The sequence below is a fragment of the Pan troglodytes genome, chromosome 1 (assembly GCF_028858775.2).
Source record: "Pan troglodytes isolate AG18354 chromosome 1, NHGRI_mPanTro3-v2.0_pri, whole genome shotgun sequence".
In the NCBI taxonomy this organism is placed as follows: Eukaryota; Metazoa; Chordata; class Mammalia; order Primates; family Hominidae; genus Pan; species Pan troglodytes.
Genome location: NC_072398.2, coordinates 88429308 through 88668090, shown reverse-complemented (window position 1 = coordinate 88668090; position 238783 = coordinate 88429308). Strand labels below are relative to the sequence as shown.

General features: G+C 41.5%; 5 protein-coding genes and 1 pseudogene across 16 annotated transcripts; 3 read left to right on the top strand and 3 right to left on the bottom strand.

Moving 5' to 3' along the window:
- Positions 1-8029: 8029 nt before the first annotated feature.
- On the bottom strand, positions 8030-46572 carry CD84 (CD84 molecule). 5 transcript variants are annotated; one of them, XR_010157476.1, is made up of 9 exons: positions 46258-46572; positions 32276-32617; positions 20818-21069; positions 20301-20420; positions 19628-19660; positions 17862-17959; positions 17535-17770; positions 16839-16901; positions 12294-15243 (listed from the first exon to the last, which is right to left on the bottom strand). XR_010157476.1 is itself a non-coding variant. In XM_063811978.1 (8 exons), the coding sequence occupies exons 1-8, from the start codon at positions 46301-46303 to the stop codon at positions 15178-15180; spliced, it is 1020 nt and encodes a 339-aa protein (XP_063668048.1). In that variant the 5' UTR covers positions 46304-46572; the 3' UTR covers positions 8030-15177. The 5 variants fall into 5 exon arrangements, 3 of the variants coding, with proteins under 3 accessions (XP_063668048.1, XP_001172059.1, XP_063668053.1); XM_063811978.1 differs by lacking the exon at positions 17535-17770 and having other exon boundaries at positions 8030-15243; XR_010157477.1 differs by lacking the exon at positions 19628-19660.
- A 28811-nt stretch (positions 46573-75383) lies between these two features.
- Positions 75384-114627, bottom strand: SLAMF1 (signaling lymphocytic activation molecule family member 1). 4 transcript variants are annotated; one of them, XM_063811957.1, is made up of 8 exons: positions 114177-114616; positions 104506-104844; positions 101922-102206; positions 91384-91473; positions 90791-90892; positions 87077-87150; positions 79760-79852; positions 75384-78073 (listed from the first exon to the last, which is right to left on the bottom strand). In XM_063811957.1, the coding sequence occupies exons 1-8, from the start codon at positions 114250-114252 to the stop codon at positions 78023-78025; spliced, it is 1110 nt and encodes a 369-aa protein (XP_063668027.1). In that variant the 5' UTR covers positions 114253-114616; the 3' UTR covers positions 75384-78022. The 4 variants fall into 4 exon arrangements, with proteins under 4 accessions (XP_063668027.1, XP_009433975.1, XP_513924.2 ...); XM_009435700.5 differs by having other exon boundaries at positions 90791-90873; XM_513924.7 differs by lacking the exon at positions 90791-90892 and having other exon boundaries at positions 114177-114627.
- Positions 114628-121282: 6655 nt separating this feature from the next.
- LOC100609422 (protein SET-like) lies at positions 121283-138120 on the top strand (annotated as a pseudogene).
- A 7891-nt stretch (positions 138121-146011) lies between these two features.
- Positions 146012-179983, bottom strand: CD48 (CD48 molecule). Of its 2 annotated transcripts, XM_001172145.4 has the most exons (4): positions 179258-179983; positions 152138-152440; positions 148471-148737; positions 146012-146397 (listed from the first exon to the last, which is right to left on the bottom strand). In XM_001172145.4, the coding sequence occupies exons 1-4, from the start codon at positions 179337-179339 to the stop codon at positions 146318-146320; spliced, it is 732 nt and encodes a 243-aa protein (XP_001172145.2). In that variant the 5' UTR covers positions 179340-179983; the 3' UTR covers positions 146012-146317. The 2 variants fall into 2 exon arrangements, with proteins under 2 accessions (XP_001172145.2, XP_009433992.1); XM_009435717.3 differs by lacking the exon at positions 146012-146397 and having other exon boundaries at positions 148238-148737; positions 179258-179570.
- Positions 164820-166761, top strand: LOC129137966 (endogenous retrovirus group K member 18 Env polyprotein). Its single transcript, XM_054672715.2, is given in 2 exon segments — positions 164820-166539; positions 166542-166761. Coding segments are annotated over 2 exon segments (1764 nt in total). The 5' UTR covers positions 164820-164879; the 3' UTR covers positions 166646-166761.
- Positions 179984-206434: 26451 nt separating the features above from the next.
- On the top strand, positions 206435-222401 carry SLAMF7 (SLAM family member 7). Of its 4 annotated transcripts, XM_001172275.7 has the most exons (7): positions 206435-206767; positions 215586-215906; positions 217416-217688; positions 217899-218018; positions 218940-219043; positions 219760-219822; positions 220680-222401. In XM_001172275.7, exons 1-7 carry the CDS (start codon positions 206713-206715, stop codon positions 220749-220751), a joined length of 1008 nt encoding a protein of 335 aa, XP_001172275.1. In that variant the 5' UTR covers positions 206435-206712; the 3' UTR covers positions 220752-222401. The 4 variants fall into 4 exon arrangements, with proteins under 4 accessions (XP_001172275.1, XP_063668007.1, XP_009434007.1 ...); XM_063811937.1 differs by lacking the exon at positions 218940-219043 and having other exon boundaries at positions 206485-206767; XM_009435732.4 differs by lacking the exon at positions 217899-218018 and having other exon boundaries at positions 206488-206767.
- The last annotated feature ends 16382 nt before the right edge of the window (positions 222402-238783 follow it).

The following is a 238783-nucleotide window of genomic DNA, read 5'->3' as shown; positions in this document are numbered from 1 at the left end:
AGTCATCACCACTCCCTAATCTCAAGTACCCAGGGACACAAACACTGTGGAAGGCCGCAGGGACCTCTGCCTAGGAAAACCAGAGATCTTTGTTCACGTGTTTATCTGCTGACCTTCTCTCCACTATTATCCTATGACCTTGCCACATCACCTTCTCCAAGAAACACCCAAGAATGATCAATAAATACTAAAAAAAAAAAAAAAAGATATTTTATTTGTTAATATTTTCTCCAATTCTGTGTGTTGTCTTTTCACTCTCTTCACAGTGTCTTTTGATACTGTATAATTTTTTATTTTTGTGAAGTCTCATTTTTTTTTTTTTTTTGAGATGGAGTTTTGCTCTTGTTGCCCAGGCTGGAGTGCAATGGTGTGATCTTGGCTTATGGCAACCTCTGCCTCCCGGGTTCAAGCGATTCTCCTGCCTCAGCCTCCCAAGTAGCTGAGATTATAGGCCTGCACCACTATGCCTGGCTAATTTTGTATTTTTAGTAGAGACGAGGTTTCTCCATGTTGGTCAGGTTGGTACTGAACTCTTGACCTCAGGTGATCCACCTGTCTTGGCCTCCCAAAGTGCTGGCATTACAGGTGTGAGCTATATATATTGCAGATATAGAAAGAAATATCTAGATTTCTTTTGGTGCCTGTGTCTTTATTGTCATATTTAAGAAATCATTGCCAAATGCAATGTCATTAAGATTTTCTATATGTTTTCTTCTAAGATTTTTATACTTTTGGCTCTTACAGATAAGTCTTTGTTATGTTTTCAGTTAATTTTTATATATAGTATGTGATAGGGGTCCAACTTCATTCTTTTGCACGTAGATGTCCAGTTGTCCCAGAATGAATTGTTGAAATGACTGGCCTTTCCCTCATTGAGGGCTTTTAGAGCCCTTGCCAAAGATCATTTGACTACATATTAAAGGGTTTACTTCTGGGCTCTCGACTCTATTTCATTGGTCTGTATTTGATTATTGTACCTTTGTAGTAAGTTTTGAAATCAGGAAGTATGAGGCCTCTAACTTTCTTCTTTTTTGAGACTATTTTGGCTATTTGGTGTCCCTTCAGATTCAATATGAATTTTAGTATGAGTTTTCCTATTTGTGCAAAAAAATCTTTGGGATGTGATAGGGATTGCATTGAATCTGTAGATTGTATTGCCATCTTAATAATATTAAATCCATGAACACAGGATGTCTTTCCATTTATGTATGTCTTCTATAATTTCTTTCAGCAATGCCTTAGAGCTTTCAGTGTACAAGTATTCCCCTACTTGGTTAAGTTTATTCCTAAGTATTTTATTCTTTTTGAAGTTATTGTAAATTAAATTGTTTTTCTTATTTTTTGGATTGCTTATTGTGAGTTTATAGAAATGGAACTGATTTTTACAGTTGATTTTGTATCCTGCAACTTTGCTGAATTTTTAATTAGCCCTAAGAGTTTGTGTGTGTGTGCTTGTGTGGATTTTATACACATGAGATTATATTATCTTTAGGATTTTATATATATGAGATTATATTATCCATGAACAGAAATCATTTTGCTTCTTCCTTTCTAATTAAGATGTCTTTTATTTCTTGTTCTTGTCTAATTTTTCTAGCTAGAGCTTCTAATGCTACACTGAACACAACTGGTAAAAGTGAGCATCTTGTCTTGTTCCTAATTTTAGGAGAAAAACTTACAGTCTTTCACCATTGTATGTGATGTTAACTGTGGATTTTTAATATATGGGCTTTATTGTGTTAAAAAGTTCCCTTGTATTTCTAGCTTGTTGGATAGTTTTTATTATGAAAGAATATTGAACTTTGTCAAATGTCTTTTCTGTGTCAATTAAAATGACCAGTTTTTTTCTTTCATTCTGTTAATGCAGTATATTACATTGAATGATTTTTGTATGTTGAACTATCCTTGCATTCCAGGAATACATTTCACTGTCATGTTGTATAATCCTTTACATATGCTGCTGAATTTTGTTTGCTACTTATTTTGTAAGAATTTTTATATAAATATTTATATAAATATTGGTTTGTAGTTTTGTTTTCTTTTAGTGTCTTTGTTTGGCTTTCATATCAGGGTAGTGCTGGTGTCACAGAGTGAATTAGGAAGTGGTCTCTTCTTGTTAAGGACTGAGTGTTTATGCCTCTACAAAATGTATATATTGAAGCTCTAACCCCCAATGTGATGATATTTGGAGATCGGGACTTTGAGAGATAATTAGGTTTGGATGAGGTCATGTGAGTGGGACCCTCATGATGAGATAAGCATACTGATAAGATAGGAGAGACTAAAGTTCTTGCTGTCTCTCTACCACATGAGGGCATATTGAGAAGTTGGCCACCTACAAGCCAGGGAGAGTTTCACCAGCAATTGAATCAGCTGGCACCTTGATCTTGGACATCGCAGCCTTCAGAACTGTGAGAAATAAATTTCAATTGTTTAAGCTACCAAGTCTGTGGTATTTTGTCATGGAAGTCAGAATGAATTAATATGTTTATCTTCAATGTTTGGAAGAGTTTAAGAAGGATTAGTGTAAAATCTTTTAAAACTCTTTGGTGACCAGTGAAGCCTTCTGATCCAGGACTTCTCCTTGTTGGGAAGTTGTTTTAAAATTATTTACTTAATATTCTTAGTAGTTATAGGTCTAATCAGATTTTCTATTTCTTCATGATTCAGTCTTTGTAAAAATTGTGTCTACTTCATCTATGTTATCCAATTTGTGTACAATTGTTTGTAGTAGTCCCTTCTATTCATTTCTGTAAAATTGGTTGTAGTGTCCTCATTTTCATTTCCAATTTTAGTAATTTGAGCACTCCGTCTTTTTTTCCATAACCACTCTAGCTAAATTTGCCAATTTCATTGATCCTTTTAAGTAACCAACTTTTGGGTTCATCAATTTTCTCTATTTTATCTCTGGTCTAATCTTTATTATTTTCTTTATTTTGATAGCTTTGGGTTCATAGTAGTGGCACTTTCCCACTTGAGATCTGAATTAGGTGAAATAGAGACCAGTTCTTCATGGACTCCCAAGACAGATTAGAATATTGCAAATAAGATCTGTTATGTTCCCTCCCATTCAAGAGAGGGAACTGAGAAGTGAACTCCTGCCTCCTCTAAACAAGCTTTCTGTTGGGATGAGGAGGGGGTGGGGCAAGGGCAAGAAAAATGCCATGGAACTTTTCCTACCATTTCAAAAGTGGCTTTTTCTTCATTGGGCATTTGATTGGTTGTTATAAAACTCTGACTGTTTTCCAGAGTCCCTATAAGGTTAATTCAACCATTTGGGTTTTTTTTGTTTGTTTGTTTGGCTGTTTTTTTATTACTCTAAGTTGAGGGAAAGAGAGAGTTTGGAATTTCCTAGTCCACCACCTTGCTGACATCACTCTCTCTATCTCTATACTTTTACATTGATTTTTAAAAAAATGATAGAAATGTGTTCACATATCTCTTAAGTAACTAAAAATTAGTGACATTATCCAAGATCTTAGTGGATAAATAATATTCTCTCCAAAGAACCAATGCCCCTTAGAAAAATGACTGATTCTAGATGTGAGATAGCCTCTTACATGTTTTTCTTGACTCACTTTACTAACAAGGATCTTCAATACAATACAGTTGAAGAGTAGCAGTGATCTTGTATTCACTGAATACAAGAATGGTTACTTTTATCCATTTCTTTATTAAGAATGCCTCTAATGTTTCCAATAAATGTTTGCTACATATGCTGTATCAAGTTGTAAAAGTTTAACCTGAGCCAGTCATTTGCTTATTTGCTCTCAGCTCTATTCCCACCCTTCTGTGCTCTTTGTTTTTCAGAAGGTTAGAAGTCTGCAAACTACATTTATCATTTCCATTGTCAGATGGCTTCTGATTAGATTTTATCACTGGGGGGTATTGGTTAAAGTTGGATGGAAGGAATAAATTATATTTTTTCCATAATCTTGGTTTCTGGTAATGTCTTCAGTAGTGGCAGTGATAGCAGAAGATGAGTACCACTTCAGGGTTCCTGGTGTAGCAGTGCAGTTCCAGCAAGCATGTCAGAAATCTTGCTAGTGTGGTACTGGTGGGATCAGGCTTTGATGGTGGCATCTGCAGTGGTGAGTTATTTTTGTCTCCCAGAGTCTCACAGTTTTGACAAGACTGTGAACTCTTAGAATCTTGAAAGCTGGCAGCACTGATTCCCAAGACAAATTTCAATAGGGACAAAGTTCCATAGCAACTTCCTGGAATTATTAATTGCTTGGTAACCTCAGCTTCCCTGTTTTACTCCTCCATCACTTTTGGAATCAATTCCCTATATTCAACTTGCTGAGTTTTCAGTATTTAACATGGTCTCAGTTTTTTAAAATTGGATATTGACTAAAACACATGCTATTTTTAGCCTTCTTGAAAACTTTTTAAATCAGTCATGGGTATTCAGTTTTATCAAATATATATTGTAGACTATGTCAAGATGATTATTTTTTTCCTCTCCTTTAATCTGTTTGAACAGCAAATTACAATAGATGGTTTCTTAAAGATAAATCATCCTGGCACTCTAAGGATAAAATCCTACTTGGTTGCATTTTGTTTTCTTTTAATGCATTGCTTTAAAATTGACTGAAGTTTAAGATTTTTAACATTTATATTTATAAGTGAGATTGGACTATATCAGGATGTGGCGGACTTTTTCTGTAAAGGTCCCAGTAGTGAATATTGGACTTTGTGGACCATACAGTCTCCTTTGCAACTACTCAACTCTGCTGCTGTAGTATGGAAGCAGCCATAATAAACACATAAAAGAATGCGTGTTGGCTGGTTTCAATAAAACTTTATTTATGGATGCTGAAATTTGAATTTCACATAATTTTAACATATCCGAAAATATTATTATTCTTTGAATTCTTTTCAACCATTTAAAAAATGTAAACTATTCTTAGTTCGTGGGTCAAATAAAAACAGATGGCAGACTGGATGTGGCCACATGCCATAGTTTGCTAACTCCTGGCCTATGTATTTCTTTGTGGGGGATCATCCTTATCTGGCTTTGGAATCAGTGTTATATTATAGTATTTAATGAATTTGGAAGCTTCCCACTGTTTTCTATGCCTTGGGACAGTTAAGATGACTGGGAATTATCCTTTCATTGTAGGTGATAGGACTAGTCCTTAAGACCGTCTAGGCTGGTACACTTTTGGCAATTAGACCACTGAATATCTTTCCATTTCTTTTCAGGTTAAAGAATTTCTTCTAATTATAAACTAACTTTCTCTCTCTCTTTCTTTCTCTCTTTCTTTCTTTCTTACTTTCTTTCTTTCCTTTCCTTTTCTTTTTTTTCCTTTCTTTTCTTTCTTTTGAGAAAGAGTCTTGCTCTGTTGCCCAGGCTGGAGTGCAGTGGCACCATCTCAGCTCACTGCAACCTCCACCTCCTGGGTTCAAGCAATTCTCGTGCCTCAGCCTTCCAAGTAGCTGGGACTACAGGTGTGTGCCACCACACCCGGCTTTTTTTTTTTTTTTTTTTTTTTGTATTTTTAGTAGAGACGGGGTTTCACCATGTTGACCAGGCTGGTCTTGAACTCCTGGCCTCAAGTAATCCACCCACCTCAGCCTCCCAATACAGGCGTGAGCCACTGTGCCAGTGCTTAATTATAAATTTTCAACTTAAAAGTTATTACATATACAAAGCCTTACACCACAGCAATCCATCGGTCCTTTCTGCCACCAGATGACATTAGCATGGACAATATAACCATTATTTGTGTTTTGGAAAGATCACTCTGGTTGTGGTGTAGAGAATGGATTGGACTGGGAGCAGGCACGACTGCAAGAGGTCAAGTGCTGTTGTCTGGGTAAGAGATGATGGTAACCTGGACTACTGTAGTTAGTGGTGAAAGAGAGGTAGATAGATTGTAGTGACATTCAGGAGTTGTGTTGGGGTTTTCAAGACCACCCCCAGATTCAGTCATTCAGTAGGAGGACTCACAAGACTCAGCATATAGCCATAGTCATGGCCGATTTATTACAGTGAATAAACACAAAGAAAATCAGCAAAGGCAAAAGGGCAAAGTCCAGAGGAAACCAGGTGCAAGCTTCTAGAGTCCTCTCATCGTGGAGTCAAACAGGATGTACGTAATTCCTTCAACAACATGTTGTGTCATGTTTGAAATGTAATCTACCAAAGAAGCTCGATGGGGCCTAGGCATTCAGGGTTTTTCTCTGCAGGCAGTAACGTAGGCACCTTCTACCTAGCATGCACCAAAATTCCAGAATCCAAGAAAGAAAGCAGATATTCAGCAAAAAACAAATTGTTGTGCCAACAGTTTAGGTACAGTGTAAGTACCTTATCAGGGAATTCTTATCAGGGAATGGTAGGAACCGTCCCAAAGTCCAAGTTCTCAGACACCAGCCACGGGCCAACCTTATAAGCATGCCCTTCAAAGGACAGCAGTTTTAGCCCTGCTGTGTTAACTCTTCTGTGTCTCATGCATAGCAGGTAAAATCAATATTTTCTAGTGCATTTCCAACCAAGGGTTTTATAGAATCTATGAAGGTAATATACTTCAGAAATAAACAGTATACCTGGCTTTGTCGTTGATACATATGCCAAAGGATTGTAACATGCCAGCTAACGCAGTTAAAGGCTGATAAACTATTGCATCTTCAATAATTAAAGTATTACAAATTGAGGACTACTTGCACTGGGTCAGGCACTGTGGATACAAATGGTGACAAAACCACGCATGATCTGTGTCCTGATGGAACTCACAGTCCAGTGACGGAAGAGAGGAATTAATAAAATAATCACAGAGAGAAATATTTAAAGACAAAATTGAAAACTGCTGTAAAGGCAAGAGGTGTTGTACTATGAGCGCAAAACACGGCCATCAGATATGGCCTGGAGGAACAGGGAAAACTTCCCCCAGGAAGGGACGCTTGAGCTTATCCCAGAAGAATGAATGGGCATTGTGTGAATGAGTGAAGCTGTGTATTGGAGGTAGTGAGGGTAAGGAGGTGGAGGTAATTTCAAGCTGAAAGTCCTATGGCTAATGTGTAGATGAAATGAAATGAAATGTGCCAAACCTCAGAAAGCACTGGAGAAACACTAGCGAAATTTATCTTCTCAAACGGTTGCTGTATCTGCCTACAGAGTTTCTACACAGGGACTCCGAAATTCTACATGGGTAGCAGTCAATTTCAACCCCACAAGAAAATGTAGGTGGGGAGCTGGAAGACCAGGCTTATCTGCAAACGCTGGCCCAGAACAGAGCAGCTGTGGCCTCTGATAAGCAGGGAATAGAGGAAGTGGTTTTGTCTCAGGCCTAAAAACCATTTGCTATCTCACAGCGCCTGTTAGTAAGTCACCTCCCCTTCAGTGTTTACCAAACATTCTGAGGCCCTGCACCTACAGTTCTGTGGAAACCACAACCTCATTCTCCTCAGTTAAAAGCCCAGTCTTTTTATCCCTTTCCTCCAAGTGGCACTATGGGTGACACAGAGAATTTCTACTCTCCAATTTGGGACTCGGACTCTGAATGTGGTTTCCAGGACTCTCTTCCCTCTTCTGATATGTGGGTGCCAATCCAAATTCAGTTCAACAAATACTTACTAAGCTCTGCTAGGCATTGGCTCCTGTGATAGGGCACTGTGAGTGAAAAATGAATAAGACAAAGCTTCTTCCCTGGAGGGAGATGACCCCCAAAACGTGATTTAAGTCCTCAATTTCCTCTCTCTAGGTTGACCAAGGCAGAACTCTCTTCTCCACCTTAACCAAGCACCTCTGCTGCCCTCCGGGTTTTTTCTGTTTCTGGCATTTGTCCTTCCTGTCTCTAGCTTCTCAGTCTCCTCTCAAGGTCCCAATCATCTCTCTACATCAGCTTTTATTTTTTTCTTTGTCTGTCTTATATCCTCAATCCCTTGGTCTCTTGTGTCCACTCAGGGCCTGGGTTTTCAGACGGCACAGGGCTTTTATCATGTGGACTGTCTCCTTTGCTGTTTCATCTGTTTACTTCATTTTTGTTGCTCTCAAAAACCAAAACAAAGTAAAACACAAAATAGATGCATTATAAAATAATATTTATTGTGTCCTGCTGAAATGGAGCTTGTAGTCTCATTTCTTAGGCACTTACAAGGTAAAATTTATGAACCATACTTTATTAATGGACATTTACAAATGCCTGAAATAAAAGGTGACTTGTAGAGGGGATAATATATCTTATTGCAAACATGACACCTAGCTTCTGGAATACGGTTAGTGGCATTTGCCACTAGTGAGCATAATTTCCATGTTCAAATGAATAATGAACTAATCAAAAAACTTTTTTTTGAGGAACTGAGGCACTCAGACACAAAACACAAAATTAGGCACTCAGACAAAAAGCAACTTATTAGCCAGTTGGAGAGAGAGCTAAGAAATACCATATCTATATAATTATCAGAGAATGTGATAAAAAGCTACTACTCTGTACTTGTGTGCCAAATGCTGTAAAAGTATAAATAGAGGGCTATATATTTCGCTTTGGACGGGAGGTTTTAGAAGGCCGCACAAGAGGGATATTCAGTCTGATGCTTGATGTAGACAGAAGGGAGAGAAGGGCATCCCAGACAACATGGGCAAAGGCATGGGAGGATTTGGTGGGTGTGTGGGCCCATGATAATTCTGTGTGGCTGGAGCCTAGGGAGCAGGCAGGAGACAGCCTGGAAGGTCTGATGGGTCAGATTGCTAAGGAGTGTGGTTCCCCAGGAAAAACATTTTAGTGTGGAAGTGAAGTGATAAGATCCTCATTTTAGAAAGATTGCTCTTTATGTAATAGCAACCCAGGTAACACGTGATAAAGCAATGATCTGAGGGAGTGATCATGTAGAGGGAAGGTGTGTTAGAGAATTAGGCCGATTAAGGGCACATGCCTGAGAGGAGCCATATAGAGAAGTTGGAATTGACAGGACCTATTCTCTGACTAGATGTAGAGGGGATCTGGGGTGACAGGGAGAATGAAGGAGCCAAGGATGAAAAAGTTTTCTGCCTTGGGTAGCTGCTGATTGGTGAAGCAGTGAAGAATAGCAGTTCTGCACCCAGCCCCTGGAGTTGAATCCTGGCTTTTCTATTTACTAGGATGAGCTACTGTGATTCAGCCTTAAAGACTTCACCTTTCTGTGACCCAGTTTCCTACTTTGTAAAAGAGAGCATGGTTGTATCTTCTTCAGAAGGCAGATGAGATTTAATGTTTCGTATGGACTTTAAATGAGTAAATGTAAAACAGGACAGGGAATAGTACATAGTAGGCACTGGATAAATGTTAATTATTTTGATTATGGTGGATCATTAGCATAGGAAAAACACAAGGAAAGCAAGTTGGGAGGTCAGAAACAGACCTGTGAGTTCGATTTTGGACACACTAAGCTTGAGGTGACTTCTGACATCTATGCAGAGATGACCCATAAACTATTGGAAATACAAGTTGTAAATGAAAGAGTTGAGATTATGAGCATTTAAAAATTCTCTGATGAATAATCTATGTAATTATTTGCCTACAATAAGAACTTATAAGAAAAATATTTCTCATTTGCAAAGATTTGGCCATTTTCCAGTCTCAGAATTGATCCATCCCAAACCCAGAGACTTGTACAGGGCTGTTGAGAACTCTCTGGGCAATCAGCCAGCAACAGTTAATAATTATCATCCATTCCTTTATGAATTCCCAAAGTCTGCAAGTCTCTAGAGAATGTATTAGTCATTACTTTCCTCCCTCAAGTCAGAATTCAGGACTTTTTTAATGGTCCTTTGTTGAAATGTATTAACACTTTCATATGTTTTGAAAAATTACTGGACCCCTCACACTTGGATGGGGGCTTATTTAAGTCTAAACATGCACAGTTGTTTTTTTTTAACCACTAAATTGTTCAGCACAATTCCCCAAATTCTTATCTCTTCTTTTGTTTCTGTTATTTTTGTGATTTTTAGTAGTGGAAATTTACAGTTTCTCTCATTTTATATTAACTCATCAGAATGTTTATGACCTGAAACCCCTGCCTGTCCAAAATGCATATAGAGAGCTCTATCCAACCTTCTTTAATTAAATGGGCATTTTCAGCAGGAAAGTTGAGTGGTTATCCAGATAGCAATGAAATTAATATATTAATATATTTACTTTGAGCTGCTTTTATACCTTAAAATATTAGTATATGCAAATATTCATTCAGTAGATATTTGTGGTCCACCTATTATGTGTCAAGCAAAGTGCCAGGTGTGTGTACACCTAAGGCCAAGTACCAGGTAGGGGGAATCCACAGGAGGTAAAAAGGGGCCACATGGCAGAGTACAAGTGCATGGCCCTTGGTGACAAGAAGTCTTGAGTTCAAATACTGTCTTCCCAGCTTTCCAGATTTGCCAAGGTATTCATATGTCAGCCTTAGTGTTAACTGGAAGAATTAATTTCTACTTTACAAGGCTGTCATGAGTATTGACAACAATGTATGAAGCATCTAGTTTAGCAGTTGGTATACAAAATAAGCCCTCAATGATTCTTACAGGCTCCCTATCTTCAAGGAGCTCTCCATTATTATTTATTATTATTATTATTATTTAGGTATATCCCCTGTTCTCTCAGTCTAACTGGGGAGGCAGATATAGCATCAGGTAAGTAGACTGTGGTATAATAACGGGGGGAACAAACATTGCTTATAACAAAATATATCTGAATAAGGAGGGATGAGAGTTAAAAGTTTGATATATAACATTAATTTTGCATAATACTAGCAGCATTTCTGTTGTAAGAAGCTTATTTCATGAATTTAGATTAGCATCTTCTGAAGATTTCAGGCCTAGAACAGCTTATAAAAAATTTCCCGAACTTTGCCATGCACAGGCACATTCCTGTATGAGCAACACCTCATTTAATCCCCATATCAACCTTAAAAGATAGGCACTATTATTATCCCCATTTTACAGATGGACAACCTGAGGTACAGCGAGGTTAAAGTAACTTGCCTAAGGTCACATGACTAAGAAACCAGGATGCAGACCCAGGCACTCTACTGTCAGAGCCCACATTTATGACCACTCATTATATTTCCTCTTATTGTCTTTGTTCTTCAAACTTTTTTTTTTTTTTTTTTTTTTGAGACGGAGTCTCACTCTCTCGCCCAGGCTGGAGTGCAGTGGCGTGATCTCGGCTCACTGCAACCTCCACCTCCCAGGTTCAAGTGATTCTGTTGCCTCAGCTTCCTGAGTAGCTGGGACTACAGGCACGTGCCACCATGCCCGGCTAATTTTTTTGTATTTTTAGTAGAGATGCGGTTTCACAACGTTGGCCAGGCTGGTCTCGAACTCCTTGTGATCCACCCACCTTGGCCTCCCAAAATTCTAGGATTACAGGCATGAGCCACTGCGCCTGGCCTTCAAGCTTCATTTTACAATCAGTAGAGGCTGTCACTAATTATTGAGAAAATTTATACAAATCAAGGGAAATTCAGAGAAAAGTCAAACAGAAGAAAAATAATGAGTCTGGAAGAAAATATAGCCCAGCCATTCCTTCTCTCCAGGCAGGACCTAAGAAGTGCTCTCTGTGGACACGGCCCAAACCAGACAGGCCCCTTCCTGCCTGTGCCCGATTTCCAAGCTGGCCCAACCAGGCTATTCCCTCATAGCCTGTGTAGTTTACAGTGTTCTACAGATTTTTTAAATCATATTTTAAACAAGCTTCACTTTCTTCTTCTAAGAATCATGAGCTGCAACATTCCTCATTTTCTCAGTTGAGTCCCTCAGTAAAGCCCAAGGTGTCCGCAGGCAGAAGGACTGTCCTGACCTACTAGAACTTTCCACCAGAGGGCTCTGTCTCTGAGACTTCCATTTTGATGCACATTTTTAAAAACTGGCACACTTTGGTCTGATACAAGATCCTGTTCCATGATGCTTTGATTTTATAGACCTCTTGGTCACAGTCTAGTTCATCTGGAAAGTTGTGGAGGGGAAAATAAGATCACATGCATTTTACAGAAGGAAAATCTAAGAACTAAGACCTAGAGAGAAGGGTGAACAGATAACGTGTTCATGAATCAGGAGATTCATAGCAGAGAAACTGAGAGGAGAGACAAGAGTAGGGTGTCCTGAGTCCAAAGGCCACCTTCAGAATTCCTGGGCTCTGGCTTCATCCCAGGTTTGCTCTTCTGGAAGACCTAACAGATCTAACCTGCTTCTGATTTTTATTTTTGACAATATGCATAGGGGCATTAGGACACTAGTAATTTTACTTGAGTGAGCATATTAGGAAGAGGAAGAGGGCAAGTTAGAGAATAAAGATGTTTGGGAATGAGTCTTCAACGCATCCACAGAGTGAGGAGTGGTTTTATTTTAGGATAAACGCAGCCTGTTCAGTGTCACTTTGGAATTCCTCCATCCTTTATGACCAAGCCTCTTTCCTCCTTCCTGCACGTCTCTTCTTGGGGTGCTGTCTTTCACCTCCTTACAACTGGTTAGGTGCTTCAGCTGACCTCTTAGTTGGTCTGCCTAACTCTGAAAGTCTTCTCCCTCCAAAGTGCCTTTACACTAGGAACAGCCTCTGATGTATGCATCCTGATATTATTTTATTTTTATTTTTTGAGACATGGTCTCACTCTGTTGCCCAGCCTGGAGTTCAGTGGCAGGATCTCAGCTCACTGCAACCTCCACCTCCCAGGTTCAAGCAATTCTCCCACCTCAGCCTCCCAAGTAGCTGGGATTACAGGTGTGCACCACCACGCCCAGCTAATTTTTTTGTATTTTAAGTACAGATGGGGTTTCGCCATGCTGGCCAGGCTCCTCTCAAATTCCTGACCTCAAGTGATCCGCCCACCTTGGCCTCCCAAAGTGCTGGGATTACGGGCGTGAGCCACCGTGCCCAGCTGCATCCTGATATTTAATGCTTGCCAGAATTTGATTGCACCATGCTTATTGGCTTCTATCTTTTTTTTTTTTTCCCGAGATGGAGTCTCACTCTGTCTCTCCCAGGCTGGAGTGCAGTGGTGTGATCTCAGCTCACTGCAACCTCCACTTCCTGGGTTCAAGCGATTCTCCTGTCTCAGCCTCCAGAGTAGCTGGGACTACAGATGTGTGCCACCACACCTGGCTAATTTTGTATTTTTAGTAGAGATGGGGTTTCACCATGTTGGCCAGACTAATCTCGAACTCCTGACCTCAGGTGATCAGCCTGCCTTGGCCTCCCAAAGTGTTGGGATTACAGGCGTGAGCCACCACCCCAGCCGGCTTCTGTTTATCTGTAATTCCCACATGTACAATGTAGTGAGGAAAACAAATAATTAGTTATGCTGTAAGGCTGAATGAAATGAGTTTTAGTGATAGAAGGACCAAAGAGGAAAAAACAGCAGTGTGAAAAGATCCCTGATTAATTTTGATTCCTGATACCAGGGAAAGCTTTACAGAAGAGGTACCTTTTGAGGTGGGCATTGAAGGACATGTAAATGGACATGGGGTGAGGGCACACATCTGGCTGGGACACTCTGCCACACATAGGCAAGGGACTGTGAGCATGCATGGTGCATCTGGAGAGGTGCTCTGAATACACCCCACTGATCCAGGCCCCTGCTCATTTTTCATGCTTCTCTCACTTGGAGGCCCTCTGTCTTCCTCATTCTCTATCCAAATTTCATCCATCCTTCAAGGCCCAGCTTCAGCCCTTCCCCCTCATAAGGTATTTTTCTGACTGTTCATGCTATTACTTGCAGCTGCAGTTCAGCGTTAACTGTAGTGTCTGTGCTGGAATTGTCTCCTGAGCTACACAAGAGCAGACATTATGCACATCTTCTACTTTGGGGCCTTGCAGCTCCTAACATAGTGCTAATGGTAGTTGGTGCTAGATGAGTCTATGGATTCATTTACTGGGACTGATGTCTTTATCTGCCTAATTGCAGCCCATTGCTGTCCAGCCTAGGACTATTCACTGGGATTTAGGAGTTAGCCGATTATATTTGCTAACACATAAGGGAAACACTTCCTTAAATGATCATATGAATGTCTTGCTCAGTTGTGAATGATTCTTCCTCATTGCGGAGAGTTAATGCCTGTGTAAGCTGGCTGGTGGTCTGTTTGTGGGGCATGCCAGGGTGGCAGCACTCTGCCTCAGCTTAAACTCTAGTTCTCTGAGTCTTTGGAACTGGGATGAACCCAGTTTCATCATCTGCACCATCATCTCCCAAGTTCCTCCTGGAGAATGACTCTGCTTCTTGCAAGGTCTTCTATTTTGATGGTTGGATTATACCCAGTTCCCCAGAAGTGTGAGAAATATAAGCTGGTCAGTTCCTTTTGGAGAGTGGGAATACTGGGCATGGCTGCTTCTTCTGCTGAGGCTGCTTGGAGTGATACAGAAGGAAATCTTGGCCAGAAAGAAAATCCTATAAGGCTTCTGAAGTAGCACTCCAAGAAAAGTGTCCCAGCAGTCTCTAGACCCTGCAGAAAGAACATTTTCCAACACTCCATTTGGAGAGTGTGTCTACATGGCTGAGAGCCACAACTCTGACAGAGACCCACACAGCACTGTCATCTGTGTTTGGACTTACTAAGCCTGTTGTGCCCTGCACAAAGATTCCCAGACAAAGCGATGAGTGTGCTTATATGCAGCCCACATTCTGCTCTCCAAGCCATGCACTCGGGGGAAGGGCTGCATCTGCCTCAAGTGAAGGGTACGTTTTCCTAATTTGCTCAAGATGCGTGGTGAAGGCCACGCACCAGGGATCTTCACACATACTGACTGTGAGCAGAGCATCTTGGCTGGTGTGCCATGGCCTATTACAGGTGTGCAAAATATTGATCCCCTTCTCCCACAGTTACTGGGCAGGGTTGTTACCTCCAGTCACAAGAGGCCTCTAGTCATATGCAGCTTCCAGAAGTGAGCAATCTTGATTGTTTATCCCAGTGTGCCATAAAAATATTATTTTCTACATGTGCTATGATGGGAAGAAGTTTGGGAAAACTATACTAGGTAATCTGCTTTGTCATTCATTCAGAAGGGAGTCATTTCAGGAAGGGTATGCATCCATTTGTCCATTTAGGCACAAGCTATGCCCAGCAGAAGGTTTCCTGCTTTGCTTACAGGCTGAGATGTGGCAGTTTGCAATCTCCCAGTAAGAGCTGGGCAGACAAGATCTGGATCCAGGGAACCTGCCAGTATTGGTGGTTGTAACTCAGTTTCCAGAGGGAGAATTCAGCCCAGCAGCCTAGATCACAATTTCATAGCTTGAAGTCCCAGGAGGTTTACTGTCCTGTGTGCTGGCTTTCCCCATCTGTGCAGGAGAGAAGCGTGAGAAAATGTTAACTGAGAGGTGCTGCTGGGGAACTCCAGTCCTGCAAGTTCCCAGAGGAGTTAAGCAAATGGCACGGGGGGATGCCTTAGATTTGCCTCATGCTGGGGAAATCTGGGGTAGCAGGGCCTTGTTCTTTGCTGAGTCCCTCATGTCTGCTCCAGCTACCCCCCATTTGGGAGGCCCTGAGCAATTAACTTCTTAGCCCAGAAAAGAGCAATGGGAGGGAATGGGGGCGGGGGCATATTTGGAATGGATTTTGATTATAGGCTTGAGGCAACATTCAGGTTCAAGCTACCTGCATTCCTTGTTCCTAGTTGACCCCTAGTTTTTTTGTATCCCAATAACTCCACTTTCACCTATACATAGTGGGGACTCACTGCCAGCATCTCCTGTGCTCTAGGCATTTAGAGGGCTGCAAACAATCTTCCCATTGGTTTGAAGAGTCTTAGGTTTTCAATTAAATACTGACCCAATAATTGTTATCTAACTTGTCTTTAAGGATTTATCCTGAGATGTCACAATCCAGGATTCCACGATTAATCCCTCGAATTTTATCTCCTTCTAAGTTAAGTTACTCTTGTTCCTCCAACTCTCCTTGAGATCCCGGCACAAATATGCTGGGCACCCTGACCCTCACTTCTTGCCTGTCCTCCTTTTCTTCTGCTCTTCTTTCCTCATTCCTCCCCTTCTTTTTCTTTCCCTCCTTCCCTCTCCTGATCACTAAGAAAGTAAATGTCCCTCTATCTGGTTGTCCAGTCCATTTGGCTTATCTTTTCAAGCAAACTGCCCTGTGCTTCAAGTCCTCCTTAAAAGGAAGTAGCACTGCCCTGCTCGTCGAGCTCACAGATGTCCTCCCTATTGCCTTATAGGATCACTCTCAATTCGTATTCAGTTTAGCTTCCTGCTTGGTAACTCAGCTATTAAACAGGAATACTTAGAAAACATGATTCTTTAAGCAACCCTAAAGCTGTCCTGATTGTAGCAGCAGTGAGGACCTTCAGATAGTGACAATCCCTCCTTAGATCCCCAAAATTTAAAGTCCTGTCAGAGGGCTTTGCATATGACAGAGAAGGACATAAGGCACAGGCATAAGGCACAAGGCACTTGACACTACAAATGGTTGTGCCGGCTGCGTGTGGTAAAAGAGCAGCTGAGGGAGCAAATGAACTGAAATTCAGCTTCTGCTCCATTGCACCCATCTGGGCATCTGGCATGGGCCTGTGTTTGCTCAGAGGGAAGCACCTGTTTTCTCATTTTCACACTGTGAGCTAGCAGTGACCCCAGGTATTATACGGGATGGAGTTCCCATACCGTAGTTCAGAGGCATAGGGACTTCTGCATTTGAAGGGTGGGATCAGCATCCCAAGTAAGATAACTCGTGGATGGCCATTGACCTAGGGAGTGGGGCTTTGTGCATGGGTGGAAGTACATATAGACCAAAAACCTAGGCAGTGGGTCCTGAGAACTACAAGGAGTCCCAGGGGAACTAGCTAGCCCCTGGTTGGATGGACCGGGTGCACCAGAATGGCTGGAAGAGATAGGAAAGCAAGGATAAAAAGCCAGAAAGGGGTTACCTTATCAGCAAACTGCACTTCGGAATAAACTGTGTTCACTGGCTCTTCCTTGGAGGGAAGCACCTGTAAAACACACATCTTCCCCTCAGTGAGGGAGCCCAGGCCCAATCTTACAAGTCCCCTTTCCTAATTCTGCCTCTACCCACCATCCTTCCCTGGTCCCACATTTACTAGGTGGCCTCCCCTTTGGCCTCAGTTCTGCCTCCATCCAACTCTGGAGAGGCTTAGGATCAGGAAGGGATAAGGTGGGGGTGAATGGGTAGCAGTTGGGCAGGGTCTCGGGGGTGAAAAACCTCAGGGGCCAAGAGGAGGGATCCCATGGTTCAGGATGAGTCCTGCTCAGTCAGGATTTTAGCTTTCCATGGGCTCTATGGATCCAGCTGCCCTATCAGTCCAAGCACAGCGCTAGACTGACCAGGCAGACCTCAGTCTCCCCCTTGATTCCTTGCAGACTTTAAGGAGGCAGGCTGGTGGGGACACAGGAGAGGGTGATCCAGGGTGGAGGGGAGGGAGGGGCAGGCAGGTAAAGGGCGGATGGGAGGAGGGGTGTGGAACAGTGACTCTGAGTCTGAGGAAAGCAAGCTGCTGCTGCTAGACCAGGAGGGGCATTCAAGGGAACTTGTCTGTCAGTTCTGTTGCCTCGTAGCCCCCTTAGCAACCTGTTCACCACGTTGGTAGTCACATAGCAGCCCTCACCTCACTCCAGTAGCTCCTCTGTTGTGTGGCCCCTCTAGGGGGCGCCTTGCTCCTAGTCATGGCTCATCTAACCTGGAGCCGGGCCCACTGTGGGACACTCAGTGCCTCAGCCCATGGAGGCTGCCATGGGGTGACAATGGGTCACGTTTCTGTCCTCATAGAAAGATCCGTGGCATCACTTCCCTGACATGGTATTTCCTGGTTGGAACCTCTGGACTCTTGGCCGTGGCTGCTTTCTAGACAACAACAAGCAGAGGCAATGGCTGCCCATGACTCCCTGTCATGGAGATGGTGGCACAGGGGTGTCCATGAATTGCATCAGCTCACCTTGGACTGCAGGATTTCATCATAGATTCTGGACTCTGCTGGCTGGGTGTTCCTTGAAGCCATGATATATGCGTATATGGTTTTCTTTGAGGCAGCATCTGTCTCACAAATAAATATAGACCCACAGTCTGTGAAAGGTGGTTTTTTTAGCAATGATCTATTCCAATGTTCTCTTTTTAAGATGAAGAAAGGAAGCCGCCAGGGATTAAATGGCTGCCATCCTTTGAAATGGATGCTTGGATCCTCAGAATGTCTCAGGAGTCACTTGGCTGAGGCCTCACCCACAGGTCAGTGGGAATTCTCTTCTACTCTAGAGTCCAGATTAGGCCAAAGACAATTTCCCCAACCCCTCCCTGTGTGGCCAGTCAAATGTAGCTGTTCTACCCAAGAGCTCCCTTCATGTTTCTGACACTTACCACTGACTGTCTTGCATGGCTAGTTGACTTTCCATGTCACGGGCTTAGTTTTTTAACTTGATTGATTCTTTCTAGTTATATACTGTTTTACATTCTTTTGGTGCAGACCTTGCTGTAACCATCTCAATGTTAAGCCCATAGTAGATGTTTCATGAACATTTATTGCTTGTTTGATTGATTCACAGTCTGTTTTTGTTTGTTTTTGAGACAAGTTCTCACTCTGTCACCCACGTTGGAGTGCAGTGGTGCACCACCTCATGGCTCACTGCAACCTCTATCTTCTGGACTCAAGTGATCCTCCCACCTCAGCCTTCTGAGTAGCTGGGACCACAGGTGTGTGCCACCACACCCAGCAAATTTTTTGTATTTTTGGTAGAGACAGGGTTTCACCATGTTGCCCAGGTTGGTCTTGAACTCCTGAGCTCAGCTGATCCACATGCCTTGATCTCCCAAAGCGCTGGGATTACAGGCATGAGCCACAGAACCCTGCCAGTTCACACAGTTAATAAACATTTATTAAGCACCTTCTATGTGCCAGGCTCTGTGTGAGGCCCCAGAGAAGAAAAGACAGTAGACAAGTCTTTCCTTTTAAGAATGTATAGGCTAGAAGAGACATTCACGCCAGTGTACTCCTTTGCTTTGGTACTAACACAGAACATTTTGGGGTCAAGGTGAAAAAAGAAGGCCAGAATTTTGGGCCTTCATAATCCAGGGCACCAACATACCTACAAATAACAGGTCTGAGCTGAGCAGTATTACAGGGCTCCAACATTCAGAGTTTAGTCCTATCACTTATTTGGTGAGTATGAGACAAACTGAGTGCTCTCTCTTGTCTCATTTATAGATGCAAAGAATAGCCCTTTCTCTTCCCAAGAGTCAGTGAGGGATTGAAGACAATATCTCTTTGAGGGACCTTGCAGATCACCTGTGGTTCAAGCAGGCTGTGCCTTCTCCCCATTGTGAGGCCATTTGAGCATGGCACACGTCACAAATCCCCTTCCCCCTAGAATGCCTCCTTCGTACCATGCCCCAGGCCAATCAGTTATCAGTATACTAGCTAACATTTATCAAGTACTTACTATGTACTTGGAATTGGGCCAAGTATTTTGTATTTCTAATTCCACTTAATCTACTTAATAAGTATATACAGCACACCTTATTACTGTGAATATTTTACAACTGAGAAAATGGAAGCTTACAATGATTAAAAAACTGGTAGCTGATAAATGGTCAAGCTGGGACTTTCACGCCTAGACTGACTGCAAATCACGTGCTTAGTTTAACCACTCTGTTGGGAACTCCCCATCCCTCCCAATTATTATTCAAGGAACTTTGTGGCTGAGAACTTACAAGGGTTCTTAGTGAAGGTGTTCAAGCAGGAACCTGAGGAATCAGACCCAAAGGAGAGTCAGGAACATGGAAGCAGAAGTTCCATGTTTTTTATTGTGATTGGTGGGAAAAGGAAGTTGTTGGGTGGACATGGGATGTGGGTGAATCGGAGGGTATAATGATTCCTTGAGGGTCTAAGATCAGATTTTCTGAATAGAGAATGGCACAACTACAGAATGATCCAGAGGGATTCAGAGGGACCTAGTGACAACCATGGAGTACAGGATTAGTATATGTTTCTCAATGACTCTCCAATAGTCATAATCAAAATACAATGAAATTGGAAGTGACCCTAGAGATCCTCTAGTCCAAACATTTCACATGTGAGGGTCCTGAGCTGGAGAGGTGAACACACTCGTACAGTGAAGCACAGCTTGTTCATGTATGTACTAAGCTCGAACCCATGTTCTGGGCCCACCAGCTACTGGTGATCTCAGGAATGGATTCTGAAGACCATTCAGGGTAATGTCATACCATCCTCAGAGCCATCATTCTGGGAGGTGGTGGGGTGGAGATTGGAAAAAGGCAGATTCCCTGGAACAATGGACCTTTCAGCTAAACCTTGGATAAATGGCTTCAGTCCCAGGAGGAGAGAAGGTGAGTTTCCACATTTTACCTTCTGGGAAAATCCTACCTTGTCTTCTCTTGAACAAACGGAACAAAAACACTGAAGACAGAATGAGAACAAGCAGAAAGAACATAGCCAGCACGCTCAGCAACCCGGTGTGGTGAGTACGGAAGCCCATTGCCATGTCTGGAAATAGAAGATGCAGTGAGTCTTGATTCTCAGGAAATAGGCCCAAGAGGCTGGGCAGGTTTGCCCACAGTCAGGGGCATTATGAAAATTGGGTGTCCTCCGAAGGAGTGCCAAAGCTCCTAGGGAAACTAAACTTTCTGCTATTAAAAGCCAGGATGAGAAATTGAATCAGAGAGTTGATCAGGGGCTGCCACAGAACACCCAGAAATGTCTAGCATCTCTCAGAAGGCTTTGGCCTCTTTCCCAGTAGGCTTCTTGGGAGGTGATGCCCTCAGTGACCAGGCCAAAGATAAAGGAAGCACATCTCCCTAGAGAATGTGGCCCACGTTCAGACCTTGCAGCTCCTCAGAGTGATCTCTGAGACTCACCAGGAGAGATGGGCAGAGCTGGTTACCTGCACAGAGCTGCCGGGCAGAGATGGAGTCAGAATTGTTGCTGACAGGGTTCTGGGCTGTACACGTGTAAGTCAGCTCTTGGTCCTCAGGAGTCTGGAAGATTTGAAGGACATTACCCTCTTCTCCCAGGGGACTCCAATTGTATGTCACATTCTTTTCTTCTTTCTCTACAGAGCATGTCAGTGTGACATTACAGGTGCTGTTCACAGATGCCATTAAACTCTGTGTAATTTTTGGTTTCCCAAGCCGACCTGTGGGGGCAAACACATGAGCCAGTAGTGAGCTGGAGCTGGCTTGTACTAGTTTGTGGGAGCCAATTGTTAAATTCTCAGAAATTTGCAAGCCATCATTAAAAATTAAATTATAAAAACATAAATAAATTATGTTAAAAATAAAGATAATAAATCCTCAAAACTCATCACTTTCTAATCCTTTTTTTGACATTTTCCTGCTGTCTATGCTCTCGAGGTTATCTACATCTGTTGTATCTGTCCTTTGTTAACAGAGTATCTGTCTTTCTAATTCTGCATGTCTTAAAATCAGCCATGGTAGGAGTATTTACCCCATAGAAATTTGCAATTGCTATAAGCTAGGACTCGATTTACTGTTTTGATGATTGTTGCTCTAGACTTAAGATAGCAATGGAGGAATGCAGATGAAACTTAAAATTGTATAATATCTGTAGCCATTACATTGTGAATAGCACAAAAAATAGGAAGTATTCTTCTGGTATTTGGAAACCATTATCCAATTCAGCAAAGAAGTCGCTCGTGTCATTGATAAACAAATGAAGCTCCAATATATATGTCTTTGTTGAATCACTTTTTTCTTATTATTTAACTGAAATGAAAATATCAACCGATGTTTGTGTTGGAACTATACTCATACATCAATTACAACTATAAGCTGATTAGGGATATAAATGCTTAGCAAAAATCAATGAAAGCATTCTGTAAGAATAATTGGAATTTATCCTCTAGTGCCCTCTCAGCAAAATAAATTCTATATAGAATTTACAATAAAGACTATTATATATTTATTATCATTAATGAAACTGTGTGCTACACATCCTTCAAGTCAATAAAATTTGTACTAAACATAAATTTTATATATATATGAATACACACACCCAATTAAGAGCTAATTAAATATTTATCAGCACACAACTACATGAAATAATCTTTTTTTTTTTTTTTGAGACGGAGTCTCGCTCTGTCACCCAGGCTGGAGTGCAGTGGCATGATCTCGGCTCACTGCAAGCTCCGCCTCCTGGGTTCAAGCCATTCTCCTGCCTCAGCCTCCCGAGGAGTAGCTGGGACTACAGGTGCCCACCACCACGCCTAATTTTGTTTTTGTATTTTTAGTAAAGATGGGGTTTCACCGTGTTAGCTAGGATGGTCTCAATCTCCTGACCTCGTGATCCACCCGCCTCGGCCTCCCAAAGTGCTGGGATGACAGGTGTGAGCCACCGCACCCAGCCGAAATAATCTTTAAAATTTTTTTTCATTCTGTTTTCTGGTGTATGTATATTTTCTTTATTTTTTAAAAACTATCCATGGTGGAAAGCTATAATTTCTTTAAAAGTTCATTAAAATGTTTTTACTTAAACAATCAAAAAGTAAACTATAAAAGTTGAAGGCTAGTAAAGGGTTAACTAAAGAACAATAATAATTCAAGTGATAGCTAGGACTGGAGCTGGCATGGGGAAGCGTTAAGGTCTTTTCTTTTACCAGGAATAAGAAAATGACCACATTTGGAGTTAATAAGTTCAGCGCCCTCTCAGCAAAGTTGCTGTGGTGGGGTTTGTTTCTTCCACTTGTAGCTATGTGAGGAAGGGAATAGAGGAGTCAGAAGGAACTGGTGCACAACTTTCTAATTAATGTGGAGTCTAGAAAGGCAATAAATTCAGAAGTGTAGACACAAGATATAAGAACCATTATCTTGCGTTTGTGAAGGAACTCAACATGAACAGTAAGAAGCTGTAAAAATGTTTGATTCCAAGCTAGCCAGAAATTCTGGTCCTAACAATCTTTCAGAGGGATCTATTCCATATTAGAATTAGTGAAGACTTGGAATAAACCCAAAACAAGTTTGGGGTACAGACCTGGATTAACTATAATAGTGACTGATACGATATCAATTAGTAGAAAGTGAACAAAATTTTGTGTGTGTGCGTGTGTGTTTCTTTAGAAATTTGATTTACAAAAATGCCTAGGGAGTGCTTGGTGTTTACCAATTTTTTGGGGTAGGTGTTGAGGTAGGGGACAGTGGTAAAGAAGAGGATCCCATCTCACTTTTCTCAGCAGGAACAGAGGTGTTACCTGCACAAAGATGCTGGGAAGAGAAAGTCAGAGTCATGGCTGACAGATCTTCATCCTCCCAAGCCAAGATTGTGGAAGCCACTGGAGACCTGGTTCAGAATCCAGGCTCTACTGCTCTCTAGCTATGGAATAATGGAGAAGATATACAGATTCATGGAGCTTCAGCTCCCTTATTTATAACATGAGGGTAAAAATTTTTCCCTAAATACAATTGTTGTGAGGTTTAAATGAGATTTTGAAGATAAAGATTATTCTAATTACCTATTTACTTATCTATCATCTATCTGTCTGTCTATGCTGGTATGCACATTAATTATCTATGGAAGACACAGAATAAGCTGGCTACAGCCACTGCCTCTGAGAAGAGAGAGTTACATCTCATTGTATTATCTTTTGCTCTTTTTGTGCATACAGTGCTTAAATATGTATAGTCTATATATTTTTAAAATAGATATTAGAATGCCAAACACATAAATGGTGTTCAATAAATGTTAGTTTCCTTCTCTTTATTTTCCCAGCTAACTACCCATAAGGTACAGATTTTATTGTATATACGGTACAGCTTTCTCTAAGATATTACTGTACTGTGTCCTAATTGCATGTGGTAGAAGACTTTCTGAAGATTGGGTAGGCAAAATTAAACATATAAAGGGTTAAAAATGAATATCTTAAAATTGAATACCATCTTTATTTTCTCAGCTAAAGTTCTCGAATGAGTTAAATATTTTCTAAAGGGTTGACATTTGGGTATGGCTCTTTGACTACATTATTCAAGCCTAGTTCAGAGCCTTCTTCATCTAGGAAGTCCTTCATAATGAGATTTTTTTTAAGGGATAAGGATTAAAAAATTAATGATTACTAGTTATTGAGCATTTACTTTAAGGCAGGCACTATACTAGGAGCTCAACTACCATTATCTCATTTAATACCATCAATTACGATCTACATTCTATAAGTCAGGAAACTTTGGAACAGAGAGGTTAAACCACTTGCCCAAGATCATACAGCTGGCAAAGTATGCCTAATCCCAACATTAGTGTTCTTTCCACTATGCTGTCCATCGGTATAGAAACTGATTCAATCATCTTATATTAATCGAACATTCACAATTGCTAAGCACTGTGAAACCTGGGAATAATACTATTCATTCATTCTTTTTCAACAAATACTTCTGGAGCATCCACTATGTACCTGATGATGTTGGTGCTGGGAATACAGTGATAAACAATATACAAAGTCCCTGCCTTTATGGAACTTGCATTTTAGTGGGTGACCTATATACCTGAATTGCATCTGTCACAACATGGATTACCCACATTTCTGTGTTTTTCTGCAATGAGGCAGATGAACAGTGAAATCTTTGAGAAATGGCCAAGGTGTTCTCTATGCTAGAAACTAGTGTTGCCCAAAAGAAATGTAATGTGAGTCACTTATGTAATTTTAAATTTTCTAATAATCACATTTCAAAAGTCAAAACAAGCACGTAATATTAATTTAAATTATGCATTATATTTAACCCAATATAACAAAAATTTCTTTTCCCTAATATGAAAATTACTGGGGAGGGGGCGTCTGCCATCTCTGTGGTTCAGTAGCTTCAGCCATTCCAGCCTACCAGCTTTGGAGAGTTCAAATGATCTGGAGGAGGAAGGGTCCCCTACAACGCGGCACAGCTGCTTTGCCAGATCAGACTGCTGCTTTACTCTCACTGGGTGGGACCTCCCTGCAGGGGCTTCAGCCACTCTAGCCAGGGTTACACAGACAGAGTTTTGAATTCTCCCTGGGACAGAGCTCCTATGGGGAGGGGCGGCCACCATCTCTGCCATTCAGTCAACTCAGCTGTTCCAGCCTGCTGGCTTTGGAGAGTCCAGAGAGTCTGGACAAGGAAGGGAGCCTCCAATGCAGCACACCTGCTCTATCAAAAAGCAACCAGACTGATTCTTTTTGTGGGTCCCTGATCCTGTTCCTCCTGACAGGTTGAGACCTCCCAACAGAGCTCCCTAGCCACCTCCTACAAGTGTATTCAGGCTGGCAACAGGTCAGTACACCCCTGGGATGGAGCTTCCAGAAAAAGGAGCAGGCTGCCATCTTTGCTGTTTTGCAGACTTCACTGGTGATACCTCCAGGTATAGGAAAAACTGAGGCAATTAGGGTCTGGAGTGGACCCTCAGCAAACTGCAGCAGCCCCACAGAAGAGTAGCCTGACTATTGAAAGAAAAACCAACAAATAGAAAACAACAGCATCAACAAAAAAGACCTCAGAAAAACCCCATTGGAAGGTCAGTGACCTCAAAGATAAAAAGTAGATAAGCCCACAAAGATAATAAAGAATTAATGCAAAAATGCTGAAAACTCAAGAAGCCAGGATACCTCTTTCTTCTCCAAATGACCACAATACATCTCCAGCAAAAGCAAAGAACTGGGCTGAGGCTGAGATGGCTGCACTGACAGAAGTAGGCTTCAGAAGGTGGGTAACAACAAACTTTGCTGAGCTAAAGGAGTATGTTCTAACTCAATGCAAAGAAGCTAAGAATTATGATAAGACAATACAGGAGCTGATAGCCAGAATAGCCAGTTTAGAGAGGAACATAACCGACCTGATGGAGCTGAAAACCACAACACGAGATATTGATCACAACTATCAACAGCAGAATAGACCAAGTGGAGGAAAGAATCATAGAAGTTGAAGACTATCTTTCTGAAATAAGACAGGCAGACAAGAAAAAAGAAAAAAGAATGAAAAGGAATGAACAAAACCTCCAAGACATATGGAGTTATGTAAAGAGACCAAACCTATGACCAATTGGGGTAGCTGAAAGAGATGGGGAGAATGGAACTAAGTTGGAAAACATACTTCAAGATATCATCCAGGAGAACTTCCCCAGCCTAGCAAGACAGGCCAACCTTCAGATTCAGGAAATGCAGAGAACACAAGTGAGATACTCCATGAGAAAATCAACCCCAGGACACGTAATCATCAGATTCTCCAAGGTCGAAATGAAAGAAAAAATGTTAAGGCAACCAGAGAGAAAGGCCAGGTCACCTACAAAGGGAAGCACATCAGACTAAAGGTGTACCTCTCAGTAGAAACTCTACAAGCCAGAAGAGATTGAGGGCCAATAGTCAACATTATTAAAGAAAACCATTTTCAACCCAGAATTTCATATCTGGCCAAACTAAGCTTCATAAGTGAAGAAGAAATAAAATCCTTTCCAAACAAGCAAATGCTGAAGGAATTTGCAACCAGCAGGCCTGCCTTGCAAGAGCTCCTGAAGGAAGCACTAAATAAGGAAAGGGAAAATAGGTACCAGCCACTACAAAAATACACTGAAGTATGCAGACCAGTGACACTATGAAGCAACTACATAAACAAGTCTGCAAAATAACCAGCTAGCATCATGATGACAGGATCAAATTCACACATAACAATACTAACCTTAAGTGTAAACGCGCTAAATGCCCCCAATTTAAAAAAATCACAGAATGGCAAACTGGTATGCTGAGACCCATCTGTATGCTGTCTTCAAGAGACCCATCTCACATGCAAAGACACACATAGGCTCAAAATAAAGGGATAGGGAAAAATTTACCAAGCAAATGGAAAACAGAAAAAAGCAGGAGTTACAATCCTAGTTTCTGAAAAAATAGACTTTAAAGCAACAAAGATAAAAAAAGACAAAGAAGGACATTACATGATGGTAAAGGGTTCAATTAAACAAGAAGAGCTAACTATCCTAAATATATATGCGCACAATACAGGAGCACTCAAATCCATAAAGCAAGTTCTTAGAGATCTACAAAAAGACTTAGACTCTCACACAATAATAATGGGAGAGTTAAACACCCTACTTACCATATTAGACAGACCATTACGGCAGAAAGTTTACAAAGATATTCAGAACCTAAACTCAGTTCTGGATCAAGTATACCTGTAGACCTCTACAGAACTCTCCACCCGAATTCCACAGAATATATATTCTTCTCAACACCGTATGCACTTACTTTAAAATTTATCACATAATAGGAAGTAAAACACTCCTCAGCAAATGCGAAAGACCTGAAATCATTCAGGGAAACAGTCTGTCAGATCATAGCACAATCAAATTAGAGCTCAAAATTAAGAAATTCACTCATAACCACACAATTACATGGAAATTGAACAATCTGTTCCTGAATGACTCTTGGGTAAACAATGAAATTAAGGCAGAAATCAAGTTCTTTGAAACTAATGAGAACAAAGAGACAATGTACCAGAATCTCTGCAAGGCAGGCTAAAGGATTGTTAAGAGGGAAACTTACAGCACTAAATGCCCACATCAAAAAGCTAGAAAGATCTCAAGTTAACAACCTAACATCACAACTAAAAGAACTATAGAACCAAAAGCAAACAAACCCCAAAGCTAGCAGAAGATGAGAAATAACAAAGATCAGGGCTGAACTGAAGGAGACAGAGACACAAAAAACTCTTCAGAAAATCAACAAATCCAGAAGTTGGCTTTTTGAAAAAATAAAAAAAATAGATAGACTGCTAGTTAGACCAGTAAAGAAGAAAAGAGAGAAGAATCAAATAAACACAATAAAAAATGATAAAGGGGATATCACCACTGACCCCAAAGCAATACAAACAACCATCAGAGAATACTATAAATATCTCTATGTACATAAACTAGAAAATATAGAAGAAATGGATAAATTCCTGGACACTTACACACTCCCAAGACTGAGCCAGGAAGAAGCTGAATTTTTGAACAGACCAATAACAAGTTCTGAAATTGAGGCAGTAATAAATAGCCTACCAACCAAAAACAAAACAAAACAAAACAAAACAAAACAAAAGCCAGGACCAGACAGATTCACAGCTGAGTTCCACAAGAAGTACAAAGAAGAGCTGGCATCATTTCTACTAAAATTATTCCAAAAAATTGAAAAGGAGGAACTCCTCCTTAACTCATTCTGAGGCCATCATCATCCTGATACCAAAACCTGGTAGAGATAAAACCAAAAAAGGAAACTTCAGGCCAATATCCTTAATGAACATTGATGCAAAAATCCTCAGTAAAATGCTGGCAAACCAAAACCAGCAGCACATCATAAAGCTTATCCACCACGACCAAGCTGGCTTCATCCCTAGGATGCAAGTTTGGTTCAACATATCCAAATCAGTAAGTGTGATTCATCACAAAAATAGTACTGAAGACAAAACCCACAGATCATCTCAACTGAGGCAGAAGGGCCTTCAATAAAATTCAACATCGCTTCATGTTAAACACTCTCCATAACTTAGGTATTGAAGGAACATACCTCAAAATAATAAGAGCCACATATGACAAACTCACGCCAATATCATACCGAATGGGCAAAAGCAGGAAGCATTCCCTGTGAAAACCAGCACAGGACAAGAATGCCCTTTTTCATCACTCCTATTCAACATAGTATTGGAAGTTCTGGCAAGAGCAATCAGGCAAGAGAAAGAAATAAAGGGTATTCGAATAGGGAGAGAGGAAGTCAAATTGTCTCCTTTTGCAGATGACATGATCCTATATCTAGAAAACCCCATCATCTCAGGTCAATAGCTTCTTAAGCTGTTAAACAACTTCAGCAATCCTCAAGGATACAAAATCAATGGGCAAAAATCACTAATGTTCCTATACACAAACAGCAGGCAAGCAGAGAGCCAAATAATTAATGAACTCCCATTCACAATTGCTACAAAAAGATTACTGTGCCTAGGAATACAGCTAACAAGGAAAGTGAAGGACCTCTTCAAGGGGAACTACAAACCACTGCTCAAAGAAATCAGAGAGGACACAAATAAGTGGAAAAACATTCCATGCTCATGGATAGGGAGAATCAATATCATGAAAATGGCCATACTGCCCAAAGTAATTTATAGATTCTAAGCTATTCACATTAGACTACTATTGACATTCTTCATAGAATTAGAAAAAACTACTTTAAAATTCATATGGATGAAAAAGAGCCTGAATAGCCAAGACAGTCCTAAGCAAAAAGAACAAAACTGGAGGCATCACACTACCCAACTTCAAACTATACTACAAGGCCAAGGTAACCAAAACAGCACAGTACTGGTACAAAAACAGACACATAGACCAATGGAACAGAATAAAGAACTCAAAAATAAGACCACACACCTGCAATTATCAGATTTTCGACAAACCTGACAAAAACAATGGGAAAAGGATTCCCTATTTAAAAATGGTGCAGGGAGAACTGGCTAGCCACATGCAGAAAATTGAAACTGGACCACTCCCTTATACCTTAAACAAAAATTAATTCCAGGTGAATTAAAGACTTAAATGTAAAGCCCCAAAGTATAAAAACCCTATAAGAAAATCTGGGCAATACCATTCAGGACATAGGCACGGGCAAAGATTTCATGATGAAAATGTCAAAAGCAATTGCAACAAAAGCAAAAATTGACAAATGGGATCTGATTAAACTAAAGAGCTTCTGCACAGCAAAAGAAACTATCATCAGAGTGAACAAACAACCTACAGAATGGGAGAAAATTTTTCCAGTCTATCCATCTGACAAAGGTCTAATATCCAGAGTCCACAAGGAACTTAAACAAACGTTTAAGGAAAAAACAAACAGGAAAAAAAAACACACACAGCCCCATTAAAAAGTGGGCAAAAACCATGAACAGACACTTCTCAAAAGAAGACATTCATGCAGCCAACAAGCATGTGAAAAAAAGCTAAACATCACTGATCATTAGAAAAATGCAAATCAAAACCACAATGAGATACCATCTCCTGCCTGTCAGAATGGCAATTATTAATAAAGTCAAGAAACAACAGATGCTGGCAAGATTGCAGGGAAAAAGAAATGTTTTTACAATGTTGGTGGGAGTGTAAATTAGTTAATTCCAACCATTGTGGAAGACAGTGTGGCCATTCCTCAGAAACCTAGAGGCAGAAATACCATTTGTTCCAGCAAACTCATTATTGGGTATATACCCCAAAGAATATAAATCATTCTATTATAAAGATACTTGCACATGTATGTTCATTGCAGCACTATTCACAATAGCTAAGATATGGAATCAACCCAAATGCCCATCAATGATAGATTGGATAAAGAAAATGTGGTACATATATGCCATGGAATACTATGCAGCCATAAAAAGGAACAAGATCATGTCCTTTTCAGGGACATGGATGGAGTTGGAAGCCATTACCCTCAGCAAACTAATGCAGGAACAGAAAACCAAACACCACATGTTCTCACTTATAAGTGGGAGATGAATGATGAGAACACATGGACACATGGAGGGGAACAACACACACTGGGACCTGTTGGAGAGGGGTTGGGGGAGAGAGAGGATCAGGAAGGTTAGCTAATGGATGTTGGCCTTAATACCTAGATGATGGAATGATCTGTGCAGCAAACCACCATGGCACACATTTACCTATGTAACAAACTTTGACATCCTGCACATGTACCCCTGAACTTAAAATAAACATTGAAGAAAAAAAAGAAAATTATTGAGATATTTTATGTAATTTTTTGGTGCTAAGATTTCAAGATCTGGTATGAATTTTACACTTACAGCACATCTCAATTTGGACTCACCACATTTCAGATGCTCAAGAGCTGCATGTGTCTAGAGGCTACCATACTGAACAGGGCAGCACTAAGTCCGTACTTTCTCAAACTTTGGCACAGGTGGGAATAATCCAGAGACAACATTAAACACAGATTCCTGGACTTCATTCATTCACAAAGGTCAGGGGGAGGACCTGAACATTCGCATTTCCAAAAAGCTCCCAGTTGATGCTGATACTGCCAGTCTACAGACCACACTTGGGGTAGCTTGCAAAACAAAGCACGCACATCTCCCAGTGAATTGTGGCAATTATAATGATGATAACAAATAGTTATAATATTTTACCTTTCAAAAGCACTTTGCATTAACTACTAGAAATTCAAATTAAAACTAAATTGAGTTATAACTGCACACCCATCAGAATGGCCAAAATGAAAAATAATAACACCAAATGCTAGTGAGGATGTAGAGAAACTGGATCACTCATACATTCCTGGTGAGAATGGAAAGTTGAAAACAGTTTATCTGTTTCTTTTAAAGTTGTAAATGGCCTTATCATAAAATTACATTCTTGAGCATTTATCCCAGAGAAATAAAAACTTATTTCATGCAGAAATGTGTACACATATATTCACAGCAGCTTTATTTGTAATAGCCCCAAACTGGAAAGAACTAAAATGTTCCTCAAGAGGTGAATGGTTAAACAACCTAGTGCATCCATACCATGGAATACTATCTAGCAATAAAAAGGTATAAACTATTAGTACACACAAGAGTTTGGATGAATCTCAGTGACATTACGCTAAGTGAAAAATACCCAACCTCAGAAAGATACACCTTCATTATTCCATCTACATAACATGTGTGAAATGACATAGTTGTAGATGTGAACAAACTGGTTGTTTTTCAGGGACTGGGGAAGGGAAAGATGGAGATGTGGCTATAAAGGGAGAGTATGAGGGAATCTTGTGATGGTTAATCTTGATTATGGTAGTGGTTACACAAAACTACCCATGTGATTAAATTGTACAGAGCTACACACATACTCACACATAAATGAATGCATGCATACGTGGTGAAACCTAAATAAGCTCTATAGATTGTGCTAATGTCAATTTCCTGTTTTTGATATTGTGCTATAGTTATGCAAGGTGTTAACACAGGGTGAAGGGTACATAGAACCTCCCTGTATATTTATTTGTACCTTCTTTGCATCTATCATGATCTCAAAATGAAAAGTTTTTTTAAAGCACTTTGCATACACTATCTCATTTGATCCTCATGATAACCCTGGGAAGTGAGTAGTATGATCATTGACATTATGTAAAAAAGAAAACCAAGGCCCAGGGGACCAACTACTGATGGAAGATTACATAGCTAAAAACAGGCAAAGTCAGGACTGAAATAAGACTACATCCTCTTATAAATATTGATGTATCAATATGTAAGTATTTATAGATATAAAAAGATTTAGGGGACCCAATTATCAGAAATGTAGATGTGTTTCAGATAGCAAACTTGCAAAGTAAAAATAAAACACAAGCTCTCCGTCTTCCCATGACTTACGATAGATTTGCAGGTTGTAGCGCTTGGTGGTGGTGTAGGGATCAGCCTGTGTATTTATGTCTGCTTTGTAGTCTCCTGCGTCTTCCATTCTCAGATCGCTAATGACCAGATTGTAGTTCGGACCTAAGGCATGTATCCGTTCATAATAATTTCTGTGGGTCACAGTAACTACGGGTGCTGTTTCTGAGTCTCCTGGTGTTACATAAGCAACAGATGTTTTAGAAGTCCAAGCAATGATTTTAACTTGCCGTGGTTCTCGGATATTTACAGGGAAAGTGACTGACTCTCCCAGAATCCCATTCACTGTGAAGATTTCTGAGTCTTTTCCAGCTGCTTCCGGCCCTGAGAACATAAAAAGAAAACTGTAGCCATCTGACTGTTGCAGCTTTTTCACTTCCTAATCTTTTTGGCCTTGGAGCTCCCTGAGGAGCTGCCACAAATGCAGTTCACCCAGTTTCTTGAGGATGCCTTTTTTTTTTTTTGGCATTCTACTCTAGGTGTATTTAATATGTTATGACAACTAAATTTTCTAACGCATTCTCATTCAAAAACTAAGTTTCTCACTAGAGATCCATTTTGTTAAAAATATTTTTACCTAGACTTACAGACTCTGAAAGCTAGAAGGCATTTGAGAGGTGAAGGCCATAAGCCTCCACGTAGTCTAAGATATTAGGTGCACTTCTTTCCCGAGATCATATTGCCAAGTGGTGGAAGAGCTAGAACAAGAACCTGGAATATCTTGGCTGATGGACTCTTGGGTCATTGCTTTTTATTTTCCTGTGATCTCTGCAAAAAGCAAGTAACACTTTTGTCTCTTTTCTTGGAAGATACAAGCAGAGAGTGCTTTGGAGTCTCTGGAGAAAATATTCCCTAAGTTGGTGATTTTTAGGGATATTTTTCTGTTTACTTCCATATTCCTAGTCTCTAGAAGAGTGCCTAACACAGAGAAGGGGCTTAATAAATATTTGTGGAATTAACTGATAGAATTTACTCATGAGTTTCCTAGACTCTCTTGGAACAACTTCTGAAGTAAGCAAGTTTCGTTTATTCATTCATACATTTGTGAATGGTTGCATGTATTTATTCAGGATCAGTTTTGTTCCAGATACTATGGTGGGTATTTGTTAATTTAATTTATAATATAAGTGTTTGTTGGACATCTACTCTTTTAAACAAGATACGAGGAGCTGGGGATACAACGGCGAGAAGAAACAGATATAATTCTTGCTCTTTGAGACTTACAATCAGAGGAAGATACCAATGTTGATCAGATAACCATAGAAACAAATGGATAGGCACAAAATATGTAAGCATTATGGTGATTTGAGAGAGACCAGCAAGGGGACTTGATCTATTCTGGGAATCCAGGGAACATTTCCTAGTGAAAACTTAAGGATGAATATTTTAAAATGTAACATGGGAAGATGAAAAGCTTATTTTCTCCTCCCTTTTCTCTCCTCTATCACTTTTGAAGATAAACTGATTTAATATATAGTTTGTAAAATGAGAGACAATGTAATTTCAAGACATTATTTTTCTGCTGTTTCTCCTCCTCTTCTTCATTATCCTATAATTCTCAATGAGGGCTCTTTAGTGAGAAACACTGTTTGGGGCAAGCATGGATGATATCCAAAGTATTTAATAACCAATATGACGTGGGCCTTGACCAATCAGAAAGGGTGTTAGTCATAAACAAACTAGTTGAGCGGTTCTGGTGTGTACTGGTTGCATGTAGGCTCTGATGACCAGACATCAGTTTTCCACGTAAGTGGGTTCAGGTTGACCCTAAAGTTTATCCAAGGCTTGGTATATGGAAGAATAAGGATCATAAAGTATACACGTCACTTGAAAGTGGCACAAAAAAAGCGATTTCTTAACCTGATGGTGTTGTCTCACTATGGCTACCCTTGCTCTTCAGCTCAGCAACCACTGAAAGAGCCCCAGGAACAGCTGATGTAAAGCTCTTTCCTTTCTGACCAACAGAGATTTTCCCTTAGGAGCAGTATCCAGGACAAGGCCTGAGGATTTAGTTGGGGGTTGGCTAAGTACAGAAGATACAACAGGGTGGGGAGTATGTGGAGTGGGAGTAGGAAGGGGGAAATTGGGAACCCTTATCTGCAAACATTTATTAACTGCTAATTATGTGTCAGATGCTGTGTTAGGGACACAGGGATAAACAGGACATCGTTGCAGCCTTGAGGAGCTCACAGCCTAGAAAATAAGACAGATGTGGTCACAAGTGAAAGACAATACAACACGATGAGTGCTAAATGGTAAAAGCAATAGAAATAAGCCATTGGGGTAGCGGGTCAGAAAGAGGCTAATGCTGCCTTTGGTGGTAAGAGTCATAGTTTGCCAAAATTCAAGAACATTAATTCCTCCCAGATAAACTGTTTTTCTGGGCTGACGGGTTCTAGGAGAGGGGTATTTGGAGTGTCCCAGCCTGAATCCCTGGATGGTCCAGGCATGGGCATGTGATCTGTGCAGTTGCACAGAACCCTGAGCTCAAAAGGACCCTGAACTGGACTTAAGGCTGCGTTGCCACCTTTAAATTCTGCATATTATTTAAACAAGGGGCCCTCCATTTTCATTTTGCACTGGGCCTCGCAAATTATCTAGCCAGTCCTGGTCTCAGATCTCCCACGTCTCAAGTCTTTTTTGAAGTCAGGCCCTAGTGCTTAATTGCCACACCACTCTGTGGATTGAGATTAGGTGTGAGGAGAGAGACAGAACATAGATTCCACAGACTCGTAATTTTGCTGGGTTCTCTCACTAAACCCCAGGAAGTATGTAGGTAGATTGTTAAGGCTGAGACCTTCTTAATATTAGGGCCGTTGAGCAGCCACAGTGGTTGGTGTGTGGTGCAGTTTTAAAAGTATGTCTCATCTCCTGTAGCAAGTCATTCAGGAAGTGTTGGTGGGGTATCAAAGAGCAATCAGGCAGTGGGGGTGGTGGGTAGGCAAAGCTGGGGGAAGCTGTTATTTGTGCTGCTGGTGTTGTTGGCAAGAATACTTTGCTTGCTGGAAAAGGCAAAGGGGTTGCACATGTTTAAGATGAAGATTCTGCCACCTTCAAACACTCCAACTGTGCTCTGAGAGAAGCAGCTGCAAAACCATTGCATGCAGTGGAAAGATAGGGAGGCAGAAGGTGTAGGTGCAAGTACTTCTACTTATGAACTGGACAACCTTAACGAGGTCACAAAACCTTTCTTATTTATTTATTTATTTTTAGACAAAGTCTCACTCTCTCACTGTCACCCAGGCTGGAGTGCAGTGGAGTGATCTTGGCTCACTGCAACCTCCACCTCCCGGGTTCAGGCAGTTCTCCTGCCTCAGCCACCCGAGTAGCTGGGATTACAGGTGCATCCCATCACGGCTATCTAGTTTTTGTATTTTCAGTAGAGAGGGGTTTCACCATGTTGGCCAGGCTGATCTTGAACTCCTGACCTCAAATGCTCTGCCTGCCTCAGCCTCCCAAAATGCTGGGATTACAGGTCACAAAACCTTTCTGAACCTCAGTTTCTTCATCCATAGAATGAAAATAATAATTATGCTATTTGTCCTGTTTGGTGAGCAGCAAATGATGTAATATGAGTAGAAATGCTTTGCTGATCATCAAGGTAAAATAAATGTTAGTTATTTCTGGAGTTGATACTGATATATTAACATTCATTGTATGTTCTTTATCATCACTTTAACAATTGGTACATGCCCTTTGGGCCTGCCCTAGGCCACCCTTATGATGGTGTTGGTGATGCCGGGGCCATACTGGAGCATATATCAAAAGCCATTTTTAAGGGCTAATTCAAGTAAAGCCTGGAGGGACAGTTTCAGGTACCCTGGATAGACTTTATTCTGCTCTTAAAAGATTTTAAGATTTAAAAGAAAGAGTGTCCATATCAATCAATCCCAATATTTATTTTTCTAGGTGCTAAAGGGACTCTAACATTATGTTATCACTGGAAGTGACCTTAGTAAAATCTAATTTCAGAGATAACTGGTAGCACAAAAACATCTTGAGGACTTACCATGAAATGCACTATGCTAGTCTATGGCAAAGACAGATTCTCTGCCTTTTGGGGGGAATTTGATACCCGGTTAGGGAAATAAGATACACACACACACACACACACACACACACACACACACACGCACACACACAATTCTCCTTTGCAATATGAGATAGTGAATAATAAATTCAAGTGAATGGTAGAAACAGTGATTACAGTAGGAATTCTAAGAAGGGAGGGATTGCTGAGCTGTAGTGGTTAGAAAAAACATCTCAAAGAAAGTAGAATTTGAGGAGGATTTTGAAGGCCGAATAGAATTCTACTTGATGGAAAGGGAAAGGAAGGGTGTCTCAAGTCCTCGGATCCTGAATAAAAGTTTAGAGGCAGAACCTGTGATGTTAATTGGATGAATATAGATTTGCATATCAGAGTGGGGAGAGGTACAGCTGGAGATACAAATTAGGTTTAGATTTGAAACAGCCTTGAGTTTGAGGTCTCCATCAGAGGCAGAGGGGAACTATTAAGGTTTTTGCGAGTGAAGATTAAAATAATGTTTTAGTCATTGTAATGTAGTAATGATGTGTGGGGAGGAAAACAGGAAGGAGAGGCTGCATCAGAGAGGCCATTTAGGGATACTGTAGTCTTCTGGGCATGAACCAGGGGACGATAATGGGAATGGAAAGGAAGGGCTGGATTTGATGATAACACAAAGAAAGGCAAGAAATAAAGAGGCATCTGCTAGAATTCAATTGTTCATCAATGTATTTTGAGTTTCTACTTTATGTCATTGAAAAACTCATAAAGTTTATGATGGAAAGAAGTCAAAGGGGGAAGAAAGTTTAGTCTTAGAAATATTAAACTTCAGATGATGGTGGACCATGTAAGTAAGCTGTTGGAAGGATGGAAGATAAGGAGAGAGAATGGACTTGAAGTATTATTTGGGGCACTGTGGCAGAATCTGCTAGCTGTTTTCCAATATTTGTTCCCTCCTTCATTCTTATTAATAGAATCACTAATTTTTAGCAGGGCATAGAGCCACTCAGAGTAAAGACTATATTGTCCTGCTTTCTTCTAGCTAACGTTGGTCATATGACTAAGTTCAGCCCAACAGAATAAAAATGGAAGTGTTGTATATGACTTCTATGTCTTTAAGAAGAGTGGGGAACCTGGCACGGTGGCTCACATCTGTAATCCCAACACTTTGGGAGGCCAAGGCAGGTGGATCGCTTGAGTCCAGGAGTGCGAGACCAGCCTGGGTAACATGGCAAAACCCTGTCTCTACAAAAAAGTACAAAATATACCTGGGCATGATGGTGCACACCTGTAGTCCCAGCTGCCCAGGAGGCTGAGGTGAGAGGATCACCTGAGCCCGAGGGGGTCAAGGTTGCAGTAAGCCAAGACCACACCACTGCACTCCAGCCTGGGTGACAGAGTGAGACCCTGTCTCAGAAAAAAACCAATAAATAAATACATAAAAAGAGGGAAATTTGCTGTTTTCATCTCTTCCTTGCTTTTGCAGGCCAGAAGGTCATGACAGCTGGATCTTAGACAGACATTCTGAGTCATGAGTAGGAAGCCAAGTTCTGAGGATGGTGGAGCAGGAAGATAGAAGTCGGAACCCCAATGACCTTGTGAACTATTCTACTGACTGTGAACTGCCAACTCCGCACTTTTTTACATGAGCAAGAAATAAACCTCTTTCTTGTTTAAGCCATTCTTATTTTAGTGTCTCTGGTACTTACTGTAACACTGAAATCCAGTGGGTTTAGAGATCATCCACAGAAATGGCATGGGTGAAGTAGAGGAGGGTCATTCAGGAAGAGTAAGCCTGAAGTCCACGACTGAGCCCTGTGAAAGTGCTCACATTTATAGAAGAGACACCATCAAAAGAAACAGAAGAGACCAAACAGTAAGAGTGCAAGAGAGGCACCAATAGTGGGCCATATCACAGAGAGGAGAAAGAGTCTCAAGGAGGAGATTGCCACTGATGTCTAATGATTCAGTGTTCAATGGGATAAAGACTGAAAATGGCCCTGGGTTTGCCCGTTATGAGGTTATTGATGGCCTTTGAGAATGTAGTACAAGTAAGACAACTCGATGGAAGGCCAGAGTCTAGGGGACTGACAGAGTAGGTGGTAAAGTGTGGAGGAAAAACTTGACAGTGAAAGAAGTGTGATGAGATAGAAGGTCAGGTAAAACTAATTTATTTTTGTTTTAAAATAGAAGAGACTGGGGGTTGAGGGGGAGGTGCTAGGGAGGGTAAGCAGAGAGAGATGTCCCCAGTGGGCCTGCTCTAGGTTAGATGCTCCTGCTCATGGCCTCTGTGGAACTCCAGGTTTCCCTCTCATAGCACTTGCCACATTGTGTGGTGGTCATCAATCTGCGTGTCTGTGTTCTGGACACTGTGAATGACTGAGTCCAGGGGCCTTGCCTTAAACCTCTGGTATGCAGAACAGCACAAGATACACAGGCTACTAATGCTTGTCATGGAACAAAAGATGGAAAGGAAAGGGCAGGCAGTGGAAGCTGTAGGTTTAAGGAGGGTCACACCCTCACCTGAAGTGGAAAGGGGAAAGGAAAGGATGAGTGAAAGAGCAAAGGTATTTTGAGATGTTATTAAAGATGGTGATAGGAAGAGGCTGCTTGGTGAAGTAGAGTGAGCATAGATTTGAGCCAGGTGGGCTTGTGCTCATGTTCAATCCCTGACATTTGCTGAGGCTCTGATCTTACTTGACTACAAGATGGGCTATAATAACACCTGCCTTATAGAATTGTTTTGAGGACACATAGAAGGTGCTTAATACACAGTGGACATTTTGGAATAGATAGGATAAAATGGAAGATAATCATTCTTGGTGGCCTTCATCTCTTCAGTAATGTAGGAGGGGAGACTAACTGGCAACAGTGAGGAGGCAAGAGTGGGACCAGCTAGGAGGTATACAGACTAAAGGTGCAGATTTTGAATCTAGGAATATTTGAACCTAGCTGTGTTATCTTGAGAAAATTACTGAAATTCACTGTTCCTCAGGTGCCTCATCTGTAAAGTGTGGATAATTATTAAATGCAATTGCGAAGATAAAGCACTTAGCACAATGCCTGGCACATATAAATGGTAGTTGCTATTATTTTGGTGAATGTAAAAATTGGGGGGGGGGGAATGTTACTATACGGAACACCATAGGGAGTCAACAAGAGATTGATGAAGGGGATCAAGTGTTTGCTAAGTACCCTTGAGAGCCCAGTGAAGAAGTGGTAACCCACATTTACAACCTTTTCCAAAGAGTGTGATTTCGTGACCTTCTTATGCCAGAACACAAATGGGAAAGGTAGGAGAAAGGTCATACCTCCAGAGGAGAAGCAAAGGCAAGAAAAGGCTGAAACCCTGGGGTGCAGGCTTAGATGGAAAAACCTGTTCACTGTGACTCTTAGGTAGCTATGGCAAAGAGGGAGCCCAGGACTCAGGGGGCAGGATGACCAGTGTTGAAAGAGATCACTGAGGACTGGTTGCTCACTGGAGGTTGCCTTCCCCTCCTGGATTGGGCTGGGGCACCCTTCCCAATGCAATACACCTTTCTGTGTCTAAGATGATAACCCTGTTTCCCTGGATGATCCTAGGGATATGGATGGATTTTACAAATGTACATTTCATGGTTAGGCAGCTCAAAGCCACTGACTAGAAGAAGACAATAGGGATCGTGAGAAAAAGAAGAATATTTGAAAAAACAAAAAACAAATACAAAAGAATCAGAAACCCATATATATAGATTGTATAAAGATTGTTGAGGTATGAGGCTTTTAACTCATGAGAGGAAAATTCTTCAAGGCTGGGCAAGCAAAACTTACTGATGTTTTGGGTGGAATCCAAAGTCAAATATGGATGACAATGGAGAGATTATATAGACCTAAAACCCCATAATTCTCCTTAGATTCTATTAAAAATGAACACAGTGTACCCTTGGAGTCTGGGGAGCTCTCTATTCTCCTTTCATAATCTTAACCATCACTACTAGGCTCTGTCTGATCTTCCCCTACTTCCCTACTCCAACCACATCAGCTCCCTCTGTTCTGTAAACAGGCCAAGGGCACTTTGCCTTAGAGCTTTTGCACCTGTTGTTCTCCTCTTTTCCTACCACACTCTTTTCAGCAGTCCCCCACTTTGTTCGGGGTTTTCTCCCAACATCATCTCATTAGAAAGAGCTTTCCTGGTCACTGTGCCTAAAATAGCAATCCCCACCCCATCCTTCTCTCTTGCCTTGCCTTACTATCCTTCTCTTCACTGCAGTTATCACCACTAAAGCATTGCCTGTGCTTATTTATTGATTGTCTCCCAACCCATCCCCTCAATACACTGCTACTATAATGCAATTATCAAGAATGTGAGTCTTTTTCTGTTTCAATCACTACTGTTCCTCCAATAACTAGTGGATGATTATTAAATGTTTGTTGAAAAAATGAACACCAGCCTGGGAAACACAATGAGATCCCATCTCTATGAAAAAGAAAATAAAAAAAAAATTAGTCAGGCATGGTAATGCATGCCTGTAGTCTCAGCTACTTGGGAGGCTGAGACAGGAGGATCACTTGAGCCTGGGAAGTCAAGGCTGCCATGAACCACGATTGTGCTACTGCCCTCCAGCCTGGGTGACAGGGCAAGACTCTGTCTCAAAACAAAAAACAAAAACAAACAAAACAAAAAACAAAGCTTTTTTTTTTTTGCAACTGACTCAATTAATCTTTTCCAACAATAGAAAAACAAGGCAGAAAATCTCAGCAAGAGAAAGAGTGAAGGCAAGAGAGGACTCTTTACTGATCTCTGGGTCTTGATGTGAAAGGTCAAGTATTTAAACTGATTATTAACAAGAATCAGATGGCTAACTGCAATTTCTTTCTATATTCTATACTGTTTGTGAAGAAAATTTTTTAGATCCACAAAATGGTGACCCACAGCATAGTTAGTAAAAGTGTCCTGAATCAGGGATTAGGAAACATGTTTGAGTCTAGGGTCTGTTGTTGACTAGCTAAATGACCATGAATGTCACTTACTTGCTAAGTCAGAGGGTTCTAGTTGGTAAAAGAAATAAAACAGAGCTGTCCTGCCACTTTGAGGAATTATTAGGATTAAATGACATGAGGGTGCTCTCAAGTGTGTGTACTAATGGAGAAGAGTCTAGTGGTCCCAAGGAGAGCGTTGCCTTGTGGAATCACCTGTGTGTCACCATGGGCTAGTCACTGAGAACTAGCCTGCCTGGGCTAGAATCCTGGCTCTGTCAGGGACTGGCCATGAACCCCAGGGAAAGTCAGTAACCTCTCTGTGCCTAGGTTTCCTCAGTTTTAAAATGAAGGTAATATTAGCACATTAGTGAAGGTAATAGTAGCACAATATTTGACCTCATAAAAATATTATGAGGGTTAAATGAATTGATATTTGTAGACCTCTTAGAATAGTGCCTGGCATATACTAGGCACTATATATGTTTGCTATGTAAAACAAATAAACATCTTCAAAGAGACTAAAATAACACCTCAGACAACTATGAAGGGAAACATTAGAGTTGGGGTATTGGGGAGATGTTAAAGTCAGCAAGTAGCTATTAATAAGAGTGGAAATGGGGAAGACTGCACAGTTGCTTAACAGACACCTCCACCCCCTTACTTTCTTAGGATCCTCCAGACAAACATTTCTTGTTCTTTTTTTGTGGCACTAGCTAAACTTCCCCTCCTCTTCTCCACCCACTGCCTCCTAGAGTCAAAAAGTGGGGGTGGAACATCGCTGAGTATTGTAGGTCTGGGAGAGTGACCAGAGGTAGCTTTAGCATGTGGTACCCAAAAGAGAGTCCATTATAACTGCTCCCACTGAGTGAAGGGACATAGAGGGGAAGAGGAAGCACAGGGCTGGGCAGGCAGAAATTTTGTGTCATTCTCCAAAGCGACGGAAAGTCCTTGATCATGAGGTTTTAAGAAAAAGGAACTTACTACCCTCATGCAATAGTACATTGTTTTCCCCTGGGAGTTTTATATTATATCACCTTTATTGGGATTTAGGTTTACTTGAATCAGTTCCTTCAAAACACACACACACACACACACACACACACACACACACACACAAAATCTCAAAACAGATATGAGATCATGGCCATCCGTTTTAACACTGCTGCCCTCTATTAGCGTGTACTTGAACACTGAGTATAACAAAGGAAACAAGAGTACCTAGTCAGTTCCACCTATATCAGCCCCCAGCTGATTGCTCATACCTCTTTCCAAGTTTCACATAGATGAGCCCAGTGATCTCCCAACTTACAGGTCCATCCCTCTCCTAAGGTCCAAGACAAGAAAGGTTTGATTTAGGAATACTCCAGTAGCCTGAATGGCTTGGCACTGACCATCAGGCTCCTGTTGTGAAGGTGCTCTGGCTGCCTTGTTGGCCTCCATATTGATCTCCAGGACTGCTTCAGCAGTTGGAGCTGACAAAGTAGGCCTCCACTGCCTTCCACTGAAGGCCTGAGTTATCACAGGGGGAACAGCTTCCCAAGCTCTGTTTGGAAGCTTGGCTTTTGATAAACAGTTTTACCCATAAATAATATATTTCCATTTTTATAACTGGATTTCTGCTTTTGAGCCCTTTTCTGAATGTCTATGGTAGTCATCTGTTTAAATCTCATTCTAATACAGAGAACTTGTCCTTATCTTGAAGACCCCTCGATGCAAGGACTTCAGATCAGTGGCACGTTGTTTTGTCAGCATACTTCCACAGGTATGCTTCCTGTCTCCGAGCCCCAGGATGATGGTTGGGGTCCAGTTACCCATAGTGGGCCCACTCATTTCTTAGAATTTTAAGTCTCAACTGCTGAAATGCCCATGACCATGTTTAACATCCAACAAGACATCAACATCATGCTGATATTGGACTTTTATTTGTTTAAAGAAACTAATTCAAATCACATTTGAATAATATTAAAGTGAATGGTATTTGAAAGATGTCTGGAGATGGTTATTTGCTTGGGTATTCTGCCTCACTGCCCTGCCTAAACTTCCGTTATTGGCAAGGACCTGCCAACAGCTCCTTCCTCCTCTGTGGGTGGGTATAGAGAAAGGCACAGCTTCTATCCGAATAATCCTGTCTTGACAGAAATAAATAAATCATCACTCTTTACTGACATATTCCCAAACATTAATAGTGGGGAAAGTAATTTACTCCACTTCAGCATCAATGTGGGTGGAGGCAGCATGACTCAGAGGTGAAGTCTAAGGACTCTGAAGCTTAAATTCTACTTCTTTCACTTTTTGGTTAAGTGACCTTTGACTCTCTGTGTATCAATGCTTTCATCTGTATATGTGCACATAAACCGTATCTATCTCATAGTGTGTTGTAAGGATTAAACAAAATAATAACTGTAGACTACTTAGAGTAATGCTGAATATGCAGTGATTGCTCCATAAATGGTTATTTATTACTATTATTGATGGGAGACAAGACAGGGAGTTGAAGAAATAGAAATAAGAATGGGGCAGAGAAAAGGAAGAATTAAGAGTATGAGACAGAATATGTAGAGGGGATGGGCAAGGATTAAAACTGGTGGACTCCTTCATCTCCTACCCTCAGAGTGGGAGTGTCTCCCAGGGTATGTGGAGAGACAGTCAGAGTCATGGTGTTTCCAAAGTCATGATCAGAAAGTTGGCATCAGAGCATAAGACTGTGAATTTTGACTCAGAGAAAACTTTTCCAACATGGAACAGTCATAAGTTTGCACACTCAGACTTTCCTTATGTCGGTGATTTCTGAGGGGAAATGGGGATTTCTCCCTGCATCTCTCCACTGCTTCTCAGCCTCTTCAACTGCTCTGAATTCCAGGGAAATGTGTAAAGTGTAGACTCCTAAGCCCAATACTGAATGTAAGGGACTATCTCTACCAGGAACAGCAGCAGGAGGAATTCACGGTATATTTTTGTGCTCAGAAAAGGTTTGCAGAATAATCCTTAAGAGGCAAACAGATAATTCAGTAAAGGTGGACAGTATGTAAAAAGTACTCCTGGCTTCACTTTTATATGAACAAGCTCCCATTCCCCTTTCATGGATCCTTGATGAAATGAATATCTCACTCCTAGTTTCCTTTTCCAGAACCTTGACAACCAACACCTAAGCTCAAACTCCCACCACCTTTTCTCCTGTTTATGTTCCTTGGACAATTTCCTCACAGAGGAGTCCTGCCCAGGATCTCTGTGTGGTAAAGCCATGGCTCTTCCTAATAATGCATGAAAAGCGAGTGTGAAAAATAGTAGCATTAGCTGATATCTGTTAAACACTTACTATATTCAGGTACTATGGCAAGTGTTGTACATGCATTATCATCATTTTGATTCTCAAAACAATTCTACTGTATTAATAGCCTCCCCATTTTGAAGCTGAAACAAGAGTCAGAGGAGGAATGTAACTTCGTCTAGGTCACAAAACTCGTAAACAATTCACTACTAGCTGATTTGACAACTTTATTTCAGTTTCAGTAGATGAAAGAAGTGTATCCTAGAGCTACCTTTTATCTTAGCAGGTATTAACCTTTTGAAGAGCATCAAAAATTTGAAAGCAATGAGTGAAGAGGTCAGGTGGAGCAGAAAGAAGAACCAATGGGATTGAGATTAACCTTGGAATTAGAAAAACCAATGTCTATTTCCAGCTCTACCAATTTAGGTAGTGAAATTTCAGGTGAATTTTTAAACCCCTAAATCTTAATTTATTATTTTTCTTGCATAATGGGATTAATAACGTCTATCTTGCTCATCTCAATGGTTTTCATATGGATGACATAAGAATGTAGGCATAAACATTGTAGAATGTTTTGAAAATTAAGTGGTATCAAATGCTACCTTGTCTGGTCTCTCTCTGGAAGATTAGGGACATCCCTAGTACCATTCCTCATCTACTTGCGTTTTCTGTCTGCCATTCTAGAGCGACCAGCAGAGGCTCCAAAAATTTGGTCTGACTAGTGGTTACAATCTCCATGAAGTTCAAATTAAAGGAGCCATAGCTTGAAATGGCCAAGGGAACCAGAGAGATCATGGTGCATTGATCCTACCTTTACAGAAAATCCAAACGTACTAGGTTCCCAGGGTTCTAACTCATGCCAGAATTTTGCTAGTGCATTTTCAGAACTGGCAAGAGATACTAGAAGTAGATTTAGAAGTTCCAAACATAGTAAATTCCTGTTAGAGCAATTGTTTTTATTTAAGGAGATAATATGTACAATGACACAGCACTCCCAGATCTGTGTTAATGTTACAATTTTCTTTGTACCAATAACAATCAATATTCTTGTTGTTCTTTTAGTTTACTATTATGCCATAAGTAAGAAAAATAGGGTTTTTAATTCAAGTTCTCCAACTCTTTTTTGAGACTATTTGTAAAAAATGGGATAGTAATCTCTTCCTCATTTATTTCAGAGTTTCTTGAGGATAAAAGCAGAGTAATAGCTCTGTGTTTTGAAAATAAAGGGAGTTTATAGAGATGAGGCTCAACAATGATAACGATGAGTCATCCATCACTTTAACCAGATAGAACAATCAACTATAATTAGGAAAGACATTTTTCTCTCTCAAACGCCATCACAGTTGAATGCCAAGAAGAAATTGCTTGTAAGTCATTCAAGCTTTTAGAAGATCTTTCTTTTGCCAGGCTTTGTGGGTGGGTTTACCAAGTGCTGATTCCTCTGAGAAGGATTTGCCTCGGACCTTTGGAAACTGAGATCTCCAGATCTCAGAAATATAACTCAGAAATATAAACTTTAAAGCTGAACCTAAACACTTAGGTTTGAATTTTAAGTCTCTCCCCAGCCAGTTGGATCCTGTTGAGTACAGTAGATACTGAGACCAGGGTGTTCTGCTAAACACAGATCAAAAAGACAGTTCAATGTCTTCCTTAAGGGCAATTTTTAAAACTTTATGGAAAACTAGGGGGCGATCAGCAAGGGTCAGAACTCACAGGTTTGCAGGCAAAGGAGCAAGATCCATAGGTGGTGCTGAGCCATCTCTCTCAGGGTCTAACCTTCTGTGGAAAAGCACGGCACTGTTCTAGCAGAGTCAGTTTCACTTGAGTTTTCTTCCTCCTTTTTATAACCACATTTAAGAAAGGAAGTGCATGTTAACTGATTTAGTTAACACTGGTCTTTGTATTACTGTGCTAGTTTTTTCCAATTTAAAGTGCCTAGCATTAATTATTTATTCAACAAATATTTATTGTGTGCCTACTATGTGCCAGGCCCTCTTCTGGGTGCTGGCAATATACAGAGCAACAAAACAATTGATCACCCTCCTTTCATGGCATTTATACTCTTTTTTGGAGTAATCAACAACTCTATAAGCAGTTCCAATATAATGTAATAAGCATTGCTATAGGAAAAATACAGGGAACTATGAGAGGAATAGGAGCATCTAACTCAGGCTAAGAAAAGTTGGAGTAGGCTTCCTAAAGAAACTGACAACCAACCTGAGACAGGCTCAAAGAATGAATTACCATTATTAGGCGAATGGCGGTGGGGGATATGAAACAGGAAAAATGTTTTGACATATGGTAGGAGCTTAAAAAAACATAGCAATTAAAATTACATAATTATAGTTATATAAAATGATCACAAGTACATGATTATGTATTATAATGTATAATCAACATGTGATATTATTTAACATAATCAATATTAAGGATTATATTAATAATATATAATTATATTTATATATGATACAATAATATATAATTATATAATATATTAATATATAATATAGTATAACTACATACATATAATTATGTATAATTCCATGATATCATCATGAAACATTATGATTATGATCACACCTTATTAGGGACACAAAAAGTGTTTGATAAAAATGAAGTCAAAAGGGATTTTTAGACTATTGAATCTATTTTGCAGATGGAGAAACTGGCTCAGAAGGAGAGGAAGTGACTTTTCCCTATATCACACAGTGAATTAGGGAACTGAGTTAAAAGCCAGCAGTGTCACTTGGCAAAGACTGTGACTCCTGGGCATGAGAGACAGCAGGTGCAGAGGCATGCTTAGGTGGAGTTGAGCTAGATGTAACAGGACTATTTCTTGTAGAGGGTCTTCATCTTGGTTAACAAGAATAAGAGTGATTGTGTAATGTGTGTATGGGCGATGTTGTCTGGGAATGGGGATATAAATGAATATTTAAGTTTGACTCAGCTGTTTTGGGGAGTAATGAGAAGGCTGGGGACACTACCCCTAAGACCTGGAGGATGCGTACAGCTTTTTTTTTTTAACTGAGACGAGTCCTCATGCTAGCTAGCTCATTTCTAGGTAACCTGGCCTCTAGAGTCACACATTAAACAATCCTGCTGATCATTTCCCATATATACTTACATAATACTGAATATAGTTGACCCTTGAACAATGCAGGGGTTTGGAGTGCTGTCCCCTCAAACAGTCGAAAATCCATGCATAACTTTTGACACCACTAAACTCAACTACTAATAGCCTACTGTTGACAGGAAGCCTTACCAACAACACAGTTGATTAACACATATTCTATGTGTCGTATACATTATTTACCATATTCTTGCAGGAAAGTAAGCTAGAGAAAATAAAATGGTATTCAGAAAATCAAAATGAAGACAAAATATATTTACTGTTCATTAAGTGGAATTAGATCATCATAAAGGTCTTTATCCTCATCATCTTCATGTTAAGTAGGCTAAGGAGGAGGAGGATAAGGAGGAGTTGGTCTTGCTGTCTCAGGGGTCCCTGGGGAAGAAGAGATAGAGGAGGTTGAAAGGAAGGTGGAAGAGACAGGAACAGTCAGTGTAACTTTTCAGAAATATATTTAATTTTTGTCTGACTTTTTTGCTTGTTCATTTCTCTAAAAATGTTTCTATATGGTACCCCTTCTTACTTCTACCATTTGTTTTAGTTTTAGTGCCTGTATCATACCATAGATGGGCCCATATCATAAAAGAAGTCAAAAGCAGTCCCGAATAGTCAGAAGCCTTCTGTCAGACTGTCTAATGTCAGCTTGTTTTCTGGCACTGCTGCTTCTATGTTTTCTTCCACATTGTTTGATCCTGGCTTAGATGCATTCTTCTCCATCAAGTCATCTTCCATTAATTCCTCTGGTGTGGTGTCTATTAGCTCTTGAATTTTGCCAAGATCTATTTCTTGAAACATTTTACCCCACCTTTTTTTTTTGCCATATCCACAATATCTTTCATAATTTCCTTGAGTAGCTCTGTCATAAATCCTGTGAAGTCACGCACAACATTTGGACACAGTTTCCTCAAGCAGAGTTTATTGTCTCAGGCTTAATGGCTTTCACCACTTTTTCTGCAACAATGATAGCATCTTTAATGGTGTAATCTTTCTAGACTTTCATGATGGCCCTCTCCTGGGGTTCTCTTCCTAGGCATTGACAATTCTTTCCATAGAGTATGTGTATAATGAGACTTAAAGGTCCTTATGACCCCCTGTTCTAGAGGCTGAATTAGAAACATGTCTGGGGACAAGTATACCATTTCAGTGCCTTTGCTGTTGAACTCCTGGGGCTCTGGGTGGCCAGGGGCACTGTCCAATATCAAAGTAACTTTAAAACGCAGTCCCTTACTGGCAAGGTATTTCCTGACTTCAGTGACAGGGTATCGATGAAACTAATGCAGGAAAAATGTTCTTGTTGTTCAGGCCTTCTTGTGGTACAATTAAAACACTGGCTGCTGGTGTTTATCTTTTCCCTTCAAGGCTCAAGGGTTAGCAGATTTATAGATAAGGGCAGTTGTGATCACAAACTCAACTGCATTTGCACAAAACAGTAGAGTTATTGATTTCTCTCAGTTCCTGTATATTTTTGTTTATGGTGATATATAATTTACTGGAGAGACGAATTTCTTATGTGGAAATGGTATATTACAAGATTTTTTTAATACTGTGTATTTTATTTTACGTTTATGTAACTTAATTTTTTTATTATTCTACTTTAAGTTCTGGATTACATGTGCAGAACGTGCAGTTTTGTTACATAGGTATACACGTGCCATGGTGGTTTGCTGCACCCATCAACCCATCACCTACATTAGATATTTCTCCTAATGCTATCCTTCCTCTAGCCCCCCCATCCCCCACAGGCCCCAGTGTGATGTTCTCCTCCCTGTGTCCATGTGTTCTCATTGTTCAACTCCCACTTATCAGTGAGAACATGAGTTGTTTGGTTTTCTGATCTCGTGATAGTTGGCTGAGAATGATGGTTTCCAGCTTCATCCACATCCCTGCAAAGGACATGAACTCATCCTTTTTTATGTCTGCATAGTATTCCATGGTGTATATGTGCCACATTTTCTTAATCCAGTCTATCATTGATGGACATTTGTCCAAGTCTTTGCTATTGTGAATAGTGCTGCAAATAAATAAATAAATAAATATGTGTGCATGTGTCTTTATCGTAGATTGATTTATAATCCTTTGGATATATGCCCAGTAATGGGATTGCTGGGTCGAATGGTATTTCTAGTTCTAGATGCTTGAGGAATTGCCACACTGTCTTCCACAATGGTTGAACTAATTTACACTCCCACCAACAGTGTAAAAGTGTTCCTATTTTTCCACAACCTCTCCAGCATCTGTTGTTTCCTGACATTTTAATGATTGCCATTCTAACTGGCATGAGATGGTCTCATTGTGGTTTTCATTTGCATTTCTCTAATGACCAGTGATGATAAGCATTTTTTCATACATCTGTTGGCTGCGTAAATGTCTTCTTTTGAAAAGTGTCTGTTCATATCCTTTGCCCATTTTTGGATGGGATTGTTGCCTTTTTTCTTGTAAATTTCTTTCAGTTCTTTGTAGCTTCTGGATATTAGCCCTTTGTCAGATGGACAGATTGCAAAAATCTTCTCCCATTCTGTAGGTTGCCTGTTCACTCTGATGATGATGATAGTTTCTTTTGCTGTGCAGAGGCTCTTTAGTTTAATTAGATCCCATTTGTCAATTTTAGCTTTTTTTGCCATTGTTTTTGGTGTTTTAGACATGAAGTCTTTTCCCATGCCTATATCCTGAATGGTATTGTATAGGTTTTCTTCTAGGATTTTTATGGTCCTAGGTCTTATGTTTAAGTCTTTGATCAATCTTGAGTTGATTTTTGTATAATGTGTAAGGAAGGGGTCCAGTTTCAGTTTTCTGCATATGGCTAGCCAGCTTTCCCAAAATCATTTATTAAATAGGGAATCCTTTCCCCATTGCTTGTGTGTGTCAGGTTTGTCAAAGATCAGATGGCAGTAAATGTGTGGTGTTATTTCTGAGGCCTCTGTTCTGTTCCATTGGTCTATATATCTGTTTTGATACCAGTGCCATGTTGTTTTGGTTACTGTAGACTTGCAGGGTAGTTTGAAGTCAGGTAGCATGATGCCTCCAGCTTTGTTCTTCTTGCCCAGGATTTTCTTGTGTATGTGGGCTGTTTTTTGGTTCCATATGAAGTTTAAAATAGTTTTTTCCAATTCTGTGAAGAAAGTCAGTGGTAGCTGGATGGGGAGAGCATTGAATCTATAAATTACTTTGGGCAGTAAGGCCATTTTCATGATACTGATTCTTCCTATCCATGAGCATGCAATGTTTTTCCATTTGTTTGTGTCCTCTCTTATTTCCTTGAGCAGTGGTTTTTGAAGAGGTCCTTCATATCCCTTGTAAGTTGTATTCCTAGGTATTTTATTCTCTTTGTAGCAATTGTGAATGAGAGTTCACTCATGATTTGGCTCTCTGTTGTCTGTTATTGGTGTATAGGAATGCTTGTCATTTTCGCACATTGATTTTGTATCCTGAGACTTTGCTGAAGTTGCTTATCAGCTTAAGGAGGTTTTGGGCTGATACAATGAGGTTTACTAAATATACAATCATGTCATCTGCAAACAGAGACAATTTGACTTCCTCTCTTCCTATTTGAATACGCTGTATTTCTTTCTCTTGCCTGATTGCCCTGGCCAGAACTTCCAATACTATGTTGAATAGGAGTGGTGAGAGAGGGCATCCTTGCCTTGTGCTGGTTTTCAAAGGGAATGCTTCCAGTTTTTTTCCCCATTCAGTATGATACTGGCTGTGGGTTTGTCATAAAGAGCTCTTATTATTTTGAGATATGTTCCATCAATACCTAGTTTATTGAGAGTTTTTAGCATGAAAAGCTGTTGAATTTTTTCAAAGGCGTTTTCTGCATCTATTGAGATAATCATGTGGTTTTTGTCATTGGTTCTGTTTATGTGATGGATTACGTTTATTGATTTCCATGTATTGAACCAATTACACAATTCTGACTGAGAAATTAAAATTGGGCGAACTTATCACTCAATGAGTGCCAAAGTTGTTGCTCTCAGATCAGCTGAAGGCAAGAGCAAAGCTTTCAATGGAAATTTTAAAGAAGCAGGATGATCCCACTTTGAAAATGCTTTGTAGAAGCATTTCTTCAAAGAATTATAACAGGAGATGTAACATGGCTTTATCAGTATAATCCTGAAGACAATGCACAATCAAAGGAATGGCCACCAAGAGGTGGAAGCTGTCCAGTCAAAGCGAAAGTGAACAAGTCAAGAGCAAAGGTCATTGGAACAGTTTTTTGTGATGCTCAAGGCATTTTGTTTGTTGACTTTCTAAAGGACCAAAGAACAATAACATTTGCTTATTATGAAAGTATTTTGAGAAAGTTAGACAAAGCTTTAGCAGAAAAATGCCCAGAAAAGCTTTGCTAGAGTCTTTCTCTACAACAAAGCTCCTGCTCATTTTTCAATAGGAAATCTTTAGGATCAACTTTACTGTCCTGATTTGGCTTCTTCTGACTTCTTTTTGTTTCCTAATCTTTAAAAAATCTTTAAAGGACACCCATTTTTGTTCAGTTAATAATGTAAAAATACTACATTAACATAGTTAAGTATCCAGGACACTCAGTCCTTCAGGGATGTTCTAAATGGTTGGTATCATCACTTTCAAAAGTGTTTTGAACTTGATGGAGCTTCTATTGAGAAATAAAGTTTACATTTTTAGTTTTTAAATTTCATTTTTCATAAATGTTTGAAGTCTGAGATTGAAGAGATTGGTATTTCTGGACAGAAATAAAAACCCAGAAAGGAACCAAATGAAAGTTCTAAATTGGTTCCAGCATTTAGGTTTGCAACAAGAAAACATATACTAGTTTTATTCTTGTTCTTTAACTTTTCCATCTGGAAACACTTAAGATTTTCCCTTTATCACAGAAATTCAAGATTTTACAAGGATGTGTCCTGGTGTGTTTGCATGGCATATTTCTGGCTGGAATCAGTTGTATTTTCAGTCTGATGGTTCAAATCTTTCTTTATCAAAGAAAATTTTTCTTCTGTTTCTTTGATTATGGCTTCCTTTTTGGCCTTTCTACTTGCTCTTCCTAAAAGTCCTCCTAAATATTTAAAGCTATCCTCTATATTGCTGAATTAATATCTCCTGATTTTCTCTTTGTCTTCTTGCTTTACATACTGATAGAGTTCCTTATAGACACCCTATAGAATGTCTTCCAAACATGGGTTCTCAGCTATGTTTACAGTTTTCAGCTATTTGCTTGAGTTTTAAACTTTGGTAATATGCTTTCATTTCCAAGTCTTTTCATAGTCTTCAGTTGTACCTGATTCATAATTATCTTTAATTCCATGTTGAAAAATTCTCTATACTAGAGAAAGGGTAAATTAAAAAACAAAACATAAGAATAAAACTCTGGAAAACAACTATAACTGAAAGAAAAGAGAAGAAAGAAAGAATTGTTAAAGCAATAGGAGGAAAACAGGAGAGGTGATGTCATGAAAGCAAAACAACGAAGGGTTTGAATAAGAGAAATATGAAAATGTTTTTAATTCTGCAAATAATTAAAAGGGAAATGAAAGAGTACATACAATTTTTGTAGTGTCAAGCAAAGTTTAGGCTCTGAGCAAGCAATACAAAAAACCAAATAGCAGTAGACATGGGAGACTTTTCATTTTGTTCTGTACTAAGAAAAATTCTTCTGCCTTGGGATCCTGTTGATCTGTGACCTTACCCCCAACCCTGTGCTCTCTGAAACATGTGCTGTATCCACTCAGGGTTGAATGGATTAAGGGCAGTGCAAGATGTGCTTTGTTAAACAGATGCTTGAAGGCAGCATGCTCCTTAAGAGTCATCACCACTCCCTAATCTCAAGTACCCAGGGACACAAACACTGCGGAAGGCCGCAGGGTCCTCTGCCTAGGAAAACCAGAGACCTTTGTTCACTTGTTTATCTGCTGACCTTCCCTCCACTATTGTCCTGTGACCCTGCCAAATCCCCTTCTGCGAGAAACACCCAAGAATGATCAATAAAAAATAAAAAATAAAAAAAAAACCAAATAGCATAAAAAGACTCCAAAAACATTTGCCTCTGTGACCAAAGCTTTGAGCTTTACAATAAAACCATCAGGATGAATAAGCTAACTACTCTGATTTGATCACTATAAATTATATATATCAAGACATCACTATGTAACTCATGAATATGTACAATTATTATTTGTCTATTTAAAAATTAATTAAATCTTTAAAAAAGATTACACACTCTCAAGTGTTGGAGTCACAAAACTTGAGTTTCAAATTCAGTTTTCCTACTTATTGAGTGGAATACTTGTATTAATATCAGGTGGTCAAGTTGAATACTTGTCTCAATATCAGGTGGTCAAGTTGAATAACCTGTGAATTCTTTTTTTTTTTTTTTTGACAGAGTTTTCGTTCTTGTTGCCCAGTGCAATGGCACAGTCTCGGCTCGCTGCAACCTCTGCCTCCCAGGTTCAACTGATTCTCCTGCCTCAGCCACTCGAGTAGCTGGGATTACAGGTGCACACCACCATGCCCAGCTAATTTGTGTATTTTTAGTAGAGACAGGGTTTCACCATGTTGGCCAGGATGGTCTTGAACTCCTGACCTCAGGTGATCCACCTGCCTCGGCCTCCCAAAGTGCTGGGATCACAGGCATGAGCCACCGCGCCCGGCCTGACTTCTTATCTAAAGTTTATTTAGGATAATTGAATGGGAAAACAAATTTAAACTAACTAATACAGGAATCATCAAAATACAGCCTTTCTGCTGCCTGTTTCTGAATGTAAAGTTTTGTTTGTTTGTTTGTTTGTTTGTTTGTTTTTGAGACTGAGTCTCACTCTGTAGCTCAGGATGGAGTGCAGTGGTGTGATCTCGACTCACTGCAACCTCCGCCTCCTGAGTTCAAGCGATTCTCCTGTTTCAGCCACCCGAGTAGCTGGAATTACAGGCAGGCACCACCACACCCAGCTAATTTTCGTATTTTTAGTAGAGACAGAGTTTCACCATGTTGGCCAGGCTGGTCTGGAACTCCTGACCTCAGGTGATCCACCCACCTCGGCATCCCAAAGTGCTGGGATCACAGGCGTGAGCCACCGCGCCCAACGTATAAATGTAAAGTTTTATTGGAACATTAAAAAAAAAACAAAAAACAAAACCGAAATAACAAACAAACAAAAAACTGTCATGAGGAAAGTGAAGGGAGGAAACCACAGTTTAGATGAGAACCAATATAAAGTTATAAGATGGCACTGTGATGCAAGTAAATGAAGGCTTGGGAGAAAAGGGGAAGGATCACTGCCCCCACCCCTCAACTGTGCCACCCTGATCAGGTTTCTTAACTGTTCTAAGTCTTGTTTTCCTCATCCGTAAAATAAGAATTGCCATATTAGCGTGTTAAGTTTGTTTTGAGTATTAAATGAGAATGTCTGAAAACACTTAGCAAAGTGCTTGGCACATTATAAGCTTTTAATAAATGTTCGTTCTTAATAGTATTATCACTAATAGGTTAATTATAATACACCATTTGGACATTAATGATCTGGAAAACTATCCACCAGAGGGCAACAGATTGTAAAAGACTGGGCACGGAACAATAAGACAGACAAAATTATGATTTATTGAGTACTAGGTTTGTTTCCAGGGCTATGTTCAACACTTCCATATGACAAACAGTGAAAGAATTGGGATTCATTGGCCCGGAAAAGAGAAAACCTAGTGAGGAGGCTGTGATTAAGGCATCATGTGGATCAGTGTGATAATTACAGCCAGGTATTTGAAATGCTGGTGTTTGGTGTCAAGGGATCTCCATGGACAGAACTAGTAAACCATAAATGTTGCTCCAGGAAAGTAGAGCATTTCAACATACAGATTTCCCCCTAACAATTGTAGTCATCCCAGAATCAATAGTTAAAGCCAAGACTGGATGGACCTTTGACATATATGTTATTGTGGGAATTTCTCATTGTGTGGTTGAATCTTGAATGTCCAAAAACAAACATGGTCTCGCTCTGTTGTCCAGGCTGGAGTGCACTGGCATGATCTCGGCTCACTGGAACTTCTGCCTCCTGATTCAGGCGATTCTCCTGCCTCAGCTTCCTGAGTAGCTGGGATTACAGATGTGCACCACCACGTCCGGCTAATTTTTGCATTGTTAGTAGAGATGGGGTTTCGCCCTGTTGGCCAGGCTAGTCCTGAACTCCTGATCTCAGGTGATCTGCCCACCTCGGCCTCCTAAAGTGTTGGGATTACAGGCATGAGCCACTGCGCCCAGCCAAAATTTTTTCATTCTTAGGCAGCTTTCTCAACTACCTAGTGTATGGGGTCATGAACTTAGAGGTTGTTTATCTAATAGATTGTGCTTTTCTAGTTGACTCAAAAACACGATCAGCAGCAGCATGTGAGTAACCTAACATGATAAATATCAGGACGGGAAGGGCTAAATTTTGTGACAATTTTGGTATTCTCAACATGCAAGCTGAATTGAAGGACCTAATTACTTTCTCTGTATCAGCATAAGGAAATCTATTTTGGGGTAATGTAAAACAAAGAAGCTTGGATTTAACTGTTGGTCAGAAAGACCAGGAAATGTCAGCTAAGGCTTACTAGCATTTTCTCCAATTACTTAGGGAAAACAATGAAAAGAACAGCAAGTCCCCTACACACACACACACACACACACACAGACACACACACACACACACACAAACACATATGCGCACACACATTTCTTAGGTTATTTGCTCAGAGACAATTATTAGCATCTAATCTGTATCTTCAAAGCATAGGGAAAGGTTCTGCTTTTACATAACAACATTTTTCCCTTCCTCCTCCTCTCGCTTCCTCTTTTTCATTCCTATTTTTTCAAAACTGATTTGAAAAGAAGATAACCAAATTAATAAGACTCATGTTAGTTTAAAAAGACATTCTTAATAATTCCAGTAATCTCGTATAGAGAGATATAGCTGAAAAACTGATACAACTATGTACCAGAATTATTCTATTTTTGTTATTCTATTTATGTTACTATTTACGCTTACAAAAAAGACAAATAAAGATCTAATAATATGGGAATTAAGCAGAATAAGGAAGAGAAAAACTAACGTGTCTACCAGAAGGTTGCAACTGTGGCTTTGAATGAAAAGTCAATCTTCTGGTTAGTTGGACTCTATCCCTTTACCTCCATCCTGCATCATCAATTGCTGCCTCATTACTGGGCAACAACACAAACACACATAGATATATACTTTATAACCTAGTTGCAAAAATAATATCTCCTGACCTCGCTTCTTCCACTATACACTGTCTCATTTTCTTTGCTCTTATTAAAAGCAAAACATATTTAAAAATAAATATATTGTCATCTCTCCACTTCCTTACTTCACTTTATTTTATTTTTAGCCTTCTCCGATACAGCTCCTGAGTCCACTAAGGCTCCTTCTGTCAAGTTTATCAGTGATCTCTATAGAACTCTATTGGTCAGTTCTTTATTCTTCTCTTTCTAGAGTAAATATAATTTTTTTTTCTTTTTTTTTTGAGACGGAGTCATGCTCAGTCACCCAGGATGGAGTGCAATGGTGTGATCTTGGCTCACTGCAACCTCCACCTCCCATGTTCATGTGATTCTCCTGCCTCAGCCTCCTCAGTAGCTGGGACTACAGGCACCCGCCACCACACCTAGCTAATTTTTGTATTTTCAGTAGAGACGGGGTTTCACCATGTTGGCCAGGCTGGTCTCAAACTCCTGACCTCAGGTATCCACCTGCCTTGGACTCCCAAAGTGCTGGGATTACAGGAGTGAGCCACTGTGCCTGGCCTAGAGTAAACATATAATTTATTATCCAAACCAGGAGATGTTTGGGATAAAGAAGCACTAAACTAATTGTTATTTGATTTTTTTGAAATATTAATATATTGGGTGAAAAATATATTTTTATTAAATTGGTAAACTGGTAAAATAGTTTTATTAAAGACATTTTCATAAATAAAATTATTTCTAAAAATAAACATAAAATATATTTATGTTTATTGAGGTAAAATCAAAATTTTATTTATTACTACTTATATATTAAACTATATTTATATTATTGGTCATCTGCACATCAACAACAACATAATTAGAATAATTATTCCTGGTACATAGGCACACAGTTGCAGTTTTTTAGCCGTATCTGTCTCTCATACAAAGTCACTGGATTATTTTTCTAAAAATGTACTTTTTAACTAACTTTGATCTTATTACTTTAATTATCTTATAAAATTACCTGTAAGCTTCTTCAAATTTGCGTTTTGTGGTTATTTAATGGCAGCCACCATTCTGTGGTGAGCTAGATTTTCCACTTGCCTTGCAGAGCCCTTCACCCTCCTGCAGACTAAGTAGCTGGTGCCTGGTGTGTGAGGAAGCATGGCGGCTGGAGCCAAGGTCACAGTTGCAGAGGCAGTGGTGCAGCCTATAGCCAGGGCTTGGGGAGAGATAACTTTGCTGGACAAATGTATTGGTGCCTTAAATGGCTCTTCTTTATAGACTCAATATTTTAAATTGAGAAACTAATTTCTCTGTAAGTGCTGGGGTACTTGGTAAGCTCCAAGTAAATTCTGCTAAACGGAAGATATTCTGTATTTTAGTCTGTTTGGGCTGCTATAACAAAATACTATAAACTGAGTGGCTTGTAAACAACAAACATTTACTTCTCACAGTTCTAGAGGTTGGGAAGTCCAAGATAGGGGTTGGCAGATTCAGTGCCTAGTGCGAGCCTATTTTCTCATAGAAGACACCTTCTCTCTGTGTCCTCACATGGTAGAGGAGAAGAGCTAGCTTTCTGGGGTCTCTTTTATCTATTTTTTTAAAGTTTCATTTTATTTTAAATTGACAAATAATAATTATATATATTATAAAGTACAATGTGGTGTTTTAATACATATATACAATATGGAGTTATGAATTTAAGCTAATTAGTATATCCATCATCTCAAATATTTATCATTTCTTTGTGGTGAGAACATTTGAAATCCTGTTTTAGCTATTTTGAGATAAACAATATATTATTATTATTTTATTTTTTATTTTTTATTTTTTTGAGATGGATTCTTGCTCTGTCGCCCAGGCTGGAGTACAGTGACACAATCTCGACTCACTGCAAGCTCCGCCTTCTGGGTTCACGCCATTCTCCTGCCTCAGCCTCCTGAGTAGCTGGAACTGCAGGCTCCCACCACCACGCCCAGCTAGTTTTTTGTATTTTTAGTAGAGACAGGGTTTCACCGTGTTAGCCAGGGACAATATATTATTATTATAGTCACTGTGCTGTGCAATAGAGCACCAGAATTTATTACTGCTAACTAAAACTTTGTTCCCATTGACCAACATCTTCCTTTTCCCCATCAACTCCCACAATCCCCAGACTCTGATAACCACTATTCTACTCTCTACTTCTATGAGTTCACCTTTTTTAGATTCCACATATAAGCGAGATCATATGGTATTTATCCCTCTGCACCTACCTTATATCACTTAACATAAAGTCCTCTAGGTTCATGACAGAATTTTCTGTTCTTTTTGTTTTGTTTTGTTTGTTTTTTGGGGGGTGGAAGAGTATTCTATTGTGTATATGTAGCACATTTTAAAAATCTATTTGTGCACTGATGGACACGTAAGTTGTTTCCATATCTTGGCTATTGTGATCAATGCTGCAACGGATATGGGAATGCAGACATCTCTTTGATATACTGATTTCAGTTCCTTTGAGTATGTGCCCAGTAGTGAGATTGCTGAATCATGTGTTAATTTTCTATTTAGTTTTTTTGAGGAACCTTTATACTGTCTTCTAAAATGGCTGGAGAAAAAATTTACAATACCACCAACAGTGTATAAGTATTCCCTTTTTCTACATCCTTGCCAACACTTATCTTTCATCTCTTTGGTAATAGCCAGTCTAACAGGTATGAGGTGATTGCTCATTTTGTTTTTAACTTGCATTTCTCTTATGATGAGAGATGTTGTGTGGTTTTTCATGTATCTGTTGACCATTTGTATGTCTTTTTTAAATAAATATCTACTCAAGTCATTTGCTCATTTTTTAATAGGCTTATTTGTTTCTTGTTATTGAGTAGTTTGAGTTCCTTATATATATTTTGGATTTTTAACCCCTTATCCAATGTATGTTACCAATATATTCTCCCTATCTGTGGTTTGTCTCTTCACTCTGTTAATTGTTTCCTTTGCTGTGCAGAAGCTTTTTAGTTTGATGCAATCCCATTTATCCACTTTTGCTTTTGTTGCCTATTCTTTTGGTATCATTTCTAAGATATCACTGCCCAGGCCAATATTAAGGAGCATTTTCTCTATGTTTTCTTCTATTAGTTTTAGAGTTTCAGGTTTTACATTTAAGTCTTCATCCATTTTGAGTTGATTCTTACATAAGGGGTGAGATAGGGTTCATTTTCATTCTTCCGTAAGTAGATATTCAGTTTCCCAACATCACTTCTTGAAGAGACTATCCTTTTCTCATTGTGCATTATTGGCACATTTGTCAAAAATTAATTGACCATAGATGTGTGAGCCCAGTTTATTTCTGGGCTCTCTCTCCTATTCCATTGGTTGATGAGTCTGTCTTTATGCCACTATCAAGTTGTTTTCACTGCTATAACTTTGAAATATATTTTGAAATCCTGTAGTGTAATGCTTTCAGTTTTGTTGTTGTTGATTAAGATCTCTTTGGCTATTCAGGGTCTTTTATGTTTCCATATGAATTTAGGATTGTTTTTCTATTTCTGTGAAGAATGACATTGGAATTTTGATAGGGAGAGCATTGAATCTGTAGATTTGGGTAGTATGGACATTTAAACAATATTAATTCTTCCAATCCATGAACATGGGATAGCTTTCAATTTTATTTGTGTCATCTTCAATTTTTTCATCAATGTTTTATAGTTTTCAGTATACACATTCTTCACTTCCTCATTTAAATTTACTCCCAGCTATTTTTTAAATGATATTGTAAATAAAATTGTGTCCTTGTTAATTGAGAGTTTTTAACTTGAAGGGTGTTGAAATTTATCAAAGGCCTTTTCTGCATCTATTGAGATAATCATGTGGTTTTTGTTATCAGTTCTGTTTACGTGATGGGTTGCATTTATTGATTTCCATATGTTGAACGAACCTTGCATCCCAGGGATGAAGCTGACTTGATAGTGGAGGATAAGTTTTTGATGTGTTGCTGGATTCAATTTGCCAGTATTTTATTGAGGATATTCACATTGATGTTCATCAGGGATATTGGCCTGAAATTTTCTTTTTTTGTTGTGTCTCTGCCAGGTTTTGGTATCAGGATGATGCTGGCTGCATAAAATGAGTTGGGGAGGAGTCCCTCTCTTCTTATTGTTTGAAATAGTTTCAGAAGGAATGGTACCAGCTCCTCTTTGTACCTCTAGTAGAATTCAGCTGTGAATCCAACTGGTCCTGGACTTTTTTTGGTTGGTAGGCTATTAATTATTGCCTCAATTTCAGAACTTGTTATTGGCCTATTCAGGGATTTGACTTCTTCCAGGTTTAGTCTTGGGAGGGTGCATGTGTCCAGGAATTTATCCATTTCTTCTAGATTTTCTAGTTTATTTGTGTAGAGATGTTTATAGTATTCTCTGATGGTAGTTTGTATTTCTGTGGGTCCCATGGTGATATCCCCTTTATCATTTTTTATTGTGTCTATTTGACTCTTCTCTATTTTCTTTTTTATTAGCCTGGCTATTGGTCTATCTATTTTGTTAATCTTTTCAAAAAATCAGCTCCTGGACTCACGGATTTTTTGAAGGGTTTTTGTGTCTCTATCTCCTTCAGTTCTGCCCTGATCTTAGTTATTTCCTGTCATCTGCTAGCTTTTGAATTTGTTTGCTCTTGCTTCTCTAGTTCTTTTAATTGTGTTGTTAGGGTGTCAATTTTAGATCTTTCCCGCTTTCTCCTGTAGGCATTTAGTGCTATGAATTTCCCTCTAAACTCTGCTTTAGTTGTGTCCCAGAGATTCTGTTATGTTGTGTCTTTGTTCTCATTGGTTTCAAAGAACATCTTTATTTCTGTCTTAATTTTGTTATTTACCCTGTAGCCTTCAGGAGAAGGTTGTTCAGTTTCCATGTAGTTGTGTGGTTTTGAGTGAGTTTCTTAATCCTGAGTTCTAATTTGATTGAACTGTTGTCTGAAAAACTGTTATGATTTCAGTTCTTTTGCATTTGCTGAGGAGTGTTTTACTTCCAATTATGTGGTCAATTTTAGAATAAGTGGAATGTGGTGCTCAGAAGAATGTATATTCTGTTGATTTGGGGTGGAGGGTTCTGTAGACATCTATTAGGTCCAGGGCTAAGTTCAAGTCCTGAATATCCTTATTAATTTTCTGTCTCATTGAAACTAGATATTGATGGAACATATCTCAAAATAATAAGAGCTCTTCGTGACAAACCCAGAGCCAATATCATACTGAATGGGCAAAAGCTGGAAGCATTCCCTTTGAAAACTGGCACAAGGCAAGGATGCCCGCTCTCTCCACTCCTAGTCAACATAGTATTGGAAGTTCAGGCCAGAGCAATTAGGCAAGAGAAAGAAATAAAGGGTACTAAAATAGGAAGAGAGGAAGTCAAATTGTCTCTGTTTGCAGATGACATGATTGTATATTTAGAAAACCCCATCGTCTCAGCCCAAAATCTCTTTAAGCTGATAATGAACTTCAGCAAAGTCTTAGGATACAAAATCGATGTGCAAAAATCACAAGCATTACTATACACCAATAATAGACAAATAGAGAGCCAAATTATGACTGAACTCTCATTCACAATTGCTACAAAGAGAATAAAATACCTAGGAATACAACTTACAAGGTATGTGAAGGATCTCTTCAAAGAGAACTACAAACCACTGCTCAAGGAAATAAGAGAGGACACAAACAAATGGAAAAACATTGCATGCTCATGGATAGGAAGAATCAATATCGTGAAAATGGCTTACTCCACGAAGTAATTTATAGATTCAATGCTATCCCCATCAAGCTACCATTGACTTTCTTCACAGAATTAAAAAAACTACTTTAAATTTCCTATGGAACCAAAAAAGAGCCTGGATAGCCAAGACAATCCTAAGCAAAAAGAACAGAGCTGGAGGCATCACACTACCTGACTTCAAACTATACTACAACGCTACAGTAACCAGAACAATGTGGTACTGGTACCAAAACAGATATATAGACCAATGGAACACAATCGAAACCTCAGAAATAACACCACACATCTACAACCATCTGGTTTTTGACAAACCTGACACACACAAGCAATGGGGAAAGGATTCCCTATTAAATAAATGATGTTGGGAAAACTGGCTAGCCATATCCAGAAAACTGAAACTGGACCCCTTCCTTACACATTATACAAAAATCAATTCAAGATGGATCAAAGACTTAAACATAAGACCTAGGAACATAAAAACCCTAGAAGAAAATCTAGGCAATACCATTCAGGACATAGGCATGAGCAAAGACTTCATGACTAAAACACCAAAGCAATGGCAACAAAAGCCAAAACTGACAAATGGGATCTAATTAAACTAAAGAGCTTCTGCATAGCAAAAGAAACTGTCATCAGAGTGAACAGGCAACCTACAGAATGGGAGAAAAGTTTTGCAATCTATCCATCTGACAAAGGGCTAATATCCAGAATCTATAAAGAACGTAAACAAATTTACCAGAAAAAAATAAACAACTCCAACAAAAAGTGGGTGAAGGATATGAAGAGACATTTCTGTTGTTTTGCCTTTGCTGAGGAGTGTTTTACTTCCAATTATGTGGTCAATTTCAGAATAAGTGGAATGTGGTGCTCAGAAGAATGTATATTCTGTTGATTTGGGGTGGAGAGTTCTGTAGACGTCTATTAGGTATTCAAAAGAAGACATTTATGTGGCCAAGAAACATAAGAAAAAAAGCTCATCATCATTGGTCATTAGAGAAATGCAAGTCTAAACCACAATGAGATACCATCTCACACCAGTTAGAATGGCGATCATTAAAAAGTTAGGAAACAACAGATGCTGGAGAGGATGTGGAGAAGTAGGAACGCTTTTACACTGTTGGTGGGTGTGTAAATTAGTTCAACCATTGTGGAAGATGGTGTGGCAATTCATCAAGCATCTAGAACTAGAAATACCATTTGACCCAGCAATCCCATTACTGGGCATATACCCAAAGGATTACAAATCATTCTACTATGAAGACACAGGCACAAGTATGTTTATTGCAGCACTGTTCACAATAGCAAAAACTTGGAACCAACCCAAATGCCCATCAATGACAGACTGGATAAAGAAAATGTGGCATATAGTACCACGGAGTACTATGCAGACATAAAAAAGGATGAGTTCATGTCCTTTGCAGGGACATGGATTAAGTTGGAAACCATCATTCTCAGCAAACTAACACAGGAACAGAAAACCAAACAACTCGTGTTCTCACTGATAAGTGGGAGTTGAACAATGAGAACACATGGACACAGGGAGGAGAACATCACACACCGGGGCCTGTCAGTGAGTAGGGGGCTAGGGGAGGTATGGCATTAGGAAAAATACCTAATGTAGATGACGGGTTGATGGGTGCAGCAAACCACCATGGCATGTGTATCCCTATGTAACAAACTTGCATGTTCTGCACATATGTCCCAAAACTTAAAGTATAATAATAATAATAATGAAGGCCAGAGGAATTACAAAGTCCTTATTTTTAAAGGCATCAAAGAGTCTTTAAAGAGGAAGTAATGGGATATCATCACCCAAAATTCCGGAGAGGCAGAACCTTTTTCAGATGACCTGACATCATCAACCATTTTTTACCTTGAGGGGAGAGTTGGGGGGAGATTTGCTGATTCTAGACATGAGCTGAATATTGAGCTTAGTGTAGGCTGAGGAGGAAAGAACAATAAAAATTTTCTTGACTGTGTTAGTGTAGAGGGAAAATTTGGAAGCTGCTATAGTCTGAATGCATCACCCAAAATTTGTATGTTGGAAACGTAATCTCCAATGTAACAGTATAGGGAGGTGGGGCCTAATGGGAAGTGTTTAGGTCATGAGGGCTCTACATTCAAGAATGGATAGCTGACATTATAAAAAGGGCTTGTGGGAATAAGTTCATTCTCTTCTGCTCTTCTGCCATGTGAAAAAACTTTATGGCCCTTCTGTATTCTGCCATGTGAGGATGCAGCAAGTAGGCCCTCAAAAGACCCCAGCACCCTGATTTTTAATTTCCCAGGCTCCAGAACTATGAGAAAATGAATTTCTATTCTTTATAAATTACCCAGTCTCAGGTCTTCTGTTATAGCAGCACAAATGGACTAAGAAACCTGAGGTGGTCCCTAACACATGGCTGATTTTCTCACAGGATATTTACTAGTTTCTAGGAGTGCATGAGAGTCTGGTGATCTAGACAGATGTCTTCTAAAAGTAGAGTGAAATCTTTCACAGTCCTGCATATCGTGAAAGAGACCTGCCCTGGTGGTTTCTCCCTTAGTTGATTTGCCAAATTTTGAAGCTATATAGTATGGGAGGCTGAGGAGCTGGGCCGAGAAACTCTGAAAAGAAGGGCTAGCTCTCCTATTGTCTTTCAGATTGGAGGAGATGGATGCCTGACAGTGTCTTAATCAAAGGCCCAGCAGGCCACCTTATATAAATTGAAATCCAGGCCAATGAAGCTGGATCCCTGACTGCCATGAGGTGATCAGTCTCTTATATCTGCCTAACAGAAAGAAGGGAAAACACTGTCTGGTGGAAGAAAGTATAACTTTAAGCATCTCTGGTTCTTTTATATATAATGCACAGCATTAAATTTAAGAAATACCAGGCAGACAAAAATATGATTGATTAACAAGAGGAAAAAGACTTTAGAAACAGACCTATAGATATTAGATTAGGATGCAAGGATGTTTAAATAGCTATAATTAATGTTTTGAAGAGAATAGTGGAAAAGATATACACAATAGGTGAAAAGATATACACAATAGGTGAAAATTTTCTGTAGAGAATTTCAACAGAGGTTTTGAATTTATTGAAAAATGAGGCCAGACACAGTGGCTCACTCCTGTAATCCCAGCACTTTGGGAGGCTAAGATAGGCAGATTGCTACAGCCCAGGAGCTCAAGACCAGCCTGGGAAACATGGCAAAACCCTGTCTCTACAAAAAATACAGAAATTGGCTGGGCATTGTTACATGTGTCTGTAGTTCCAGCTACCAGGGAGACTGAGGTGGGAAGATTGCTTGAGCCTGGGAGGTCAAGGCTGCAGTGAGCCATGATCATGCCACTTCACTCCAGCCTGGGCAACAAAGCGAAACCCTGTCTTAAAAAAAAAAAAAGAAAGAAAGGAAAGAAAAAAAAGGAAAGAAAAGTGAATTGAATATTATAAGAGATAGGAAAAAAAAACAAACCAACCATATGGACCCTTTGTCATGTAATACCCAACCGTCCTTCTTCTCTTTGAAGAGACACCAGCTTAGGCATATATTTGAGACTGTCTCTTCCGGGTTTCCAAACCAATATCACTACTAATGCTCTCCTTCCTATTATTTAGCCATCCTGATGATCCTTTGGACAACATAGCTCTCAGAAAGAATGTTTCTGTCAGCCCCCATAAGGTGTCAGACTTTCAGTCTCTCTCCCAGGAGCCTATCCTTCCTAGATCTAGACAGAATGGGGCAGAGAAAGCCTGGCTGTTTATTTCACCAATGCAGATTTTCTCTACAGAGGCAAATCTCCTCCACAAAAAGCAGCTTTGCAGGGCTATTCCCATCTTCAGGTCATCTGAACAGCCATCTTGAAATATGTCAAAAAGTGTATTTGGGAGTGAATTTTTTTCTGTTTCCTTTAGTGATCACAAGTTGCATAGAAATGACAGTTATTTTCAGATATTTGAAAAATTATTATGCAGAAGAGGAATTAGGTTATTCAGAGAAAACCACTAGGAGAAAGTAGGCAAGTTCCAAGAAGAAGTATTTTAATGCACAAAAACTTGACTCTCTAGCAATGGAACCTCTCTAACAATGGAACATGTACCTTTGTTAGCTCTCTAACAATGGAACATGAGAAACTGTTGTGAGAGAGAAGTTCAGGGAAGACATGGAGGATGTTTGGCAAGGGAGTTTGGCCAGAGGAGGTGTTGGGTTTAGAGGGAAGGAGCAACTAATTATGCTTCCTCTACTCCTGATTTGGAATCAATTTTAAGATAGACAGAAGATTCATACAGATGGAGAAAAAGTGTCAGCTCTGTTATTGATAAAGCTGGTTGGCAAATGTGGCTTTAGGTAAGTTAATGCATGATTCACACTCAGGACCATACTCGGCACTTAGAAAGCACTTGATAAATGTTGACTATCACTATCATTATAATCAGGAGGAGGTGGGGAATGTAGGAGGAGAAGAAGGAAGAGGCCATAAGTGGGCAAACCCTCCCAACAGGAGAGTAGAGTCTGCCATTGTGAGCAGGTAGGAATAGACAAGAATATCTGCCTCCTACAAAAAGGCTGGTTCCAAGAAAGACAGCTGAGAAGGCATTGAGTGGAGGTTGCTCAGTTATCTTCCCAAACTCACAAAATAGTTTATGCACTTCTCTTTCCTGAGGTGAAGTGTTGTGGGAAGTCAGGGACCCCAAACAGAGGGACCGGCTGAAGCCATAGCAGAAGAACATAAATTGTGAAGATTTCATGGACATTTATTAGTTCCCCAAATTAATACTTTTATAACTTCTTACACCTGTCTTTACTGCAATCTCTGAACATAAATTGTGAAGATTTCATGGACACTTATCACTTCCCCAATCAATACTCTTGTGATTTCCTATGCCTGCCTTTACTTTAATCTCTTAATCCCATCATCTTTGTAAGCTGAGGATGAATGTCGCCTCAGGACCCTGTGATGATTGCGTTAACTGCACAAATTGTTTAAACAATATGAAATCTGGGCACCGTGAAAAAAGAACAGGATAACAGGGATGTTCAGGGAACAAGAGAGATAACCTTAAAGTCTGGCTGCCTATGGGCTGGGCGGAACAGAGCCATATTTCTCTTCTTTCAAAAGCAAATAGGAGAAATATCGCTGAATTCTTTTTCTCAGCAAGGAACAGCCCTGAGAAAGAGAATGCATTCCTAGGGGTAAGCCTCTGAAATGGCCACTCTGGGGACGTCTGTCTTTTACAGTTGCAGATAAGGGATGAAATAAGCCCCAGTCTCCTGTAGCACTCCCAGACTTATTAGGACGAGGAAATTCCCACCTAATACATTTTGGTCAGACTGGTTGTCTGCTCTCAAACCCTGCCTCCTGATAAGATGTTATCAATGACAATGTGTGCCTGAAACTTCATTGGCAATTTTAATTTCACCCTGATCCTGTGATCTTGTCCTGCCTCCATTTGCCTTGTGATATTTTATTACCTTGTGAAGCGTGTGATCTCTGTCACCCACATCCTATTAGTACACTCCCTCCCCTTTTGAAAATCACTAATAAAAACTTGCTAGTTTTGTGGTTTGGGGGCATCATGGAACCTGCTGACATGTGATGTCTCCCCCGGACACCCAGCTTTAAAATTTCTCTCTTTTGTACTCTTTCCCTTTATTTCTCAGACCAGCCAACACTTAAGGAAAATAGAAAAGAACCTACGTGAAATATCAGGGGTGAATTTCCCTGAGAGTGGAGTAAATGAGTAGGGGAGAGGCCAGGCGTGGAATGTCACTCAAGCTAAAGTGCCTCCACTTGAAAAGGATGTCTACATTGAGGTAGGGGTTAGATTATCAAAAATTCTGATTCCATTTATTTTAGTGTATGAGCCTATATTTTTCCCTTTCTTCCTTCCCTCCCTCCCTCCCTCTCTCTGTCTCTTTCTCTCTGGGTTCTCTATTCTACTTCATTGGTCTATGTGCCCATTTTTATACCAGTACCATGCTGTTTTGATTACTATAGCCTTGTAGTATAGTTTAAAGTCAGGTAATGTGATGCCTCCAGATTTGTTCTTTTTGCTTAGTCTTGCTTTGGCTATGTAGGCTCTTTTTGGGTTCCATATTAATTTTAGGATTGTTTTCTCTAGTTCCATGAAGAATGATGATGGTATTTTCATGGGAATTGCATTGAATTTGCAGACTGCTTTTGGCAGTATGGTCATTTTCACAATATTGAGTCTACCCATCCGTAAGCATGGGATATATTTCCGTTTGTTTGTGTCATCTATGATTTCTTTCAGCAGTGTTTTGTAGTTTTCCTTATAGAGGTCTTTCACCTCCTTAGTTAGGTGAATTTCTAAGTATTTTAATTTTTTTGCAGCTATTGTAAAAAGGGGAGAATTCTTGATTTGATTCTCAGTTTGGTCACCGTTGGTGTATAGCAGTGTTATTCGCTTGTGTATATTGATTTTGTGTCCTGAAACTTTACTGAATTTATTTATCACATCTAGGAGTTTTTTGGATGAGTAGGGTTTGATACCTTCTACAATTATACCATTGGTGAACAGCAACAGTTTGACTTCCTTTTTACCAATTTTGATGCCCTTTATTCCTTTCTCCTGTCTGATTGCTTTGGCTAGGACTTCTAGTACTATGTTGAATAAAAGTGGTGAAAGTGGGCATCCTTGCCTTCTTCCAGTTTTCAGGGTGGGGGAATGCTTTCAACTTTTCCCTGTTCAGTATAATGTTGGCTGTGGGTTTGTCATAGATGGCTTTTATTACCTTAAGTTACGTCCCATCTATGCCAATTTTGCTGAGAGTTTTAATCATGAATGGATGCTGGATTTTGTCAAATGCTTTCTCTGTGTCTAATGAGATGAGCATATGATTTTTGTTTTTAACTCTGTTTATGTGGTGTGTCACATTTATTGACTTGCGTATATTAAATCATCCCTGCATCCCTGATATGAAACCCACTTGATCATGGTGGATTATCTTTCTGATATGCTATTGGATTCAGTTAGCCAGTATTTTGTTGAGGATTTTTGCAACTATGTTCATCAGGGATATCAGTCTGTAGTTTTCTTTTTTTGTTATGTCCTTTCCTGGTTTTGGTATTAGGGTGATACTGGCTTCATAGAATGATTTAGGAAGGATTCCTTCTTTCTCTGTCTTTTGGAATAGTTTCAATAAGATTGTTACCAATTCTTCTTTGAATTCCTGATAGAATTCAGCTGTGAATCCATCTGGTCCTGAACTTTCTTGTTGTTGGCAATTTTTATATTATCATTATTTTTATCTTGCTGCTTGTTATTGGTCTGTTCAAAGTTTCTATTTCTTTCTTTTTTTTTTTTTTTTTTTTTTTTTTTTTTTTTTTTTGAGGAGGAGTCTCACTCTTTCTCCCAGGCCAGAGTGCAGTGTCACTATCTTGGCTCACTGCAAGCTCTGCCTCCCTGGTTCACGCCATTCTCCTGCCTCAGCCTTCCGAGTAGCTGGGACTATAGGCACCTGCCACTGTTCCTGGCTAATTTTTTGTATTTTTAGTAGAGATGGGGTTTTACCATGTTAGCCAGGATGGTTTCGATCTCCTGACCTCGTGATCTGCCCACCTCGGCCTCCCAAAGTGCTGGGATTACAGACGTGAGCCACCGCGCCCAGCCCAAAGTTTCTATTTCTTCCTGGTTTAATCTAGGAGGGCTGCATGTTTTCAGCAATTTATCTATCTCCTCTCAGTTTTCTAGTTTGTGCACATAAAGGTGTTCATAATAGCCTTGAATGGTCTTTTGTGTTTCTGTCGTATTGGTTGTAATATCTCCCATTTTGTTTCTAACTGAGCTTATTTGGATCTTCTCTCTTCTTTTCATGGTTAATCTCACTAACGGTCTATCCATTTTCTTTCTCTTGTCAATGGACCAGGTTTTCGTTTCATTTATCTTTGGTATTGTTTTTTGTTTGTTTGAATGTCATTTAGTTCTGCTCTCATCTTGGTTGTTTCTTTTCTTTTGCTGGGTTTGGGTTTGGTTTGTTCAGGCTTCTCTAGTTCCTTGAGATGTGACCTTAGATTGTCTATTTGTACTCCTTCAGATTTTTTGATGTAGGCATTTAATCCTATGAACTTTTCTCTTTGCACTGTTTTTGCTGTATCCCAGAAGTTTTGATAGGTTGTGTCACTATTATCATTCATTTCAAAGAACTTTTAAATTTCTATCTTGATTCCATTGCTGATGTAAAGATCATTCAGGAGCAGATTATTTAATTTCCATATATTTGCATAGTTTTGAGGGTTCCTTTTGGAGTTGATTTCCAATTTTATTCCACTGTGGTCTGACAGAGTACTTGATATAAATTTGATTTTCTTAAATTTATCGAGACTTGATTTTTGGCCTGTGTTCCATGTTCTGATGAGTAGAATATATATTTCACAGTTGTTGAGTAGAATGTGCTGTAAATATTTGTTAAGTCCATTTATTCTAGGATATAGTTTATTTTCTGTCTTGATGCTTTCTAGTTCTGTCAGTGGAGTATTGAAGCCCCCCACTATTATTGTGTTCCTGTCTATTTCATTTCTTACATCTAGCAGTGATTGTCTTATAAATTTGGGAACTCCAGTGTTAGATGCATATATATTTAGGATTGTAATATTTTCCTGCTGGACTAGTCCTTTTATTGTTATGTAATGTCCCTCTTTGTCTTTTAAAACTATTCTTGCTTTAAAGTCTGTTTTGTCTGATATAAGAATAGTTACTCCTGCTCAGTTTTGTGTCCATTTGAATGCAATATATTTTTCCACCCCTTTACCTTAAGTTTATGTTAGTCCTTATGTGTTAGGCAAGTCTCTTAAAGACAGCAGATACTTGGTTGGTGAATTCTTATTCGTTCTGACACTCTGGATCTTGTAAGTGGAGCATTTAGGCCATTTACTTTTAATGTCAGTATTGAGATATGAGGTACTATTCTATTCATTGTGCTAGTTGTTGCCTGAATTGCTTGGTTTTTTTTTTTCATTGTGTTATTGTTTCATAGGTCCTGTGAGATTTATGTTTTAAGAAGGTTCTATTTTGGTGTATTTTGAGGTTTTGTTTCAAGATTTAGAATTCCTTTTAGCAGTTCTTATACTGCTGACTTTGTAGTGGCAAATTCTCTTGGTAGTGATACATTCAACATTTGCTTGTCTGAAAAAGACTTTATCTTCCCTTCATATATGAAGCTTAGTTTTGCCAGATACAAAATTCTTGGCTGATAATTATTCTTTTAAGGAGGCTAAAGTAAGGATAATTACTTAGTTTAAGGATATGAAAGATAGGACCCCAATCCCTTCTAGCTTGTAGGATTTCTGCTGAGGAATCTGCTGTTAATCTTATAGGTTTTCCTTTATAGGTTACCTGATGCTTTTGCCTCACAGCTCTTAAGATTCATTCCTTCATCTTGACTTTAGATAACCTGATGGTTTAGATTACCTAAACCTGTGTGTTTAGGTAATTATCTTTTTGCAATGAATTTCCTGGGTGTTCTTTGAGTTCCTCAGGAACACAAATTATTCTTAGGTTTGGTCATTTAACATAATCCCAAATTGGCTGGAGGCTTTGTTCATTAAAAAAAATTTTTTTTCTTTGTCTGTGTTAGATTGGGTTAATTCAATAGCATTGTCTTTGAGTTCTGAGGTTCTTTCTTCTACTTGTTCCATTCTATTGTTAAAACTTTTCAGTGTATTTTGCATTTCTCTAAGCATGTCTTTTATTTCCAGAAGTTCTTATTGTTTTTTATTTATAATATCTATTTCTTTACAGTATTTTTGTCCATATCTTGTATTATTTTAAAAATTTCTTTAAGTTGGTTTTCACCTTTCTCTGGTGCCTACTTGAGTAGCTTAATAATCAACCTTCTGAATTCTTTTTCTGGCAATTCAGAGATTTCTTCTTGGTTTGAATCCATTACTGGTGAGCTAGTGTGATCTTTTGGTGGTGTGATAGAACTTTGTTTAATTATATTGCCAGAATTGTTTTTCTGGTTCTTTCTCATTTGGGTCAATTATGTCAGAGGAAAGGTCTAGGACTCAAGGGCTGCTGTTCAGATTCTTTTGTCCCACAGGGTGATCCTTTGATGTGGTGCTCTCCCCTTTCCCCTACAGATGAGGCTTCCCAAGAGCTGAACTGCAGTGATTGTTATTGCTTTTCTGGGTCTAGCCACCTAGTGGACCTACCAGGCTCCAGGCTGGTACTGGGGAGTGTCTGCAAAGAGTCCTGTGTTGTGATCTATTTTCAGGTCTCTCAACCACGGATACGAGCACCTACTCCAGTGAAGGTAGCAGGGCAGTGAAGTGGATTCTGTGAGAGTCCTTGGTTGTAGTTTTGTTTAGTGCACAGGTTTTCTCAAATGCTGGTTATGCTAACAGTGAAGTTGTCACATGGACAGACTCGACCTCTGGTTAGCCAGGACATTACAAGTGGTGGAATTAGCTGTTGTTTTCTCCTTCCTTGGAGCAGGGCTATTTTGTTATGAGTTGCTATAATGGCTTGACTTGATTGGCCTCCAGCCAGAAGGTGGCGATTTCAAGAGAGCATCAGCTGCAGCAGTACAGGGGGAATACAAGCTTGCCCTAAGGTCACCTGGATAAGTATTTGGGTTTCTCAGGTGATGGGAGGGCCATAGGGCTCCCACAAGATTATGTCTTTTGTCTTCAGCTACCAGGGCTGGCAGAAAAAGACCATCAGGTGGGGGCAGAGTTGAGCATGTCTGAGCTCAGACTATCCTTGGACAGGGCTTGCTGTGGTAACTGTGGGGTATGGGGGTGTGGTTCTCAGGCCAATGGAGTTATGTTCCCAGGGGATTATGGCTGCCTCTGCTGCTTTGTACAGGTAGCCAGGGAAGTGGGGGAAAGCCAGTGGTGACAGGCCTCTCCCCACTCCCACACAGCCAGCAAGGCCAGTCTCACTCCTGCCATGCTCCCCAAAGAGCCAAATTTATATCCAAGCCTCTGGTATGCAGGGCTGGGATGTTGCCCTGGGATACTAGCCTCTGTGCTGAGAAGGCAAGCAGGGCTTTCAGGCCTCACCCCTCCCTGCCTGCTGTGGCTTCTGTGCTCATATCTGCACTTTCTATTCATCTCCACAGATCCTGACCAGGACAATTCGTACTCAGTCAAAATTATTACAAAGTTCAGCTGGAAGTTTCCTTCTCCCTGTGGCCCTTCCCGAATCCCACTGGCAGCCCTCCCCAAGGAACTCTGTGAGATAAAGTCAGAAATGACTTCCCTGGACTTCCTCGGGGACCAGGAGTGCCTGTAGGGCTCTTCCCACTGCTTCTTCTACTTTTGTATTTTGCTTGGCTCTCTAAATTCATTTCAGCTCTAGGTAAAGTTAAATTCTTCTCCTGTTATTTGGATTTTCAGGTTTCCCAAGTGAAGATGTGTGTTCAGAGGTAGACTTTCCCCCTCTCACACTTTAGGCACTCACAGTTTTTCAGCTATTTCAGAGTTTGCAGTGGCAAGCCACTTCTTTCAAAAGGCTGGTGAATTCTTTCAGTTTTCCTGGTATGTTCCTGCAGCGGTTCTTGGAACAAAAGTTCATGATGTGAGTCTCCACACATCTGAGTGAGAGTTGCAAGTTAGTCCTGCCTCCTAGCTGCCATCCCCTGCCCCAGGGTAATTATTAATAGCATCTTCTTTTATTTTCCAATGGTTCTCAGTAGATCACATAGTGATCTACCTGTTATAATACTTCAATTGCCTGTGTTCTTTGTATCTCCTGCTGGATGACAAGCCAAACAGTAGGAACTTAATAACTTTGTTGAATGAGTGAAGCATTGAGTAGAACTAGAAGTCTTCTGTGAAATAAACTTAGTACACTTAACCTTTTAGAGCCTTTCATCAATCCACATTAGCCTCCTTATCTCCTTTCAGCCTGTAAGAGCTGAGAAACCAGACACAGTTTCATCCAGTCTGTGACTAAGTCCACATCCTTTAGGTACAAGGAAGTGGTGGGGATGCTAAGGTTGGGTGGATTGTGTTGCTATATCACCCTCTTGTGGCTGGTGTGTGAAACTCATCACGAAATCCTTTCTGTGGTATAAGTAGTTCTATAAATCTCAACCCAGATCTCATTTTGGTTTCAGGTTAGATTTGGTCATCACTATTTTTTAAAAAGTTTCCCGGGTAATTCTAATATTTAGGTAACCTTGGGTGTCATTGGCAGGTTTGGGCCATGCTTAAGTGACCAGGTGGCCACCTTTGACAGATCTACTTCTTGGTATATAGAAGCGTATTTAGTTTTCTCAGAGCTCACCAGGGGGCCAGCATATCTCTAGATCAGTGGTTCTCAACTGGGGGAGATTTTGCCAAGCAGGGGACATTTGGTAGTGTTTGGAGATACTTGATTGTCACAATCAAGGACAGTGCATGTGCCATACACCCAGTGGGCAGAGGCCAGGGATGCTGTTAAACACCCTACAGTGCACAGGACAGCCCCATGACAAAAAAATTATCCAGCCCCAAATGTCAATAGTGTGGCAGTTGAGAAACCCTGCTCTAGATTTTGTCCACAAGGGGAATTTGGCAGAGTTCAGGGAAGGGAATTACTCTGGCAGTGACAAAAATTAAACAATCCTTTCAACACAGTTCTCCATGTGGAGGGTGGTTCCTGACCTTTGGTGAAGGGGATGCCAAGCTAACCCTTGTCCACCTCCAGGAAAGGGACAGCCTCACATCCTATCTGATCAAATCTGCCTCCTTCAGCATTTCATAACTATGGCATGGAGACATAAGGCCAGGAAACACATCATGCCATACTACCGTGTTATAAATCCTTTAGGAAACATAAGACAAAAGTGCAATTTCCTTGATGGACTGGCTGTAATTTATTCATTTCCAAAAAGTAGAAACATAAACTTCAGAAGAAGAATCAATTCACAGTGGCTTCTCAGCCAGCACACACCACCCGCTGTAACAATCACATCCCCGCTTTGTGAATGGAGGAAGCGTCCTGAAGAGCCTGGGACTGTGCCCAGTTGTACTTCAGAACGTCAGTCCCTTCAAACCGAGAATGGGTGTGTTCCTCCTGACTTCTCTAGAATTCAGACATGCTTGGTCAAAAGAAAACAGCATTAGAGGGGAAACACAGGGAAAACTTATTGTTTTAAGTCTGAGGAAAAGGCAAGCTCCCGCTCCCCATAGTGCCATTTGGGGGAAACTAGAGAGTGGTGAATGTATCACCAGAAGGGGTTGTTTTACCACTTGTAACCATGGTCTAGGGTGAGAGGCAAAATGCCAGTGCTGTTTGGTGGGAGGCCCAAAAGACTCCCTTCCCAGTGAGGTCTTGAGCCCAGGGGTTCAGGATACTTGGAAGTGATAGCCTCTTCTTCACCCTTTGTTTCTGCCCTTCCATCAGGTAGAATTCAGCTACTGGAAAAATCCAAGTGCTGGGAACTGAGCTGCTAGAGCAATCTGAGTTGTAGTAAAGGAATGGGTGCTCATAAGCCCAGGGTTTACAAATCTTCATTAGTAGCTCCACAGCTTTGAGAGTAGACAGTGAATGAGGGTAAGGTTATACAAGGGTGGCATAGTGGATAATTGTGAGGCTTTTTTGTCTGCCTACCACCTGAATCCCACTTCTATTATTTGTAGAATTCCTTAATTCATAAGAAGTGAAAGTGGAAAATGCCAGATATTCATTTCCCAGCCTCCCTTGGAGACAGGACATGGACATGTGACCTAGGATTGGCCACTCAATCCCAGACTTTGAATTATAAGCTAGAGACGAAAGGATGAAGAAGGGACCCTGGAGAATTCATTTTCACGGCAGACACTGCAGCAGTAACAGTAATATCAAGTTTCCAAGTCCAGCAGAGACAGTGAGGCAGTGGTAGAGTCTGTGCCTAGTGCTGGGGACAGTGGCTGTGCATGAACAGGATCATCATCCCTGGGCTGGTTTTGTAATTTTGGCTGTGCTCCCAGCCACAGCCTAGTCTCCTCTTTTCCTGCTCACTTTCAAAGCATGGTTTTGCAGAACCTTCTAGCAGTTATTGGAACCAATCAGTATCTTTTCAATAGGTTCCTTTTCTACATAAAAAAGCCAAAGCCAGCTTCTGTTGATTGCAACTAAGAACTCTATTGAAGAAGCTGGTACCAGGAAATGAGATGCACTAAGCAGCAGGCTTACAATGTGAATTGACCTCATAGAGGAGGTAAGATACAAGGCAATAAGGACCTGAATTTTGAGCTGGGAAGTTGGTGCCCCTTATTATGCAATGGTATGATAGTGGCTGTTTCTTACAGTACTTACCAAGTTTATATAAGAACCAATAAGAAAAAGAAGGGCTTAAATTGAAGACAGCCTGTCTGAAAGCAGAGAATAGGAAAAAACATAGGACTTTACTTAAAAAGTCTCTTTCTGCCTGCAGCTTGCAAAATAAGTTATTGAGCATTCAATGATTTGAAGCTGTTAGACCAAAATAACTTAATTTTCTACTAGAGGATAAATTTAGTGTGAGGAGAGGTATGCAGGGAGTAGAAAGTGCCTAGGAAAGACCTTGACTTGCAATACCCCTTGAAGCCCTGGATATAAGAGGTTCAGAATCTGGTCACAGAGAGTCTTAGCTGAGGTTCTAGGTTTGTTGTTCAAGGGAATCAACAGAGAACTGGGATTTAAACATCATTTTGAGAAGTGAAAAATCACCATGGGACAAGTTCCTCTGAGTATTCCAAGCTCCTTTGTAACAGCACCATCAAACATTTGCTACTTTTTTCTTTAAAACTGAATGCCATTTGCACAGAACTGTACTTTTAAGGCTCTTACAAGGTTTCCAGTCCACTGTTCAAAACTCAGAGATCTCAAAATCATTCTTTCTGTTTATTGACTTTTTAGCTTCTGGGCTTTGCAAATAAAATAATATTCTTAGCTTCCTTTATACAATAATATCAGAGTGTTTTATGTATAATAAGAAATTCACCCTTCAGCCTCTATTCACTCTTTATCCTGAGAGAGAAACTGAGGCACGGAGGCTTGATCAGGTCTGCAGGTTATCATGATCAGCTCCCAGAACAAAGTAAAGATAGCCAAAATGTAAACTCTTCCAGACTTTGTGACTGGTGGTCCAGTGTGTGAGATAGGTACTCAGATGTCCTGGCTTTCAGTCTGATTTTTATTATCCAGTTCCAGCCAAGAGCAAGATGCCCAAAGTCTGAACTCACATTACTGTCCATTTCATCTGCTACAACACAAAGATGGAACGCTGTTATCAAGTAACGCTCTGTTCTGCGCCTGTGGCCACTGCACAGCAAGCTAAATTCTTGGGAAGCCTCACTTCCTTGTTCATTTCACAGATGTATGTGGAAGAAACATCACAAGGGAGTTGATCTGAGAAGGGTACAGACGTGCAGCATGTCTGTCAGAGGAAACTTGGGGCCTGCGGCCAAGTTCAGTGTTCATTTTGGTTTTTCCATTTTCCTTCAGAAAATCCCTTTGTTGGGTCTCTGGTGTCAGCTCTCTGGAAGTGTCACACTAGCATAGACTGTGATGGAATTTGTTTCCTGGGGACAAAGCAGAAGTCTGTGAGTAGAGGGACTGGATACTCACTTCACAGAATGCAAATGAAAACAGCACTGCTGAGGAAAAGGAAAGGGTCTTAGAGATCATGGCTTGTGCAGGGTCTGTCACAGACAGGGCCTTGCTGGGACAGCACTTGGGTTCCCACACTGCTTCTCCACCTGCAACAAGGACCACAGCTCCCTTCCAAGCATAAGCATGTCATTATGGGGAGCATGATCTGAGGACCAGCACTCAGTGCCCTGTCTCCCTCTTTGCCCTCTCCCCTTCCATCCCCTTGTAAGGAAAACCATTTGTTTTGCTGTTACATATGGGTCACAATCTGGGAAGCCAAGAGAGTTGTAAATTATTGAGTTTTTAAAAAGTCTAGTGGGACTCAAAGGGAGAAGAGAAAAGTGGTATTGGCAGGAGAGAGGAAGGGGAGAAGAGGGTTATGCGCAAAGATCTCTCATGTCAAAGAAACAAAGAAAATAGAATTTAAGGGTTTTGCCATAAAATGTTAACTATAGCACACTGTTTTTGTCCTTAAGTAAACTTCACTAAAAATCTATGTATTTTTTTGAAGCTTTGAAGTCAGGTTTATATTTTTACTTCCTTCTTAGATATGACAGTGAAGTGAGAATGGACCTCAAGTTGAAGATTGATTTCATCTTGAAATAGGGCACCTGCCCAGGCATTTCTGGATGAGTGTGTGTGCGGTAGGAGCTTTGAAAAATAAGGTGGATGCAGGCATTTGTGTGACCTTTGTGCCTCTATCATCCTGGGCTCTCTTCTGAAAGAACCCAAATGGAGCAAACATTTCAGCCCAGAATTTATTTCTATTCATTCAGTAAAGGAAAGATTCCTGTCAGAAGTAAACTTAGTCCCTGCTGATCTTGCAATAGGGTAGAATATGCAAGTCTCATTTTGAGCTGCACCCCATATTCTCTTCTAGGCTTAACACCTATGCAGAGCTCCACCCCTAAATATTCTGATTAAATGGGGCTGCACAGAGTCTAGGCATGAGCATTTTTACAACACTTCCCTGGTGATTCTGTTTTGTAGCTGGAGTTGAGAACTCCTGGACTCCAGCTGCTGTTCTTAAACTTGAGTGTGTATCAGAATTACCTGGGGTGTGGGTTTTTTTAAAATATGTAGGTCCATGGCTACTCTCCATAGACATTTTCATTTACCAGAATCCTAGGTAGAAGGCCCTAGGAATCTTTATTTTTAACAAGTACGCTGGCTGATTCTGATGTGGTCCTTGGACAACTCTCAGGGAAACACTGGCCAGCAGGGGGTTAGCAGTGGCCCCGTGTGAGCAGGTATTGGGGGCTTCATGGAAACTGGAAAACCAAAGCCACAGAGACTCCTTTTTGCCTGCATGCTGTGGCCTCCCTTCCCCAGTCCAGGACTCATCAATCTGTTTCATTTAATTTGTTTTTGTTTTAATTTTTTTTTTACTTTTATTTTAAGTTCAGGCGTACATGTGCTGGTTTGTTACATAGGTAAACTTGTGTCATGAGGATTTGTTATACACAGTATTTTGTCACCTAGGTATGAAGCCTAGTGCCCAATAGCTATTTTCCCTGATCCTCTCCCTCCTCCCACCTTAAAAAAAAAAAACTTCCTCATTTTCCCCTCCTTCATGTATTCCCTCTCTACGGAGAGTAGGCAGAGAGATGCCTCACCTGGACAGACTCTGGGACAGGCTCTGTGGCAGCAACATATATGGTGGTGCAAGGGTCCTGAGCTGGGAAGGAGTCAAGTTTCTTCTGAAGAGGCTACAAGAGAAGCAAAGAAAGCAGATTAGCTGAACAGAGAGAGCTAGTTCTCACCCAACTCTCCGATAGAGAAGCACAGACTCAAGAAGCCTTGAGGCAGAAAGTTCCTTCCAGTCATTTGGTCCAACCTCCTTCTCAGGTGGGAATTCTCCCCCAAATTCTCTGGAACTCAATTCCCCAGGCTTTGCTTGGACTCCCCAAGTGGCGTCTTGGGGTGCACAACCTCCCAAGGCGGCCTCATCCATTGTCAGTGCTTCTCAGATGTTTAAAATGTCTTCCTCACAAGAAACTGAAATTGGTGTGGCTCTTACAGGGGCAGCTGGAGGGGACAGAATAGCAACAGAATTTAGTCCGTCTCACTCATATCACCGGCTACATGCAGAGTTCTTGCATCCCACACTGCCATTCCTACTCTTCCTCCTCCTCACATATGTCTTCTCATTTGCCTCACAACCACTCTGTGTTAAATACTGTTGTTACTCACACTTCACCGATGATGAAGCTACAGCTCAGAAAGACCAAATGTTTTCCTAATGTGTACAAGCAAGAAGTGTCAAAGCCGGGAGTCCCCTGCCTTAAGCTCTTTTAACTTAAGGTGCATGTCCTTTCTATCACTATTCTTTTTTGGTCACTCAACTTATAATGACCTATCCCTTACTTAAATTACTCAGGTATTTAAAGTCTAATTTACACTTTATGGCACTCTATGCTATATTTAAAACATTCTGATATATTTATGTGTTGTTTCTCCAGTCTACACATTCCTTGAGAAATAAGCTATATATTTTTGTACTCCCCACAGAACAGTATTGGACACATAAAAATAAACTCTTCAGCTGATATTTGTTGATGTTACTTTGAACGAATTAAAATCCACAATTCCTGGACAAAGACCTCAAAATAAATTGAGACCACATCCTTGTAAGATGCGGATGCCATCACTTACAATAGGGAAGTCATTAATTCAACACATTTTGGGGACACTGGTTATGGGATAATGCTGCTGTCCACTCTCCCTGGGTATAGAGCCAGACTTGAAGCCACACCACATGTGTTTTAATGCGAGAAAACTTGGAATTTTGTCATGTGATGGAAGGGTTAAGGAATTAGGAAAGTTTATTGGAGGAAAAAGGGATGGGACATAATTTTTCTCTTCATATATTTGATGAGTTGCCATATAGAAAAGGAATTCAATTTGCCTATAAAGTATCTCAGGTTTAAACCAAGATTAGGATTTGGGGAAAATATTTTGATTCAATATAATGAAGATCTTTCTAATAGTAAAAGATGTTCAAATGTGGGATGAATTGCCTTGGCAGGCAATGAGCTCCTATAGTTATAAGTACTTGGGCATGGTCTAGACCAGTGCTGCTGACTTTTATTATGCATATGAATTACATGGGGATCTTGTTAAAGGGTTGATTCTATTTCGGAAGATCTGGAGCAGGGCCTGATTCTGCATTTCTAATAAAGTCCCAGGTGATGCTGATGCTGCTTGTTCACAAACTATATTTCAGTAAAAAGGAGCTAGGCAACACTTTGGAAGTAATGTTGTAGCAGATAATTCAAGCAGTAATTGGGTGGTTCAGATAGATGGCTTTCAAGATCCCATACAATTCTTAAATACATTTTGAAGAAATTTTGAGTTTAAGAAAGAATTTCTTGCAGTGATGAGATAAAGAGGCTATCAAAACAGTTTATTAAGAGAACTTTGGCCAGGCGTGGTGGCTCACGCCTGTAATCCCAGCACTTTGGGAGGCTGAGGTGGGTGGATCACGAGGTCAGGAGATCGAGACCATCCTGGCCAACATAGTGAAACCCCATCTCTACTAAAAATACAAAAGTTAGCCAGGAATGATGGTGCATGCCCGTAATCCCAGCTACTCAGGAGGCGGAGGCAGGAGAATCCCTTGAACCAGGGAGCTGGAGGTTGCAGTGAGCTGAGATGGCGCCACAGCACTCTAGTCTGGCGACAGAGTGAGACTCCGCCTCACACAAAAAAAGAGACCTTTATCAACAGATGCAACCTCTGCTGGTCTTCCTGTTTGGGAGAACTTTAGCATAACCTGACCTAGAGACAGAAGGAGGCAAATAACTTACATTTTTAACATTAATTCAGAAGTTTTAGAAAGGAGAAAAATATGTAAAAGAAGTCACCCATAGTCCTATTAAGACTCTGTGTGTGCTTAAATGTTTGCTTCAGGATTTTTATCCAGGCATAGGGAATTATTTTAAACATAAATATAATAAGTTAGTATATTTTTGTATCTTGTTGTCTTCTGTTAGGACCACTGATTTGTACATCTTTAGGGAGCATCATTTACAAGCAACTCCAGGGGCATTATTTTCACATAATTTTTGTGAATGGTGGCCGCTGGAATTAATTCTGCAAGATACTAGCTCTGATAAGTCCTAGAAGAGTTCCTAGCACACAGTAAACATTTGTTAAGTGATTTTCATGTTATTATATTCTTTATAAGATTATTTTATAGCCATTAAAAATAAGAATAAAGGCATTGTTAGTTTTTAAATAACTGTCTACATTATTACGGTCTTTATAATGATATAATAAAGACATCGCAAATATGAACAAAGAAAATTGTGAAAATGTGGGTAAGTCTAAGTATATTTTTTTATATATAAAACAATAATAATTATGTCTTGTGTGTTTAAAATATATATGAAATTCAAATAATGACAAAACGGTCACTTAAATCAAGAGGTGAAATTATTGTGGACTTAAAGTATTATGCAGGAGAGAAGTAAACCTTAGACTTTGGTAAGTCAAAGTTGTATTTTATAATTTCTAGGGTAGCCACTAAAAAGACAGAAAAAAGTTGTTCACTAATATGTAGAGGAGAAAATTGAATAATAAAAATATAACTTAAAAAAATTTCCACCAAAGAAACCCCAGTCTCAGATAGCTTTACCAGCAATTTCTACCAAATATTTAAGGGGAGAAATAAGACATCCTACCCAAATATCGCAGAGAATAACAAAAAGGAAATGCACCCTGCAGTGGGTTGAACTGTGGCCCCAAAAGATATGTCCAGGCAGAATCTCAAAATGTGACTTTATTTGAATAAAGATCTTCACAGATGTCAAGATAAGGATTTCAAAATAAGGTCATCTTGGATTAGAATAAGTCCTAAGTCTGATGATGAGTGTCCTTACAAGAGATGGAAAAGAAGAAGACACAGAGAGGGAGGTCATGTGAAGATGAAGGCAAAAATTGCAGATACACAACTACAAGCCAACAAATGCCACGGAGAGCCTGGAGCCACCAGATGCTGGAAGAGGCAAAGAGGATTTTCTCCTAAAGCCTCCAGAGGGAGTGTGGCCCTGAGGATGTGCCTCCTTGATTTTGGACTTCTGACCTCCAGAACTGTTAGAGAATAAATTTCTGTTGTTTTAAGCCACCAAGTTTCCAGTAATTTGTTAAGGCAGCCCTAGGAAACTAACATATACCCCAACTCCTTATGTGAATTAGCATAAATCTTTATATCAAAACCCCACTGGTTGGGCATGACTACCCAGGTCCCTTCCAGTTCTTAAAGTCTGAATTTTTAACAGGAGAGCGACCAACTTTACCGTGATGTGGGTATTACGTAGAGTAGCTGTGTGTCATTTTGGGATCAATCTGAGGCTTGTGATTAAAGAAGAGTCCAGGAAGAACTCTGTTACTTATTTTTTTAAGGACATTTGAAATATTTCTACCTCAACTTGTATCCCAGTTAGATATATTCACAAGAATGCTATATACCAGCCACTGCAGTGCCTTCTTAAAAAAAAAAGGCATTATACAAGAGATACCAGCCACTGCAGTGCCTTCTTAAAAAAAAAAAGGCATTATACAAGAGAATTACAGGCCAATTTCACTCAGAAACATAAGTGGAAAACCAAACTCTTAACAAAATATTAGCAAATAAAATCCAGTAATGCTTAAAAAGGACTAGACTAAATTGGTCTACAACAAAATTAAGACCGTCTCTTTATCAGTAGGTATCTCTGAGAAATTCCAAAGGCAAGCTACAGATGGGTGAAGGTATTTGCTAACATATCTGCCAAAGGGCACATATCCAAAATATATGAAAAGCATATACTAGTCCATAAAAGAAAGACTAAACCTCAAAGGGAAACGGGCAAGAGATTAAATGGGCACTTTAAGAAAGAGTTTTAATATGGCCAATAAACATATGAAAAGTTGTTCAACTTCCTTAATAATTACAGAGATGTGGAATAAAAGCATAATAAGACACATCCAACAGTAGGACTAAAATTAGACTGTTAATACCAAGTTTTTGTTAGAATGCATAGCAATTGAGGCCAGGAGTGGTGGCTCATGCCTATAATCCCAGCACTTTGGGATGCTGAGGCGGGCAGATCTCCTGAGATCAGGAGTTCAAGACCACCCTGGCCAACATGGTGAAATACTGTCTCTACTAAAAATACAACAATGAGCCGGGTGTGGTGGTGCGTACCTGTAATCCCAGCTGCTTGGGAGGCAGAGACAGGAGAATGGCTTGAACCCAGGAGGCGGAGGTTGCAGTAAGACAAGATCACATCACTGCACCCCAGCCTAGGCAACAGAGTGAAACTCTGTCTCAAAAAAAATTTTTAAAAAAAAGGCATAGCAATTGAGACTCTCATATGTAGCTGATAGAAAAGTAAATGGATATGCCCACTTTGAAAAACAGCTCGGCCTTATCTAGTCAATTTGGAGATATGCATACTCTACGATTCAGCAATTCTACTTCTAGGTATATCTAGGTATATACCCAACAAAAATATGTGCACATGTCCACTTAACGACTTGCATATGAATGTTCACAGCTGCAACTTTCATAATAGCCTCAAACTGGAAATAACCCACATGTCCATCAATAGTCAACTGGATAAATAAACTCTAGTATATTCATACGTTTATATTCTATGAAGCAATGAAAAAGAATGCATTATATGTAAATTCAAAGACATGTATGAATCTCATAAAGATAATATTGAGCAAAATAAATCAGACATGAGAGAAAAAAGAATAAAGAATTCAATTTTTATAAAGTTCAAAAATAAAAAAGGAAAAAGCTAACCTATATTTCTAGAAGTCAGGATAGTGGTTATCTTTGGGGAGGAGAGAGGAAGTAATGATTGGGAAGTGGCACAGGAGGCCTTCAGGAAGTACGGGCAATGTTCTAGTCTTTGATCTGAGTGGTAGTTTTATGGTATTAGAAGACTCAATACTGAGGCCAGGCACAGTGGCTCACATCTGTAATCCCAGCACTTTGGGAGACTGAGGTGGGCAGATCACTTGAGGTTAGTAGTTTGAGACCAGCCTGGCCAACATGGTGAAACCCCATCTCTACTAAAGATACAAAAATTAGCCGGGTGTGGTGGCAGGTGCCTGTAATCTCAGCTACTTGGAAGGCTGAGGCAGGAGAATTGCTTGAACCCAGGAGGCGGAGGTTGTAGTGAGCCCAGATCACACCACTGCACTCCAGCCTGGGCGATAAAGCAAGACTCTGTCAAAAAACAAAAAACAAAAAACACGCAACACTGAAAAATGTAATTTCTCCTCATATAGATCTGTAGACTCAATACAATTCTAATAATTTTTTTTCTTTTTGTGGTACTTGATAAGTTGATTCTAAAATACATATGAAAGTACAAAGGAACAAGAATAGCCAAAAACTTTTGCAGAAAAACAAATTAGGAAGACTTGCTTTACCAAATATCGAGATATGTGTTTAAGGGTAATTCACTGAGCTGACATTAATGTGTTGTGTACTTTTTTGGTCAGAGTTGATCCTTACTGAGGAGTGGGTATGCATGAGTGTGTGTATGTGAGAGTGAGTGTGTGTGTGTGTGTGTGTGTGTAAAATGGAGGAGAGGACTAAAAGTGTGATTAGAAGCAGCTGGAAGTAGCAGAGGAGGTGGAAGTTAGTCCCCACGAGGGTTTGCAAAGTAAGACATGCCTGCCCAGCACTCTCCTAGGTGTATAGTGGCTACAAATAGAGTAGAGAACAGACTCCAGTCCTCAAAGACTTTCAGTCTTGCAGGTCAGCTCAGACTCAAATGTAGAACTGGGAGGATGGTCCTGAACTGATGAATGCCACTGAATTTTAAATTTTATTTAATTCAAATTAATTTAAATTTAAAAAGCTACATGTGGCTAGTGACTACCATAGGTCATGCTTCACAGTAAAAAAGAGGGATGCTAGCAGCATAGGATAGAGTAGTGAGGGAAGACACTATGGTAAAGATGAACCTGGTTACCTAAACAGGCAGATGAGAGCGTGGGGTGAAAGGGTTACTCTTGGGATTCTCATCTATTTAAATGGAGTTTAGTTGGGGGAAGGATGGAGCTGGGTTGTGTAATAAGCCCTCCAGGCCACTAGGGGACAGCAGAAATAAGAACTTTGTTCAAGAGTCCATCTCCTGGTTCTCAGAAGTGCATTTGCTGTCTTTTCATGCAATTTTCTAAGGTACTATCAAAACCGTCTTTACCTTCACATCCTTTACTCAAGAATTTGCCTCTTCCTACACTCCAAATGGCCAGATTCTGGCCTATACAATACCAAGAATTGCCTTCATGTTGAAAAACTACAGTGTCTCTACATCTAACCACGATCCTTTTAGCGTCTCTATCCCTTCCTTCAAGCATATCTGCTTCTCAACTTCACCATGCATCCAGTTTTTCCATCCTTCACTTCGTAGTCCAGTGATCACTCTATCACAGTTTTCTTTCTTCCATCTCTTCTTTCATCTCTTTAACCACACTCTAGCTAGAATTTTGAAGATCCTACCTTCCTTGTTACTTTTGCACTTAGTAAATCCTAAACTTGGATCAGTCCAACATGTCACACAATAGCTTTTCCAAACCTCCTCTCTCCTCAAGCCTGCACTCTTTTCCCTAGAAAAGGAAATAATTGAGTAACATGGAACCCTAGACTCCTACAATGCCAGAGCTGGAAAGAGTCATACAGTATGTATTTCCAGCTTCTACATTTTTTTCCTGTGAAGACTCATGACCAGAAAATTATCCAGTGTTGCCCATTATTTCAAACACTGACGTTTAGTGACTTTAGGAGAACTCTTGTTCTTGACTCCTGTTCCCTACTTTCCTCTGCTCTGGATGGAAAACTGTGAATGTCCAACAGGCAAGGTAGACTGGCCAGGAATCCTCTAGGAAACATGACAGGTTCATCTCAAACAAAATATAGAACTTACACCTGGTTTCTGGACTTGGGCATAGATCGTAAGGCTTTTTTTTTCCACTGTTGTCTGGTAATGGTTCGTTTTACCTGGTGAAAAGAAACCATAATGGTTATCTCCCTCTGGTCCCCAGCAGGAGCTCCTTACTCAGACCTGTCTGGTCTTTACTGTCCTTTGCATACCCACTTTCCCCAAGGGCACAATGGAAACAAAGCCCTGAGTCCCAGCCCCCCTGTGCATTTGTCATATTGTCTTAGGTTAGTTACTTGATCACTCTAGGCCTATCTGTGAAATGGGATTTGAAATACCTGCCTCACGGGGCTGTTGTGATAATTAAATGAGATACCACTTGTAAAGTGTTTAGAACATTGCCTGGTGCATAACAAATGCCCAATACGCATTAGGTGTTTTTCTCATTGGTGTACCATTCAATTACTTTAATCTCTGTTGCTCAATGTGCATATCTGGTCTCCTAATAGGATTCTAAGTTCTTTGAGGGCAGGGCTAGTTGTTTATACCTCTTTTGTATTTTCCAGCTGGTAGTATGTTGCTTCACTCGCAGCTTTCTCACCTCCCTATTTCTGGGGGAATTGATGTGTGGGAGGTAAGGGCGGGGGGGACGTGTAAGAGGGATGTTCCACCTGGGACTATTTAGAAAATAAAGCAACAATGTCATTCTGTTGCCCACCATCTGGAAATTTTGCTCAGGGCCTAGGGTCTCTGGAAATTAATAAGTTGCAGAATATTTTAATTTTTAGCCAATTTTAAAAAGCTTTCTTTTTAAATTATAGGAGTAATTTATTCTCATCATAAAATAAAAATTGTGAAGAAATATATAAAGTATAAAGTAAAAAGTATAAATCCCCTTCTCCCATTAACCAACCCAATTTCATTCCCAAAAGAAACCGTATTTTTCAATACCTGTGAAAAGAAGTGGGGAAAAAAAAAGAAGAAACCATTTTTAAAAGTTTGATGTATATCCCTGTAGATCAGCTCTGTGCAACAGAACTTTCTGAGATGATGGAAATGTTCCATATCTGCAGTGTCTAATACAGCTTACAGACACGGGGCTATGGAGCACCTGAACTGTGACTAATGTCACTGAATTTTAAATTTTATTTAATTCAAATTGATTTAAATTTAAAAAGCCACATGTGGCTAGTGACTACCATATTAGACAATGCAGTTTTGGATATTTGCTATACTTATATAGACTTTTTTTCACACGAGAGGTGTCATTCTGCACACACTTCTCTGTAACTTGATCTTTTCACTTAAAATGTCTTGAGTACATTTTTCATGTTAGCACAGTAGACCTCTCTCATTCTTTCTAAAGTTGCACAGTATCCTTTGTATACATCATGCAGCAGTGAGGATGGTGGGAAAGTGGCAGACTGAAGGATGGAGGTTTATTATGGGATTATTGCAAAGTCCAGGCAGAGGCAATGGAGGCTGGACCCAGAAAATCACAGCCTTTAAGGTAGACTTATTTTAACACCAGTTAATTTATTCTCTTAAAAAACTGGGCTGGGTGCAGTGGCTCACGCCTGTAATCCCAGCACTATGGGAGGCCGAGGTGGGCAGATCACGAGGTCAGGAGTTTGAGACCAGCCTGGCCAACATGGGGAAACCCTGTCTCTACTAAAAATACAAAAATTAGCCAGGCATGGTGGCACGCGCTTATAATTTCAGCTACTCAGGAGGCTGAGACAGAAGAACTGCTTGAGCCCAGGAGACAGAGGTTGCAGTGAGCCGAGATCATGCCATTGCACTCCAGCCTGAGTGACAGAGCAAGAATCTGCCTCAAAAAAAAAAAAAAAAAAAAAAAAAAGGCACGTCTCTGAGGACATAGCATTTTTAGGAGAGGCACATTTTTCTTTGGAAGGGAAAGGCCCAGTGTGTATGTGGTGAGCATGGTGGAATGTGCTGCGTGAGGGTGTGAGTCTTGGGGAGGAAATGTGGGGCAGACACTGATGAAGTTCCAGGAATTCAAGGAAAGTCAACATGGGATTTTTTGTGTGTGGGTATGAGCACGGTGTGCCTAGTGGTTTCAACTTCGCTTTTTTGGTCAGAGTTGATCCTGACTGAGGAGTATGCGTGAGTGCTTGTGTGTGTGTGTGTAAAATGGAGGGGAGGACTCAAGAAGCAGTTGGAGGTAGCAGAGGAGGTTCAAGTTAGTCCCCACGAGGGTTTGCAAAGTAAGACATGCCTGCCCAGCACTCTCCTAGGTGCTGTAGTGGCTACAAATAGAGTAGAGAACAGACTCCAGTCCTCAAAGACTTTCAGTCTTGCAGGTCAGCTCAGAGTCAAATGTAGAACTGGAAGGACAGTCCTAAATGGTCAGACAGATGGAAGAGGTGAGGTTGATTGTTGCTGCTTAAAAGGACCATTGGACCAAGATAATTTAGTCTCAGGTTATTTTCCCCAGTGCAAGAACAGGTTTTTAGGAGTAAGCTTAACTCGGCTCCAAGTCAGCAAGGTCTTAGGCTCTAAGGAAAAAGTCTTGGCCTTAAAATTAGGACATCTACATTGTAGCCATCATTAGCTGTGTGGCATTGGACAAATCACGTCATCTCAATGGGTCTTTTCTCTTACCATAACTGTAAAATGAAGGCATAGAGTATCTAATATCCTTTTCAGCTTTTACCTGAAGTATAAAGTCTTATGTTACCATGACTTAAAATATTTTCAATCTGTTCTAGGTATTGTTTCCAGATGCTTCCAGTGCAGCTTCTCCTGGCCACAGCACTTAAACATTGCCATTTTAATTCATCTACACTAAGAGATTTGTCTATCTATGTATCTATCTGTCTATGTATCTATCTATCTATCACCCATCGATGGGAACCACTGTGTTCAGTGTTTTCTGTGTATTGATACCAATCTCCACCACAATACCATGAAGTACATAGTATTACCCCTGTTTTGCAGATGAGAAGTTAAGTCATTTGATCACACAGCTTGTCAGTAGCAAAATCTACATCTGAATGTAAGTTTGTCTAATGCCTATACCCACATTCTTTATCAGTGTATTCTCCCGGACATGAAATTGCCAAAGAGTCCATTGAAAAGCCTTCAGTGTCAGGCTGCATTCTGACGATTATAGCATTAGAAGCTGCCAATATAATTTCTTTAGCAAGGTTTTGTGAAAGGTGCAGCAACTAAATATAAATTTTACCGCAAGTTTGAGGCAGAGTTTTGTGTGTTGCTAACTTACAAGGGACAAATGGTGAATGGGGTTGAGGTGAGGACGGGTATGTGTGTTGGGGAAGGTAGTGGGGAATTGTGGGATGGGGAGCACTATTCCCTTAGAGCACAACCATGTGATAAGCCAAGTGTGGTTGAGGAAAGAGTATGGTGTAGGATCCCAGCAATTTTACTAGGTAGGTTAATGTGGATAAGTTAAGTTCAGTTTTCTCATCCTGGGTATCTCATTATTTCCTTATAGTATGAGCTAAATGTGATGGCCCTACCCCCAGCCCCATAGGCTGTCAACCTAATTTCTATCTGAATCACCCATCCCTCCTCCCTGGCTAACTCTTAGATGGAGGAAATGAGACACAAGTAGGTCGCTGTGCTATGATCTAGATTTTTTTATATAAGCAAAACCAACATCAGAGTGCTGAGGTAAGGGCTTTTCTAAGAAGGTTGCGTGTAGATGACACTGATCTACTTGAGAATGAAATCAGTCATCAGCTCAGTGTTATGAGGATCAAGTTCTATCCTTACCATGGGAAGGCAGCCGGGGCATCTCTCCTGGTCTTGGGTCAGGACATTTTGACTCCAGTATTGGTTGGTAGTAGTCAAGGTGGCTGAGGGGAGCACAATGCCCTGAGATATTGAATCATAGGGAAATTTGGAAGAGAGGACAGGGGATGGTACCTCTAGGCACTTCAACTGCAGGGGAATAATTGTGCCTTATTGGTTTCATTCTAACCCTGGTGACTTTTTGGATGAGATCCAATAATTTTCTGAATTCTGTTCCCAGTGAATACTCTTAAACCTCTTGTTCACTTCTTCAGCATCCTGTGTTTACCCTGATGGCAGTGCTAGTCACACTAAACTGAAATTATCTGAATAATGTCTCTCACATTAGAAACCTGTGGCTCTTCTATTTCTTTCCATAGCCTAGTAGAGGGGATCAAGACATGTTGAATTAGACTGAATTAAGCAAGGTCCCAGGATATGTTTATCTACTATTTTTGCAAAGGTGGCCCCATGCAGAAAGCCAGAGTTGTGAGAGCAAGTCCGAGCCTGTGGAGAGAGGTCCCCTGCTTACCACAGAGAGTGTGGTAAGAATCTATTTATTGCCAGACACCTACCTCTTCTTCTCAACTGTAGTATTACCACCATGATGAGAATCATGATGACACCCCCTAACAGCCCAGCATACACTGCCCATGGTTTTGTTTCTGGAAAAAAAAAGAAGTCAAAGAGCAATCTCAAAAGTATTCTGAGCTTAAAAACATCTTACATGAAAGTGGGATAATGGAGCCTCATGTTCTATTTCTGCATTCTCTCCCAAGGGAGACGTTTGTTTTCGTGGTTTTAGAGGTCAGCTTTAGACCACTGAAAATTTTTGTATCTGTTTTCTTATTCTAATTTCTCTCACTATACTTTCACATTCTTAATTTCATGAAGATTTTTCTATCCAAATGCTTTATTTTTAACTCAACTACCACATGTCTAACATTAAATTATCTTCATCTCTCCTAAGTCAATCTCTCTGCCCAGTTTCTCCATCTTAAGATTGCTAATGTGTCCTGTATCCATTTTGGGTAAAGAGAATATAATGGTTCCATGTGCCGTCCCTGTGAATTCACACTATTCTCATGAGACACTGGGAGGAAGAAAGATCTACTTATCTTTTTTAAAAATAAACATAATAGTGCTATTGTTGTCCTTTCATGCAAATAACTGGGTTGAACCCAGCAGACCTGAACTGAAAGGAAAGTATTTAGTCTTTCCTCTAAATCATCTTCATGTTTAAAATTAGCCCGAGAACTAATCATCAAGGCTCAAAATCAGAGAGAAAACTTTTATTGTTTTCTCTCCTTTACCCACTTTATCAAATCCTTTTGAACTAGGAGCAACACTTTGACAAACAGTGAATGAGAATTATCACCCCCAGTAAACAAGACATGTAGCTCAATAAGATTATAATGAACAATTATTGAGCACTTGCAATGGGCCACATATTTTTAGTGCATCATGTGTACTAACATATTTAATCCTCACAATAATCTTACAAGGTAGGTACACTCATTATTCTCATTTTATGGAGAAGGAAAACAGCCTGGAGAACCTCAAGAACTAGAGCTTGGTTTAGTAGTAGAAATGTGGCTGAATACTAAAGACAGACTTCTTGGAGAGTTAGAGAGACTTATGGGCTTGGAAAAAGTTATACCGGGGTAATGAACAGTGGGGACCAAGCTGAAGCCCTAGGGTTCTAAGTAGAATATTCGCACTAAGGTTCTAAATAGAGTAACACCAGATGTTAACATTAATGTGTAAGGGAAACTTATAAGGATGATTGTGGAATAAGCCTGCTTGTTGTTGAACCTGTGAGGAATTTGTGGGGCAGAAATTGAAAGAAAAATAGTCGGGTTCCAAAGGAAAGAATCATGGTGGACACAATCAGATGTTTACAGAGTTGACCAAAGATACAGACAGTCTCAATGAATTCATAAAATGCAGCCCACAAGATCCAAAGGGGCCTCCAGCCTGATAGCTGACAAGAAGTTGCCTTCTGGGTTTGAAAAGATTATTTTTCTCCTTAGGCCTTTCACACATCAAGTTAGCCCAAGGAATCTCACTGAACTGACTTTGCAAACACTTTGGTTATAGGTTCTATCCCCTAAATTAAATGTTTTAATTTTGCCAGATACCAACTTCAACAGTCTTATGCTCTGATTAAAAAAAAGAAGTTAGGAGGCAGGCAGAGAGTTCTGAATTTGTATAAAGCATGACATTTTGAATCATTGCTGATGCTGGAGGAAGGAGCAGCTCCACTCTGAGTGACTTATGGTCACTGAGAACCCTCTGTGCAGGAGTGTGTGTGTGTGTATGTGTATGTGTGTATGTGTGTATGTGTGTGTTTGAGACAGATTGATTCATTCAAGGTTTATGATATCGACACTAGGAACCACTGGAGAAATCACTCTAATACTAGGATAAGAAGCAAAGCCAGTAGCCTGAACTTTGTGTTTCGTCAGCCTATGGAACTGATCCAGCAAACCATTATAGTAGCACTTACTATTTTGACTAGTTCCTCTTTCTTCTTCTATCATAGATACTTTGGGAACTTCCAATACAACAACTGATTTGAGAAGAAACACCCCCACCATTTATATCATTTTAAAAGATAATATTTCTTTCCAATTTCACTTGAGATTAAAAAAATAAAACCAACAGACAAAGTAGTACCTCTGAACTGGAAAATAAAAGACAAAACTGCACCAGTAATGCCTGGTGAGTCAGCCTCCTCTCCCTCGCGCCCGACGCCGGTTGCTCTGCTGCCCACCAACTCACAGAAACTAACAATGACTGGGTGCAGCACCAAGGCTTCAGGACATGACAACGCCAGCCCTCTCTATCTTTTCTAGGGTCTCTAGAGGATGAAAGCAATCTGCTACCTTTGTCCTATGACAAGCTTCTGCCAGTCCATCTAGTTCTGAGAGACAAGTTGGCCATGGTCCTGAAAGATATTTCATAAACTCTAATTTTTTTCCTAATCTTTGGATACAAATATGAACCATAGACCTTTTTAACCTTAAGGGAACTATAGTATAGTGCTTATTTCACCCAACCCACTAATTTTATTTTGAGGACACTGAGACTCAGACAGGAGTATCCAGATTCATAGAAAAAGTCAGTGGCAGAGCTGGATAAGATGGGAACTGCAGATTTTGTGGTTTGTGCTTTAGCCTCTGGAGATGCGGTCCCCATAAAGAAGGCAGTAGTGATGTCAAAGCTCTTTTGATTCAAACCTTTTGAGTCAAAAGCCCTCTGAGCAGCCAACCCATCCTTCATCATCCTCCATCCAACACATGCTCATTCCTGGCCCCAGGCTCCACTCCATACTCTCCTTCCTGCTGCACCCTAAGCTGTCCACCATGCCTGCCTAGCCTTGATGCCCAGGCCAATCTTCCTTTCTTTGTGTCACCTTTCCTGACCATCCCAGCTCTTGTTCTTCCCTGTCGCTTGGACTCCTGCAGCACCTGTGGTTTATGTCGTGTATCTTAGAACCTGAGTTTTGGCAACATCATCTTTACCATGCAGACCATTTTCAGTGATGGTATTTGGAGCCAGATAGATAGGTTCAAATTCTGGGTCTACCACTTGATAGCTCTGTGACTACAGATAAGCTACTCATACCCTCTGTGGCTTCAACTTCCTCATCTGTAAAATGAGCATAACAATAAGTTCACAGTGTTGTTCTGAGAAACCCATACAGTAATGTATGGAAAGTGCCCAGAGCAATATCTGGAATCCATCATGTGGTCAGTAAGTGTCAATTACTTCTGCTAGCCTCAATTCTCCAAACAGTTGCTAGGTTCTAGGAGGCCAGAGACCATCTCTTACACTACTTTAACAGCTCTCTTAGTAGTCAGTACATAATAAAGTCTCAGTAAATTCTTGTTGGTTGATTGGAAAGACAAGAAAATGAGTTTAATCTTAAGTCCAAAGGAGTCTTTTCACCAGTGTCCAGAGATGCTTCAGTCCCATCTGTTCTTTACTTATGGCTTAGTTTCCCTATCTGTATAGTAGGCCCAAGTATTTTTACACTTGGTGCTCATCCATTTGTTGCTATTCTTTAATTATATTTACATGGAAATCAAATGTCAGAGACCCCATGCTCTTAGAAATTTGGATAAATATGAAAAAAGTGCTACTATTACAGTTTGTTCAGGTCAAGCTGCACATGATTTCTGTAATTTCTGGGAGTAATTTCCTCGAGGTTCTCTAAGTCTTTGCTCCTATAACTCTGCTTGCTCTACTCTGTGCTTCCTTGGGTGCAAGGTTTAGTCCCTTCATCAGTGATATGGTTTGGCCACGCCCCCACCCAAATCTCACCTTGAATTGTAATAATCCCCATGTGTCAAGGGTGGGGCCAGGTGGAGATAATTGAATCATGGGGTGGTTTCCCCCAGGTTGTTCTCATGGGAGTGAATAAGTCTCACAAGATCTGATGGTTTTATAAATGGGAGCTCCCCTGCACAAACTCTCTTGCCTGCTGCCACGTAAGACATGATTTTGCTCCTCATTCGCCTTCAACCATGATTGTGAGGCCTCTCCAGCCATGTGGAACTATGAGCCAATTAAACCTCTTTCCTTTATAAATCACCCAGTCTCAGGTATGTCTTTATTGGCAGGATGAGAGCAGACTAATACAATCAGTTTCCACAAACAAACCAAAAAACTTTTTTTTAAAAACCTACACCAATAATTTTGTGGGTTTAAGTTCTCTACTGAAGACTGAAGGGTCCCAGGGAGCAAATTCCATTGTGAACCAGGCAGCTTTCACCACCTAGCAGGTTCAGACTCTCTCTTTCTCTTCCCGTTTCTGCACAAGTATCATCTTCCTCCATTCTCATACAGAACCATCCAACCCACACCCAGATTCCTCGGGGGTCTCCACCTGCCTTCTAGCATTTATTAAGGTACTATCATAAACAAATACAATTCCTTTACAAAGAGGAATTCTAGTAGCAGTTCCTTGATTATAATATGTTTCTTTAAATATTATATTTTTCTACCTAGTAAGATGTAGAAGTCCCACTTTGATTGCAAATTCCATGAAGGTAGGCCCTGTACCTTATTCTTTATTTGTATCCTCCATTCCACCGGAAACAATATAGGGCAGGAGGGCACTCAATATGCACTCGACGAACTAAGTTAAATTAAATGAGAGTCCACAAAAATGGATCTAGAAAAAGACTGTCACGTAGCTTTCTGTTTAAAAATTACCAGAAGGAATGCAGGGTCACCTGCTGAATGGCCCAAGCCAGGAATCAAAGGGAAGGAGCAGTGACCCACTTGGCTTATACTTTACAATAACAAGATGGAGCCAGGAGGCAAGTGTGTGTCTGTGCCATCGGCGCTTCACCTGTGCTCCCATTTTCAAACCACCATTTCCTGTGGCAGAAGCTCCAGCTCTTCTTCTCTTTGCTCAGTCATGTAGTGAGGCCTCTCTGGATGGTGATGCTGAGAAATCAAAGTTGTCTTGGGGTCTACAAGCTCCTGACTCCTTCATTCACAAAGAAATGGTACCTGAACATTTCTGAACCAGAGGTTTGGAACTCCCCCTACTCCCGAGGCTCTTAGAGGCGGCCGAGCAGGCTGGTCAAGAACTCACATGCCCTTTGGGAAGAGTGCTTTGCTCGAGTCTCCACCCTGGGCCCTCCCCACCTATTGGCTGTGGTTTAAACGTGATAACTTGGCAGACAGTCACACATCCAAGGAAAAAGCCAGAGAGCTTTTTTTTTCTTGTCTCTGAAAGTGTTGTCACAGAAACACAGAAGCGTGTCTCTCTCTCTCTCTCTTCTCAAGTCCCAAAATCTTATTATTAATTTTTTTTTTAGGGAAGATGAAAAAGAAAACTAAAAAGAATCTGAGAAACAAATGCAGTTCACCCAGGAGATACTGCGATGTTAGCGTAACGGTGGGAGCGTGCCGGATCTCCTTCCTGCCTTTCATGTGGTTCTGTCAGCAAAGGCTGCCATCTTCAAGAGATACATTCTTGTTCGTGGCAGTTTCCATTCAGAACTGGGGGTGGGGAAGGATGCTCATGAACCATATACTAATTTAAGTTCTGGGACCATCCAAGTAAACATTTTTACGGAGTTCACAGCTTCCAGAAAAATCACTTACAACCTGCCTATCCCACCCAGCATTGCAGAGGCTACTAGCTCCAGTGCGATTGCGCTCATGCTTTCGTGGTAATATGAGTCTTTTCTGGGCATGTAGCTGCTCAGCTAGAAGCTATGTGTCTCAGCTTCCCTTATAGCGGGTGTGGCCCATGACCAGGCTCTGGGCTGTGCAAAGTTTCCAGGTTTTTTCTTTCCACCATTGTTGTTACGCTCGCTAAATTGGGAAGACCCTAGAGAGAGACCTGTCTTTGTGCCTGGAACATCTAAGTGACTCTGAAACAATGGGAACTCCCTATTTGAAGAAATGACCTTGTTAGAAAGGGGAAGCCTCCGGAGCTCACTGGCAGGCGTCAGCCTTTTCTTTCACTGAGCTAACTCAGAGGTGCTGAGCCAGCGTTTTGCTGATCTGCTGAAAAAGATCCTCTCTTCAAGATGAGCTTCCAGGGGCATTCCTTTCTAGATTCCTTCATTCTAGCACAGCCATATCTATTTCAGAATACAGTCATCGAGGATGGCAGCAAGTCACACACTGTCCAGAGCTGACCCACATCCACTGGCTTCACATGACCTAGCCAGAGTACTTCATAGCACCCTAAGAATTGGACTTTGCAATAAAGATGCTTCATTATGATAGACATTAACACACTGAAATGGCAATTGAAACAAGGATGAATACATGACCTGAACAAATGTCACCTAAAGAAAAAGATTTCAAGGAACATATAAGTTTTTGCACAGTTTCGCTTAAGTGAGTCCTGTCAAGATTCAGTGCTCACATCACATTGCATTCCGTCTCATCACATCATTAACCGCTGTGAGGTTTTCATTAATGAAAATGAAAAATGTCTTAAAATCACTGTCCTGATGAGAGATGGCAAAGCAACCTCTAATAAATCCTCGGACCCCACCCTTTCATCCCAAGGCTGGGGTTTTCCTTTGTATGCCCTAGGAAAAAAGTCTTTGTTAACTGACAGTTGCTGCTTTGGCTCGGGTCCCATCATTTTGATGGATGACTGCAATAATGGCCCCCAGGAACTAGTTTCTCTTTCTTCCCTACTTCTCTGCCCCAGTCTGTTCTCTATACTACTGGAGTTCCTCTTTGAAAAGCAAGACTGATGGTGTCACTCCTCTATCTAAAACTATTAGTTCCTATCACCTACAAGATAATACAGAGCAAGACCCAGCTGTATCTGCTCCTCCCTCTGCCTGGAATGTCTTTCATCAGCTTGGGTAATTTCTACTTATTTTTAAAACCCAGTTTATGTCACATTCTCTGGGATGCTCTCTCTAATCCCCCGAGACAGTGTTAATAATTCCCTCCTGTTTGTTGCCTTGCATATATTTCCATTTTACATCCGTCACACTGTCTAATCTCGGATCATTGTTTACTTATACAGCTGTCTTCTGCCTTAAGGCAATGATCATGTCTTTTTTATCTTTGTGTACTGGCCCCTAGCACAATGCTGGAATATAGTAGAGCCTCGGTAAATGTTTTGTCAAACTAAGCGCAGTGTTTTAAGAACTGGTAGTATTCATTATTCATGCGCAAACACAAATCAAGGTACTAATACAATTCTGTTTTCAGTATTTAGGCAATCTGGTATACTGCGAAGGGCAGGCCACAAACCAGCTGTGTGATCTGGTTCTGAGGCAGGGAAGGTCTGGTCCCCTATCCCTGCAGGCTGGCAGGGTGGGGAGGAGGCATCTCTACTTTTATTACATGTTGAATTGTGTTTTCCCAAATTCATATGTTGATTTCCTTATTTGGACCTAGCATCTTCACAGAGTTAATTGAGTAAAACTGAGGTCATTAGGGTGATGTTATGGGCTGAATTTTGTCTCCCCTCCCCCAAATTTCTATGTTGAAGCTCTAACCCCAAGGACCTCAGAATATGACTGTATTTGGAGGCAAGGTCTTTAAAGGTTATTAAGTTAAAATGAGGTCATTAGGGTGGCCCCTAATCTAACCTAACTGGTGTCCTTATAAGAAGAGGAAATCTGGACACACAAAGAGACACCAGGAAAAAGAAAGAGAGAGAGAGAGAGAGAGAGATCAGGGTGTGAGTACACAAAGGAAGGACCAGGTGAGAACACAGTGAGAAGGTAGCCATATGCAAGCTAAGGAGAGAGGCCTCAGAAGACACCAAACCTGCCAACACCTTGACCTCAAACTTCTAGCCTCCAGAACTAGGAGAAAAATAAATTTCTGTTATTTAAACCACCCAATCTGTTGTACTTTATTATGGCAGCCCTAGCAAACTGAGACAGGTGGGCCCTAATCCAATATGACTGTTGTCCTTATGAGAAGAGGAAATTTGGACACAGAAATACATGTAGAGAGAAGATGATATGAAGAGACAAGGAGAAGACAGCCATTTACAAGCCAGGGAGAGGCGCCTGGGAGAGATCCTTCTCTGACAGCCCTCAGAGAAAAACAATCCTGCTGACACCTTGACTTTAGACTTCTAGCCTCCAGAACTGAGAGCCAATACATTTTGATTGTTTAAGCCACTCAGTGTGTGGTCCTTTGTTACAGCAGCCTTAGCAAACTCATACACAGTGGCAAGCCTCTATTTGCAGTTCTTATTGACACACACACACACTGAATCAAGGATTGTCTACTCTGGGAGGGACTTCATTTGTTCGCCCTTTTCATTTTACTGGGGATGAAACAGAGACCCAAGAGAGGGAAACGGCTGGACAGTTCTCTTACAAACCAAGCCGAGATCCTGACAGGGCCCTTCCTGTGGTGCCAGGTTTCTACTGCTTCCTGTCCCTCCACTCCTCACAAGAACCTGCTTCCTACTCAGTAAATCTGGTTCCCACTGGTGCATTCTTGGTCCTCAGAGTGGCTTAGATGGGTAAGTCCATCTTCACATGTTTTCTTAGAACGTCCTGAGCTGAGTGCCCTTAGTATAAGCTTTATGGCCCACCAACACTTTGGTATGCCCTAACTAAATTCTTTTTAAACTACATTGAGGAGCATGAACAAAGTTCTGCCCCTTTTTTGGGTTGGGCCAGGGTAAAATATTCAGTGCCCTGTTTTTGTACTCTAATAGGGCAGCTATACCCAGAGAGGGCTGTGCTGAGGTAAGGGTTACTGCTTCCTCATTTACAATTAAAAAATACATTATATTTTTATAGCTTTTATAATAAAAATTACATTTTTATTATGGTTTATAAGGCATTTTAAGTGCTTTATCTCTTTCACTAATAACTATGAGGCTTCCAGAATCAGAAAGCCTAGCTCCATCACTTGCTCTGTGTGTGACCTCACTTAACCATGTTATAGCTTTGTTTCCTCATCTGTGAAGTGGGGATACTATCAATATTATTTTGTTGCTGTGAGGATTAACTGAGATGCCACATAACTGGCACATAGTAAACCATGATGACCCACCAGTTGCTGTTATTTAGAGATGAAGAATCTAAATCTCAGAGGGATTGAGGGACTTGCCCTTGTAAGTAGAAAGGCCAGCATTGGCTCTAGGACTTCCGGGGCCACATTCTGTAAGCTACCCACTATGCTGCAGGGCTTGCTTGTCCTGCCAGCACCTTCTAAATGACTGTGGGTGGGGAGAACGCTCTGAACTGGGGGGTAGCCTCTGAATGTGGTTTGTATGCAAGGTGGGCAAGCAGCCAGACATAGCCAGTAAGTGAGAGGAGAGGATGGGGGACTCTGGCTATGAAATGTCTGGGGAGGAAACATGCAGGGGGTTAGACTCATTCAAGAACTCCCAGGGGCACACTGGAGGCCAGGTGGGATTTTCCCAGCAGTCCATCTGGGAATACTCCAGGGGAGTCTCTGTGACAGGCAATGCTATGTGGAAGGGCATTACTTGGCTGAGTTCCCCTGTCCCTCAACCATGACCACCTGGGAAAGCCCTCCACATGGACACCATGGCTACTGTAGGCAGAAGACCCATTGGAACGATTCCTATGTCCCCCCAGTGGATGCAGAGAGGAGAATGTCAGGGTGTAAGCAATGCCTTGCAGAGCAACACCCTGGTCCTACAGTCCCTGAACCTGCCTGAGGCAGGGACACAAGATCTGTTAGTGAAAAGGGCCTGTGTTCTGTCCTGTATCCAAGTGGTTAAATGAGCTTACTTAATAAGTTCTGTCTTCCTTTTGCTGACAGAATAATGATGCTTTTCTTTCTAGAGGAAGAACAGTCAGAAGATGTAGGTTTAGGGGTTAACTCCACTATTTACATGCCAAAGAAACTTGAAGAGGGTACTTAAATGGTATGAACGTCAATTTCCTCATCTGTAAAATGAAAGTATAATAACACCTATCTGGCAAGGTTATTGTGAGGATCTAAAGAGATTACACAGTTGAGAGTGCTTTGCTAATGATGAAGCGCTATGCAATTTATCATTATTCCTCAAACTTCACAGTCCAGGTCTTAGTCTCTCTTTCTGACTCCCCTAGCCCTGCTATGGGATTCACAGTCCATTCCATAAAACGAGGCCCTTCACTATATCCTGTGTTTCATTATTAAGCCATGTTTTATGTCTTATCTTTACAATGAATTGTTAGAGAGGAGAGATCACACATCATATTTATTCACAATTTCTTACCAGGTAGGTGATCAGTAAATACTAATTGATGGTGTAGAACTGCCCCAGCATTAGTGGAGCATAGACTTGGGAGCCAGGCCCTCCCACCTGCAATCCCTCACCCAGCCAACCTTGCAGGTTGGAGTCAAGGCAAGAGGCAGAGAAGGCTATGCCTTGGAGACTTAGGCTCTGGGTCTGGCTCTATCACCTCCTGTTGGTTTCGTCAACTGTGAACTGAGCATAAAAATGCCACCCTGGTCAATATGAGAGTGAGCTCACTAAATGCACATGGTAAACTTTTGCAAACTATAAAGAAAATGTAAAGTATTGTTACTAAGGTGAATGCCATGGCTGGGGAGCAATTGGGCCATGTGAAGACTGAGCCCATGCTCATTAAGGTGGCACACAGGCTGCCACCAGTGTACTCACCTGAGGGGTCTGTCCTGCATCCGGGCCACGGGCTGAAGGTCTGGGAATTGTTGCTGATAGGGTTGCTCACGGTGCAGATGTAGATATTGTCAGCATGCTGGGGGCCGAGGGTGAGGGACAGGAGGTGGGAGCTGTTGGCTGGGTTCAGTGGGTGGGTGCCCGCCTTTTCACTCCAGCTGTAAGCCACATGGTCCCCCTTCTCCACTGTGCAGCCCAGTATCAAGGTGCAGGTCCCGTTCTCCTGGGTCTTGTTTAAAACTTTAATTTCTGGAGTGGAGACCTGCTCTGTCAGGAGTGGGAGGAAGGGAGCCATCACTGAAGTGAACCCCTGGGAATTCTCACTTGAGCTTTTTGTTAGAACAAAGTACAGCCTAATGGCATTTTCCCTCCCCCTCAATGTGATTTATTTCTAGTGGGGAATCTATTGCTTCACACTGTCCATCATGCCCCACTACATCCTTTCTAAGACCACCTTGGGATAAAATAGAAAATAAGAATTTGCTTTTTAGGCCTCTTCTACCAATATTGTTAGGGCTCCACTCGCCCTTCCTGATGTCCTTGACCTAAGTTGCTATTCTCCTGTCTCCTATCAGTGGAGTTTGCTGTCAACTAATCCACCATGGTTTTTAGTTGGCTTACGTTGTTACTTCCTAGACCTAAAAGAATGGCTTTTTAGTGGTGGGATTTCATCTATCGTGATGTGTGTGGGAGGGTGTGTGTGTGTATGTGTGTGCGTGCACGCGCGCGCATGTACACGGGCGCATGGGTGAGTGAGTGGGTGGGTGTGTAGTAAGTGCTTTTGTGTGTCTGAGATAGTGATAGGTCCTCAATTATAACCATAGGCCTCATCAATCTATCCCACTCTAAGGCCATGAAATAGGCTACATAAAAGGTAAATTCTTGCTTATTTAGCAACTATTATAGGACAAGCACAGTGCTGGTGTTTCACATTCATCATCTTTTTTTTTTTTTTGAGACAGAGTCTCGCTCTGTCACCTAAGCTGGAGTGCAGTGGCACAATCTCAGCTCACTGCAAGCTCCACCTCCTGGGTTCACACCATACTCCTGCTGCAGCCTCCCGAGTAGCTGGGACTACAGGTGCCCACCACCATGCTGAGCTAATTTTTTTTTTTTTTTGTATTTTTAGTAGAGATGGGGTTTCACCGCCATAGCCAGGATGGTCTCGATCTCCTGACCTTGTGATCCACCCGCCTCGGCCTCCCAAAGTGCTGAGATTACAGGCGTGAGCCACCGTGCCCAGCCTCATCATCTTTTTTAATCTTCTCAACAATTATAACTCTAGTTGTAATTATTCCCCATTTTATAGATGAGAAAGCCAAGTCCCAGGGAGGTGGAATGTCTTACATCTCACAGCTTCTAAGTGGCCAAGTTAAGATCTGAACCTAGGTCTGTCTGACTTCAAAATCCAAACTCTTCCTTTGGCTTGAGAAAAATGCCATGGTTGCAGAGACCACATTTTCCAAAGTAAGAATTTGATCACAAGATGTGACAAAAACAGGAAACATAGGAACCAAAGGACAGAATGTCTGGCATCCACACCGTTTTGGAAAATGCATCATGTGCAGCCTCCATGCTCATGGCAATCTTGCCTGGAGCCACTGCTGGAAATGACTCTCAGGTACCTGAGGGAGGGCCATGGGAATTCCGCAGGCACTGTTTGAAGGAAAGGGAATGCTGGGGTGAGGGAGGATTGGTGAGAGTATTGCTGCCTTCCCTCTAGATATTTGAGAATTTCAAAGAAATGCTGGTTAGGTGGGAATTCCTGTCCCATCCCCAGAGATAAGGAAGTCATTTTGAAGAAGCAGGAAAGCCCCATGTGGCTATCAGGATCCCTGGGAATTCAGATGAGCCTCTGGGCCTAAGAGACACAATCCCTGGGTGCACTCAAGAGGGACTGGTAGTTAAAGAGGCTCAAAAAAGCACTGGCCTTGGATTCAGGTGGACTTGGTTCCTAGTTTAAGTACAGCAACTAAAAGACTTTATAACCAAAGCCTTTGTTTAAATGCCAAAAGGCACTTCTTCCACCAGGTAGGTATGATCTGGTGCCGGAATGCAGGGCTTAACAAGTGGTGTGTGGGCTGAATTTTAGCCGTCTTTATCCAGAACCCCCAGTGCAGTGAAACACCTACACAAATGTGTGTAAATGTGCTAACCGCTTCTGGTTAGATTTCACTGTCCTCATGTAGGAGAGACTGGGTTTGATCTGTGATATTCAACTTCTTTTAATCAGAAAAAAATCCTATTTTCAAATAAAATATTACTTGCAAACCAAGATCCTTGGGGCTATCGGCCCTCCAGCCCACAAGGAGCTGGGCCCCTTTCCTTTGGGAAATGGGAGTAAGAGTAACTAATGCTTAATCAGCTACCATCAATATGCAATTTGGAAAAAAAAAGTCAACCTTTAAAACGTCTTCCATGCAGCAGGTTTAAATACCCCCAAACTAGAAGATCATTCTAGTTACTTCCAATTCTGAATACCCTTTGCTTTTAAGAGAGACCTAAATTCTTGGTCAAAGGAGCACCTTGGCCCTTTAGCGTGGCCTGGGGAAGCCGCCATTATTACCATAAAGCCTCAACTGCAGGCAAAAGCGCTGAACTGAAACATTTTTCTCCAGGGTCATAAGGTACCATCCCTCATCCTCCTTCCTGCTTTCCCGTATCCCCAGGGTGAGATTCTCCAGATAAAACTTGTAGCGATCTCCTAGATAACGTGGAGGGCCTGCTTCGGATGGATCAAGAGACACTATTTTGTTCTCGACACTGTTCTCCAGTGATTTTGCCATTGTGACGACAATGTGGATGCTTTTGTTCATGCTCTTATTTATCCTTTCATATGTCAGGGGCAGCAGCACTTTGCTTCCCAACTGCCGGAGAATCTTTGGGCAGTTCATCATGCGCCCACCTGTGGGAGGGAGGAGAAGAGAGTCCCTTATTATTAAGGCCTTTAGACAACATCGTGTCAGCAGATCAGGAAGGACAGACTGGAGGCTCTCCCTCTTCCTCTTTGGCTATCCCTGGGGTTGCCAAGTCCTTCGTGGTCTATAAGAACTGCCATGAGGATCCCCACTATATTCTCAATATTTCAAAACTGTCAATAGAAATCTTCAAATTACTTAGGATAGAGTTGTATAGACTAACTAGAGTACTGGGTCTTTATCAACTCAGATTTATTGTTCAGGCATCTAAAAAGCACAGAGAAGTTAAATGGCTTCCCTAACTAGTAAGTGGCAGAGTCAGGATTAGAATTCAATTCTGCTAATTCCTCTACCAGGGTTTTTTCCACCATTGAATACACAGGATGAAGGACGGAGAGCAAATGAAAGTGATTCTGAGCTCATGAGCCCAGGAAGCATTTCAGATCATGAGGAAAACAGAAAAATCTGAGGAATGTGGAGTCAGGAAGTGATAAGCCCAGTGTTCAAACTGTGGAATCCTCTCTCTCCAAAACACCCTGAGATAGTTAATAATGTCGACAGTGAGATATTACTGTATTTCTCTTTTCCAAAAAAGCTGAGCCAACAACAAGGTTAAAAAAAAAAAAAATACCAAGAGCGTTTCAAACCACTATGAGGGTTCCTGCTGCTGATTATTTCACACCTCCTCTCTCCTCAAACCCACAACCTGCCTTTCCCCCTCCTCTCTCATGTGACGACTTTGCTTTTTGTTTCACTGAAATATAAAATAGAAAACACAAAAAGAGAACTTCCATTTATTACCACCACTAAATCAACCTACCTACCTGGATGGATGGTCTACATTCCCACTTAAGTCGAGCCTCTTCCTCCACGGAGCACTCACCTACTTCAAGGCTTTGTTTCGGCAATTGCCTCTGTCCCTCACATTACCAGGTTTTTTTTACTAGGTTATTTCCATCAATACACAACATATAAACTTGTAGTTTCCTTATATTAAAACTATCTCCCCTGATCCCAGGTCCATCCCCAGATACCTCTCCATTTCTGTTTTCCTTTACAGCAAAGTGCTTTAATGCGTGTTTATAGTTTCTTTTCCCATTTCCAGACCCATTTTTCCTTGGACCCACTATAAACAGGTGTTCTTCCCCACTGCTCGCTGGAACCACCTTTGTCAAGGTCACTGTCTACTCCATAAGCCAAGTCAAAGTTCTTATCTTACTTGCTTTCTCAGGGGTACTTGACATAGTTCATCCATCCCTCCTTCAAATGCTGTCATCATTTGGCTCAGGGAACAACATACTCTCCTGGTTTTTCTCCTATCCTATAGGTTGCCTCTGCTCAGTTTTCTTGGCAGGAGACTTCTGCTCTTCTGGACTTCTAAATACTGGAGCATCTCAGTACTCAGAGTTCTCATTCTCATCCACACTCATCCAGTTTCTCACCCAATTGCACAGTCTGACACATTTCTGGGATGCTACAGGGTTATATCTCCCAACCAAACCCTTCACTGCACTCCCAACTGCCTACACAAGACAGGACTTGGAGGTCTAAAGGGCATTTCAAACTTAGCAAACAAACTCTTGGTTCCAGAACACCTTATGCAAACATTATAATCCAGCCAATTTGTCAGGCCAAAACACTGGAAACATCCTTGATTCCTTTCTTTCTCGCATACTCCAAACTCAATTTTTTTTTTTCTGTGAGACGGAGTCTTGTGCTATCGCCCAGGCTGGAGTGCAATGTTGCGATCTCGGCTCACTGCAACCTCTGCCTCCCGGGCTCAAGCAAGTCTCCTGCCTCAGTCTCCTGGGTAGCTGGGATTACAGGTGCCTGCCACCATGCCCAGCTAATTTTTTGTATTTTTAGTAAAGACGGGGTTTCACCATGTTGGCCAGGCTGGTTTCGAACTCCTGACATCAAGTGATCTGCCCGCCTCGGCCTCCGAAAGTGCTGGGATTACAGGCATGAGCCACTGTGCCCAGCCATACTCCACACTCATTTTAACAGCAAATCCTCCTGGCTCTGACTTTAAAATATGTCTGGTATCTGAACCCTTTGCACCTCCTGCATTTCCACCACCATCATCCCAGGCCTGGGTACTGCTGTCTTCTTCCAGCTGGTCTCCCTGCATTCATACAATAGATAGAATCATCTTTAAAAACCATGTCCTATTTTGTCTCTCTCCTGCTTTTAAATTTCTGTGGCTTTCTAGCACCGATAGAATAAAACCATAGTCCATTATTGATATGGCTTCAAAGGCCCTGCATGCCCAGTCAGTGGCACTGTTCCAACTCCATTTCCTGCCCTCCTCTTTGCTCACTGTGCTACGGCCACACTGGCTCCTGGCTGTTTCTTAAACCCACCAAGAACATTCCTGTCTCAGAACTTTTGCTTTTGCTGTTCCTCTCTCTGAAGAATTTCTTCCCTTCCATACCTGGGTAGCTCATTCTTTCACTTCATTTTAGGTATCTGCTCAAAACAGTTTCTCCTCCAAGAGGCCTCCTCTGACCATCTATCTAAAATAGCTTTGTGTTTCTTTCTGCACTTATCACTGCATTATATTATACTGTATATTTGTTTGTTTTATTTTTGTCTCTCCCACTAGAATGCAAAAGGCTCAAGAGGAAGAACTTCATTTTGTTCACTATTTTGACCCCAAGACCTACCAACAGGTGCTATGTGCTTAGCGTGTAGGAGGCATTTAATAAATATCTGTTCAATGTATGAATGCTGAAAACCATAATACCTGACCAAAGCCTCTTATTTAGGTTATTGGGTTTGTCATATATATATATATATATATATATATATATATATATATACACACACACACACACATATATATACACACATACATATATATATACACATATATATATATCTGAACTTAACCATAAGCTAGTGTTCATAAAAGAAAGAGCCCATGACTCAAAGAGAGCATAGATTGTTCTAGCTGATAAGAAAGTCAGAGAGTAAAATAGAACCATCAGCTTAAGTAATGCAGCTACCTAGAAGAGACTCTTTCACAACTGACTTGTGGCTAAGATGAGCTATTGGAAAATTGGACACCCTGGCCCAAATATTCTTGTCACCAAAATACCCCGAAATCCCCATGTTGCTTAGTAAAGGGCTCAGCTAATAGTAGACTAGAGATTCAGTGATTGGGGAAGAAGAAAAAGAAGTTTATCTGGGCTAAAATCTGGACTAGAGTGATTGAAATTCGTAATTGTTGAGGAAAAGTGAGAAAGGCAATTAGGCATTTGTCTTTTAAAACATTGCGAATATATTAAGCTTAAAACAGAGTGCTCTCCCCTGCTGCTTGGTGACATGAGGAACATTATAGTTATTGTGGTGGTGGTGGTTGTTTTTACATTAATATACTGGGAAGCATGTTGGATTTTCTTCCACCACACTTATGGATGCCTGACTGTCTAGATAATGTGACCCCTTTGGTGGCCACATACCTGAATTGTAGGCACAGTACCTAAGAGAGTAACTTCTTGAATCCTGAACCTAAACTTCTGTGTATAAAGAAATGAGGAAAAATTTAAAGCCATATGTGCAAGTATGAACTTCCAGACTTTTGTCTAAAAAGTTGTGTAGATGAGCGTATACATATTTTTCTGGGAGCACATCCATAAATGCCATCTCTTAAAGGGATCTGAGATTCAAAACAAGGTTAAAAATTGCTAGCATAGTGTTGATTTTTAAAGACCAACTTTGATTGGGAGAAAAAAAGAATAAAAAATCCCATTTTCAGGCCATAACCCATCGCCACCACTCCCCAAAATGGCTCCCATGCACCCCTTCCCCACCTAACCTTGCACACTCTTTGCGCCATGGTTGCTTTCAGAACTTGGAGTTGATTGGGGGAGGAGAAAGAGGGATATAAGAGAGGTAGGGAATAACCAAAAAAAAAAAAAATCAAAAAAAAAATAAACGAAAGAACATAGAAGGAGAAAGAGGAAGAGGAAAAGGGAGGGGTAGATGAGAGAGGCTGAGTGGTTTATGCACACTCAGTCATGAGGAGTGGAACCAAAACTTCATCAGGAAGAGACCCTTATACCCCACAACCCACATAAAGAATGATGACGCAATACCTGAGTGTGTGAGTGTTGGGGTCTGGAGGGGGTACTTGAGATCACCCTCACATAAGCACAAGGTGGAAAAATAAGTGGGGGCTTTAAAGTGGTTCATAAAACCCCTCGAGTGGCGTCCCTGCTCCTGAAACATCCTGCTGCCTGATGAGTGTTTTCCAGTGTGTCTGTGATTCAGCCAGCCCTTATTTACTAAAAGAGTCTGGGAGGAAACATTTGTAGCTGTTAACACCAACTCACTTTCCTTCATGGGTAATTCTACTTCGAAAAATGAGTGATTCACATGGGCCTATGGAGTTTGGTCAAAAATTATTAATAGTAGGATTTAGCCAACCCTCTCACAAGATGGGCTTCTACCTAATGATAACTCTTTTTGTTTTATTGTATTATATTTTTTTGCCTAGCCCTGACACTTTCATATGTGCTTTTAGCATCTTGCTACGGTATTCTTTCAGGTACAGAAGGAACAGAACTTATAGACCCCACAGTTCTTTTGGTAAATTTAAGCTCAGAAAGAAAAGACATCTTGTCTGTGTTTGCTTTTTAAACTGTATTCCCATCAGTCAAAGTCCTATTTTTATTATTTGGCACTGCTGGATCTTTCTATCTTAGACTATTAGTACGTACCTTCCCTAGCCTTAGAGGCTATAACCACTCTTTATTTGCCTAGCTAACAACTTCCATCTTTCTGGTCTCCATTTTGACATCTCTTTCATAGGGAAGACTTTCCTGACTCCTGACTTAGGTTAGGTTTTCCTGTCACAGGCTTCCAATGGACAATGAACGCACTCCTTCATATCATTCATCACGTGTTCAACTCTGGTTCAATGCCTGTAATCCCCCACTCTTATAAGCTTCCAAGAGTAGGGACTGTGTCTGTTTTATTCACTACAGTATGCCTAACACCCACCTGGGACATAGTAGGAGCTCAGTAAATCCTTGTTGCCCAAGTGAATTAATAAAACAGAATGGGATGAATGAAAAATGAGCAAATGACAACACAGAGTCCAAGTTCTCCTCTCTCCAAAAGCAGAATGTACTCTGATTTGCCTTTATAGTATCCCTAAGAGGTATATTATGGAGGAAAGTGGTGGGGACCCTTTTCCCCACTTGCCAGCTGAGGACATGGAAGTGCCTTAAATATAAACCCTAGGTTTCAGGTACAACAGACAACTTGCCAAGAACACTTGAAACCCTTTACCTCTGCATTTGTGCCTCCTTCTAGAACGCTCCTTCTCAAGTTCCATAAAAATCAAGCCCATCGGACCCATTTATTTGGGACTAAGTTTTTAATATTCATTTTTATTAACTTTATCCCAAATGTGCACATGAGATATACTGGATTAGAGTTAAATTTCTTATTAAATGACTCACAGTAAATAGTAAATGCTTTGGCCCCCCCTTCCCCCTAGGATGATGTGATAAGAGCAAGGTCAATTGCTCTATGTGAGTAAACAGACACTCCATAGGTAAGAAACAAGGACAAATTATTTTCCCTACCTATAAAAGAGGAAGGAGGCAGCTATCCCCCCTCCCCTTCTTAAAGGTCTGCTCCTTATTCCAACACTTTGTTAGGTAAATAAATCTCTCCAGGAGCCAGATAGTCCGTTACATGTCTTGGCTTTTATGGCAAGTCCTGGGACTTGACTCCAAGTTCTGGGGCTCATTCCTTCTTGCATGTTGCATAATGATGGCACAAGCTTATGCTGGCCTGCTTAGGAAGATAGTGACTCCAGGCTTCATGGCACCCTGGGCGCTCTACCTAGGGACCTTGTTCAGGCTATAACCATTTGCTCCTCTCGGGAAAAATTTTATTACTCGTTTGGATCAGAGCAATTACCTATACAAATAACTACAGATTTAATTCTTATGGTATGAAAAAATGTCAGGAAGCTAGTACTCTTCACCAGGACACTGAAAAGTCCAGAGAAGTTTTATTTCCCCACCCTCTTTATCTCTGATTTCTTCTCTGCCATGTTAAAAAATTGATACATAATAGATGTACATATTTTCAGGGCACGTGTGCTATCTGATACACTCACATGTTGTGTAAAGATCAAATCGGGGTAATTGGGATACGTATCACCTTGAGTATTTCTCTTTTCTTTATGCTAAGAACATTTGAATTATTCTCTTCCAGGTATTTTGATATGTACAATAGATTATTGTTAACTATAGTCACCCTACTGATCTATCAAACACGAAGACCTATACATTTGGAAAGACACACAAGAAACTGGTCACAGTGGTTGCCTCCAGCATGAGGTATGGAAGGGAAATTAGTCTTCACTAAATACTCTTGTGTACTGTTGAAGTTTCATAGACATGACATGTTTTATAGATGTGATAATCAATAAACAAACTAGTTAACAAAAAAAATTAAATGAACATTTGCATGATGAAAAAAAGTTTTCATTTTCCAAATTCCAGGTCAAATACTTCTTATATGCCCTCTACGTTCTTCTGTGATTTTTATCAGTCTCTCGCCTTTTGAACATTTCTATACTTCAATTTATTCCAATTCAATTCAACTCATATTTTTCAATTATAGATAGCACATTCTAATTTTTACCATGGGACCTGGATACAAATTTTGGCATTCTCTCCACCCCTGCTTCCCAAACACAGGCTTGTCCAGTTTTACTCATTGAGGCCTCTGGAGTCAGGCGGCTATGTGAGCGCAGAGAAATTGCTAAACTACTCTGTGCCCCTTTCCTCATTTATAAAGTTGTAATGGTACCAATAATACATACATTTCTTATAGGGTTGGTGTGAAAATGAAATGACTGACACACATAAAGCATTTAGAACAGTGCCTGGTATATAGCAAGTATGCAGTATATACCAGTATTATTCACTCAACAAATATTTGTGGACAGGCTCTCAGTACAGACACAGTGTCAGGTGCTGGGCAGTGGCTGTTGTTCATTTTGTTTTCCCCACACCTTGCACCCTTGCACAGTGGCTGCCACATCATGTGTCCTTAATAGTTGCTGAATGGGATCATTCAAAGTCAAAGCTATGGATTAAACCAATTAGCCCTGATACTCTGATTTCCAGTCCAGTGAGGGAGACAGTGAAAGTGACAGCATCACATCACAGTATTAACATTTTTGAGAAATAGAAGTGCCTAGATTGACATCTTGGGATAGAATGGGCCACTGAACACGCAAGGTTAGGCCAAGTCTAGAACCCACGCACTTGTCCCTCACCTTCCCCCAAAGTGTGTGAAGGGGGTGCAGAGGACCTGCATGGAGGAATTAAAAAAACTCATTGACATAAGGTCATCAATTATAACAAATGTACCATCCTGGTGGGGGATATTGATAATAGGGGAGGCTATGTATGTATGGGGCAGAGGGCATATGGGAAATCTCTGTTCTTTCTGCCCAACTTTGCTGTGAACCTAAAACTGCTCTAAAAAATAAAGTCTATTAAAACAAATCTCATTGGGGGAAATGAAAAATTCACTTTACTTGGGGAAGGGACATGTGGACTTTTTGATTTTTACAATTCTGACTGGGAATTAGAAGTTGAGCTGAGTAGAAATGAGAATGGGAGTGGATGCCAGTTTTATAAGAATCAAGCTTCTTGCTTGGGCAAATCTGTCATGACTAACCTGCCCCATTTGCAAAGCATTTCTGTCTGGGTTTTATTGGGGCTTCACAAAAGGGTGTGTATTTAAAAATAAAAACACTGAAAAACTTTTGTGAAGATTCAAAGAAGAAAACATGCAATGAAGTGAGCAGCCTCCGATTGGATAGACTTGCCTTGTGGGGCTGGGCTGCTTCTCCCTGACCGGCGACTTCCAAAGCCTCAATAAGACCAGCTATTGGTCAGCAGTGCCTAAGATGCTATGGGCCAGGCTGGCCAAGAGGCTAGCAAGCACAGAGATGGAAAAGTCCAGTTCACAGTTCAGCACCATCACTCCATCACTCCTTACAGTCACCAAGAGGTGCTCCAAAAATGGTGCAGTCACAAATTGGTTGCAACAACGGAGGCTTGGCTTTCCCTGTGACCACTTAAAGTGGCTCGATTTGGTTTTCTGAGCCCTGAGCTCAGTTCTTCCTCTCCTAGACCTTGGGAAGTATGAGCCATGGATCTGCAGATTCCAAAAGAAAGCGGGCTGAGCAAGCCCTGTTCATCTGGCTGTCTGGTAAAAGACACATCCATTGTGCAGCACCCCCACATCCCTGGCATATCACGGTGCTTTTCCTGGAAAAGTCCATATTGGATTTGCGGTCTTGAAAACCCCAAGCTTAAAACACCCTGGGCCTCAGGATTTCCCCCCGTGTCCGTAATGCCACCTCTTCTACTCCAGGCTACCTCCCACAGTCTAAACAAATAAGCAGAAGGAGATTCTCACCCCACTCACACAGGCAGTCCAAAGTCCACTTCTTGCTTGGCTTTTTCTTTCTCAAATACCTTTTCTCATAGCCCTGATACTTCTAAACAGAAAGCAATAGCCTGCCTTGGGAAGAAGATAGCCAGAAAGACAGGAACAGAGTCCAGATCCAAAGGTAGCTCTTGTCTGGCCTTCCTGCTGGAGCTACTCTCTGAGGGTTCCCAATTTGCATTTCTCACATACTGTAACCAGCCCTAGCCTTCAGAAATCCCAACTTCTTCCCTCTTGCTTTCTTGGACCTTCTCTTCCAAGAAAATACACACCAGTATGACCGCACTGTGGCCACTGCTGGTTCTCAGCCAAAAGCCTGGAGTTTTCACTTCTACTCTCTCTTCCCACTCTAGCCAATGCTTTCTGTTGACCCATGCTCCTGGTTTGTCAGCCTGCATGTGCACAGATTCCCTCCCAGGGCAGGGATGTAGGGCAAATCATCTCCCAGAGCTCAGTCCATCCAGCTCAGTCTCTCTAGGCTGGGTCTTTGCCAGAAGATGCCCATGTAAAACCAACCACTCAAGCAAGACTTCTACCAGGGCCTGTCACCCTAAGACTGGTCAGAAAAGTGACTGGAGCCTTTGGCTTAGAGCTCCTCATTTCCTTGGAAACTGGGGTTGGTGGGGCTGAGTCTTGGAAACCCAAGGGCCCAGGAACTTATAATGTTCCTTCCTCTTTGAAAGAGGCAGTTGAAACTGACAGCCAGTCCCTAAGGAAGAGTGACCAAACACAATACACAGCCCTGCACCTTCTCTCCATCCACGAAGATACGCTGATTCCTGGTAGCTAACATGGGACTCAAACCATCAGGCAGATGAACACTCACCTGTTCCGTAGCTTGCCCCAAAAGCCAGGGAGAGAAATAGCATGAAGGTCAAGGAGAGGAGCCCCTTGGGATCCATCAGCCAGTGAGGAGAAGGAAGGGATCCTGGCCAGAGCCTGGCAGCTGCTCACAGACGCCAGGCAGAAGCAAGCTTCGTGTCATGCAGCAGAGGCTGTCTGATTTATGTATCAGGAACCAGCAGGTTCCTGAACCCGCTTCCTGTATCACTGGGACTTTTTCTGCTTGTGTCTTGAGGATTGCTCATCTCCCATGAGGCTTTAAATCCCTTTTTTGTTCTCAAGAAGCAGGCTTCTCAAGAAGCCAGGCACTTAGCCTATGGGAGCCAGGAAAGGGGGTGTGTAGTCACCTCGGCCAAAACCCGGCTTTGGGCAGAAACATGCGCCCCTGCTTCTTTCCTTAGCTGTCTCCAGGAACCGGATGTTGCAGATTCTCTGAGCAGTTCTCTCCGGTAAGTCTTCTTGGATTGCAAAGAAAAGATGTTTCATCGGATCACTCCTCAAATTTGGCAGTTCACAGCTGAACTTAGATAACTGCATTTTGATGAGCTAATAGACCTCTTCTGTTTTATTTCATAATTTCAGATGACACCCCAACATGCAGTCTGGTGCAGGTGCCACTGTCACAGAGAGATGGGAAGGGCAAGTGCGGGTCACTTGGAAGAAACCCTGTGACCCCGATGAGTGCAATGTGGTATAATTTAGTAGCCCGTGCTCCTAGTTTGTCTTCTTGCATGTGTGTGGATTCCCTCCCAGGCAGGGATGTAGGACAAATCTATCCTAGAGCTCCATCCTTCCAGCTCAGTCTCCTTGTTGTGTGTGTGTTTTTTTCCTCTAATTTTTAATGTCTGTGGGTACATAGTAGGTATACATATATATATATGTGTGTGTGTGTATATATATGTATATATATGTATGGGGTATGCATATATATGTATGGGGTATATGAGATATGTTGATAGAGGCATGCAATATGTAATAATCACACAGGGTAAATGGAATATCCATCACCTCAAATATTTATCCTTTGTGTTACAAACAGTGCAATTATATTTTTATTTTTAAATGTGCAATTAAATTATTATTGACTATAGTCACACTGTTGTGTTATCAAATACTAGTTCTTATTCATTCTTTCTATTTTTTTGTACCCATTAACCATCCCCACTTCTTCCCCAACCCCCACTACCCTTCAGCCTCTGGTAACCATCCTTCTACTCACTATGTCCACAAGTTCAATTGTTTTAATTTTTACCTCTCACAAGCAAGTGAGAACGTGCAAAGTTTGTCTGTCTGTGCCTGGCTTATTTCACGTAACATAATGATCTTCAGTTCCATCCATGTCATTGTGAATGACAGGATCTAATTCTTTTTTAGCTGAATAGTACTTCATTGTGTATATGTACCACATTTTCTTTATCCACTCATCGGTGATAGACACTTAGGTCGCTTCCAACCTTGGCTATTGTGAATAGTGCTGTAATAAACATGGGAGTACAGATATCTCTTCAATATACTGATTTCTTTTCTTTTAGGTGTATACCTACCAGTGAGATTGTGGATCATATGGTAGCTCTATTTTTAGTTTTTTGAGGAACCTTCAAACCATTCTCCACAGTGGTTGTACTAACTTATATTCCCAACAACAGCGTACAAGGGTACCTTTTCTCCACATCCTTGTCAGCATTTGTTATTACCTGTCTTTTGGATAAAAGCCATTTTAATTTAATTGGGGCTGTGTTGTATTCTGGGAGTTGCCTTTATTTTGGAGTTTGTGTCTAACTTTTCATTGAGGAGAAGGAACTAGTATTGGCAGAAGGAGGATCCCGCCTTTTTTCATGAGTTAAACTATAAGAATGGGATACTGGAAGTGTAACCAATGCTCACAGGGAGACTTGAAAGAGTAGGGAAGTGTTTTTAGAGTCCGTTGTAACAGGTCATAGGCACTCTCTGATGGGCCTCCCCATGGGGATCAGGTAATGAAAGCTGGTGAGATATGTGAACTTTATCCTCACTGTTTTCTTCCTTCCTTTCCCCAGCACTCAACTGTCCTCCTCACAACTATTCCCAGTGGTTTGTGCTCAAGTCAGCATGTACCAACTCATAAAATTGTTAAATTTTCAGGAATCTGGATGGGCACAGTGGCACGCCTGTAACCCCACCATTTGTGGAGGCCTAGGTGGGAGAATTTTTGAGGCCAAAAGTTTGAAAATAGTCTGGGCAATAGAGTGAGAACTCATGTCTACAAACAATTTTTTTAAATAAAAATAAAAAATAGATTTTCAGGAATCTTGTGAGGTGCTTGATGGACATGGCCATTATTAAACATATAAAATTAAATTAAATTATATAAACTTACAGTTAAGCTGGGCATAGTGGTACATGCCTGTAGTCCCAGCTACTTGAGAGGCTGAAGCATGAGGACCCCTTGAGCCCAAGAGTTTGAGGCTGTAGTATCTTTATAGCAGTGTGAAAATGGACTATCATGATCATGCCTGTTGATGTGGTTTGCCGCTGTGTCCCCACCCAAATTTTATCTCGAATTGTAATCCCCATAATCCCCAAGTGTTGAGAAAGGGACAAGGTGGGAGGTGATTGGATCATGGGGGCAGTTTCTCCTCCATGCCGGTCTTAAGACAGTAAGTGAGTTCTCACAAGATTGGATGGTTTTATAAGGCAGTATTTTCTGCTCTTGGCTGCTCTTCTCTCTCCTACTGTGATGTGAAGAAGGTCCTTGCTTCTCCTTTGCCTTCCATCATGATTGTAAGTTTCCTGGGGCCTCCTTAGCAATGTGGAACTGCAAGTCGACTAAACCTTTTTCCTTTATAAATTACCCAGTCTTGGGTAGTATCTTTATAACAGTGTGAGAGTGGACTAATACACCTGTGAATAGCCACTGCACTCCAGCCTGGGCAACAGAGCAAAGCCCTGCCTTTAAAAAAAACTTCACAACTAAATAAATTATATTAAATAGAGGGAATAAAATCTCAAAGCTCATTGTTTCTTAATTATTTTATGACATTACTGATATCTATGTTCTTGAGGTAATTGACATCTCTTATGTGTCTACAGTGGAAATTAAATACAGGAACATTGGTGCTTCTGGACCTCTCTTCCCCACTCTGCATTCAATGGCATAGTGTTGGGAGCTGGAAACTGGCCATGGTGAGAGTTTATGCCATGGAAATCAGCAAGCAATATAAATCAGAACTTTACTGTTTTGTTGATTGTCTAAATGTAAGAAAGTAATAGAGAAAACATAATGATGCAGAGTAAACTTAAACGTGCGCCATGACTATGGCCCTTACATTAGGATTAGCATAAAAAATTGAGGAAACATTTTTTTCCAGTATTCAAAAACTATCATCTGATTCAGCAAAAAGTCACTAGTGTCACTGATGAGCAAGTGATGTTCCAACGTATGTTTTTGTTGTTTCACATTTCTTTAACTTCAAAAAATACATTAACCAACATTCATGTTGGAACTACATTCCTCTGTCACTCGTAAACACAGTTTGGCTGTGGATATGAATTAAGCCAATATGAAAGCAAACGGCCTGTGAGATCTGTGGCTATATGGAATTTACAATAAAGAGGATTGTACATTTTATTAAAATACAATAAATTTTATTTTATAAATTGCGTGTTACACATTCTTCGTATAAGCAAAATTTATAACAAGCTCATTTACATATATGCATATATTATTTTTCAGAGATCTGGCTCTTAACCATTTACCAACACACCACTGTTACAATAACTGAGAATCCAAATGGTGGAGTGAATGGCATACTGTCTACATATTCATAAAATATCAGTTGAAATAACTAAATGATGTGAGAATATTGGCATCCTGTAAAAATGGGAAACCAATGATCCAGGTCTGATTTCAAGACTGGTGTTCTCTCCTCAAGCTGCAGGGCTCCTGGAATGCATGCTGTCTATTCATGTCAAACCTTTCTCTCTCAAAGACAGACACTTATTCTCTTGTTTACTTTGCCCTTCCTCTCATTTCCAGAATTAGACCTTCTCTAGCCTCGCCATGAGGCCTCTCCACTCTGATCTCCTGGATCCCCTCTACACAGATAACTGAGCTAATGCTAGGCACTATATGAAGAGTTTTCCTGTTTGGTGCAATCTAGAACTAAATAAAAACATACATTGAATGAGGGTCAGAAATGGTTTAGATGAAGGTTCTGAGGTTCTAGAGTGGATTCTATATAGAGTCCTCCCTGCCCCCAAATTCTTCTTCACCTGGAACGTCAGAATGTGGACGTATTTGGAATCAGGATCTTTCAGATGTAATTAAGGTAAGAATTGAGATGAGATTATACTGGGTGAATCAGAGTGATCCCCAAATCCAATGAGAGTAGTGCATCTTTATAAGAAATAGAAAAAGGACACACAGAGACACAAAGAAGATGGCCATGTGAAAAGACAAAGCAGAGACTAGAGCTATGCAGCCACAATTCAAGGAACACCAGAGACCACCAGACACTGGAAGAGGCAGAGAAAGATTCTCCCCTGGAGCTTTCAGAAGGAGCAAGTCCTGCCAATATGTTAATTTTAGACCTTGGGCCTACAGAACGGTGGGAGAATGAATTTCTGTTGTTTTAAGTCATCAGGCTTGTGATAATTTTTTACAGCAGCCACAGGAAACTAATACAGGACCTGAGGGGCAATGTGACTAACCAGAGATTTGCAGTTAGTACATTTAGTATACTGAGCTGCTTCCTTGAGCTATTAAGAGCAGATGTCAACAGACCAACAACAGAAGATACACAGGTGATAGTGCCTTGTAGTTACAAAGCCATTTTCAAAAGCCTTCACATTCACAGCCTTATTTGATCCTCCTAACAGCCCTGCAAAGGAGCTGGTGGTGTTTGTAAGGCAGGATCTGGACCAAACTTGGGAATCCTGACACTGATCAGAGCTCTTTCCTTTTTCCTGGTGAGTATCACCATGAATACTCAAGAGAATAAGGAGGAAGAAAATCTTGCTATTGAACTCCCTGGATCCCTGGGGTTTCCATAGTGTTACTTCATTAATCTTGGTAGCAGTAAGAAGCAGGAGTAGTTATCCCCATTTTACAAATTGAAGTATAGTGCTGCTAAATAACTTGCTCAATGGCTCAGAGCCAAAAAAAATGCAAGAGTTGGATTCAAACCCTGGATTATCTGACTCCAGAGTCTGTGCTCTATCCATTCACCATACCACTTGCATTATACCAAGTGTGGGGAAAAGAAAGAGAGATCAGACTGTTACTGTGTCTATGTAGAAAGAAGTAGACATAAGAGACTCCATTTTGTTCTGTACTAAGAAAAATTCTTCTGCCTTGAGATGCTGTTATCTGTAACCCTACCCCCAACCCTGTGCTCACTGAAACACGTGTTGTGTCAACTCAAGGTTAAATGGATTAAGGGCTGTGCAGGATGTGCTTTGTTAAACAAATGCTTGAAGGCAGCATGCTTGTTGAAAGTCGTCACCACTCCCTACTCTCAAGTACCCAGAGACACAATACACTGCGGAAGCCCACAGGGACCTCTGCCTAGGAAAGCCAGGTATTGTCCAAGGTTTCTCCCCATGTGATAGTCTGAAATATGGCCTTGCGGGAAGGGAAAGACCTGACCATCCCCCAGCATGACACCTGTAAAGGGTCTGTGCTGAGGAGGATTTGTAAAAGAGGAAGGCCTCTTTCCAGTTGATAGAAGAGAAAAGCATCTGTCTCCTGCTCGTCCCTGGGCAATGGAATGTCTCGGTGTAAAAGCTGATTGTATATTCCATCTACTGAGATAGGAGAAAACCACCTTAGGGCTGGAGATGAGACATGCTGGAGGCAATACTGCTCTTTAAGGCATTGGGATGTTTATGTATATGCACCTCAAAAGCACAGCGCTTTTTGCTTTACCTTGTTTATGATGCAGAGACATTTGTTCACATGTTTTCCTGCTGGCCCTGTCTCCACTATTACCCTATTGTCCTGCCACATCCCCCTCTCTGAGAAACACCCGATAATGATCAATAAATACTAAGGGAACTCAGAGACTGGTACTGGTGCGGGTCCTCCGTATGCTGAGCGCTGGTCCCCTGGGCCCACTTTTCTTTCTCTATACTTTGTCTCTGTGTCTCTTTCTTTTCTCAAGTCTCTCATTCCACCCGACGAGAAACGCCCACAGGTGTGGAGGGGCAGGCCACCCCTTCACCAAGTAAGAATCTTAGACAGTCTTCAGGCTCTTATTGGCCAATGGCTCATTATCTGTGAAACATTCCTTCTGGCACAGGCCACAGCGTGGGCAGTAGGAGAATCCTAGGTGAGCACTGTTTCCCATCCTGGCCTCCCGTGTCTGTGGCTCAGCACCATTCTTTCCCTTTGGTGATGCAAAGCCCCAACCTGAGAATGAGGAGGACTATATTTCTGTAGAAAATAGCCTTCCCCAAAAAACCTCAAGTGGGTTATGCATGGAAGCCATCTCCTACCTCTTAAACTCTTCAATGTGTCCCTAAGCCTTGCCACTCTCTCTCCTGACACTGTGGCTACAGGCACCAACGTCACCTGCCTGACAGTGTCTGGTCTGGACTGCTCCTGAGTGTCTTGGCTTCCCAGCCAAAGGTCATCATCATCACAGCCTCTGACCAGAGGTCCCCTATAGCATGAACTGACCCCACAGAGAAGGGCCACTAAGGCCAGATCACCTGGCCACATGGAGCTCATCATGAGCACATTTATCTGGATAAGGAAAAAAAAAACCTGCAAAACCAAAATGAAAATACAGAATTTCCCCAAACTCCGAAACCTCTCCTAGTAGACCTGACTGAAGAGTCTAAAACTGGCCTGGGGAAAGCACTGGGAAAAAACACCCTGGGGTCCGCCCTGCTGGGTAAGATGAGGAAGCCCACAGGGCAGATGGCTGATATGGAGGCTGAGCAGACTAGTCAACCAGATAGCCCTGTTGTGGCGCTGGGGCTGTTAGGGTTGAGGGGAGAGTGGAAAGAAAACTGGGCTTTGAAGTGGCTCTAGCCCGGATCCAGGCCCAGGCTCTACTCAGCTCCTTTATGCTGAATGCTCATGCCTGCCATCAGCTCCCTGGCCAGATGGGTGAGCTGAGTGATCAGGCCTGGGGAGGAGGGCTGAAAATCCCACTGGCAGTGCCTTCTTCCCCCTATCCTGTCTGTGGTGCTGGGATTGCCCACTGCAAGGCCCTCACCAGGTGTCTCACATCAGTACCTCCTCCAGCAGTTCAGACCTGCTTTAGGGAACTGGAGTCTGGAAGTGGAGAGACATCTGAGGGTCTTTGCCATCTGAGGACTTCCTCTCAAACTGCTGTCATTTCCACTGATGCTCCTCCATCCTTCCAGACCCCAGACCCAATATGTGGGGATCCCTGCCTTCCTGGGGCCTGCGCTGAACTGACTCTGAATTCTTCATGTCCCTTAAGGGGTGACTGTGACCGAGAAAGAGTCACTGCTTCACAGACTCTCTCCACAGCATTTTTAGAAACATTCATGGTAGGAATGGGGTGCTTCCTACTACCTTTCAAATGACCTCATGCGGCAGTCATGTAATTTGCTAGCCTGCTTTTTACTGGCATACGTTGTTAAAGAAAGGGAAATGCCCATGCCACTCTACTCCTCTAGGAAGGAATAGGGTTCAGGAACTGGTGACAGTGGCTATTGAGTCACCAGCCTCAGATCTTTTCTGTGCTCCAAAAACTGCCTCCCATAACCCTGGTCTGCATTGTTAGACAGAGTGGTAGATAGAAGATAATTTGCAAAGTACCCTGGAAACCCTGGATAACCACTATCGGAAGCAGAATTCATTTCTGTCTCTGAATAGTTCTGGTCCTTAACTAACCAATGACCTCCCTGAGAAACAGAGACAGCTGGGGAAATGGGGGCTGTGTGCTCCATGAAGTCATTTAACGACCCTCTGAGATACTCGTGGGCCATTTATGCAGTCCAGAGCAGCAATTCCTGCACCGTCACACCAAAGAGGTGGGCTGACCTGAAGTGAGTCCAGGAAAGAGGGGAGAGCTAGGACACTTAAGCTGCTTGGAAAAGCTAGCTATAGGGTAGAAATCTTCAGTGAAGAATTCTAACTGGGACCACTGGAGAGAGAGGTGAATTGTGGAGAGTAACTCCAGATGAAGCCAAGTGGTGGAAGCCCAATCCACCTGCTTCTCCATCCACTTGCTTCTTCTCCATCCACCCCCCTCTTCTCCATCTACCTGCCTGCCCCAGCACTGACCATGAGAAAACCATTTCATTGGTTTAAAATATAGTGATTCTAAACATCCTTTAATGATATAGATATACTTACAAGGAGTAACTAATCTAATTGTCTACCACTTAATGACTTTATCAGATAGAACTGCTAGTTAAGAGAAAAATATTTAGGAATTGTAGTCTTTTTTTGACTTTACGGTTCCATCCTCCAATGGTTAATTTTATGGGTCAACTAGATGGCATTATGAAGTGGCCAGATTAAACAGTATTTCTGAATGTGTCTGTGAGGGTGTTCTGGATGAGATTAGCATTTGAATCATGGACTCAGGAAAGTAGATTGCCCTCCTCAATGTGGTGGGCATCATCCAATTCATTGAGGGCCTGACTAGAACAAAAAGGCAGAAAGAGGAATTTGTCCCTTTTGCTTCCCGCCTGCCTGTTGAGCCCTTGTACTGGGATTTACACCATCAGCTCCCCTGGTTCTCAGGCCTTCAAACTCGAACTGGAATTACACCACTGGCTTTCCTGGATCTCCAGCTTGCAGACAGCAGGTCATGAAACTTCTCAGTCTCCATAATCACATGAGCCAATTCCTCATAATAAATCTTTTTATGTATATATATCCTGTTGATTCTGTTTCTCTGGAGAACCCTAACTAATATTCATCTCCTCTTTTAAAAATCACAAATGTAATATAGCACTGAAGGAAATGTCTTTAAAAGAAAGAAAATAAAATGTGATCCAGGTATAGTGGCTTATGCCTGTAATCCTAACACTTTGGGAGGCCAAAGCAGGAGGATCATTTGAGGCCAAGAGTTTAAGATCAGCCTGGGCAACATAATGAGACCCCAGCTCTACAAAAAAAAAATTTTTTTTTAATTAGCCAAGCATGGTGGCACATGCCTGTAGTCCCAGGTACTTAGGAGGCAGAGATGGAAGGATTGCTTGAGCCCGGAAGTTCAAGATTACAGTGAGCTATGTTTGTACCATGCAGTCCAGCCTAGGTGACATAGTGAGACCCTGTCAAAAAAAGAAAAAAAGAAAGAAAGGAAAATCTGCCATCATTTTTTAACCATCACAACTGCTTTCAAGTTTGCAGTTTTCCAAACCTTTCTTTATAAGGCAGCAGACGAGTTTAGAACTCTGGCTACATGGTCAGATAGTCCTGGGCCCATGTCCCCATTCTGTTATTTATAAATCATCCCATGTTAGGTAAGTTATTTAATCTCTCTAAGCCACACTTGCCTCATCAGTAACAGAGTTAATATGAAAAAAAATCTCATAGGATTGTTGGGAGAAGTAAATGGCATAAATACAAGTAAGATGTTCACTGCAGCGCCTGACATGTGAAAGCCATTTTGCATTTGGTGTCTATCACTTTTTATGGTTTCCTGAGGTGGTCATGATTAATTAAATGACGAACCCCATAAAGCTGGAGCTGGGGATGCACAGGAAGTTCTGCTGTGTGGTCAAGATCAAGGACACTCCTCAGAGACATGGAGCAGAATGCTTCAGGCACCCTACAAATGAATGTCATTCCTGGGCATCTCTATTGGAGGCAACAATAACTTTGCAACATAAATTAGGGACAAAAACACACTGTAGACTATTAAGACCTTTTAGCAATTGAAGAGAGAGATGGATTTGATGTGATAAGTGTTTTAAAGTCCTGTTATAAAAGAATTGAAATTTCTCAGCATAGACTATCACATTTCATAAAGAAAATATCAGTGTATAATATGTAACAAGAAGAGTTATATATGTAGACTATGAATCAGAACAGAAAATGTGAAACAGAATGAAAATGTGAACTGAACCCTTGGTCACACCTGATGCAGTTTCACAGAATCCACGTGTGGAGGGATTGGAAGACAATACCAAAATCACACAGTACAGTAAATGCAGTTAGTGTTTATTTTCATTGTATAAAATACCTCTGAGGTTCTCATTCTGTATGGCGGGCTTGGTCGCTTCAATTTATCTTTTTGCTTTATTATACAATTTCAAGTAAAAAATGCCTCTGGGTATCATCGTAAGTAAACATCTGATAGGCTAATCTCAAATAATAATTACAGTTAAGATTCTGGTGCCTGGGATAGACACCAAGTGCCTTTTACTAAGCAGCGGCTTAAGTGAAGTTTTTTCTTGCCTCAGTGGGCTATTCATTCCAGAAGAACATTTGTAACTACAGTCACTGGGTTGCACATAGTTTTGTATTTTTTTAAATTTAACATAATACGTTACAATGACTCACAGGTTGTTGCCTAGTTTAATGAAGAACAATTTCTTAAAGAACATTGTGTTCATTATCTCTCCTTGAAAAAAGAACAAATGAAGATCATGAGATTGTTTAAAATGTCAAATTTTGAAAAGCGTTCTATGGAGTAAAAGAAGTAAAGATCATACTCAGAGATAGACACTTCCTTCTTTAGTTTTATTGTTTCTAAATTTTGCTTTGTTGAGCAAGACCATAGAGTTAAAACAACAAGGAGTACGTTTTATCTTAAGAAATTTTCCCAGGGGTGAATAAGTCAGTTAAGAGGCAGCCTCTTTTTCTGTTGTATTTGTCTTTAAGGACGGCTCATGGTGCCCAGTTCTGATGACAGAACCTGGATAAAGACTATTAAAATGAACTCTGGTCTTGTCTGGGCCCCAACTGGCTGGGATATTGTGCTGCATGCTCAGATGGCATTTTGAGACCCAGCCGTCCTTCTTGGATTTCCCTCCAGCCAGAACCTCCAGCAAAAGTTTCTGTGGAGACGTTGACCCTGCAGCTTAGAATATCTACTATTTCTCCTGGATGAGACTCCCACTCCATGAGAAAATCCTTCCCTGGAACAGAGGGCTGGGAGAAAGACAAGCAATTACCGTTGCTTCCTATATTGTTTACTGAACTCTTTAAAACACAAGAATCTATTTTAAGAACATGGGTCCTTAATTTGGCTTGCTCACAGAAGTATGGTATGTCATGGGACTACAAGAAGATGAGAATTCTACAGCAGTACAGCTGAACTTTTCCAAGAGCTCAGCACCAGGTTTAACCTTACTATTAACCACAGGTAATTCACAGATGAGGAAACTGAAGCTTAGAGAGTTAAATAACTTGCTTGAGGTGACGCAGTAAATAAATAGCAGACGCAGTACTTGGATATAATCTCTACTGCCTCTTACGACACTGGCCCAGGATACATGCTGTTTAGCGAAGCCATTATCGGAGTCCTTCATATCTAGGGGCAAGAAGGCCAGATAAGGAGAGACCAGGGAAAGAGAATAGCGGTGATCCTATGCCCTCCCTTTATGACATTCCTTCTAAGCTCTTGCCCCATATCCTAATCTACTTATCATTAAGAATTTTTAACTCTTGACTTCCTTTAGTCTTTCCCGTCTTCTTAGAAACTGCTCCAGCCTTGGCCTGGGGCGCTCTCTTTCTCCCCACTCCTTTCCGCCCTTTGACCTGTCTAGCTCCCAGGAGATTTCTTGCCACTGGCCCAGGTCAACAAACAGACTCATCAGGGGCCTGCCGTAAGCATGACTCTGCTCTTCTTATCCTGAGTTATACACTGAGGCTCCACAGGCCCTGATATTTCTGACGCAAGACAGGTGAGATCCAATATTGGGGCTTAGCCCAGGAAGGCTCTTGGCTTTGCCCAAGAAAGAATTCAAGTGTGAGCTGCTGGTGTTAAACAACAACTTTTACGAAGTGACAGTGTGCAGCAGCAGGACATATACTGTTCCTTGCAGAGCAAGGCTACCCCATAGGCTGTGTGCCCAGAGTAGCAGGTCAGAGGCAGTTATGCACTCACATTTATACCCACTTCTAATTATATGCAAATTAAGGGGCAATTTATGCAGAAATTTTTAGGAAAAGGGTGGTAACTTCCTGGTTGTCAGGTCATTGCCAGGGAAAGGGGCGGTAATTTCTGAGTGTTGCCATAGCAATGGTAAACTGACATGGTACACTGGTGGGTTTGTATTATGGAAAACTGCTTCCACTCCAGCCCTGTTTCAGCTAGTCCTCAACTTGGTCCTGTGTCTGAGCCCTGCTTCCAGAGTCAAGTCCCACATCCTACTTTACTTCCACTATTTGACAGACTCATGGCTCTCTATTTGGGATCTTAGAGATCCCTTACCCTACTCCCTTGCTCCTCACTCTTGGGGTCCCCAGTGTCTGTCTGTTGTTTCCGTCTTTATGTCTGTATGTACCCATTATTTAGCTCCCACTTGCAAGTGAGGACATGTGATCATTAATTTTCTGTTTTTGTGTTAATTTACTTAGGATAATGGCCTCGAGCTGCATCCATGTTGCTGCAGAAGACATGATTTCATTCTTTTTTACAGCTGCATAGTATTCCACTGTGTACACATACCACATTTTCTTTATCCAGCCCACTGTTGATGGGCACCTAAATTGATTCCATGACTTTGCTACTGTGAATAGTGCTGCAATAAACATATGAGTACAGGTGTCTTTTTGATAAAACTACTTCTTTTCCTTTCAGTAGATGCCCAGTAGTGGAATTGCTGAATCAAATGGTAGTTCTAAAATAACTTTGAAAAATCTCCATACTGTTTTCCATAGGGGTTGAACTTATTTACATTCCCACCAACAGTGTATAGTGTCCCCTTTTCTCCACATCCTTGCCAACATTTGTTATTTTTTCACTTTTTAAGAATAGCCATTCTAGCATGTGTGAGATGGTATTTCGTTGTGGTTTTAATTTGCATTTCTCTGATTATTAGTGATACTGAGCCTTTTTCATATGTTTCTTGGCCACTTGCTATCCTCTTTTGAGAAGTGTCTCTTCATGTCTTTTGCCCACTTCTTAATGGTTGATATAAATGGATGTTTTTCACCTCCAAATGTTGAAATGTAATTCCCAGTGTTGGAGGTGGAGCCTAGTGGGAGGTGTTTGGGTCGTAGAGGCAGATCACTCATGAATGGCTTGGTGTCTGTCCCACAATAATGAGTTCATGGAAGAGCTGGTTGTGTAAAAGAGCATGGCATCTCTCTCACTCCCTCTCTTGCCATGTGACATGCCTGCTTCCCATCACCTTCCACTATGATTGTAAGCTTCCTGAGGCCTCACCAGATGCTGGTGCCATGTTTGTACGGCCTGCAGAACTATCAGCCAAAAAAAACCTCTTTTCTTTATAAATTACCCAGTCTCAGGCATTCTTTCATAGCAATGCAAAATGGACTAACACCATGGGGTTATTGGTTTCTTTCTTGTTGATTTGCTTAAGTTCCTTACAGATTCTGGATATTAGTCCTTTGGTGGATGCATAGTTTGCAAATATTTTCCCCCTTTCTGTAGGTTGTATTTACTCTGTTGATTTTTTTTTTCTTTTGCTGTGCAGGAGCTCTTTAGTTTAATTAACTCCCATTTGTCAATTTTTGTTTTTGCTGTATTTGTGTTTGAGATATTAGTCATAAATTCTTTGTCTAGATTAATGTCTAGAAGAGTTTTTCCTAGCTTTTCTTCTAGGATTATTATAGTTTGAAGTCTAACATTTAAGTCTTTAATTCATCTTGAGTTAATTTTTGTATATGGGGAGGGGTAGGGGTTCACTTTCTTTCTTCTGCACATGACTAGACTGTTTTCCCAGCACCATTTATTGAATAGAGTGTCCTCGCCCCATTGTTCACTTTTGTTGACTTTGTCAAAGATCAGTTGGTTGTAGGTTTATGGCTTTATTTCTGGGTGTCATGTTCTGTTCTATTGATCTATGTGTTCGTTTTTGTACCAGTACCATGCTGTTTGGGTTACTATGACCCTGTAGTATAGTTTGAAGTTGGGTAATGTGGTACCTCTGGCTTTGTTCTTTTGCTTAGGATTGCTTTGGCTAGCCAGGCTCTTTTTGGTTCCATGTGAATTTTAGAATTGTTTTTTTTCTAATTCTGTGAAAAATGATGGTAATTTGATAAGAATTCTGTTAATTCGTAGATTGTTTGGGGAAGCATGGACATTTAAATGATATTGATTCTTCCAATCCATGAGCATGGACTGTTTTTCCATTTGCTGTCTCATCTGTGATTTCTGTCATCCATGTATTGTAGCTCTCCTCATAGAGATCTTTCACCTCGTTAGTCAAATGTATTCTTAGGTATTTTATATTTTGTGGCTATTGTAAATGGGATTGAGTTATTGATTTGGTTCTCAGCTTGAATGTGATTGGTGTATAGAAATGCTACTGATTTTTGTATGTTGATTTTGTATCCTGAACCTTTACTGAGGTTCTTTATCAGGTCTAGGAGCCTTTTAGAATAATCTTTAGGGCCTTCTAGGTGCAGGATCATGTTGTCAGTGAACAGAGATAATTTGACTTTATTTTTTCCTATTTGAATGCCTTTTATTTCTTTTTCTTGCCTGATTGTTCTGACTAGGGTTTCCAGTACTAAATTAAATACAAGTGGTGAAAGTGGACATCCTTGTCTTGTTCCAGTTCTTAAGGGGAATGCTTACAAATTTTGCCCATTCTATAGGATATTAGCTGTGGTTTTTGTCATGGATTGTTATTATTTTGAGGTATATTCCTTTAGTGCCTAGTTTGTTGAGGGTTTTTCTCATGAAGAGATGTTGAATTTTATTGAATGCTTTTTCTGCATTTATTGAGATGATCATATGGTTTTTGTTTTTAATTCTGTTTATGTGGTGAATCACATTTATTGATTTGTGTATGCTGAATTATGTCTGCATCCCAGAAGTAAAGCCAACTTAATCCTGATGAATTGTCTTTTTGATGTGCTGCTGAATTCAGTTTGCTAGTATTTTGTTGAGGGTTTTTGCATCTATGTTCATCAGGAGTATTAACTTGTAGTTTTCTTTATCTGTCGTGCCCTTGCCAGACTTTGATATGAGGATGATACTGGCTTTATAGAATGAATTGAGGAAGAATCCTTCCTCCTCAATTTCTTGGAATAGTTTTAGTAAGATTGGTACCAGCTGTTCTTTGTACGTCTGGTAGATTTCCACTGTGAGTCCGTCTAGTTCTGGGCATCTTTTGGTTGGTAGTTTTTTTTTATTACTGATTCAGTTTTGCAACTCATTGTTGGTCTGTTAATAATTTCAGTTTCTTCCTGGATCAATCTTAGAAGTTTATGGGTTTCCAGGAATTTATCCATTTCCTTTAGATTTTCTAGTTTGTGTGCATAGAGCTGTTCATAGTGGTCTCTGAGGATCTTTCGTATTTCTGCAATATTAATTGTAATGTCACCTTTGTCATTTCTGATTGTGCTTATTTGGGATCTTTTCTTTTTTTTTTTCTTGGTTATTCTAGTTAGCAGTCTATCAATCTTATTCATCCTTTCAAACAACCAACTTTATTTTTTTGATCCTTTGTGTGAGGTTTTTTTTTTTTTTTTGTCTCAGGTTCATTTATTTTTGCTCTGATTTTAGTTATTTCTTTTCTTCTGCTAGCTTCATCAAAAAAGGTTATCATTGCATGGTTATATGTAGCTAAAGGAACATGAAGACAAATATGAATTAGAACCACAGGGATTTCACTCATTACTTGTACGACCTTGGATAAGTCATGGTGTTGGCGAAAATCAGTTTTCTTATCTATAAAATAATGCACTACAAGTTATCTCACATAGTGGATGCTATGATGTGCTGTTCAGATCTCCCCCTCAAGACCAAAGCAGTCATTCCCCATGCAGGAAGTATTGGTGGCTGACAGCTCTCAGCTGAGTTCCTCCCCAGGAACTGCCCTTAGCCAGTTCCTTCCCTGAGGAACCCACATCAAACAACTGGGCCAACTGGTTGATGAAAGGATATAAAAGTCCAGTCCCCTTTTGCCTCAGTTTGCAACAGCTCTGAGGGTCATTCCAGCTCCAGGGCTCCTCATTGAGTCAGCTGAGGACTTTGTTGCAACTGCATCCACAGCTCAACTTCTTCCTCTGCTCACTCTTACTTCCCTCACTCCCTCACAGGTATTGATTATTTCATGGGCACTCCTCCATAAACTTTTCACACACAAATCTCCATCTCAGAGTCTGATTTTTGAAAACCTGAGCAAAGATACCTAATATGCCTTTTGAATGTTAAAACAGCAGTGTATATAAAGTACAGTATTTGCTATATTGTGAACACTCAATATTTGCTATTCTCTTCTCTTCCTCATTGTTTTGATCTGTTTTTCTTTCATTCCTGCAAGGATACACAACCCAGGACTTTCCATAGGAGGCAGTGTCTCCCCTTTCACCTGATCAAAACTCCTTTTTGCACACAAATAATTAAACACATTCTTGGAAAGCCATTCATTCTTTGATGGAAGCCACCAAAAGTCTTAAGCAGCTGAGTGACCTGTTCATATTTTTGCTTTAGAAAGATTACCTTGCCTGGGCGTGGTGGGATTACACACCTGTAATCCCAGCACTTTGGGAGGCTGAGGTGGGCAGATCACCTGAGGTCAGGAGTTTGAGACCAGCCTGACCAATATGATGAAGCCCCATCTCTACTAAAAATACAAAAATTAGCCAGGCCTGGTAGCATGTGCTTGTAATCCCACTACTTGGGAGCCTGAGATGGGAGAATCACTTGAACCTGGGAGGCGGAGGTTGCAGTAAGCCAAGATTGCACCATTGCACTCCAGCCTGGGGCAACAAGAGTGAAAATCTGTCAAAAAAAAAAAAAAAAACAAGAAAGAAAAGAAAAGATTACTTTGGCCTTGGTGTGAGAGAAATTTAGGTAGACCTACAGGCTAGGAACAGATTTGAAGAAATGATGGGTCTTAACTGGAGAAGTAGCAATGAGGTGGGAGAGAAGGAGGTCCATTGGAGAGTTATCTCATAGGTGGATTTTTCAGGGTTTGGTGACTAATTGAATGTGGGCTGTGAAGGATAGTGGCCTATATACTATGGCCTTTACACTTCCAGTTCAGTTTCCCAGTAGATGGCAATGCCATTCTCTAAGAAAGGAAGTATAAGAGGTGGAGATAACTTAGGGGCAAAATTGAGAGCAAGGGGTATAAAATTATTTGTTGGCTTGGGATATGGTCAGTTTAAATGTTTATGGTTCATGCATATGGAGATTTCCAGGGGCTATTTGAAAACACAGAGCTGACTTTGAGAGGAGAAGTATAATCTGAAGGAAAGCAAACAAATGTAGAAGTCATATTTTCAACTCCTTCATTTCACCCCAAGAAAGCTAATACTTAGAGACTAAAACTTCTAAGGGACTTACCATATGGCTAGTTTTCGAAAAGCCGTAACCAGAAACCAAATCTCTTGGGTTTAGGTCAATCCACCCATATCCTGATTGAGTTTCATTATGCTCTATTTACCTTCATGGTTCCCCAATCTAACAATGCCTGGCATACAGCAAGTGCTAAAAATGTTTGTGGAATGAATATACTGATTGTGGCCTTTTTTGGTGGGGGTAGAACTGGCCCCACATCTTCACATCATCACTGGAATTATACCTCAGAAGCATCTTGGAAGTCAGCAGACCTAGGGAAGTCCTACTTAGCCATGAAATTTGCATTTCCCCAGGTACCTCCCAACCCCTCTCCACTTCCTCTGAGAGCAAAACCTCCGTTGTTCATGTCACACCCATGGGCAGCCTTTGTGCTCAGTACACAGACCTGATTGAGAAGATTGATAAAAGCAAAATAGAAAGAAGCCGTGATCTGGGTCATATGAGTTATACAATCATTTCCCTCTTATTTTACACTTGGGGAAACTTAGGCTAAGAGATCTTGTCTTAATTCATTAAAATTAGAGTTGCCAGCCCAGAAGAGAGGAAGGAGAAGTTTGGGACAGAGGAAGGCAACTAATACTTATTGAGCACTTACTGTATGGCAGACTTTATGTGGAATGATTTATTGAGGTTATCTCATTTAATCCTGATTTTAAAAATCATCCACATACGGAAACCGAGGTTTAGAAAGTTTACTTTTCCTGAGGTTCAGAAGCTGGTAAATGACGGTTCTGGAACTCAAACTCAAGGCTGTCTGGCTCCAAAGGTCATGCTCCTTCCCCTATACCACACAACCTCCCAGAAGCTTGAAATGTGGTTCTGGGTACTAGGTATAAGCTTGAAGACCAACCAAACATGCTCATTCCAGTGCTCTCTCTAGGAGCCAACAAGCCCTCCAACATTGCCCCCCTAGAAGGTCCTGCAAAATTGAGTTGTCTAGGGTTTGACAGAGTCCAGAAGACATTTTCGAACATAAGAAGGGCAATGGGTCAAGCCCCAGGGAGTACCCAGTAGTATCAACAAAGAAAGGAGAATGTGTATTTGACTTCCAGCCTCAGCCCTGCTGGTAACTTGCCAGACGGCCTTGGCCTGGCCACTTCCTTCCTGTCCACCACCAAGATTACAGAAAATTAGGAAATGCAAATTTTATGGGCTTCCCTGCTGACGATTTCTAAGTCTTCTTTGTAGTAATCATTCCTATCACAAAGAGGGTGGGAAACGGTGATTATGGACCAGGGAGAGAGTCCTATTCCTAAGAAGTGGTTCTTGGACTTTGGAGAGGCAACAATTGGTTTGAGTCTTAACAAATGAGTGGGAGTTTGTTAGGTCAATGAGGAGTGGGAGGGGATTCCAGGAAGTGTAAAAGCTTGAGCAAAGGCATTGAGTAAATTCGGGGAATTGCTAGCAGTTCAGGAAGGTTGCAGCATTCAGTGCAAAGGAGGGGCCAAACTAGAAATTGGACAGGAGAAAATCACAGAAACCAAGCCACATAAGGATCAGTAGAACCCTGTAGGCTCTCCAACGAGCCTATCCTTGAAGGATTTAAGCATGAAAATGTTGTCATTATTAAACCTATGCTTTAAAGAGGTCCTTCTGCTCTGTGTTGCTGTCCTCTGCCAGAGATAGCAAGACTGACAGAGGCTGTGCTCCTGTAGCCTGGGAGCCAGAATGGAGAGACACATTGGGCAGAGCCCGGCAGAGTCACAGGAACTTGTAGTCCCCATCTGTTTATTATTCATGGAAGCTTTCTCCTTTTCTTGATTGGATCAACAGAAAAATAAACTGTCGTCTTTGGCAGATGATTCAATGGGAATTCAAGGGATTCAATGGGAATTCAAGGTTGAAAATGATAATGTACTCTGAGAACTCACAGGTCTATAAAAGGAGAGGCCTATACAAGGAAAGAAGAGGATGTGGTAAATGCAGAACAGACCCTCAGCATCTTGAAGGACCATCAAGGGGAAATAAGTATTGCAGACCTTTCATTAATCTGTGTAGTTAACTGTTTATTTGAAAGTAATGTCAAAAGAGCTGCAAGAAAAAATTATTATTAATAATAGTACAAAGAACACGCTTATAAATATCCTGCAGGGAGGGGGCTACAAGTTGGCTGTGACTGTGAATACCTCTCTGTGATGTTTTGCCCATTTTGCTTTAATATTAGCTAGCTCTCTCTCTCTCTTTCTGTCTCTATTTGAACTATTATAGGGTAGGTTGCATATGTCATGGCTCTTTATCTTAAATACATCAGTGTAAAGAATTAGGATAATTTCTGACACAACTACAATACAGTTATCACTTAAGTAAATTTTACATTGATAACAATATTCTTGTCTAACCTACTGTTTGCATTTCAATTTTGTCGGTTGACCCTTTGTAACCATATTTTTCCCTCCAGGTCAGGATCCAGTCCAGTATCAGGTATTGCATTTAGTTGTTGTATCTCTTTAGTATCCTTCAACTGTAACATTTCCACAGCTATATCTTCTCCTTTATGACATGGATATATTTGAAGAATGCAGTCTTCCCACCCTTTCTTTTTTTTTTTTTTTTTTTTGAGATAGAGTCTTGCTCTGTCACCCAGGCTGGAGTGCAATGGTGCAATCTCGGCTCACTGCAATCTCCACCTCCCGGGTTCAAGCGATTCTCCTGCCTCAGCCTCCTGAATAGCTGGCGTGCACCACCACACCCAGCTAATTTTTTTGGATTTGTATTTTTAGTAGAGATGGGGTTTCACCATGTTGGTCAGGCTGGTCTCAAACTCCTGACCTCATGATCCGCCTGCCTCAGCCTCCCAAAGTCCTGGGACTACAGCCTCTCTTTTTTAATAGCAAATTCCTCACTTGGGGTTTTTTGGTATTTCCTTATGATTAGGTTCACATTATGCATTCCCAGACTAGGTACTACCCAAGTGACATTGTACCCTCAAGGTATCACATCTAGAGACCCTTGATGTCTTCTCATCGATAATGTTAATTTTAATCACCTGGCCAATATATTGCCAACACATTGCCAGATTTCTCTATTGTATAGTTACTTTTTCTTTTTTGATTTTAACTAATAACTATGTGTTGGCATACAGTGGAAGGCCATGCAGACATCTTACTCCTCATCAAAATTTCCTCTGAGATTTAGCATCCATTGATAATTTTTGCCTGAGCTGGTCTTAATTGTGATAGCTGCAAAATAATAACTTTCTTCACTTTAGCACCTCACTCCATATTTGGCATTCTACTGCAAGCAAGAACCCTCCCTTTATCTATCTGATCTATCGCATCTGTCTTCTCTAGTCAGTTTTGGTAGTCTGTGTGATTCTTGAAATTTTTCCATTTCGTCTAATTTATTTCCATACAATTATTCATACTATCCCCCTTGTAATCATTTTTATTCCTTTAAAGTCAATAGTAATATCCCCTTTTAATTCTTGATTTTGGTCCTTTGAGTCTTCTCCGTTTTTCATTTTATCATTCTACCTAAACATTTGTCAGTTTTGCTGATCTTTTCAAATAACCAAACTTTAAATTTGTTTTTCTCTTATTTTTGTATTCTCTCCTTCATTTCTTTCCATTTTTATCTTTATTATTTTCTCCCTCTTGCTTGCTTTGAGCTTAGTTTATTCTTCTTTTTATAGTTTCTTAATGAACTTAGTTCTTCTTTTTATAGTTTTCTTTCTTTCTTTCTTTCTTTCTTTCTTTCTTTCTTTCTTTCAGACAGGGTCTCACTGTGTCACTCAGGCTGGAGTACAGTGGCACAGTCACAGCTCACTGCAGCCTTGATCTCCTAGGTTCAAGCAACCCTCCTACCTCAGCCACCAAAGTAGCTGGGACTACAGGCATAAGCCACCACACCTGGCTAATTTTTAAAATTTTTTTGTAGAAACAAGGTCTCACTACGTTGCTGGTCTTGAACTCCTGAGGTCAAGTGATCCTCCTGCCTCCGCTTCTCAAAGTGTTAGGGTTACAAGAATGAGCCACTAATCCCAGCCTATAGTTTCTTAAGGTAGAAGGTTAGATTATTGATTTCAGATCTTTCTGTTTTAATTTAGGCATTTACAGCTATAAAAGTTTCTCTAAGCATTGATTTCCTGCATCTCATAAGTTTTTGATATGTAATATTTTTAGTTGTATTCATCTCAAAGTATTTTGTAATTTCCTCTATGATTTATTCTTTGACCCATTGTTTTAGAAGTACATAGCTTGATGAATTTTCCAAATATCCTTCTGTGATTGATCTATAATTTCACTCCATTGTGGTTAAAAACATACTTTTGACATTTCTGTAATTTTAGTCATTTCATATTTGTTGAGACTTGTTTTATAGCCCAACATATAGTCTATCCTGGAGAATGTTCCATGTGCATTTGAGAACAACAAACACATACTCTGCTGTTGTTGGGTAAAGTGTCCTATAGACTTTGGTTAAGTTTAGTTGGTTTATAATGTTGTTTAAGTCTTCTATTTCCTTGTTGATTTTATGTATAGTTGTTCAATCCATTATTGAAAATGGGATATTGAATTCTCCAGTTATTATTGTTGAATTGTCTATTTATCCCTTCAATTCAGTAAGTTTTTGCTTCATGTATTTTGGGGCTCTGTGCATATATATTAATAATTGTTATAACTTCTTGATGCATTAACTCTTATTATTATAAAATGTCCTTCTTTGTCTTTACAACAATTTTTGTCTTAAATCATATTTTGACTGATCTCAGTTTCTAAACCCAGGTCTCTTTTGGTTATTGCTTCCATAACATAATATACCTTTTTCCACCTTTTACTTTCAACCTATAGGTGTATTTGAATCTAAACAGTGTCCTTTGTACACAACATATAGTGGACCCATTTTTTTTAATCCACTCTAATAACCTCTGCCTTTTATTTGTAATGTTTAATCCATTTATATTTAATGTAATTTCTGATATGGTAGGATTTATGTTTGCCATTTTCCTATTCGTTTTCTATTGGTTTTTTTTGTGTGTATGTTCTTCTCTTTCTTTATTAGTGCCCTCTTTTGTATTAAATATATTTTTTCTACTGTACACTTAAGTTCCCTTGTCATTTTTTTTTACTGTATTTATTTTCTTCATAATTGGTTTGGAGATTACAATGATCTTAATTGCAATAATATAATACTTTGTTCTCACACAGCTTTTTCTCCTGCCCACATTTTTTGCTGTTATTGTCATACAAATTACATCTTTATACATGTGTGTCATTAACACAGATTTATAATTATTGTTCTATAAAATTGTCTTTTAAATCAGATAAGAGAAAAAATTACAAACAAAAACTACACTTATATTGTCTTTTATATACATTTTGTGTATCGTATGCCAGGGCAGCATGCGCGAGCAAGTGCTGGGAGAGCGAGCGAACGGGGAGCGGAGGCGGCCTGACTGAGCGAGCGCCAGCGAGTGTGGAGTTAGGGGAAGCCGCCTACCCCCGACCCGCTTCCCCATTCCTTCTCTCCCCGTTCCCGTTTCCCCCCCAAACCACCACACCCCGCCCCCCGCCCCCCGACTCCGAGCAGCACCAAGTCTGTGCCAACGGCTAAAGTCAGTAGAAAGGAGCTCAACTCCAACCGCAACCGGGCAGACGAGACCTCAGAAAAAGAATAGCAAGCAGCAATTGAACACATTTGTGAAGTACAAAATGAAACAGACTTCATGAACAAGCCAGTGAGGAGAATTTGAAAGTAGAACAGAAATAGAACAAACTCTGCCAATCATTTTTTCAGAAGAGGTCAGAATTGATCATTGATTGCCCAAATCCCACATTTTTGGGTAACATCATTTGTCAATCACCCACGAGTGTCTGCACTGCTTGTGGAGGAGGATGAAGAGGCACTGCATTATTTGACCAGAGTTGAAGTGACATAATTTGAAGATACTAAATCAGGTTACAAAATAGATTTTTATTTTGATGAACATCCTTACTTTGAAAATAAACTCCTCTCCAAAGAATTTCATCTAAATGAGAGTGGTGATCCGTCTTCAAAGTCCACTGAAATCAAATGGAAATCTTGAAAGGATGTAACGAATCGTTCAAGTTGAACGAAGAATAAAGCCAGTAGGAAGAGGCAACCTGAGGCACCAGAGAGCTTCTTGACCTGCTTTACTGACCATTCTGATGCAGGTGCTGGTGAGTTATGAGAGGTCATCACAGGTAGTACTTGGCCAAACCCATAACAGTGCTGCTTGGTTCCCAATGTGGATGATGAAGAAGAAGGAGAAGAACAAGATGATGATGATGATGAAGAAGAGGAAGGATTATAAGACAGTGATGAAGAAGGGGATGAGGATGAAGGCGAAGAAGAGGAAGATGATGATGAAGTTGAGGAAGGAGAGGAGGATGAAGGAGAAGATGACTAACAGAACATTGATGTTCTGAACAATTTTTTTTTTAAATTTTCTCCAATCCCTGGGAGCAAGTTGCAGTCTTTTTTCTTTTTTTCCCCTCTTGTGCTCAGTCGCGCTGTTCTTGAGGTCTCTTTTCTCTACACCATGGTTTTCAACTTATTTGGGGGGAAATGCCTTGAGCATAATACAATGGGAAAAGATTCTCTACCCCTTTCTCTTCAGAATTCATTCTTATCTTTTCCTGTCTGAACAGAAACTGTATGGAATCAACACCACCAAGCTCTGTGGGAGAAAAGAAAAACCTTCTCCCTTTGCTCTGCTGGAAGCTGGAGAGTGCCAGACCCCTGTGTAGCAGTGCATAGAATTCTAGCTTCTTTTCTCCTTTCTCTGTATATTGGGTTCAGAGAGTACAGTGTGTCTCCGTGTGAATATGGACCATCATTTATCAACATGTATCTGTCTACTTTCTCTTGTTTAAAAAAAGAAAAAAAAAACCTTTAAAAAATGAGGTTATAGAAAGTCATTGAAGGGTGGGTATGAGATGTTTGGGTGGGTTAAGTGGGCATTTTAACAACATGGCTTCTCCTTTGGCATGTTTATTTTTAAACTTTCTTTTTGTTTCACTGGAAAGGAAAGATGATGCTCAGTTTTAAACATTAAAAGTGTACAGATTTCTTTGTTACAATAAAACTAAATGTATACACACAATAATAATAATAATGAAGCGGCTATGTAGTGTACGGTATATCTGGCCTGAGGACCTGGCCAGTGCTACCAGTAACTATCTTTGACTTTACCTGGAAATTTGCAAAAGAATAGAGCTGACTATTCTCCAGTTTTACCCCTCCAAAGCCCTTGCAAGAGACGGGGGAGGGATCACTGACCTTTTTCAGTGTCTCTTGCCTTACTAGTTTTTCCTTAGAAAAAAATACACCCCACTTTACCATGAATATATATATAAGGTTCTTTACTGAATTGTTCAGTAGATCTCAAAAGAACGGGGAACTTGAGAAAGAACAAAGGTTATAAAAATTTGCATAATGAAGCATAGTATCACAAGCCTGGAAAACAATTGGGGCTGATTCAGCTTGATGAAGAATTCTAAAGTTTTGCACATTAAATCTTGCTATCTAGATGCTAATATTTAGCTTTTCTCTTGATTCTTCAAGTTACTACAAAACCTTTCTCGTAAAATTCTTCCCCACCTGTATTTATCTGGGTATCTTGCATACAACCAGCTGATATAGGAGGCACAGTTTCTGTCCTTTTCATCCTTTCTCATCTTTTACAAATGCAAATGCCTCATCTTTGGCCAGATGCTAAGTGAAATTCTCCTTTGCTCACTCAAAGCTGATTTTAAACTGGGGAAAGGTAAACACGGGTGTAAAGGATTAGGCAGAAGATGGGTCCACTGCATTCTAGCTGAATCTCCCTACGGTGAGATTTTTCTCACTAGGTTTCTAAATAAATAAGCAGGCCTCAGTTACGTTAGGAAAAGAGATTTCTCTCATTAATATGACTCTGATTTTGTGAAAACATAACCCCAGAATTATTATGACAAATAATATTTCATACTTTGAGAACTGGTTTACTTTTCCAGAGCCACTAGTCAAGATAGCTATTTACCGTCTAGAAATTAGGCAACAGCTTTATTTAGATACCTTTTTATGCAAATCTTTCCAGCAGCCAGATTGTTTTGTCCTTCTCAGCTATCCTTGCATTCTCCTACTTCCTCCTCCTTGAAGGCTTTTCCACACATACTCCTCTGACCTATCTAACACCTCTCCTTTTTCAGTCTCGATTCCAAAAGGAATCTGACCCTCAAAAGAAGATTCAATCTTCCTGACTTATCTCAGTCTGAAATAGTTCTTCCATCTAGCAATTGTCATATTTGACACATGCAGCCATTGACATCATTGGGATTAAATTACTGATTTTCCTTATGACTATCTTCCAGACTAGAACAAAACATGTAGGAAGACAAGAACTATCCCTGCCATTCTCAGTGTTAAATTTGGAAAGGTGTTTGACTCATAGCAGCTGCTCAATGAATACATCTAACCAGTTTTTTGAACAGTCTGAACTTGGTGTGTTGGGAGCTAACATCAAAGAACTATTTTCCCCCATTCACATGAGGACTGTGTCAAATCTGCCTCCTATCACTTAAGGAGGTTTTGGGAAAATCATTCACTTTCGTTTCTATCACTTCCAGTAACTTAACAGTACAGCTCAGATGTAAAACTCCCCTTTTACTTGTTCCTGTCACTTCAGCCCAAGCTTGTCTGATGATCTAAAAATCTGTAATAGGGAAGAGGGTGTGGTCTGATCTTTCCCCTTCTATTTTACCTCATCTAGTTCCAGCTTCTCAAATCATATAGGGCCAGGAGGAGAGGACCAAATTATGTCTTAGTTACCTGGCTGCTAGTGGTTGTCTCTATTTGTTGTAGAGCACAGGTGTAACGGCTTTCAAGGTGGGGGTGGGGAACTCTCCACTGAGTAGTGTGCTGATGTGGGAGATCTCTGGCTTGGCCTCTTCCGGCCCTCCTCCCACTCAGCTCCCACCAATGATGTATCAATAAAACCTCTTGCTGCTGGAGATCTGCTTACCTGGTGGCCAGGGTGGCAAGACAAGTGAAGCCTGACTATGCCTGCAGCATCCACTGTGGAAACTACTACATCTTTGCCATGCCAAACAGTGAGTATGCAGGCTGCTCCCGAACTTGCTGCAATGTCATGTTTCTACCATGAAGAAAATCAACAGATCCACTACCCAACCGAGAATTGAGACCTTAGTCTCCCTTTCTTTTGCATACCTTGAACCTCTCACGTGGCACTCTTGGAGGTCTCTTTCATGTGGCACTATGGGTGGAGAACCTTACCCATAGGAAGGGAAGGGGAAAGCTGCAGGACTCCCCAAACTCCAACACTTTTGATCCTGATGATCCTCTTTCTCTCTTCTCTCCCTAGTCCTCTGTTTATATAGAGTGGGGGTGAATAACACTGGGGTAGTAGAACCAGTTCAGTCACCCTTCCTAAGCCCTAGAGGTGGTGCTGCCCCAATTTATTTGCAGCTTTCTAGAATGTGAAGTCTTTTGTCCTAGCTCTAAATATGAGGCATTAGGAAAAGTGCCTTTGGAAATCCTATCGCAAATATCTGTTGAGAGAACCAACCAATGTGTTTGCTGCGTTGTCGGCTCCTTAGGAGTCTCTGACCAAGTTAGTCACAGGGATAGGAGACACTTGTTGAGGGGACTGTGTTTCCTATGTCAGTAAAGGAGGAAGGAAACAAACCAAGGCACTGCCTGTCAAGGGATGTGCAGACCCTCATGGGCAGCTGGAACATCAGAGGCAGAATTGGCGTGGTGAGGTCTGGGTGAAAAGTGGGAGTTATGAAAAAAAATAATCAGCAGGATGGGGTGAGACAGAGGAACAGAAAAATGAGAGATGGAAAGATGATGGGAATAGAACATGATGGTGACAAAAATTTGTAGGAGGAGAAGATGGTGGAGGAGAGAGGAGGAAAGACAGGCAGGCTGGAGTTGGGGGAGGGGACCAGGCAAAAGGAGTGGGCTCTCACTCACCCAACTGGGGCAAAGGGCTGGGCAGAGCAGCTGGCGAAAGAGAATAGAGCCTGTGGTTAGCATTTGCCAGCTGGTGCAGGTGGCTCTGGGCTAAATCCATCCTCTGCCCCACCATGCAGTCTTCTAAGGAGGTTAGAGATGGGGGAGGAGGAGTAGAAAGAATTGTGGGGAAGAGAGAGCACACTCTCCAGGTGCAGGAGCTGCCACTTTAACAAACGCACTTGAAGATAGCCCAAGAACACTGTGGAGGAGCTTGATCTTTTTATTCCTGGACAAGAAGGGACAATGAGAGATGGAACCTTTCTAAGGCTGCTTTGATCATACCAACAGTTGTGTAAAATTATCCTGGCCAAAGAAACCATTTAAAGTCCAAATCCTCAATGAAGACTTTTGGAAACACTTCCACTCTAAACAAGCCACAGCCCTGTTCCTTAAAGAAAGACATGGCCAGGCGCAGTGGCTCACGCTTGTAATCCCAGCACTTTGGGAGGCCAAGACGGGCGGATCATGAGGTCAGGAGATCGAGACCATCCTGGCTAACACGGTGAAACCCTGTCTCTACTTTAAAAATGCCAAAAAATTTAGCTGGGCGTGGTGGCAGGCGCCTGTAGTCCCAGTTACTCGGGAGGGTGAGGCAGGAGAATGGCATGAACCTGGGAGGCGGAGCTTGCAGTGAGCCGAGATCGCGCCACTGCACTCCAGTCTGGGTGACAGAGCAACACTCCTTCTCAAAAAAAAAGAAAGCCTTTCAGGTAATGAGCTCAGCACAGAGCCTGGGGCATACGTGGTAGTCAGTGTTTGTTCTTACTAAGTGGCTTCCAGCATGGGACCCCTAGCATAGGTAAGCACTTGGTAAATATAGGTGGTAAATGAATGAACTCACTGATCTGAGGGGCCAGGTCTATTTATATGTACCCCTACCTGGTCCCAACACAAGGGCCCAATCCAAGCTGCTTATTTGTGCAAAGCCAGATATGAGGGTTACTTTCTCTTAGTCCACAGGAGCTCCTGGCCTTGCCAACCTTCCATGTGTAACCTCATGCTGGCTGTTGAGACAAGCTGGTTCCCACCCCAGACCTACTGATTCAAAGTCTGCATTTTCACAAGATCCCCAGGCGATTTGCTGGCAAGTTAGAGTTTGAGAAGCACTGACCTAATCCAAGGCTTTAAGTTTTACTTAAACTTGCTGCGCTGGAGCCAGCAGAGGGCAGTGCAGGAGCTTGCCTGAGCCACCTGAAGGCCAAGGGGAAGCAACTTATCCTGAGACCTCAGTTCACAAGAGTATACTCATGACTGGAAATTAAGGCAAATTCTGGAGTATCCTCTTTGCACAAAGACAAATGGGCTTGCGTATACTGATAAGGGAACACACTAACCTTTTTTTTCTTTTTTTTTTGAGGATACAGGGTCTTGCTTTGTTTCCCAGGCAGGACTGGCAGTGGCTTTTCCCAGGTATGATCACAGCACACTGCAACCTCCAACTCCTGGCCTCAAGTGATCTTCCTACCTCAGCCCTGGGAGTAGCTGGGACTACAGTGTATGCCATTGCGCCCAGCTTCTACTAACTTTTGATGCATAGAAACATATGAGGGGCTGGGGAACATAAGAACCAGGCCTTGTGACTTCCAGAGAAGGCCATTGTCTTGGTGTAAGATATTAGTTGTCCTTGAGGTAAATTTGGCTTCACGGGCTTGTGACCTGTGCAGTGACACGGGGCCCCAGGTCAGAAGGGCCTTGAACCTGGGTTAGTGCTCTGCTGCTGCTGACACTATCTGGAAATTCTTGATAATTTTCTCTTTCAGCTTCTGCTTAAGCATGCAGGTGAGAAGGGAAGATACGTGTAATCTGCATGTCTGCCAACATTCCTTGTTACCCTTTTTCATATCCCATGAACACAGCACTCCAGCGGACCTACCCAAAATATGTGGGAGTTCAGTGAAACTCAAAGCAAGTGCAAAGTGGTGACGTTATGGGAGCCACTGGCTTTCACAGAGTGTTGGGAGAATGTGTGTGCAACAAGAAGTAAAATAAAAAAGTTAAGTTGGGTTTTCGCAGCATTTTCACACTTCCAATAAGAACAAAATATATATGCATGCATGAGCCACGAAATAGAAATTGAGTAATTGCAATGATCCCAAATATGAATTAAATATTCTATTTTCATTTAAAGCTAACGTTTTAAAATATAGAAAGTAAAATTCATGATAATTTAAATTTTTAATTTGCCTTTACTTAGAACAGCATTAAATAGCAAGCAAATAAAAAAAATACCATCTCAAGTAGAGAGACTGTGGAAGAAAAGAAAAGGCTTAATATTTCAGTACTTTTATTGGCACATTTTCCTTGCTTTTTGAGCAAGGGGAGCCAACATTTTCATTTTGCACTGAGCCCCACAAATTATGTATCTGGCACTGCCTTGAGGGATGGGAGGAGCAGGGAACCGTTGGTGTCTGTGACCTGAGCCGTCTAAGGTGAGATTTACCTCAGGTTTCCAAGTAACTGGAAATAATACAAATACAATGTCTGCAGAGGCGCGCTGGTTCCTCAGCAGCTGAGGAATGTGCTTATTTGTGACAGAAAGTGGCATTTGTTTCCTTCTTACTGCTTGTTTATCCCATTCGCGCTCACGTGTGTGTGTATATGTGTGTGTGTGTATATGTGTGTGTGTGTGTGTGTGTGAAATTCCCCCCAAAACCCTCTTCTTCCACTGAGAAAAGTGAGGGGAAGGAAAAGGGTGCTGCTTACAGAAAGGGGATGGAAATGGTCCACCTGTAGGATGCAGGATACTCAGAGGTGAGTTTGGATGGAACTGCAGGCTGCTCAGAGATGAGTTCAGATGGGGATGCAGGCTGCTCAGAGGTGAGTTTGGATGGGATGCAGGCTGCTCGGGGGTGAGTTTGGATGGGGATGCAGGCTGCTTAGGGGTGAGTTCAGATGGGGATGCAGGCTGCTCAGAGGTGAGTTCGGATGGGGATGCAGGCTGCTTAGGGGTGAGTTCAGATGGGGATGCAGGCTGCTCAGAGGTGAGTTCGGATGGGGATGCAGGCTGCTCAGAGGTGAGTTTGGATAGGGATGCAGGCTGCTCAGGGGTGAGTTCGGATGGGATGCAGACTGCTCAGAAGTGAGTTTGGATGGGGATGCAGGCTGCTCAGAGGTGAGTTCAGATGGGGATGCAGGCTGCTCAGAAGCGAGTTTGGATAGGGATGCAGGCTGCTCAGGGGTGAGTTCGGATGGGGATGCAGGCTGCTCAGAAGTGAGTCTGGATGGGGATGCAGGCTGCTCAGGGGTGAGTTCGGATGGGATGCAGACTGCTCAGAAGTGAGTTTGGATGGGGATGCAGGCTGCTCAGAGGTGATTTTGGATGAGACTACAGGCTGGGCTCAGGGTGGTGGGTTTCTTCAGAAGCCCAGGCTGTCTTGTGGAAAAGACAAAACCCTACCTTTCTTATCATGCTTGTGCAATGTAGGGCAGGCAGCTGCCTTCCAAACAATGGCTCCGATGCAGTTCCTTGCATCATATAGCCAGACTTTCCGAAGTCCTTCACTCCTGCCACATCCATGCCGCCCACTTTCTATTGGACAGATTTCATCACATGGCTCCAGCTAAACACAAAAGTAGCTGGGAAAAAGAGTTTTTTCACTCACCCAGGGGAAAATGAGAAGGTTTGGCAAACACACAGCACTGTATCTGTCACCGAGGAGATGGGGTGAGGAGGGAAGGGCCACGAGGGAGATGGGGGAGGCTGGTCTGGTTTGAAAGGCAAGCAGTCTGTGGTGGGCAGTTTTCTGAAGGGGAAGTGCATTCTGTAGTGACCCTCTCAGCTCCAGGCACATGAGGAGACTTAGAGGAGGGGACATTAAGCAAAAATCCCAGGTGTTATGTCAGTGGTGGGCCTGGGGGCGCCTACCTGCATATAGTGGACAACTCTGGTGAGAACACTGTGTCGATCTGATGGTTTTTTTGGATCCCATGAAACAACTAGGAGTTGAAGAGTTGCCCACACAGTCAATGGAAAAGAGGAGAGAGAATTCAGCTCCCTATGCGAGGCTTGTGGGGCAGGAAGGCTTCTTATGAGATAGAGCTGCATCCTTCCTTCTGCGAGAGCAAGCCTGAACCTATGTTTGCAGGAATGCTTCTTATGAGATAGAGCTGCATCCTTCCTTCTGCGAGAGCAAGCCTGAACCTATGTTTGCAGCAGACTTAGGAGAGTGGTCCTCAGAGGGGCCAGAGCAAGGCAAGCCACTGGGAAGGAGGCAAAGGCTTGGCAGGGGAGCTGGAGCCCCAGGAAGCTTAGCATGGATGTTGGAATAAGGGTCAGTGGTAGCACAAATTGGCTCCTCAGCTGTGTTGACACACAGGAGCCGGTGGCTCCAGGCTCTCCCCACTGTGTCTCCAGATTCCAGTTTCTCCCAGCTGATGGAGCAGGCACTGTCTGACAGATTTGGGACAACTTCAGGAATTCAGTTAATTGACAATTATATCAAATGTTTATTTTAAAAAATAATAAAACATTCACATAATGTTGTCACAATTTTTGGTGGGAAAAAAGCATGCGTATCTCTATATCTCTGTGTACTAGAAAACAACAAAGGGATATAAAATTAGATAATAACCAGTATTTAAAAGTTAACTTGAAAATCCTCGTTGATAATTCAGCAGCATGCTTCTGGTCAGCCTATACAGTCTCTGTCCTGGTGAGGAGCATGATCACCAACAGGCAAGATCTTCTGGCCTCGAAGTTTCGCTTGAGCTAAAAGAGCTCATCTCAGGTAAGTAACAGGCCAAGAATGGTGGGCACCGTGACCACTAGCCAACTTGCAATCCATTCTACTCCAAAGGACCGGGCTGAAAGAGCAAGAAAACCCTATATGCTTAGGTATCTTTATCTTGACTAATGTATTGAGAAGGGGAAAGGGTACTAGAGACACTGGTGTGGGAGCTCACAGAGCAGGGAAATGAATTTCTTCCCTGAATCCCATCCTATTTGCCTGGGATATTCTTTTCCTCAATCTCCCCAAACATAAAGTATAAAAAATGCAGAAATTCCTTAAATATCACTGGCTTACCTGGGCCCTGTGCTCAAAGGTTACCTCGACATATCTGTGGCCTGGGAAAGCATTGCTCCCCTACTCTGGACATCAACGAGGTAGGGTAGATCTTCAGGTACAGACAGATGACCACATGATACAATGCACAGCTGACTTTAGAGAGAAAAGGACCACTTCCTTTCCTTGTTTCTCTACCCCACTAAGTATCTGCACCAACTAGGAAGAAGAAGGGAAGAGAAAGGAAGACAGAAAAGGAAAGAAAAAGAAAAAGGATGGAAGGAAAGCTTAGATGCTGGGGTGGGGAAGGGCTGAGCTGGAGAAAATAAAAAAAAAGGAATGAGTGATACAGTAGGGAAGGGAGTTTGAGGGGGCTTTCTAGGATAATTTTGGTGACTAAAAAGTGACAGATGGGTTTACCCTTCCAAAAAAAATGGATTTATTATTGCTTTTATCCTCTCTTCGGATGAACAGTCACACCCATTTTATAGAGGACAGGGAATGTGCTTCTTCCTTTTTCTGGATCTCAGGATGTGATATTGATATGAGGGTGGTGTTGGAACCACCAGCCAAATTGTGTTCTCATGGTCAGATACCACACTGTCACAGTGGGTCTGTGGTGGCAGAAGAGCAAGGCATATCAGGAGAGGCTGGTAGAGACAGGGCCAATTAGTTAGGAAGAATAAGGAAGAGCATACACAGTCTCTGTAGTCCACATGTGGGAGTAGAGATAAAGAAATCAGTGCAGTTAAGGAGGGTAGACAGAGCCCAGGAAGACCACAAAACAGCAACGTTCTCAGAGGCCAGGATCCCTGATGACTGGGCATGACAGGGGTCACAGGTGAATGTGAGCACCTCAGGTCTGAGTTATTCTAGAAGAATGTGTACGCTAGGGCTCAGGGATCTGACTTCAGGATTGTGGAGGGTATCTGACTCTGGTATTTCCTAGAGTGCTGGAGATATTGATCCAAGTTTATTAAGGGTCCCCAAAACTCTAAGAGACTGCGTCTCATTTAGCTCCCGCTTACTAAGGACTTGTCAGCCACTGTGATAGGCAGGTTACGTGTCTTGTCTCATTGAATCCTTAGCACGAGATAGGAACTGTTATTTTGTCCTTTATTTAGGAAGAACATGACTTGGGGAAGCTAAGTAACTTGTTTAGCTAGTAAGTGACAGTCCTAGAAGTGACCCCAGGTATGACTGACTCTAAAACCCATGGCCTTAGCTGTCCCATGCTAGCACCAGTGTAGGCCTGATCTAGAGCCAGGTGTGACACTCATGAGTGGATCCTCCCAGGAGACAGGGGAATTTGGCTTCCTAACTTCATCTAGGAACATCAGGCTGGGGAGGAGAAGCTTCGCCTGAGGCTCAGGCTCTCACGCCTCTTCGACGGCCTCTCTCAGGCCCGTCTCCTCAGTCCCTCTTTCCCTGGCTGACTTTGGCTGTCTAATGACCTCGGTCCCTCTTTCCTTGGCTGACTTCGGCTGTCTAATGAAGCCCCTCTAGACAGCTGCTCGCCCACTTGCCCTTCCTTCTCCCTGCTCACCCTGATGTTTCAGTCTACTCTATGATGACCCTGGCCTCAGATGTTAGGACTATGCTTTGTTAGAGCGGGAGAGGGAAGAGGAGTATCAGAGATCTCTCCCAAACGTCCTTTGCAGGTGAGAACACTGAGCCCCACGAAGTTGAGGTGAGCTGGCTGGGAGGTGGTGGTAGAGCTGGTGGCAGAACCCACGTCTCCCAGCTCTCCCAGACACCTTAGGGATTCACCACCACACTGTGCAAGAAGGCTGAGTAGGACCCCCAGCCTTTCTTTGTTCAAAACAACTCCAGTTACCCTGTGCCCCCCTCAGCTCCCAGGGATCCTTCTTACCCAGGGTACAGGGTGGACTGAGGCAGACCGTGCCATTCTTGCTGCTCACAGAATTGCTGACTTGGCAAGTATAACACCTGGAGTAATTATGTGGCATAAGGGTGGTTTCAAGCACACTGTTCTGGAGCTCCTTTGGGAAGGGCCTTTTGTCCCCATACCAGGTGTAGTTTACAGACTTGCCAGGTATCACACATGACAGTTTCAGATAACAGTTGTCATCCATGTCTTCTATCTTCTCAATTTTGATGACAGGCTTGGGTACAGGGTCTGAAAGTGAGGAGGATGTTATAAGATGAGGCAGTGAGGCATTCATGCTGTGAAGGTTTAGCCAACAAAGAACAAAGGGATCCAGGGAAGGGGCCTGAGTGCCCCAGGAGGCAGAGTCATGAAGAAGAAGTTCTACAGAGGGAGCCAGTGAGCAGCCTTGACCTCCTGAGGCCTCACAGACTCACTGCAAGAGCGGCTCCTAGGCAGTGAAGCTAAGCTGCGTCCTGGAGGGGGCGCCACAGTCCATCATATGCTCTGGGAACAAAATGGGGTTATGATCGTGTGTGAGCCTGAACGAACAGCCCAGAGACTTGCTGGGGTCAGACTTAGTATATCAACTGTCTGAGATGCTCAGGGACCCTTCTCTAGCAATGGTTCATGGCGGGCACCTTGGCTGGTCTGTCTTTCCAATTATCGGACTCAGCTTTAGCAAGAGTCCTAAGGTAAGAGGTACCTGCCTGCGCGTGGCAAAGTCCTTTGCACAACCATCCAGTGCAGGTGCCAGCCTTCTAGACTCTGGCAGAGCTACAGAGAAGAACTTCATGTAACTTCCAGCCGCATCAATTGTGATAAACAGATTGGTCTGCTAACTTTGGTATCTCCATGTCTAGCACAATCCCTGCCACATGGCAGGTATTCTATAAGTATCTCATGAAAGGATGAATGAAGTAGTTATGAGATAGAAAGGATAAAACACAGCCGGGTGCAGCGGCTCACACCTGTAATCCCAGCAATTTGGGAGGCTGAGGCAGGAGGATTGCTTGCAGCCAGGAGTTAAGAGACCAGCCTGGGCAACATTGAGAGACTCAGTTTCTAAAAAGAAAAGAAAAGTAGCCAGGTGTGGTGGTGTGCACTTTTAGTCCCTGCTACTCAGGAGGCTGAGGTAGGAGGATTGCTGGAGCCCAGGAGTTCCAGGCTGCAATAAACTATGATTATACCACTGCACTCCAGCTTGGGTAAGGAGAAGACCTTCAAAAAAAAAAAAAAAAAAGAAGAAAGAAAGGAAGAAAGAGAGAGAGAAGAGAAGAGAAGAAAAAGAAAGAGAAAAAAGAAGGGAGGGAGGGAGGTAAGTAGGCACAAAAACACTAGTTTTGGAGTGAGACCAGCCTGGGTCCTGGACTTGACTCTAGTGGAGTGACATTAGGCAAGGTAGTTAACCCCCTTGCTGTCATCTGTAAACTGACTCTACCTCATCGCACAATGTTAGTAAGATAAAACGTCACCTGTCATGGATAATTGCTTTTTGCAGAGTGTAATTATTGCATACATTCTAGAGGCCATTTTACCATTATTACTGTTGTACTGCTGCCGGAGAGAATGAGAGATAGTCCCAGCATCTGGTCCTTCCTTGGCTAAGGCTGGTTTACCTGCAATCCTCTGAGATCTTTTCATTCTGGTCAGGGTGAAACATCTGCAGAATCAATGCAACTCAAATCCCATAAGATTAAAAGATGGCAGAGAATTGACCAGATCAGAGCTTGCCTCTTGGTTGTATGTGTGGAGAGGCTCTAGAAGCTCTACCAATCTGGTCTCTAGAACTCTAGTTTTGTCTCCTCTGTGAAGCTGATCTCAGATCGCTAAAAGATTGCTCAGACTACAGAGGTGATAAAAGTTTCCTGGACTTCCCCTATATGTTTTAATTGAGCAATTTTTATCCTGGTTTTCACCATTTCCTGTGTTCTAGCCTCATATCTTACACTCCTTCTGCATTTCCCATGGTGATCAGCACAGCACTGGGCACTTTGCTGATGGAATTAATTGAGCCAGCTTGGGTTGTCCAGCTCCAAGATGCTCACTTTGAGCTGTCAGAAATGCTTGGGCTGGACCAGAGGACCATTTTTTCTGCTAATCACTTCCTGGAAATCTTACCCTCAGGCAGGATGTGCTGAAGCCCAAGCCAGTTTGTGGATTTTTAAGTACTCAGAAATTTTGCAAGCTTTTTGTGAAACCATTAGTTTATTGAAATCAACTGTGGTAGCAGTATTTAAACCACAGAAATTACAAAGTTGGTAAATGATACACTTTAGGGCTTTTTTTTTTTTTTTTTTTAAATCTTGTAGAGCTTGTTAACCAGAACACCACTGTAAGAGACCTTGAATCTTTTTGTTCCCAGGACTTTCTGAATTTTCAGCCCATATGACATGGAAGAAGAGTTAGAAGGGGAATCTGACTGCTTGGATCAGGGACTGTCTGGCTAGTGGAACTTGAATGTATACAACACTCTTCATTTTCATGTTTTGACATTTTAAAAAATGTTTTCACTTTCCTTATCTACTTTGACTCTAATAACATCCTGAAAGGTAAGTAGAATTATTCTCATAATATGATGAAGAACCCAAGGCTCTCAAGGGAACACCACTCTTGGATTATTTAGCCCCACTCTTCTACAAGAATTGCATACCCCAACCCCTGGAGCCCTCCCCATATCCATGTTTCTGCCCTATAATCTGATCCTTTCACCAAAAATGTTTAGATCAGGTACACACACCTGAACTAAATTGGGACTATCAGTTTCTCTCTCTTTAAATTGCCCTGAGAATTGAAACTCAGAGGAGCAAAAGTCTAAGTTTTGAGAGATAACATGTGTAAAATGGCAGGAATCCAAATCCATAGGCACAGTCCACAGATTCCTGAAGCTAGGGGTTCTGGCCCGAACCTGGTTTTCAATCTTCTCCCCTTAAGCCCTTCCTAGCTCTTTTAAACTCTTTGAATTGCTTTAAGTAGCCCTAGTTGCTTAAACTAAATTCTCCTTTTTTTGTAAAGGTACATTGAATTAGTTTCTGTTATTTGCTATCAAAAGAATCTTACCTAATATGGGCACAGAGATGTGAAGATCTTTTTTCAAGGCTGCACAGCTAGTGAGCAACTGACCAGTTTTGAACCCAAGTCTGTCTGGCTCCAGGTATAATGCCTGAGTCCTTATTCCATATACACTGGTTAGACTGGAGCTATGAGTGGAAGTTTTTTTGTCCTGCCCATTATGAAAGTTGAAAAATTCTCCTGATAACTCCTGCCCCATTCTTTATATTAATACATTCTCTTTTTTCTTAAGTCCAATGAAGCCTAATTTCGGAGATATAATCAAGATGAGCTGAGCTGGTTTAGGTTGATCACAGGACAAAATGAAGGAAATAGGAAAAATCTCTAGTTCTCCTTCTCTTCAAAGCTTAGACTCACTAACTTCAGAAGAGGTGTTAAATGTCCTAAGATTGTTAATTTGGAGATCTGTTGACCTACGCTCACTCCCAAATAGAATTGGATCAAGGAAAAATGAATCAAACCTGTCCTGAGGTTTTTCTCTCCTCCTCCCCGAGAGTGCCCCATGCCTCCCAGGAAGCCCTACAGTGGTCCATCCGGGGCCACTGGAGCGGGGATTTGCTCTTTGGCTCCCCTGACTCACCAAGCACTTGCAGCTTGATCTTCCATTCTTGCTCATTCCCAGTCTTTTTCAACACCCTCATGATGTAGATGCTGTTGTCCTCTTTCTGGACCTTAGAGATGTACAGTGCACCACTTTGAGGATCAAGTCTGACCCTGCCTTTAAATTTGGATTCAAAGTACTTAGATTTTCTGGAATCCCATTCTACAATCTTCTGGTCGAAAGTATAAAACCAGGTTAGTTGTTTGTAGTTCTCAGGCAGGCTCTCAGAGATGTTCAGAGTCACGTTGCTGCCGGACACCACGGTCATATGTACCAAGTGACCTGCCAATGAGATTCAGAGTGAGACCTGCCCTAGAGAAGGCAGTGTTGCTGACAGGCCCAGGGTATAGCCTGGGCTGGTGGAACAGGTGAGAAGGAAGGGATTTCTGCTTAGGAGCAGTGAGTATGGTTTTTGCTGGAGGTCCAGGTCTCCTGCTTAGGAACTCAAGAAAAGTTGGAGCTTGAAAAGTGGGCATGGGGGAAGGGGATGTTGCTTATAATTAATCTAGTACTGTCCCCAGAAAATGAAAGAATTGAGTAAGGCCAACTGAGGTTGGGCCTGGCTCTCTACCTTACTCTCATACCAGTAGACTTTCAAATAAACTGATGACAAGTCATATCTCCTCTCTGGTCTTGTGTTTCCTGTCTATTCTCATTTCAGTAAGCATGTTGTTAGTCCCTAGAGGCATAGACATAAAAAGTACATGATTCTATTTAAAAATATTTAATATACCAATGTGGGAGGACAGACACACAAACAAATAATCCTAATATATTATCTTGATGACTATAATAAATGTAACGTGGGGACCAAGGGAAAGCTTCCCCTTCACCTTCTGAAGGTTTGCCAAAAATCACTGACAAGAGGCAGATTAAGGAGGAAAGGCATACAGATGAATTTAACGTGTAAGCAGAGCCTTCCAAATGAAGAGCCAAAGATACAGGGCAAATTGTCCATTTTTATGCTTAGGTTCAACAAAGTATGGACAGTCATGGAGAAATATGATTGGACAAAAAGGGTATGACTGAATGCCAATAGACTGACTGCGGGAAACCCAGCAAGGCCTATCTTTCTAGATTCTGCTTGGCCTTTCTGTGCCAGATTCTTTCCTTCCTCCCATGTGTGGGGCAGGCCCTCTCTAGAATGGGGGTCTTATGATTCACAATCAAACAAGATAGGTCAGATAATTTCTTTATAGCTATTTTTTTTTTTTTTTTACAGAGAAAGGCTCAAGGAAAGTTAGGGTGGTATATTTAAGTTTTATGTCTGGCTTTGGGGAAAAGGGGTTTTGGCTTCTATGGCCCACCTTGGGAAAGAGGGATTCCAGTGTCTATGGCTAGCCTAGGGGAGAATGGGACTGATAGACAGGAGGGCAGGAGAAGGTCAGAGAAAAACTTTCACTTCTGAGGCTGCTTCTGAGGCCATCATTTTAGGGCATCGTTTCCTGAGTCCTGACAATAAACACAGTGTGCTATGGGAATATATTCCTATCCGGAGGGTAGGGATAGAAAATGGAGAAAATACTAAGAAAAATCTCTTTGGAGGAGATGACCACTAGGGTAAGCCAAAGGGTGATTAAAAGCTAATATTTGTTAAGAACTATCTGTCAGGCACTATTTGAGACACTTGGGATACATCAATGAACTAAGCAGCTATCGGGGAATCTGCCCTGATATTCACATAGGTTCTTTTCTATTTTTCCTAAGCATTGGCCAGCTTGAGAAATAAAGGGACAGAGTACAAAAGAGAGAAATTTTAAAGCTGAGCATCTGGGGGAGACATCACATGTTGGTAGGTTCCGTGATGCCCCACAAGCTACAAAAACCAGCAAGTTTTTATTAGAGATTTTCAAAAGGGGAGGGAGTGTGCGAATAGGTGTGGGTGACAGACATCAAGTACTTAACGGGGTAATAGAATACCATAAAGCAAGAGGAGGCAGGGCGAGATCACAGGACCACAGGACCGAGGCGAAATTAAAATTGCTAATGAAGTTTCGGGCACCATTGTCATTGATAACATCTTATCAGGAGACAGGGTTTTGAGATCAACCAGTCTGACCAAAATTTATTAGGCAGGAGTTTTCTCTTCCTAATAAGCCTGGGAGTGCTATGGGAGACTGGAGTCTATTTCACCTCTGCAGTTTCGACCATAAGAGACAGGCGCACCCGGGGGTGCTGTTTATAAGCCTATACCTCCAGGCGCGTATTCTCTTTCTCAGGGATGTTCCATGCTGAGAAAAAGAACTCAGCGATATTTCTCCCATTTGCTTTTGAAAGAAGAGAAATATGGCTCTGTTCTGCCTGGCTCACCGGTGGTCAGAGTTTAAGGTTATCTCTCTAGTTTCCTAAACATTGCTGTTATCTTGTTCTTTTTTCAAGGTGCCCAGATTTCATATTGTTTAAACACACATGTTCTATAATGTGTGCAGTTAATGCAATTATCACATGGTCCTGAGGTGACATACATCCTCCTTGGCTGACAGGATTAAGAGATTAAAGTAAAGAGAGGCATAGTAAATCACAAGGGTATTGACTGGGGAAGTGATAAGTGTCCATGAAATCTTTACAATTTATGTTTAGAGATTGCAGTAAAGACAGGCATAAGAAATTATGAAAGTATTAATTTGGGGAACTAATAAATGTCCATAAAATATTCACAATCCACGTTCTTCTGCCATGGCTTCAGCCGGTCCCTCCATTTGGGGTCCCTGACTTCCTGCAACATCTCTCCCTTTCTTTTTATATAAATGTGCCATGGCAATGAAGGCTTGTTCATTCTCTTGATTTTGACACAGGATTCTTTGAGTGGTCCGGGACACTAAAAACAAGCTGATTAAACAGAGAAACATATTCCAAAATTTACTACAGTGGAGCCCCCAGTAGACTTAATCCAAGTAGTGGGGTTTAATCCATAAAGATTTTCTGCCACCTGATCTAATGCCTCAGCTCCAGGCACGATGGATAAGTGAGCTTGAGAGGCTTCAAAAGTTTGTTTCTTTAATTTAGTTATGTCCAATGATAAATTATCTTCTCTACCTAGAAGGTGTCCTTTGACCATTTCCTATGAATGATCAGTCTCGTTATAGGAATACGGGGTGATGCAGAAATCTGAAGTATTCCAATCGCACTGCATTTGCATGTGATGTTTGAGACTCACTACCTGATCTCCAAGCCAAATAACATACTGTCTTAAATCATTAATTTGACTTGCCAATTTTTGATGGATGCCTTGTTGAGAATTCCACATTTGGGTGGAATTGGCTTGCCAATCATTAACAAAATGAGCCGTTTGAATAGATTGATGTAATGCCATTCCAGCAGTGGTGGCCATTGCAGTGACTGTAATTAGGCCCGTGATAACAGCGATTAAAATGAAAACAAATCTCTTAGATCTTTTTAGAATTTGCTGTAGCACTTCATTAATTAAATGTATTGGGGGGAGGATTCGCAAGGTCTAGGTAAAGTTACTGGAATCCAGATTCCTTCTCAAACTCGAACCAACATTACACTTTTCCTGGAGTCAAAATTGGAGTTAATTCAAGTGTATAGATGACAATTAATGCATTGGAAAGTTTGATTATTTGTCCAAATTTTGATATTTCCTACTAACAGCATGTAAGGAGGCTTAACACAACTCTGTATGGGAATAGTCAGGTTGGAGGTAAGTAAAGCAGAATGTCTGGGTCTATGTTGATACTGAGAGAGTGGGACGGTAGTGGGAACAACAGTCAAAATAGTTTTCCCTTCCCATACTTGCAGTCCAGACATGGCAATAGCCAATTTCCAAAGTTCTGGGTGTTCTGGGCTCAGAATGGGTAATGCCTTTATCTTCCCATTTTAAGGGAAAGAATGAGCTGATCCTCCTATGCAAAGTAGAATGATGATTCTCGTTCTCCTGATAAGAAATAAAATAATTAGCCTCCAGGAATTCCCTTCCACTAGAGGAGCAATTATTTTTTAAATAGCCCTTTGGTGCCCAGTCTATTACTAAACCATATCAGTCATTTTTTTAATATTACTGCATGTGAGTTAACACAATCATCCTAAATTAAAGTTTTAGATGGGCCCTCAAAATTTTTAGGGCATGGTTTTCCTGCAGGTTTATATTGAAAGTATGGGGTATCTCCCATTACTTCTCCTTTCATTTGTTTTAAAGGAGAAAGGGAGAGGCCAGAGACTAAATGTCCTATTTTATCTGTAGCTGATGTTTTCGGAAGATAAGCAGCCTAGAATTGAGTTTCTAGGTGGATGCAACCAGGTGCATGTCTGAGGCACAGAGGGGGGTATTTATAATCTATGGTAACATTAAATACAGTGCCTTCTTCTCCTGGTTGAGCAGGGCAACGGTCATCTGTGGCTCTAGGCATCTACACACTATCATTAGTGTAGATTTCCGCAGGAGCATCTATCTAGGTGAGAGGTCGAATAAGTGGAGGAAAAGGCACATAAGCCTAATAAGAATAATTATGTGTAGCAGGTAAATCAGTGTGAGAGGAAACTGGTGAGACAGAAAGTATAAGGAGGAGAATCATTAAATAAAACCTAGTGTAAGTGAGATTGAGAGCTGAAGGAGGAAGAGAAGAACATAGGGATGTTATTTTCAGGCTAATAGAAATGGTGAGATTTTTAGGTTTGTAAGGAGAAAAAGAAAAGTAATCAGGAGAAGTGGGATTAGTTAGATGGGTCTCCATTGCCATCAGGGAGGATTGATTTACACCTATTGTGATTTGGTGTGCCTGTTTCTGAGGAGTCAGCACAGATCTCACCACATCTGAAGGCAGTCTCTGACACAGATGTTTTTTGTCTGTGGTTTTAGTTGTCAGTATTCACCTGAAGCTTGAGTCTTCTGGTGGGTACCTAGACATGGGATTGATGATCTCCTGGTGAAACACAAGCATATCCTCTTCCCTACGTTATAATTGTGCCAGGTTCCTAGGTATTGGTTTGAGAGTTTTTCCATAACACTGACTTGCCTTCGTTTAAGGAAAATTTTTTGCCTGTATAATGGCGTTTGGCTGCAGTTACAGTATTATCTTTAGGAACATTTAAAAAATTTAAAGTAAATAATGCCAAATGTAAATGGGAGTGTGGAGTAGTTAAATCATGTTTTGATTGTTCAGACTGTTTGGACAATTGGGTTTTTAAAGTGCGATTGGCCTGTTCCGCCACAGCCTGTCCTTGAGGATTGTAAGGGATTCTAGTAATATGGGAAATTCCTTACTGTTGTATAAATGAATCAAAAGCCTTACTAACATATCCAGGGGCATTGTCTGTCTTTATTTGATATGGAAGCCCCATAACTGCAAAGCAAGAATACAGATGTTTTTAAACATGGGCCATGCCTTCCCCTGTTTGTCAAGTAGCCTAGATAAAACCTGAGAAGGTATCTACTGAGACATGCACATATGACAGTCTGCCAAAGGAACTAACATAAGTCACATCCATTTGCCATCAAGCATTAGGAGTTAGGCCTCTAGGCTTAACACCAGGTTCCTGATTTGGAAGTACGAAGACCTGGCACTGAGGGCAGCTGTGAACAATAAACTTAGCCTGTTTCTAGGTAAGAGCAAATTTATCTTTTAAGCCAGTGGCATTGACATGAGTGAGATTATGGAACTCCTGAGCTTCTTGGGTCATTAAAGACACCAAACAGTCGACTTCATGGTTACCGGCAGACATGGGTCCTGGTAAAGTGGTATGAGACCTAATATGTGTAATATGGGAAGGGTGTCTACACTGGTGAACCACCTGTTGTAACCTTGAAAATAAAGAAGCCAATTCAGAATTATCAATATGTTTGATAGTAGCAGTTTCTATATTTTTAGTGGCATGTACAACATAAGCAGAATCTGAGACTGTGGGGAAAAGCAAGAGAGGTCAGATTGTTACTGTGTCTGTATAAAAAGAAGTAGACATAGGAGACTCCATTTTGTTCTGTACTAAGAAAAATTCTTCTGCCTTGAGATGCTGTTGATCTATGACCTTACCCCCAACCCCATGCTCTCTGAAACATGTGCTGTGTCAAACTCAGGGTTAAATGGATTAAGGGCAGTGCAAGATGTGCTTTGTTAAACAGATGCTTGAAGGCAGCATGCTCATTAAGAGTCATCACCACTCCCTAATCTCAAGTACCCAGGGACACAAAAACTGCGGAAGGCTGCAGGGGCCTCTGCCTAGGAAAGCCAGGTATTGTCCAAGGTTTCTCCCCATGTGATAGTCTGAAATATGGCCTCATGGGAAGGGAAAGACCTGACCGTCCCCCAGCCCGACACCCGTAAAGGGTCTGTGCTGAGGAGGATTAGTATAAAAGGAAAGCATGCCTCTTGCAGTTGAGACAAGAGGAAGGCATCTGTTTCCTGCCCATCCCTGGGCAATGGAATGTCTCGGTATAAAACCCAATTGTACGTTCCACCTACTGAGATAGGGAAAAACCACCTTAGGGCTGGAGGTGGGACATGCAGGCAGCAATACTGCTTTGTAAAGCATTGAGATGTTTATGTGTATGCATATCTAAAAGCACAGCATTTAATCCTTTACCTTGTCTATGATGCAAAGACCTTTGTTCACGTGTTTGTCTGCTGACCCTCTCCCCACTATTGTCTTGTGACCCTGACACATCCCCCTCTTGGAGAAACACCCACGAATGATCAATAAATACTAAGGGAACTCAGAGGCTGGTGGGATCCTCCATATGCTGAACGTTGGTTCCCCGGGCCCCCTTATTTCTTTCTCTATACTTTGTCTCTGTGTCTTTTTCTTTTCCAAGTCTCTCATTCCACCTTACGAGAAACACCCACAGGTGTGGAGGGGCAACCCACCCCTTCATCTGGTGCCCAACGTGGAGGCTTTTCTCTAGGGTGAAGGTACGCTCGAGCGTGGTCATTGAGGACAAGTCAACAAGAGATCCCGAGTACATCTACAGTCAGCCTTACGGTAAGCTTGTGCACTCGGAAGAAGCTAGGGTGACAATGGGGCAAACTAAAAGTAAAACTAAAAGTAAATATGCCTCTTATCTTAGCTTCATTAAAATTCTTTTAAAAAGAGGGGGAGTTAGAGTATCCACCAAAAATCTAATCAAACTATTTCAAACAATAGAACAATTTTGCCCATGGTTTCCAGAACAAGGAACTTTAGATCTAAAAGATTGGAAAAGAATTGGTAAGGAACTAAAACAAGCAGGTAGGAAGGGTAATATCATTCCACTTACAGTATGGAATGATTGGCCCATTATTAAAGCAGCTTTAGAACCATTTCAAACAGAAGAAGATAGCGTTTCAGTTTCTGATGCCCCTGGAAGCTGTATAATAGATTGTAATGAAAAGACAAGGAAAAAAATCCCAGAAGGAAACGGAAACTTTACATTGCGAATATGTAGCAGAGCCGGTAATGGCTCAGTCAACGCAAAATGTTGACTATAATCAATTACATGAGGTGATATATCCTGAAACGTTAAAATTAGAAGGAAAAGGTCCAGAATTAGTGGGGCCATTAGAGTCTAAACCACAAGGGCCAAGTCCTCTTTCAGCAGGTCAGGTGCCCGTAACATTACAACCTCAAGCGCAGGTTAGAGAAAATAAGACCCAACCGCCAGTAGCTTATCAATACTGGCCACCGGCCGAACTTCAGTATCGGCCACCCCCAGAAAGTCAGTAAGGATATCTAGGAATGCCCCCAGCACCACAGGGCAGGGCGCCATACCCTCAGCCGCCCACTAGGAGACAATCCTATGGCACCACCTAGTAGACAGGGTAGTGAATTACATGAAATTATTGAGAAGTCAAGAAAGGAAGGAGATACTGAGGCGTGGCAATTCCCAGTAACGTTAGAACCGATGCCACCTGGAGAAGGAGCCCAAGAGGGAGAGCCTCTCACAGTTGAAGCCAGATACAAGTCTTTTTAGATAAAAATGCTAAAAGATATGAAAGAGGGAGTAAAACAGTATGGACCCAACTCCCCTTATATGAGGACATTATTAGATTCCATTGCTCATGGACATAGACTCATTCCTTATGATTGGGAGATTCTGGCAAAATCGTCTCTCTCACCCTCTCAATTTTTACAATTTAAGACTTGGATTGATGGGGCACAAGAACAGGTCCGAAGAAATAGGGCTGCCAATCCTCCAGTTAACATAGATGCAGATCAACTATTAGGAACAGGTCAAAATTGGAGCACTATTAGTCAACAAGCATTAATGCAAAATGAGGCCATTGAGCAAGTTAGAGCTATCTGCCTTAGAGCCTGGGAAAAAATCCAAGACCTAGGAAGCGCCTGCCCCTCATTTAATACAGTAAGACAAGGTTCAAAAGAGCCCTACCCTGATTTTGTGGCAAGGCTCCAAGATGTTGCTCAAAAGTCAATTGCCAATGAAAAAGCCCATAAGGTCATAGTGGAGTTGATGGCATACGAAAAGGCCAATCCTGAGTGTCAATCAGCCATTAAGCCATTAAAAGGAAAGGTTCCCACAGGATCAGATGTAATCTCAGAGTATGTAAAAGCCCGTGATGGAATTGGAGGAGCTACGCATAAAGCTATGCTTATGGCTCAAGCAATAACAGGAGTTGTTTTAGGAGGACAAGTTAGAACATTTGGAGGAAAATGTTATAATTGTGGTCAAATTGGTCATTTAAAAAAGAATTGCCCAGTCTTAAATAAACAGAATATAACTATTCAAGCTACTACAACAACAGGTAGAGAGCCACCTGACTTATGTCCAAGATGTAAAAAAGGAAAACATTGGGCTAGTCAATGTCGTTCTAAATTTGATAAAAATGGGCAACCATTGTCGGGAAACTAGCAAAGGGGCTAGTCAATGTCGTTCCAAATTTGATAAAAATGAGCAACCATTGTCGGGAAACTAGTAAAGGGACCAGCCTCAGGCCTTGCAACAAACTGGGGCATTCCCAGTTCAGCCCTTTGTTCCTCAGGGTTTTCAGGGACAACAACCCCCACTGTCCCAAGTACCTCAGGGAATCAGCCAGTTACCACAGTACAACAATTGTCCCCCACCACAAGTGGCAGTGCAGCAGTAGATTTATGTACTATACAAGCAGTCTCTCTGCTTCCAGGGGAGCCCCCACAAAAAATCCCCACAGGGGTATATGGCCCGCTGCCTGAGGAGACTGTAGGACTAATCTTGGGAAGATCACGTCTAAATCTAAAAGGAGTTCAAATTCATACTGGTGTGGTTGATTCAGACTATAAAGGCGAAATTCAATTGGTTATTAGCTCTTCAATTCCTTGGAGTGCCAGTCCAGGAGAGAGGATTGCTCGATTATTACTCCTGCCATATATTAAGGTTGGAAATAGTGAAATAAAAAGAACAGGAGGGTTTGGAAGCACTGATCCGACAGGAAAGGCTGCATATTGGGCAAGTGAGGTCTCAGAGAACAGACCTGTGTGTAAGGCCATTATTCAAGGAAAACAGTTTGAAGGGTTGGTAGACACTGGAGCAGATGTCCCTATCATTGCTTTAAATCAGTGGCCAAAAAATTGGCCTAAACAAAAGGCTGTTACAGGACTTGTTGGCATAGGCACAGCCTCAGAAATGTATCAAAGTACTGAGATTTTACATTGCTTAGGGCCACATAATCAAGAAAGTACTGTTCAGCCAATGATCATTTCAATTCCTCTTAATCTGTGGGGTCGAGATTTATTACAACAATGGGGTGCGGAAATCACCATGACCGCTACATTATATAGCCCCACGAGTCAAAAAATCATGACCAAGATGGGATATATACCAGGAAAGGGACTAGGAAAAAATGAAGATGGCATTAAAGTTCCAATTGAGGCTAAAATAAATCACGAAAGAGAAGGAATAGGGTATCCTTTTTAGGGGTGACCACTGTAGAGCCTCCTAAACCCATACCGTTAACTTGGAAAACAGAAAAACTGGTGTGGGTAAATCAGTGGCCGCTACCAAAACAAAAACTGGAGGCTTTACATTTATTAGCAAATGAACAGTTAGAAAAGCGACATATTGAGCCTTCATTCTCGCCTTGGAATTCTCCTGTGTTTGTAATTCAGAAGAAATCCAGCAAATGGCGTATGTTAACTGACTTAAGGGCTGTAAATGCTGTAATTCAACCCATGGGGCCTCTCCAACCTGGGTTGCCCTCTCCGGCCATGATCCCAAAAGATTGGCCTTTAATTATAATTGATCTAAAGGACTGCTTTTTTACCATCCCTCTGGCGGAGCCGGATTGCGAAAAATTTGCCTTTACTATACCAGCCATAAATAATAAAGAACCAGCCACCAGGTTTCAGTGGAAAGTGTTACCTCAGGGAATGCTTAATAGTCCAACTATTTGTCAGATTTTTGTAGGTCGAGCTCTTCAACCAGTTAGAGACAAGTTTTCAGACTGTTATATTATTCATTATTTTGATGATATTTTATGTGCTGCAGAAACGAAAGATAAATTAATTGACTGTTATACATTTCTGCAAGCAGAGGTTGCCAATGCAGGACTGGCAATAGCATCTGATAAGATCCAAACCTCTACTCCTTTTCATTATTTAGGGATGCAGATAGAAAATAGAAAAATTAAGCCACAAAAAATAGAAATAAGAAAAGACACATTAAAAACACTAAATGATTTTCAAAAATTGCTGGGAGATATTAATTGGATTCGGCCAACTCTAGGCATTCCTACTTATGCCATGTCAAATTTGTTCTCTATCTCAAGAGGAGACTCAGACTTAAATAGTAAAAGAATGTTAACCCCAGAGGCAACAAAAGAAATTAAATTAGTGGAAGAAAAAATTCAGTCAGCGCAAATAAATAGAATAGATCCCTTAGCCCCACTCCAACTTTTGATTTTTGCCACTGCACATTCTCCAACAGGCATCATTATTCAAAATACTGATCTTGTGGAGTGGTCATTCCTTCCTCGCAGTACAGTTAAGACTTTTACATTGTACTTGGATCAAATAGCTACATTAATTGGTCAGACAAGATTACGAATAATAAAATTATGTGGAAATGACCCAGACAAAATAGTTGTCCCTTTAACCAAGGAACAAGTTAGACAAGCCTTTATCAATTCTGGTGCATGGCAGATTGGTCTTGCTAATTTTGTGGGAATTATTGATAATCATTACCCAAAAACAAAAATCTTCCAGTTCTTAAAATTGACTACTTGGATTCTACCTAAAATTACCAGACACGAACCTTTAGAAAATGCTCTAACAGTATTTACTGATGGTTCCAGCAATGGAAAAGTGGCTTACACAGGGCCAAAAGAACGAGTAATCAAAACTCCATATTAATCGGCTCAAAGAGCAGAGTTGGTTGCAGTCATTACAGTGTTACAAGATTTTGATCAACCAATCAATATTATATCAGATTCTGCATATGTAGTACAGGCTACAAGGGATGTTGAGACAGCTCTAATTAAATATAGCATGGACGATCAGTTAAACCAGCTATTCAATTTATTACAACAAACTGTAAGAAAAAGAAACTTCCCATTTTATATTACTCATATTCGAGCACACACTAATTTACCAGGGCCTTTGACTAAAGCAAATGAACAAGCTGACTTACTGGTGTCATCTGCATTCATAAAAGCACAAGAACTTCATGCTTTTTTTTTTTTTTTTTTTTTTTGAGACGGAGTCTCGCTCTGTCGCCCAGGCTGGAGTGCAGTGGCGCGATCTCGGCTCACTGCAAGCTCCGCCTCCCGGGTTCACGCCATTCTCCTGCCTCAGCCTCCCGAGTAGCTGGGACTACAGGCGCCCGCTACCACGCCCGGCTAATTTTTTGTATTTTTAGTAGAGATGGGGTTTCACCGTGTTAGCCAGGATGGTCTCGATCTCCTGACCTCGTGATCCGCCCGCCTCGGCCTCCCAAAGTGCTGGGATTACAGGCGTGAGCCACCGCGCCCGGCCAAGAACTTCATGCTTTGACTCATGTAAATGCAGCAGGATTAAAAAACAAATTTGATGTCACATGGAAACAGGCAAAAGATATTGTACAACATTGCACCCAGTGTCAAGTCTTACACCTGCCCACTCAAGAGGCAGGAGTTAATCCCAGAGGTCTGTGTCCTAATGCATTATGGCAAATGGATGTCACGCATGTACCTTCATTTGGAAGATTATCATATGTTCATGTAACAGTTGATACTTATTCACATTTCATATGGGCAACTTGCCAAACAGGAGAAAGTACTTCCCATGTTAAAAAACATTTATTGTCTTGTTTTGCTGTAATGGGAGTTCCAGAAAAAATCAAAACTGACAATGGACCAGGATATTGTAGTAAAGCTTTCCAAAAATTCTTAAGTCAGTGGAAAATTTCACATACAACAGGAATTCCTTATAATTCCCAAGGACAGGCCATAGTTGAAAGAACTAACAGAACACTCAAAACTCAGTTAAACAAAAAGAAGGGGGAGACAGTAAGGAGTGTACCACTCCTCAGATGCAACTTAATCTAGCACTCTATACTTTAAATTTTTTAAACATTTATAGAAATCAGACTACTACTTCTGCAGAACATCTTACTGGTAAAAAGAACAGCCCACATGAAGGAAAACTAATTTAGTGGAAAGATAATTAAAATAAGACATGGGAAATAGGGAAGCTGATAACGTGGGGGAGAGGTTTTGCTTGTGTTTCACCAGGAGAAAATCAGCTTCCTGTTTGGATACCCACTAGACATTTGAAGTTCTACAATGAACCCATCAGAGATGCAAAGAAAAGCACCTCCACGGAGATGGTAACACCAGTCACATGGATGGATAATCCTATAGAAGTATATGTTAATGATAGTGTATGTGTACCTGGCCCCACAGATGATTGCTGCCCTGCCAAACCTGAGGAAGAAGGGATGATGATAAATATTTCCATTGGGTATCATTATCGTCCTATTTGCCTAGGGAAAGCACCAGGATGTTTAATGCCTGCAGTCCAAAATTGGTTGGTAGAAGTACCTACTGTCAGTCCTAACAGTAGATTCACTTATCACATGGTAAGCGGGATGTCACTCAGGCCACGGGTAAATTATTTACAAGACTTTTCTTATCAAAGATCATTAAAATTTAGACCTAAAGGGAAAACTTGCCCCAAGGAAATTCCCAAAGGATCAAAGAATACAGAAGTTTTAGTTTGGGAAGAATGTGTGGCCAACAGTGTGGTGATATTATAAAACAATGAATTCGGAACTATTATAGATTGGGCACCTCGAGGTCAATTCTACCACAATTGCTCAGGACAAACTCAGCCGTGTCCAAGTGCACAAGTGAGTCCAGCTGTTGATAGCGACTTAACAGAAAGTCTAGACAAACATAAGCATAAAAAATTACAGTCTTTCTACCCTTGGGAATGGGAAGAAAAAGGAATCTCTACCCCAAGACCAAAAATAATAAGTCCTGTTTCTGGTCCTGAACATCCAGAATTGTGGAGGCTTACTGTGGCCTCACACCACATTAGAATTTGGTCTGGAAATCAAACTTTACAAACAAGAGATCGTAAGCCATTTTATACTATCGACCTAAATTCCAGTCTAACGGTTCCTTTACAAAGTTGCATAAAGCCCCCTTATATGCTAGTTGTAGGAAATATAGTTATTAAACCAGCCTCCCAAACTATAACCTGTGAAAATTGTAGATTGTTTACTTGCATTGATTCAACTTTTAACTGGCAGCACCGTATTCTGCTGGTGAGCGCAAGAGAAGGCATGTGGATCCCTGTGTCCATGGACCGACCGTGGGAGGCCTCGCCATTCATCCATATTTTGACTGAAATATTAAAAGGCGTTTTAAATAGATCCAAAAGATTCATTTTTACTTTAATTGCAGTGATTATGGGATTAATTGCAGTCACAGCTACGGCTGCTGTGGTAGGAGTTGCATTGCCCTCTTCTGTTCAGTCAGTAAACTTTGTTAATGATTGGCAAAAGAATTCTACAAGATTGTGGAATTCACAATCTAGTATTGATCAAAAATTGGCAAGTCAAATTAATGATCTTAGACAAACTGTCATTTGGATGGGAGACAGGCTCATGACCTTAGAACATCATTTCCAGTTACAGTGTGACTGGAATATGTCAGATTTTTGTATTACACCCCAAATTTATAATGAGTCTGAGCATCACTGGGACATGGTTAGACGCCATCTACAGGGAAGAGAAGATAATCTCACTTTAGACATTTCCAAATTAAAAGAACAAATTTTTGAAGCATCAAAAGCCCATTTAAATTTGGTGCCAGGAACTGAGGCAATTGCAGGAGTTGCTGATGGCCTCGCAAATCTTAACCCTGTCACTTGGAATAAGACCATCAGAAGTACTATGATTAAAAATCTCATATTAATCCTTGTGTGCCTGTTTTGTCTGTTGTTAGTCTGCAGGTGTACCCAACAGCTCCGAAGAGACAGTGACATCAAGAACGGGCCATGATGATGATGGCGGTTTTGTCGAAAAGAAAAGGGGGAAATGTGGGGAAAAGCAAGAGAGATCAGATTGTTACTGTGTCTGTATAGAAAGAAGTAGACATAGGAGACTCCATTTTGTTCTGTACTAAGAAAAATTCTTCTGCCTTGAGATGCTGTTAATCTATGACCTTACCCCCAACCCCGTGCTCTCTGAAACATGTGCTGTGTCAAACTCAGGGTTAAATGGATTAAGGGCGGTGCAAGATGTGCTTTGTTAAACAGATGCTTGAAGGCAGCATGCTCATTAAGAGTCATCACCACTCCCTAATCTCAAGTACCCAGGGACACAAACACTGCGGAAGGCTGCAGGGGCCTCTGCCTAGGAAAGCCAGGTATTGTCCAAGGTTTCTCCCCATGTGATAGTCTGAAATATGGCCTCATGGGAAGGGAAAGACCTGACTGTCCCCCAGCCCAACACCCGTAAAGGGTCTGTGCTGAGGAGGATTAGTATAAGAGGAAAGCATGCCTCTTGCAGTTGAGACAAGAGGAAGACATCTGTCTCCTGCCCGTCCCTGGGCAATGGAATGTCTCGGTATAAAACCCGATTGAACATTCCATCTACTGAGATAGGGAAAAACCGCCTTAGGGCTGGAGGTGGGACATGCAGGCAGCAATACTGCTTTGTAAAGCATTGAGATGTTTATGTGTATGCATATCTAAAAGCACAGCACTTGATCCTTTACCTTGTCTATGATGCAAAGACCTTTGTTCACGTGTTTGTCTGCTGACCCTCTCCCCACTATTGTCTTGTGACCCTGACACATCCCCCTCTCAGAGAAACACCCACGAATGATCAATAAATACTAAGGGAACTCAGAGGCTGGCGGGATCCTCCATATGCTGAACGCTGGTTCCCCGGGCCCCCTTATTTCTTTCTCTATATTTTGTCTCTGTGTCTTTTTCTTTTCCAAGTCTCTCGTTCCACCTTATGAGAAACACCCACAGGTGTGGAGGGGCAACCCACCCCTTCATGAGACAATATTTAAAGGTTTGGGGAAATCCTGTAAGGCAGTAATCACAGCAATTAACTCCGCCTTTTGAGAAGAAGTATAAGAGGTAGAAATAAGTTTGTCTGTAGGACTTACATAGCCAGCATTGCCATTACTGGAGCCACCAGTGAACACTGTAACGCCTCAGGAATGGGTTGATTTTTGGTTAATCGAGGAACCACCTAAGAAGTCATTTTTATAAAATCAAATAATTTGTTTTTTGGATAATGATTGTCAATAACGCCAATAAAATCAGCCAAGTGAATTTGCCACAGTACAGAATGTTGAAAGGCAGCTTGAACTTTGAGCCAATTTAAAGGAACTACAATTATATTTGGATCAAATCCAGAAATTTGAAGTATTCTGCACCGAGCCTGCCTAATTAATATGGCTATTTGGTCTAGATAAACAGACAAAGTTTTTGAGACAGAATAAGGAAGAAAACATCACTCCACTAAATCATTATGTTGAACTATTAGTCCAGTAGGGGAGTGTAATGAGGCAAAAACTAGAAGCTGAAAAGGCTGAAATGGCTGTACTCTAGAAAACTGGGCAGTCTGGATTCTTTCTTCTACAAATTCCAGTTCTATTAAAGCCTCAGAGGTCAAAATCCTGGCGCTGTGGAGATCGGAATCTCCCCGCAACATAGAAATCAAGTTAGCCAGTGCATAGGTTGGAATGCTTAAAGTAGGTCTTAAATAATTAATGTTACTTAAAAGTTTGTGGAAGTCATCTAAAGTTTTTAAAGAATCTCTCCTAATTTGAACTTTCTGAGGTTGAATACATTGTTTATCGACCACCATTCCTAAATATTGAACAGGAGTGGTCTGATGAATTTTATCTTGAGCAATGTGTAATCCAGCCTCTATAACACAGCAGCTCAAAATTTGGTAACAGTCAATTCTTTATCAGTGGGGGCAGCAATTAAAATATCATCAATATAATGATGAATATAGGCCTCGGGAAATTGGGCTTGAACTGGTGAAAGCACTTGCCCAACATAAAGCTGGCAGACTGTAGGGCTATTTAGCATTCCTTGAGGAAGTACTTTCCATTGATAATGAGCTGCAGGTTCCTGATTATTGATAGATGGTAAGTAAAAGCAAATTTTTCACAATCTGATTTATGTAAAACAATATAAGAAAACAATCTTTAAGATCAATAACTATGAGAGGCTAATTTTTAGGTATTAAAGCAGGGGCAGGCATGCCAGGTTGGACGGCCCCCATAGGTTTAATTACAGCATTAATGGCCCTTAAATCGGTTACCATCCGCCATTTGCCTGATTTCTTTTTTACTAGGAACACAGGAGAATTCTAAGGGGAAAGAGAATGTTCCACATATCCAAGTTGTAACTGCTCAGAAACCAATTGATTTAAAGCCTCCAGTTTTTCTTTAAAAAGTGGCCACTGCTGAACCTAAACGGGAGTTTTAAGTTTCCATTGTAAGGGAATGGGATCAGGAGGTATGGCAGCGGCCGCCACTAAAAAGAATAACCTGTTTTCTTTTATAGTGACTGGGAGGGGTTTAGTAATCCAGGAACAAACCTTATATTTTCCATCATATGCTGACTGGGAGCACTAGAAGAGTTATGTGGAATATTAATTTCAGCCCCCTATTTTGCCAGTAAATCTCTACCCCAAAGATTAATGTGAATTGGCATGATATAGGGCTGAATTGTACCTTTTTGACCATCAGGGCCAGTGCAAGGCAAGATAAATGTGCTCTGATAAATTTCCTCGGCCTTTCCAACACCTACTAGTCCTACGTTAGTGGGATGTTTAAGCCAAGAGGAAGGCCATAAACTAGAGGAAATAACAGAAACATCGGCACCAGTATCTACTAGGCCCTCAAACTTTTTTCCTTGAATGTGTATGGTGCAGGTGGGCCGTTGTTTAGAAATTACATTAATCCAATAAGTGGCCTTTTCACCGCTGGAGCCTATCCCAGGGCCACATGTCTTATTGCCTTTGTTTAAAATGATATTAGGTAGTAAAAGCAGTTGAGCAATTGACTCACCAGACGCAGTGGAAATAGGAACCTTGGCAGACACAATTAATTTAATCTCATCAACGGAATCAGAATTAATGAGACCAGTATGAATGGTGAATCCTTTAGCAGAGGTGGATGCTCTACCTAACACCAGGCCCACTGAACCTTGAGGTAAAGGGCCAGTGACCTCCGTGGGGACAATCAAAGGCAAAGAATCAGGAAGTAAATTTAGAGGAATAGTACTAAAGAGATCAACCACCCCGCCTCCTACTGTGGAGGTGGACAAGCATTGTACTGAGACAGAAGTAGAGGCTGGGACCTATTTGGTTTGGTTGTAGGTAGATTTGTTTGTGCTGGGGGTTGCATTGGGACCGCCTGAAGTGGAAACGCAACGTTGGTCTGAGTTTGAAGTGTCCTATTTGATGTCGGGTCCATCCCAGGCCCCGCTCCCTGTTTCCCTGGTGTTGTGGTAGGGGGTTTCCATCTGCATTATACCTAGAGCGGCAAACATTTGCCCAATGTTTACCTTTGCGACAACGTGGGCAAACAGGAGCAGCATTTGGCCGTGTTTGTTGAACCGACTTGGCCGCTTGTAAGTTTTTAACAGTGCAACTTTTTTGAATATGACCAAGTTGGCCACAATTATAGCAGGCTCCAAGAGAAGAATTAATGGGACCAGTTTAGTTGGTGTCCTTCATGGCCGGTGCCCACAGAATAGCTTTGTGGGTGTCTGATCCAATGCCTTCACAAGCTTTAATATATGCAGGCAACACCTCGTGATCAGGTAAATTTTGCGTTGGACAGAATGCATGGCCATTTTACATTCATGGTTTGCATTTTCAAAAGCTAACATATGAAGGAGAATGCCTTGAGCGCGCTCATCAGAGACAGATTTTTGAACAGCATCTTGTAATTTAGCCAAAAAATCTGGGTATAATTCAGAGTGACTTTGTTTAACCATGGTAAAAGGAACAGGAGCTTGGCCTAGAGCATGTAATTTATCCCAAGCTCTCATACACACCTTTGTTACTTGTTCTGTGGTAAGGGCATCAAAGTTTAACTGGGCATAAGCATCAGAGAAACTATCGGAGCCTGTGAGCTGAGCCTGAGTAATTAGAATGCCATTACTGCTATTTAGCTGAGCCTGCAAACGGGCCTCTTCTGACCACCAGGTATGGAATACGGAATTGTAAATGCTGAGATGGGGTTAGAACAGCTTTTGCCAAAAGGTGCCAATCTAAAGGAAGTAAAGTGACCTCAGTACGAAAAGTTCGTAAAACCATCTTAACATAAGGAGAAGTAGGACCATACTGAATACAAGCATCCTTAAATTCTTTTAAAAAAGGTAAGATTGAACGGCGCATATCGACGCAGACCGGTTTAGGACCCGAAACGACAGGAGGGTGAGGGGCTGTAGTGGATGGGGGATGGCCTGGAGAATGATAGGTAAAGTGTAGTTTGGTCCTGGAGCCATTAGCTGATGCTGGAGGTTTGAAGAGAGAAGAATTAGCATATGTATGGTACATGCAGCAAAGATCCCTACCTTAACAGAGCTTGCATTAGAGTGGGGTGAAAAAATGTAAGCAATCAACACACTAACAGAACACACTGTATAGTATGTAAGGAGATGATAATTGCCATGACAGAGGAGAAAACCTAGAATAAGGTAAGGGGAGTCACAAGTACTGGTGGGGGCAAAAGGGTGAACTTCATTTATAAGGTGATAAGTAGGTCACATCTGAGTAAAGACTTGGAGGAGAGAGGTGGCCAAGAGGGTATCTGGGGTAAGAGGGACCCAGACAGAGGAAAGAGCCAGAGCAAAGGCCCTGGGGCAGGGATTTGCCTGCCATACATAAACAACAGCAAGGAGGTGGCGAGTGGGTAGTGTGGAGTGAACAAGGGGGTTGGGTGTTGAGAGACACAGTCAGAGAGGGAGTGAGATTGGAGAGAGTAGATACATTTTAGCTTTATCAATAATGTCTTGTCCTGTAAAAAAAAATGCTTTCCTGTAAAAGTGGCTCATGTCTTGTGTGTGCATTTACAATGTATTTAGAAGCAAGTTATTAGAAGGTAACAAAGTGGAGACTGTATAAACCATTGTTTCACAAAGTTTGGATCAGAGGCAGATTTCCCGTTAAAGTGATGAAGCTGAAGCTTCAGGGCTTCTTGGATGGCCCTGGAGGAGCCCTAGCAGCATTCATGTAATCCATTCATATCTTAAACGTTAATTAGACCACAGCCTCTGTCTACTCTAACATCCCCTTCATCACATTTCTGTTTTTGTTGGGTGGCATCTCAGTTATGGGCATTTTGAGGTCTGGCCAAGGGGAAGTAGAAATGGGAGGTACTTAGTTGGGGTTAGTGGGATACATGTATGAGGGTTGCAAACTCTTGTGTGTGAGTTCCTGCTACCCGCTTCAGTGAAGAAATGGCATCCAGGAATATTCTTGCTGCCCTCTGCACTGACTCACCGGCAATGGCCACAGACATGTTGCAATCGGGCTGCAGGTGGGAAGCAGAGGAGAAAGCAGGTTGGAAGTGAACAACAGCCAGAGCTATTCAGTAGCAAAGTATTGTGGAAGCAAGAAGGCATTTCATTAACTAAAAATATGCTGCTATTTTTTATGCGGTCATGTTCTTTGTAGTATTTGTATTTTTTTAACTTGAACTAATTCCCTGGGATTTCTTTTTTTTATTCTAATTGAATTTATTTTTGTTCCTATTTGTATTTCCAGTTTTGTTCTTTTATTTTTCTTTTTCATGAGAATACTCCAAATTGTATAAGCCTCGGGTCACTTTTAAAAACCTGGTTTGGTTAAGGTAAGGAGAAAGAAAAGATGATAAGGACAAAGTACAAGATGAAGGGAGGTCCACTGGTCCTTTTTGTGGAGGGAGAACTTAGAATATGTATACAAAGGCTAAAAAAGAGCTGTGGAATAATAGCTAAAGGTAGAAGAAGAGGAAATATGTCCTATATCACTCTGGTGTCATATGCTGCCGCACAAAAACTCAGTTGTACTCTTCAACATGATATATACTAGCTGTTCACTTTCCACATATCCATCATTTCCAAAAACATCCTCAACCACTAAAAGATAAAAATGTCTGTGACCCCAGGGCTTTCAAGTTCCTGTTCATTCAGCCTTCCAACCATTCATCTATCTATTCAACAAATGTTTATTAAGCACTTACCCTGTCCTGGTTTGTACACAGAAATACCTAGGCATTCATTTCTACAGTGCTTCTGATTGGTCCGGCCCATGCCCTATAATCCCTCTGACAGAATAAGTTCAACCCTCATACATGTATCCCATTAACCCCAACTAAGTACTTCCCATTTATACTTCCCCTTGGCCAGACCTCAAAATGCCCATAACTGAGATGCCACCCAACAAAAACAGAAATGTGATGAAGGGGATGTTAGAGTAGACAGAGGCTGTGGTCTAATTAATGTTTAAGATACGTTTTGTAAAATGGATTACATGAATACAGTCATCGCACAACCACAACATGCCTGGCACTGTGCTAGACTCTGCTGTCAGCAAGGCAGATAGAGTCTCTGGCCTCTTGGAGCATACAGCCTAGGAGGACATTCCTTCTAGGAGTTTAAAATCACTAGACATATTCCAGATTTCTTCTCCTTCTGTTAGTTGTTTCCACATGAATTAATAGAAGCGGTCATAATAGGCAGTCTAGATCAATGTTTTTCAGTCTTGACATTATTGACATTTTGGGCCACATAATTCTTTTTTGTAGGGGGCTGTTCTGTGCATTGTAAGATGTTTGCCAGCATTCCTGGTATCTGCCCACTAGGTGCCAGTAACACTTGTCCAGTTGTGACAGCCAAAAATGTATCCAGATATTGCCAAATGTCCCTTGAGGGACAAAATTCTCCCACGTTCACCCTGGTTGAGAAGTACTGAGCTAGGTCATCTTTGGCAGACTCCCCAGCATGTCTCAGACTTACACTCAGGAAGATAGCACAATCCACTGTCTGATGACAGAGGCAGGTAGTAACACCAGTCAGATCACTTATATATATATAATTTTTTTTATGGAGTTTCACTTTTGTCACCCAGGCTGGAGTGCAGTGGTGCAATCTCAGCTCACTGCAACCTCCACCCCCCAGGTTCAAGCAATTCTCCTGCCTCAGCCTCCCAAGTAGCTAGAATTACAGGCATGCACCACCACGCCGGGCTAATTTTTTGTATTTAGTAGATACAGGGTTTCACCATGTTGGTCAGGCTAGTCTCAAACTCCTGACCTCAGGTGATCCACCTGCCTCGGCCTCCCAAAGTGCTGGGATTACAGGCGTGAGCCACCATGCTCAGCCAATTTCAGTATATTATGAGTGCTGATGACAGGTAAGCATACAGTATTGTATCTTTCTTCTCTCCCTCTTTAACCACCCATGTGTAACAATTCCAAAAAGGCTGTCCTGATGGTTGGCTGTAACTTCTTACCGAGAAATAAAGAAGTGATTAACTGCTGATAAAATCTTGATTTGCCTTCTTAACAATTCCACTTTTTAGGAAGTAGCTGAAGCAACCTTTTAAAAAACTACTATTTTGATTTAATTCTAACAGGAAGTATTTGGTGACATGTCTGGATGGTTGGGATAAAGTAACAAAGTTGGATCTTATTCTTTTACTTTCTTAATGAACTCGCTTTCACTTTTAAAAAAAAGAAGAAGAAATAGAACCAGATCCTGTCTGTGCCCACCCATGTTTCTTGTCTGTAGAAAAACAGAATTGTAACGGGAAAAAATTCAGATCAAAGGAAGTCATAATCCCAGGACCATAGAGTCTCCCCAGGAAAGGGAAAGGTTTTAAAGAGTAAGTTCTGGTTACTCCAATAAAACAAGACACATGGTTGGCTTCTTTGGTTTCCTCGTATATTGAGAAAAATAAAAATAATAAAAACAAAACACATGGTTTCTAGTAAAATTCTTAAGGAAGAAAAGAAGATGAGTGTTAAGGATGTGGAGACAGAGTTACCTGAAGCTCTCTCATAAGATTAAATATTTAACAAGCCTGTACAACCCTTTTTAGGAAGTAATTTTGCAATAGCTACCAAGACCTCAGGTTTGTGTGTTGGTGAGAAGCTGAGCAGGCTACTATTTTTTGAGATGGGAACTATAATGAGTTCAGTGGGCAACACTGCAATGCAATCTGAAGGTGAGGAAGGAGAAACAATAAAAATAGACTCTTCTCTTCAGACGTTGCAATTTGAATGGGAAAAAGAATGGTAGGGCAGTATGTAAAGGGTCATGAAAAAGTAGAGAGTATTTTGTTTTTGTTATTCAAGTAGGGAAAGACCTAAGCTATGGTAGGCCAAGGAAAGGATTCAGTGGAGGGAAGACATGAAGAGAAGGGAGGTGATTGATGAGCCTGGGCTAGTGGGACTCAGAGCAGAGTTGATGGCACAGGTCTTGACTGGGAGGAGGGATACTTCATCCTCTGAGGGAAAAGAGAAGGAGGAAAGACAGCTGGTGGTGGAGAAAAGTTACCAGTTTGAAGATAGTGGGCAGGAAGTTGAAGGGCTTCCTGCCTAATGGTCTCTAGTTTCGATTTCTTCTGCAAAGAAGGAGGCACATGCTTTGCTGAGAGGGCAGAGAACTGAGGTAAGGGGCCTTGAGGATAGGGTGAAAGTTTGAAATAGCCACTGTGGGAAATGGGAGAAAGAATTTATCAGGGCCAGTAAGAGCTACTCTGAGACCCCAGCTTGACTGAAACAATGACTCAAAATTTATTCCTTCCCTCTTTCCTTTGCTCCCTTCCTCCCTCCATCCACCCATCCCTCCATGCATACATGCGTACATGAACTTCCTCATGTATTCACTCATCGAATAACTATGCAGTAAGCAGTTACTATGTGCTTGGCTCTGTAAGGATGCAATAGATAGATGCAGCTCCTTCCCTTGAGCTTCATTCCAGTGAATCAACAAAATTAATCAGATGCTTTCGCTATTGGTGATAAGTGTTAGGAAAAGGAAAATATGGAATGCTTAGAGGGCATATAAAAGGGAGCACATCACTTGAATTTGGGGGTTGAGAATGGCTTCTGTACGAGGAGTTAGCCTAAGTGGGATGAAACCAGGGAAAGATGACGACTGGGGGTAGTGAATATTCCAACAAGAGGGAAAAAGAATCAAACGCCCAGAAACACGAAAATGAAATTCATTTGCGGAATAGGAAGTAGCTCACTGGCTAGGACATAGACTAAGGAGGGTAGCAAGTGAGTTCATTATGAAATGTGAACTTTAGGCTCACAGCTTCTGCTTTCTCATTTCCCACAGTGGCCACTAAAGATTTTAAGCAGAAGAGTGACGCAAACAGAGAACCATTTTAGAAAATGTATACCGACAGCAGGGTAGAGAATAGGTTAGCTAGAGAGAATGCAGTAAATAGAGCAGTTAGGATAGTGGATCATTGTGGAAATTGGTGATAAGAGAAAATGGTGGCTTAATCTGAGATAGGTAGCATGGGGCTGGATGGAATTGGACATATTTGAGAGATATTTTTGAAAGTAGAATTAACAGGACTTACTCATTGGGCATGAGAAGCAAGGGAGAGTAAGGAATCAAGGATGACTCCTAGAATTCTGGCCTGAGCAACTAGACAAGTGGAGATGTCATTTATAGAGGTGGGGAACAGTGGAGGAGCAGTAGGTTTGGGGGAAGAAGGATTGTAGTATTTTTTTTTTAAGTCTGTAAATTTTTTGACGGTCCTCTCATCAAATGATTGACTTTGTGCCCCTTCACCTTGAAATTGGGTAGGCTCGGTGATGGCTTCAATGAATGGAATACACCGGAAGTGTGACCTGCAAAGCTAGCTTAGAAAAGACCATGCAGCATTTGCCTATTTCTCTTGGGACACCAACTCTGGGAGGCTTCCGCTGAGTGGCACTAGCCACCCAGCTCTTTGAGCCTCCCTCTGTTCAGGCAGTAGCCCTGTGAGTGAAGAGCCTTGCATGACTCTAGGCCACACCATGATCTGATTGCAAGCACATGAAAAGCACATGAAAGTGAGACAGGATGAACAGTCTTCCCCCAAATCTGTGGGCAAAGTAAATCATTGTTATTATTTTAAGCCATGGTATTGTGGCAGCTTGTTAAATAGCAATACATAGCGGAAACAGAGATGATGACTTAAGTTTTAGACACGTGTCTGGAGAGTCTAGAGAAGATGTTTAAGAGACAGAAGTTCTGATCTTGGGCTCAGGAGACTGCTTGGGGCTTAAGAATTTACTGATGCTCTTCCCAGGTTTTCATCTGTATCAGATTCCGCATGTGTCACAATTGCAAAGCAATTGCACATTTTTTATTTTATTTGATCTTAATAGCAACCCCTTGAAGAAATGAGGAACAGATTATTACACCCATTATGGAGCTGAGGAAGCTGAGGCTCAGGAAGCTTTAATGACTTGTTGAAAATTCCACAGCATGGAACCCAGATAGAACTAGGTCATCTCATTTCTAGTACAATACTCTGTCTACTTCATCCTGCTAAGTGTTGTGGACAGATGGGGAATTGGGTAGTTGTGGAGCATGCCCTAAATCATTGCCTTGAAACCAAAGAACTGAGAAACCCAAGTCTGAGGAGAGAAGGAAGAAGAGAGCTAAGAGTGCTTCTCAAACTTTTCCACAGAAGCATCCCTTACGGCAGAGGAGAGAACTACTTGCACTTCTCAGGAAGATATGGATGTGTAGTCCAAAAGGAAGTTTTTTGAAGTTGTTCATTCATTTGTGTGACAATTATTTATTGAGCACATGCTACACTCCATGCCTGTGCTAAGTTCAGCAGCACAACACTGCACATGGTTTCTGTCCTCAAAAAGTTCAAGGAAATAGATGATCAACCAAGCAATTCACAAACCATAATCTGGAGCCTGAGGTTCCCATCTAACCATGCCTTCAGAACACAGTCACAGGCAGACAGTCCAAGAAGAAGTCACATAAAAACAGAAGCCTAAAAGAGAGGCAGGGAGAGGGGAGGAGGGAGAGAAATCTAGGTGGAAAGAAGGCATGTACATAAGCCCAGAGGTAAGAGAAAACGCCTCTTTTAAGGCAAACAGTAAAATTAAGAGATTTAGACACATTGACCTTCATCAAGATTCCCTCGCCTTAGTCTAGGAAAGGTATAATCATAATAGAATGGTTTGGAAGTTAGACCTGTGTGCCCTTAGGAGAATTTCTTAATCTCTCTGCAAGACAGTATTCTCATCTGAAAAATGTGGATAATAATAGCCACCTCACTATTTTCTAATGAAAGTTAAATGAAAAAGTATGCAAAAGGCCTAGCACAATGTCTGACACACAGTAAGTGCTTAATTTGTATTTTACTAACCCAGGTTATAGACTTAATTTGTATTTTACTAACCCAGGTTATAACCCGGGTTATATAACCCAGGTTTACTAACCTCATCAAAACCAATATTATCCATTCAAAGGATAACATAATCAGGTGTGGTCTGATTGTTTCAAAGAAGAATAAATGATCAAGATGAAGCCTAGAAAAGAAGTCAGAGAAAGATCAACTGTCAGGATGTTTTCAGTATGCCTAGAGAAAGTCCTAAAATATTCCAATTCTCATTGGCAACCCTGCTTTTCCCAATAGTTAGATGAATACTTCACATCAGCCCCCAATCCCAAGGTCATACCAATGTCCTATGAATTGAGTCAGGCCCACAGAACCTATATAGCCGTAGACTCACACAGTCATGGACCAAAGGACTCTACCTGAGAGGTAGAATATGTGAGAGACCAATCCTCCACACATTCCACCTCATCTCCCCAAAAGTTACAAACTATCATCATTTTATGCCACAGTGTAACTACCACATGTTTGTTCATTTTTACTGTTTTACTCAGAGTGGTGAGCATTAAAGCCCTTTAAATTAAAAAGACTTGAGTATTTACTTGGGGGAATAGCAAGAAAGTCAAAGGTTTCACTGCTGTTTCTCAGCTGGCATAAGAAGAGAGGTACTGGATGAAGAAAGAGGGTGAGGCAGCTCTAACAGGAGAAGGAAAGTTAGCTCAGCCCTTGGTCACACACCGGGGACCGAACAGGCTGTGGCAGAGGAATGGACCTTAACTCTTAGCAATCAGATGTGTTAAGGTTCCTTTGATGCTGAAGCACTTCCAGCCTCTTCTCAGACCCTCATTCAGAGACCCCAGACAGCAATCCTTTCCAAGCTTTTCTTCCTATAATTTTGATCTATCTTTTCTTTGGGTCAATGACAATATCATTTACCTTGGCTCAGGATGCAACACCTCACATATACAGAGGTCTCAAAGAATGCCTAAGGGAGTACAGTGTGTCTGAGCATAAAATGCAGCAGCTGTCAGTGTAGAGCTTCTTCTTATTCAAAATGAAAAAACAAACACTTTTCCACAACTTCATGGACCACCAACCACGGGACAAAATATGAGGAGCCTACTTCTCTTGCTCCCCAGGTTCCTGTTTTGATCACATCCCCGTGGGAAAGGAGATGAAGCTCCATTCATCAGTGTTAAGAAAGGCTCCCCAACCATGCCATGGCCATGCTATTGGAATGGAAATACCTGCTTTCCAGACACCAGATCTGGCTTCTAGGGTTGAACTACATCCCGTCTCCCCTTTCCCAACTGACCATGCCTTCAGTGCACAATCACAGATACACAGTTGGTGGAAAGTACCTTGAATGCTGGTCACCAGGAGTGACAGAGGCAGCAGTAGCAATTCCAGAGCCAGACACGAATCCCAACCTCTGGAGCACATGCTTCCTTCCAGAACTTCCCAGCAACGCAGGAGACAGTTGAGAGCCTGGCTAGAAAGAGGCCGGGGCTAAAAACGGAACTTACCAAACAGGGTTAGAGAAAAAAAAAAAAAAACCACTGAGATTTTCTCTCCACCCAGCACACTTGTGTGGGGCCCCAGAAACCAGAAACCGGAGGTCTTGTAAATTTTTTTTATCTAAGAGCATCACGGAAACTGAGAACAATTTTGTTTGAAGGTACATGAGTGCTTTTTTGTAGGGGGAAGATTCGTAGCTTCTACTGTACTCTCAGGGGGGCCAGTACTCAGAAAAGAATAAGGGACCCTGATAGAGAATGTCTGCTTTTCGTTCCCAGGCAGGAATCACTCTGATTAATTCAGGGGCTAAGACATAGGAGCTTCCCAGTCAAGCCTGGGTAGGTGTCATTCAGAGCCTGAAGTCTGGGAAATCAGACCCACATAGCCTTTGTGCTGCATATCTTACCCCCAGCACCACCCTCTGCTCTTCTTCCTTTATGATAATTCACTATTTGAAGTTTGACATCAGCCTATCCACTGAACATCAGAAAAAAAGTAAGATTACTTGGCCCAAAAGAATGGATTTCCCACCCTTGTAGTCTGTATTAGTCTGTTCTCACACTGCTAATAAAGACATACCCCAGACTGGGTAATTTATAAAGGAAAGAGAGGGGTTTTGTTTTGTTTTGTTTGTTTTGGTTTTTTTTTTTTTTTGAGATGCAGTCTCACTCTGTAGCCCAGACTGGAGTGCAGCAGCGCAATCTCAGCTCACTGCAACCTCCACCTGACAGGTTCAAGCAACTCTCCTGCCTCAGCCTCCTACATAGCTGGGATTACAGGCAAGCACCACCAGGCCCAGCTAATTTTTGTATTTTTAGTAGGGTTTCACCATGTTGGCCCGGCTGGTCTTGAACTCCTGACCTCAAGTGATCCACCTGCCTCAGCCTCCCAAAGTGCTGGGATTATAGGCATGGGCCTGTGCCTGGCCAGGAAAGTGGTTAAATTGACTTCTAGTTCAGCATGGCTTGGGAAGCCTCAGGAAACCTACAATCATGGTGCAAGGGGAAGCCAATACGTCCTTCTTCACACGGTGGCAGGAAAGAGAAGCACTGAGCAGCAATGGGGAAAGCCCCTTCCTTATGAAACCATCAGATCTAGTGAGAACTCACTATCACGAGAACAGCATGATGGTAACTGCTCGTATGATTAACTTACTTCCTACTGGGTCGCTCCCATGATATGTGGAGATTATGGGAACTACAATTCAAGATGAGATTTGGAAGGGAACACAGCCAAATCATATCATGTCTAGGAAATTTCAAGCTCATTCCTATTGAATGTAAGTTAGTTATTTGCCCACCCAGGACCCATAGGCAAGCCACAGTTCCTGATATAACATATTTGTAATCATTTTTTAATTGGGGACATTTCTGATTCTCAACATGGAGATGAACAATAAAATGTCTGCTCTTCTCAGTCCTCAAACCTGAAGGACATTATGTTAAGTGAAATAAGTCATGCACAGAAAGATAAAAAACCACATGTTCCCAATCATATATGGAAGCTTAAAAAATGAGCTCATAGAAGTAGAGAGTAAAATTGTGGTTATCAGAGGCTGGGAAGGGTAGAGGGAAGTGGAGGATGGGAAGAAGTTGGTTAATAGATACAAAGTTACAGCTAGAGAAGAGGAATAAGTTCCAGCATCCTGTAGCACTATGGGGTGAATACAGTTAAGAATAATTTAATGTATATGTTCAAAAAGCTAGAAGAGAGGATTTGGAATGTTCCCAACACAAAGAAATGATCAATGTTTGAGGTGATAGGTATCCTAATTGCTTTGATTTGATCATCACACATTGAATACATGTATCAAAATATTACTCTGTATCCCATAAATATGTATAATTATTATATGTCAACTAAAAATAAAAGGGAAAAAAAATAAAAGTGAAAAGAAAGAACCCTGCAAATAAAATTTGAAACAGCACCAGAATCAAATTCCTCTTGGTCAAATTGTTACACTTTGGAACTGGGTGTTATATTTTTCCTATAAATTGATTTAACCTTAGGATACGACCCTGCTCCTTCAGCAAGAAAAAGATAACATTGTATTAGATTTTTAAAACAGACCCTGTAAATTAATGTTACATTCTTTTTTTAGGGGGGAGGGGGGCACAGGCTCCCACTCTGTCACCCAGTCTGGAGTATAGTGACCACTATGCGTGGCTATTTTTTTAAAATTTTTTGTAGAGATGAGGTCTCACCATGTTGCCCAGGCCAGTCTTGAACTCCTGAGCCATAGGATCCACACTCAGTCAGTGGCAGGACGGGGAGTGCTGTGACCTGCTTCCACCTTGGGCACCAGTGTCTAAATGAAGGGAACACAGTGGCACTAAGAAACTCGGAGATGCCAGCAACTGCGGAGCCCTAAGGGGTGTTACAGCTTTGCTTGGGGAATCCCAAGGTCTGAGACCCCAAGAAATGTTACAGCTCTCTCTCTCATTCCTGCCACCTGCAGCTCAGCAAATGAGGGCACCTCACAGCTCTTGTTCAGTCCCACTGCCTGCAGCTCAGCAAATGGGGGCATGTCACAGCTCTTATTTAGTCTTGCTGCCTGCAGTTCAGTGAATGGGGGTGTGTCACAGCTCTCACTTGGTCCCAGTGCCCACAGCTCAGCAAATACGGGTATGTTACAGCTTGTTCCTGCCACCTGCAGCTCAGCAGGTCCTGGGTTCTTGTCCTGCAACCAAGAGGAATAAAGCATGGAGACAACGGAGAGTGAGTAGGGCAGAGAATAATTTTATTGAGTGACAGAAGGAAAGCTCTCAGCAAAGAGGGGACCAGACAGTGGGTAGACCAGTGTGAGAGGGGCCCCAAAACAGGTAGCCCTCTGTGAGGCTGAGTCTGGGGTTTTCATGGGCTCAGATTTGTCCATAGGCAGGCCTGGAAAAAGCACCATTCAATTAGCTAAAAGGTATCAAGGAAGTTCTCACTCTGGTTGTGGACTCTACCCAGAACTGGCAGCCCAGTTTTCAGGCTTTAAACTGTCTTTGGCTTGAAAGTCTAGTTTCACCAGGGACCCTTTTCTATCTGTCCAGGAATTTGTCTGTCTCCTGTCGCTATCACTTTGGGAGGCCGAGGAGGGCAGATTGCCTGAGCTCAGGAGTTTGAGAGCAGCCTGGGCAACATGGCAAAACCCCATCTCTACTAAAAGTAAAAATAAAAATAAATGTTAAAATACCTCCTTTGAATGTTGTTGTGAAAAGTTGAAGAAAGGAAAGAACTTTTATCTGAAGAATGTGAGCCCTTCAAATTATCAGAAAGACATTTAAATGAGACAGAAATCACATTTTACTTCCCCCTACTCCACCTTTGGGCTATGTATTCACCTCTTAAAACTACTTGCTATTGCTGCAAGTAACCATAAATTAATCTAATAATGCTGCACTGGACATATAACCCACACCTTACAGCTTAACAATATGTAACCAATCACTAATTAATGTTATTTCTGCAAACCAATGAGAATTCTGAAAAAAAAAACTTCGTATCAGCCCACTCCCTGTCCCACTTTTTTTGCCTTTAAAAACCTGCTTATAACAAAGGCTGAGCAGAGCTCAAAACCAAGGTTACTTGGGTCTGAGTCTTCCAGGCAGCTGTCCTCCCTTTGGCTCAAGTAAAGTCTTCAAATCATATTTTGTGTTTCAGCCTCTTTCTTTTAGATTGACAAGTAAACAGCTCTATAATTCTCAACAGTCTGCTTAGATGTGAATTAATAGCCATGGGATATAGGCTGATGTTAAAACAAAGGATGAAATATAAACTTAAGCCAAGGAATCTTCCTTCTTTTGCATGGTAACAGCGGGCACTGAAGTACTATGGGTGCCCATTCTGAGGTTCAGGACTAGCTAGTTAGGCTTCTGCATAGATTCAAAAACAAGTCTGAGAGAAGTGACCAATAAAGGCTCAAAAGCCCTCTCCCTGCCCTAGGTGAATCAGCTGTTCTTGCACCAAAGCCCTGGTTGCAGAAATCCCTGAAGTTTGGGCATACCCAGAGGTGGGGCTGCAAAGACCCTAGAAGATGAAGTACAGGTCAACAATCCTCATGATGTGAATTAAAATACACACTCTTCTCAGTATCTAATCTGGTGGGCACTTGACCTACTGCTTGACTTTGACAAAGTGGTAGTAATGACAGAAGCTATTATTTTCTGTGTATCTACTAAGTCAAGTACTTGCCAGGACCTTTGCCTATATTGTCTCATTTAATCCTCCAACATTTTACAGAAGGATCAGGTTTCAAAAACAACAACAAAACAACAAAATAATAATCCTCCAACATTCACATGAGGATATTTATAAACACTATTCTTATTTTACGGAAGAGATAACTGAGGTTCAGACAAGTCAAATGGCTTGCCCAAGGGCATTTTGCTAATTAGAACCAGAATCAAAATTCAAATCTACGTCTGTCTGATGCTCCAGCGGGCATGCCTAACTACTATGCACACAGACTCTGGGGTTATCAAGGTTCTGGGCATCAGGGGGTCTGCAATATGCCTACAAGAAATGGAGAACACATAAGAAACACTATGAGAGTCATGCCAATCTGAAATTAGGAACTCAGAGAATATAGGGCCTTGAGTAGCCCAAAAATGTTCAAGGAGGGGTATGGTATTGAGCTGAGGATGGAAGACAGACCCCTGGTAGGTTAAGCAGGGCCTTGAATGCCACAACAGGCACAGCTTTGCTAGTGCATGGAGAGTGAGAGAAAGCGAAGTCATTCCAATAAATTTTCCCCAGAAACAATGAGAGCAAAGGTAGGAACAGGGTCGATCTCCCAGAAGATAGAATTGATGAGAACAGGTGGCTAATGTTACAGTAGGTAGTCAGGCAGACGTGAGCAGGGCAGGAGAGAGCCTCCCACACCACCAGCAATGACAGGCGACCATCAGGTGATGGTCAGACAATTGTTAATGTGCCTCTCTAAAATAATAATTGGTCGCAGCCAGCACCAGGGCATGGCAGCTCATGCCTACAATCCCAACACTTCGGGAGGCCAAGGCAGATGGATTGCTTAAGAACAGGAGTTTCAGACTAGCCTGACCAACATGGTGAAACCCCGTCTCTGCTAAAAATACAAAAACTAGCCAGACGTGATGGTGAGCGCTTGTAATCCCAGCTATTCAAGAGGCTGAAGCATGAGAATCACTTGAACCCAGGAAGCAGAGGTTGCAGTGAGCCAAGATCATGCCACTGCACTCCAGCCTGGGCAACAGAGAGAGACTCTGTCTCAAAGAAAAAAGAAAGAAGAGAAGAAGAACGCCTCAGGTGAGCGTGCATACAACTCCAGTGAACACACTGAATGTGTGGCCCCTCCCAAGTACTACCAGGCCACTGCGCATGCAGACAGCCCACCCCAAGGAAAGAATCAGGGAGAAGGGACACTAACGTACTTTGGTTCCATGACTCAGATTTGTTCTCTGGTTGTTAGAGATCTCTACACCTCGCCTTCTTTGGCTGGAGTCATTCAACCCACATATGTGGTTTTCTTCTCCCTTTTGCCCTCCTGCTTACTAACCAACCCCTAAAACAATTCCTCTCTGCCGTCCTGGACAGGAGGCTTGCGAGAGTGATAGGGCTAAAGCCTGAGACTGTGCAATTTCTGGGGTTTCCTCTGCTTTTTCAACTAAAATTGGCTCTTTCCCCAAAACCTGCGATGCCTATTCTCCTGCTTTCTCTGGATGTATTCTGAAATGGCCTTGCGCACCCACTGAACCATCCACCTCAGGGGCAATTTGCCTTTTCTCTGTTTTCATTTTTCATGCCATGTAACTTCTTAGGCACACACTCCCAGTTGCTCTTGTGCCCGTGGCTCTTGCTGTGGCCCATGGCTCTTGCTGTGTTTGTGTAGCAGCAAAGACATGGGCTCCCTTCTGGATATCCCTTGAGATTTACATTTGTTCTTACCCTACCAGCTCAGATGACCTCCAACCCTTTCCCTGTCTGCTAGCACATTGCCAGGACAGATACTAATGGGAACCTCAGCTCTGCCAATTCCTTATGACTTATCATATGCTTTTTATCCCCGTTATGTCCCAGGGCCAAATTTTCTGGTGCCTTCTGAAGCAGTTTGTCCACCTGCGTAGGACCTCATTCTGTGGTCCTTTAAGAACCCTGCCTATGTGATTTTTTTGAGTTAGCACCCCTTTGGGAGGAGGGAAAATTCTTCCTTTGCCATTTGTGAGTTTTTACTCCAAGCCTCAAGTCCTCCAGAGGTTACTACTTTATGTTAAGAGGGCAAATAAAGGTTGTCCTCTCAAATCCAAAGGCTGCTGTTTTTGTGAGAACATGAAGCCTTTCCGTGAGTATCTCCCTCACTTCCTCCCTCTTCCTCCGTAGCCTCCATTTCTCTAATCACTTCCACACCCTTCACAACATTCATCAAAGCTTTCAAGTTCCTATTCAAACAAAGGGAAGTCCAGCTACTTGCTGACTAGCTGAAAAACAGGCTTCTGGGAGGCTGAGGCAGGAGAATTGCTTGAACCCGGGAGGTGGAGGTTGCAGTGAGCTGAGATCATGCCAGGCACTCCAGCCTGGATGACAGAGCAAGACTGTGTCTCAAACAAACAAACAAACAACAAAACAAAACAAAACAAACAAGAAAAGTCTTCTTATCTACTTAAAAAATGTGGGAAATGGGAATCTGAGAAAAGAGAGAATCATTTTGTTGCTAGAATGCTCCAAGCAAGAGTTACTATAAGGTCATGGAGACAAGGATATAGGCTGGCCCAAGGCCACAGGGGTAAGAGAGTCATAGGACAGAGATGAAGGTTGGTCCCAGGCTAACAGATTACCATTAGAACAGAGATAAAGGCAAGGTTAGGGGCACATGGTAAGACCAGTTTATTCTGGAGCCCCAAGAATGAACAGGAGGCCCCCTCTTCACTCCGGTATCTCCTCTGTTCTCAAGTGGGTAATTGTGATGAGACGGGACCAAGGTTAAGGGTACATGGGAAGACTGGTTCATTCCAGAACCCTAAGGATGACTAGGGGAACACCTTATTCCGGATAAAAGGAAGTAAGAGGGGACATCTTCTTTTTCCTTTTCCTTTTATTCTGTTCTGTTCTCTTTTCACAGACAGATAATCACGTCTCCATACCACAGGATATGACCTTTGGATGCATCCCCCAAAACTGAGAAAAGTTTGATTTCCTCAACCCTTAAAACAAAAAACTAGTTTTCCTTTGTAATACTGTCTGGCCTAAAAATAAACAGAGAAAATTACAAAAGTCACCCTTAGATCCCAGTCCCCCTTTGCAGGAAATCCTCAAATTAGCCTCCTAAGTCTTTTATAACTGAGAGCAGAATAAGGAGGACAAAACCAAAGAAAAGGAGAAATGCAGGGACAAGAGGCAGGCTCAACTACTGGCTGCTTTACAAGCTCTCCAGCCCCCTCCAGGTAACTGCCATTTGTGCAAGAAGACAGGCCGCTGGAAGGTAAACTGCCCCAATGGGATAAATCGGAAAAATACCTGCACAGCTTGTCCCCTCTACCACAAGCTCAGCCACTGGAAAAAGGATTGTCTTTAAGGCTAAAGGGCCCCTGGGACAGAATCCCAACCCCTGACGACCTTGAGCTCTCTCTACTCTGCCTGGCTTCTAAATTAGACACTACCATCAATAGGGCAAAATCAAGGGAAACTCTGGAGGTGTCAAGTACAATTATAATTCCCTTTCGCGTTCAACAACTGCCTACTCTGTGCTAATCTTTTTCTCTGAGCAACTCTCCTCCAAATTCTGTCAGGTAAAGGGGACAAATGGCACCCCGTCCCTCCAAAAGAAAAGATTCACACTCCTTTATATTACTTAAGGGGCTAACTGCCATTCTCCCACCAGTCCCTGGTAATGTCTAAATACCCCACACCTCTTTGGGGCAAAAATATGCTTTTCAAGATGGGTGCCTGTTAAATATTTCCCCAACCTCTGAATTCATCTTTCTCTCTATCCCTATTTCTCTTGGGGAAGCTACCTAAATCTTTAACCAATAACTTCAATCTAGACAGTTCTAACTCAGGGGCTTAGAAATAGCCCACACTTATTCAGATAAACCCTAGAAAAATCTAAATGAACAATCTTTTGAGGGGGGATATCTTCTACAGTATGCAGATAACTTTCTAATTTGCTTCCCCTTCACAGGACTTACTCAGCAACATGCAGTACAAACCTTAACTTTCTTACAGAAGGAAAATGACTTCTGTCTAATTCAAAGGTTATAAAGGTAAAGGGGTATTTTGGGTAAGGAACGTTAAAAGAAAATATATTTTGTATGACAAGGGTCTTGTATGGTAAATTCTTGTCTTAAAGTCAAATAACTGGTTGTCTAAAAAGAAAGACATTTAGGACAAGTCCAAAAGTCAAAGCATAGATGGTCTGTGTAAGTTGTGGAAGGGAATGTATGAAAGAAATGTTCTACAGTTTTAAAGTTTATGAGGCCTACTAAGCATTTCATACACTGCTACTATGACTCTTAACAGTGCAACTGGCCTGCTTTAAAGCTAATTAAGGCTTGGGGACATATAGAGTTAGCCATGCCCCCTAACCATGTGGGAACGAGTCAGACCTTATCTGCATTCCTCTCTGGTGTTCCAGGCTTGAGACTACTGGAAAAACAATTTTACATGCAAGGCATTTAAGGAAAGTAGAATGTGCTTTTGGTAAAAGATCATAAGAAGACATGGGAATATGGATTTTTTTTGCCTAGTTTAGAAGGTTAAAGGACAGTTTTAAGTTAGCTAAGATAAAGCTGAAGGTTTAAGCAAGTGGTAGAAGGCTTATGAAAGATTAATCTTCTAAAAGAATTTCTGTGTGTGAGCATATTAGCTAAAATTAAATTTCATCACTAGAAAAAGTTTTTTCCTTATGCCCCACAGAAGGGAGTGAAGTGGGGGGCGGAGCCACTTCCTGTTGTTCTGGTTCCTGTTTTTCTTTTCTCTTTAAAATTTCTGAATTCCCTTCAGGTGGAGAAAATGGGCAGTCTGACTTACTGTGATCTGGCACATAAAGGGGGTATAACGCAGAGCATATTAGACTCGATGTGGTCAAAATGGTAACATTAGTAAAATGGCCCTGCTCAAATCCTCTTTTCAGATTAAAAATTAAAGGGATATTATTTCGATTTTCTGTAAATTGAACTTTGGAATAAAAGCACAACAGAGTTCTATTAAAGCATTAAACTGCTCTTTATAAATGTGTTATTGGTACATATTCCAAAATTATGTGAAACTCCTATAATTCTGATATAACTTAGTGTATATTATTAGTAATAATTATAATCATTAAATTATTGGGTGCCACAGAGGTAATAAATTTCTTGGTCAATTGTGTCTTTGACTGTGGCTGCCCTAAGACTTCTTATTATTTATATAGACAATTGTTGTCTTGTTTTTATCCCCTTAGAAGGTGGTTTTATAATCATCTATAGAACTCTGACAGGTGCTCTTGAATGCGGATTCTTAATAACTTTGGAGACTGTGACAGTAGAATAAAGGAAAAACTTTTAGGACTCTCATGGATACCTGAAATGCTTATGAGTATCAGGCAGAACTTAACTGAAATGCTTATGAGTATCAGGCAGAACAGAAGTTAACTGCATGGACTGAAGTAATACAACACTGAAATAATCCATCTATTTATAGCTCTTAACAATTGAGTAAAGTACACTCCTATAAACAAAGTTTAGAGCATATTTCTCTCTACTGGATTTCTCCAGGATTTGGAAACTATTTGTGAGTATTCTTAACTTATGGCAATATAGTTATTTGCATAAGTACAGTAAGAATCTGTTTTCTTTTGCAACAAAACACAATTGGAGAAACTGGATATTTTACCAAGGCTTTGACTGGAATGGTGTGCTTTCCTTTAAAGAATCAAATTTGACTTATAAAGCCAATAAAAGCTCTTTGGGAAAATTGGCCTCATACCTTATCTACACAGTCCCTGTACAGGGTTCCAGTCCTGTAGTAAGTAAAGAATGTCACTTTCTGACAGGCCCAGGAGACCCAAGTTATCTTGGGACCTCAAAAGGAGAGAAATATACTCAATTAATATAGATATTTGATGGCACAAACCCATGATTGGGCTCCAGGCTTTAAAAACATCTTATCTGAAATTCCTTATGAAACAAAGTTCTATCAAAGACAATTTTAATAGGAACCTATATGGCAAATAATTACTCTTGCTGTGCTTTATGCAAGTAATCAAGCCAAGTATAATAATACTAAAGCTTATTTTACAAACAAATCTGCCCTATTGTAATTTGTTTTTAATAAAGATTAGGACTAGAGAGAGAAAAATTATGTTTCAAAAATGATGGTACACCTGTTATTAGATTCTAGTCTCATCAGTTGTTTTTAAGTTAACTCTGCTTATTCCTTTGAGCCAACCAGTAATCTCTGGCTGCAGGTCAGAAGAAACAAGAAGGTTGAGTCATGTAATAACCTGGATTCATATTTTAAATCTGGGTTTTGTGTTGTATGTGCCAAAGTTGCAATGCATATGCAAATTGAGCACTAAAACGCAAGGTCCATTATCAGTTTTTATAGTTTGTGGAAGGTCTAAAGTCATAATGGATTCAAAAAGATGAGCAATCGCATCTTTAGTTTTTTTTTCAGGTCTGGGGGATACCATGTATTAAGCCCATATAACTGTTTACAGTAACGTGGAGAAATTTGAAGCATCTAAAGGGTGGATATTGAGTAACATTAGTTTGCCAAATAGCATTAGGTACTAGACCTTGTAGGTTGGCACCAAGTCCTAAGGAAAAAGGGGAGAGAGAATGCCATTCGCAATCAGGGTAGGTTTTAATGATCATGCGAGCTTGAGCGAGCATCAAATGAAACTGTTGTTTAAGACTGTGGGCATTCTGGTGAAAAAAGGAATGATTAGCTTGAGCTCGCAAAAAGGCAGCAGAGTCTGCAAACCACATTTGTGGTTGTACCAGAGCATCGGCTCAAGCGTTTCCTTCTGACAAGGGACGAGGTAGCCTACAATGAGAGTGATTGTGTGTGATGTAAAGAGGGTGACGACAGGCATAGAAGAACTCTTGTGCTTCGAGAAATAAAGCTAGTAGGGGTTCATTAGTAATGCTCTTCACATATGCAAGATCTAAATGAGTAATACGATCCACTGCATAAGCGGAATCACTAACTATATTTATGTCTTGATGAGGAAAAGTTTGTAAGGCCAATATTAGGGCACTTTATTCCGCCTGTTGTGTGGTTTTGAAATGTTCTTGGATTTTGTGCTACCAGTTTTGCATGGCATCTTGCCACACTATAGGTGCCTTTCCAGTTTTTCCTGAGCCATCTGTAAAGACAATAGTGGCATGAAGCAAGGGCTTAGAGACAACAATAGATACAAATTTAACAGGCACATTTGTAAAACCTTCAGGAGCTTAGAGGCTGATAAATGGAAGCTGATATCACCAATACAGTCGGCCATTGCTACTTGCTAATCAAGATCACAAGCTAGGAGAGTATGAAATTATTACTTGCTTAAAGGTAGGAAAAGAGTAGCAGGGTCATATTCTGACAATTGGATGCAACGTCAGCATTCCTTTACAAGAAGAGAAGCTATTAAATCTGTGGTCTTTTGTATGTGTTTAGAGGGGTTATGAGACAGGTAAGGGCAATGGCTTTTTTACTGGGGAGAAAAAAGCTCCAGTCCATCCTCATCACTAGAAAAAGTTTTTTCTTTATGCCCCACAGAAGGGAGTGAAGTGGGGGGAGGAGCTCCTCCCTGTTGTTCTTGTTCCTGTTTTTCTTTTCTCTTTAAAATTTCTGAATTCCCTTCAGGTGGAGAAAATGGGCGGTCTGACTTACCACGATCTGACATATAAAGGGGGTATAACGCAGATCATACTCCAGGTGGTCAAAATGGTAACATTAGTAAAATGGCCCTGCTCAAATCCCCTTTTCAGGCAACCACCCACCTGCTCCCGTGACTTTAAGTCTAATGTTCCTTGATTAGGGAACCAAGGGCACTCCTGCCGAACTAAAAGCATAAGCGTATGCAAAGCTTCAGACTCTATGGTGCACTGGATAGCCTTAAGCAATTGTCTCACCATTTTAAAAAATACTTTCTGCTATTTGGTCAACTTCTGACCCGTGGTAACCCGAGCCCTGGTATTATACACATAGGTCCTGTCCTCCTGAAAACGGGTCAGGACTGGCCAGGCGCAGTGGCTCATGTCTGTAATCCCGGCGCTTTGGGAGGCTTAGGCGGGCAGATCACCTGAGATCAAGAGTTCGAGACCAGCCTGACCAATATGGAGAAACCCCGTCTCTACTAAAAATACAAAAAAAAATTAGCCAGGCGTGGTGGTGCACGCCTGTTATCCCAGCTACTCAGGGGGCTGAGGCAGGAAAAGTTGCTTGAACCTGGGAGGCAGAGGTTGCGGTGAGCCGAGATCACACCATTGCATTCCAGCCTGGGCAACAAGAGTGAAACTCCATCTCAAAAAAAAAGAAAAAAAAGAAGAAGAAGAAAAGAAAAGAAAATGGGTCAGGACTGTCCCTTATCGGTATTCCCTGAAGATTGGTATGTCGTCCTACTCCACGAGTAATTTCAAGGCGATCACATCGGAGTCACCACTTGCAGCTTGCTCTGCAGTGAACGCCGAGAAATAAGTATTGAGACAATTACAGCTGAACGGGGCAGGGAGCAACTCCTCGAGGGAGTGCTGCTCCAAGATCTGTCCACCAAGTGTCTGTTGAGAGGCTTGTTAAACTACAATTCAGACAAACAAAAGACATCCACCAGGTGGCTTTTTGCAGTCGTGTCATGAGGCACATATGGGCTTGTTTATTACATCTAAAAGCACTCAAACCGCCTTCTTAGGAGGCTGTGTTCAGCGCCCCTTATCACACATTCTGCTCCTTGTCCTGTTTTCAGGGTCAAGGAGTTATAGTCTCATGCACAAACAACACACACACAGTGCCTCAGTTATTTTTTCAACCTCAAATGCCTTGTACATAAGCTTGAATATGTTGTTGTGTGCCCCCTACACTGGGCACTTGTTGGAATTGGCTAGCAACCCCATGCATCCAAGTCTTAGCAGGCATGAATGTAGCCACTAGCTACCTGGATGTGTCAGCAGCCTCAAGATTTTCTGGAGCTGCCCTCACCTCCTTGTTTCATTTTGACATCTCTACTTGTCCTTTTTGGTCCACATCTTCTATATCTAATAACCTGATTTGTCTCCTCTCCAGGGCATCAAGCTCCAGATGATCCTCAGTGAGGAATACATCCTCTCAACATTCAAGAGTTATCCTTCTACACTGGACCCTTACACTGCCCATTAGTGGGACATGACAGAGGTTAAATCCTGCCCCTTTCTCTGTTGGACTTGGCTGGAAACTGCTTTCATGAACCCACAGAGTCACCTGCCCTAACAGCTAGCAGGAGGCCAAGATTCACAGAACAACGACCACCGGCCCTCTGTGAGCAGGGAGCAGTTTACAGAAGACTGGTGTTTGTCCATTTTCCCCCAAAATTTGGGGTACTGGACTCTTGACGGGGGGAATGTCACAGTAGGTAGGCAGACATGAGCAGGGCAGGAGAGGATACCCCCTAGGAATGTCAGGTAACCATCAGGTGATGGTCAGACAGTTGTTAAGCTGTCTCTCTAAAATAATAGTCACAGCCAGCATGAGGGAAAGGCAGTCTCCCAACAGATAAAACAAAACCTAAAGCTGGTGATCAGCAGTTTCCCATTAAGATCTCAGGAGTTGGGCGAGTGGGCTCACACATGCGTACTAAAAGGCAAAATGGCAGCATTTAACTGGTATATCACTTTCCTCTAGGAACACTCAAATGGTAAGGGAAGAACACCTCAAGTGAGCATGCATACAACTCCAGTGAACACACTGTGCTCGCAGCCCCTCCCAAGGGCTAGCAGGCCACTGCATGTGCAGACAGCCCACCCCAAGGGAAGAATCAGGGGAGAAGGGATGCAAGACCCCGGAAGCATGCTAACATATAAAACACCAAGTCAAAGGTCAAACAGTGCACTTGGTCTCTCAAGCCACCTGCTTCCAAATGTATTTTGTTTTTAATTCCAGCTCCAAAGCTTTTTAATAAGCTTTCACTCCTACTCTAAAGCTTGCCTTGCTCTCTCCCTCTGCCTTATGCCCCATGGTTGAATTTTTTCTTCTGAAGAGACAGTAATTGAGGTTGCTGCAAACCCATACGAATTCACCACCTCTAAAACTAAGATGCAAAAATGACACCTGCCACCTCTGAGCTCCAGGTTCCAGAGGGTAAAAGAAAATGGAGGTTGAAGAGCCCAGTCAGAGGACTATAGTCCTCCGGTCGTGAGTGTTCAGAAGGTCTACTGCCCAGTGTTTTTGCTGAGTCATTTGAGGTTTTAGTCAGCATAGAATAATAAAACCTATTTTCAACCCCACTAGGACTAGGGCCACTACTATTCCTGGCTGGCTTTTCACTGGTTGCAATGTAACCAAGTGCCCCCATTATTCTAAGAGATAATTTAATTGTTGTTATGTGTTTTTTTTTTTCCTTTTCCTTTTTCTTTTCCCCTTTCCCTCTACTCCCTACTTAGCCCTTTCTGAAATGCAAAATAACCTCTCACCAGACACTCCCTACAGGGCAAGTTCACCTATGTGCTCCAAGACAGATCTGTTGATTTGCAGATCAAAGCATGTCCTTATGGAACTCCTCCCTTCGGGCGGTTGCCTCAGAAAGGCATGTGGAAAGCATGCCTATTTGGTCACTTTTACAACTTACTTCTGCCCGGGAAGGCACCAACTCAACTGTTCAGTATTTAACTGCCCAGTAGCAGGGAGACCCCCCTGCCCTTGCTCACTTCTTCCTTTACCTTATAAAAGTGTTCACTTTTTGCTCCAAAGGCAAAGTGGCACATTTAAAGGAAGATACTTCCTGCCCTCCTCCCAGACTTGTTTTGGAAATACATTCACTTTTCTTGTGCCAGGCCTCGTTCTTGTTAACTGGACTCTACATGTGGTGAGCGACTAACCTGCTTTTCAGTTATACCAGGAGGGGGCAGTACAACACTGCCTGAGTAGGCTCCAGCTTGGAGGCCATTCCCCAGGGAGACTATAAGAACCGAGGGACTCAGGACGATTTCCCAGGGTAAATTTAACATTTAAGAGACAATAGAAAAAAGGGATCCTGAAGAGGAAAATAAGGAGGATCAGTCAGATAGCAAGGAGAAGGTGGTCTCAAAATTTGAGAGCAAAAATTTCAAGACTATATCCAGATTAACAAAAAGTGCTTCCATTTCATTTAGCAATTGTGTAGTCAGTAGCCACCTTGGCCATGATGAGAGCCATTTTAGTGGAGGCAGAAGCCAAATTCTCCATTTCTCTCCTCCTTTTTTCTCATCCCCACTTCTCTTCCTTTCTCCCTGTTGGATATTTCTTGAGCTGCATCTGGAGATGTAGAAATGAAAGTCATAATATTGCTCTTAAGCAACTCACAGTCTCATGGAGAAAACAGAGAAGCAAAATATTGAGAAGCTGCAAAATGAGAAACTGTGGTGTCACATAGAAAGGGTGCCTAATGCAAACTGTGTATGATCAGAGGAGGTCTTTGTAATGAACATGTGTAAAATCTTTTTTTATACACACAAAAAAATCAAATAACAATAGGGTTTTTTGTTTGTTTGTTTGTTTGTTTGTTTTTTGAGATGGAGTCTCACTCCGTTGCCAGGCTGGAGTGCAGTGGCACGATCTCGGCTCACTGCAGTCTCCACCTCCTGGGTTCAAGCGATTCTCCTGCCTCGGCCGCCCAAAGTGCTGGGATTACAGGCATGAGCCACTGCGCCCGGCCAAAGGGTTTATTTTTATACCTTTGCTACCCAAAGAACTTGGCCAGTTCAGGAAAATGAGGATATTTCAGTGTGGCTGAAATAAAGACCGGATACAGAAAGCAGGTCCCGTTTCCAGACTGGTCCAGATCACTAATGTTTTAGTGTACATGATGAAGGGTTTAGATTTTATCCTGAAGGCTCGTGAAGGGAGCTAATTAAAGGGTTTTGAGCAGATTAGTGATATACTGTGGTTCACAACTTAAAAAGAATATTCTGGTAAACAGGAGAATGAGACCACAAACAAGGGGGGACATTTTAAGGCTATTGGAGGGATCCAGCCAAGGCCTTCATTATTGCTCAACTTGGCTGAAGCAGAGGTGGTGGTGTGAAGGGCAGGGGTCAGAATGAGCAGAACTTGATACCTGGTTGCATATGGGGGTAAAGGAAGAGGGAAGAGGAAAAGTCTGGTTCCTGGCTTGTGTGGTCGCATCAGTGGATAGGATAAGGGACAAGTTGGGATATGAGAGATGATAAGTTCAGTTTTGAATATATTAAGATTAAGATATCTAAGAGGCAGATGAATATATGTATCTGGGGCTCAGGAGAGAGACCTGTGCTATGTGCCAGCATGCAAATAATTATGGCACACAAATTCTTACTCAGAAAGAATATGTAAAGGGAAAGGAGGTTGGGGATGGAATCCCCTGGTAATACCAACATTTAAGGGATGGCAAAGGATGAGGCATATGCAAATGAGACTGACAAAGATTTACTAGAAAAGAAGAAAGAAAATTAGAGCATTTTGGCCAGGCGCAGTGGCTCACACCTGTAGTCCCAGCAGTTTGGGAGGCCAAGGTGGGCGGATCACGAGGTCAAGAGATCAAGACCATCCTGGCCAACATGGTGAAACCCAGTCTCTACTAAAAATCCAAAAATTAGCTGGGGGTGCTGGTGCGCACCTGTAGTCCCAGCTACTCGGGAGGCTGAGGCAGGAGAATCGCTTGAACCTGGGAGGCCAAGGTTGCAGTGAGGTGAGATCGTGCCACAGCACTACAGCCTGGGGACAGAGCAGGACTCCATCAGATAGATAGGTAGATAGATAGATAGATGATAGATAGATAGATAGATAGATAGATAGATAGATAGATAGATAGATACAGACAGAGAAAGAGAGAAAGAAAGAAAATTAGAGCATTTTAAAGGAAATTAAAGAATCTGAGGAATTAAGATGTTAATGGTGTTGAGTGCCTGCAGCTCTTACAGGCTCAGGATATAAGTGGCCAGTGGCTCTACCAGTGTCAGGTATTCCTTTATAGCAATGCAAATTGAACTAATACAAAAAAAATAGAACTGAGGAGTTGGGCATTGCTGTAAAGCAATTGCTGAAATGTGAAAGTGGCTTTGGAACCTGGTAATGGGCTGGGGTGGGCAGAGTTTGGAGGGCTCAGAAGAAGACTAGAAGATGAGGGAAAGTTTGGAACTTCTTAGAGACTTGTTAAGTGATTATGATCAAAATGCTGACAGAACTATGAACAGTGAAGGCGAGGCTGATGAGGTAATAAGAATGAACATGGTAAATAGAATCAGTAGAGAAAGACAATAGGAGTGGTACCATGGAGAGCCAGATAACATAAAGTTCTGTGGAAGAAATGATAAATGGGTCAAATGCATCTGCTTCTGGTGAGAGCCTCAGGAATCTTCCAATCATGGTAGAAGGTGAAGGAGGAACAGGCACGCTACATGCAAGAGAAAGAGCAAGAGAGAGAGGGGAGGAGGTTCCAAGCTCTTTAAACAACTAGTTCTTGTGTGAACTAATTGCTGCAGGGAGGACACCAAACCATTCATGAGGGATCCAACCCCATGACCCAAACACCTCCCATTAGGTCCTATCTCCAACACTAGGGTCACATTTCATTTGGAGGGGACATACATTCAAACCATATCATCCCTGAACTTGCAAATTAATGTTAGAAGTGAGAGATTTCTTGAGGAATACCCACTAATTTCACATTTGACTAAACTTTGAAGATTCTTTCTGGAGGTTGAGGGAGTACAGAAAGAGGTACCATCGCCTCCTCCCCTTTTGGATCTTACAGAATTGCAGGCACACTCGATCATCAGAGGTGGGGATTCATAACAAGTAAGTTAAAACTACTTTTCTGTGGTGGTGGCAATGTACTGTAAGAGATTAAATTGCATTCAGTTATTACACTGTTCTCTTGGTTACCCTCCACTGTTTCCATTATTTGAGAAGAACTTTTTATAATTCTGATTATGCTGTTATATTTTCAGGAGGCAAATTCCTTACATGATCCAGTAAACATATCATCTTCCTTTTGTGCTGGTCTAACACCATGCCTTATATCTTAGTTCTTGCAGCAGTTGTATCCACCAGCCAAGGAGGAAAATAATAGTTTATCAGGTCTATGGCTGGTGTCCATGAGTCTCAAGTATTAAATTATGACGGTTACATGCATTCTCAGGAAGGCTTTAACATCAGTATAAATATTTCACAGAAAATTGGAAGAAGTATTCTATTCAAGATGTCCAAACTTTGGTTAAATAGTGATTGAAATGTATAAGTGGCCAGGCACGGTCGCTCACGTCTTTAATCCCAGCGCTTTGGGAGGCCAAGGTGGGTAGATCGCTTGAGCCCAGGAGTTTGAAACCAGCCTGACCAACATGGGGAAACCCTCATCTCTACAAAAAGTACGAAAATTAGCCCAGCATAGTGGCACACACCTGTAGTCCCAGCTATCCACGAGGCTAAGGTGGGAGGATCACTTGAGCCTGGGAGGTCAAGGCTGCCGTGAGCCATGATCATGCCACTGCACTCCAGCCTGGGTGACAGAGCAAGACGCTGTCTCAAAAAAAAAAAAAAAAAAAAAAAAAAAAAACATATATATATATATGTATACGTATATATGTAAGGTATTCAAATATTCCTGTACTTTTTTTTAGCTTAAAATTTAAAGTTCTCTATTTCATGTTTTAATGTCAAACTTAGTTATTTTACAGAGATAGTTGTTGGGTTTGTTTGTTTGTTTTGAGACAGTCTTGCTCTGTCACCCAGGGCTGGAGTATGGTGGTGCAATCATAGTTCAGGACAGTCTCGAACTCCTGGGCTTAATTGATCCTTCTGCCCCACCCTTCTGAGTGGCTAAGAATACGAGTGTCCACCACCATGATGAGCTATTTTTTTAAATTTTTCTATAGAAACAGGATCTTGTTATGTTGCCCAGGCTGGTCTTAAACTCCTGGCCTCAAGCAATCCTCCCTCCTCAGCCTCTCCAAAGTGCTGGGATTACAGGTATGATGCATCCAGCCTAAAGAATAATTTTAGATGATAATTGAGTGCAAAATCACATTCATAAGAAGGTGGCTGCACATTATTCACAATAGCAAAGACATGGAATCAACCTAAATGCCCATCAATAGGTAAAGAAAATGTGGTACACATACACCATGGAATACTATGCAGCCATTACACAAGTTTACCTGTGTAAAAAACCTGCACTTGCATCCCTGAACTTAAAAGTTAAAAAATGAAAAGAAGGTGACTGCTATGCTTGCTATATAGCATACTCTAATTATGGGTGTTTTGAAAAACAAGTGATTATTGAAATGCTATTTTTTTAAAATTATTATACTCTTAAGTTCTAGGATGCATGTGCAGAATGTGCAGGTTTGTTACATAGGTATACACATGCCATGGTGGTTTGCTGCACCCATCAACCCATCACCTACATTTGATATTTCTCCTAATGCTATCCCTCCCCTAGCCCCCTACCCCCCGACAGGCCCCAGTGTGTGATGTTCCCCTTCCTGTGACCATGTGTTCTCACTGTTCAACTCCCACTTATGAGTGAGAACATGAGGTGTTTGGTTTTCTATTCCTGTGTTAGTTTGCTGAGAATGATGGTTTCTAGCTTCATCTATGTCCCTGCAGAGGACATGAACTCATCCTTTTTTATGGCTGCATAGTATTCCATGGTGTGTATGTGCCACGTTTTGTTTATCCAATCTTATCATTGATGGGCATTTGGGTTGGTTCCCAGTCTTTGCTATTGTGAACAGTGCTGCAATAAACATAACATGTGCATGTGTCCTTATAGTAGAATGACTTATAATCCTTTGGATATATACCCAGTAATGGGATTGTTGGGTCAAATGGTGTTTCTGGTTCTAGCTCCTTGAGGAATGGCCACACTGTCTTCCACAATGGTTGCACTAACTTACACTCACACCAACAGTGTAAAAGCATTCCTATTTCTCCACATCCTCTCCAGCATCTGTTGTTTCCTGACTTTTTAGTGATCACCATTCTAACCGGCATGAGATAGTGTCTCCTTGTGGTTTTGATTTGCATGAAATGCTGTTTTTAAAACTACACTAGTTGTTTACAGTACTGTTAAGGGTGGCTTAAATAAGCAACAACAGTTTCTCAATTTCAGATGACACAAACTCCCCCCACCCCCAGAAAAGCAGAAGCATTCTTTCTAAATTTTCCCTCAACTTTCTGGGGTTTCTAAATTTTCCCCCACACTCTGCTCTACCATCATACCAATCTCACAAAAGATGCAGTCATGAGGGCCTGAGAAATCAGACAGTTTTGTGCTCCTAATTTTCTTCTCCAAATACAAAGAAGGAAATGCTGCATATCATTCCTAATTACTCAATTTTTATTGCTCAGGACACCCATTTACTCATTTGATGTACATATTGAAGGTCTGCTATATACCAGGCACTCTTCTAGTTACTGGGGATAGGGCAGCAAACAAAGCAGACAAAGTCCTTCTTCTGATGCTTCTTAGATTTTAGGGTAGCAGATCCTAGAAGGAAAAAATAATGATAAGGCAGGGTAAGGGGATAGAGAGTAAAAGATCAGGGAGTGATGTTTTATAGGGGCACAGGAGCCCCTGTCTGATAGGTGACACTGAGTAGATCTCAAGAAAGAGATAGCCATATGGTCATCTGGGGAAGGGCCCTCTTCTAGTGCAAAAGCTTTGGAGTGTGCTTGGAATATTCAAGAACATTGAGGTGGTTAGTGTGACAGGTGTGGAATAGGTCAGGGGAAAGTGATGGGAGATGACATTAAAAAGGTAGCCAAGAACCATCACATAGGGTCTTGGAGGCCCTGGGAAGAAGTTTGTATTTTATTCAAAGAGCTATGGGAGACAACTGGCAAGCAGAGGAACAACATGATCTGACTTATGTGTTTAAAGAATCACTTTAGTAGCCTGTGAAAAATACATTATAGGGGACAAAGATAGAGGCAAGGAGACTAGTTAGGCAGCTGTCGCAGTAGTGCAGGTGAGAGATGGTAGTGGCGAAGGTGGTGAAGGCAATGAGAAGTTATCGGGTTCTAGGCATTTTTTCCAAGGCAAAGTCAATAGAATTTTCTGATGGATGGATATGGGGATAAGAAAGGGGAGTCATGAATAATTATAATTTTCTGTCCTGAAAGCCTGAGTGATTGGAGCTGCAGTTTACTGAGTTGGAGAACACAGATGGAGGAGGAGGTAGAAGGTAGGCAAACAGGAGTTTGATTTGGCACATGTGAAGTTTTAGATGCCTTTTAAATATCCAAATGGAGATTCTGAGTAGGTAGCTGGATATACAAGACTTGAATTCAAGAGAAAGGTTACAGTTGGAAATAAAATTTGGTATTTCAAACCAAGAGACTGAATGAGATCACCTAAGGAATCAGGATAGATTAAAAAATGAGTAAGTCTAAGGACTGAACCCAGAGACATTTTCCATTGCTATAAAGGAATACCCAAGACTGGGTAATTTATAAAGAAAAGAGGTTTATTTGGCTCATGATTCTGCAAGCTGTACAAGAATGGCACGTCTATCTGCTCAGCTTCTGGTGAGGGCTTCAGGAAGCTTACAATCATGGCAGAAAATGAAGGGGAGCAGGCATGTCATATGGTGAGAGAGGGAGAAAAAGAGAGAGGGGAGAAGGCACCAGTCTCTTTTAAACAACCAGCTCTCACATGAACTAATAGGGCGAAATCTCACTTATTACTATGGGGAGGGCAACAAGCCATTCATGAGGGATCCACCCTCATGACCCAAACACTTCCCACTAGGCCCCATCTCCAACACTGGGGATCACATTCCAATGTGAGATTTGGAGGGAATAAATATCCAAGCCATATCACTTGGGAAGGAAGGAACCAAGAGAGAGTAGAGTCTCATGGGCCAAAATGTCTCAAGAAAGAGGGAATGATTAACTACCAAATGCTTTTAATTAAATTTTATTTTACAAAGGCAGTCACTTTCTAATTCAACATAGGCTTTACTTTCATTTTCAGTTCTCCTTTTGATGTTTTTTTGGTGGAGTACCCCCAGGACTTTTCACTGATCTCATTCCACCCAGTTCAGGCCCCTTTCCATTTCATAATAGTTTCTCTCCATATCTTCCCAGAAATCTTGGCTTGGTCATTTTCAGGAATAAGGAAAGCTGAGACATGAAACAAGAGTAAAATTGTTTGAATGAGAATGAAATATCTGCTCCAAAATCACCTCTAGGTCAATTTATACAGGATATCTCATCTCCATCCTCATTCTGTTTGCCAAGATTTTCAGGATTCATAATCATGGCACTTTAAAACTACTATTTCTGCCATTGCCACATTTGTACTAGTATGGTGCACAAATGGGTGATACCTCATAATGGAAGCATTACTGGGTTTGAGGTCATCACAATATTTTAGTTTCTGGCTTGGCTGTGCTAATAAAATGCTGTGTAACTTTGGGGAAAATACCTCTCTGGCTCTTAAGAAAATAAGGTCAATATTAGTAAACAAGTTGTCAACCTGTGACCCAAGTTAGAAAAATGTCTTGTTTACAATTATGGTCAGACATTATGCTCAGTCTCTTATTAGTTCTTACTGTTTGCAGATTCCTTTGGATTTTCTACATCCACAGTGATAGGGTCTGAAAATAACAATTATTTGTCTCTCTTTCTAATCCAGTTACATCTTCTTTACTTTTCTTGTCTCATTGCTTTGGCCAAGACACCAGGTAATTAATAAATACTATCAGTGACTAGAGAAATCCTTGTCTTAGTCTTGACTTTGATACTACTTCTTCTAAAGGTTCAGCATTAAGTATGATGTTTGCCAAAGTTTACTAAACATTTTTGAAATTATGAATCCATATTTTTATCAAAGTTTTTACTATGTCTTCTGAGATGATCATATGTTGTTTTACATTTAATCAATGTGATGGACTATGCTGATAAATTTTTGAAATATTGGCCCATTCTCACATTCATGGGATAAATGCTATTTAGTCATGGTGTGTTTTTATATGCCAACGGCTTTGATTTGCTAAAGTGTCATTTAGGATCTTTGCAACTATCTTCATAAGTGATGCTGGCGTGTAATTTTCTTTTCCTGTATTTGCAGGATTTGTGTATCAAGGCTCCTTTTAGCACATATGCCCTCCCTTTCCATGTGCTGTGGATTTCTGCACTGTTTCTCATTCACAGAAATTTTTCCCTTAGTTTTGAGGAAGGCCATACATTTTAATACATTGGAAAATGTTTTATCTATCATTACTGTGTTTTTCAAGTCCACATGGATTCGTTTTGCCACTTGACAGGAAGTCTTTTTTAAAAGATTTGACCATTATTTCAATCAAGCCAGTGGAGAGAATGGATATAAAAACATGTGATCAGACATGAGAAATTACAGACAAGATGGAGTGAGTGAATTTATCTCTATTCTTGCCAGTAATTACAAATTAAAAAAAAAACCCTGGACATAATATATAAAACACAAACACAAGAAGATTCTAAACAGTTGAGAGATGAAGGGGGGCAAGGAACCTCTGGACATGAGGAATGACATGACAATGAGTTACCCGTGTTTTCTTTTTGTCCCCTGTGTATTCTAGGCCGTGTCTAGATAAGAATATAATCTAGAAACGCCAATCCCAAGGATTTTCTGTTCTCTCCTGCCAAAAGACTGGAAAGGGGACTGCTGGAATATAAGCCTTTAAACAATAATCACCATATTCTAGCCAAACACCAGGTGGAAATATGGGACACCACCCCCCACAACAGCAAAGGCCAAGTGGAAAACCTATATTTTAACCCCCCACCCCACCCCTTGTCAGTAAGGAATCATCCCTCCCCACTCCCCACTCCCCACTGGGGTGGCATCAGAACAGGCTAAGTAGGAAGACTGAACCTGCACTCCCTCCCTGAAGCAATGAGGCACTCCTCCCAATTCTTGCTTTGGGTGGTGTCAGAAAAGGCCAAATGGAGGGTCTGGATTTTTACCACTGCTCAGCAGTAATGTGGTCCCCTACCTTATCATCACTGTGTCAAAAATCACTCATCATAACAAGAACCAGGACAATCTCGACTTGAATGAACAAAAGGCAATCAACAGACACCAAAACCAAGACGACATAGACGTTAGAATTATCTTACAAGGATTTTAAAGAAACCATAGTAAAAATGCTTCAACTAGCAGCTATGAACACATTTAAAACAAATAAACAAAAAAATTAGAAAGTCTTTAAAAAAAGAATAGAAGCTATAAAGAAGAACCAAAGGGAAATTTTAGAGTTGAATAATACAATGACTGAAAGGTAAAACTAATTGAATGAGTTTAATGAGCTTAATAGCAAAATGGAGGCCAGGGCCAGTGGCTCATACTGGCAATCCCAGCACTTGGGGAGGCCAAGGTGGGCGGATCACCCGAGGTCAAGAGTACAAGACCAGCCTGGCCAACATGGCAAAACTCTGTCGCTACCAAAATATAAAAATTAGCCAGGTGTGGTGGCGGGTGCCAGTAATCCCAGCTACTTAGGAGGCTGAGGCAGGAGAATCGCTTGAGCCCAGGAGACAGAGGTTGCAGTGAGCTGAAATCGCACCACTGCACTCTAGCCTGGGCAACAGAGTGAGACTCTGTCTCAGAAAAAATAAAAAAATAAAAAATTGCAAAATGGAGATGAAAAAGGAAAGAATCAGTATACTTGAAGATAAACAATAGAAAATACCCAATCTGAAAACAGAGTGAAAATAGGCCAAAAAAAAAAAAAAATGGAGCCTCAGAGCCCTGTGGGAGAAAAACAAAAGATTTATAACATTCATGTCATCAGAATTTTAGGAGAGAAGCGAGAATGTGAGGCTGAAAAAAAAGTATTCAAAAAATAATGAAATTTCCCCAAACTTAGCAAAAGGTAAAAACCTACAGATTCAAGAGACTCAATGAATCACAAATAAGAGAAACCCAAAGAAATTCACACCAAGACACATTATAATCACACTTCTGAAAACTAAAGACAAACAAAAAACTTTTAAAACAGCTAGAGAAAAATGACACATTACCTACAGGGAAAACAATTTAAATGACGGCTGATTTCTCACTGGAAACCATGGAGGGGAGGAGTGTCATGACACTTTTCAAGTGTTGAAAGAAAAAAAACTGTCAACCTAGAATTTTATACCCAGGAATGAGGGTTAAATCAAGACATTCTCAGGTGAAGGAAAACTAAGATAATTTGTTATCAGCAGGCTTATCATAAAAGAATTCCTAAAGAATATCTTGAAACAGAAAGAAATGATTAAAGAAGAAAACTTGAAGGCTGCGTGTGGTGGCTCATACCTGTAATCCCAGCACTTTGGGAGGCCAAAGTTGGTGGATCACCTAAGGTCAGGAGTTTGAGACTAGTCTGGCCAACATGGCGAAACCTGATCTCTACTAAAAGTACAAAAAGTAGGTGGGCATGGTGGCATGAGCCTGTAGTCCCAGCTACTCAGGAGGCTGAGGCAGGAGAATCACTTGAACCCAGGAGGCGGAGATTGCAGTGAGCCAAGATCATGCCACTACACTCCAGCCTGTATGACAGAGCAAGACTTTGTCCAAAAAAAATAAAAAGAAGGAAACTTGAAACATTAGAAATAAAGAAATAACAATGAAAAGAGTTAAAATATGGGTAAATATAATGGATTGTCCTTCTCCTCTTGAGTGTTCTGAATTATGTTCAACAATTGAAGCAAAACTTATAATATTACCTGATATGGTTCTCAATGAATATAGACAATATATTTAAGACAAGTATAAAGATAGACTAATAAAGAAACCTAATATAGGTAAGTTTTCTATACCTAGTTGAACTGGTAAAATGTCAACACTGATAGGTAGATCAAAAGTTATGTATGTAAAATGTAATATGTACAGCAACCAGTAAAAAAACTCTTCAAAAAGATACATTATAGATAAATCAAAATGGAATTATAAAAAATATTCCAGTAACACACAGGATGGCCAGGAAAGTGAAACAGAGGAACAAAATAAACAAACAAAAACCCAGAAGAACAAAGAGAAAATAATAACATGGCAAACTTAAGCTCTGATATATAAATAATTACATTATGTAAGTCAGTTAAATAGAATAGATAGCTCCAGAATATACCCACACAAGTATAAGTGCTGATTTTTGACAAAGATACAAAAGTAATTCAATGTAGGAAAGATCATCTTTTCCATCACATGGTAGTAGAACAATTGAACACCCACAGGCAGAAGAAAAAAAAACACACACATTGTAATCATACTTCTGAAAACCAAAGGCAAACAAAAAACTTTTAAAACAGCTAGAGAAAAATGACACATTACCTATAGGAAAAACAATTTAAATGATGGCTGATTTCTCACTGGAAACCATGGAGGGGAGGAGTGTCATGACACTTTTCAAGTGTCGAAAGAAAAAAAACTGTCAACCATATTACCTGATATGGTTCTCAATGAATATAGACAATATATTTAGGTGAATCTCAACCTAAACTTCACACCTTACATTAAAACAGGATCATACATTTAAATGTAAAACATAAAACTATAAAACTTTCAGGAGAAAACTTTTGGGCCCTAGTGTGGGTAGAAAAAAAACTGATAAGTTGAATTTCATCAAAATTAAAATTTTTGCTCTGCCAAAGACCCCGTTAAGAAGATGAAAAGACAGGCTACAGACCAAGAGAAAATATTTGTAAACCACATATCTGACAAATGACTCTTATACTTGGAACATATAAGGAATTGTCAAAGCTCAACAGTAAAAAAAATAAAGAATCTGATTATAAAATGGACAAAAGACATAAATAGACATTTCACCAAGGAGGATATGGATATACAGATGGCAAATAAGCACATGAAAAGATGTTCAACATTATTAGGCTTTAGGGAAATGCAAATTAAAGCCACAATGAGGTATCACTACAGCACCTATTAAAACAGCTAAAATATAAAATGGGAATATACCAAATGCTGATGAAGATGGGGAGCAAATAGATCTCTCATAGATTGCTGGTGGCAAGGTAAAATGCTCTATTCACTCTGAAAATAATTTAGCAATTACTCAATCTCACATGTCTGCGGCGTGACCCCTCCTGCTTCTTTAAATATCAGCTGGGGAAGAGGTCTGAGTAATACCTAAGAGGGAAGTGGCTTCATTTCAGTGGCTGACTTCCAGAGAGCAATATGGCTGGTTCCCCAACATGCCTCACCCTCATCTATATCCTTTGGCAGCTCACAGGTGAGTCCGGCCGGATTCTCTTCCACTCTCCTGTCTACCCCATCCTGAATAGTTCCAGGTTTCTTGTTCCACTCTGGGCCTCTGGCTCAACTCGGGAGGCTCTGTGTTCTCATCTAACATTTGCTTTTTATCAATCTCTGATCTCTGATTCTCAGGTCAGGAAGAGACTAGGGAGAGGGGGAAAAAAGGCTCTGGGAACTGACTCCCCTGTTGACTGTCCCAGGGATGAAGGAGCTGAAAGAAGTGGTGCTGGGTATCAGAGACCATTTTTCTAATCCAGGTTCTGCCATGAGTTAGATAAGGAAAGTTAAAGTTTTCCTGGGCCTCAGAAACTTTATCTTCTAGCCTTCTCTCCTTTTGAGGGCAACTTTAAGAACAAGATGATACTATACAGGTATGTATTTATTTACTTATAAATGTATTTATAAAATTGGTTATGCATAACAGTAATATAAATGGAAAGAATCACTTGAATTTTCTTTCCTTACTCAAGCAATGTAATCAGTCTCTACTTAGAGAACCAACTCATACCATAGGCACTTTATGTTTAATCCCATGGAGGAGAGAGGACAGTTCTCCACCTGTCACTGGTATTCTAGTCTTTGAAGATTTTTCTATCCTAAGGGCTCTCAGAAAGGATCAGGAGCCCTATAAGTGAGAAATATCTCTTCTGTCATCAATCTCATGGAGTACTACCATGAGGTCCCCCTATGAAGACTTCACATAACTGCTTCATTATGTGTATCTGAGCCTGCCTGGAGTGATCTGCCCAAGACCACGCAGGCAGCTGGTGCCCCCAATATTTTCCCCTGCATCGCTAAGTGGTCAGCATCAGCAGACTCTTACCCACTTTGAATTCATCAGGAGTTTGTATTTTTGAGAAGTACCTGGGTCTAACCAGGTGGTTCTGGAATAGGCCCTCACTTTAAAAAAAAAAAAAAAAAAAAACTCCCTGAACGGAAATGATGAGCAGAAATGGAACTTGAGGGAGATAAGGTGGAGGGGTTGGGGAAAATTATAGAGACTTTGAAAGCTACAGGTGTCCACCTGAAATCAGTCAGCGAAAGAGCACAAGTATGAAAAACTGCCATGCAGGTCCCCCTCTGCCCTGCTCCAGAGGCAGCCTGTGTAGTGTACCTCCTGAGGCTGAAAGGAGACAGAGATTGTCCTGGAACTTCCAGTGGGCAGGGCAGTGGAACAAATCCTGGCACTGGACAAGCGCATCCTGGGTTTGACTTAGTAGCTGTATTATTGTAGGCAAATTACTCTTCCCTTCTGAGCCTTGCTCTTCTCAGGTGTGTAACAGAGAATGAAATCTAAGTTGCAGAATTATTGTGACATTTTAAATGACATATCAAATGCAAAATAATTATTAAAATAATCACCATTTATTAAGTTACTACATCGCAGGTGTTTTTCATACCACCTCCTCATGAGTCTGTAAGACAGATATCATTATCCCTGTTTTACAGTTGAGGAAACTTAGGCTCAGCAGAGAGATCACGCTTCTTGGGCAAGATAACACAGCATTTATAAGGTAGCCAGAGATTGAGTTTAGAAAGCTAGTGCTCTTTTAATCATAACAAGCCATCTATTACTGGACCTGGCACCAAAGAGATGCTCACTACATGTGCATTTGAGCTGAATCTTCCTCAGGGAGTACCGGTTGGGGTTTCTTCCCTCTCCAGGTACATAAATCTAAGGTAGAAACTGGAAAGGCCCAAGAAGAACGGGTAGCTCTGTTTCTGGGATATGGGTGTACCAACAGGGGGCCACCCTGGCTAAACTCAAAGGGTCCATGAAGCAGTTCTCGTGGCCTCAGTATTCTCATCTGAAAAATGGGCACAGTAATCTGCCAATGATTTGATGATGCAGTAGTGTCGAGGAGACAATCAATAAAAAGAAAACAAAAAAGTGGGTGAGGGGAATTGGGAGAGTGTTGAAAAGAACCAGAAGAAACAAGGAAGAGGGGGCAGGAGATGAGTGAGGAGCAGAGTGGTGAGCAACCTAAATGTGAATGTGGTAGGTTAGGGCTAGAGTGATGGGAAAGGTGTGTGGTGAAGCAGGAAACTTTCAAGCCTCTGTCTGTGGCTGCCTTGTGTGGCATTGAATTACACTGCTCTTTCGTGAGTACATTCGTTAAGGGGGACTTGAGTAAAGTGCAATAGATTTCAAACCACTTTGGGGTTTTTTTGCCTTTTTTTTTTTAATCCATGATTTCCTTTTATGGAATGAAATTTTACACAGAAAAAAACAAATAAATGACTCCAATGTATAGAGTTGAAGCCTAACGGAAGCAAGTCCCATGGCCTCCTATCCTACGCTCACCCCTTAAACCTCCTCCTGAGCTCCCAAGAAATACACTGAGGCACTGCCACAGCCTCCAAACGTGGCGCCGGGGGGCACAGTCTGTGAAATCCTGCCTTAGGAGGCTTGGCTCCTAATCCTGGCCTTCCACTGGTTTGGGAAGCATCACCATAACCTTCTGAATATCAGCCTTCTTATCTGTGAAATGGGATTGGACTAAGTAATCCCTAAGACTCCTCCAAGCTCTGAGATGCTCTGGTTCATGGTTTTCATGAGGACAGTGCCACAACACACTGGTACATTTGGACAGAGGCACCAAGTGTTCAGAGAAGTGCTTTGGGACGGGGTTGGCAAGCAGGAGGCAGGCTTTTCCACTCTCCCCTCCCCCAAAGTCTTCCTGCTTTATCACCATCCCTTGGTTCTGGCTGCACTGATAATCTATCTTCCTCATAATCGGGCTCCTTCCCTCCACTCAACTCTTGAGACTGTAGGGGACAGGACAGGGGAGGAGGTGACAACCAAGAGGAAAGGAAGGTGGCAAAGGGCAGGACCTGTTATCCCTTCCTGTTACAGAGGAAATCTCACAGCTGACTCCTCCTGATGCAAAGACATCTGAGTCTTGGCTGGGGCAAAAGACAAAGGGTCTCCTGCCCCAGCTCCCTCCACCTTCAAAGGCAGGCGGGGGATGTAGTGGGGAATGCTCATGGCCGTCTTAACTTTCTGGCTTACTTTGCTGAGAAGCCATCCAAAGGTGTTTTGGGATATCTCTGTTTCTCATTTTTAGCTATCTGTGCAGAAATAAAACCAAAAGATGGGAAGCCTCCTCAAGGCCTGACTCTCATGCTCTCATTTCCTGACCTTGTCACCCGCATCCCACCTTCTCGTTAGGCTACTCTGTACTTCTCAAAATGCTTTCAAATCTGTATTCACACTTCATCTTCCCCAAATGCCTGGAAACTAAATGTTGTTATTTATTTCTCGTATGAGGGTTCAGAAACCAAAACTCGAAGTGGTAAGTGGTGAAGCAGTATTGGAAACAACACAGACCACTGAGGCAGAGGAACTAACTCCTCTTCCCTCTTCCAACATTTCTTCACTGGGGCTTTAGGAAAGTCACCCCACTTCTCAAAACTCCAGTATCCTAATTTATAAAGCAGGGCTTAGGCTGTATCTCACGGGGCTGTTCTAAGGATCAGGAGAGAGGATGCCCACTGATCTGGCTTACAAACCACAGAGTGACACCAGGTGTTTGCTGCTGGAGTTATGACTACGGAGGCGGCAGAATGGACCCTGACTCCCAGTTAGGCCAGAGCCCTTTCTCCCTCTGCCACATGCTGGAGGAGGAGAAGCGACCTCTACCCCTCTCTGGGCAGGACTTGGTGACCCCATCATTGGGTGATCTGGCCTCTAATCCTGTGGACCAATCATTGGCTAATCCACAGCAAAATGATATATGCAGCGACCACCAAGGGAGGATATTTCTTTCTGGAGAATTTAAAGTGTCAATGAAGTGAAATTAGTGGTAAATTTTCAGGGGATGTGTGAGAGGAAGAGTTGGAGGCTTCCTCAGGGAAGAGCTTTGAATTAGATACAGGGTTTGAATAAGATTTACATGAACAGAGAGGAGGATAAAGCACAAACAAGAGTGTGAGGTAGAAAGTGAGCTGAGGATCAGGGGAGGGAGGAGGCCGGGATGTTTGTGTGGTGGCCACATGTGAGTGGCAGTCCCAGCTGCATATCTTTCCACAGCAATACATTGTCATCCTGGCCTTACACAGTCAACCCATGTCATGTGACACCCCTGAACTAATTACTGTACATGAGAAGGGCTACCACCTGAACTGGGTAGCCCAAACCATTTGGCTTGTACGGAATGAGGAAGGGGTAAAATGGATGTAAAAGAGGCAGGTTACAACCTTCACTGCACTGACTCAGGTAGAAGGTTGGCACCTGAGGAGAGTGGATGAATATCATGGGACCCAATCCTCTCGAGTCTTGTGGGTAGAGGTTGGTAGCCACTCTGTCTCCAGGGTCTCGCTCTGTCATCCAGGGTGGAGTGCAGTGGCACGATCACGGCTCACTGCAGCCTCCACCTTCTGGGTTCAAGGAATCCTCCCACCTCAGCCTCTCGAGTATCTGGGACCACAGGTGAATGCCACCACGCCCAACTAATTTTTTCATTTTTTGTAAAGACAAGGTCTGGCTATGTTGCCCAGCCTGATCTCAAACTCCTGACCTCAAGTGATCCTCCTGCTTCAGCCTCCCAAAGTGCTGGGATTACAAGCATAAGCCACCAATTCCAGCATCTTCCCTTTCCATAACACATGTAGTTATTTATTTAATGACTATCTACCAACTCCGTAAGTGCCAGAATTATGACTGTCTTGCTCCCCAGTTATACCCTCAGCTCCTAAACAATGAGAACTAAATAAATTCTTGTTAAAAGAAGGAATGACTGAATCTGACAAGTGTGACCTGCTTAGATATGGTAAAACTCTATAGGGTCACACACTGCAGGTGCAAAACCATCACAGAAAGAAGAGCTTCAATTCAGCCTTGGACAACTGAAAAAAGAAGTGTCTTGTTTCTGGATCCCTTTTCGTAGTCAGCTGAGAAGCAGAAGCAAAATTGGTTAGGAATCTCCAACCTTGCCCCTGTCCTCTGAACCCACATTCCGAGAATGGCATGGAGCTACTGTTTTCTTTCGTTACCCCTTGTCTCACCCTGAAGATACATTTAAGATAGAACAATATACTCCATCTATAGGCTCATGTTGGTAATTTGCCCTGTCTCACTCTCAAACTGTATTCTAACAAGAAACAATGCGTTTGGCAACATTTTCTTATATCCCACACGGGTCATGTCCCTTGGCATTTACCCTGAGAATACAGCACTATGTGTGTGGAAGCGTGAAAAGAGTAATTGCATGTGAAAACAGTAGTTGCATGCTAGCAACTAAAGCCACATCTTTGTAGTTTTGCCACTTCCTCACCTTAAATTATAGCTTCAAAATGAAATGTGAAAATGAAGTTACTTGAAGGTTGCCCTAAGTGTAGAAACTGTACCCATTTGGGGTCAAATGATACTCAATCTTTATTTGACTTCATAATATTCACCCCTTTCATCTCTGCTGTTGAAGTAAAAGAACAAATGCATTAACTGATCAAAATTTCAGAATAAAATTGATTTTGTCTGTAACATTTCCTGGCACTATTTGGACTTGACACTCCTAAAGATGAACAAAGAGAGCAGTCAAAAAACCATCCCGGCCTTAATATTAAGGAAGCGTAGAGAACAGTTTTTTTAAAAAATCAGATTACTTAATGGGATGATTTAATAAAAGCTTGAGTAATCCAAAGTATATATGTACCAACTGATACATTTTAGAGGGAAAAATGTTTGAAAAGAGAAATCAGCTCCTAAAAGATACATACCCAAGAAGAGGAATCAGTACTTTGGAGATAAATTTAGCAAAACGTTGGCGGAGACTTCAGATCTGTAAGCAAGGGAGTGGGTCACCATTTGGTAGCATCAGATTTCCTCACCCTGGGGCACTGGTAGGGCAGTTTATGCTTGAGGGAAGGTCACCAAAGGACAAGAAGGGAAATTATGGTCCAATGGCACCCAAGGGCTTTGAAATTGACACTAGAGTCCCTTAGGGGGATGGAGAAGGGGAGTGAGGGAGAAGGCTGGAGCTGGTACAAACGCCAGGGGGCCTTCAAATTGAGCCATAGTGAAAACAGTCCAGGTCCCAGAGCTGGAGAGACATTGGGTTAAATCCTCAAATCGTCACCTGCTAGCTTTGTGCCCTTGGATAAGTTACTTAGCTGTTGTTATTTGTTGTTGTCGTTGTTTGAATCTCAATTTTCTCATGAAGTCAGGAGTTCGCAAATTTTTTCTGAAAAGGGCCAGAGAATAAATATTTTAGGCTTTACAGACAATAAATCATGGTCACAATTATTTAACTCAGCCTTTGTAGTGAAAAAGGATCCATAGACAATATGTAAATGAAAGAGCCTGGCTGTGTTCCAGTACAATTGTATTTACAAAAACAGGCAGTGGACCAGATTTAGCCTATGGGTTATAGGTTGCTGATCCTTGTGTAAAAGGGTCAAAATGCCTAATTTGCAGGATTGCTTTGAGTGTTAGGCATACTCTTTACAATAAACGTTTGGCGCAGAATAAACATTTAATACATGACAACTCTTATCATTTGGCAACCCTTGCCAAGATATTTGATTTTAACAGGGACCAAAGAAATAAATGTCTAATGAAGCAATTTTTGATATCTGGATATGTCTGTATAGGAATTTGTCTTTTTACTAGAAAAGGCATGAGTTACATCAGTACTGGAGTAGAAGAAAAGATTGTGTCTAAGAGAGCAGGCTGTGAAATGAAACAGAGCCTGGATGCTTGGTCAGTCTCACAGGGCCAATTACACACAGGAGACACTGTACATAAGGCCCACGATAGTTTTAATTTTAATTTCTTTTAGAATCAGAAGAGAAATGAATATAGCCATGACAATAACAATGAATATATAATGAATCCAGCCTGAATCACATTCATTTTATACCAACACAGTCATGAAATATGATTTTTAATATTTCTTATGGAAGGAGGACCAACAAGGTCAAAAGTACACAGGAACCACAAAAGTCACCACGTAGCCTTGCAGTAGCATCATTAGAACTGTCAGGATCCTATAGCTTGGCTGTTTTGTTGGCTTTGCTTCTTTCATTTGTGCTTTTCATGACTGAATTAATAAAAATTCCATTTAAAAATTTCACCGTGACACTTTATGTTAAGAGGCAGAAGGGGAAATAACTTTGGGTTTTGTACTTTTAAGGAGAACACCTTTGTTGACAGCTGATGTGAGACCTCAGTTCTTGTCTACTTAGTTTAAAAGAATTTATATGAGAGATACACAGCAAAGGAAATACAGCATAGGGTAATTGATTGCAAAAGAATAAGAATATTTTGACAGTTAAGTGCAGAAAAGACAGTACATTCTGAGAGAAGGAAAATTCAGGGCGGGCTGCCCATAAGGATGAGACAGCAAAGACTGGCACTGGGGAGACTCCCTTTATGGGAGTCTTACATGATTATTCATAAGAGGGTGGGAAGAAGTGTTACTAGTAACCATGTTCTTGGTGGTCCTCTGGGTGGACGTGCACAGTAGCTATACATGCTTCTTCATAAATCTCGTGTCTCATTAGCATCTTAAATCTCCACCCATGGGTGTGTTTTTTACTATTATAATGAGCAAAGGGTCAGTTTGAGAACAAGTAAAATCAAAATCCGCATGCTCTCTACAGCGGAAAGTCCTCACTGAAGATAGCTTTGCTTAAATGAGCTCAATTACAATGTGAATGCTGAGGCTTATTGTATTGACTGTAGGGTCACCAGAGTTACTGCCTCCTGAGAAACACTGTTACTTCCTTGACTACCTAACCTGCCTCACCTTTAAGGATTTAGTCTTAGTTTTTGTATTTCTATCAGCCTTGAATAAGTTCTTATCATTTCTACTATTTAGTTTTCTCATCTCTAAAATATGCCCTTCAAGGTCTCGACCCTGTGGGTTTTGGCGTGTACTCTGCCTCTTACTAGGTGGCTTGAGTAAGTCATTTACCCCCACTGTGCCTCACATTCCTGATCCGTAAGATAGGGATATAAAGAATGTTTCTTCGAAAAGTTGTTTTAATAGTTAAACAAGGCTGGGTGTGGTGGCTCATGCCTGCAATCCAGCACTTTGGGAGGCAGAGGCGGGCAGATCACTTGAGGTCAGGAGTTCAAGATCAGCCCGGCCAACATGGTGAAAACCCCACCTCTACTAAAAATACAAAAATTAGCTGGGTAAGATGGCACACACCTGGACTCCCAGCTACTCAGGAGGCTGAAGAAAGACAATCACTCTGAGGCAAGACAATCACTTGAACCCGGGACGTGGAGGTTGTAGTGAGCTGAGATCGTGCCACTGCACTCCCGCCTGGGCAACAGAGTGAGACTCTGTCTCAAAAAAAAAAGTGTTAATCAAGATTATAATTTATGCTTTTAAACTGCTAGTCCCAAACTAAATTCTCTCACTGCTCTGTGCTATTCCCAGAGTCTGTCTCTCAAGTTTAATAGGTAAGAATAAGATGACTTACTCCCCACACCTGTTTACTGGTAATGCTCAGCTGGCCACTTCTGGAAGTTTCTTCAGCAGACATTCTTAACTGTTTTTCACCTACAGCCACATAATCAGTGATGATTTTTTATAAGTCATACTCTCTGGGAGTGAACTAAGATTGTTGTGATACATAAATTTCTAATAAAATGCTTCCATGTGAGCACTTACGTAATAGGGTAACATGTGAGGGACCTCTATATGAGGTTCCAAAGGCTTTTCCAGGAGGTGGTTGTGTTGGACTGAGTGGGTTTCTCAGATCTCTCCAGGACCCAAAGGGGGTGAGTAATTGGTGACAAGGACAGGGAATCAGGCTTATTTTATGGTTCTCTGTGTTTATAGGGTCAGCAGCCTCTGGACCTGTGAGAGAGCTGGTCGGTTCCGTTGGTGGGGCCGTGACTTTCCCCCTGAAGTCCAAAGTAAAGCAAGTTGACTCTATTGTCTGGACCTTCAACACAACCCCTCTTGTCACCATACAGCCGGAAGGGGGCACTATCATAGTGACCCAAAATCGTAATAAGGAGAGAGTAGACTTCCCAGATGGAGGCTACTCCCTGAAGCTCAGCAAACTGAAGAAGAATGACTCAGGGATCTACTATGTGGGGATATACAGCTCATCACTCCAGCAGCCCTCCACCCAGAAGTACGTGCTGCATGTCTACGGTGAGCAAAATCAGTTCCAATGGTGGATGGCTGCCTTGGTGAGGTGGTGAGCTCCTTGACATGAGAGATGTTTAAGCAGAGGCTGAATAAACACTTGGCAAGAATGTGGGAGAGGGGACTTCTGCATGAATGAAATAGATGTAGCTGACCCCTGAGGTCCCTGCCTACTCAGAGATGCTATAAGAAGCAGCGTGGTGCAGTGGATGGCTGATATGTTCAGTGGCCATCGCATAGATCAAGGTCAAATGCTGGCTTCTTTATTTAGTCACATGACCTTAGCCGAGTTATTTAATTTCTTCAAGTCTTAGTTTCCATATCTGTAGTGGGGAGGAAAGCAATGCCTACCTTAGGAAGATTTTTGGGCAAAATATTGATCACATCTCTTTCTCTACAGATTACAACAAATTGATAAATAGATGCAAGAAGGAGGGGATTAAAATATCAGCATTATTTCTGGTAAATCTAGACAGGAGAAATGCTTCCTTTCAATTCTAGATCTTGGCACTCATCCAGGGAAGTTAAAATTATGAAACAATGACTCAAACGTCTACAAGAAGAATAGCTGCTTCACTCAGAGCCACAGTATCAGGAACCTTAGGGGATGGGCCTCCAGACTTGCTTGTAGGAGGTAGGCGCTGCACCTGATCCAGGTGTGTCTTCCATATAGACATGGTTGAAGGGAACAGAAGATATGTATTCTGCAGGCTAACTAGTCAGGGGAGGAAGAAAAAGGGCAAAACACATTTTAAGTGCAATCTTTAACGTCTCAAACCCGTGAGTAGAGAAAGGTAAATGATGAATGTCAGACACTTACCATCTCACCAATGAACCAACTACTCATTCTCTGAGGCAGGGGAGTGAGCACAGAGTAGAGAAGGGGGCCAGAAGGGCTACTCCAACACAATTTTCTCCTAGAGAGTAAAGTGAACTCTCATAGAGAGTAAAGGGAAGCCTGAGGACAGAGACTAGGGAACCTCTAGAACAGATAATATTAGCGGACATCTAACATGCATTATCACAGTGCTTGCCAAGTGGCTATGCTTAGTAAATGGCAGTTATATTCTTCTTTTTTTTTTAATTATACTTTAAGTTTTAGGGTTCATGTGCACATTGTGCAGGTTAGTTACATATGTATACATGTGCCATGCTGGTGCACTGCACCCACTAACTCGTCATCTAGCATTAGGTATATCTCCCGATGCTATCCCTCCCCCCTCCCCCCACCCCACAACAGTCCCCAGAGTGTGATATAATGGCAGTTATATTCTTATTGCATTATTATTTCTATTATTTCTATTGTTGTTATTGTTATTATTATTATATAGCTATGGTAAAGCAGACCTAGGTAGTTCTCTTTTCCAGATACGAATGAGGATTCTGCTCTGAATTACTGCTTTCTCTCCAGTCTGGAGCTCCCAGGGAGATTCAGGTTCAAGGTATCCAAGGATAATTCAGAGAATGGAGAGCTATAGGCAGAGTTTCCACCTCTGGTTTTCCTTCCTCTTACAGAGCACCTGTCAAAGCCTAAAGTCACCATGGGTCTGCAGAGCAATAAGAATGGCACCTGTGTGACCAATCTGACATGCTGCATGGAACATGGGGAAGAGGATGTGATTTATACCTGGAAGGCCCTGGGGCAAGCAGCCAACGAGTCCCATAATGGGTCCATCCTCCCCATCTCCTGGAGATGGGGAGAAAGTGATATGACCTTCATCTGCGTTGCCAGGAACCCTGTCAGCAGCAACTTCTCAAGCCCCATCCTTGCCAGGAAGCTCTGTGAAGGTGACTGCCTCTCCCCTCTCCACAGGAGACTCTGCCCGGGTCCTACACCTTCTTCAGCTCCTAGCCCCCATGGGAACAGACACTGTATGGAAACTGGAGGCCACTGGGTGGTCACCAGGCTGGGAGGAAGGTGGCAGGTGCTCCAAGACCTGGGTCGTTTTCCTGAGCTGACTTTTCTCCCTTCCCTGTGCCTCCACCCATTCTCTGAAGGTGCTGCTGATGACCCAGATTCCTCCATGGTCCTCCTGTGTCTCCTGTTGGTGCCCCTCCTGCTCAGTCTCTTTGTACTGGGGCTATTTCTTTGGTTTCTGAAGAGAGAGAGACAAGAAGGTAGAGCGTGTACTATTTTTGTCCTCACCCACATTCATGTTTTTCTCCTTCACTGATTCAACAAGCACATATAGAGCTGTGTGCCAGACTTGGCATGAGGTGTTGAAGATGCAGAGATGAAGAAGCCACAGTCTCTGCCCTCAAGAAGCATACAGTCAGCCTGCGCTCCTTAGTTCTGGGGTAGAGAAAGTGCTGGAGGTCTTTCCTGAGGACACGGTTCTCCCAGTTCCCTTTCCAGGGCTCGCTTCTCTCCTTCTCCCAGAGGGACATCCTGATGTGGCTCTTCTGTTGATACAGGCCCCACACTGCTGACTCTGCTCCCCTGACCTGGGAGGTGATGGCCTCCAACTCTGAGGTCCCCACAGACCAGCATCCTCTAGTCAATCCTTCCTATCCCTGTCAGAGCCCACAAACCACCCACACCCTTTCCACAGGATCAACCCAAGACCTCGCTTTACTGCCCACTAGCCACATAGCTCCTGGGGAAGCCTTTCCCTGTCTCTCTCCAGTTGCACCCCATCCTGTGTTCCTAAACCCTACTGATTGGTCTTCTGGGCTCCCACTGTCCATGTGGGTGATGGGGAGGGACCTAACATCGGTTGGGTATGACTTGCAGACTTTGAAATCTCCCTTCCCTCCTGGAAGCCCCTCTGAAAGTGTCTTTGACTTTCTCTACTTCCCACTTTGACCACCTTGATGGAGAGATCAGGAAGTGAAATGATGGGGGTGGCCAATTCATCCTGATTTGTTTAGATTTTCCCAGTTTTAACACTGAAAGTCCTCTATCCTGAAAACCCTTCCGTTACAAGGAAACTCGGATGGTTGGTCACCCTAAATGGGTCATCCAGGAGAAATGGTGGGCCAGTGGAAGTGGTGAGTGGTTGGAGGGGTGGCTTTGATTCTCTCCCAACTTGCTTTTAGAGTCCATTGAAGAGAAGAAGAGAGCAGACATTTGTCGGGAAACTCCTAACATATGCCCCCATTCTGGAGAGAACACAGAGTACGACACAATCCCTCACACTAATGTGAGTCCCTTCTCATCTTTCCTGAGAACTGATCCTGTCTCTGAGGCTCTCCTTGTGAGGTTTTTGCATGGGTTTGGACAACATGGGAATGAAGAGGGGAGTGAGGATATATAGACTTAAAACTCAATGCACCTGTGCCTCCTCCAAGTCTTCATGGATTCTCTTCTGGGCAGAAGAAGCTGGTGGTCTCTGGAGCACCTGGTTCTGACTCACGATGCTCATGCTGTGGTCTGTGAAATCACCTGCTCCCCTCCACAGTTCATAACGGCCACACAAAAGGCCAGATTCCTTTTGCATAAGGCAGTGGGTAGAAGAGTGTGACTTTGACAGGATGTTTGAATCATGGTATCAGAAGACTTCTCTAGAGATCTCTCTCTCTCTCTCTCTCTCTCTCTCTCTCTATATATATATATATATATACACACACTATATATATTATTATATATATATAATATTTTTGAAATTCATTTAAACACAGTACAGTTTAAAAATAATGTAATGGCTTCCTGAAAAAAGTTATCAAAATTTATTATAATAGCAGTCACCAACAAGAGAACTTCCTACCTCCCTTCCCTGTTCCAGAACCCTCCTTTTCCTCTCACATCTCCTCCCATCTCTGCTTTCCCCTCTCTGGATTCTGAATGTCTCTCTGGCCTTGTCTATGTGATTCAGGAGGTGGGTGATGATTTCTTTTGTTTGTTGTTTGTTTTTAATAGAGAACAATCCTAAAGGAAGATCCAGCAAATACAGTTTACTCCACTGTGGAAATACCAAAAAAGGTAAGAAGCTTTAGAGCTTAACTTCGTCTTAATGGTTCCATTTCTTTTCCTGCTTCATGTTTAGGTCAAAATTTCTTGGACCCAGGGATCTCATACTCTCTAGAATTAAAAAGTACCCTAGTAGTTCCCCATTCCCTTTGCTTAGGGTTATACAAGAACATGGGGGATGGAAGAGAATTGTGTTTTAGGAATCGAATTGGGTAATCTGGAACAAATAGAGTAGGACAGAGGTTCTAGATCGGAATAATAAAGAAAATCAAAAGGCTTCTGACTCAAGTTGCAGACAAGGAAAAAGACCATGGCTTAGATTGTGCATGGAATGAAGAGAGGAATAGCTGAGAGGAGAGTCCAGCTTTCTCCTGAGACACCAGGAAACTGCAGGAGGGAGAGATCTCTACTTTTCTCCCATGGTCCAGCTATGTTACATCTGGTTTGCACCCTCCCCTCAGTTAAACTACTAATGCAGTAGCTTTAACGCTTATTCCTTCACAGAGTACGGTTGGCAGCAGTAATGGTATCTTTCTGTCTCCTTTTTCTTCCTCTCCCAAACAGATCCAAAAAGATAAGAATCATTAAAGCAGTTTGCTTAGTAATAGAAAAGGTTGGTTTAGTGAATTATTACAACTGAACAAGGAAAGTTCAGTTCATTAAGCATTCAGCAAGATAAATATGGGTTAAACTTAAAGAATAGTTTCTCTAAGCTAGGGGTGATTAAAATCAAACAGTGGGAGCCAGCATGCCAGCCGATTTGGGTTGGGTAACCTTGGAAATAAAGTTTCCTGGATGTCAGGGTCTCCATGGAAGGTCCAGAGCCCTGCTCACCTCCCTCACTCTACTTTCTTTTTGTCTGTCTTCAGATGGAAAATCCCCACTCACTGCTCACGATGCCAGACACACCAAGGCTATTTGCCTATGAGAATGTTATCTAGACAGCAGTGCACTCCCCTAAGTCTCTGCTCAAAAAAAAAAAACAATTCTCGGCCCAAAGAAAACAATCAGAAGAATTCACTGATTTGACTAGAAACATCAAGGAAGAATGAAGAACGTTGACTTTTTTCCAGGATAAACTATCTCTGATGCTTCTTTAGATTTAAGAGTTCATAATTCCATCCACTGCTGAGAAATCTCCTCAAACCCAGAAGGTTTAACCACCTCATCCCAAAAATGGGATTGTGAATGTCAGCAAACCATAAAAAAAGTGCTTAGAAGTGTTCCTATAAAAATGTAAATGCAAGGTCACACATATTAATGACAGCCTGTTGTATTAATGATGGCTCCAGGTCAGTGTCTGGAGTTTCATTCCATCCCAGGGCTTGGATGTCAGGATTATACCAAGAGTCTTGTTACCAGGAGGGCAAGAAGACCAAAACACACAGACAAGTCCAGCAGAAGCAGATGCACCTGACAAAAATGGATGTATTAATTGGCTCTATAAACTATGTGCCCAGCACTATGCTGAGCTTACACTAATTGGTCAGACCTGCTGTCTGCCCTCATGAAATTGGCTCCAAATGAATGAACTACTTTCATGAGCAGTTGTAGCAGGCCTGACCACAGATTCCCAGAGGGCCAGGTGTGGATCCACAGGACTTGAAGGTCAAAGTTCACAAAGATGAAGAATCAGGGTAGCTGACCATGTTTGGCAGATACTATAATGGAGACACAGAAGTGTGCATGGCCCAAGGACAAGGACCTCCAGCCAGGCTTCATTTATGCACTTGTGCTGCAAAAGAAAAGTCTAGGTTTTAAGGCTGTGCCAGAACCCATCCCAATAAAGAGACCGAGTCTGAAGTCACATTGTAAATCTAGTGTAGGAGACTTGGAGTCAGGCGGTGAGACTGGTGGGGCACAGGGGGCGGTGGGTACTTGTAAACCTTTAAAGATGGTTAATTCATTCAATAGATATTTATTAAGAACCTATGCGGCCCGGCATGGTGGCTCACACCTGTAATCCCAGCACTTTGGGAGGCCAAGGTGGGTGGGTCATCTGAGGTCAGGAGTTCAAGACCAGCCTGGCCAACATGGTGAAACCCCATCTCTACTAAAGATACAAAAATTTGCTGAGCGTGCTGGCGTGCACCTGTAATCCCAGCTACTCGAGAGGCCAAGGCATGAGAATCACTTGAACCTGGGAGGTGGAGGTTGCAGTGAGCTGAGATGGCACCACTGCACTCCGGCCTAGGCAACGAGAGCAAAACTCCAATACAAACAAACAAACAAACAAACACCTGTGCTAGGTCAGTCTGGCACGTAAGATGAACATCCCTACCAACACAGAGCTCACCATCTCTTATACTTAAGTGAAAAACATGGGGAAGGGGAAAGGGGAATGGCTGCTTTTGATATGTTCCCTGACACATATCTTGAATGGAGACCTCCCTACCAAGTGTTGAAAGTGTTGAAAAACTTAATAACAAATGCTCGTTGGGCAAGAATGGGATTGAGGATTATCTTCTCTCAGAAAGGCATTGTGAAGGAAGTGAGCCAGATCTCTCTCCCTACTGCAAAACCCTATTGTAGTAAAAAAGTCTTCTTTACTATCTTAATAAAACAGATATTGTGAGATTCACATACAAAAAGATGCATTATTTTGCTATTTGCAATAGTGAAATTCTGGAAACTGCCAAAGAAACTGACCACCACAGGTGAAGGTCTGTTCATACATAGACATTAAGAATTATAGGTTAAGCCGGGAGCAGTGGCTCACGCCTGTAATCCCAGCACTTTGGGAGGCCGAGGCAGGTGGATTACTTGAGGTCAGGAGTTCAAGAACAGCCTGGCCAACATGATGAAACCCCGTCTCTACTAAAAATACAAAAAATAGTAGCCGGGCATGGTGGTGAGCCCCTGTAATCCCAGCTTCTTGGGAGGCAGAGGGAGGAGAATTGCTTGAACCCGGGATGGGGAAGTTGCAGTGAGCCAAGATCGCGCCACTGCACTCCAGCCTAGGTGACAGAGCAAGACTCCATCTCAAAAAAAGAATTATGGGTTATACTCAGCATCATGAAATATACCTGTGTAACCTACACGTGTAGCTTCTGAATCGAAAATAAAATTAAAAATAACAAATTTTTAGCATGTGCCTGTGGTCCCAGCTACTTGGGAGGCTGAGGCAGGAGGATCTCTTGAACCTGGGAGGTGGAGGTTGCAGTGAGCCGAGATCGCACCACTGCACTCCAGCCTGGGTGACAGAGTGAGATTCTGTCTCAAAAAAAAAAAAAATTGTTTAAAAAAAACTGGGTTGGCCAGGAGTGGTGGCTCATGTCGGTAATCCCAGCACTTTGGGAGGCTGAAGTAGGAGGATCACTTGACCTCAGGAGTTCAAGATCACCCTAGGCAACTTAGCAAAGCCCCATCTCTACAAAAAATACAAAAATTAGCCAGGTATGGTGGTGCATGCCTGTAGTCCCACCTACTCAGGAAGGAGCTGAAGAGGGAGGGTCGCTTGAGCCTGGTAGGTTGAGGCTGCAGTGAGCTATAATTGTGCTACTGCACTCCAGCCTGGGCAACAGAGTGAGACTCTGACTGATAAAACAACAACAACAACAACAACTATGGGTTTTCAGTTAGAAAATGTTATGACATCACAAATGTAAAAAGTAGAATGCACATTTAATGTGCTATATGATTACAGCTGTGTTTTAGAAAAAATCTCTACAGGGAAAAATTTGGAAGAAAAAACATCAAAATAGTAACACCAGTTGTTTAGGGAGGGTGAAAGCTTAGGTGGCTTGGTTTTTTCCTATTTTCATTCATTTTCTGAATATTCCTCAGTGAGAAAGTATGTATTGCATAATAGAGTAGAGGAAATTTTAAATAGGTGCTCAGTGAGAAAAATGAGGCACTACCCACTACGTGGGGTTGAGGGGAAAGTCTGAGACCCTCATGGTAAGGGTGTGGGGGAGGATGGAAAGACCTCCTCGAGTGAGAATGGGTGGGGAGAAAGGAGGAAACCCTCCACATAATGACAGAGGAGAAGATGACTTTCCCTCAGAGAGGGCTGCTGGAGGCTGAGGGGAGCTTCACAGTGTGTGAAGACAGAGGCGTGCAGAGGGGGATGCTGGGACTGAGGATGCATCTGTTCTGCCTTCCCCTCTCTCCTTAGAGCCCATTCAGATGATAAATAATTAGGGTTAATCATACTTTGGGGTTTTTTAAACCAGTGACTGAAACAGGACCTAGGGAGACCAATATATCTGGTCTCTGGACACTCAATAAATTCTGTCCCAAAGCTAGTTGCAGAAAGAAGCTTCCCCTCATGAGCTCAACCAGTAGGCAAAGGAAACCACCAGCTCTTTAGGGTGAGAAGTCACACCACCTCATAGCCCCATTACATGCAGCCTCCAGAACCGTGTGGTTTGCAACTTGTGAGGTGCAAATAAGAAATTCGTAAACATTGAAACCTTGGTGGAAAGTAAAGAAGGTATCTGTACCATTTCAGTAAGGCTTTCACTCATTCATTTGATCATGTATGCATTCATTCATTTATTCATTCAGCAGTACTTATTGAGCACCAGTAAGTGCTGGACATTATGCTGAACTCAGGGAATACAGCAGTGGGCCACAACAGAGGTCTCTGCCCTCAGGGTGCTTACATTCTAATGACAGAGGCCAACACTCAAATATCCTTTAAATAACATGGTTGCAGTGATGACTGCTATGAAAGAGAGGTGTGTGGAGCCAAGAATGGCAAATTTTCCTGTGGTCAGAGACAGTATCTCCAAAGTGATGAAGACTGAGCTGAGATCGGAAGATGAGTAGGAGCTACTTACAAGAAGTGGGAAGGGAAAATAAAACCCTTCTAGTCAGAGGTGCAAAGGCCTTGTGGTGAGAGGACCTAAAAGAACGAAAGTCAGTGTGGCCAGCAGAGAGAGTTGCACTTTTAAAATTTCATTAGTTGCAGTATGGGAAACAGATTGTAGGGGGTCAAGACTGGATGTAGGCAAACTGAGTCAGAAGGCTCTTACTGTTATCCAGGAGAGAGGTGATGGTAGGTTGGACAAGCATAGTAGGATGCAGAGAGAGGGAAGGATGCTCTCAAGAGGTATCTAAGGGATAAGGAGATTCCTGCTTTCAGTACTGTCTTGGGAGTGTGTGCTGATCTGGAAAAGGAGGTGGGAAGATGGGCCTTTGCTTTTGATAGCCTCTTGGGACTAGAAGGACAAAGTTTGGAGTCTGGGGCTACCAAGGTTAGAGAACTGGTAAATCACTCACCTTTTTGACCTGGGACCCCAAAAGACTTACCCTAGGAGACTTATCCTTCTTGTAAACAAGAAGTACACCAGTTTTAATTCATCTATGGGGCCAAGAAAATCTCAAAACTGGTATTAGGTTAAAGAGATCCAAGCTTACGAGTGCCCACAAGTACCTTACAGAAGCAAACAAAGACCATCACTAAAAGAAAATAACATTCTTAGGCCTCACAATTTTCCTACAAATAATTTTTCATAAGCAATATTCATCATATGTTTAGAGATATCCAGGCCCATGAGGAGGATCCAGGCCCATGGGGATCATCCTCCTCCATGAGGAGACCCATGAGCAAGACCCTCCTGGTGGGGACAGCCTATCACAGACTGCAGCCCAGGATGCAGCCCGGCCCACCTCCCTCTCATTTCATCCGAAGAAGATGGAAGGAGGAACTTCCAACCTCCTCAGTTCATGTACTTGTAGACAGACTTTAAAGATGTTTGGAGTTCTATCTGACTATAGTCCTAAGCACACTCTTTATTGCAATCTGTCAAGAACATAGCCAGCAACAGGGAAGAGTTGATAAACCATAAAATGATCATTTATAATATGTAATATTTATTATAGTCACAATATGCCAATCATTGTTCTAAACAATACATATATATATGTGTGCATGTATATACATATGTACATTTATTTAATCTTCATAACAAACATAACCATTTTATAGATGAGGTAGTTGAGACCAAGATTGTCTTTTGTCTAATTGGGTTTTGTGTTTTGTTTTGTTTTGTTTTGTTCGGCTCATATGTATTACTGCTGTAGGCAGTATTAATTAGTTGATTAATTTATTTAAAATTTATTATTTAAAATAAATGCTGGTACTTCTTGTCTTTACTAATTATAAAAGTTATTTTTTCTTTCAATTAAAACTTATTATGCGTCTACAATGTGCTCCCCATACTTCTAGGAGCTCACAATCAAGTGGGAGACAGGGATATCAACAGACATTACAAGTTAAAATGGTAGGTAAGAAAATAAAGGCATATATAAGACATATAGAGGGTTGTATTACTCATGGTTTTCCTGAGAAATAGAACCAATAGGTTATTTGTAAATATATATAAAAGGAGACTTATTATAGGAATTGGCTCACGCATTAGGAAGGCCAAGAGGTCTCATGATCTTCTGTCTGCGGCTGGAGAACCAAGAAAGCCTGAGGAGTAATTCAGTTTATGACTTGGAAGGCCTGAGAATTGGGGAGTCAAAGGTGTAACTCTCAGTATGACCCAGAAAGCCAGAGAACTGAGACTACCAATGCCCAAGGGCAGAAGAAAAATGCATGTCTCAGCTCAAGCAGAGAGACCAAATTTGCTCTTTCTCTGTTTTTGTTTTTTTGGGGGGTTTTTGTTTGTTTGTTTGTTTGTTTTACCTTTTTGTTTTGTTTTGTTTGACATGGAGTTGTATGTTGCCCAGGCTGGCCTCAAACTCCTGAGCTCAGGTGATCCTCCTGCCTCAGCCTCCCAAGTGGCTGGGATTACAAGTGTGCACCACTGCATCTGGCCTTCCTCTGCCTTTTTTGTTCTATTCAGGCCCTCAACTAATTGGGTGGTGCTCACCCACACTGGTAAGGGTGATCTTTACTCAGTCTACTGATTCAAAAATAAATCTCTTCTGGAAACATCATCACAGACACACCCAGAAATAATATTTTACCAATTATCTGAGCATCCCTTAACCCAGTCAAGTTGACACATGAAATTCATCATCACGAGTCCACCCCTTGTCAATTTGGCACCCATACCAATCTCCTAAAACTCATACTTAATCTCCAAATAAAGAGAATAACAAGGCCATAATTCAATCTAGCATGATACAACAATCTTGCATGCAACTAAAAACACACTAGCTTCTTCCCCAGAAGAAGAGGTAAAGTCTTTGAGTAATATTTACTCTTCTCCTGATAGCTGTAACTTAAATATTATGACATAAAATTAACAATACTTAAATACTGATATAAATTTAATACATCTTGTGTTACATGATAAGAAAAGATGACAGGAAAGAAAGCAAATATATTTGCCTAACATACATACACATAATTGTATTCATAACAAAATAAGGAGGAAATATCCATGACAATTACAGTCCTCATTTCTGTAACTGGTCATATGGTTGTAGCTGAAATTTGCAATTACCTTTTTCTACTACACATTCTGTATTTCCTTTAACTTCAGCAAGCATCTCAACTGGTTTTTGTTCTTTACCTGGTAGGGTGACCCATACCTTCTCATTCCTGAAGGGCCTGGGCCATTAGCAGTTCTGCCTGCATTGGACTGTCATAGTTTTCCTTTGAACTTAATCACAGGGCATGATAATACTAAGAGATGCCCCTAAGGGAGCTCTTTGTATTCCAGACCCTTACCTGCTATTGTGAAATACTAGACTAATTTCTCCCTTGGCAGTCAGGATCAGTATCCCAGCCAACACCAAAATTCCCTTCTTTGCCTGTTGATTCAGAGGCATGAGGAGGCCAAAGTACTCAGGTGGCAGCCTTGACTTCCAGTTCAGTGGAATCACTGTTGTGTCTCCTAGTGGAAGCATTCCTCCCTCTGTAGCTAAGACATTGAGGCCAGCAAAACACAAAGTTGCAAGAACAGGACGCAAAATTTTTGCTAGTGGGTCACTAGGGGGTGATAGTGGGTGGTGCCACTCCTGTTGCCATCTCCTTGATTCCACAACCCATGAATACTGGCTATTGGAAGAAAGAGCACTATATGTTGAACACTGATTCCAAGCATAGACACAACCTTCTGGAGAACCTTGCCCTAGTCCCGCAAGGTATGTGATGGTCTAAAGGTTGGTATCCCAATGAAATTCATTTTTGGGACCTATTGCCCAATATGATAGTATTAAGTGGTAGAACCTTTAGGAAGTGATTAGGTCACCAGGGATCTAGCCTCATTAATGGGATTAGTGCCTGTAGGAAAGAGGCTTGAGAAGGCCAGTTGGTCCCTTTCACCATGTGAGAACACAGCAACAAGGGGCCATCTATGAAGCAGAGAGCCCTCATCAGACACTGAATCTACTGGTATATTGATCTTGAACTTCCCAGCCTCCAAAACTGTGAGCAATAAATTTCTGTTGTTAATAAATTACTCAGTCTAAGACATTATGTTATAGCATTAAGAACAAACTAAAACAGTATTGCCACCTAGCTCATGCTGTAACTGAGTCTTCCAAAGCCCATTCCACTGTTCTATTAGGCCAACTGCTTCAGAATGATGATAAGCATGGCAAGACTAGAGAATTCTAGGAACATGGGCCCATTGCTGCAATCTTTTGCTGTGTAATGAGTTCTTTGATCAGCAGCAATACTGTGGGGAATATTATAATGGTGGATAAGACATTCTGTAAGTTCACAAATGGTAGTTTTGGCAGAAGCATTGCATGCAAGGAAGGCAAATCCATATCTAGATTAAGTGTTTATTACAGTAAGGACAAAACACTGCCCCATGATGGAAGTGGTCCAATGTATTCAACCTGCCACAATGTAACTGACTTATCAGCTTGGAGCATGGTGCCATATTGGGGACCTAGTGTTGGTCTCTGCTACTGACAGAGAACACAGCCAGTGGCCATTGCCAGGTAAGCCTTGGTAAGTGGGAGCTCATGTTGCTGAGCTCGTGAAAAACCCCATCCCCACCACCATGGCCACTTTTTTTATGAGCCCGTTGGGGTGGCTGGGGAAAGAGGCTGACTGGTATCCATAAAATGGGTCATCCTATCCACTTGATTATTGTAATCATCCTCTGCTGAGGTCACCCTTTGGTAAGCACTCACATTGGACACAAATATCGTCACTCCTTTTGCACATTCAGAGAGATCTATCCAGATACCTATTCCCCAAATTTCTTTGTCACCAACTTTCCAGTCATGACCCTTCCAAATTCCTGCCCACTCCGCCAAAGTGTTGGCTACTGTCCATGAATCAGTATATAATTATATATCTGGCCATATCTTCTTCCAAGCAAAGTACGCAACCAGGTGCACTGTTCAAGTCTGGCACACTTGGGAGGATCTTCCTTCACCACTGTCCTTCAGGGATATCCCAGAAAAAGGCTGCAGTGCTACAGCTGTCCACTTTCAGATGGTGCTTGCATGTCATGCAGGACCATCTGTATTCCAGGCCTGAGTCTTCTCCAATCTTCTCTCCTCTGTAAATTAAGAATATGGAACACCCATGAGACCATAGATTCAGACTGCAAGAGAGAAAGTAGTGTAGCAGGAATGGGGACCATGGGTATTTAGGCCACTTCTTTATGTAATTTACTTGTACCTTCAGGGGCTGCTTGGCCTCATTAGGTATGTAACTCTTCCATCTGATGATGGACTATTGCTGTGTATGCCAAAATTTATGACTTAGGGGATCAGATAATACCCAGTTTAAGATAGACAGCTCAGGATCAAATGGTAATTTGGTCAAACATTCAGTCGCTACTAAGGCCCAGTAATAGGCCAAGTGCTCTTTCTCAAAAGGAGAGTAGTTATCTGCAGCTGGCTCCAGGGCATTGCTCCAAAATCCTAAAGGCCTGTGCTGTGATTCACCTACAGAGGCCTGACAAAGGCTCCAAACAATACCCCTGTCTGCTACTGACACTTCAAGCACCATTGGATCTGCTGGAGCATGTGGCCTAAGTGGTAAAACAGCTTACACAGCAGCCTAGACCCGTTGCAGAGCCTTCTCTTGTTCTGGGCCCCACCCAAAACTGGAAGCTTTTTTGATCACTAGGTAAATGGGCCAGAATGAGGAATATGTTGTCTTAAAAATCCAAAGTGGACCACTCGGCATTGTGCCACTTTCTTGGTTCCAGGAGGGTCCAGATATAACAAGTTATCTTTCACCTTAGAAGGGATAGCTCTGTCTGCCCCATATTGCTGAACCCCTAGAAATTTCACTGAGGTAGAAGACCCCTGAATTTTAGTCAGATTTATCTCCCACCCTCTGACATGCAGAGGTCTTACCAATAAGTCTAGACTAGATACCACTTCTCACTCACTAGGTCAAATCAGCATAATGTCATGAATGTAACTGACCAGTGTCATATCCTGTGGAAGGGAAAGGTGATCAAGATTCCCTTAAATTTGATTATAACACAGGGCCACAGAGTTGATATTCCCCCAAGGTAGGATATTGAAGGTATACTGCTAGCCTTGTTAGCTAAAAGCATACTGTTTCTGGTGGGTCTTATGGATAAGAATGAAGAAAAAGGCATTTGCCTTAAGAAAATAAAAAAGGTATTTGTCAATTTAAAAACAAAAGCTACATACTAGATACCAAGGAGTATGTTAATTACTCAAACAATAAAACCACATCTGGTATGGCAGCTGCAACTGGAGTGACCACCTAGTTAAACCTATGATTATCCACTGTCATTCTCCAAGATTCATCTGTTTTTTGCACAGGCCAAATAGGAGAGCAATGAGGATGTAGTGGGAATCACCACCACCCCTGCATATTCCAAGTCCTCAGTGATGGCACCTATCTCTGCAATCCCTCCAGGGATGTGGCACTGCTTTTGATTTACTATTTTCCTAGGTACACGCATTTCTAATGGCTTCCACTTTGTCTTTCCCACCGTAACAGCCCTCACTCCGTAGGTCAAGGAACCAGTGTGGGGACTCTGCCAGCTGCTCAGTGTGTCTATTCCACTTATGCATTCAGGAACTAGGAAAATAACAACAGAATATGCTCAGGGACCCACTGGACCCACTGGGAAATGGATCTGAGCTAAAACACACTTGACCTCCATAAGCCCCTACTCTGCTCGAAGGGCCACAGTGATGTTTTGGTCTTCTGAAATCAGTGTCAGTTCAGGGCCAGTGTCCAATAGTTCTCAAAAGATCTGACTATTTCCTTTTCCCCCATGCACTGTTACCATAGTTAAAGGCTATAGGTCCTTTTGGAGAAGGCTGGGAGAAAGATTAACAATATGAATATTCTGTTGTATACCAGGGTCCTTCCTCCAGAGAACTCGGTCTCCCCCTTATTCAAGAGGTTTTGGATCTGTAAACTGGCTCAAGTCTAGGAATTGATTCAGGGACTGTGACTGTTTTTATGAATTGAGTTAAACTTTTGTTCACTTGATCTAAATTTTTTTTTCTTATACAAATCAAGTAAGAATTTAGTAGGCTTCCTATCTGTTTTTCTTCTAGGAACACCATAATTACCTCATTAGTGCCACAGGTCTGCACAAGTCAGACTATTCTGATTGCTGCTTTGACTCTGCTGTCTATTATGGTAACTACTCCCACTTTGCCTTTGGCGGTTCAATACCACACTTGGCTCCTGCCACCTAAGGTCCAATTATTCCCATTGCGTTTAGGTTTTCCAGTTGAGTGGCTGTGGTTCCCACTGTAAGATGTAATCAAAGTGAAGAGTGATCGTGGAGCTCTCCAAGGATGCTGGGGCTCCCCTCATAAATTTATTTCTCATAATGTGTAAAAGTTACGTCTTCTGGATACTCCCAGTGTGGGTGAGTAAGTCTTAAATAATATATTCATTCTAACATTCGAATCTCTCAAAGTCTCTGATCCTTTTCTCTACACTAAACAAGGGAGGTCAGGCATTTCCATTTCTTACAGTGGGTAACTTTTTGGTCCATGATTTCAATCTACCAGACAACCTCTTGGGCCCTTTCAAACATCATGAGCTGCAACACTAAATGTAGAATCTCTGCTTAGTCAGCATATTAACTAATAAATAAAGTGAGACCCAACTTTATGTTCCTTCTACCATTACCCCACACCCTTATTATCCATTCCCACAGGTTTCCCAGATTTTTGCTTATATAAGTTAGAAAACTCATGTAGTTCTTTTGGAGTATAGTGCACCTCCTCATGGGTCCCACTTTGTACCTCATCTTTAGGGGCCTCCTGGGACTTGAGTTTAGTTATAGGTCTCAAAGCAAAGAGGGGTGGGGAGAGTGGGTCCTGAATCAGCAGTGTTTTGCATGGCAATTGCCTTAGGGGAAGGCATTACTCTTTTCTTTGGCAATGCAGCACCTCAGAAGGAGGTGGAAAGGCCAAGACCACTGTGGGTAGGGAGGCTACTTTCACTGGGGATGAAGGAGGACTTTTCCACTGGCAAAGAAGGTTCATAAGCATATAGGGGCTGAATATCCCCAGCTCTATCATAGTATTCCCAATGTCTCTTTCTCAGCTTACAGGATATCATTCTTTCCCAATGAATGCCATCGCTTTAACAGTAGACACCCTGCAAGTTTGGGAGTTCAACTTGTATTGTAATTCAGCCAATCACAGGATGAGGTTCTGCATTTGGTTTTCAGCCTTTCAGCTATAGGAGATAAGTCTCTTCTTCAGGGCACACTACAAGCTTTTAGGTCATTTATGCCATGCTCCAGTTGGGAGATATATATATATATATATATATATATATTTTTTTTTTTTTTTTTTTTTTTTTTTTGAGATGGAGTCTCGCTCTGTCACCCAGGCTGGAGTGCTGCAGTGGCGCCATCTCAGCTCACTGCAACTTCTGCCTCCCAGGTTCAAGCAATTCTCTTGTCTCAGCCTCCCAAGTAGCTGGGACTACAGGTGCCGGCCACCACACCCAGCTAATTTTTGTATTTTTAGTAGAGACGGGCTTTCACCATGTTGGCCAGGCTGGTCTCGAACTCCTAACCTCAGGTGATCCATCCACCTCGGCCTCCCAAAGTGCTGGGATTACAGGGATGAGCCACTGGGCCCAGCCTCCAGTGGGGAATTTAAATCCCCAAGCTCATCCCTTTCTTTCACCACTTTGTCCATTGATATTAGGAGAAACCAACCAATGTCATTGTATTCTCTCATTTTCTAAAAATGTTTAAAAGTATCATATACAGAGTAAATGAGTTCCTTGCTTCATATAAGTGATTAGATATAAGTTGATTAGAAGTATTCAGTGCAGATATTTTTCCTATCTCTATATAAATAGTGTATGTCACAGACTATCACTGCTTTCCTTACTACTAGAAATACAGTCATTAGTATCTTTAAATCTAATCAGATTGGAGAGCCAATTCCAGAGACTCCAGAGCCAATTCAGAATAACCATTCTGAAAATTGTTTCCTGTAGAACCACTCTCAGTACCAAACTCTATATTAGCCAGGGTTCTCCAGAGAAACAGAACCAATAGGATGGAGATATATGCATGTACAAAGATTTATTATAGGCATTGCCTCATACAGTTATGGAAGTCAAGGAGGTCCCGTGATCTGCTGTCTACAAGCCAGAGAACCAGGAAAGCCAGTCGTATAATTCCGTTTAAGCCTGAAGACCTTAGAATTAGGAGGCCAGTGGTGTAAGCCTCAGTCTGAGTCCAAAAGTCCAAGAACCAGGATTGTCAATGTCTGAGGGGAGGAGAAGATGGATGTCTCAACTCAAGCAAAGAAACTAATTTCCTTCCATCCTTCACCTTTCTGTTTTTATTTTATTTTTTAATTTTTATTTTAGGTTCAGGGGTATATACGCAGATGTGTTATATAGGTAAACTCGTGTCATGGGGATTTGTCAGGTAGATTATTTCATCTCCCGAATACTAAGCCTACTATTCAATCATTATTTTTTTCTGCTCCTCTCCCTCTTCCCACCCTCCACCCTCAAGTAGGCCCCAGTGTCTGTTGTTCCCTTCTTTGTGTCCATGAGTTATCACTTAGCTTCCACTTATAAGTGAGAACATGCAGTATTTGGTTTTCTGTTCCTGTGTTAGTTTGCTAAGGATAATGGCCTCCAGAACCATCCATGTTCCCACAGAAAACATAATCCCATTCTTTTTTATAGCTGCATAGTATTCCATGGTATGTATATATTTTTAATTGACAAATAATAATTGTACATATTCATGGAGTACATAGTGATGTTTAGAGCCATATAATTTGTAGTGATAACATAAGGGTAATTAACATATTGTCATCTCAAACATTTATCATTTCTTTGTGTTGGGAACATTCAATATCCTCCTTCTAGTTATCTAAAACTGTACATTATTGTTAACTATAGTCATCCTAGAGTGGTATAGAACACTATAACTTATTCCTCTTATTCCTCCTATCTAGCTGTAATTTTGTAATCTTTAACAAGTCCTTCCTTATCCTTCCTTTCTGCCTTTTTGTTCTATTCAGGTCCTCGATAGATGTGTGATGCCTGCCCTTATTGGTGAGGGCAATCTTCTTTACTCCGTCTACTGATTCCAATGCTGATGTCCTCTGAAAACACCCAGCAACAATATTTTATCTGGTATCTGAATATCCCTTAGTCCAGTCAAGTTGACATATAAAATTTACCATGACAAGGACCAAGAGTTGTTTTCCCTCTGCCAAGGTAGATCCTGTATAAGGCAGGGACAGCCGCATGGGATAGCTTCCAGAAGGGACAATCCTGGAGCTGAGTTAGTCTGGGAAGAAAGCAAACAAGATGAGGACAGGGAGAGATGAAGGTGAGGCCCAGAGGCTAACCACTAAGATCTCAACTTCAAAGATGGGCAGACAACAAGGCAAGTGGTTGAGTGGTTGAGTGGTTGAGGCAGTTAAGAGGAGACAGTGGTGTGGATCCTGGCGCTACTTTAGGGCTGAGGCTACCTAAAGTTTTTGCTTTTGCTCTTCCATGCATACCACCTCCATCCCAAACAAGGCAGAATAAAAAACCAGGGGTGAGCTGGCTTAGAGCACCAGGAAAACGAAAGGAAAGGATGTGTAATTAAAAAGGGGAAAAAGAAGAAAAAACCCATGCTACCCACAGTGGTTAGTCACTAATCTGCATTACTTTCACCACCCTGAAAACTTGGAGAGGAGAGAGGAAGAGATACAGAGAGGGGAAGGTAGAGAGAGAGAGAGAGAAAGAGATAGAGAAAGAGAGAGAGAAAGAGAAAAGCAACTCTGGACGTCATGTGTCTTCTCTTAGTCCTATGACCATGAGCAAAATGCTTAGCTTCTTGGAACCTCAGTTTTCTCTTTTATAAAATGTGAAAGATACTTTCTACCTCATAGGATTGTAGTGAGATTAAAGGTAAAGATAATCATACACATAAAGTCTTCAGCAGAGTATAACATCACAGTCCTTCGACAGAAGTTACCTCATCATAAAGAGACTACTGGCTAATTATACAGATTCCATTCAGAACTGAGCATCTAGAACTTTAAGTATAAAGAGTAACTGAAGACCTGAGAATAGCAGTTAATCATATCATTATAAAATTGAGGCATATAATAAGAGGCAGCTGACCAGTGCTCACAGATTAAGCAAAGTAGCAAACACTCCCCTCTGTGTCATTCACTCATTCACACCACCCTTACAGAAGGCTTGTCAGCTATAAGGCTCCGAGCTGTTCCTCCCCTCACTCCTCTGGTGCTCTTTCTAGCTCCTCCTCTTTGCTGTGTTCTCCATGTTCCCTCCCAGTCACTTGCATGCTGGGACCTGTGCATCTCGCCAGGAGCAGAAGCAAGCCCTGCTGAGTCAGGCTACCAAACGGACTTTCTGGTTCTGGAGGTGCTGCAGGCCCAACTGTCCTGTGGGTACAACTCTGCCTGTCTCCTCCTGGTCAGTTAGGGACCCAGCACAATCCCTCTGATTGCCTGGCTCTGTGGAGAGCCTGTTCCCTGCTCCCATCTCACTTGGACCCAGTGAATTTCATTCATTTCCTGCTTTGCCTGGTCCCTGGATCTGTCTGATGCCTACTGGTCAAGCCCTGGTCTGACTTCCTACCCAGCCTCATACCCTCCAGTCCGGACAGCCTCCTCGCCACTATGACAACCGTAGGGTCTGGAAGGCCCCATGGGAATGTAAGCTTCATAAACGTAGGGAATTTTTGTCTGTTTCCTTCACTTTTCTCTTCCCAGACCTAAATCAGTCCCAAACATCTATTTAAAACTTACACAGAGAATTTTGGAGCTGGAAGAGACTCTAAGGATCATGTAGTCTAACTCCCTCATCTCAGAGAGAGAAAATGAAAGCAAGGTCACAATGCAGGCTGATGGTAACAGGATCCTCCAAGCCACACAGCAAGCCCTGGGTTAGCTCACTGCTGCCTCCTCTTGGCCCAGCTGGCAAACCATGCACATATTCAGCCATTTTACTAGTCTGTTTCTTGTTTTGTTGTCTGTTTTTCAATAAAATATAGAACCTTATGAAAATACCTGCACATTAAGCTTCATGAATACTGAGGAAAACACACAGTATTTCCTCTTCTTCTTCTTCTTCTTTTTTTTTTTTTTTTTTTTTTTGAGATGGAGTCTCACTCTGTTGCCCAGGTAGGAGTGCAGTGGTGCAATCTTGGCTCACTGCAACCTTCATCTCCTAGGTTCAAGCAATTCTCCTCCCTTAGCCTCCTGAGTAGCTGAGGAGCTGGGATTACAGGTGTGCACCACTACACCCAGCTAAATTTTGTATTTTTAGTAGAAATGGGATTTCACCATGTTGGCCAGGCTGGTCTCAAACTTCTGACCTCAGGGGATCCACCTGCCTCAGCCTCCCAAAGTGCTGGGATTACAGGCATCAGCCACCGCACCCGGCCTTACACACAGTATTTCTGTAGAGTAAAACTGTTGAATGGAATCTGCTTCTTAAAGTCTTCTAAGGGAAGAATATTGAGGTAACATAATCTGAATGAGAGTCTAAAAAGGATACAAGGAAAAGAATAGCTTAGAAGGCAAAATATAAGGCTGTATGAATAGAAAGGAAATAGATACCCCTGAATTTTGTGTCCATTTTTCAATTTCCTTATTGCTTCGAAATTTAAAATAAACATCAGCAGGGATGTGAACTCTCCGTAGCCAAACCCAGAACTGTGGGAAAGGCAAACAGCAATGGATAGGTTGCTTCTCTCACAGAGACTTTCATTCATTCATTCTGTTTTTGTTTTTGTTTTACATTCACTTACTCTGTAAGACAAAGTAGCAAACATAAGAGGCCATGTTTGTCATTCAGCTGCCAGCAGAATTTCACAAAGCCCCTGACTCAGTGACTGAGGACAGCCCTTCGGAAGGATGCCCTGAAGATGATAAGAAGGATGGAGCCCAGGTTACCACATCTCTTACCTAAATCACTGCATTTTTAGAAAAGATAAATTCAATGATCCTGGCCTTTGTCTTTTTGCTGTACATAAGATAATGGTTGACAGGATTAATCATTATGCCCCTGTAATCTATAACTAGATGTACCCTTGCACCCAAACTTTGGTGAAATTTTGCTCTTACATAACTTTTGAGCACAGGCAGAATGACTGTCACCTTATGTATAAGCTGTAGGCTGAAACACTGCTTTGGAGCAGTCTAACAGAAACTCTCTGAAAGACTCTCCTGGGTTGCCAACCTCAGTAAGACTAAATAAAACTAACTTTAATTCTTTAAAAACTTGGCTTTTCTTTAGTTGACAAGTGTCTCAGCAAGTATTTAGTGAGCACCAACTATGTGCTATGGCCAAGAAGCAGGGATGGATAAAGCATGACCCCTAACTTCAAAGAGCTCACAACTGATGGAAAAACAAATGGGTCAAGAAGCAGCTTGACACAGATTGAGCCAGATGGAGAAAGGTCAATAAGTCCCCTCGAGGAGAAAGAAAAGCAAGGTCATAACACAGAGACATGTGTAGTGACCGTGGGGCTTTAATGGCTGTACTTTGGGGTGTGGAGAGAGTGGGTAAAACTACAGAGATGCCAGATTGTAGCAATCTGTTTACTTTTCGGCTAAGAAAAATGAAGGGGGCTTTTCCAACAATTTGTTTTTGCATAGTCTGAACTGTCAACTTACTCTTTCATAGGGTGGTAATCGATCTGCTCCTGAGGGTCATTAGTCATTTCCTCCTCTTTCAACCTGTTCTCACCTCCTCCTGTCACACAGCAAGGGCATCTGGCAGCACCAAGGCAGGAAGCCTTCAGATACATACAGTTCATGCTTCACACCTAAAACAATTTCCAGTAGACACTCACTTCCCTGGCTTTTTGTGGGTAAGTGGCAGGATTTGAGCTCTTCTCTTCTAGTGCAATCTCAGAGCTTTCAGTGTCTTGGGACCTTTTCCAGCAGGCATTAGCTTCTCTATCTTGGGACCTTTTCCAGCAGGCATTAGCTTCTCATTTTGCTACCCCGAAGTTAGGGGCCAGGAGATGAAGCATTCCACTCCTACAAAATGCTGGTGACTTGAAGAGCTCAAAAACAGGTGTTGTACTAATTCTTCCTTCTCCTTCACATTCAGACGGCAGGCTGCCACCCAAGAGTTAAGGGGTTCTGGTTCTCTTCAGACGCAAAGAGTGAATAGTGCTCTGTGGCAGAGGTTTGTATTTATACGTCTATGCCTTTAACAATGGTGCATTTGCTCTCAGGATCATGCTACCTGGAGTCCCTGGATGACAGTTGTCTGGAATAACAAGCAAGATCACTGATAGCCCCAGAACTGCTTCCCTAGCTATGAAATTTTGTTATATCTGTAAATAAGCATAAATATTAACTAGTCAGTAATGTTGAATTTTGTTGAATGTATAATTGGACCTAGATTTGGAGAAAAGATATTCAACTCTAATTTTGTTTCAACTAAAATTTGACTGATTAGTCTCTGCCTCTTTGTTTAAACCATTCACTCTTCCTGTAGAACCCCGTGGCCCATTGAAATTCTCCCATTTCCACCCAGTCAAGTTCCTAGACCTTTGAGTTCTCTTTTTTGTTATTGTTCTTCATCTCTTGGTGCATGTGCTTTCTAATATTTTAATTTTTTTCAAAATAC

Coding starts and splice junctions, on each gene's coding strand:
- CD84 (XM_063811978.1), bottom strand. CDS start 46,303: ATGGCTCAGCACCACCTATGGATCTTGCTCCTTTGCCTGCAAACCT. Junction 32,618..46,257: donor GCTCCTTTGCCTGCAAACCT/GTGAGTTCTGAC, acceptor TTATGTTCTCAG/GGCCGGAAGCAGCTGGAAAA. Junction 17,960..19,627: donor CACCTTCACTAAGAACCCTT/GTAAGTTCTCAG, acceptor TTTGTGAGACAG/ATGCTGCCTCAAAGAAAACC.
- SLAMF1 (XM_063811957.1), bottom strand. CDS start 114,252: ATGGATCCCAAGGGGCTCCTCTCCTTGACCTTCATGCTATTTCTCTCC. Junction 104,845..114,176: donor TGGGGCAAGCTACGGAACAG/GTGAGTGTTCAT, acceptor TCCCTCCCACAG/GTGGGCGCATGATGAACTGC. Junction 78,074..79,759: donor CTGTCCCAGAGTCTGTCCAG/GTGAGGCATCTC, acceptor CTTTGTCCCCAG/GAAACAAATTCCATCACAGT.
- CD48 (XM_009435717.3), bottom strand. CDS start 179,339: ATGTGCTCCAGAGGTTGGGATTCGTGTCTGGCTCTGGAATTGCTACTG. Junction 152,441..179,257: donor CCTGGTGACCAGCATTCAAG/GTACTTTCCACC, acceptor TCTCATTGGCAG/GTCACTTGGTACATATGACC. Junction 148,738..152,137: donor GATCAAGCTGCAAGTGCTTG/GTGAGTCAGGGG, acceptor CCTCACTTTCAG/ACCCTGTACCCAAGCCTGTC.
- SLAMF7 (XM_001172275.7), top strand. CDS start 206,713: ATGGCTGGTTCCCCAACATGCCTCACCCTCATCTATATCCTTTGGCAG. Junction 218,019..218,939: donor GAAGAGAGAGAGACAAGAAG/GTAGAGCGTGTA, acceptor ACTTGCTTTTAG/AGTCCATTGAAGAGAAGAAG. Junction 219,823..220,679: donor CTGTGGAAATACCAAAAAAG/GTAAGAAGCTTT, acceptor GTCTGTCTTCAG/ATGGAAAATCCCCACTCACT.